General features: G+C 34.3%; 1 protein-coding gene across 1 annotated transcript; it reads left to right on the top strand.

Moving 5' to 3' along the window:
* Positions 1-151,475: 151,475 nt before the first annotated feature.
* Positions 151,476-270,406, top strand: LOC145660451 (uncharacterized). The gene is made up of 8 exons (XM_081725488.1): positions 151,476-151,930; positions 187,966-188,022; positions 220,024-220,098; positions 232,071-232,283; positions 248,924-249,148; positions 250,347-250,550; positions 260,484-260,796; positions 268,822-270,406. Exons 1-8 carry the CDS (start codon positions 151,796-151,798, stop codon positions 269,067-269,069), a joined length of 1,470 nt encoding a protein of 489 aa, XP_081581614.1. The 5' UTR covers positions 151,476-151,795; the 3' UTR covers positions 269,070-270,406.
* The last annotated feature ends 17,952 nt before the right edge of the window (positions 270,407-288,358 follow it).

Here is a 288,358-nt window from a genome sequence, read left to right as displayed (position 1 = left end):
ATGTGTAAAACCACTATATATGCTCAAACAGGATATTAAGGTCCAAACCTTTAAGGTTTCCGTTATCTTTTTTATTTTTTATTTTTTAATGGAACTATCGTGTTTTCGGGACATGCGTGTATTGCTACAACACATATTTTTTTTTTTTATGTGAAAATTTTCTTCCAAAACTGATAGGCTATTTTTCTATCATAGTGAAAACAGGTATTTAAGAAACGAATTTAAGAAACATTTATAATTGTTTTAGAAATAGTTAGCTTATATTATCTCTAAAATAGCTTAAATAAAATCACAATAGACTGAAGACAGGAAGCTCATTAGAAAGATGGTAAAATTACCTAATAACAATGTCTTGTCAAACTCTATCATGTGTGGTTTGGAATTATTTTCTTACACGTCGCTTCACCTTCAGTAAATAACCAACAATTATAAGCACCTCCATGTAGACTATCTATACATATATTAGCAACGTCCGACTTTTTTTTTCTGTTTTTGGAATGAGTCCAGTGCCAAAGGAGTTGGTTGATGGATGAAAGAGCTTTCCCATCAGCCACCTGTCGCTGTCACCCCTCAATCCCATTTGTCAAAGACTCTTTTCGTCTGTTATTCTGTTTGCCTCGTTGCTGTTCTTTGTCGCCTTCATTTACTGGAATAACAAGGAAGAATAGCCATGTTATTGCCTGCGCCATATTGTAGGGCTGGTGGACCACACGCCTGCTTACAGCAGAGTGATTCTTTATTTCACTGACAGAGGCTGTGCTGTATGTGTTTGCTTTAATAAGCTGCATGTCACAAAGCTTTGAGCAGGACAGTTTGATAAATTCAAATTTTCTAGCGAATCGTCATCATCTGCAGTATCATTTGCCTTTAACTAACAGATTCTCTTCTTTTTCGTAACGTAACTTCACTTGTTTAACAAATTTACTTTCTGTCTACTTCTTTCTCACATAATTTGGTTGCTTTACCTTGCGTTTTGCCAGATATTTCAAAGAAGAAACACAATGCAGTAAATTTGGTGTTGGCATCTGGTGTCCTGTTCTATTCATTTACAGCACGATTCACAAAAAGAGTTCTTTTATCGTCGGTTTTCAGAAGCCTGTCTTCATTTTAATCTGTTCACTTAACAACTTCAGTAGAATACTGTTAAAATCATTCAAATATTTTCTTTCCCATTTTTCTGAATATCCTCAACATTCAAACAATTTTCCGAATAATTATTCATTATTCGAGTAATTACTCAGATAATTATTCGTTATCTCAGTAATTGTTCGAATAATTTTGTTTCCATTATTCGAATATCTTTAACATTCGAACAATATTTCGAATAATTATTCATTTTTTGAGTAATTACTCGGATAATTATTCGTTATCCCAATAACTGTTCAAATAATTTCGTTTCCACTATTCGAATACCCTCAACATTCGAAAAATTATTCATTTTAGAGTAATTACTCGGATAATTATTCGATATTCCAATAATTGTTCAAATAATTTCGATTTCATTATTAAAATATCCTCAAAATTCGAACAATATTTCGAATGATTATTCATTTTTTGAGTAATTACTCGAATAATTATTCATTATCCCAATAATTGTTAAAATAATTTCGTTTCCATTATTCGAATATTCTCAAAATTCGAACAATATTTCGAATAATAATTCATTTTTTGAGTAATTACCCGGATAATTATTCGTTATCCTAATAATTGTTCAAATAATTTCGTTTCCACTATTCGAATATCCTCAACATTCGAACAATATTTCGAATAATAATTCACTATTCGAGTTATTACTCGGATAATTATTCGTTATCCCAATAATTGTTCAAATAATTATTCGATATCCGAATAATTATTTGGGTAACGAGTATTGTTCGAATACTCGAGTAATGAATGTTCGAAGAATCCATTATTCGAATGTTAACAGCACTATTGAGTACTCTTTGTTGAAATATTTCTTTTGTTTAAATTACAGAAGACTACAGCTAAAATTTAATGAATTAAGGCTGAGTATCGGCAATAGATAGCGGCATTTTCTCTCAATCTCCAACGTATTTTATATGGAACGACAATATTCAGAATAATCCAAGTTGAAGAGATTAATATTCAAACATTGTCCAAAAACAAAATTAAATCATTAATCAGAGCTCACTCATGGTATCATGTTTCACTTTCTTGTTGGTAGAGTATTTCTGAAAAGTAAAACTAAGAGCACTCTAACATGAATAAAACAAAATTATTTATAAATGCTAAAATTATTCTCATGCTGATTGAACTCGTCCTTAAACACAGTTAAATATTGATCTCTTGAATTTGATTGAATCATTTTGAACATTATCGCTCCATACATAATATATTGAGATCGATAGGAAGCTGTCCAGCGTTTATGTCTGACTTATAGTTTTAACAAAAAGGAAAAAAAAAATAAATGCTCTTCCTAAGGTTGAATGTTGTTGTGTTGAATTCAGCGTCCCTTTTAGCAGCTAGGCTATATGAGACGTGAAACTACTGAGTAGCGTGAAATCCGAGCCATATGAGCTGCCGCCGGGAATCAAACCAGGATCTCCCATGCCGAAGGCGCGTACTCTAATCGCTAAGCCACGAAGGAGCTCCCTTCCTAAGGTTGAGAGGTAAAGGTTTTATGGTTGCTAAGAAAGTGGTTCGCTCTCCTCCAATGCTTCTAGTTTTAGTCCCATTTCTTCAACATTCGCTGATTTCAATATTTTTTTTTAAAATTAAAACACATCTTTTTTGGTAATACGTGTAATTATACTAACGCTGTAGCTATTATTTAACGCTCGTATTAAAAAAAAAAAAAAAAAACTATTGTACATAGTAATTGAGAAAAGTTATAACAATATATATACATATAAATCGCTATAACTCTACAGGGTAATCGCTATATCGAGCAAAACTATAACTCTATGTAATTTCTTCGCTGTCTGTTGTTGAGAGGACCAAGAAAATCCTCTGACATGATTACTGTCATGGATTGAACCCGAAATATCCTTCCTGAAAGGAGATATGCTATGACGTCTCATCTCCATTATTTTTCACCTGCAGCTTCAATATACTCCCTTCCTAGTTCAACAGATGTTGCTATACCTTTCTGTTGATGTTGCATATCCTGTCTTTTACAATATTAGCAAGTAGAGGAGGCAACTGGTGTTTTCTGTCATCATGAAAGAAAATCTGCATCCAGGCAAATCACGAAAACGTTGTGTTGTGCTCAGAAGAAAGTGAATCAACATTAGCTCTTCTTATCCCGTGTATAAAAGCCAGCTTCACTTTACACGAAAAGGCCTGACGACTAGTGTCAGAAGAGACTCCTAATAGCATGTATCCTTCCTCGTTTTATAGAAGTCAAATTACACTGCTTGCGGAGGCTTGGAATTTGGATCAATTACCTATTGGGCAACAATAAGTGAATGGAATCATTAATTCGGTTTCGTCGACAAAACTCAAGAGCCTCGGAAGGCAAGAAGGCCCACCCCTTATTACACGGCTCTAATTGGTCACGCTGGGTTTCAATTCTAGAGAACTGGACAGATTATTCTCTCTACTTGTGTGTGTGGTGATGATATGTATGAGGCCTTCCTTCTCCTTCCTCTTACGTTCTGTACGTCAAGAAGCTTTCTCTTCCAGAAGTCTATCATTAATGTTTCCTCCGTCGAATCGCTAATGACAAGGTCCTCTGCAGGCTAAAGATCCGCATCTTATTCTCTTGTAAACTCAACATTCATACAACCATTTTTGATAGAGAGAGAACAGACGCGTGCATTTCATTGCTTTTTCGGCTTCTGTCCGACACGCACATCATGGTTAATGTGTTACAGCAAGAAGACGATCCTTCTTTATTTTTTTAGTTTTAATTTGGTAATGATTGTGGGGTTGAATTTCAATTCTTGATGTTACTGTCTACTCTTAAAAAAAAAAAAAAAAAAAAAAAAACTTGATGTTCCTTAACAGATCAAATAAAAGAAATATATATGCAAGAAACAAACTATCAGTTCTACATTTGCTAGAAATCTGTTTAAAATAATCAATTAAGCCGAACGTTTTCTAAGAATAGAACACATCATTTTCCAACTAGGAGAATCACACATTCGCATTCATATCACAGTGCTTTCCATCATTGACGATTATCTCAATATACGAGTAATTATTTCAAGAATACAAACTTTTTTCGTGTTACTTCCAGTGCAGTTATCAACGTGAGGGCAAGAACAATTTCACATTGCTAAATTTTATCTACGAAAGAATGTACGGACTGTGTCCTGAAGAGAATCGGAAGAATACCTACAGATAGGGTCAAGATACGACAACAGACTTTTTCATTATATTTAAGAATAAAGGGCTTTTTACATTTCACATTGTACTTAACAAATGAGGCCGCGGTGGTTCAGTGGTAGCCCTCCCCGCTGGTCTAGTAGCTAGCACATGCACTTTTTGTATACGAGGTCTCGGGTTCGATTCCCGGTGGGAGAGCCTTCGGAATTTTAAATGTCCTCGATGTGTCTGTTTTCGTGTCCCTGGCGTTCACCAGGTGAATCAGTAACTTTTTTAAAAAAGTGGTAGAGCGATCACCTCTGGTGCGTGGGGTCCTTGGTTCGATCTCAACTAGCACCAAGCGGACTTTGTGGTGGCCAAACACCGTGTGAGTGGGTTTTCTTAGAGTTTTCCCGTTTCCTCCCACTTGTTTCATTTCACCATTTCATTCATTTCTTATCACCGCCGTCTCGTTTAACCTAGCCGGCATAACTGTGAGACGTAAAATTCAAAGATTTCATTTTTGATTTTTCTTTTTAAATGTTAATAACATAGGATAGTATATATTGTATGCAATCAATGAAACTTATCTGATCTCGACCAAACTTGACTTGGTCATAGACATTGAGAAGTATACTGCTGTCAGAGACACAGCGGGAGCAGGGGGGGAGGGGGCACGGTGGCTCAGTGATAGAGTGCTTACCTGTGTTGCGTGGGATCCTGGTTTAATTCCCGGCCAAGTAAGCTTGTGGTGGACATCAAGTTCGTGGATTTTCTCGGTGTACTCCCGTTTCCTTCTCCTTTCGTTCCACCAATTTTTCCATCATCATTCACTTGCCTTAATCATCCGTCTCTCTTAGCCTACAGAGCATAAACACCGGACGTTAAACTGAAAGATTTTGTCAGAGTCATAACAATAGGCGGGGCAAGAGACCGGAGCCCCTGAGCACCCGCTGTTTCAATCTCATATTACTTATTACTGACATGAGTACTTAAATTACTTGGCTATTTATTTTATGTAGGCTGTATGTGAAATATGAACAATATAAGGTTTTAGACTAGTAGGAAACTTGTCTTCCCTCTCGTTCTTAAAGTGCAAATTATGTTCAAAAAGTAAAAAATAAATAAATAAATAAATAAATAAATAAATAAATAATAAAAAGATTAAAACAGACGATACACAATATCTTACAGGTAGCCAAGTTAGGCTGGGCTCTTGAATGCAGAATAACAGACAGACATTGAAACAAAGCGAAGCCAATAATCAATACGTCATTATGATAATCATCAAAACTATAGCCTTTCTCGAAATCGAAAGATCTAGTAGGTTTATTTGTTATGTTTTAATAGTGTTACCTATTCATGTCCCCAAATGAAGAGGGCATGTAAAATCAATTCAAGGAGGCCCGTTGTTGTGTTGAGGGGATCCGTGTGTCAGGAAGTGGGAACCATGTGTATTTATTCAATCAACTTTACACTGAAACTGGAACATTTTGGCGAAAGAATTTTGAAGTTTAATATAAAATCACTATTGTGTTACTTGACTAAGTGCTACAATGAAGAGAAATCTCGTTTACCCCAAGTGGTGCACATAAACACATAAGAAGGAGTTACTACTTAACGAAAATATTGTTCGTACTTTACAATCAATTACAACATGGATAAAAACAGAAATGATAAGAGAAAAACACAGTACTTGACATTCAAAGTAGTGAATGAAATCAGACACCAACCTCTGAACTCGTGACAGTAGTGAATCTGATTTTGAAGTCTGACCAACACAAAAAACTTTCCCGGGAAAAAGCCTGCTTGGAATACAACCTATTATAAGAGGATGAAGCAAATTTCGAAGGTATGTTTTAATCATCATACTGTATAACAAGTATAGTAGTAGAGCTAAATTACACTAACCATGATTAGATTTTGGTTGGAGTTTTAGCGTTCTTTTCCATCAACAAGCCTATGAAATACAAGGCGGAATGAGAACCATGGTAGTGGTCCAAATTTGAAAGCTCTCACACTGGAAATTTGACCCGATATAAAATCTTCTAGTTTGTGCTGTATTATTATTATTATTATTATTATTATTATTATTATTATTATTATTATTATTATTATTATTATTATTATTATTATTATTATTATTATTATTATTATTATACATCTCAGCATATATATACATTTATTACAGCAGAATCATATTGAAAACAAGCGACACAATTTTACGCCATAAAAGTTCCAAGAGTTTGCATTTACTTTTTCCTTAATTTTTTCTTCTTTTTAAATAGGGTCCCAGAACAAATCTATATAAGTAACAGAATACAAGAAAGCAAACTGAGAAGTAACTGAATACATGAGCGCTACAACCAGCGAGCCAACACGAAACATTATTTAAAATCCCATCTCGAGAGGCAGAAATCCCCATTTTACTCTTGAATTTCCCACGTTATACTAATAACAACATTTTCTAAACGCAGAAAACATGAATAGTGAAAGTAGTATATAACAGTCATTTTCTTCAATATATGTGTGAAAAATTCCGATGATCTACATTTAATGAAACAGCTTATGAATCAAGGATGTTATAAAATAGAGGATCTGCCCATACTACAAAATCGTGAAGCCATACGTCACAACTTCGCCACACCTACTCTGCCCACTCCGCGCCACTAAGATCGTAATGTTTCGAGCCAACAATCATGGCGGAAACGAGAGTAGCCAATCAGATGTACCGGCTCAGACGATGCTCGATTGTTTTTCGGCTTCATTGAGTTCATATGATGAAGATACGTATGGGAGATCTTCTATTATATAACATCCTTGTTATGAATAGTATTTTCCTTAATTGAAAGAGACAACTGAAACTATTGATAAAAAATAAGTACATTTTGTTGTAAGTGTAGTATTTCCATTACGCTTTTGTGCTATGATCTTCCACTGAACGTAATAAAACTAGATAAACTTCATTCTTCAGTCATTTCGTATAGAACGTTTCAGAAGTTGAATGCTTCTCGTTTTACCTTCTGGGGGCAACGGTGACTCAGTGGTAGAGCCTTTACCTTTGGTGCGTGAGGTCCTTGGTTTGATTCCCGGCCAAATAAGTTTGTGGTGAACAACATCGTGTTCGTGAGTTTTCTCGGAGTACTCCCGTTTCCTTTCATATTATCATTTCATCAATTCTTTCATCATCATTCACTTATCCTCTCATCGTCTCCTTTAGCCTCAAAGGCATAATCGTGTTACATTGAACAGAAAGATTCCATTTTCACTTTTTTTTTTTACCTTCTTCCGTTAATTCTGTTTTCTTTCATTTTTCTTTTTTTCTTTTTAAATACCAGAGTACAATTAACGTTACATGGCTCTTTATTTTTTAGATTCACAAGTCACTGCATAAATCCCTTTATAACACTAACATACATTTTAAGGTAACAAAATTAGACAATTAGCATTCGCGTTTATTTAGGGTGTAACACTCATCATTTATCTAATCACCCATATATATATATGGCAAAGGAATAATATAAAAAATCTCATAAATCCTGCCAATTTTTACGAAAATTCCCTTTATCTCATTTCGGGAAATCATTATCAAAATATTCTACAATATATTTTTCCCTACGGGTTAGCACATTGAACACCAATGTCCTATACAAGGATGTTATAAAATAAAGGATCTGCCCATACGTATCTTCAACATATGAACTCAATGAAGCCGAAAAACAATCGAGCATCGTCTGATCCGGCACGTCTGATTGGCTACTCTTGTTTCCGCCATGATTGTTGGCTCGAAACATTGCGATCTTAGTGGCGCGGAGTGGGCAGAGTAGGTGTGGCGAAGCAGTGACGTATGGCTTCACGATTTTGTTGTATGGGCAGATCCTCTATTTTATAACATCCTTGGTCCTATATATAGGACAGTGACAAAATATGTCAGTATGCAACACTGATTAATCAATTAAAATTTGTCCCTGTGTGCGCATGCTCAGAAGAGCATATAGACCTACCTTCTTCCAATGTGATTTCTGGGAAATTGGTGCAATTTAAAGGGAACTATTGTACCCCGAAATAGCTTTGATTTTTACTGTTGATTAACGATTGACTTGTATAAATCAAACATGGAAAGAACGAAGAAATCTCAAGTATGCATTTATTTTATACTCTTCAAATATTATTTATTCTGATTAAATTATTGTTAAAATCCAGAAAGTAATATATTTTCATATCAAGTCCTTGTTTTTCTAGTGTCCTATATACAGGACATTGGGCATTTGACTTACCGGTCTTTTAAGATATCTCAATTGTGAGTAAATATAGGAAGTAAATTTTATATATGTAGTAATTATAAAATACATGGTTGTTTTTTTAATCTAAAATACAATATAATATGGATAAATTTACAACGTGAATTAGCAACGAGTGGGCCTTCGACATGGATAACTTCCACTAGTTACGGAGTAGGTGGAAATTTCATAATGTCAATAGTAAAATATAAGTTCGAGTAGACTACAATAAAAACTAGTGCATTGATTTATAAATGCGATTTACAAACAAAACAAAAAAAGAAAAGAAAGAAAGAAAGAAAAAGAAACAAGGGACGTAAGAAAACATCAAAGTTATTGCTAATTATTTTTCTATTTCATCTTCTTACTTTTTTTTTGTATTCTATTCTTATCAATTGGCTGAAACTACATAAGCAACATTACAAATATTGTAGGTGTGAGATAATGTCTCACGAACCCCTTTCACCCTCTCACGAGTCCCCGAGGTTCCGCGGGCCGTAGATTGGGAAACAGTCTTATAGTATTATTTACTAAGTTTACGAGAAACTACATTTCGCTCGAATTTCTCTAGAACTACGCATGAGTGTTTTAGCAATTAATATGACATTAGCAATATTCTTCTATTTTTTCTTTTAGGGCAATAATACTATCCAGGATCGTTCCTAACGAAACCATTCAGCTGTAGTTCACATACTTTTTACGTGCTCCGAAAAGTTATTTTAAAAGAAAGAAGTCCTGTTGTACATTCCATGCTGAGTGACGCTTTATATGTGCTTTCACAGCCGATTTTCTGCCATGAACTTCTTCCCGTAAGATAAGTCCCACTATTAAGCTACAAAAGAAATATATTTCATGAAAGTTACATCAAAGTATCGAACCACGGATGCTTGGAAGTTTCTCCATCAATATTCTAGAAGCGTATCTTCAAGTATTACTACCAGATGTGTTGGGAGATGGGGAGTTAGGGAAAGGAAACGTCTTTTTGTGTGGAAGGGATCGAAGTCGAAGTGTCTTTCGCTTTTTCTGAAGGTTGGCTGGTTGTCTAAGAGGAAAAGGCATTGGCTGCTAGGCATTCCAGTCGCGGAATATCGACACGTCGAAGCATACCAAAATTTTTGACTTTGTGGTGGCTGGAACTTTCGGTTGGAGGAGAAGACGAAGAGGAAAAAATAGAAAGGAATGGGAGAGAAGAGAAGACGCGAATAATAAATAGGGTGGCGGAAGCACAGAAGGATGCCACGAACGGACGGACGGACGAAGGCCATTGAATGACAATCAACTGGAGCACCAAAGGGCTACTTGCTGTTCGGGAGAAATCATTCTAATGTTCTTCACCACCTACCACTTTGCTACAGGACGGAGGACTGAGACCGAAAGATGCCACGGAATGCGGGACGCATACAAATTACAAAAGTTTTTCATTTCTTTCTCTCTTTCTTCCCTTCTTCTTCGTTTTTTAAATAGCGTTCTAAAACAAATCTATACAATAGAAGCAACACAAGAAACCAAATCTCGAAATAACTGAATAGAGGGGTGATACAATACAGAGAAACAATATAATCGTATGATAACGATGTTTTATTTTTTTATTTTCCGCAAGGTGAAATCGCAAAGTTCATTATTGCTACTACGCCCTCAACGCCTTCGACTCCTCTACAAGTTGGCTGCACGCTAGCAATATCTTTTGGCATGAAGTAGGAAGCCGTGCAACTAGCGACATCTATTAGCCTGACTGTGAACTGTTCGGAATTAACAAGACAGACTGGGGAGTTTTGTGTTTACAATAAGGATTAAGAATATACATCTAAACAGTTTTGCCTAGAAGTTATGCAATCCGCAACTCTTAAATGATTTGAAGTTTGCATATGACTTATAAGTATATGGTACTCTTAAATTTATCTTATAACAAGGTTCTTTCTTTATAACAAGGATTAGTGTTTAATAAAAACAAAAAGCCCAAAATGAGACATAGACAAATCAACAGATCCCATTGAGCTGAACAAAATTAAATGTGTGGATTTAAATCTTCATTCGTAGTTCTCGAGCAAATCAAGAAGAAGAATGTTTATGGCGCTAAAAAGTGTGTTGATTGTTGCATGTAGTAAATTGATTTCTTTTACTCTGCTGTAACAGATTGTTTATTTATTTATATGGTGTGTATGTAAAAGAAATATACAAGGTGTTTCAAAACGAATATCGGGGTTTTAAGGCTTTTGTAGTATTTATTACCATTAACTTAAATTATAAATAATACATCAAAATGAAAGAGCAACTCAAACAGTTTTGTACACACGCATGCTCTTGCATTTTTCTTCTGTCTGCCGTTAGAAAGCTCTAGTAGCAAAGATGGCGACTAGTGAGCAGAAAGCTTTTTGTGTTTTACATTTTGCAAATACTGAATCTGTAATTACAGTGCAACCGTCTGTGTGGAAAATTTTAATGAGACGGTTACAACTATGTCCTTATCGTTTGCAGTTGCTACAAGCTCTAGAGCCTACAGACTGCGGTTTGCATGCCAACTTTGCAAATGAATAATGATGATGCATGACGGTGAAGATTTTCTGGATTGTGTCGTCTTCAGTGATGAATCGACATGTCACCCAAGTGGCGATGTGAACACTCATAATGCTCGCATCTGGCAGTCAGCAAATCCCCACGAGATGATACAGTTGTACCGAGACTTTCCTAAATTGAATGTGTTTTGTGCCATATCATATCCCGGCGGAAAGTTAATGGGCCTTTCTCGTCTATCAACTCGATGTGTGCCGTGTGACAAAAATGGTGCTCACATTGAACACTTGTGGCAAAAGCTATTTAAGATGCTCTTTCTTTGATGTATTATTTATAATTGTACGTTAAATGTATTAAATACTACAAAGACTTAACACATCGATATTTATTTTGAAACACCCTATACTACAGTTGTTTGACTTCTCGTGATGGCGACACACATACGTTTAACAGTGATGGGTGTTCTATAGACAGAAATTAAGCCCAGATTAGACAGAAAAATTTAGAGCTTCCGATGCTCGTACCAATCTTCAATTATTGAAGAGAGGAGAAGGACTCATGTCCATCCATCAAGAATTTAACTCAGTATATTTGCTCTTCATTTGATTTCGTTGATTGAATTGTAATGTTCCTTTTTTTGAATGACGAAGTGAAACGAGACGGAATCTACTGATCGAACTAGAATTCCAACTAGTACTAGGATTTGAATCGGAGATAAGTACCCCCTCCAAGAATCGAACCCAAGACCACACATAAAGAAAGCATAAGCTTTAGAGTCACAAAGCGTCGTCGCCAGTTGATTTACTTAAATTTGCAAGAAGCGTTTTCTTTTTCTTTGTCCTCAGTTCCTCCTCTAAAACTAATCGCCCAGCATTTCATCTTCGTTGCTTCTCCCATCTGCTTGAGAATAAAATCAGTTCGTTTCAGAATTCTTGCAAGAGCGCTGGTGTTCGTGTGTGTCCCGTATCAAGAGAGCTGTGAGCCTCCGGATTGGGAGGAGTTACGTTATTGATACGATCAGAGAAGTGGTTTCAGCTCTTCTAAACAGTTGTCGTCGTGTGTGGTGGAGGCCTACACCGAAAGAAGCGAAGGCCCAAATGCAGTGGCAGATAACAGCCTGCGAGCGATATAAGGTCTGTTCCGTCACAATTCCTTATAAAAATATGTATGCTATTACAAAGAACACCTTCATGCGCAGATATATCAAAATACAGAACACTATCAGATTGGTTATATATAATAAACCTCCAAAGTAGACATCAATATTATAGCAATGGATCTTCTTACAAATTACAGCAAGTTTTACGATTGTTTGTCAGATTTAAATACAACGAACACACACAATCCAACACATATACTTATATGAATTTCAAATAAATAAATAAATACGAATAAATAAAAAGAATTCAGTTTTTTATTTCTTCGAATTTCATTCAAGGCTGTTTCCCTACACTTTTTCTCTTAATTCATCGAAATGTAGAAACAAGATTTGTGGAAAATTATGTTGTTCAGACTGTAAACTGGAACACTAAGGCTTACCTTAGGAGGTACGTTGTCATGGGTTTCCTTTCTTTACACTAGTTGTTGCGTCCGTAACTTTGGATAGTTATATAATATATGTAGGTTAAAACTGTGCTTAAATTAAGAGCTCTGATTGTTTACATATAATTTTATTTATTTATTTATATTGTTTATCCATCAACTAACTTGCGGTTACACAAATATTAATCCTTACATCTATGGTTACTACCCTTGTTCTAGTTTTAAATAATTAAATTGAAACAAAGGGAGATTTAAAGTTGCAATTAATTCGTCACAATAGCTTTCAGCTCTGCAAATTTCCTGTGCAAGCGAGACATCTGTTGGAGTCTGGCACGCAGGCAGTGCCTCCTATTAGCATAACTGTTTACTATTAGAAATTACCGTGACACACTTAAATCGTCACAATAGTTTTCAAATCTGAAAATTTCATGTGTTAGCGAGACGTATGTTGAAGTCTAGCACACAGGTAGCAACACCTATTAGCGTGAATGTTTAAATCATAACAATAATTTTCAAATGTGCAAATTTCCTGTGCTAGCGAGACGTCTGTTGAAGGCAGCGACTCCTATTAGCATGGTTGTGTACTATTAGAAATTACCGTGACACACTTAAATCGTCACAATAGTTTTCAAATCTGCAAATTTCTGCAAGACGTCTATTGTAGTCTGGCACGCAGGCAGCGACACTTATTAGCCTGAGTGCTATTAGGAATTACCGTGACACACTGGCATGTTTGTCTATTATAAATAGAACAGAGCGAGTAGGAAATGCTACTAGTTTATGAGAGGAGTGGGATACGAACAGAATTTTAATAAACTACAGCAAGAAATAAAATATATTTTTTCCAACAACACATATAAGATTTTACCCTTCTTACATATCACACTGTCTTTAGATGTAGTTCACTGTGTTGAATTGGAAAATAACATTTTGAAATACTTAACATTGCAAAAAACGGAACGTGTGTTACTTTCTGCTCCTGCAACGCACAAACATCGGCAAATGAAAAGTAGCTGTCGAAGGTAAATAGTATTGGTACTAGTTGTTACTTTTAGCTATGAGCAAAACTTTACATATTATATTTGACATTTATACCACGTAACAAATAACGTATTATATTTCCTGTAATTCTTCACGAATATAGTTTTGTGAGCGTATGAATTATCTGATATTTACATGAGTAGAAGTTCTGCTATCTGTTGTTCCTATGCACAGTAGGAATATACTGCAAAAAGTTGAATATACTGTGAAAGCTTCACTCATAGAAAAAAACTAATACACATTCTCACTTTCAGTTACTCAACATTTCTGATCCCCTAGGAAGGAAAATGAAATTTTTAGTTTTACGTCTCTCGTATATTATATTCTTTGGTCTAAAGAATACGCTTGATTAATGAAAATGAAAGATTGTGAAATTAATTTTTGGTGGAATCGAAGCCGTGGCCATGTGAACCGAAGACACACGTGCTAGTCATTAGACCAGCGGGGAGGGGACCTTAGAAAAAGAATGGCTTTGATGCGGAAATAACACGGTAAGAGTGATAGACAAGTTGAGTTTTTTTAACACCATCATTTTTGTTATGTATATTAACAGATGTACCTCCTCGAGCTGAACATGGGCCGCGGTGGCTCAGTGGTAGAGCGTTCCCCTCTGGTGCATAGGGTCCCTGGTTCGATCTCAGCTCGCGTCAAGTGAACCTTGTGGTGGACAAATACCATGTGTGGGTTACCTCGGGGTTATCCCATTTCCTCCCACTTTCTTCAATCCACCTTTCATTCATTTCTCACCATCACTGTCTCCTTTAGCCTAGCCGGCATAACCGTGGGACGTAAAACTCAAAGATTTCATTTCATTTCGAACTGAACCAAATTATGTGTATGATTAAATCCTCATGCGTAATTTCGAGAAAATCAACATAAACGAAATTTTATGGAGCTAGAAAATAAAGCATTTGTGGCCGACAATAGGGAGCTTCATAACACACTACCTATTCAAGATAAACTGACACTAAAATATACTTTATCAAGCCTTTCATTACGACACTAAAAAGGACTTAGTACACACTATAGTTACTGCATCACAATAATCTAAATTAACATTATTTCTTAAACTTTAATTTTAAATATCTTTCAATTAATCTTTTCAGAATTGTATGCATTTCTTGTAATATAGATACAATCAGTAGCGACGATTGGGTGTGAACACTGAAGGAAGGGGGGAAAATGCAAAAAAAAAAAGCCATTAGTAAGGGGCATGTGATTAAGTAGAGTGGGAGGCAAAATGGGCAATTGCCCCCAAGCCCCCTCTAATCGCCGCCATTGGCTACAGAATAAAACTATTGGCCAAAAGTTTTATTGAGCAGAGAAATATTATACTAAATGTGCAGAACATCAGACAAAGAAGCTAAATTATTAAACTTTAAAATATTGGTTTTGAATATATTCTGGTTTTTCGTATGTATGAATAAGTCCCAGCTCTTTCTTATGATTACTAATCAATAATGCATTAAAATAATAAATTAATATAGTGAACAGAAACAAGGACAGGCAGTATAATTTTACCAGATTTTAGGGTTTAAAATATACCCCCGTACCCGTGATAATGAACTTTCATTTACGTATGCACTGGCTAGACACTTTCTTGCTTTCATTCCGATGATGTCTCTATCACAAGTAAATGATTAGAATTTAAATAACAAAAGATATCAGATTTTCGACTATGTCTTCCCTCGTGTCAGTGACTTACGCTTGGTTGGTTGATCTGAAGTTTAACCTCCCTTTTAAACCGTGTTTATATGAGGCATGACCTACATCAAAACAAGGGGATACGGACAAAACCTCGCGGCCGAAACATCGCCGCCCAAAATCTCGCCGGCCAAAACCTCGCGGGACAAAATCTGGCCGGGCCAAAACCTCGCGTGGCCAAAACCTCGCCGCCCAAAACCTCGCGAGACAAAATCTCGCCGGGCCAAAACCTCGCCGCCCAAAACCTCGCGGGACAAAATCTCGCCGGGCCAAAACCTCGCCGCGAATGAAACTTTTCTTTAAAATGTACCCAATGTGTTTCTTAATATGCAATTCCACATTACAAATAATAATAATAATAATAATAATAATAATAATAATATTAATAATAATAATAATAATAATAATAATAATAATAATAATAATAATAATAATAATAATAATAATAATAATAAGATACAAAACATCGTGTGCATGGGTTTTCTCGGGTTATTCCCGTTTCCTCCCACATTCTTTATTCGATCATTTCCTTCATCCTGGTCATCTACGTCTCCTTTAACCTATAGGACATAATCAAGGGACGTCGTAAAAACTCATATATTATTTCATACTTTCATAAATATTATTAGATTTTTGTTAAAATTTTAAGTTTTTGGATGTTCCAAAGTTCACGAAACTAACCTCGTTAGTTGTCATTACTTTCCTTATGCAGACTTTCTTTCCCTATAACCAGTTTAAAAATATCCTGTCGCCCTACCTTCACATTGAAATCCTCTAATACAGAAATAGAATTTTCATATGGTATCGCGGGACTTGGTCAAATACCCGTGATACTTCTTTTGAAACAGCGTCTTTATACCGTCATCCTTATCATCTGTTGGAACATTTACATTTTGGTCAGGCGAGATTTTGGGTATGGCGATATTTTGGGGCACGAGGTTTTGGGTGGTGAGATTTTGGCCAGGCGAGGTTTTGGCCCCGCGAGATTTTGGCCCGCGACGTTTTGGGCAGCGAGGTTTTGGCCAGGCGAGATTTTGTCCCGCGAGGTTTTGGGCGGCGAGGTTTTGGCCAGGCGAGGTTTCGGCCTGGCGAGATTTTGGGCCGCGAGGTTTTGGGAGGCGAGATTTTGGCCAGGCGAGGTTTTTGGTCCGTGAGGTTGTCGCCGCGAGGTTCTGGCCGCGAGGTTTTGTATCCAAACCCAAAACAAGGAATCCAAAAGCACATGAGCTCCAACCGAAGATGGAACTCAGATCTTCACTCTGGAGGATCGTGTCGAAACCATACAGCCCCAATGGAAATCTTAAGTCAATTCTATGTTGACAAGTTTGAACATTTCTTTTAATCTGAATAGACAATTAGTGAACAATATCCTCTATCGACCATTTGTAGCATCTATGCTACATCTGGATGATGATTATTATTATTATTATTATTATTATTATTTTTATGAAAGATCCAAGCTTTGGTTGTGCGAATGACCATTTGTAGTACCTTTGCTACACACAACGCAACGCGTCAGTCATTTTTTCTTTAAGAAAATGTGCAGTTAGAGGGTAATGACGACTTTGTACATCGGAAAGATAAAAGAAGATAATCTAATTATTTTTCTGCAAAACTAGCCTGTTTTATTATGAAATAAAGAAAATATAAAATGGAGAGTGTGTAGAAATTGATTGTTGGTGTAATTTGACAGAAACAGACTTCGCACTACAACGATAATGTATAATTCTTATGTACTTTTAAGGATTATTTGTATTCAGGGTGCGAATTACCGGGGGGGATGAGGAGGATTTTCCCTCCTCAATCACATTTTGTTCTCCCCAAAGATATCAACTGAAGTATCCCCACCGGGGATCCTCGCTTCCCCCCCCCAAAAAAAAAAACATGGTTAGTATAACTCCAAATTTCACTGATTTTTGTCATTTCTTGTAAGTTTAATCTGCTAGCCCTATTTCAAAATGAGCGATGTAAACTGTTCAGTATTTGTAATTCTAATCTCCCCACTATTTTCACCGTTGCTTAGTTTAACTATAATATTATGACTACAGTTGTTACTTGCAACGGTATCCTCATACCCTTCAGTTTGTCGTCGTTCGTGAATATTGAATGTACTAATTGCGCATAACAAAGTAGGATATGGATTTATAAATGCTCTTAGTGGTTGGCCAAGAAGTAAACAAATAGCTTGTTCCATCATACTCGGACATGTTATATCCATCCTCTACATTTGTATCGATTATCATCTTGTTTTAATTTTTGTTATATTTCATTTTAGTTTGCAAGTTTGCATAATATTTGTAATATCCAATAAATAGAACAAGTGGATTTAATAGAACATAAGTGGACTATTATTGCTTGAGCACAGTTTATGGAAATGAACTTTTGACACTGTACTTAAAATCTGAGTTCGGCCTATATATTCTCTCGTGGCTATATGTGAATGTATATGCTTACGATGCGTCCGTAGTGAGCAGACACGTTAGTGAAAGTGAGTAAGAGCATAAGATTTGTTTTAGCATTTGCTAATACGACTGATTCTCCGTGTCATTCTTTGTCTGTCTGTGTCTGTATAAGCACTTCAACTGGAGCGAGCCGTTTAAAATTAACCCTTCACTTTCTATCTTTCTTTCCGCTATACAGTTTGCTGTCCATGCCAATAATCTTGTCTGGAAAACTTCAATGTAATATTTATACTTCATTTGATAACATAGAACATAGTGAATCAACTCAGCTGTATCCTAACAGTAAAGTAATTATAAGTGCTGATTTCCTAAGTTGCATCATAGACTTGACTTGATTTTGAGTTTAACGTCTCGTTCAGCAGCGATGCTATATGAGACATGGGCCTACTGATTAACGTGGAATCCGAACTACATGATATCCCGCCGGGAATCGAACCCAGGCCTCCCACGCCAAAACTCCATCATAGAATCGATATTTTTTTAAAAATGGAGAGCGCAGCATTAGCGAGAAGTAGAAGCGCAAGCTCGAAATTTGAATTGCGAGTTTTTAAATATTTGGCTTTCGATTTAACCTTGATACCAGAAATCGGGCCCAGCAACAATCAATTTCTCGTATGATAGGCTAATATGTAGATTTTTTTTGAAGTAAGTCCGGTTTAACTGATAATTTTAGGGTTTTCATAACACTGAAGTAGGTTTTCTTTCGCAAGGCTGTACGCAAAGTAGAAGATTTCAATATAAGCGGAAAAATTAACATGTGTTTGTGATCATGGCTATCACTCGGGCCGAATTATTAATTGAATAAACCCTAGAGAGCTACTAGCACAAGAGTGAGTACAACATTTAAACACGTTCAGAAAGGTTAGGTGTGGTGTGTGCATGTCAAACAATATGTTCATAGTTATTGTCAGTAGATTTATTGAATTAATAAATCCCTTATTTATTACAGATGCCACATTATATTTATGTGTGTATGTGGAGGTGGGGGGGTAAGGTATTATTGTCTCATTTTGAATTATTGCACCTTCAGACTCTACGGTCTAATTTTATCCAAGTCAAATTGGTCTAATTTTATCCCCCCCAATATAAATTGTCTAATTCGCACACTGTTTGTATTTACGGACAAAATGACCTATTTTAAAAAGGCACAGCTATCAAGAAGAAGAAGAAGAAATTATATAAAGAAATAATTTAAATATTTTGTTTTATATTGGGATTTTGTTGTCGTTGCTATGACGATTTGTTTACTTGTTTTAATGTCGTTGCTATAGTAACTAAAAAGATATAGATGTAACGAGGGACCATCTTGTGTAATCTGAATATATATACAATATTTTAAGGTGTTGAACAAGATATACGTTGAAGAATAATAATATATATATGAAGTGCATTGATGTGTTGAATTATTCCAGATAATCTCGTGTATTGCCTAAACATTTAGAATCAGGCCATATGTAACATAGTTTACGACAGAATTAGCGTTACAGCACATTGTTACTTTTTTGTCCTGGAGGAGATGCTGAACTCCCACCAGGCGCCTCCCCAAGTGGCGGATCGGAGAACGCCCATCAGATATGATGGGTACCGGCCCGGGAATTTCTCGGGGCAAATCAAAATCAGCTGCTGCTGCCTTACAGAAGAGTAGATGCATCTACAAAGATTAAGGGAAGAAAACCCTGCCAAAAAATTACCTGATCCTCCAGGTTGGGGGTTGGGCGTAGGGCCAATAACCCTGGACCGAAAAAAAGTACTGACATACAGCAAGAGCCGAACGGAAAGAACTGATGGCGAACTGGCAAGGAAAACGGACTATGACGTATGGAACTTGGAACATAAGAGGCCTGAATGGAAAAGAAGTAGAGCTCGTAGGGGAAGTGAAAAAGACAAAATTAAAGTATCTGGCTATAACGGAAACTAAAAAGAAGGGGATGGGCTGTGAAATACTGGAAGATGGATTTAAGTTGCTCTACAGTGGAGTACCAATGAATGAAAGAACTAGAGCAGGAGTTGGTTGTGTCATACACAAAGAAAATGTAAAGGATCTTATAGACTGGAAAAGCATAAACGAAAGAATTATGGTTGTTAGCGTAAAAGGAGGGAATAGTAGAACAAACATAGTAATAGCGAAATGACCGAAAAGAAACAAAAATTCTAAGAAGAATTGCAGTACACGATAGACGACAACACAATGGGAAGCACTATCCTTTCGGGAGACCTAAATGCTCGAGTGGGAAATAGCATAGAAGAAGTTAGAAACGATATTGGTAAACACGGGGAAGAAATCCGTTCTGATAATGGAGAAAGCCTGTTAAATATATGCATAGCAAACAACCTAGTCATCACGAACACAAAATTTTCGCACAAGAAAATACACATGTATGCAAGAGTCGAATCTTCCAGAAACGAAAAATCAATAATCGATTATATAATTGTAAATAAAGATAAAATGAAATATGTTAGAGAAGCCCAAGTAAGAAGAGGTCCCGAAATTGGCAGCGACCATTATCTGCTTACAATGGAAATGGTAACGGAAACCACAAAAAATGAAAAGAGAACAAAGAAAAGGACTATAATGCAAACCTACAAGAGCTATAAGTTGAAAGAGAAAGACCATCAAGAAAAATTCAAGAAGAAGATCCAGGATGAGGTAGAAGCAATAGAAGGTGATAGGAGGAAAACAAACAGTTTAGAAGAAAACTGGAAAACAATTCAAACAAATGGTATTGAACTCAGCAGAAGAGGTATGCGGTAAACACAAATCAGGAATACAGAAGAAAAAGAACTCCATGGTGAAACGCAGAAGTCAAAGAACAAGTACAGGGTGAGAAATCAAACTATCAGAACTGGACTAAAAATAGAGTCTTTAAAACACCAAATAGAAATGACACAGCTACGATTAGTGATGTGAGGTGGAAAATTTTCCGCTATATTTTTCCAGAAAATTTTCGGATCTAAAAAAATACCAGTAATCAAGTTAATCAAGTAACAATTCCTCAGCAATCATAAAATTGGTTGAATTCATGTATAGAAATCTTGAAAAGTGAAAGATCGTTTAAAGAATCTGAAAATTTTCATGACTCAGACAATTTTCAGTACTATGTAGGAACAAGTTAAACAATTTTTCATGAATCGAAATATTTTCTGTCTTATATGGAAAAATTGAAGAACTTTTTATGAGTCGGAAAAAATTTCATCATTTTGAAGCAAAAAGTAAAACAACTTTTTGTGAATCGGAAAGTTTTATTGCTCTTTAGAAACAAGTGAAAGGAATTTTCATAGATCGGAGAATTTTCATCACGATGTAGAAACAAGTGAAAAAACTTTTCATAATCCGGACAATTTTTGGATATTCTGTATAGTGATGTTAGGTGGAAAATTTTCCACTAAATTTAACTGCACATAGAGCTACAAAATGTAATTTCTGTAGAGGAAAGTTAGTCAGCAACAAATTATAATATTCCAATTAGCTTTCGGGAACCGGAAAATTTTCTATTTCAAGTTGGGAAGTAAAATTTTACACAGTGTTTGTTTCTCTCTTTTCCTCTGCGAGCTCCTTCGTTGCTAAGCGGTTAGCATACGCGCCTTTGACATGTAATACCTGGCTTCGATTCCCAGCGGGAGCTCATGTGGTTCGGATTCCACGTTAATCAGTTGGTCCCGTCTTATATATTCTCGCTGCTGAAAGGGACGTTAAAATCAAAATCAACTCAATTCAACTCCTCTCTCTCTCTCTCTCTCTCTCTCTCTCTCTGTGTGTGTGTGTGTGTGTGTGTATGTGTGTGTGTGTGTGTGTGTGTGCAAAGTGCAGAGAACATACATCGAGTTCGTAGAGTACAAATATCCCATTCTATTATTTAAAATTTCACTTTATTAAAAGTGATGAATATTTTCCGATTCATAAAAACATACTCCAGTTATTCCTACATCGTTGTTTAGCCGTAAAATGTATTGGTATAAATATTGTCTTAAAAAGTTTCATGAAGTGAAAATCTAACGATTCTTCATTAGTTTCAAAAACATCAATGCGTTCTTCCCTCAGAATCCATCTTTGATCTTACAATATTAGATTTCGTAAGTTTAATACGCATAAGACGGTTTTCTCATAGCTTTACTACTTTTATATATTTACATACTGCAACATTTATAAACGAGTAGATATAATATGAAGTACCTACTGTAAATTTTTGACTATATATATATATATATATATATATATATATATATATATATATATATATATATATATATATATATATATATATAATAGAATTTGTAAATACTTGATAATATCATCATTACGACCCACTGCAACTACGCTACATGACGTCAGAGGGCCACTAATACAAATATTTTGATAAAAATAAATATTTTTGTGTATTCAATCTCAAAGTAAAATGTTACAAAAGGATTCACTGAAATTAGAGTTGTAGATGATTTTTGAGTCGATAAAGGATATATTGCAGATGTTATCGCATTTCATTTGAAAGTACACATAAACAATGTTTGAAAAGAGTTTTTAATAATCAGCTCAACAGAATTACTCTAAATCATATTTACTTTAACATTTGATATCCGCCATTATACAATAGTCTTAGAATTAGGGATGGCCTTTTTCGAAAAATCTGTTTTTCGATTTTCGGAAATTTCATTTTTCGTTTTTTCGTTTTTCACTTTTTCGAAATTTTTTTTTTGTTTTTCGTTTTTCGTTTTCGAAAAAGCCATTTTTCAAAAAAGTATTTTTCGAAAAAATATGGCCATCCCTACTGAGAATATGAATATGAATATACATATAGAATATACATATACATATATGAATATACATATAGATATATATACATATATGAATATACATATAGAATAGTGTTAGGAGAAACCGGATAATACTCGTAAATACATTTGAACGATAGAGGAATGAAATAAAACTTCAAGAAAATTATTCCTTAAGTTGGTTGGTCTTGGGATTAAACTAGGGATGTTTTCTCATTAGAAGTGTATTCTGTCTCATTCTGTCAATTATAGAGCCACAATTCAATATTACCTAAACATATAATCAACAACAATCAATTAAAATTTCATTGATTGCATTGACTACGTCTTTGCACCATTATTAACTGTTTCTTATTATTTGGATTCGTACTCATTATTTTTACTTTCTCTATTTATTTATTTATTTCGGAAAAACAACAGGCAAATGCCTAATTACAGTTTTCCCTTACTGTAAAGTATATTTAATACACTTTAAAATACATATATAATAACATACTAATATGACCGCAATTCTATTATAATACACTCTAAGATACACATATAATAAAATAATAATATGAGAGTAAAGTATACGTTAAAATACAAATAGCACGATATACAGGATACAGCAAATTTATGTAGAATGAACATTTTGTTTGTAACTAAAAATATCTACATCTGGGTGTTCTTGTGACATCTTATTATACAATATACACATTTTTCTGATAGGCGATACATCTAATGCATTAGTCCTTTGGGCTGAAAGATGGAATATGTCATTATGGGGTCTCGTTGCTCTATGTGGGACGCGAATTTTGATTTCTGATAACAAATATTCTGAATCATTGCACCATGAATTATTTTATGTAAGAAAGATAATATGAAATGACTTCTTCTGCTTTCAAGAGATTGTAATAAATATTTGTTTCGAAGACCTTCGTAGTTCTCAAATTTTGGATATATACCTGTTTCTTTATATGTCAAAAAGCGCACAAATTTATTTTGAATGTTTTCGATTTTATTTATATATTTCTTACTATTAGAACCCCATATTATCGCTGCATATTCCACCTTAGACCGTACATAGGCAGTGTATAATGTTTTGAGAGCATTAGTATTAGAAAAATCACCTCCTAATCTCATCACAAAGCCAAGATTCCTAAAGGCCTCACCAATTACTCTGTTGACATGAATATCGAATGATAGGTTTGACTGCAGAGTGACTCCAAGATCAGTAACATAATCCACTCTCTCAATTGGTGTTTGATTAATAGTATACACATTGCGTACATAGTTTATTTTCCTGGTGTATGATACTACTTTACATTTTCTAATATTTAGTAGCAACTTGTTTGATTCACACCATTGGGAAATAGCATTAATGTCATTTTGCAAAGAAATTGCGTCTAATTCCGTGGAGATACTGCGATAGATTTTTAGATCGTCAGCAAACAAAAGTTTGTGGGAAGATGTTATGACAGGTGGTAAATCGTTAACAAATAGTATAAATAACAGAGGTCCTAAGTTCGATCCCTGAGGCACACCAGAGTCTACGACATATTCCTTAGTTGAAATATTCTTGTATCGAACGCGATGTTTCCGTTGGTAAAGATAGGATGCTATAAGTTGTTGAAGATTTTGTGAAAAATTGAATGTCACAAGTTTGCTTAGAAGTATATCGTGATTAATTACGTCGAACGCCTTGGAGAAATCTGTATAAATTACATCTACTTATTCCTTTTTATCAACTTGATTAGCTATAAAATGTGTAAGTTCTGAGAGATTAGTTACAGTTGACCTCTTTGGCATGAAACCATGTTGAAAGGGAGATATTACTGACCGTACATGTGAATAAATTTTTTCGTATATAATAATTTCAAATATCTTAGATGGGGCAGATAGTAGAGTTACCGGTCGATAATTTTTTATTTGGTCTGTAGGACAGCCTGTTTTGGGAATGGGACAGACGTCACCAATCTTCCATTTCGTAGGAAATGTAGAAGAAGCTATTGACTTGTTAAAAATAACTTGTAGGGGATGTTTCAGTATTTCTGAGCAGCCTTTAATGATATATGGTGGTATTTTGTCTGGTCCACAAGATGACCGTGGTTTAAGTTTTTTAATAGCATTCTCCACATCTTCGATATTTATAAAGTTAATGTTTAATTTGTCCAGGATTTCCGAATTATTGTGTTGCTCCATAGGAATAAGATTGTAGCTCAATTTATTGTGTGTAACTTGAAAATTTGACATAAACGCGTTTGCAATATCAGTATCGTCACTCAAAGTTTGACCATCATAATGGAAGATATTACTTCCCGAATTACTCTTTTTATTCTTAACATACGCCCAGAAAGTCTTAGGATTATTTATAATATCTCTAATCTCTATATTTCATCCTTTTCGGCTTTGTTTAGGAAGTTCAAGCAGTTGATAACCACCGAAAACATTGTGAATGAAAGTATATGCGGGGGCAGGGTGTTTCAGTGCTAAAGTGTTGACCTCTGGTGCATGGGATCCCTGGTTTAATCCCCGTTTGCGCCAAGTGGGCTTTGTGGCGGGTAAACGTCGTGTTCGTGGGTTTTCCTGGGGTTCTCCTGTTTCCTCTCACTTTATTGATTTCACCATGGCATTTATTTCTCATCATCACCGTCTCCTTTAGCCTAGCCGGCATAACTGTGGACGTAAAATTGAAATATTTCCTTTCATATGAACGGATACGTATATGTGTTTGTTCTTTTAAGGAGTATTCTATCTATTGTTGAGTGACAACTATTCGTATTTACTTGAATGTTGCACCTATCAGACTCCTACTTCTTCCCATTGGTATAGATATCGTACGCGCGGAAAAGGAACGGTTACGTTGATAATAGTCGAGTGCTTTCCATTTCAGAAAAAGAAAAAACTGAATTTTACTCTTTGAAACATTTCCATATTGCATGTTGTGCATATTCTTATAATTCTGTAGGAGAGAGCAGAATTATCCATATTTTCGCTGAGGATACTCTCGCTCCACCCCTGTTTCTTATGCTTATCTTTAACTTTAAAAAAAAATGTTTCTTTTTATCCTACTTTACATCAACATTGCATTCTCAAATATAACACCCTTTTCTGCAGTATTCTTACAAACTTTTGGCGCCGAAATGAAGTACTCCAGCATACAGATTGCAATTCATTTTATTCATTTGTATATTTATATATATTTATTTTTAATTTTTGTGTGACGAATCGTCACCCAAAGTTTATAAACAAATAAATTGAAGTTCTGAGTTTGTTTAAACTGGTCTATGAATGGCATGCAATGGCAAATAGAATCTCAAGATAAACAAACACACAAAGTAAACAAATCTAAATTGCTGTACATGAATGCAATTAGCGTAATGAAAATCGATATGACATGAACTAACATGTAGAACGAGAAAGAAGGAAATGTGTAATTTCACAGTGGAAACTGAAATAAAGCAACATAATAAGTATATTTCTTCAAAATATGAAAAACTAAAACGGGATTCAACAAAATCAATGATGTAATAAAAACTGGAAGTTATGAAATTAAAGAATTCTTAATTTAAAAGCAGTGCGTCCAAGTCTGTGTGTAACGCTATGCATAGTCGCAGACAGGTGTCGCAGCCTGGACTACCTGTTAGGGTGATACCAAGTGGAGGTTCTAGCGTGAATGTTTGAATTAAGCACGGTTTTAACCCAGAGTGTACAGCAAGCCGAAGACTTGGTGGCAACAACTACAGTAAACAAACTCTGACTAGTAAGAAAAATTACGTGTAAGGTGCATATCCCTTTATCATAGGCAACCAACAATATTTTACCGCTATACAGGTGGCATAGAAGCTAGGGGATGTTATGGATTTTAAGTAACACTTCGTTAAAGTCATCGTTATCAATGAGTGTTAACGGATTGATTCCATTAACGAACTCGGCCGAGATAATTGCTTGAGTTCTCTTTTCACAAACAGAACTCAAAAATCCGCTTTCGTTCAAGAGTTAGCGTATGGAGTAACGGACGAAAGAACGCACTAAGAGTACAATCTTGTAATCTCATTGCCTGATTCTTGACTATAAATAGAAAAAATGTATTAATATTTTTGAGTAAGACTGGATAAATGTTAGAAACTGTCTTTTTTTTTAAAAAAAAAAAACTTAAAAAACATTTACCTGTATTTTAAGTTTAGAGTCTTTGGTCTCTTTATGACATGATACTAGCAAATAAACGAGATGACAAAATGAATAAACTTAATCAGCAGCCCAGACTGAGTTTGTGATGGACAGCTTCGTTTCTGTGGATTTCCTCAAGTGTCTTCCGTTTCCTCACACATTATCATACCACCGATTATTTCGCAATCATTGACTTTCATGAATCATCCATTTTTCTATTCTAAAGGAAATAATCGCGAGACATTTCATTTCGTTCTTACTTCGTGATCAGCGAATTTTCTTACTCTTTGCCTCAAGAACAAAGTCATTTCCATGGCCTCCTGCAGGGTGAGCTTAAAAGAGGGCAATTTCCCATTCTTGGATTTTCGAAGCGGGCTCAGCTCTTCGAAATCATGTCAAAACAGATTTATTTACTCATACAATATAGTATTTAATATGTTTACATTAAATACTGTAGTTAATAAGGTTATGCACGAAATAATTGTTGTTTTACATTAAGTAAGTTGTTATATGCGTGCGTGCTTCGAAGTGTGTATGTGATCGCGACTGCCTTTGTGTCTCAGTCTTTTGACAACCATTTTCTTTAGAAAATCCTGCAGGGGTCCCTGGTCATTCCTTATAGATTTTGGGGTGCTAAATTTAGATATAATATTTTTTTTGTTGTTGTTGTTGTTTATTAGCATTCATTTTATTGTTATAAGGAATTTCGAAAAGTAATGCAACTCGGAATTTTAACTTGAACAATTTTTAATCTCATGCAAATATGAAATTGTATGAACATTATTACATAAATTTTGTGTGAGTCACTCATTTCTGTAAAGCTAGTAGGATTCATGAATAGAAAAAAAGAAGAAAAATATCATCACTTTGTCTCGATCCAAAATAATCGCTGTGTAGTTTCTTTTCGTTTTTCAGTTTTATGTCTCACAGTTTTCCGGCTAGGCTAAAAGAGTCGGTGATGATGAGAAATGAATGAAATGGCAAAAGTGGGAGGAAACGGGAGAACCCCAAGAAAACTCCACACACCCCCATGTGGTGTGTAGTTATAAATTTATATGTGCATATGTCTGAAACATGTACTCAAGTTAATGGAACTCGGTTAAATAAGTTCTACTCAAGTTAAATTTTATGAACAAAGTAATAAAATAATGTTTACAGGATAAGATACATGAATTAAAATTAAAAGTTTATTGTTGACTGAATAATTAATGGTATGATATCCAAACAGTTACTAATATCCAGAACATGTGGATATCCAATGAGCGTCCAATATAACCAGAAGATATACTAGTGTCATTAGCCATAAATAGTTTTGGACATCCATGGGTTATTCAATGGACTGTCCGAATTTTAAATTTACCACACATTTTCTTCATTTGAATGTATGACTATAATATCAGTGCTTAATAGTATATATTACAGAAGATATGCAGTATAAACGAACGACGATCAGCATTGAATGAATTGGACGTCCATTAATATTCAATAGTAGATTCCACCGGACGTCAGACGTTCCCCACTGGTTCAGTAGGCAGGACCCGCGTTTGGTGCACGGGGAGTTGGGGTCAATTCCCGGTAGGGGGCAGGGGAGCATTGGAATTGATTCGAATTCCACCTTGAACTATACATCCACGTATTATGTAGCTTCTTTAGTGCTGAAAGGGGCAGTGAACTCCAACCAATCCACCGGAAGACCTTTCATTTCTCAAATATTAATGAACACGAAATGGACATATTACGTATAACATGAATGTCTGGTATTGTTAGAAAGAACATTGTAAAAGCTTATATGTACATACATTCTTGGCCGGAAACAGTTGAACACTCACCTTCCTTTACAAAATCGTTTCCGCCCTAGCATATGGTTTTCACGTAGGTATAGGTTTGCGAAAAAGATTTCAGAAAAACTAAACCGCCTTTGCTACAATCTTGCCTTCAGATAAGGGTACCAGGTTCTGGCCAAGAGAAACAAATAAATGTATATTCTAATGATCTTTTTACATGCTTACTTTTAACTTACAATTTTTAAACCGAGTCCACAAATCTTGAAATTTTGCATGCATATATATATACAGTATATATATAATCTCTTCTTGATTTTAAAAATCAATGCCAGTCTTTCATATGCCAATAACTTTACTCATGATAGAAGACGAATTATGTAGTATAGTGTATATATTGCCTAACATTCACACGTTCTAGGGATCACGTGGGTCATCTTTTAAAGACATACCCTTCGGTACGAAAATTATTTTTTCTAGAAATAATTTTACGTATAACAGAAAATGGTTGAACCAGTGACTTCCCACAAATGGATCTTCTTCATTGATGTTCAAACCTCATTTTGCATCTAAAGAATATTTTATGGTTTTTGTTTAGTGATGTCAATTCATTTTAGTTTCCTCAGGTCCTGTTCAATGATTACAGTGGACTCATTTAATAAGGAACTGAAACTTGTGCAGAAACGTGAGATCGAGAAACGAAAGCTAGTCAAGAGACATGATCCATCATTTTACGTAATACGAAACCGCACATTGCAAAACAGACTGCAAAAGTTAGTGCAACTTATCAAATCAAAATATTGTCCAACTCTTCCTATTTTTCTGATCTTTCGTCTTTAGTCTATCACTCCTGTTCATCAAAGATAAGTGTTGTGGAAAACGAAATTAAATGAAATTTCTTACTTCCTACGGTTTTCCTCTTTATGGTAAAGGAGACGAATGGTAATGAAAGAATTGGTTGAATGTGAATGTGGAAGGAAATGGGAATTTGGAGAAAATTCAGGACACGATGTTGACCACCTCAGACTCACTTGGCCTGCGATAAAACCAGGGGCCGACTAGCACGAGAAGTTAGCGCTCTATCGCTGATCCGCCGTGCACCCAGACGTTTCGTAGAATTTGACGAGCTAAACAATTGAGATACTGAAGATGTTACGGTTGATCTGTGAGTAACTGATTCTGTGGATTTATTTACGAATGTTTCCAGTGAAGCAAATATTATTACATATGCTATATCGCAATTGATATTTATCAATATAATAATGGTAATCAGATTACGTTAATTACTCCTGTTCTCATTGGCATTAAATTAGTTCGGCTTTCTCGAATATTTATTATTGGCAACCGAGAATATGGTAGAGATTTACAATAGGGGTCCACCTAGAAACTTCTTACATATACACATTGTTAGATTTATAGTGTACTGAGTGTGAGCATGAAAGGATATGTCTTTTTGACATAACCGATTCTTAGTACCTTGAAACATTGTACTCTATTCGCGCTGCAACGTTGTATTACTTGGTGCAGGCTAATTTTAGAAGGTCCGTTATAGTTGCAAATACAGCGTTTTATGTAAAAATAAAATATTCGTGCGGAAAACTTCCACCAACTTTTACTATATGCTCGCTAGAAGTAAGATTTTTATGTAATCCGGTTCAGTGCAACGCAGGTAGGGAGAGGCAATTGGGTCCTTTCCGATTAAATTTAAAACGTATAACTTTTAATTGAAAGTTCACTTCTACTGTGCACAGTATCATTAATATATTTAGATCTCTTTGAAAAAGGTGTACTGAGCATAATGGGTGAATATTTTGACTGAAAATGTCAACTCTGATTTGAGTTACGTTCTAAGAAACGATCAGTGAATAACGGGGGAAACTTTTAGGATGACCCGATACCATCTAATTGATATAATGTTATTTTCTGTCCGCTTTCCACGCACACAGTTAAGAAGCAGAAGAAAATGCAATTCTACAAATCATTTGTCTTTCTCTCTTCCTAGGTACTTTACGAGGAGAGCAGCAGCAACTCTTCTTCCAGCTGTGATCAAACAAAAGTGGTCATCCATGAAACAATTACTCTGATGGCTGTGCAGTTTCCCCTTTATAATGATTGCCTAAATCAGGGTCGAGTAGAAATCACAATAAAATTTAAACCGTAGCACTCAACATTTTCCCAAATGACATTTAAAAAAAAAAAGTATTGAAGAGGAAAAACCGATGTTATCGCTTGCTTACTGTTGGTGTCTCCTGGTATTGAGGGTGAAAGATAATCATTAATGAAGGTTTCTTGCAACGACAGGCAGAATACCTTGTCTTTTGAGGTACTTTGCCGACTGAATTCTTCTCCTCATGTTCGTCCAAATAATTGACGTGAAAAGGAAAGATAGTAAGGCTGTTTGGAGATGTCTGCTCTTCGAGTGTAAAAGATAAAAATCCACGCTTCTTTTCAAGGCAATCATTCAGCTTCGTCCCTATCGCCACTCACTACATGGTGGCTAGCAAATGACATTCTACATTCACTGTATGTGGTCGTCCATTTAGAAGGTGTTGTATACGTTATTGTTTTGTCATTGACAGCGTGTTATTTATTTACTATTAAAAAATAAATATTCTGAAACAAGTTTGAGAAGTCAAAATTGACTCGAGACCCGCTTATATAGACATGTACGTTCAACATTATTTTAAATGTTACAGATATGAATTGTTTATATTGAATTGTTAGCTGGTTAGTAATTCCTTTTTGGTTACATTGATAGATAATTTTATTAATAAAATATTATTTTAAAATTAAGAATTGTTATAGAAGTTATTTTGTAGAATGTTCAAGGTGACGGTGTCACGAAATATCACAATTAAACATATATTCAAATTTTTGTGTTTAGTTCAGTCAGTTTGTATCTGTGTGTAGTATTGAACATGCAATTATAGAATCACAAACAATTTTCTTAACTAACTGACTGAACTAAAGTATTGTTTTAAAAGTGGAGAGCCCAGAGACGTACGCAGGGGGTGGGTCCTGGGGGTCCAGACCTCCCCAAAATCCGGACTTTTTTGTAAATTTAGTCTAATTTTAGGGGCAATTTTATAATTTTTAATATAATTTAGCCTTTAATTGTTTGGACCCCCCGAAAAGCTTTGGACCCCTCCAGAAATAAATTCCTGCGTACGTCCCTGGGAGAGTCAATTGAAAATTGTAAGTAGAACAAAAATGAAAAGTGTAAAAGTAATAAAGTGAGAATTCGATTCGTTAGAAAATTCGGAAAAAATACTATTTAAACTTAAAAGAAAACCGACAGATAATAATATGTCGTAAGAAAATATTAAACTGAGGAGGAAATAATATGGTATTGCGAACAGAATATGGCCAAGAAACCATGGATTATGATGAAGATGTTGATGGAGTTAAGAGAAAGGATGGTCTAGAATGGAAACAGAGATGCACCAAAGTTAGATTAAAAGATGTAAAAAGAAGTAAAATAGAGAACCGGAAATGGAGAAATGAAGTAAGAGAAGACTTCTACAATAAAAAATAAGAGAAAATGCAGAAGTGAGAAAGAGTTCGACAGGAATCGTGCCTCTCTACAATGCTATATGATGTTAATTTAGAACAAACAATGAAGAAGAGTAGGGAGGGCATATTTCCGAACAATGCAGAAAGGTACCACCAACAGTAAGAACAGTTCGTGAAATTTTCTTATAATTTTAGGTGATTAGAGCCATATGAATTTGTGATTAATGCAAGGGATTTTACGTATTAGTAAGTGACATACAGGAAGTGTACGAACCTGTCCAAAAGTTCCGAAATGAGTGAGTGAAAGACTCTTAGTGCAGTACATCCCAAAGTCACTATTTCTTTTTTTTACCTTTTCTGATCCAATGCTCCAAGTACCGTGTTACTAAGTGAATGCAGTTGTTTTGGTGAGCGCCTATGTAATAATCATGCTTACTTCCTTGCTATGCTTTCCTCTTCAAAATTAGACTTGGCGATGATCAATGTGAGAAAAGAAGCAATCAGTGTTAATGATCAAACGTTCAGGCATGTATCTTTCCAGTTCGACGATACTGTAGCCTGTCGGTAGGACAAAAGCGTCCTGCCAATAGAACGGAAGTGTTGTTATATGTTGCGATTATAATATCTTGTTGTTATTATATTTTGCTATTTTATATTATTCTTATTTATCGAGCTATTTATTAGTTACAATATAGTAATACAAACAGTAAAGTTAATAAAGAATAAGAGATATTATATTGTATTTTCAAAATATAATGTTACGAATGTCTTTGCAAGGGATATAAATTGCATTTGAATAAGAATAAAGCATACTATTCTTATGATTTCAACATATACAGTATTTAATTATACTATATTTATTTATAAAGTAAATATAAGATAACAAAGTATATTCACTCGCGTGTTCTACAAGGGACCTGGATTCAATGCTGATAATGAAGGAATAATGACATTGCGTTGCACTAATCAGGTTTTTACTAGAGTTTATGTATCTTTACTATATGGAAGCTCACTTGCATCCTTCTGCCAGTGCGAGAAATCATTCATTTTCAGTTTCTGCCCGTACTACCGAAGGACGCTATGTTCTTTTGGTAGGATGCTTGAACATTCTTTCATTAAAGGAAGCGTTTGTTAACAGTGATTTTGGCCATACATAGACTTAAGGAATGTTTTAAACATGGCAAAAATTGATCGTTGGAGATGATCGTTCAAGACAGAAAATGTCATAGCTGTATCGGTTACTCTTCGAGATGAGCGTGAACCGAATATCCAAGACAACTGTAAAGACTATCAGACTAAAAGATACCAACCGAACGTATTAGAAGACTAATATGAGAGGAATAGTGACGAAGTTGTGCTTCGGCTGTAGGATGAGTAAAAGGGACAATATCAGTAAAAGTCTACAGCAAACTTCAGTAATATCACGAAACACATTCAGACTTGTTTTCTGAAGTTGCCACTAATAACAGAAGTTGGATTTATGGATATGACTTCAAAATTAGGCATACTTTTTTTTTTTTTTTTTCAACGGAGGAAGTTCAACCAGAATCGCTGACAATGTAAAATGCATTTACGAGAATGAATTTCCAGGGCATTTCATACGTGGCAGCAGCACTGGGAAAGACGTTCCCAATGAGACCATTCAAAGAAAATAATGGAAAGCAATGTCCATGTACTGTGAAACTGTATATAGACTATTATTAATTTTTTGTGGAGAGCACTTTATTTTCACATCTTAGCAAAGCACTTCCCAATTACTAAAAAGTAAACTAAACAATTCATGCAAAGTGCATGTTGTTCAATTTGTTTTTGAGTAAAGTTTCCCGTTCGTTTCTTGATATTAACGGAATTATTGTGATTACTTTCTTAATCTGTCTCCTCTCACACACGCACACTCATTCACTCAATCACACACACACACACAGACTCACCTACACACACAAAGGAATAAACACGCCCTTATATTTATGATCAATTATAATAACTTTTGGGTCCAAAACACTTAGAGATTTTTGAAGAGTCGAACATATCTCGAACAATGTTGTAATAAGAAACTAAGTAAGCCATAAGTAATAATAATTAACTATAGTCATTTTGTATTTACTTGAACTTATATTTAAGTAACTCTTGCATAGTATTCACCACGAGGCGAGACGTGACGAGAAATAACTTTTCATCTCGTCTCTTGAATTTTATAGAAGCTCCGTCTCATTTCGTCTCAAATTTTTCGAAAAGTTTCTCCCGTTTCCTTTTGTAGATTTATGTTCAAAGTTCATGCAGTGAAATTTGTTTTCTAGATTTTATTTAGAAGTTACAAGAATCCTTTCGAATCATGAGAGTCCACGAATGGTGTGATTCATAAATATTTATTATAGGAGGAATCTAGACATTTATCATAAGATTCACAGATATTGAACCATATTTATTACAGGAGTAAATTGTGTAATGACTTGAGAAATGCTTCATGTTGTGCTCCTACAGTAACTTTATCAACTTATAGTTTTTATACTATGAATCATATAGCCTAACGATATAACACTAAAACAGTGCTTGAGATCTAAGACTATGATGAACTAGTGTCGGCCACGAAACTCGTGAAATGGCTTGTCGCGAAGTTAAAGATACATATATATATATATATATATATATATATATATATATATATATATATATATATATATATATATATATATATATATATATATATAATTTCGTGTGCAACCTACTCACACACAGATAGAATAAAAATTATATGGATTTGGCCCTTCATTTAGGCATCAGAAATGTGGGAATGATAATAAGTTCAACTTATGTCTGTAAAGACAATAACAGCTGAAGAAAATAGCCAAAGTACACATAATCTGAGCAAAGAGAAAAATGTATAAATCGAAAGAAAATATTCGTTTTACGAAAAAAAAGAGAGAAAAAGAAACAAAACTGCTATGTATTTGAGTGGGATGTTATTAAAAAGAACTTAACGTCAAATTACATAGTCATTTCACTTGGTTCCGTGTCTTGTGTCGCGTGCTTAGGAATGTGATTTGAAGAGGAAAAAAAATCACCAACAAAATGAGGAAAATTACATATTATACAGTAATGACCATAAATAATAGTTTTTTCGTAAAGTTCTCTGAACTTGTCAGAATACTGTAGAATAGTATTGTTCCTGTAACAGATTTGTTTTATTTAAGCTAAAGAAAAAGAAATATTTTGGGGAAGAGTTTTTATCTGTCGCCTCGCAGCTAAACCACTCAAGAAAAAACTAAAAATAAGAATTATGTGGTTTCTAATTTTTTGTAAGGCGGACGAACCTACATATATATATATATATATATATATATATATTTATGTGTGTGTGTGTGTGTGTCTTCTCTTTTATTTCTTTTAATCTACCAGTAGAGCTTTTGGCAACATAAACAGACCAGGAAGGGATTGTTGTTATGTATGGGAAATCTCTTATATGTCTCGTGATTAGCGGTTTCCTCTCTTTGGACGCGTGCATATCTCAACCCAAAACTCATGTGTTTCATGCATGAAGAATCAAGTCTTCAGTTTCAGGAAAGAAAGAAAGAAAGAAAAAAGCAGTCCCGAGGCCTTGTTATCGAAACAAACATTGTCAGGTTCAACGTTTCGAAGTACAGAAGCACACAACACGCATCCGAAAAAGTTCGATACCATTCTTCAGACAGGCCAAATACACTGGCACTATGCATATGCGTATATATACGTGTACTTGTCCCTTTTATTCTCTTACCCCCTGTATCAGAACATGCCAGAAGCAATTTGAGGAACCTGGTTGGATAATTTGTTCTTCTGTTTTGATAGTTTACCACCGATTCAGCCTGCAGGTGCATCTCTTTTTTCCTCTATATATCTAAATATATGTATACACTTTATATAAATGAACATGTGTGTGTGTGTTTATATACGTATGTATGTGTTATGTGTGAACACAGAAGTTACTTTCCATGCACAGTTGGTAGGTTTTTGTTGGTAAGACTTGCAGGCATCAAACTTTCCTATTCAGATATACATATAATTTACATGACTGCATTGCAGAATAAGAGACCACACAGACAAAATATCGTTCTACCACTGAATTATACGAAATTAAGTGATATACGCTATGCATTATGATGATGGTTATTTATGTCTTTTTGGATAATTTGATATGCTTATGTTATATTACAAAGTGCATTAAAATAAATTTTAGAAGTAAGCGAAAAGAAAAAAAAAACTTCTGTTGAACTTTATAACTTTATAACATTGAACGGAACAACATTTTATGACTCACAAACTATAAATATGGTCATTTCATGCAATAAAAATAGTAACTTCGATTGTATTATGTCAGTCAGGAAAGAAACATATAAATGAAACGACGTTCTAATCTAATGAAAGAATACATTATCTTTAAAGTAGCATTTAAAAGGTTCTCCTTTTCTTTGATTAAGTTAAAATATTTTATAGGATATTCTTAAAAGATGAAATTTCTCAAATAAAACAGCTGTTTCCTTCATTATACTATAAGATATTAGTTACACTAGTCAAAAATGTGTCATTAGATGCCCACTCTAACAAGAAGGCAGATTTTGGTAAAGGAACTTCGGGACCATTTTTGCGAGGTGGTAGTGCACATTTAAAGCGTTACTCGTATTACAAACTGGGAGAGCGCAATGGTCAAAAATAACGGTGAAAAACCGTCTTAAAGTTTACTACTCCCAACATATATCGTACGACGCACGAATGTGTTAAGTGATGGCGTGGCAGAGTGAGGAGAACCTGCGTTTCATGTGTAAAGGGTCCCGGGTTCGATTCCCGTTCGAGTCAAACTTCTTTTTGTTTTTTGCTTCAACCAATAAAGTAGCCATTTGTAACTATAAGTAAAATATTAATTCGCCATATGTTTATAATGAATAAAACAATAGAAATTTTCAAATCACTTGTAAAATTTTTCAATGTTTCATGTTAACTAGGAACAAAATTTAATCTATTCCGTAAATATTATTGTTACCGCAGTCGTTGTGTAAAAATTTTCGTGTCTACATCTGTTGACAGTGTTATAATTACAAGGGAGATGAGGGGAAAATGTCCTTTGGTTATAGCAACATCCACTATTAGCAAAGGGGATTCCCCCTCAACTCCTTTGTAATTCGCACACTGTCATCAGATGTAGGCACGTAGCGTCAATAACATTTATTACACAACGACTGTCGTAACCATTATATAATTCGTGATATCAGTAGGCCTATATTTACGGAATAGATTAAATTTTGTTTTTAGTTAACATGGAATATTGAAAGATTTGACAAGTGATTTGAAAATTTCTATTGTTTTATTCATTATAAACATATGGTAAATTAATATTATATTTATAGTTACAAATGGATACTCTATTGATTGAAGCAAAAGGAAAGAGTTTGACTCGAATGGGAATCGAACACGGGACCCTTTGCACATGAGGCGCAGATTTTCCTCACTCTGCCACGCTGTTACTTGATAAATTAGCACCTCGTACGATATATGAGGCGAGTAGAAAACTTTAAGATAGGTTTTCTCCATTATTTTTGGGCATTGCGCTCTCCCAGTTTGTAACAGTCTACACTCAGCACGTGGAATTATCCAAATTGTTTTTCGTCCATGTTTTCTTGTAAACTACTTAATGATAAATGTAGTATTTCTAGCATTGATATACAAATTTCCTTAGTACAAGTAATGACCCGAGAGTTTGTCTTTACATGGCGAAGATAGTGTAATGACTGATACTTCGCCAGATGATGTGGGTGCAATTTTCTAAATGCCATCTGTCCTAAATTTGACTGGGTTACATGCTCTTTAATCTCACTCTCAGCAAGTTCCAGAAATTTTTGTTAGGAAGAACGTTTAAAATAATAACGGATCAAGTTTGGTGGATCTTTGGTATTGATGCGCCGCGGATTGAGAGATGTTTTTAATCTTACCACATTATGGTTTTGATAAGAGTGTGAAGGTGGCAGATTTCCTTTCTAGATTTCCGTTACATGTATCCACAGAAGAATACGATACTAAGCAAGAATATGTTAGTGAGCTGCATTCGAGTATTCAAAGGAAGGTACAAAAATTAAGAAGTTTAGCGATAAATGAGCAGATTCGCTGTTGGTTATTAAAAGGTTGGCCCAATTAATTACCCTATCATATAAATCAAGAATATAAAGCAATTTTTCGTGAACGACTTCAACTAGAAATAGTGAACCATTTCTTTTTGTTTTGTTTTGTTTGATTACATATTCCTTATTATGGTGAATGTGTGTTCTAAATGATTGCATATATAGAAAGTTGCTTCTACTAGAAGTAAAGAAACTACAATGCTTAAAAGAAGACTTCCAATTATTCGGTTTTCTTGAAGTGTTAGTTTCTGATACTGAGCCCCCTTTCCATTATTTTGATTTTGTGATTACTGTCAAAACAGAGGAATTAAGCAATTATTTACTCCTCCATATTCACCTGCCAGTATAGAAATCGTAGATAGAGGAGTCCAAACTGCTTTAAAAAAAAAGTCTTTAGAAACACTTTCGTGTAAATTATCTACAGTGTTTTGGGCCTATATTTTCTTGTAGACTCCTTAAAGGAGCAGTTCGAGTTAAAAACAAGTTTGGTGCAATAGAAAGAGTTTAAAAAAAGTAAGAGACACGTATTTTTAAAAATCTTCATAGGCCGTCTCGTTCAGCTTCTATAGACGTTAGTTTTTGATGAATCACAAATGTTGACGTCACCCGTGGGCTAGCGAGGAACTCAATGTGTCAGCAAACTCTTCCTTCTGCGCAGCTGATAAACCTTTAATAGTGCAGTGGATATAATATATTGTTTTGGCTTCATTAGCAGTCTTGCTTTGTGTTGAAGTGTTGAGGAACGTTTTTGTTAGTTGTTTTTCCTACAGCATTAGTATAATAAATAGAGAATTGTCCGAGTGTGATTACGTGTTTTGTACGGAGCAGTGTTTCTTCCAGACATGCTTTTTGGAGGGGCACTGCTTCCATGAGTTCTGAGAGTGCCATTCCGGAGGAGAACAAAACAATACGTCTATAATATAAATAGAATAGTGCCGTGTGAAAATATGTGTCCCTCTGAATACTAACTGGTAGGTACGCGGGAATCTGCATGTGTTATATATCGTTGGAAAGGTCACACCGAGTATACTTCACATGTGAAATATCTGGCTTGAATGGAGCCTGTAGGGGGCGTGGTGGCCATTTAAAGATCAGAACAAGGCTCGCTCCGAAACACCAGAAAACGTGGATAAAATATGAAGTTGTGACGTAATTGTTTTGAAACGTGGTATATATAGGTTTGAAAGGTAGCTGAATACAAATCTGACACCAAATGTTTACAAATCAAAATGGCGGATCCAACATGGCGGCCACAAATTACAAAGAAACATGCTATGAATCTGAAATCAGGTATATGGAGATATTCGACGTCGCTGTGTATGAATCAGATGCTAAAAGTGTAAAATTCAAAATGGCGGACCCAAGGTGGCGGACAAAATGTAAAATACTGCTATGGAACTGAAAGCAGGTAGAAAGAGGTTTACGTGGTCGCTGAATACGAATTCAATGTTAAACGTACAAAATGCAATATGACGGATCGAATGTGGCAGACGAAAAATACAAAAAAGATTTGTACAGAACGGGCATATGTTATTCTTACACATGTAGTAGAAAAATACCTATAGTGCATAAGGGAGAAAGTAGATGATGTTTTACAATAAACAGGGGACGTGTTTTGCTATACAATCATTCCAACATTGAGGCACAGAATGCAGGGCAGGTTTTGTAGTACACATGAAAGTTTTATGATATGAACAGATTGCAATCATAGGCAATAATTGTTTTACTACCAACTCCCTCCCCCGTCGCCGGAAAAATACGCAGGGATCGGCATGTGTTATACATCGTTGAAAAGCTGCATCGACTACTCTTCACATCTGTAATATCTCGCTTGAATGGCCTTTGTAGGGTATGTTGCAATTATTTTCATATACCATCTGAAGATTCGAACAATGACAGTGAAAAGTAAGCGTTTAAAATATCGTTATGCTTCCATAACTGTCTTTCCGGTTTCACATTATGTCGTGTACACTTGTGAGCAATATGTATGATAAATGTCCACTCTCCGTAGTAGGGATGGTACTGATACCGAGAGTAATTTTGATCTTGTGTGCTTTTCCAAATCGAGAGGAGATTGAGACGGAGCCCAGGATCGTCTCGATACTCATACGTCCATTCTGTACTTTTGCACTTTTTGTCCGCCATACTAGATGTGTCATATTGCATTTTGCAATTTTAACATCGAATTTGTATACCGCGACCACGAAAACTTCTACCTACCTGCTTTCAGTTCCAGCAGTGTTTTACGTTTTGTCCGCCATATTGAAATTTACACTTTTAGAATCCGATTCATACACAACGACGTCGAATATCTCCATATACCTGATTTCAGATTCATAGCATGTTTCTTTGTAATTTGTGGCCGCCATGTTGGATCCGCCATTTTGATTTGTAAACATTTGGTGTCAGATTTGTATTCAGCTACCTTTCAAACCTATATATACCACGTCTCAAAACAATTACGTGATAGCTTCATATTTTATTCACGTTTTTTGGTGTTTCGGAGCGAGCCTTGTTTTGATCTTTAAATGGCCACCACGCCTTCTACAGGCCCCATTCAAGCCAGATATTTCACATGTGAAGTATACTCGGTGTGACCTTTCCAACGATATATAACACATGCAGATCCCCGCGAACCATTTCATGTACTTCCCTAGTAAGTGTGTCCCCCGGAACATTTTTTCTGAAAGAAATACTGGTGCATAGTAGCAAACATGTGTTATTACAGCGCGTGTTGTGTCTGTGAAATGAGGTAGAAATGCCTAACACGTGCTGTGTTTTCGGTTGTAATTCTCGTGCGATTAAAGCTGAGGAACACAAAGTATCTTTTTTATGTTTCCAAGTCATCAGAAATTATACCGAAATAAATTATGGCTCAAGAAAATCAATTGGAAAAATGTTGTGCCAAATGAAAACACTCGTGCTTGCTCCAACCATCTTGAAGAATCCGACTTCTAGCAGTCATATTTACTGAAAGAAAGGCTAATGCCAGTAGAAACATTTACACTCAAACTGAGAAAGAATGTTGTTCCAAGTATATTATTAAAAGACTTAGAATCCGAGAAATTGAACAAGCGCCGATGTATGTAAAATTATCAACTTACCAACTAAAATCGTACAAGACACAATTGACGGTCGTAGTGAAGATTAGGCATTAGAGGGTAATAGCGACGGTGTCACTCATAATTCTGAAGGTACTGTTTTAGAAATAAATGTAAATACAACTGCTTTACATTGTGAATTGGGGAGTGAAATATACCGACTTGTAGAAGGAATCAGTGACGATGACAGTGTTCCTCAGAACATTGCTTCATCGTTTAACTTTTCTGTATCAAGTGACAATGATGATGAAAGGGGTGACGAGAGTTGTTCCTCGGAGAACAATGAGAATAAAACAGATTTAACCGGTAAAGTATTTTTCGTATTCTGGCAAACTTTACAGATGTTGTTCACTTTTGCCACATATGCCGCGCTCCTGTACATACCTTGAAGCACAAAATTATAGGGTCATCATTAAAAATTGCAACAAAACATGATAATGAACGGGTATCGGAACCATGATTAAAGAAATGGTACTTAGGTTGTGTAGCAGTCTCGTCCGCAATCTATTTAAATCGTATTGGTTCCGAAATGTTAGTTACTTCTGTAAAACGCTGAACTTATGCTTTGTATTTTCAGAATTTTCAACTCTATAAATGGAAATAATTTGTAAAAAAGCATTTCTAAGTCGAACTGCTCCTTTATCAACAAATCTTGTATTCCTAGTATTGATATAGGAGTTTTTGTAGTAGATGTATTCACTGTCCGGATAGTATATCGTTACACCATTTAGCGAAAATGGTCTTCAGCCTGGCCTGTCTGGCGCATGATGAGGAGGTTTGTCAGAATAACTGAAATTTTACAAAATAGAGGATATGGTGTAGAATGACAGAAATTAATTAATATCAATCCTCCCTCATTAATATCAATCCTCATGAGGGAGGGGGGAATACGGTAAGGAAATTGTTCACCGAGTATTGACAGAGGATTTAAAGAAATGAAAGCTCACTCTCTTCCACAGACAACCTGCCAGCACTGAATCTCTTATACTATTCAAAAGCAGGCAACGAGAAAGGCAATAGTCCTAATAAACAGTTCCAACATCTTAAATATTTACGTTGAACTTTTACTTAAGCGTGCACTGAACTTGATATTCACTCTTTGTTTGATTATTGAAACGGTGACGAGGTGCCAGAAACCCGTTCTTTATTTGTCCCGTCATGCATAATATTGGCGACCGACCGAGCTGGAAATTTCTGCATGTGTTCCCTAGGTCACTCTTAAGATTCACTATTATGAAGAACATTCGTGCTAAAACTAACTTCGCAATTTTTTAAAAATTGGTCTCGTTTCCTAATTGTCGCACTCTGTACATCGCTGTTAATATTGGAAGAACGGCTTCTCCACTTCTGAGGCTAACATGGATTAAAAAGTTTTATTTTTATTTTTCTCTTTTTTCTTGACAAGAAAACATAAAGCAGTAAAAGCTTTCCTACAGATTGGTAAACTACGTAGTTCGATACTGCATAGAAACTGTTTTCTTCAAAATTCGCATCTTAGAACTAAGAATGATGGATAACAGGTCAGTGTGTATTTTAAATGTTTTCAAGTCTTATCATACGGGCATTCGAAGCAGGAGATCAGGACTCGAGTCCCGGTGAGAGCTCTTATTTTTAGGATTCCATCTTCAATCACAAATTCACTTCTCATTTAGTCTCAGTGCTGAACAGGACGTAAATTTCAATCTAACCAATACATATATTCCAGTGGCGGCTTGTGTTTTGAATTTTAGGTGGTGCACAATACATGATCTCATCTTTTTCATTATTATTATAAATAATAGTTTAATAATAATAATAATAATAATAATAATAATAATAATAATAATAATAATAATAATAATAATAATAATAATAATAATAATAATAATAATAATAATAATAGTTAGTATAAATAATAATAGCGATTTCTTCATGGTATACTTCAAACATGCAATGGAGAAGCTCATTTTGTATGATTGTTGACGTACTCCTAAAAATTGTTGCGCTTTCTAAATGACTTGAGAGCGCTTTCAATTTCAGCATTGAAATTAATTAATCCACGAAATACGCCTGGTGGAACGAAATACGTCTGTTTCATCATGTCCTCTTAAAGCCAGTTCGAATGCACCAGAAAACCGAATGCAGTTGATGATTATATTGAGCACGTATCTGTTTGTGTCCCTGTTTTGATTGTGATTCTCAATGGGCCGCCTATAACCAGCATTTAATTGAGCAGAAATATTCACATTTCCCACCACAGTGAGATCAAGAACGTGTTTTATATCAGCTGACGAATTTTCATGTTTTTTTTTTTTTTAATTTTTGTTGTGAAGATTCTGGATACCCACAACACCTTGTCTACTCCATGCATCTTCCCCTGCTCAGAACAATAAATACGAAAAACAAAACAAATCATTTTTAATTTCACATCCACACAACCCCTTATGCTGTTCGTACAAGTTGGGATTAAAGCTCCTTGTAAATGCTCGTTTCTGACTTCTAATTACTTGCGTTATATTGAGAGGCGGAATCTGTCTTCCGATGTTTTTCACAACTAGCTTTGCTTCCGAAGTTCTTTTTGAAAACGGCTCATTCAACAGAGACGTTACAGAATTCATTGCCACTTCACGTATATCAGGGGAGACAAGTAATTATGTAATTACAGGAACCATATTCCAATGAACAACAAGGACCGGCACACGCATGCACAAACACACAACACTACAAAGTCCTCTTTGAAATCTCACCCCTCCCCAATTAACGCTCTTTTTCTAAAAACTACTCTTCAACTTTCTCATCCGCCCATACATATATGGAAGGGAAAACATTCTACCTATGCTGCCAAATTTCTATTCATATAGACACGAATGTATTAAATATTGACACCCTCAATCTGTCTTCACTCTTCACGGGGTCGTCTTTACTGTCTCCGTAGCTGCCTTGATCTTACTTGGTTGATAGAACCAATAGTTATGACTACTTGGCAATCTCGTATTTAGGCAAGGCGCAAGTTTTTTCTCTCTTTCTGTGGCGACTTTGTACTTTACACACTATTGTCACAAAGAAGCAGACCATTCCCCTTCAGACGAGAACAGTGTCAACCAATACTGCAGGGGGAAGGACTGTGCAGAAGTTCCAGTTTCAAAGCGTTTTGTTTTGGAAAAGTTGTTTTTGTTTGGTAGACTTGCTTGCACAAGATTTGCAAACATATGGATCCTTATGAGACAGTGATAATCCCCGCACCACGCAACGCCTGCAGTAGTCCAGATGCTGTTAAGCTTTGGAGTTTGTCAAACTTCAAGTAGAAAGCAACCCCGTTTCAAACATATTTGTTTAAGAAAATATGATGTTGACAATAAAACGAAAAGTGATTTACCACAAATAAAAATTGAAAATATTGGAAGGAGGTTTGTACAAACATGCAAAAATTAAAAGAAACCGCCACTGATGTTAATGCGTAATTAATTACTTAAATCATTATCATTTCTTTAGGAAGAACTCCACTATGAGTAGTTTATTAAAAGAAGTGAACTTTGATACAAAGAAGAAATATTAAAGATTACACGTAAAGATTTCATACTTGCAAGAAAAATGACTTAATATTGAATGATCTGCATAGTTTCATTAAAAATAATTGAAAGAGCGATTTAGAACTTACTTTTACTTTCATCCTTTTGTTTGTCAATAACATTTTGTGAATTTTCACTTGTCATCAGGGGCGGACTCAGGACGGACTCCGGGAAAGGAGAGCGTCTGGGAAGTGGGTTAAAATTCTCCGTTTTCTTTCTCACCAGGCTTTTGCGACACTGATGCTGTACTGTTGGGGAATATGGATTCGCCTATGCTTGTCATTTATGAAGTTGTCTCAACTTCGAGCACAGTAAAGTCGCTTGCACTCTTTTGTCTTGCAAATACTGATATTCAGAATTCCGCTAGGCGTACAGTTCTATGAATCCAAAACAGAATTACTGTTTCTTTCTTTCTTTTTTCACTGCGTAACCAGAAATAAGTTAATGTACGGATAAATGAGTGTTGAAAATTATGGTTTTTTCGCAAACACCGTCTCCAATTTATCTGTATTTTATGAATAAATGATTTCATTATTATTTTGTTCTCGATATTTCCCAAATAGATTCTTGATAATATATTTATTGCTTAACTGAAATTGGATGTTCCTTTTAAGCTTTTGACCTATGTAAAACGAAACCTACTGATTAAAGTTGAATGCTAAATACATTTCGAACTTTCATTCGAGGCTTCTGCGTCATTGCCAAGAACAGAACCTGATATCACGTTCAAAGGCAGAATCAGTTAGTGGTTAGAATTCGTGCTTCGCAATCGGGAAGTGTGAGATTTGAATTCAGTAGCCGCCCATACTTGTTGAGATTTTCTTCAGTTTCACTAGGCGACCCTTAAATATAGAACCTAGACGATTTCGTTCCACTTTCTTTCCCATTGTTCTCATTGTTATTGATTGTTAATGATTCGAATGTAACTTCGCCTCAAAGGCTACCGGGTTTTGATTTTTTTTTAGAAAACTGATTTTGTTTTTCTGAGAAAAATGAAAACCGAGAAACGGGCTTTTATGCCCACCACTAATAATAAGTTATTAACCTTAATCGTATACCAAACCGCAATTGGGAAAGCATTTTAATGGAGCGGTTCCCTCCTGTTCTTGAGTTCGTTAATAATCTTAAATGTCACGCGACAGTTGATGTAAAGACTAGCTCCAGAGATCTATTGGATTCAGAATATAACACTTGCATGTTTAATACAGATAATGTAGTTAATAGGAGTGTTCATTGGCCTAACTAGGTTAGGGGGGCTATGGTCTTTTTACTTGTGAGAACTGAAATAATCTTTCAATGGTCACAGTGTCAGGGTCCAACAATGTTCTAGGGGCAACAATGTTTTACAAACGGCCTGGACCCTCTAGTTACTCCTTCACATTGAGGGAAGCCATCCTTTAGTCTTGGTCCAGGATCTAGTGAAAAAAAATATACAATTTTACAATCTGCCTTGGTGTTGCAGAAGTATGTTCAAAAAGAATTCAGCTATGGAATTTCTTCCAACAACTAGGATACTAACAACAAAGTGGTTTGATGATACTACATTATTTAATCAATGAAAATACTATGTAACTCAATTAACAGGGATTACAGAACGTTATATTATATGAAGTATATATATAAACATTCTTACAAATAGGGATGCGCACAAGACAAGATTTGTGTCTGTCTCGTCCCGAAAATGTGATGTAAAAGTGATGTCTCGACTCGAAAACTGTATATCTTTCTATTGGAAGAGCCGTGTCTCGACTTGAATTTTGTCAGGAAAATCTTGTCTCGACTCGTCTCGTGCACATCCCTCCTTACAAAAATATATCGTACTACGGAGAAGACAAAAATATTACAATACTTGTTTTAGAAAAAATCTCGAAATTTATTGGGCTTAGGGAAGCTGGTTTCACCATTTAACCAGAAGTACTATAACCCATGTGATACATGCGTACGGCATATGTACAACGAACATTAATAGGACACTTTTTTTTAAAAGATTTTAAGAGAAAATCTAAGAAGTTCGATTTCAATCCTGGAGCATTGTTCGTAATCCCTGTTCACGCTCTTTATACCTAAAGGGTGGTTCAAAAGGAATATTAAACCATAAATAACACTGCTCAACAACGAAAATGTAAATTGAACAAAATCAGCTAATTCTTATTGATTTTGTGGTGCTGATCACGAATTTGAAAGTTATTTTCGAATATTAGCTCTACTTTTCGTTTTACAGGCATGTCTAATAATAACGCTTTAAAAATAAATATATTCGATTCGTTTGGGGTAAAATGTTACACTGATCCGGCAACACTGGAGAAACTATATGAACGCTTGGTTTCATTGTGTTCCTTACTCAATAGTGTAATGCTATTGTTAGAAAAGACAGGTTTAGTGCAGTTATCAGCGTTTTGGGTGTGACGTTTGTGTAGTGCAGGACATAAAAATACAACTACAAGTACGCAAAAATACTGGTATTTCAAATGTATATTTTTAAATAGTTGTCGGAACTATTTCAAGTGACATTTTGAGGATTTCAATAAACAAAAATGCCGCGAAATTGTGTAAACAGTGCGGATAGCTTCTGCTACGTGTGTGGGGAAGTGACATTTTCCTCACAAAAGCAGACTATAACACCACTAATAAGAAAAGCCTATCAATATTACTTTGGTTGTAAAATTGGAGACCAACATAAATCTTGGGCACCCCACATTGTGTGTAACACTTGTGCCAGCAATCTAAGAAATTGGATTAATGGGAAGGGGCTCTCAATGCCTTTTGCAGTGCCCATGATTTGGAGGCAGCCAAGCGACCACATCAGAGACTGTTATTTTTGTATGGTTCCTTCCGTCAAGAAGGGAATTTCCACGAAGAAGAAGCGGGCCTTGATCTATCCTAACATTCCTTCTGCAGTGCGCCCTGTTCCACATGGAGAAGGACTACCTGTTCCTGACCCACCTAAAGAATACGATCTTTTTTCTGATGATGATCAAGAAGTTGAAGCTCCTGAATCAAGTACTTCGAAGGACCCTACGTTTGTTGTAGAAGAACCTCCATGTGAACCACATAGACTTACTCAAGAGGAACTAATTGATCTAATCAGGGACTTGGACCTCTCGAAAAGCAAAGCCGAAATTTTAGCGTCACGCTTAAAGCAATGGAATTTATTGCAGGAAAAAGTAAATATTTCAGTGTATCGGAATAGGGAGAAGATGTTTACTTCATTTTTTACTATGGAAGACACACTTGTAGCATGTACAGATGTAAAAGGTCCCATGAGGGCACTTAAAATTAATTACGAACCTACGGAGTGGAGGCTCTTTATAGATTCGCCCAAGGTGAGTTTAAAGGCAGTGTTTTACATATTGGAAATGAACTTCCTTCAATTCCTGTAGTTTACGCAGTTCATATGAAGGAATCTTATGAAAATGTGAAACGTTTATTTCAAGCCATTAAATATTACGATTTTCAGGGCTCATTTGTGGTGACCTTAAAGTAATAGCACTGTTGCTAGGTATGCAGTTAGGGTATACAAAGTATTGTTCCTTTATATGTGAATGGGACAGTAGAGATCGTGGATCTCATTACCGCAGAAGTGATTGGAGTACCAGAGAAACTCTTCAGCCGGGAGTGAAAAATGTGCAGCATGAACCCCTGGTAGATCGTAACCGAATTTTGCTTCCCTCTCTACATATTAAATTAGGTCTTATGAAAAGTTTTGTTAAGAGCATGAACCAAGAGGATGAGGCCTATAGGTACCTAAGAGGACAATTCCCTCGATTAAGTGATGCCAACGTTCGACGAAATTCTCCAAGGTGAGGAGAAAGGTGCGTGGGAAAGCTTGAAGAGTGTTTGTTCACAGTTCTTGGGAAGGCACCGAGCAACAAATTACAAACAACTGGTAGCAAAGTTGCTATTGTGCTACGAAAATCTTGGTTGCAATATGTATCTGAGACCACTTTCTTCATTCACATCTAGACTTCTTTCCCGAAGATTGTGGAGCAGTAAGTGACGAACATAGTGAACGTATCCATCAAGAAATTGCAGCCATGGAGAAGAGACATGAGGGAAAGTGGAGTTCTAACATATTGGGCGACTACTGTTGGACTATTGCAAGGGATGCTCCAGATGTAACCTACAAAGGGCAAGCCAAGCTAAGACGCTCAAAATAAAACATAATCCTGTACAAGGGATTACTTGAAACTTTTGTCTACATTGCAGTGTAGTTCTTGCACAAAAAGGTATTTGTACATATTTTTCATATTTTGATGTTAATACTGATTTTTATTACGGAATTGTTAATGTTTAACTTGACCACGGTTACTTTATTTTCTGTATCGCTGTGAAACTGGTATTTGCGCAATTTTGAAAAAGGAAGTACAAGGTTATAGAAAGCTATAGGTTAGGGTACTTGTTAACTCCCCAGCTTATCACATCACAGTGAAATAGATAAAAAAAGTAGGTTTTTACAAGGATTTTGCTTAAATGTCCTATAAATATTAATACATTTGTATATATACAGCTACTGTTGTACAAGGGCGTTTTTTTTTTCACAATCTGAGCTAAGAAAATTCTTCTATTATCATTTCCTTTCATATTATGCTTAAATGAATGTAAAAATCGTAATTTCAAAGAATTTACATACTTTCTATCAAAATTTGTTGAACAGTGTTACCTAACATATCTCTCGTGGGTTTATCAATGCAAATATACTGTATGTCGCAAAAAACAAAGAGAAGCTCAAGTTATTGCTCTCAGTATTTCAGGAAAATGACAGAAAATGAAATATTTCAAAGCAAGAAATCTCCTGATATTCTAGTCATTTTATTTTCAAAATGTCAAAATAAAGTACTTCATTGTACTACGTAAGTTCTTAGTACACACTTAAAAAAGAAGAAAAATCTTATGAATGTGACTTAACGCAATTTATTGACGAAAAATATGTGTGCTTCCAGAGAAATAAAAGCATACTAGAGTCTACCTGTTACCTCAAACCGAATTTTTGCACAACTACAGTATTACTATTACAGTCAAGATGTAAGTACGTAATATATTTACCATGTAGCCAAACGTAGATTGCACACAATTTCAGTCACACTTCATTTTCGACATACTTTTTCACTCAGGAAGTCACGTGATGACGGGTAAGGTGATCATGTAAAAATTCACGCATGTGGCTTTGTATGTGTGTGTATGTGCTAAAAGCATATTTCGGTTAAACGTTGTCTCTGCGATGTACTTTTATTTATTTATTACCGGATATCTGCAATTATTTCTTGAACCGGGGCGATCGGTCGTATTCCTGAACTCAATTTCATTGGAAATCTTGAATCATTAAGTGCGTGTGCGGTTGCTTCTAACGCAAAATAAATAACATATCTGTTGCTACATTTTGTTTAATTTTCTTTCCAGCAAAAAAGGGCCACGACAGGATGGAAATAGCTAATAATTTCCTCTATATTTTCTTCTCTCTTCGTCTTGTTGTTTTCTTTATTTGTAGATACAATAAGAAAGAATTACAGAAGTATTTAACTATGAATCAAATCTGAAATATTTCCCCAAAGTCCTGTTTTACTTGTAGTGATGTCGCAAAGAATTCAGAGTTGGAGGCTTGAAGAATGAAACGCGTATGATAAATCAAGTCTCCTTTTAGGGTTTTCATACCTAGATATAATTAACCCTATATTGCGCAGTGTTAATCCAAATTAACAAACCATGTTGAGTGTGATACTTTGAAAGTCATACCGTAGATGGTGCCACTTCTGTTTCAGATGGTTTCCTTTATGCCGTGCCATCTGTTATGAACACTCATAATTGCATCTCTTTCGGAAGGAGAGGTTTTCCAGCAGTTTCTGTTGCGAGGGCGGATACAGCGTGGGTAAAATGCATTGCTTTGTTTATTTTTGAAGCAAGAGGAGTCGAAAACAGGGAAATTTTTCTTTGAAAAAATATTTTTCTAGAAGGTATGTGTCTGTTGTTTATTTTAAGTGCTTGTAACTTATCACACTAATTTCGTTTTGTATTTGATCGTCCGAAATATGTTTGTATATTCTGATTAACATTGAGCAACTACGAACCTCTTTTGCAAAGAATCAAACATTTCTTCGATAGGCCTAATGGAAAGTTTGAAATGTTGGTTTCTTAACTTCTTTTCTTTGAATTTTGTTGGAATTTTTATTGGCTCATGGAAAGCATTGTTGCGTGCAGTGTATGCTTTCAGTGTTACCAACTTATGAATAAAAATAATATGAAGTTGAACAGGAAAAAAATACTAAACGTAACAACGTCATTTCAGACATCTTTCTCTATTTTTTTTTCGATTTTGTGTTATTCTGAAAACCTCAGTTACTCTTTCTCTCTCTTTCCTTTCTGTTACTCTTTAGGATTATTTGCCGATTTGTTGCCCGATAAAGATTCTTGAAGACTGTAAAAGCTTATATTACTTTAACAGATGAGCAAGAATATATTTCGGAAAAACGACTGGTTCAGCCATACATACCTCCTGACGACAGTGAGGATGAGCAGCTCCAGGTAAGCGATAGAGTTAGGAGTTATAGATTCAGACGATGAAGAATGGCGTCCTAAATCTGAAACTTCAAATGGATCAGAAGATATGTTCAAAACTATTGTACTCCAGTATTTTACATTGATTTCATTGAAATAGATACTTTTAGATTAGTAAATTGAAAGAATCGTTTGCTTTTTTTTCTTTCTTCAGATGAAACAGTAAATGCCAATTCCAGTCAGTCTACAACTGCTGCCACCAATGTAAAATAATAACAAGAAATTATCCACCTCTTCAGTCACCACAATAAAAATCGCGTTTGTCTTCTCCAAATGAAATCAGGTCTCCAATTGAATATTTCCAAATGTTTTTAGTGCTGATATTCTGGATTTAATCGTTCGTGAAAGCATTTTATATTCTAACCAGAATGACCCCAATAAACCTTTGGAAGTTACTAAGTTAGAAACAGAAATATTTAGGAACCGTAATGTTCATGTCCATTTTCGCATACCAAGGACAAGATTGTATTGGAGTTCGTCCTATGGAATTCGCCAAGTTGCTAATAACATGTCTTACGGCATTGTGTTTCACTTCAAAGGAAAATTGTTTACTGTCATTCTAAACATAATAGGTGTGATCCATGAAAGATATGTTAGTAATTTCAGATTAAACATACTATGTTTCAGCATTCCTTAGAATACATATTGTCTACTAAAGCATGTTATGAAAATCTGTGGAATACTATGTGTAAAGAAGGTCTGTAACGTCTAAAAAATTCTGTATTGGATATCAATGAAAAATTAAACAAAAAGGTTCGTAATTGCGCAATGTTAATTCAAATACACAATTCTCCTGACGTCATATGGTAAATGTGAAAGTCAAAATTTATTATTAGTTCGGTTTAGATACGCGAATGCAGTAAGAAAAAACATCTAAATATTTTTTTCTCGAAACAATTTTAAATTGCGCAATATAGGGTTAAAGGTTTGGTTACATTATATAATTAAAGGTTTGATTCAGGGGTGCACCCACGGGGGGCCACCGGGCCCGGGCACACCAAAACTTCCTAACTCAACATACAGTTAGTTGTACACTTTCTCAATAAAACTATAATTGTTTAACAAGGAAATGATTGCTATAGCATGAAAATTTGATCGTTTACTTTGTCTGTATCTTTCTGTTATAAAAACAATATTTAACTCTACCATTTTTTTTCTGAAAATATAGGTGGAAGTATTTTACAATTGTCTATGGTCTATTGCAAACGTTCGACCCCTCTAAATAAAAATTTCTGGGTGCGCGGTTCGTTTGATTACATTAGTATATAGTTAAAGATTTGATTGTTATGATAACCGAACTATGGAAGATACAGAAGTTCAGTGGTAGAGCGCTCACTTCTGATGCTAGGGAACCCTTTGTTCGATCCCGGGCTACACGAGTTTCGGTAGACAACGTCGTGGCCGTGCGTTTATCGAAATCTTCTCCTTTACTCCCACATTTTCATTCTACTAATTTTTTCATAATCATTCACTTTCACTAATCATCCGTCTCCTTTACCCAAAATGGGACATAAAACTTGAAATGTCATTTTATTCAACAATCGAATAAGTCAATAAGTTCACATTCCCAAAAATTAGTATATGTATACTTTTTTAAATTTTTAATCTATATAACTAGGTACGTATATCAAGATAATGTGCGGCCAGCGAAAGTATATATTTCCTATATACACAATTTCAACTTTAAAAGCTTCAAACTCTTTGAACTGAAGATTATTATAAATTGAAAGAACAATATTTTCTTCAAATTGTAGAAATATGTATTCATAGAGTTCTGTTACTTTGGAAGTTTTGGAGAAAGGAAATGATGTATAGTAGGCACGTTAACAAAAAAATTGTGCACTTCCGGGAAAAAGGTGAAACTTTCAGGAATACTTGTTTACACCCGACAGAAGAAATCTAGAGGTAGGACGCAAAGTTTTTGGCCGTCATATTGGAAAATGGACGCCATCTTGAAAAATAGGGCTATTTTTCACAATATCGATTTTAAGTAGCTACTACTTCAACACTATTCATCTCAATTTCATGGTTGATACGTCATTCTCTTCAAAATAAAACAGGCTTTTAAATGCACCATAGCGCATGTCCGCATAACGAACAAGAAGAGGGAAATTTGCAGGAAATCGGGAATTTTTCTTTCAAAAATATCATTTCAGGAAGTTTGAGCCCCCTAGAACCGCCCCAGGTGAGAGTACGCGACCCTAATGTATCCTGAAATAATACAAAGGAGTTAAGGTATCTCTTTGAAAAATACATTTGAATATCCTATATAATGACATGAGAAAAAATATTTCCTAATCCTGTTTGAAAGTAAAAAAATTACACTAACAGGGAAAATTGCGATCTAGAATTTCTGGATAAATTAATATTAAAACGAATTTCATGGCTAACACTTCTTTAAAATGATACAGTTTCTCAATTGCAATGCTGTACATGGATCTGGAGGTATAGGGAAAGGGAAATTTGAGGAAAATCGGGAAATATAACTGAAAACTTTTTTAAAAAATTGATTGCTCCTGAAAAGATCCCTGGTGGAAGCACGTGACCTTCGTGTACTCTGAAAAATACATTGGAGTATTGGTAATGTTTCTGCCAATTACTATTCCGATATCATACATAGTAACGTTCTAAGAAATAATTTTCCAATCCTCTTAATTATATACTTGTACAGTTCGTGGCATAGAAATCGTTACACAAATTCTAAGTCCAAATTAATAACAAACTCTTGCCCCGTTTTCTTATGCATCCAGAAATACATGTGTCAATCGATTAGTTGCTTCTAGCATTCAATCCAGCTCCTCTCCCTCCTCCACCTCTCCTTGTCTAAAGCAGTGTGTGTGACGTAGTACACTCTTTCCATTCAGCTGAAAAAGAAACAGGAATCAAATTTACAACGCTATAGCTTTAAAACAGTCTTTTCCATTCGTTTGTTCTGAAATATTTTTAAGAGCCTAAATTTAAGAAAAAAGTCACACAATGTTCCCAGAGCTTCTTAAATACCTTTAGTTTCATTCTTTCCCTTCTTTAAAGACTGCAAGCCAGTAAGATGCTCCCTAAGAAATCTACGGAAATTGCCAATAACGGCAGTAGGTTTTGTGCTTCCTAAAGTCTGTAATGCACGCACAGAGCTCTAAAATATCTACTGACAGAAATGAGTGTTATTCAATGATTCATTTAATTTCTTTTCAGTAATTGCAAGAAAATGTTCCAGGGGCGTCATTTGGGCAGGAAAGGAGTGTGTAATTCCCAATCCATTGAGCTTCATAAATACGTATTGTTTGATCAAATGTATAGTAATACACCAATAAAAAGTTAAAATCTTATGTCTTTAAAAAAATAAAATCTGAAAGGGACTGCTTTCAGCAACAAACATATAGAGTTACGATAGCACATTGCTGGAGAGCTTTTTAAAGCATTCCATTTGGTTTCAAGAGTCGAAGGTTTGATTTCAAGCCATATGAGTTCCTGGGCGACATTGAGAGAGAGAAAGAGAGAGAGAGATTCAAATATGGAGACAGAGAGGAATGATTTATATATACAGATTTAGAATTGTGGAAAAATGATCGGACAGCATTCGTATTAAGACGAAAATTGTAATTTTGTAAAACAGAAGAAGGGAAGGTTTCGAACTGCGAGGATCACATTAGGCAGTTGTCGAATTAAGGTGGAGAACTCTTTTAAGAGCATCAGATGATTACGAAGGGAGGGAAAGATCTCGAGAACTAAGGAATTAAGAATTTAAAAAATCTTCAGCTTCCGAGACGGGTTTCGAACCACGAACCTTGTAGTTATCGAACCATGACTTTATCATTCTGCTACGGAGAACTCTATGTGCTCGTTCACACACATTTCCTTTAGCTTACGTTGAAAGCTAACTTAATAGGATATTCCAAAAGTTGACTCGGTGGATGCGCCGTTCAGATAGGACGTAAAATTCTTGTAACTTAGTTACAATGTGCATAATGAACTTCCCCTTGTTCAGGATACTTTTTAAAGTAGTAAAATTTGTTACTATTGTGTTATTTAAGTCACATTTGATAGAACCACCTGATAAAGCAGTACCAAACCCTGTGCGTCATTGTCTGTTAGGTGAATGGTTAATGTAAGTTACTCCTACTTGGATGGTCCGAGCTTCGAATCAAGACCATTCTTATTGATTATTTTCTTTGTGCATTCCACAAGTTCAATTTTGAAGTAATGTAGTCACAGCTAGTTTAATTCGAAATTATTTTCAAATATGATATTTGTTATTATATGGCACTCCTCACTTGTTTTAGCCCAGCATAAATGCAAAATTGTTTTTAAGTATATTTTACTTTCAAGTATGATTGTTTAAAAAAAACGTGTCCTTCAACTTTATTTTATAATTATTTTCTATTTCTTAGTTATAATAACATATTTTCTATTTATATTGTATTCTATGTTATACGTTCATTATTTACATTTTATGTCACATTTGAAGAGGAGCTTATGACAATTCACAGCAGCAGTTACATACACAGGATGCAGGCCTTGGCAATACAGAGCTCCTGCCCGCACGAAATCACTACTTTTCTGTAAATTATATCTAATTGTAGAGATGATGATAGACACTTTAGTAAAATATGCCCTCAATCGCTGAAATAAATTCCTGTCAAACTCGATCGCTGAAATAAATTCCTCTCTACGCCCCTGCAAAGCAGTGACGATTTTAGGGAGTAATCAGTTAGTAAGGCCTCCCTAGAGCAACGACACTTCCCCAGAAATCATATCTCCAATAATTCTGAATGTGATATCAGTATTTGTGCGTTATCACTTTTTCACTCTCAATGTATTGAAATGCACCAAAAAGGAACTATTCTGAAGTCTTCACTGGTTCTTCCAATGACTCATGGGCGTCTGTGGCGGGGGGACGGGGGGACGCGTCCCCCCAATATTTTGAAATACGAAATATTCAATATTTTAATTTAATTTATTTAGATACTCACTAGCAGTTAGATCACTTCCTTTGATGTTCCCCCCAAATTTTACATGCCAGAGATGCCAATGCAATGACCCCATGCCAATAGGACCAACCTTGGGCATATCCACATCTGAAATATCACCTTTTATGTCAGTGATCCCGAAAACTATCCATTCGACACAAATTTTCGATTCTTTTTTCTTGTCACCCTCCCATTGTCAACTCCATGCCAACCAAGGTTTAATTTGGACTTACGCAGCATCCACAGTGTCACTATTCATCTTTGCACATGAATTAGACACTAATATCGTTCGCACGTAAGATTAACTTACATTAATCATTTACCTAACAGACAATGACGCACAGAGTTTGGCACTACTTTATCAGATGGTTCTAGCAAATATAACCTAATTAACACAATAGTAACAAATTTTGCTGCCCTAAAAAGTGTTCTGAACAAGGAGAAATTCATTATGCACATTGTAACTAAGTTACAAGAGGTCCTATCAGAACAGCGCATCCACCAAGTCAACTTTTGGAATATCCCATTAAGTTAGCTTTCAACGTAGCTAAAGGAAACGTATGTGCATAAGAACATAGTTCTCCGTAGTAGAATGGATAAAGTCATGGTTCGATAACTACAAGGTTCGTGGTTCGAAACCCGTCTCGGAAGCTGGAGACTTTTTAAATTCTTAATTCCTCAGTTCTCAAGATGTTTCTGTACGTTCGTAATCATCTGATGCTCTAAAAAGAGTTCTCCACCTTAATTCGACAACTACCTAATAAGATCCTCGCACTTCGAAACCTTCCCTTCTTCTGTTTTACAAAATCACAATTTTCGCCTTAATACGAATGCTGTCCGATCATTTTCCCCCGATTCTAAATTTGTATATATAAATCATCTCTCTCTGTTCCCATATTTAAATCTCTCTCTCTCTCTCTCTCTCTCTTTGTCTCTCTCAATATCGCCCAGGAACTCATATGGCTTAAGATCAAACCTTCGACTCTTGAAACCAAGTGTAAACTCTCTAGTAATATGCTACCGTAACTTTATAGATTTGTTGCTAAAAGCAGTGTCTTTTAGATTTTATTCGTGGGTGGGGGTGATTCTCCGCCGACATAAGATTTTCACTTTTTATTAGTATATTACTGCACATTGATCAAACAATACGTATTTATGAAGCTCTGTGGAGGGGGAATTATACCCTCCTGTCCTGCCCAAATGACGCCCCTGGAACATTTGCTTGCAATTGCTGAAAAGAAAGCACTACAACATCAGTGTCCACTGTCCAAATGAACATAGATTTGTGCCCAGCTTGACACACCTCCTTAGCATATTTTAGAGCTCTGTGCGTGCATTACAGACTTTAGGAAGCACAAAACCTACTGCCGTTATTGGCAATTTCCGTAGATTTCTTAGGGAGCATCTTACTAGCTTGCAGTCTTTAAAGAAGGGAAATAATTAAACTAAAGGTATTTATGAAACTCTGAGATCGTGTGACTTTTTTTTTTTTAATTTAGGCTCTTAAAAATATTTCAGAACAAACGAATGGAAAAGACTGTTTTAAAGCTATAGCGTTGTAAATTTGATTCCTGTTTCTTTTTCAGCTGAATGGAAAGAGTGTACTACGTCACACACACTGCTTTAGACAAGGAAAGGTTGAGGAGGGAGAGGAGCTGGATTGAATGCTAGAAGCAACTAATCGATTGACACATGCATTTCCGGATGCATAAGAAAACGGGGCAAGAGTTTGTTATTAATTTGGATTTAGAACTTGTGTAACGATTTCTATATCGCAAACTGTACATTAGGGTGGTTCTTTTGACACCCTTTATTTTGAAACCTGGAGATATAAAGAGAAATTATTTATAAAATATTTATAACATTTCATTTGCTTGTGTTTCATTTAATTTTGCATTATTGTACTTCATTTTTTTTTTTTTTTTTTTTTACTTTGACACAACAAACACCTTTGCTCCTATCTGACACGGTAGGAAGAAAACGGGTAGAAGTATTAGAGATTTTAGTCTCAAAGTCATTAAAATCATAATCGCTAGTGTCAACACTAGTAGGAAGTTCGAATTGTTAAATTTCATTTTCACACTCAGTACACTTGCAAAGCGTTGTAAACTAAATCCATGAAATTTTGCTCTTGTAATGTGCTGCAGTTTTATGCAATCGTGTAACAAACCATATTAAATGTCAATCTGAACGCCGTCAAAATCATTATCACTACTGGCAACAAAAATAGGAAGCTCGAATAATTCACTTTCATTTTCAGTCAATTCACTTTGTAATGCATTATACACCACATTCGTGAGCATTGTACATGCATTGTGTACATGCAACGAGGAGTGTTGCACGTTTTGCAAGAACAGCTGAATAATTCCCTACATGTAGACCCTACGAGCTGCTTCAGGAAGAGTTGTCCATATTGGCTCCCAGCTCCCAGTTTCATTTCTGTGCCAACCCGAAAGACCTGGATCAGGTAAGGTAGGTTGTTTAACCAAACACTGTCTCCAACAATAGCCAGTTTGATAACCACTCCTCCAGACATGTTAAAATAAAGCCTATTTGTTGGTAGTATTCTTTCTATGGAACGTCCTTTCTATGTAAAGAGTTCTTTCCTACACTCATTAACTATGCTATGACATGATGACTTATCATACATCAAAACAAGAAATTTGTCAATTTCGTCCATAAAAATCTCCATTTCCGCAGGTAGCTGAAACAAAATCTGGAATGTCTGTGTGATCTTCGGGAGATTTCTGTGTGTTTCCCAGTCTTTTTGTCCATAACCAGTAAGCGAGGAAGTTGTGTCGCAACCCGACAATGCATGGAAAGATAGAAGGGAAGTAGTTTTTTCGACTCCAAGTTTGGTAAATAGTAGATGATTGGGATGTACGCTGAATTCTTTCCAGTGCCAAATGCAATCCATAAGAAGTCTGGTTGTAGTTGATTAAATTTTGACAAAGAAAGCACTACAACATCAGTGTCCACTGCCCGAATGAATATAGATTTGTGCCCAGCTTGACACACCTCCTTAGCATAAAACAAAAGTCTTGTATCCGCTACCTCTTGGCTGTATGGTTGAAGATCTTCATGGGTACATAATGGTGTATTGCATAATATTGTTTCTCCTTTCGTAGTTACCACTTCTTTCCCGACTCTAAATACGAGTTTAGTTGCAAGTAGATCGAAGAGTTTCTTCTTGTTATCATCATTGAACAAAACGTTCTTTCAAGTTCTAGGCACAGGCGTATTACTACCAACTTTTCGTCTTATGCCAGTATTTCTATACATCCTGGTCTCAGCTTTCAAACTGTCAGGTTAGTAGTCATCCCAGATAATATTAATTCTGTTTATACTGTCCCATTCGTGAAGAACTATGCTGGCAAATCTCTGCGCACACATCACAGAAGTCTTGGCATCTCCAGGAGGTATCATATGGACTAAGGCTGGGCCATCCAGTATGGTACATGATGCTGAAGGTTTGTCGCTGGGATAGTCGCAAACAATTATGAAACACTGAAGATCAGATTTCAGATTTCTTAGATTTTCGAAGACGCCCACAGTCTGACAAAGAAGGTGGAAATGGCTGGTTTTCATGGCTAAAAAATTTGTCAAGATCAAAACCTTACTGCTGACACACGATATATAATTTTGAAGAGAGACAGGCATTATTTCTTGCCCTTCTCATCAGCAATTAGGGTTTGCTCTTTGTTTTTTTTTTTCTTTTAATAACTTCACTTGATTGCGTTTTATCGGTTTCTCAATTGATACTACTTGCCGTTCAAGTCTATTGTTGACAAATTATTTAAATTGATGCATTCCAAGGTCTCTTATTTCTCTTAAATTCACAATTCTTTTTTGAGAAACAATGACTATTATGCACATTTCCCAAGTCTTGGCTGCTGTCTTCAAATGGATTACCTAAATCTTCAATAGTGTTTTTCAAAGTCTTTAGGTGTTTGAATAAAGAATAGGTATTTGATGAGCATTCATGGTCTTCCTTTGAGGCTGTATTAGACTTTTAAACCATTCTTCAATTTTTTGTAACTATCTTGTTACTGCAGGACCAGCTACCACCCATCACCTCAAAACATCTGGGTTTTGCACCTCCTTCCCTCTTAAAGTACGCAGTGCACCGTTCATGCGCCTGGTCCAAGTTATTGCAGAAAATAATCTCCCACTAATGTTGGCAATAAACTTCCTAGCTAAAAACTTCTCATGAATTCTCGAATGTATCTCTGCCAGATTTTTCATGTCACGCTAATGTACTGGAAGTCATCTGCCATGGTTTTGGTGGTTAAATAAAAATAACCAGGATCGCGTCTTGTCAGAGAGTTCATATAGAGCTCAAAGTTGGAGTTTCAGATTGATGTCAGAATTTCAGAAGCGAATTCTCTAGTTCCATCACTGTACTCCAATTTGTGAAACTTGGAATCCTTTCACAGTTGTCTTAAACCATTCCTTAAACGGAAGAGGCTCAACAGTACCATGTTTTTCTTCATGCCCATTAATATATTGAGTATAAGCTTGTTTTGACAAGGTAAACAGGGCACATAATGTCACCTGATGTGCATACCTTGCCTTGTAATACGAAGTACTTTGATATAAGACTGAGCTCTACCCGAAGATGTTAACCCAGCCTCAATGATACATTCAACCCATCCACTGCCATCTAAAAGATCTCCGAGTACACTCATGATAGCCTTCTCCAGATGTAGGGCCCTCATCATCACAACATATCTGTCTTCACCAAACTTTTCAGGACATGTGCACTGAATACGTTTTGCAATAGCATACAGGGGAATATGACAAGTAATATCGGGTGTTTGTCCTTCATTGACATAATTTACAGCGTCTACTATTTCTGACATTAAATATCTAATCATAGCAGCTGGATGCGCAACGTCTGGAAACATAGGCAGTAATTCACAATGAGTTAAGTGTTTTTCTCTACTTAACATCAAAGTTAACTATTATGAAATACTACTAAAAAATAATATTTTGTCCTAGCAAACAAGATTGGGAAATTATATTTCACAACGTTACTATGTATGATATCGGAGTAGTAATTGGCAGAAACATCACCAATACTCTAATGTACTTTTCAGGATATACTGACGTAAGGTCACGTGCTTTCACCCGGGATCATTCTAGGAGCAAGAAATCTTTTTTAAAAAGGTTTTCAGATATATTTCCCGATTTCACCCAAATTTCCGTTTTTCCATATCTCACAGGGGCATGGACAGTATTGCAATTGAGAAATTGTATCATTTTAAAGAAAATGAAGTGTTAGCCGTGAAATTCGTTGAAATATTAATTTATCCAGAAATTTTAGATAAATTCGCAATTTTCCCTGTTAGCGTACATTTCCTACTTTCAAACAGGATTAGGAAATAATTATTTTCTCATGTCATTATATAGAATATTCCAATGTTATTTTTAAAAGAGATACCATAACTCCTTTGTATTATTTCAGGGTATATTAGGGTCGCGTACTTCCACCTGAGGAGGCTCCAGGAGCGCTCAAACTCCCAAAAACGATATTTTTTAGAGAAAACTTCCCGATTTCCAGCAAATTTCCCTTTTCTTGTATGTCATATGGATATGCGCTATGTTGCATTTAAAAGCTGTTTTATTCTGAAGAGAATGACGTATCAATCATGAAATTCGGATGAATAGTGTTGAAGTAGTAGCTACTTAAAATGGATATTGTGAAAAATAGCCCTATTTTTCAAGATGGCGGCCAAAAACTTTGCGTCCTACCTCTAGATTTCTTCTGCCGGGTGTAAACAAGTATTCTTGAAAATTTCACCTTTTCTTCCGGAAGTGCACAATTCTTATAGAATTGCCAACTTAACCTCCGCATTAGTAGGTGGATGCTCATTTTTGCTGACGAACGTACATTATTTATTTATTGGATTATAAAAACTATCTATTGAAGCATTGTCTGTGCTATTGAAGTAGATGCAGAGTACATAGGAAATAGTAATTGTTGTTTCTATAACTGCTCCTCGCTTTGGACAACCCCAGTACTCTGATTACGATCGAAACATTCTGAGCTTATTGGATATAGTATATTAAAAGCTCATGTGCTAAGTGCATCACACGATATTGCATGATACTGTATATCGAATATATTTATCTTGATTCAATTATCAGATCGTGTATTTACAATAATGATTACCATACTCAAAGCTCTTCCCACGGGTCTAATGGTCGGAGCATATCCATTGGTGCACAGGGTTCTGAATTCGATTCCCGGTGGAAGAACATTGAAATTTACACGCATTACGGCGGTTCGGATTCCACCTTAAACTACAGGTTTACCTCTCATATAAATTTAGCTTCAGTGCTGAGAAAAGGAGATAAACTTCAACAAATAATGACAATTACTATACTGTGTTCTAAGCTCTGGTGTTTAGACTGAACCTGGAAAGATTGAAAATGACACAAAGCTCAGACACGATTAAATTTTCTCCCGATATCGTCTACTTACAAAAATAAAGTAACATAACGTTGCAAAGGATTGAAACGACAATTGTATTTTTTCAACTTTTTCTCCTTGTCTAAAGTAGTTGATACTATAGAAAGGAAAGTTACCAAATTTTTGAACATTGTGGAATTTTCTATAAGGCACTGCATGCTAACTGAAGGAAGGGAATATATGAATATTAATGTATATTTATGTACCATAAGTAAGTTGCAGTATAACACTCTAATACCTAAAGCAATTTCAACCAAACATAGTACACATATTACTTACAATCTGGGATAGAAAACTGTAAGGGTTAGAGCACATTTCGCGGAGGAATGAAAAGGGTGGCATAAAAATGATCGAAAATTAGTGTCGATTCCAGTTTTCATGGTCTGACATTTTCGGTGCTGTTTAAGTTCAAATTCAGCCCCCATTTGTTTAAAAAAAAAACTAGTTTAAAAGGTTATAAAAATTTTAACAATATAAACACTGCATTCTTTGCAACATTACTAAGGTAAAATATACATTTTGATAACTTACACAATCTTAAACGTTGGGGTGATTATAATTATTAAAAAGTAAAAGCAGTAAATGGTTATTACTGGGGTCTAATCTCTATATATAATATAATAGAGAGTAATTCCAATCATTGTGACACTTTGAACGTTCACAAGTTGAGGATCTGGAACAGGCTATTACATTCTTCCTACATATACGAGTGTTTGGCTCTGCCTAAGTCTGACAAGTAGAAATGTGAGGGAAGTCAGGAGGAAGTTGTTCTGTGGTAATTTGAGGAATCCACTATGTTTCAAGTTCCACATATTCATTAAGGTTACGTATATCTTGAAATCTGTTAACAGACTGTACCACTAGTTAACATGTAAATATGCCCTCTCGATATGTGATGTCACGCTAGATGAAACTGATAGAAGCTTTGTGAAGTCTAAAGTTTTCTTTCGATGGTACTTCATTCTTCTTAACTCATCCATTTTCCTAAAGTCTTTATGTAACATCGTTGTCAAAAAGACTTCAGCATTTCAGTCATTGAGCTTGACAGTTCATCTTTTCCGAAGTTTTCAATCAAGTATGAATAGTCTCCTGCCAGATTTAAAGCTGCTTATTTTGTACCAAATTTACTAGTAGTATTATATCCACTCAAAATGAATCGCAGGAAGTACTTTAATAACTTGTATTGAAACAGTTTGAAATACATCGTATACTGGGGGCATATCTTGTAGATTGTTCTTTCTCAGAAGAGGTTCAAAATTCGTTTACGCCATTCGGTTGAAACTCTTTATATGAAAATAATGAACAGCACAAACAAACAAATCTGTGTCTAATAATACTATTAGCACACTCCTCAACGTTTGAGCACTCACAGGATGATGTATGTGAAGAAATATTCTTTCATCGGCTTCTTCAAGGGTACTATACTAATTATGTTCTTCTATCGCATTGCTTTCTTCTAATTTCTGAGCTTATTCTCTATCCATACTACTAAAATCAGCTATTTTACTTGAGAGACTGTTAAATAAAATATTCTACAGAACTGTTGAATTTGTGTTTTGAATTAAAGCCCAGAATTCATCCATATCTTTAGACAAAGGTGTAACACTGCTTGAGATTGTTATGTTCATTGGGTCCTTTTTAATTCGTCTCAGTCTTTTAACAGCTTTTACACTATCATCTTTGTAAATATCAAAGACAATATCAACCCATTTTGCTAATTTTGAGAGGTAAATCATTTTCTTTAGCATATTCTCAGGGAAATTCCCAAAGCTTTTCATTAAATTTACAGCAGTAGCAGCTATGGTGAGAGCATGAAGCATAAAATCAAATACTATACAGGGTGCGTTTGGATGACATAGGAATGTGTTTTACTTTTATTTCAAGCTCTTTTACTAATTCTGATTTGTTTGATTTTATCAGATTGCCATTTTTGGCTAAAAAGAATGACATTGATGTTAGCTCAAATGTTAAAATTTATTAACTGAGTTGCCACAATATCTTAAATATCAATTTTTCTCTCAGCATTAGATGTTTTTCGCTTTCACATCAATATTTTTTGGTTTCTCTTTATTATGGTAGCCTCCTCTTAACGTAAGTGGATCTATCATGATGTAGATCGTGATCGTGATCTATCGTATTCATATATATATATATATATATATATATTTACAATTCCACAGATTCGTCTATGAAGTATACTTATTGAGTACGTCTCGTGCTTCATTATGTCTTGTAATGGTACAGCCTCTTTCCTGCGTGTCATTCCTATAATGCCACACTCCTCTTTAACTAGTTGGTTGTAGCACAGCTCCAAGCCCTGATTTAACCTACACTGTTGAACTTTCTTTGTCCACGCTGAGCAACAAATTCGCCTCTTTTTAAAGACTACTGTATCAGGAAGTTTTTCAGGAAGTTTCATATAGTCTTCACAGTAAACAGAGTTCTTTTGGATAATTGACTCTACTAAAGGAAAAACAAAGGCAAGGCTCTGCCAAATGCACATAAATAGAGATCCCAGTTCCCCTCTCTATTAGCTCTAATGATATCTCTCAATGAAGGGAATAACGTATTCAGAAGAAACGTTAGAATAACGAAAAGTTTGGACTTTTATTCGTCCTGTTTGACAAAGGTAAGAAAGTCAGCATGGAAGTTCTGTAGAAGACCACTCACATATTCAGTTTTCTTCTTCGGGTTAATACAATTTTTCACGATGTACATTGTTCGTGTGCCTGTTCGCGGGGCCATTTTTCACGATTAGCTTTACCGAAGTTTGAGTCCGACTGGAGTCGAACCTCGGTTCAGCTGAAAACGGTACAGATGCGAGGATTCGTCCGCTGTGCCGTCTGACTATGACTTCCCCTCCTACTTCACTTCTAGACCAACCCCTCTCCGAACGGATTCCAGGGCTTTGGAGAAAGGCAAGTCTTAAAAGTGGAATTTAAAGAAAATGTGATAAACGCTAAATAAAATGTTTTGGCCAGTCTTCTTTAACATGCTGCATGGCTGAAATACAATCACGCTAATGCAATTCGATTGGGATAGCCTGGCTGACCATCTCTCAAGGAGCAAGTGAATTCTTAAATGTTTAAGAATTCAGTTGCTGCCTGATGCAATTTTTAGACTTCACCAAAAGTATTTTTAAAAAAATGAAAATAAAACCTAGTATTTAACTGAGTGATTTGAGTGAATGGCGTTAGTGATAGTCAGCTCAACTATCACCAAAAACACTAATAGTATAGACTCAATAATAATAATAATAATAATAATAATAATAATAATAATAATAATAATAATAATAATAATAATAATAATAATAATAATAAAAGGATTACTGAGTTAGCCAAGGTAAATAAGTTAAAGATGTTTTACATAAATGAGAACAGTTAGGAATTTGATAACGGAAATAAACTTTTAATGACTAAAGAAAAATTCGAATGTGAATATTAAATGTCAACAATAATTTTGTTTTTTTCTTGAAACAACAATAAAACAAAAAAAAATGGTTACGTAACAGGAATTTTGTTATAGAAATAATTACCGTGACTTTGAAAATGGTTAGTAACAATTACCTTTTTGCAATTTTCTTAATTTTACAAAGAGAATTGAATCTGTTATCTTGTTTGAGTACAAGAATATTATTTAAACTACATTCACAATATCAGGCCTTAAAAATCCTTTTTGGCACCTAAATGAATTGAATTGATTTCGATCTACTTTTTACGAAATAGTACATTGATACACAGGTATCGAGTTACACGTAAAATGATTTATTACAAACGAATACCATTTATTTAAAAGAAGAAATATATTAAAAAGAGAAAAATGATGAAAGGAGAAAAATACTTGAGTAATTTAGAGGTTGTGGATACTTCTGAATTTTTGTGCAGTCATGACTTGCTAGATGAGTGAAAGCTCGAAAATATATGAGAGATAGATAGAATAAAAGTGCACTTACGAAGTTTAGAATATATAACGTTAAGATTGTATATGAGCGTATGAAATACATCTACACAAATTAAACATACGAAATAATCATTAATTATACTTATATATATATATATATATATATATATATATATATATATATATATATATATATATATATATATATATATATATATATATATAGATAGATAGATAGATAGATATAGATATATAACCTTAATACCAAATCATTTTTATCTTCACAATCATATAAATATATGTATATAAAGCACTTGATACACAAAACTACGTCTAATAATACACACAGAAATATTCATACTTGTACATAAAAAAAATATTGACGTTTACTTATTAATTGGTCATATTTATAATATCGACATTTATTTAATGAAAATTGACTCGTGCACAACCTTTCGTTAACTTGGCTATAGGTTTAACGTTGTATTGTCCTAACAGTAAAAATTTAATTATGAATATATTTGACTTGATGTCTAATAATGATATAAATCATACCATATTAATTGCTACTTTGATTATAACAATCTGACTATGAACTGACCATAGTATTAATTTTGTCATCAATGACATGGATAATAAATAAGAAAGCGATTTTATAATATTTGTGAATATTAATTTATAAATGGTCTCAATTTACGGAATACATATCCATTAATTAAATTATAACCACTAGCAACCCTAAATAATTAAAAGACCGAGGTAAGTAACAGCTTAGTTCAATCAAAAAAAAAAATAGTTATGGTCGTTATTATTCCAATTTGATCATAAGGATAGTTTTTATTGCAGGAGAAAATAGAGTTTTAATTTCGCACACAATAAAAAAATAAGAGTCACTTCTTCTTTCGGGAATTACATATACATTATTGATAAGTCTCCAAAATAACGAACGTTGAATTTAAAGTTCGTTGAGATTCCCCCAACACAGAAGCTATGGATCGGTGTAGCAAAAGGTAATGTAATGGATGATAACCACAGTGGCCATGAAACCGTGATCCATCGTACATCCAACAGTCTGATTAATAACAAAAGATTTAAACAGCCTACCTCAGTTTTCATGTGTGAAAAATCTCGTTCTCTTACTTCATTGTTACTCGTATACACTCGAGATTGGAGGCTGGGGGCTGAGTCCTCTCCTTCCCTCTGCGACAAGAAAGAAGTAAGTTCTGGTACTGACATCTCGCTGAAGCTTACTCGCGAAAATATGCTACTACACACCAACACACTGTCCAATACACACATCAAGAGAGAGTGAGTCCAGATAATGAAGGACGTTCGGCGCATTAACGAAGACGACACTGGTGGTTTTTTTTATCGATGCATGATTATGATGTTGAGAATATACAAAAAAAAATGCACTACGAACAAAGAAGGCACTGTCTACCGTGGTGTCTTTTCCAAGGCTTCCGTACAACTGCCTTAGTTTTTAAAATTTTGTCTTTTTCTCTCTTCTGTTAATTTTAAAATTTGTGTGTGTGTGCGTGTGTAGTTCGTTAAGATGGCTGGGGTTTCTTCCCTACCCGAGAACAATAAATTACCCTAGTGACAAGCGAGGGTGTCCTGTTGGATGCTGAATGCGATGACCACTGCCCAGTTTCGTGAAAGAAAACGTGGACAAAAAAATACATCCAAATTGAAACAAAAATAGGAAAACAAAAATACAAATTTTTAATTAACACTATATATACAATTGTGGGAGGTGACGACTGTCATAAATTCTTTTCCTTGCACAAAGTTTCCAGAATTTTGAGTGTTGGTACTTCTCAATTTCAGATTTCATGAAAAACTGTTGAAACTGGATTCGTTGTACAGCTTCTGCTAATATATTCAAGCCACAATCTCTTCTACAGTAATAATTACCTTGTAATGCACTTTCGACCACTTTAGGACCAAATATTTTAGTCTTCACTAATGCTTGAAAGATTTCACTATCCTAGAGATGTAGCCCAAGACAACTTATTATGATTTTAGTTGAATGAAATGAACCAAGTCGAGAAAATATATTTTCAAACTTATCAGGGAACTGCAAATGTAGTTCCTTGTCTAAATGGATACTCCTTTGTCACTCTACAGAGTTCCACACTCTTGATTTTCCTATATGAAAAAGTCCTGATAATTTAATATGGCTTTGTCTAGATATTTGATTGGTGGCAGGAAAAGGAAGAAAAGGAACAGATGCTGAAATAGTTTTTGGAAGCTTCGTTTTACTAATAAGTGAGTCAAAAGAACTCCACAAAGGCAGAGCAATTAACTCGAAAACTGCTATTAGATAAGTTATAAATTGATAAAAACGTGCTACTAACCATGTGAAATATACTTTTAATGTTGAAGCTGATGTTTGCGTGCCTGGGACAATTACTGGACAATAAATTATGATCAATCTTCTTCCTTACTTCAGGGTTGTTAAATGGCACGAGCTTTTGACAGCTCAAAACATCTTTCATTTTTTATTGTATTTACCAAATGTAAAACTATTCAAATCTAAGCTCTGAATTACTGTATTATGATGTTCATTCTGAAATAGTACTAGGATTGTGTCATGTGAGCTACCATAGTCAAAGTTATCCACAGCTGCTTGAAACGGAATACAGTAGAATAGTGTCCTTTTCTCACGAACATTGGAGAAAAGTGCAAATTTCTCACGAGAATTGGTATAATTTCGCCTTATTTCTTACGAAAATTGATACAAATTTCCTTTATTTTCACGAGAATTGGAGAAAAGTGCAAATTTCTCACGAAAACCGGTACAAATTTCATTCATTCTCACAACAATTGGTCAACAGTGCAAAATTCTCACCAAAACTAGTACAAATTTCCTTCATTCTCAGAACAATTGGTCAACAGTGCAAATTTCTCACGAAAATGGATGCAAATTTCCTCTTGAGTGTTTTATCATATATTTTAATACAATTTTATATTAATTTATACAATTTATGCTGATTACTTACTGTTTTTTCCCCAAGCCTTTAAGAAACTTGTTTCTTCCTTGGTTATTCCTCCTTCAAATGCTGAAAATACCTAAAGGAACTTCAGAACATGTCCACACAAGTCTTTTTGTTAATCTTGAACGCAGTTGGTCTTGGTATTCAAGAAACTAATTCTAAAGAAAGAAGGCACATATAATAAAAGAATGGGGATGTCGTAAGCTGACGTAAGTAAAGGAGAAAAGCAGAAAACAAAGGAAAATCGAGTAGTTATATCGAAGTTTGTCCACATACTTTCGCAGCATGGTTCCTTTGTTCATTGAATTGCCGACAATTAGCTTTTGTAAACGTGAGAGAAGCTCTTTTGGAGGTGTCTCGTAATTCCATCATTGTGTCAATTAAGGAAGTAAGAAAATTGTCAATTTAATGTGACATATGGATGTTGCACAATACTTGAACCGTAGGAGGTGAGAAAGACACGTCAAATAAGTTAGTTTCATGTATTTAGAAACATGGGAAACTCTGGATAAAGCATAGCTATATGTTAGGTAAGAATGGTGTAGGAGGGAGGGAGCCCTTTGACGGAATAACGAACGTAACATAGACACCTGCTTGTATGTGTGTGTTCCAGGGTTTTTGGAGGTGGAGGGAGCGAACTGTGCTCTGGACATTGCTTAATTGGGGGGACTGTGATTTCTACTACATGGAAACTGAAAAATATGTGAAAAAAGAAAGAAATAGGAATCATTATTCTAACGACAGAGAATTTAAGAATGAGGTAGGTACGTGTCACTTTTTAAAAGTTAATGTACTGCCCCACATTGAGGAAACCGCACATAAGATGGAGGGGTGAAGTGTGTTTTTTGTTTTGTGAGCAAAGGATCACTTTAAACGGGCGTTTGACTTCTTACGCATTTTGTTAAGACCTTGCCACATACGTAGAGGGGGAAAAAAGAGTGAGCGTTCCTACCTGAGTTTCAAAGAGGAAAAAGAGTGAATGAATGTGTACGCAAGACAACTTTCCCTTTTGTGCTTTTGGAAGAAGTTTTGAAGGAAGATTTCTGTAGGTATTTCCGCATAAATGATTTTATCCTTTTAAAAACTAGAGTAATGAATTAATTATTTATGAATATTAATGAAATGATAATGAATATTAATGAGATGGTAAAGAAAAGGATTACAAAGAATGGATTTTACTGTTTTTCGTATATTTAGAGGCATTTTGCGGATATATGTAATATACAGCACTGCGTATTGTACATAAATGTATGAGATAATGTGGAAGGAAATGCGCGCAACTCTAAGAAACATATTTTATGTAATGATATTGTATTTTCAGTAGCTGATATGTGATTTTAGCATAGAATATCATCTTTTGGATACTGTATTGATCTAATGGGGTACGAAGCTTAGATGAATGACAAATTGCATGTATATATGAATAGTTTGTAAGGGGGGTACATCTATGTGTAGGTGATATGGGATTTTATCATAGAATATCATCTTTTGGATACTGCATGGGTCTAATGATGTAGGAAGCTTAGACGAAGGATAAATTGCATGTATATATGATTAGTTTGTAAGCGGGGGTACATGTATGTAGCTGATATGTGATTTTAGCATAGAATATCATATTTTGGATATTGTATAGGTCTAATGGTGTACGAAGCTTAGACGAATGACAAATTGCATGTATTTGTGATTAGTTTGTAATCGGGGTACAGGTATGTGTAGGTGATATTGGATTTTAGCATAGAATATCATCTTTTGAATACTGTATGGATCTAATGATGTAGGAAGCTTAGACGAAGGATAAATTGCATGTATATATGATTAGTTTGGAAGCGGGGGTACATGTATGTGTAGGTGATATGGGATTTTATCATAGAATATCATGTTTTGGATACTGTAAGGGTCTAATGGTGTACGAAGCTTAAACAAATGACAAATTGCATGTATATATGATTAGTTTGTAAGTGGGTAGATGTATGTATGTATGTATGTATATTGGTTTGATATCGGACAGGAATATATGTATCATATTGTAGACATATTATCTTTCGTTTGCATGTAAGTGTTTTAAGCATGTGTTGTTGGTTGCGTAGTTTTAGGGGCTATACTAGGATGGATGCAAACACCTAAAGTGTTTCTATTCTATTAATATTGGATTGTAGCCTTATTTATTGTATTGTAGAGCTGTATATGTTGTTGTGGTGATACGGTATGTGAATGCAAACACATGAACTGATTCCTTATGTATATAGATTACCTTGAATACCATGTTAGAATGTATATATTGTGATTTTTACATACGTAGATGCTTGCCAAAGATGTTCTAGGGGGTATTTGAAGCACAAAGGATATCACTGTGTTATAACCCATTTACATATAGATATCTTTTCACTACAGTATTCTAATGTCTTATATTGATACCTTTACTGACTTCTAAGATGCTTGTTCATCGTATAGTAGACATTATGACAACAATATGGTTTCGAACTTACGATCATTTATTGTAAGAACATAAAATACGTATAAATAACCTTATATGAAGCATAGGTATTGTTCCTTTATTTTATATAGAATAAAAATACTTCGTATTATATGAATATTTGTTTGGAGAAATAAAACATATTATTATAAATTGTAACGCTTTATTCTATTTATATACTCTATAATATTGTATTTTGCAATATTGACATATTGATATACATATATAGATAAGATATTTACATTATATATACGTAGAAGTACCAACAGATAGGAAAACTTATGGACATATTTGATGATATTATAACATCATGATACCTTTAGACAGTCTACTATTTACATATATACAGAATACCAATCATTTCACGCACTTAATACTTTGATAACCATATGGCAATGTTCTATAGTCAGTAATACTGTTATGATTTAATCGTCGTCTTTTATTTTGAACTTTTTGATGTGTTTTAGTTTCAGACTTGGATACAATGACAAACCCAGGCTTACGAACAATTCTTCCTGGATTGTGTAACTGTTTTTTGTCAGCTTTATCTTGAACTAGTTGATAAAAATGATCAAAGTTAATTTCTTGTCGTGTACGATGATTTAAAGTAATTCCTCTAATTTTAAATACATAATCTACTTTCCCTGTTTGAACTTCTTTCATCCTATAGGCATAATTTTTTGGCCCTAAGCCTATAAAGGCATCAATTTCCCACCCATCAGGAACTTCATTAGTTAACTCACCTAAATAGGAACCCAAAGAAAGTGGAGGCTTTTCATTACGTTGTTGCACAAACATAATACTATCAGTGTCGCAGTACAATACACGCTCAGGATCTATAACTGTTAGTAACTCATAAAGTTTTAGACGTGCCCAAGAGGTGATGAAGGCTGCAAGGACAACATTGGAAAATTTCCATGGCTTGTTTTTGTTTTCAATGTTTTTATATGATACAATGAGATGCCGCTCTCCAATAGGCAATACAGTTTGTACCTCATATTGTGGTGCCCATAGATAACTTAAAAATTTTTCTGGAGTATCTACAATTACAGATTGAGATAAATCTGTTCTTTGTCCCCATTTCCCATACAAGGAATTGAGAAATATTTTGGAAATATATCTTAGACCAGGATTTGATTCAATGTTATTTTCCGTTAACTGAATGCATTCATGTTCATAATAGTCTGCAATATATTTTTCTTGATCTTGTTTAGTTTTGCACCAGCTAGGAAATCCTGAAGACTCCTGCTTCATTTTTAAGAAGGAATTGACATAATCTTTAAACAGATTATTTTCTGATCCAGATAATTTGAATTCCCAAATTTCAATAATTTGTAGAATTTTGTATCCGAAATCTAAAGCCACATGAAGTTCAGGAGTACAGTATGTACCAGTAAGGACACGCTCGGCATCATTATGGATGCAATTGTTGTCACTTTGTTCCATACACGTACGGCATAACCCAAACAAAAGGCGATCATTACATGTATATGGTAAAATTGGAAAATATAAGTCTTTGGGAGGCAAGATACTACATTTCACTAATCCATGAATACTTTGCACTTGTGGAAAGTCAGGCCCCTTGTATATTATAGGTTTTCCTATAGGCAATGGCTTACGTGCCATTACCCAGGGGTAAAGACTGGTAACATCATAATATGACACAAACTCTTCGCTGGTACATTCGTACAAGGCATTAAAACATTCTGTACGCCCACCATGAAAACTATCTTTAGGTACCAGATGATCAACAAGATCATGACACTGTGTTTGAATAAACTGTTGTAATTTCTTATCATTTTTTACCATGTGGTCCCATTCACATTCCCACATTTGAATGACATTAAGATTTAATTTTTTAAGAAATGTTATTTTTGTGGTGGTGTTTTCATACCGATCTTGTAGCGATGTACCTTGTTTAGAGGATGAATTTAGGGACACGTGTCGTAGTGTAGGATAGCAGTTTAAACACCCGTGATAGTAACATCCATGAAATTCGTAAACTGTATTTGTTTTACTTTCAAATCCATCAACCTTATACCTTCCAAATCGTTTTTCTAAACCATTTCCAGAATGAAGAATTTTATTACCAGTAGTACGTTCTAAGTATCGTAGCCAGTACATTGCCTTCAGACTTTGACGATCACGATGGTCAAACCCATAAGGTGGAATAATTGGAATAATTTCTTTGGGTAAATATAAGGTACGATATGTTAGTATTGCCAAACTAGCAATAGTTGACGCGACGATAAAACATTGAATACCATTTGTTTTGTCTTCAATTAAGTTTGAAAATTTAATGACAGCCTCTGCTAAAATTTTAACATCATTCCGACAATATTCAATCATTTCCTTTTGGAGATTATACTCCTCATTACTTGCAACACGTTCTTTGTGCCATATGATAAGTTGCTCTCGATCTTCACTGTTTCTTGAATCAGGATCAAAATATTTTAGATCAGGAATTTTGCCTATATAATTTTGGTTTTCTAATGTATTAAACAAGTACGGGAAATCTCCCTTTCGTAAATTTGCAGAAAGACCTAACGTCTTAGGTAATTTAGATAATTTAACTCCCATATACAGATATGTGTCACGGAAGTAAATCTTTTGTCCTAAACGCATTTCAATAATTTCAATAAAAAATACAAACATGAGACATACGAACATTACCTAGTAGTATACGGATCTGTACTTCTACCGTCATTATTTTAATGACATGAGTTTGCAACACATTTTGGGGAAATAAGGTCCGTATACTACTAGGTAATGTTCGTATGTCTCATGTTTGTATTTTTTATTTTTTCTTTGCAATTTGGATTGCAACATTGTTTTGAATTTTCTTTTGGTATTTTTTATTTTAGTTTCTAATTCTATTTCTTAACTTGTAAATTTAATGTTGTTTTGGATTTTGTAATGTAACATTGTGTTTTAATGTTGTACTTTTAATTTCCTTTTGTATTTTAGATTGCAACATTGTGTTCTTTAAAATTTTTTGCTTTTGCATTTTTAGTTTTCAGTTTGCATTATTATTTCTTAACTTGTAATTTTTATTTTGTTTTGAATTTGTAATGTAACATTGTGTTTTAATGTTGTACTTTTAATTTCCTTTTGTATTTTAGATTGTAACATTGTATTTTGATTCTGCATTTTTAGTTTTCAGTTTGCATTTTTTAATTCTTCACTTGTAATTTTTATTTTGTTTTGAATTTGAAAATGTATCATTGTGTTTTAAAGTTGTACTTTTAATATTCTTTTGCAATTTGGATTGCAACATTGTATTTTGATTCTGTATTTTTAGCTTTGAATGTTTCAATTTTTAAACTTGTACTTTTAATTTTTTCTTTGCAATTTGGATTGCAACATTGTATTTTAAACTTTTGCTCTTGTATTTTTGATTGCAACACTGTTTTAAGTTTTGGTTCTGTATTTTTTAGCTTTGCATTTTTAATTGCAACATTGTGTTTTAAGTTTTGCTTTTATTTTTTTTTATTTTCCGTTTTGTATGTTAGATTGCAACATTGTTTTTTAAAATTTTGTTTCTGCACTTTTTATTTTCGGTTTGTACATTTTGTTTGTAAGTTGTATTTTTAATTTTCTTTTGCAATTTAGATTGCAACATTGTGTTTTAAGTTATGTTTCTACACTTTACTTTTGGTAACTTGTTCTTTTACTTTTAGTTTGTGTATTCAATTGCAACACTGACTTAAATTTTACTTGTCCATTTAACAATCAAAAAGTTTCATGTAATAAATTTTAAGTTTAATCGTCTTGTGATGTGTTAAAAATAACTTTCTTATGTTCAAGTTTATGTTTTGATAATTTTAATATTTTCGAAATGTAATTCCTCTGAGCTTCTAATGAAGCAAACAAATAAAAAAAATTAACAACAAAGTTCCTGCAGAACTCAATAATTGTATAACAAAAAACAATAAACTAGTTTAAACCAGTTTAAACCAGTTTAAACACCTGTAGCAAAGCAAACAAAAGAAATTCCTAGCATTACTAACAAAGGAATTTTTTAGACCGATAACACAATGGAAAAGCATACAAACAAGTAGTTATAATTATTTCAAGTGTTGCAAACTTTAATAGTGCATTTACAAATTACATCATATTGTGTAATATCTGTATTACTAATTTAAAATATGTTAAAGCACCTGCGTACGAGATTACAAACCAAATGCCTTTGGGTACGAGATTACAAAACGAAATGCGTTTGGGTACGAGATTAAATTTTGAAAGTATAAATCCAGCGCAGCAAGCCGCGCCGCGCACTATAGAATTACTACTGTTAAAGTAAAGCCAATCATTGGTATACTCTTTGTTGTTAAATCATTTATTTTAAATACCAATTTTGTTATAAAGTTACATCTAATAATAATAAACTTTGAAATATATCTTAAAGTTACAAGTCTTTTGCAATTTACATTTACTAAACGTGTACATCTTCGGTTAAGTTCGGCAATTTTCGGAACCATTCGTGTGGTACATTAACCAACATGTACAGAAATTGTGGATAAACTCTTATGTTCATCTTCGGTTAGGTTCGGCAATATTCGGAAAACTTCGGTTAAGTTCGGAACTATTCGTGTGGTACATTAACCAATATGTACAAAATTGTAAATAAACTCTTAGGTTTATGTTCGGTAATGTTCGGAAAACTTCGGGAAACTTCGGGAACCTTCGGCAATCTTCGGAAATCTTCGTGTGGAGTTCTTGGAATTTCCATTTATTAGTGTTGATAATAAGCAATCAATAAAAAGTAAACACACTTCCTGTTTGTACTTTGAGTGCTGTAATTAGTCTAAATCAATTTTATTACGGCGCTTTGTAAATTACAATTATCGGAAAGTGCTAAAGGATTAACCGATAAACTTAAAAATATATCTTCGGTGAACTAAAAATATAGTTAGTGAGTGACAAGTGGTAGTGCATCGATACTAAACTGAAAAAAGTTACGGGAAGTTTTATGATTGTAGTTAACGGCAAGTGTTAGTGCAATTCCCGACAAGCTTTCAAGTGTAGTGTCGGTAAACTTACAACTAAATTTGTTGTGAACTGAAACAAGTTCGGGAAAGTTTTATTATTATATTTACTGGTAAGTGTAAAAATTCTTAAAAAAGTGTATCTTTGGTCAACATATTGTAAATCATATCATAAAAGGCTACTTACGAACCTTGACATTTAAAACTGTGAAAACAAATATCAAAGTTCTGTGTACATCATTGTATAAAATATTTACTGTATAAGACAAAATAATTCAAATTGCAATTACATATTTAGTGTGTTAATCATACAATGGAAGGACAGTCTGTCATCTGTACCATGTTGTCAGCACAACAAGCACGTGGATATGAAAATCTAAACGAAGTTTTATTTACATGGGAAGTGATAACACAATGTCATGCTACGGGTGCAAGGGTAAGCAATGAAGCTTATTCCAAGTTATTGCAGGCGTTGTTTATGCATTTTGGTTGTGATCCTCATGTTGTTTTGAAAAAATGTAAGTCTGCAAAAGATATTATTGATTTATATCATGTAGGCTTCTTTCGTCAAGATAATATAAAGAATTTAGCACGTGAAAAGTTTATGGAACTTGTGTCTGAAGGAAAAGCTAATAGTTTAACTACAAATGATTTTAGCGTTTTCATGGAAAATTTTATAAACTTTCCAAGTTCTAATACTAATACTGTATCACAGCCTACCATGTATGGGAGTGGTAAAACAAATGAATATTTTCGTATTGTTAATAGTAGAATCAAACAATATAGTTATTTTGGACTTACAGGAAAGGAAGTTACAATTGAACGTATGCAAACTAGCGGAATAGATGATCCTGAAAAATATATTCAGTTGTTATTTAAATTTGTAAAGGATCACGTTTTAAATGATGCCGATGATGATATGTATGTTGGTATAACAATAGGAAGTTCTGCTTCTACCATTAATAAACCAATATACATTTCGTGGCGTCAAAAGTCGGATTTAAGCTCTGACATTCTATTTCGTAAAATTGAAAATGTTTTAAATAGTAATGAAAATTATTTATTAGGTGATAAAGTAAATTTCAAAATTCATATTGTTGATTCACGTAAAGGTAGGGGACGAACAAGGGGTTCATCAAAATTTGTTGATCTTGTAACACACCTGGAACAATGTACTATTCCTGTAGAAAAGGATGTGTATTGTCTTCCCAAGAGTATTATTCTTGGAATGGGTAGGGCTGATCATCGTTATAACTACGTATATGAATTGAAAAATCATTCTGAACGATTGATGAAACAAGCAAAGGATTTGTGTGTCAGTGCTAAAGTTGACATTGAAATCCATGATGGATGTACTATTAATGATGTAAAAAAGTTTCAAAATAAGCTAGCGCCTCATTATCAAATTGTTGTTTACGAAAAGAACGGATTAACTCGAAACTATAATGTAATTTATCCTGGAATACATGCATCAAAGAAAATTTTGATTTTGTACAGTGAAGGACACTACGAATTAATTACCAACATTACAACACTATTAAACAAACGGAAATATTGTCAGTATTGTTTGAAAGGTTATCATCATACACAAAATCATAAGTGTAACTTCAAATGTCCAATGTGCGAAAAGTATCATAATGTTTCTAATAATGATAATAATATTAAAGTTGAATGCTTTGATTGTCATAGACTGTTTTCTTCAGAAGAATGTTTTGCTAATCATAAAGCGATAAATGTTTGCGGAAAAAGTTTATGCGAAACAAAGAAAATTTGTGTCCTTTGTGGTACTATAATTGACATGCGTTCACGCAAGTCTGAACATGAATGTGGTGAACGTTATTGTAAAACATGTTACACATATGTAAGCGATGACCATATTTGTTTTGTTCAAACGGCTATGATGCAACATGTAGATACCTTTTTGTACATTATCTTTGATGTAGAAACAATGTTACTTCCTAAAAATGAACAGGGAGAACAAGAACATCATGTAAATTTTGTAAATTGTATTCATGCTTGTTACAAGTGTAAGGACATGAACCTTGATGATACATGTTTTGTATGCGGTGATAAAAATGGGTTCCGTTCGTTTGATTTCAACAACATTGAAGAATTTGTTAATCATGTATTAATAACTCGACCAATGTTTAAAAAAATCATTGTGCTTTCCCATAATGGCAGTAATTATGATATGCAATTCTGTGCTAAAACTTTGATCATAAACCATCATTTTACACCTGAAGTAATAATGTCAGGGCAAAAAATTATTGAAATGCGTTTAGGACAAAAGATTTACTTCCGTGACACATATCTGTATATGGGAGTTAAATTATCTAAATTACCTAAGACGTTAGGTCTTTCTGCAAATTTACGAAAGGGAGATTTCCCGTACTTGTTTAATACATTAGAAAACCAAAATTATATAGGCAAAATTCCTGATCTAAAATATTTTGATCCTGATTCAAGAAACAGTGAAGATCGAGAGCAACTTATCATATGGCACAAAGAACGTGTTGCAAGTAATGAGGAGTATAATCTCCAAAAGGAAATGATTGAATATTGTCGGAATGATGTTAAAATTTTAGCAGAGGCTGTCATTAAATTTTCAAACTTAATTGAAGACAAAACAAATGGTATTCAATGTTTTATCGTCGCGTCAACTATTGCTAGTTTGGCAATACTAACATATCGTACCTTATATTTACCCAAAGAAATTATTCCAATTATTCCACCTTATGGGTTTGACCATCGTGATCGTCAAAGTCTGAAGGCAATGTACTGGCTACGATACTTAGAACGTACTACTGGTAATAAAATTCTTCATTCTGGAAATGGTTTAGAAAAACGATTTGGAAGGTATAAGGTTGATGGATTTGAAAGTAAAACAAATACAGTTTACGAATTTCATGGATGTTACTATCACGGGTGTTTAAACTGCTATCCTACACTACGACACGTGTCCCTAAATTCATCCTCTAAACAAGGTACATCGCTACAAGATCGGTATGAAAACACCACCACAAAAATAACATTTCTTAAAAAATTAAATCTTAATGTCATTCAAATGTGGGAATGTGAATGGGACCACATGGTAAAAAATGATAAGAAATTACAACAGTTTATTCAAACACAGTGTCATGATCTTGTTGATCATCTGGTACCTAAAGATAGTTTTCATGGTGGGCGTACAGAATGTTTTAATGCCTTGTACGAATGTACCAGCGAAGAGTTTGTGTCATATTATGATGTTACCAGTCTTTACCCCTGGGTAATGGCACGTAAGCCATTGCCTATAGGAAAACCTATAATATACAAGGGGCCTGACTTTCCACAAGTGCAAAGTATTCATGGATTAGTGAAATGTAGTATCTTGCCTCCCAAAGACTTATATTTTCCAATTTTACCATATACATGTAATGATCGCCTTTTGTTTGGGTTATGCCGTACGTGTATGGAACAAAGTGACAACAATTGCATCCATAATGATGCCGAGCGTGTCCTTACTGGTACATACTGTACTCCTGAACTTCATGTGGCTTTAGATTTCGGATACAAAATTCTACAAATTATTGAAATTTGGGAATTCAAATTATCTGGATCAGAAAATAATCTGTTTAAAGATTATGTCAATTCCTTCTTAAAAATGAAGCAGGAGTCTTCAGGATATCCTAGCTGGTGCAAAACTAAACAAGATCAAGAAAAATATATTGCAGACTATTATGAACATGAATGCATTCAGTTAACGGAAAATAACATTGAATCAAATCCTGGTCTAAGATATATTTCCAAAATATTTCTCAATTCCTTGTATGGGAAATGGGGACAAAGAACAGATTTATCTCAATCTGTAATTGTAGATACTCCAGAAAAATTTTTAAGTTATCTATGGGCACCACAATATGAGGTACAAACTGTATTGCCTATTGGAGAGCGGCATCTCATTGTATCATATAAAAACATTGAAAACAAAAACAAGCCATGGAAATTTTCCAATGTTGTCCTTGCAGCCTTCATCACCTCTTGGGCACGTCTAAAACTTTATGAGTTACTAACAGTTATAGATCCTGAGCGTGTATTGTACTGCGACACTGATAGTATTATGTTTGTGCAACAACGTAATGAAAAGCCTCCACTTTCTTTGGGTTCCTATTTAGGTGAGTTAACTAATGAAGTTCCTGATGGGTGGGAAATTGATGCCTTTATAGGCTTAGGGCCAAAAAATTATGCCTATAGGATGAAAGAAGTTCAAACAGGGAAAGTAGATTATGTATTTAAAATTAGAGGAATTACTTTAAATCATCGTACACGACAAGAAATTAACTTTGATCATTTTTATCAACTAGTTCAAGATAAAGCTGACAAAAAACAGTTACACAATCCAGGAAGAATTGTTCGTAAGCCTGGGTTTGTCATTGTATCCAAGTCTGAAACTAAAACACATCAAAAAGTTCAAAATAAAAGACGACGATTAAATCATAACAGTATTACTGACTATAGAACATTGCCATATGGTTATCAAAGTATTAAGTGCGTGAAATGATTGGTATTCTGTATATATGTAAATAGTAGACTGTCTAAAGGTATCATGATGTTATAATATCATCAAATATGTCCATAAGTTTTCCTATCTGTTGGTACTTCTACGTATATATAATGTAAATATCTTATCTATATATGTATATCAATATGTCAATATTGCAAAATACAATATTATAGAGTATATAAATAGAATAAAGCGTTACAATTTATAATAATATGTTTTATTTCTCCAAACAAATATTCATATAATACGAAGTATTTTTATTCTATATAAAATAAAGGAACAATACCTATGCTTCATATAAGGTTATTTATACGTATTTTATGTTCTTACAATAAATGATCGTAAGTTCGAAACCATATTGTTGTCATAATGTCTACTATACGATGAACAAGCATCTTAGAAGTCAGTAAAGGTATCAATATAAGACATTAGAATACTGTAGTGAAAAGATATCTATATGTAAATGGGTTATAACACAGTGATATCCTTTGTGCTTCAAATACCCCCTAGAACATCTTTGGCAAGCATCTACGTATGTAAAAATCACAATATATACATTCTAACATGGTATTCAAGGTAATCTATATACATAAGGAATCAGTTCATGTGTTTGCATTCACATACCGTATCACCACAACAACATATACAGCTCTACAATACAATAAATAAGGCTACAATCCAATATTAATAGAATAGAAACACTTTAGGTGTTTGCATCCATCCTAGTATAGCCCCTAAAACTACGCAACCAACAACACATGCTTAAAACACTTACATGCAAACGAAAGATAATATGTCTACAATATGATACATATATTCCTGTCCGATATCAAACCAATATACATACATACATACATACATCTACCCACTTACAAACTAATCATATATACATGCAATTTGTCATTTGTTTAAGCTTCGTACACCATTAGACCCTTACAGTATCCAAAACATGATATTCTATGATAAAATCCCATATCACCTACACATACATGTACCCCCGCTTCCAAACTAATCATATATACATGCAATTTATCCTTCGTCTAAGCTTCCTACATCATTAGATCCATACAGTATTCAAAAGATGATATTCTATGCTAAAATCCAATATCACCTACACATACCTGTACCCCGATTACAAACTAATCACAAATACATGCAATTTGTCATTCGTCTAAGCTTCGTACACCATTAGACCTATACAATATCCAAAATATGATATTCTATGCTAAAATCACATATCAGCTACATACATGTACCCCCGCTTACAAACTAATCATATATACATGCAATTTATCCTTCGTCTAAGCTTCCTACATCATTAGACCCATGCAGTATCCAAAAGATGATATTCTATGATAAAATCCCATATCACCTACACATAGATGTACCCCCCTTACAAACTATTCATATATACATGCAATTTGTCATTCATCTAAGCTTCGTACCCCATTAGATCAATACAGTATCCAAAAGATGATATTCTATGCTAAAATCACATATCAGCTACTGAAAATACAATATCATTACATAAAATATGTTTCTTAGAGTTGCGCGCATTTCCTTCCACATTATCTCATACATTTATGTACAATACGCAGTGCTGTATATTACATATATCCGCAAAATGCCTCTAAATATACGAAAAACAGTAAAATCCATTCTTTGTAATCCTTTTCTTTACCATCTCATTAATATTCATTATCATTTCATTAATATTCATAAATAATTAATTCATTACTCTAGTTTTTAAAAGGATAAAATCATTTATGCGGAAATACCTACAGAAATCTTCCTTCAAAACTTCTTCCAAAAGCACAAAAGGGAAAGTTGTCTTGCGTACACATTCATTCACTCTTTTTCCTCTTTGAAACTCAGGTAGGAACGCTCACTCTTTTTTTCCCCCTCTACGTATGTGGCAAGGTCTTAACAAAATGCGTAAGAAGTCAAACGCCCGTTTAAAGTGATCCTTTGCTCACAAAACAAAAAACACACTTCACCCCTCCATCTTATGTGCGGTTTCCTCAATGTGGGGCAATACATTAACTTTTAAAAAGTGACACGTACCTACCTCATTCTTAAATTCTCTGTCGTTAGAATAATGATTCCTATTTCTTTCTTTTTTCACATATTTTTCAGTTTCCATGTAGTAGAAATCACAGTCCCCCCAATTAAGCAATGTCCAGAGCACAGTTCGCTCCCTCCACCTCCAAAAACCCTGGAACACACACATACAAGCAGGTGTCTATGTTACGTTCGTTATTCCGTCAAAGGGCTCCCTCCCTCCTACACCATTCTTACCTAACATATAGCTATGCTTTATCCAGAGTTTCCCATGTTTCTAAATACATGAAACTAACTTATTTGACGTGTCTTTCTCACCTCCTACGGTTCAAGTATTGTGCAACATCCATATGTCACATTAAATTGACAATTTTCTTACTTCCTTAATTGACACAATGATGGAATTACGAGACACCTCCAAAAGAGCTTCTCTCACGTTTACAAAAGCTAATTGTCGGCAATTCAATGAACAAAGGAACCATGCTGCGAAAGTATGTGGACAAACTTCGATATAACTACTCGATTTTCCTTTGTTTTCTGCTTTTCTCCTTTACTTACGTCAGCTTACGACATCCCCATTCTTTTATTATATGTGCCTTCTTTCTTTAGAATTAGTTTCTTGAATACCAAGACCAACTGCGTTCAAGATTAACAAAAAAGACTTGTGTGGACATGTTCTGAAGTTCCTTTAGGTATTTTCAGCATTTGAAGGAGGAATAACCAAGGAAGAAACAAGTTTCTTAAAGGCTTGGGGAAAAAACAGTAAGTAATCAGCATAAATTGTATAAATTAATATAAAATTGTATTAAAATATATGATAAAACACTCAAGAGGAAATTTGCATCCATTTTCGTGAGAAATTTGCACTGTTGACCAATTGTTCTGAGAATGAAGGAAATTTGTACTAGTTTTGGTGAGAATTTTGCACTGTTGACCAATTGTTGTGAGAATGAATGAAATTTGTACCGGTTTTCGTGAGAAATTTGCACTTTTCTCCAATTCTCGTGAAAATAAAGGAAATTTGTATCAATTTTCGTAAGAAATAAGGCGAAATTATACCAATTCTCGTGAGAAATTTGCACTTTTCTCCAATGTTCGTGAGAAAAGGACACTATTCTACTGAATACCTATGGTTAAGAGTGTTGGCAATGGGACACGGTGATCCACCATTAGTTTCAGAGCCCCTGCTACAAAAGAATGATTCATTCTTTGAACCGTATCATAGCTACTGCATAAACCAACGTGATTCAAAGATGATATTAACGTTTTAGATTTGCATGTTCCATGAATTGTCTGTGTAGTGGAAACATGAAATGGGGTCTTACATATAACACATATTTCAAAACTGCTTGTTTTCTTTTGTCGATTTGGTGCTAGAGTAACTTGTACTTTTTTTATGATCTTTAATTGTCTTTTTACAGATTCAGCTTTCTAAAATCCTCAAACGTAAATCAAATCAAATAATTAATCAATTAAATAATCTCTAAAGTGTAATTAATTGTTTCAAAAATAAATTATATTCATTGCCAATATAACACTGTATGTAATTCTTGTAAAAAAAAATGGCGTTTTTAACTTAAAATAATCTGCTGATCAATTTTGGTACTTTGAAATTTTGTGCTAAAAGTAATAGTTTCGCAGGTATAGGCTATTTTCCACCAACGTTGCACTTTGGCTATTCGGCTATATTGGGAGAAACCTTCCCATGCCAGAAATGCGTACCCAAGCTAAAAGCTATTTTTAGACAGATAGGCAAAAGTTTTAAAGAGAAATTCTCTATGCACCTCCGTGCGACAGTCGTCAGTAGTATGGCTCCTGCACTAATACCAAAATTTATAGTTTCTGGAGTCGCTGAGAACAACACTCCCGGGGCCGTTTAGGTCTAAATTTAGCAGCCACGGTCATGAGGAGGGTTGATGGGAATAAAAAGAATATTAGTGTCAGATCCATAGTTTTCGGGGTTATTGAGAGGAAGAATAAATAATACTCCGTTTAAGCCCAACTTTATTTCCCATCGTTATTAGGGCTTGGGTCTGAAAATAACATGTATTAATGACCGATATTAGTGAAAATGAAATCTTTCAGTTTAACGCCCCACGATTATACCAGCCAGGCTAAAAGAGGCGGTGATCATGAGAAATGAATGGAATGAATAAAGTGGAAGGAAAAGGGAGAACTCCAAGAAAGCCCACGCACACGATGTTCACCACAAATTCCACTTGGCGCGAGCTGGAATCGAACCGAGGGCCCCATCACCATAGGTGAATGCTCTACTACTAAGATGACCGGTTATTAATGTCAAATCATAGTTTTCGGTATCGTCAAGCTGATTGGTAACAATCCTGATGGCATTTAAACCCAAATTTAGGCAAAAGGGGCATGTCAGCTCGCCCGGGAGTTGACGGGATAATGCCGATGGAGTCACTCTTTCGTATTTATTTATTTGACATATATTGACAGGGGCAACGCCGAAGAGGACGCTCTTTCTTATTTATTTATTTATTTATTTATTTCACTCATGTCATTACAATCAAATATGATATATACTCTGTATTGTATAGAATTTACCCTCCTGTGCGAAGAACGGGTATTTCAGCTAGTCATATAAGTAAAAATAAACAAAGACAGAATATTAAAACGATAGCTGAATCCTTCAAGTTGAGATGCCGAGAGCCACTACACGTTTATCTTTTTTCTTAAGTATAACGCAATATCACCGCTTCCGCCTTCAGCGTTAGGATGTCTGTCTGTCTGTTGACTCTTCCTTGTGGCTCTATGGTTTATAATGATAAGTGAAGGTTTATAGAATCCACGTTTTGAGGAAAATACAAGGTCTCGAACGGATTCTACACCTGTTCCCTTTGTTCCAAGATGTTCGAGACACGAAAGGCTTCGGAATAGAATAAAGGGGGGAAGAATAGAGATCAAGAGAGGGAGATATTCATGTAAATTGAAATTTCCTTAAAGCGTTTAAGAGAAAGAGAGAGAACATGCCTCTGTTTCTGAGACAACAGAAGCCTCCGAGAAGACTGAAGTGGCAACAGTTACTTCAAATCCTGATGCCTACTTTGCTCAGAGGATAAACTTCATTCGTGAGGTTGAAATATTTCTTTTGATTTTTATCAAGGAATAACAGTTTCCGTTGAGGGTGTAATAACGAATTTTACAAATTTCGATTACACCTTCCTTTTCCTCACAGAACAAATTGTCCTATAATACTAGAGAACAATCCATAGGCAAACATCATTGTTTCGTGGTTAATATTACTAGGTTGGTGCAAATAAAATGTTCCCCTATGCCTTGTGGGAAACTCACTACAGCAATATAACACAGGGATGGACTAAGATCATATGCGTCTGATGTCATAAACTGTACACGCCCAGCAAATGGGCTAACGTACCCATACAATCAGAAGACAGTGCGTTGTTGAACAGGTCTAAAGAATAAGTAGTTCTGAACAATTCTGGCACATTCTGCACAGCAAGCCAAAAAAAAAAAAAAACATTAACAGTAGGAATGGCGAATTAAACGCACTGTGATACAGCATTACAAAATAAGTCCTGTGAGCACCGAGCAACATGATGTTTGTAAGAGTTGTGTAATATGCCATTACAGTCTAATGATATTATGTTCTTAATAGGAGGGTGCCCGAAATTTTTTGCACCGACTGTACTTGATGTTTAACAAAAAGTTTCTGGCTGTTCATATAATTCGTAATATTGTTCATTATTCTATTTCAAATTAACATGGAAAACTGTAAAAAAAAAAAATTATTGGGAATTATAGTTTTGGGAATCAATATCTTTATTTATATTTTAAATTAGTTATAAGTCTTGTATATGGATGTGTATATGGATTATTACAATTCTTACGGTGTCAGTGCTATCCGAAAATATAGATCCACTATTGGACGGAACTTTCCAGATCAAATAACCAATCTAAAATTCGACAGAATTTTCAGGACCACCCTTCACCTCTCTTTTAGATACCTAGGTCCTTCTAAAATCTAGTTTAATCCAGATTTTACCAAATTTTATTCGTTTCAAAGCCCCACCGCCAAAAATGCTTAGTTTTGATTGGCTGATAAACCCACGCTATGATATTAGGGCGCAATTATTCCATTCCATGCCTGAAAATTTGTTGACGACAGCCGACCCGGATCTTCCAGCATATAAAAGGAGAAATTAACTAGAAAAGCTGCATTAAGAAGGTAAAACTAATATAATAATTGAATAAATACCGTCCAGGAAGCTATGGAGCCATAATTTGCCAATTTTTATAGTAAAAAACCGGACTGTAGAGCAGAAATAGGAAGTCAACTCGGTAACGCCATGTTTTGCTGATATAATTAGTGGTGGACAGGTTCTGTGAAGTGCATCAGTTTGCTAGTTGTTCTTAGAAAGAAAAACTCTAAAACAGTTTCGGAAGAGTAGTGTTTCTCCCTTAAAATATTCTCATCCTGAAAATTACTCCTTTTAGAGTTACGTTAGGCCTGCCCCACTGCCATTTGTGTTCGTGTATATAGTAAATGTGATTTCTTTTGTACTTATTTAGTAATAACATGGCGGTATTTAATTTCTTTGTAGTTAGGATAGTGATCATAATGCACGTGTAAATTTACAGTAAGGGCTCCTATCTGACTCCCAAATTGGGAGTACGGCTTCCAGCGGAATGAGTTGAACATTTAGTTTGTTTCCGGGTTCCTGCCCCTTCAGGGCAGGGGTCCTATTGTTAGCTAATACTTCGATACGTCCCCTCGGGGGCATTGATTAAACACTTAAGAATGTGATTCAGTGAAAACAAGGGCCAGGTGGCCCTGTCCCTTTCTTTCCTTTTCCTTTCATAGAGCCGATTTAAAATGGTAAAATATGAATGTTTTCTGTGTGTATTTATCAGTACAACATGTATTAATAATAGTGATAATTGGTGTGTATTGGCATGATGTGTCTTGTAGTTTAAGTAGTATGTGTATATTTGTAATGTAGTATCAGTGGTAGTGGTAGTTAAGTGATGAAAGAGTGTGTGAGATAATTAAATACGGACAGTGTAGCATTTACTATGCGATAAATTTTTATTACTCCGTCATTAAGTGAACGTAATATAGTATAATAATTCCGTGTACAAGGTCACATTCCGTTGTTCAAGGGTTGATTATATCGTCGCTAGCCCTAGTGTCAAAAGTCAGTACTAACCGCCATTCTTCCGTCGAGGTGCTTAGTGATTTAGTTTCCATGAAATTGACCTTTCTTTCCGAAATAAAACCTAGAAGGTATAATTCACAGCCCATATGAATGTACAGTTAGGTCAAGTGACCCAAAATTAATATATTCTGAAAGTTTTAACTTTCTGCATAGTCTAGAAATCGAGATATTTAAATAAATAAACAATACGTAAATTTTTAACAGAAGTCGGGCGATATGATGCTAGTTCTTCGCTTTGAAATTATATTAGATGTTCATTTTTCTTCGTGGCTGCAGAAGTCCATTGTTGCTGCAGAATTTTATAAACATTAAACATTATCGCAGATAATTCTATTTTCAGTGAATATACGTAGGATTTTTTTTTCTTTCTTCTTAATAAAGCTACCGAGTATTACATAGTATTGTGTGTGGGATGAAAGAGTCTTGGGTTCGAGTGAGGTTGTCGTGCGGTGATCGGAATGGGAAATGTTTGTAGTGATTAAAGATTTTAAAGTGTTATGATGAAATGTGTATATAGGCTGGGCGTAGATCGAGGAAACAGGGTGTTTGTAAAATATAGCGTCGTAGTAAATGAAAAGAATGATTATATGAATATTATATGAATATTAATAAGTATATGAATATTGTAGTAGATGAATATAGAATATAGGACACCCATATAGTTAAATATATATAGTAGCCCAGTGAATACTTCGCCGTGTGTTGATATATAGATATTGAATAGATACGTGTAGCTACAAACATCTCAGGTTCTGACCCCTGCACCATAATATCACGCGGACCAGAGGGCGATATATAGTCGGACTACGGTAATACTTTGTAGTTTTATGTGTTATAATAATAATCAATCATAGTAATACCATCTGATAGAAGGGGTAGCATCATATAATCGTTGACTAGACATATTGAATAATAAATTATGAAAAGACAATAGTAGTTATACAACAGGGCTGTAGTGAATCATATCTTCTGGTCGGTTTTAAAATAGAATATCCTGCTCCGTGAGATTTTTTTTTTCCTTCACGTTACCTACTCAGGCTAGCTTACAATGTTCATGGAGGCGACAGCTCTGATAGGGTTACAGAATCAAAACAATTAGTTATTGAAATTTATTTTCGCGTACCCGGATGTCGACCCCTAGTCCCTTTAAGTATTTTCATTTCTTTTCTTAGTTTAATTAGACGAGGGAAATTAACGACATCCCAGACTGTGGCGTGTCTGCGCAGGGTAGCTATCGGTGAAATTTGGCAATAGAAATCACCGATCCAAAATTCAGTTTATTTAATTTTTTTTTTATTTCGGCAAATCATTAGTTAGGGATATCTTAGATAATACTTCTACTCTAGTTTCATTACTGTCCTAGAACCTTCTTAGTTCTTCTGAGGGGTCGAATATTTTTTTTTCCTTACTTAGAGATTTCAAAATTGGGGACGCAGTTACCTGGTCCCTTTCCCCCTCTCCTTTTATCCTGCTGGTTTGGGCCGGATACGGGGCTCGGATCTCAATCTTACAACCAAACTCTTGTGGGATTGGGATCTGATGGACACAGAACTTGCATCCTTGGCAGCAGGGCGCCCCTTGAGTCTACGTATTTGAGTAGACCACCCTTTTTGACATGTTAAGAATATTTTGGCTATGGATTTTGTTGAGAGCGAAATTCGACTTCTATCTTTGTAGCGTTAGTTATTTCTCACTTAAGTCTTTGGCGCCCCTATTCTTCGTCTTCCTTCTTCTCTATCTCTCTCTCTGTCTTCATTTCTTCAAGTTTTTTTTTTCAAATTTTCAACCTTTCCCCCCCCCCTAAGATTTTGAACTTGTTGCTTACAATTTATTTAACGTACAACTCTGATCTGAAATTACCAGCTGAGACGTTGCAAGACACGATTCATGGATAAAGTAGATAGTGATTGGGTCCTCCATCACATTTTGACCTATCGCTGAAATGAACAAAGACTTAGTATTTGACGACAATTCGATTACGTTCTTTCACCGTCGTTCCTCTTAAGTTTTTTTTTTGTAATCCGTTGGTCACTTTCCTTTCTGTTTTGGTTTTCGATTACTTTGTAGTTAACCTGGGCCCAGAAATTGTATTTTAGGTTATCTAGTTATATCTTTAGAAATGCTCTGTGTTACGTGCCTGCCTTCCAAAGTTTTTTTTTTCCATGATTTAAGCACGAACTGATTATATAAAAGTGAAAAATTTATAGATGCGCGGTATCAAGTAAAAAATCAATTTTCTTTTTCATATGTAATGTCGGAAGTCATTTGTTTTGGGACAATGTTTGCAACCTTGTAAAAATTTTATTATTGGGGTGATTAATTTAAATGTGTGCGCATTTATTGAATATAAATATATATATATAGAGAAATGAATACGTCGAGATGTATATGTAATTAGTATGTGAATATGATTGTAAAGTAAAAGTATGATATTAAATGTATTATGAATATATGTAAGAGCGCTCGTGTCTGTCCCCCTAAACGTGTATTGGTTGCTATAGTTTACTAGTAAGTTCTCCGACGAATGTAAGAATGTAGATTTTGTTAAGAATACCGCCGTGCACTTAAGTAATTTTCCTTTTCTTTTGAATAAATGTAAATGATACCTCATGTAATTCTGTAATGGCATGTATTGGAAAGTAACGGCAGGTCTAAACGTAACCCACATCATAACGAATATTATCCCTGAACTACCAACCTAAAACCATTGTGGAAAGTGCACCTGGAATCCTTCTCACCTGTATATGTATCCTGTGACTTGACCAGTTTTTATCCTCGATTTAAACCTTCTTACTCAGTACACCTGTGGAAGATCATTTTAACTTCGAACCATGTATAAATATATATGAAAGTGATCCTAGAGAAAGGTCTCATGACGTGTCCCAGTATTAAATAAATAATTTGAAACTATTCAGATAATAAGTTTGGAAATGGATCGTCTCAGAGGAGATACATCCTCTAGTGAAAGTTGTTTTTCTTAAGGTCCCTAGATGGGTAAAGCGTCGTAATGTGCGATTGCAGACATAAACTGTTACTAGTTACGAACCAAATATAAACGATGAATGGTTTATGTAAACCAATAGTGAGATATATATATATATATATATTTATAAATAAACACGAACTAAGTTAAATGGAGCGAAATGTTTTGGACACTACGAGTAGTGCGTGATTTCTGATTTGAACGCTCAAATCATTAATATTTTATTGCTCAGTATGAGGTAGAGACTCATATAAGTTCTAATACACCTAAAAGTTTTTTTTCTTTCCTCTTTGTTCATATTTTTTTTTCAAGTGAAATAAGTGTCTCCTTTGCGTATGTCGCAAATCATAATTTTGCTTTAGCATGCCTAAGATATGATACATGTAAATAATTTTTTTTCTTTCTTTTTCATTTGTCAATATGATTGAATATATAAAAATTTACTAAAATATAACTCTTTGTATTCTATTGATATATAACCAAGAACTTGTGCTTTTAATATCTTCTTTATAATTATTTGTTTGTCTTTTCTTTTCACTATGGATGTAATAAATTATTTGTATCTTTGTAGTTAGTTGGTTTCCTTTAACCATATATACGCTGTCCGGAGTGAGTGAGCGTGTGAATGCATGATAGATTTAATATAAGTAATTTTAGTGATATCATTTGTTGTATTAACATCTATAATATATGTGTCGTGTTTTAATATATGTGTTAAGGTAAATAACCTAGGTCATGAAGGACCGCTACTAATGGTTTAAATCGTATCTAGGAGTGAAACAAAAATAGCAGGATGAGCCTAAATACGACATCTTTCTTCCAGGAAGTTAAAATTCTCGTTGATACGATACATAAATTTATATTGAGTTTATAAGTCTAATTTTTTTTTCTTTCTTGGCTAATTCATATGTGTGGTCGATCCTAGAGAACAGAGTCCAGATGCTGGATGGTAATCAATTACCGGTTGGAATAACAGTACAAAGAATTAAATTTCACTTTTCTCATTTCCAGGTCTAGGTCTGGGCAACCCCACGATCGTGGTGCCTGGAGCTAAGTCTGGGTGGTATGAGGGAACATGTGTCTATTCCGAAGCATTCCAAAATTGATTAGTCGTTAATAACATTTAGAATGATTCATCTTTCAACGACTTTCCCGACCTTTTACTATATTTCCGGAATTATCCAGTAATCTGTTTCTCATTAAAATACCCTATTTCTTTTCTTTCTTCTTTTCCTACCTCCTTCTTTTACCCTTCTACTTTCTTCTCTTTCTTTTCTATTTCTAAATGAAAGAAAACGGAGTCATGACAGAGGAGTCGCTATTGGCACGGTCAATAAGTTGTTTCAATGAGTTTTCTTCGGGAGTCCGATATGGAATAATTAACAATAACAAAAGGTTTATTGGAAGTTACTTTATTGGAGAATAATTATGATTTCAATTAGTAGACGATGTTTCGTAAATCGTCCTCGTAAAAGAGAATTAAATTGTAGCGACTCCTCTACATTAGCTATTTTTTTTAACGTTTTCTTTCAATTTTGGCGACCGTTGACATCGGACAGTTACCATGGAAACAATTGTTTTCCCTGGTAACGAATCTGAAATTATTTATTAAACACTGTTTAGGATCGAGCACATATTGACTTGGCCACAAAAGGTGTATAATTAAAAAGTTACAGTGAGATTAAATAATCATAGTCATTGGCTGTTCTGCTATCTTTGTCTCTCTCTGTAGAAAGGGGGAAATGAAGGAATTTGCTAAAGTGACTTCTAAAATTTGAAAATGCTGGAAGTTGACCCAAGGAGGGAATTAGATAGGAGTCCCTTAATTTATGAACAGTGCCTGAATAATAAGTCTTGTTAGTCGATAAGTATATAATTGCATGTATTTATATTGTGTCTTTTTGGGTCGAAGCTATGGCAACCAATAGAGAAGTCGTATCAAACGAGAACGCGGAAGTCTCATGTACACAATGTACATTAGAGAGTAGTGAGAAAAGAGCTCGCGTCTCTCGTAGGCTAGTGAGGTGTCACGAATGTGGGCTGAAATGGATCCATTTCAGTTGTATTAATTTAGAGGATACTGCTGAAAATGCAGAAAAGGTCCGGGCTGGTGAGATAGTTAAATACTGCAAAGAATGTGAGGGGAAGCTCCACCAGTCGCGTGAACCCATGAGTTTATCCTCTGAAAAAGAAAATGGACATCCCGATTCGGACGGTGAGCGAGGTTATAGTACTCCGAAGAACCGAGGCCAAATATCTCCAGTGGAGATATCTGACCTCGATGATGATGAAAAAGATGGGGATCCAATTGGTGATAAACCCAAAGAAAAGCAAAGGAAGACTGTGTCATCTAATAATGACGCTCTCCTCCTTTCATTGCAACAAATGCTACAAAAAATAGATGAGAAAATAGATAAAAATAGCTTGGAGATGAGACGCGAAATAAATGAAAAAATAGATGAAAATAGTCTGAAAATGAGACGTGAAATAAATGAAAAATTTGACACCTCGAAACGAGAAACCGAATCTCGATTTGAGGTACTAACCAAGAAAATCGACAACATATGTTTGGACTTTGCTTCCTCAATAACCACATTGAGGCAGCAAACGTCTACTGAAATTGATTTGGTCAGATGCGAGGCTCAACAGTCCCTAAAGCAATTTCAGCAGGAGACTGAGGGTAAATTAGAGCATGTAAATTCTGAAATTGAACAAATGGATACCAAATTGCATAAAATCAACAATAAATTAGAAACACAGCAGGCCGAAATTGATAGTTTAAAGTCAACCTTGTCAGACTTATCATTGGAAACCAAACTGGAAGTAACTGACCAGAAAATTTCGAAAATTCAAAACGAGATAGCAAATATTCAAAAAGAAATGACAAAATCTAGTCGCGAAAAATCAGAGGTAACCTATCCTTTCCCCGGTAGCGATTTCTCAGAAATATTACCCGCTATAACAACTACCCGTGGCGCAGGAAAAGAAAATTTAACGTCAGTTGATGCACGGGATATTGCGACTCACTACCCCATGCATCAGTCAGAACAAAAGTCGTGGTTCAATTCCAATAGTGTGCCGAATCAGTCGAGTGTTGTGACGACTACGGTCACTAGCGTGAGTGCTCCCTCCTTACATGGAGGTATACAATCACATAGCGTGTTGCCGGGAAGAGGAGATGGGTGCCATTCTGAGTCGTTGTTCATGGGTGCGATTGGTCCGGGGATGGAGCCCAACATATTCAATACGACCAACAAAATCCCTTTCACTTACATGGGTAATTATAACACCGCTACGACGTCGTCGGTGGTAAATCCGGTGACGACTCCGATTGTGCAGGATAATATGTTAATTCCCACCAACAATTCCCCTACTTATGTTAGTATGAGCTCTAAAGTGTCCCTCCGGGATATTGAACATTTTCCCACTTTCGATGGGAACATTGCGAACTGGTTACCTCGTGTTTTCCTGCTACCTAAGAGGTGAACTCACAATTTCCAGAATCTTAAGCTTTTCAACTGTACTGAGGACAAAAAACGGGAACTTCTATCTCAATACCCAAAGTGAATGTTACACTGTCTCATTTGAGTGTATGAGAGTATGAGTGAGTAGTTAGTTTATTAGTATTAATACATGTTAATTCTATTCAACAAAATTTTGTTATTCAAACAAAATTTTTTTTAACGACGCCGGGGAACTGTAATATGCCATTACAGTCTAATGATATTATGTTCTTAATAGGAGGGTGCCCGAAATTTTTTGCACCGACTGTACTTGATGTTTAACAAAAAATTTCTGGCTGTTCATATAATTCGTAATATTGTTCATTATTCTATTTCAAATTAACATGGAAAACTGTAAAAAAAAAAAAAATTTATTGGGAATTATAGTTTTGGGAATCAATATCTTTATTTATATTTTAAATTAGTTATAAGTCTTGTATATGGATGTGTATATGGATTATTACAATTCTTACGGTGTCAGTGCTATCCGAAAATATAGATCCACTATTGGACGGAACTTTCCAGATCAAATAACCAATCTAAAATTCGACAGAATTTTCAGGACCACCCTTCACCTCTCTTTTAGATACCTAGGTCCTTCTAAAATCTAGTTTAATCCAGATTTTACCAAATTTTATTCGTTTCAAAGCCCCACCGCCAAAAATGCTTAGTTTTGATTGGCTGATAAACCCACGCTATGATATTAGGGCGCAATTATTCCATTCCATGCCTGAAAATTTGTTGACGACAGCCGACCCGGATCTTCCAGCATATAAAAGGAGAAATTAACTAGAAAAGCTGCATTAAGAAGGTAAAACTAATATAATAATTGAATAAATACCGTCCAGGAAGCTATGGAGCCATAATTTGCCAATTTTTATAGTAAAAAACCGGACTGTAGAGCAGAAATAGGAAGTCAACTCGGTAACGCCATGTTTTGCTGATATAATTAGTGGTGGACAGGTTCTGTGAAGTGCATCAGTTTGCTAGTTGTTCTTAGAAAGAAAAACTCTATAAACAGTTTCGGAAGAGTAGTGTTTCTCCCTTAAAATATTCTCATCCTGAAAATTACTCCTTTTAGAGTTACGTTAGGCCTGCCCCACTGCCATTTGTGTTCGTGTATATAGTAAATGTGATTTCTTTTGTACTTATTTAGTAATAACATGGCGGTATTTAATTTCTTTGTAGTTAGGATAGTGATCATAATGCACGTGTAAATTTACAGTAAGGGCTCCTATCTGACTCCCAAATTGGGAGTACGGCTTCCAGCGGAATGAGTTGAACATTTAGTTTGTTTCCGGGTTCCTGCCCCTTCAGGGCAGGGGTCCTATTGTTAGCTAATACTTCGATACGTCCCCTCGGGGGCATTGATTAAACACTTAAGAATGTGATTCAGTGAAAACAAGGGCCAGGTGGCCCTGTCCCTTTCTTTCCTTTTCCTTTCATAGAGCCGATTTAAAATGGTAAAATATGAATGTTTTCTGTGTGTATTTATCAGTACAACATGTATTAATAATAGTGATAATTGGTGTGTATTGGCATGATGTGTCTTGTAGTTTAAGTAGTATGTGTATATTTGTAATGTAGTATCAGTGGTAGTGGTAGTTAAGTGATGAAAGAGTGTGTGAGATAATTAAATACGGACAGTGTAGCATTTACTATGCGATAAATTTTTATTACTCCGTCATTAAGTGAACGTAATATAGTATAATAATTCCGTGTACAAGGTCACATTCCGTTGTTCAAGGGTTGATTATATCGTCGCTAGCCCTAGTGTCAAAAGTCAGTACTAACCGCCATTCTTCCGTCGAGGTGCTTAGTGATTTAGTTTCCATGAAATTGACCTTTCTTTCCGAAATAAAACCTAGAAGGTATAATTCACAGCCCATATGAATGTACAGTTAGGTCAAGTGACCCAAAATTAATATATTCTGAAAGTTTTAACTTTCTGCATAGTCTAGAAATCGAGATATTTAAATAAATAAACAATACGTAAATTTTTAACAGAAGTCGGGCGATATGATGCTAGTTCTTCGCTTTGAAATTATATTAGATGTTCATTTTTCTTCGTGGCTGCAGAAGTCCATTGTTGCTGCAGAATTTTATAAACATTAAACATTATCGCAGATAATTCTATTTTCAGTGAATATACGTAGGATTTTTTTTCTTTCTTCTTAATAAAGCTACCGAGTATTACATAGTATTGTGTGTGGGATGAAAGAGTCTTGGGTTCGAGTGAGGTTGTCGTGCGGTGATCGGAATGGGAAATGTTTGTAGTGATTACAGATTTTAAAGTGTTATGATGAAATGTGTATATAGGCTGGGCGTAGATCGAGGAAACAGGGTGTTTGTAAAATATAGCGTCGTAGTAAATGAAAAGAATGATTATATGAATATTATATGAATATTAATAAGTATATGAATATTGTAGTAGATGAATATAGAATATAGGACACCCATATAGTTAAATATATATAGTAGCCCAGTGAATACTTCGCCGTGTGTTGATATATAGATATTGAATAGATACGTGTAGCTACAAACATCTCAGGTTCAGACCCCTGCACCATAATATCACGCGGACCAGAGGGCGATATATAGTCGGACTACGGTAATACTTTGTAGTTTTATGTGTTATAATAATAATCAATCATAGTAATACCATCTGATAGAAGGGGTAGCATCATATAATCGTTGACTAGACATATTGAATAATAAATTATGAAAAGACAATAGTAGTTATACAACAGGGCTGTAGAGAATCATATCTTCTGGTCGGTTTTAAAATAGAATATCCTGCTCCGTGAGATTTTTTTTTCCTTCACGTTACCTACTCAGGCTAGCTTACAATGTTCATGGAGGCGACAGCTCTGATAGGGTTACAGAATCAAAACAATTAGTTATTGAAATTTATTTTCGCGTACCCGGATGTCGACCCCTAGTCCCTTTAAGTATTTTCATTTCTTTTCTTAGTTTAATTAGACGAGGGAAATTAACGACATCCCAGACTGTGGCGTGTCTGCGCAGGGTAGCTATCGGTGAAATTTGGCAATAGAAATCACCGATCCAAAATTCAGTTTATTTAATTTTTTTTATTTCGGCAAGTCATTAGTTAGGGATATCTTAGATAATACTTCTACTCTAGTTTCATTACTGTCCTAGAACCTTCTTAGTTCTTCTGAGGGGTCGAATATTTTTTTCCTTACTTAGAGATTTCAAAATTGGGGACGCAGTTACCTGGTCCCTTTCCCCCTCTCCTTTTATCCTGCTGGTTTGGGCCGGATACGGGGCTCGGATCTCAATCTTACAACCAAACTCTTGTGGGATTGGGATCTGATGGACACAGAACTTGCATCCTTGGCAGCAGGGCGCCCCTTGAGTCTACGTATTTGAGTAGACCACCCTTTTTGGCATGTTAAGAATATTTTGGCTATGGATTTTGTTGAGAGCGAAATTCGACTTCTATCTTTGTAGCGTTAGTTATTTCTCACTTAAGTCTTTGGCGCCCCTATTCTTCGTCTTCCTTCTTCTCTATCTCTCTCTCTGTCTTCATTTCTTCAAGTTTTTTTTTTCAAATTTTCAACCTTCCCCCCCCCTAAGATTTTGAACTTGTTGCTTACAATTTATTTAACGTACAACTCTGATCTGAAATTACCAGCTGAGACGTTGCAAGACACGATTCATGGATAAAGTAGATAGTGATTGGGTCCTCCATCACATTTTGACCTATCGCTGAAATGAACAAAGACTTAGTATTTGACGACAATTCGATTACGTTCTTTCACCGTCGTTCCTCTTAAGTTTTTTTTTTGTAATCCGTTGGTCACTTTCCTTTCTGTTTTGGTTTTCGATTACTTTGTAGTTAACCTGGGCCCAGAAATTGTATTTTAGGTTATCTAGTTATATCTTTAGAAATGCTCTGTGTTACGTGCCTGCCTTCCAAAGTTTTTTTTTCCATGATTTAAGCACGAACTGATTATATAAAAGTGAAAAATTTATAGATGCGCGGTATCAAGTAAAAAATCAATTTTCTTTTTCATATGTAATGTCGGAAGTCATTTGTTTTGGGACAATGTTTGCAACCTTGTAAAAATTTTATTATTGGGGTGATTAATTTAAATGTGTGCGCATTTATTGAATATAAATATATATATATAGAGAAATGAATACGTCGAGATGTATATGTAATTAGTATGTGAATATGATTGTAAAGTAAAAGTATGATATTAAATGTATTATGAATATATGTAAGAGCGCTCGTGTCTGTCCCCCTAAACGTGTATTGGTTGCTATAGTTTACTAGTAAGTTCTCCGACGAATGTAAGAATGTAGATTTTGTTAAGAATACCGCCGTGCACTTAAGTAATTTTCCTTTTCTTTTGAATAAATGTAAATGATACCTCATGTAATTCTGTAATGGCATGTATTGGAAAGTAACGGCAGGTCTAAACGTAACCCACATCATAACGAATATTATCCCTGAACTACCAACCTAAAACCATTGTGGAAAGTGCACCTGGAATCCTTCTCACCTGTATATGTATCCTGTGACTTGACCAGTTTTTATCCTCGATTTAAACCTTCTTACTCAGTACACCTGTGGAAGATCATTTTAACTTCGAACCATGTATAAATATATATGAAAGTGATCCTAGAGAAAGGTCTCATGACGTGTCCCAGTATTAAATAAATAATTTGAAACTATTCAGATAATAAGTTTGGAAATGGATCGTCTCAGAGGAGATACATCCTCTAGTGAAAGTTGTTTTTCTTAAGGTCCCTAGATGGGTAAAGCGTCGTAATGTGCGATTGCAGACATAAACTGTTACTAGTTACGAACCAAATATAAACGATGAATGGTTTATGTAAACCAATAGTGAGATATATATATATATATATATTTATAAATAAACACGAACTAAGTTAAATGGAGCGAAATGTTTTGGACACTACGAGTAGTGCGTGATTTCTGATTTGAACGCTCAAATCATTAATATTTTATTGCTCAGTATGAGGTAGAGACTCATATAAGTTCTAATACACCTAAAAGTTTTTTTTTCTTTCCTCTTTGTTCATATTTTTTTTTCAAGTGAAATAAGTGTCTCCTTTGCGTATGTCGCAAATCATAATTTTGCTTTAGCATGCCTAAGATATGATACATGTAAATAATTTTTTTTCTTTCTTTTTCATTTGTCAATATGATTGAATATATAAAAATTTACTAAAATATAACTCTTTGTATTCTATTGATATATAACCAAGAACTTGTGCTTTTAATATCTTCTTTATAATTATTTGTTTGTCTTTTCTTTTCACTATGGATGTAATAAATTATTTGTATCTTTGTAGTTAGTTGGTTTCCTTTAACCATATATACGCTGTCCGGAGTGAGTGAGCGTGTGAATGCATGATAGATTTAATATAAGTAATTTTAGTGATATCATTTGTTGTATTAACATCTATAATATATGTGTCGTGTTTTAATATATGTGTTAAGGTAAATAACCTAGGTCATGAAGGACCGCTACTAATGGTTTAAATCGGCTCTAGGAGTGAAACAAAAATAGCAGGATGAGCCTAAATACGACATCTTTCTTCCAGGAAGTTAAAATTCTCGTTGATACGATACATAAATTTATATTGAGTTTATAAGTCTGATTTTTTTTTTCTTTCTTGGCTAATTCATATGTGTGGTCGATCCTAGAGAACAGAGTCCAGATGCTGGATGGTAATCAATTACCGGTTGGAATAACAGTACAAAGAATTAAATTTCACTTTTCTCATTTCCAGGTCTAGGTCTGGGCAACCCCACGATCGTGGTGCCTGGAGCTAAGTCTGGGTGGTATGAGGGAACATGTGTCTATTCCGAAGCATTCCAAAATTGATTAGTCGTTAATAACATTTAGAATGATTCATCTTTCAACGACTTTCCCGACCTTTTACTATATTTCCGGAACTATCCAGTAATCTGTTTCTCATTAAAATACCCTATTTCTTTTCTTTCTTCTTTTCCTACCTCCTTCTTTTACCCTTCTACTTTCTTCTCTTTCTTTTCTATTTCTAAATGAAAGAAAACGGAGTCATGACAGAGGAGTCGCTATTGGCACGGTCAATAAGTTGTTTCAATGAGTTTTCTTCGGGAGTCCGATATGGAATAATTAACAATAACAAAAGGTTTATTGGAAGTTACTTTATTGGAGAATAATTATGATTTCAATTAGTAGACGATGTTTCGTAAATCGTCCTCGTAAAAGAGAATTAAATTGTAGCGACTCCTCTACATTAGCTATTTTTTTTTTTTAACGTTTTCTTTCAGTTGTTATGAATATTGTATAAGCGGATCCTAGGGAAAGTGTTGGTGCCATTGCAGACAATTAGGCATAAACCATACCATTGTCATTCCGTGTCTCTTTCTAATCGGTGAAGTGAAAAAGTTAAACTCGTGAGTTCCACATGATGTACATTGACAAGAATCGCTGTGAAGCTGCAGTGGCTAAGTGCAGAAACTTTCATCTCTGGTATGTGAGGTTTCTGGTTTGATCCCGAATGACTTTGAGGTGAACAAACATCATGTGTGGGGAGTTCTCGGAGTTCTTCCGTTTCTCCCCACTTTCTTCATTTCACCATTCATTCGTTTTCATCTTCGTCGAGTCTTCCTTAACCTCGTTGCATAATCGTGGGACATAAAATAAAACTAAAACATTTATTTTATTTTAAAAAATCGCTGTCTACAGATTTGCGGTTCTCAAAGTGTAATGATCATTTGAGAAAGTTTCCTGCACCAGATTGTCACTTCATATGAAAACTGCATCTGAAATGACTATCATAAAAGGTCAAGACAATGGTTGGATCGTGATCAACGTTCAGGACGGTTTTCTAAGCAGTTCACCCACAGGAAATGTTGTTGTTGATATATGGTATTGAAAGTTATCCATTATGTATTTATCTGACAACGTAAAACCATCAATTCAAATCGTTATAGTGCTGAGCTCCATCAAATGCACCGCAAACTTATTCGAAGGATCCAGCAATAATCAATAGACATGATGTCCTCATATTTCACGACACTTCCCACCCACATGTCACCCAAAGGAGGACAGGCTTTCCATGAGTTCCAGTGCGAAATCCTTTCTTACCCACCGTATTCTCCCGATAACTTTCCATGTGACTACCGTTTCTTCCGGGATCTTGATCACTTCTTGAGAGGAAATAACTTCCTTAATGATCGGGCAGTGTAACGTCCTGAGGATTTCTTCGCATTGCAGATTCCAGACTTCTTTCTCCACGAAATCTAATGCTTGCTTGAGGGTTGAGAAAATGTGTGGTTGCGGACGGCAGCTTTTACTTTTTTGGCCATTGGAAATGACGCCTCCGGGCCGGACAATTAATTCCCAGCAACCAAAAATAAGCCGTGTGTTCGTCACTGTTATGAGTAAACTATGTGTGTCACTGTTAGGCGATATCAAATGACCATAAGTACAATCTTCTACTTAGTAATATTATTCATACTTAAAAAAAAAAAAAAAAAAAAACCTGAAAATAAATACAATTTTGGTCCAACATCCCGCAGAAGATAGAGATTATCAGACAACTTATGACATTCATGTCTTTGGGATGGTATGTGGTCAGCACTCGGCTTGTCTTGCCGTTGCCAGAGCACACATATCCGGCTGGCTTTCTAGACCGGAATTGACTTCGTCTTTCTTTTAAGTAGCTCCCCAATTGTGCTCAGGACGCTAGATGGATACGTACAGCCAACACTATTTTATGAGTTTGAAAGGTGACTCATCTTTCCTCGGACTAAACCCAACACTCTTGACTTTGCTGATCTCGTAAGAAGCGATATTCGCGTGCAGTTAGTGTTGGTATATTTTTCATACCCAGTAGATAACTAAATAAATAATGTATTCCAGCTGAATAAAAAATCATTAGATTAGAAGTGAACGTCATATTTTTCATGCCATAATATATTTTTTTTTAAATCTATACATAAGGATTTACACTCACATACATCATTTTATTCAGTTCTATAGCTTCTATCGATTGATACATTTTCAACTTTGGACTATTTTGTGTGTGTTTTCGTTAAACGCAAATAATATTGCAGAATTAGAAAACTGACATGAGTCCATGGTGTTCAAATCTGTATGAAAATAATACTTTAATTAAAAAATGCACAGAGTTAGAGATGGATGTGTTAATTTTAACACAATGGCCTTGTATCACCCTAGTTGTATTAATTTTTGATGTATGGTTATTGCTACTGCAACTTTATGAGGTTTTGGAATAAATAATTAAAATGGTATGGGCTACATCAACTGCATGATATGGCTTGTCACGTACGCCAAGAACAAGTGTAAGAACATCGAAAACAGATGGCAGCTATCCTGAAATGTAAATTTTGTCAGGAAATCGATTTATGGGAAAGTTTGCAGAAAATATAATACGTTATTCGAACTTTTTTTTAGGTCTATAAATGTCAAATATACAGCGAAAAGCTTTGTTTATAGCTAAAAAAAAAAAAAAAAAAAAAAAAAAATACAAATTCCTCAATGTCATTTACTTAGTTATTTGTGATATCCTTGCAACTGCAGGGCAATGTGCCCAACAAATTACAATATAAGTGTTTGTGTCTGATCCATAGGATTTTGAGGTGGCTGTAAAACGTTTTAAAAGTCATTATTCTTAGCAAGTGAAGATTTCGCTGATTCGTAACGAATACTATGCACTTACATTTATCAATATTGACACCTTAATGGTTTGCATTTAATATACGAACAGAAATGTTACTAACAACACAAGATGTATATATTAAAAGAACATCATGGTACTGTTTCTATTTCCATGTTTCTTCGTTCAACCATCTAATTCTTTAACATCACCGCAGTGTTATTCTTACACAAACTTTGACTCAAACCAATTAATCGGTTAACTGCAGCACCAGCCCTTGTAGTTCAAATAATGTGCTAAAGTGATAGTCACACTGAGACCACTGGCCTGTGTTAAAATTGAGTTACATTAACCAGGGGTAAAAGTGGATCTGAAAAGGTAGGGAACGGTAGGTAGCGACTTGACGTCACGCCGTCCCCATTCCTATCTTTGCCGATTGTAATTTCTTAGGAACTGGGGTGATGCCGTACATATTTTTTGGAGGTGGGGAGACGGCGTATCCCCGCGTTCCCCCTGATATTAACACCACAAATTCTTGCTGTCTGCTAAGGGAATTTTTTTTTCTTTACAGCAACAAGGATTAATATTTTCTCAAGAAACAGAGAAGAAACCAATTTCTATCATGAAATGTCAATTCCCCAAATGCCCTTGATTCAACCCCCTAATATCCCTATGAAGCCAATATCTACTTTAAAACTTTGTTAATAACCCTGACCTCCAACAATTTCCTCATTCAGAGCACGAGCTGCACTGAGAAAATTCCGTTCTGCGGACAGCGGTATATTGTAGCTACCTCTTGCTTACTACAGAAATCAGTACGGAGCATACGTTATCCATATGTTATATAGGCACTGCCCTTAGATGTTACATGACACAGTTGCAGCATGACAGATATCTAACAATCTTCCTTATATTACATACGTATATGTACGTTACCTTGGTCAGCTATATGTTATATGCGTCCATTTGTATGTGAGGTGCTGACCGCCTATATAGTTTCGTACGGAAAGTACGTATAGATGAAACACGTATACAGAAAGTATTATAAAACATGCGTTTTCAGTTATACGTTTGCTGTACGTTAAGTCCAAAAACTACAGGATTTACAAATGTAACATTCGATTTTTCGTATGCCACATACATTTTTTCTCAGTGTGGATGCATTAAAACACGTTGTTCTTCTGTAAATTAAACACATTCATTGTGCAAATTTTTAATTATCGACTGACAAGAGTTTATTTGAACAGAAATTAAAGTTTAAATGTTAATGATATTTTTTGTTTTATATTATTAACCACATTATGTATTGTGTCTTACTCTCGTTGTTCTTCTGTAAATTAAACACATTCATTGTGCAAATTTTTAATTATCGACTGACAAGAGTTTATTTGAACAGAAATTAAAGTTTAAATATTAATGATATTTTTTTGTTTTATATTATTAACCACATTATGTATTGTGTCTTACTCTCGATGGTAGTGTTTGTTATTAGTAATTTTGTACATTGAAAATCGTTATATCGTACTTGTAGAATTTGATTTTAAAGTTACGAAACTGTATGGTTAACTTGCGCACTTGACACAAAACATTATTCTAAAGCTATGGTATATTATCTGTTAAGATCAACATGTTCATTGTTAGTCCGGACTATCACCCTACATCGGAGTTTCCACTGTAACAGGCTCTTCTGGAGAACAAGGGAGAGACCTGTCATTTCTCTTCATAAACACCTCTTAAGCCAGTAGATTGTTGTTAATATTAATTGTAAAAATTTAGCGCCTCTTTTCGGAAGCGAGGCTATTTCTATGTGATGTGGATTTACAATTTAAATTGCACTGAGAGAAAAAAAATGTAGGTGGCATACTTAAAAACGTAGGTTACATTCGTAATTCCTGTAGTTTCTGGACTTAACGTACAACCGTATATAACATCCTGCAGCAAACGTATAGCTGAAGAAGTATGTATTATACAAACTGTCTGCATAAGTGCAATGACGTCATTCGTATGACGTAATCTTCAATAACAAGTATATACGGAGATGATATCTAGCTTTGTGACGTCAGGATCGTATGTAGCATGTGGGTTAATAATGACGACACAGACTATCAGGACGGAGCATAATTTCAAGAAGTATGCAATATACGTTCTGTACGTGTGTTTCTTGCGTTCAACCCCGAGACAGCATCTATATTGTACTTGTGCCCCGTACGTACGACTAGATACAGTATACGTATTGTACGTATGTATTATACAGATTTTCCTTATGTCGCACACAGCTTGTCCCGATACAGCATACAGAATATCCGTATGCACCATACAGAGTGCACATATGTAGCTTACAGACTGTCTGCATGCAGCATATAGATTATACGTATGTCGCGTACAGGTTGGCCATATGTAATGCATGGATTGGATGTATGTAGCTTATAGATTGTCCATATGAAATATACGGATTTTACCTGTATCGCATACGTACGTATTGCCCTTGTTGTAATATATGGATTGGACATATTCAGGATCTAGATTGTACGTATAGTGCACCATTATTGAAGTGCTGCAACATACTGAGAAATGCATGATACATTCTTACTGTAATGTTGTCACATATTGTTTTTCTCTGTATGGAAACAAAAATAGCTTAAAATATGGTTGATCTCCATTGTGCCAATAATAATAAAATTAACAATGCTACACTTTTCAAATCTTAGTTTAGAGCAGTGAAACTGTCCAAAGAAATGTATTTACCTGCAGGGTGTCCTGTAAGTTTGGGCTTCCTGCTAATTCGTTGGAAAGCTACTGCAAAGCCAAGTGTTGAAAAGTGACACAAGCGTTAATTTTAAAATTATGGGCACAAAGAAGGTTAACCATATGTTAAACTATTTTCCTTTTCATACAGAGTAAATCAGTATGTGATATATTACTGTAAGAATTTATCATATGGTTTGCAGTTAAGTGCAGCACTTCAATAATAATGCAAAATGCACAGTCATATACAATCCTATATTCAAACTCAAACAAGATTTACGTACAATCATTTATTAAGCTGTTATCATCCATTGCTTGTATGATATAAAGATTATTTTACCTCATTCTTTTCCTTAATAGTATCTTCTTCTAAAGTGCAGTTGTTACCACAAGAGGCCTGAATAGAATTTTCCAGAAATAACTTCTGTGTACATTTTAATTAACAGGTATGTTTTTTCTTTAAATGTCGCAATAATTAAAAGTATGCTGACAGCCGAAAACGTGTTCGCTCACAAGATGATTCCTACTCAGTACTCGCCATTAAAAATGCAACACCAAGAAGGAGACTGGGTAGCTGCACCAAAGTTCCCAGGCAGATACCTAATAGTAAGTGCAGAATATTCTTAAACGTCAGCTGTATTCGCTGTGTGACAACGTGGTGACAGCGGAGGCGTTGTGCAGCCATCGACTAAACATATTTATTCTTCCCTGCTCTAGACATTCTGAAAAATTTGGACTTTCCTGGATGCATCCTTCTTAGTGCAACATTTTAAGCAACGAGCAGTTTAACAGTCTCATACATTGCTTAAAGAAAGAGCAATGATTCTCAGAATTACTCGGAAGATATATATACACAATAATTTAAAACGGTTATTTCAAACTTTGCAATTCAAAGCACGAAAAGAACTATACATAAAGGAACACTGATATTAGCCAAATAGTAATTAGTAAACTCAATCACACTCAGTACCATTAGTTGCTTGGTGTTATCCGTAAGTCAGAGATCACGGTATCTCATTTCGTGTAGATTTTTGTATTTGTTTAACGCTAAAAATGTATTTTATCGCTAATTGAACCCAGTACCATATATATACCGACAGGACCTACCTTAGTCACAAGGTGACATGAGTGATGCACTAAACTATTCGATTAACACCTGCGGCCTTGTCAACACTAGATAAAGTTACAGTGATCAAGTAAATACGGAACATAGTTCATACAAAGTATAGCGATGTATGAAGTCTCCGTTTCATATGACTTGGATAAAGGATACATCTGAAATAACAACAAAGAAATATATAATGTTTTCTCTGGATAATTTGGATTAGTCCAGAATTCGAAGCCGTATACGTTGGTAAGTCCAACTTTTTTTTTCTTTCTTTCTTCGGATTCCCAATAAAACAACACCTTCGCTAGACATGTTCAGTATACACATTGCCTTACATACAGAACAATACATTAGTTATTAATGCATGTCTGAAATAATAGTGCTTCGTATAGAATTTTACTTCATCCAATCGTAATAGCATAAAGATAAAAAAATATTGCAAGGGATAATGTTCTTATTACAGAGAAAAAGAGTTGAAATGACTTAACACTAACAAACATTTTCTTTAAACAGAGATAATATTTTATTCTAATTTATGGGAGAAAGAAATAATTTGTAGTACAGTATCTTTATTAGGGTTATATATTCGTACAAAAGAATGTAAATACAATTGGGTCTGTCTTCAGAAAGGACGTACTTTTAGCTACAACCTACACTGCTTCTTTTCACTGTCTTCCAAACAGAATCCTGGTTTTGTTTTGATGCACGAAATACCTGAAACAAAAATCAGAAAATATTTAAAATATTAAATTCAGTGTGCTTAACTTGGTTGTACTTAACAATACAAAGTATCTTAACATTTTTGAGATTAAATGGACAAAATCTATTCGGTCAGGTATGGACTTTTGGGTTGCACGTAGAGAAACTAAAGTGTTTATTGATGCTGAACAACTCAAAATGTATTACTATTCAAAAGTAAGTGGGTACCCCAATGGTGTTTGGGGTACCATGGGGTACCTAATGTCTGTATTTTTTAGATATGTGGAAATGTATGTCTCTAAAATGTAAGGAACTGACATTTGTTTACCTAAAACCTCAACTCGGTAAGCCTTAGGGATATTGAGATATGGGAAAATAAAGAACGACACCATAGAAGTGTGGGGTTTGCGTACTAGGTGGTGCAGTTTCGGAAACGTAATTACGAGGGCTTACAACACCTCAAAAGTAGTTTCAATTAAATACACTACACACGCCCTCATGGGGGTTTTCGGGTACCATGATATTCGCAGAACTCTCATTTCTAAATATTCTAAAATATGTCTTAATAACGTTTTAAAGAACGTTAGAGGTGTGTGTTTACCGAAACCGCAAGTCGGTACGCCTAACAGTTACCGAAATATGGTGAAATAAAAAGCGACACCATAGGTACGTGGAGCTTGCATATTAGACAGTACAATTTAGAAATTTAATTAAAATATGACTATCAAGATATTGTCAAATAAAGGGAGGATCCATATAGTTATGGGGTTTTCGTGTTAGGTGGTAAAATTTCCGAAACCGGTCATGGAAAGTTAATAAGCATCAGTAGCAATTTCATCTTAAAATAATTAGGTATTTCCATGGAGTTTAAGAATATCATGGGGTCTACCAAGATTAAATTTTAAAAGCTTTGTAAAATATATTTTGACATTTGTAAAGAGTATTAGAAATATGTATTTACCTAAAACTTCCAGCTAGTACATCTAGCAGCTACAGAGACAATAAAAGAGTATTAGATCTTGAAATTTCAGAAAACAATTATTGATCCTAACAAAATTTAAATAAGATGGTACTTATATGGGTTAAGTGAGTGAGTACCTCGTCATTACAATTTCGATCGAAAGATTAATTCAGCTCTAAATTTTCTTTAGACAATTCCAAGCGTTCATCGGGCTCTGAAATAAAGTGAACATTTTTTGTCAATATCTAATATAGCAAGCGAGATATAAGGAATTATGCATTTTATGACGTCGTAAAAATAGAGACCCACATGGATTTGTACTTTTGAGTATTTGCTGTAAGAAGAAGAAATTTCAGAAAACAACCGTATATACCTTAATAGACAATTAAATGGGCGGGGGCACGGGGGCTTAGTGGTAGAGTGCTTACTTCTGGTGTATTGGGTTCTTGGTTCGATCCACGGTCAAGTCAGTTTGTAGTGCACATCGTATTCGTGGGTTTTCTCGGGGTACTCTCTTTCCTCCCACCTTTGCATTCCATCAATTCTGTCAACAACATTCACTTGCTTTAATCATAATCTCCCTGAGACTAAAATGCGTAATCGTGGGTCGCTACACTGAAATATTTCCTTTTATTTAATTTTAAAATTAAATAGGGAGTTAAGTATGATCGTATCTCTACGGGTTAAGTGAATATTCCAATAGTTTCTGCAAAAAAGATTAGTTAAATACCCTACTACTAAGCTACTGTGTCCCCGCCCACTGAATAGTCTATTAAGGTATATACAGTAGTTTTCTGAATTTTTTTCTTATAGGAAAGACCCAAAAGTACAAATCCGTAAAGATCTCTATTTTTACGTCATAAAATATATAATTCCTTATATCTTGGTTACTATCTTAGATATTGACAGCGAATTTTCATTCTTTTGCACAGCTCGATGAACCCTTGGAATTGCCTGAAGAAAACCTAGGACTGAACTAATCTTTCGATCGAAATTGTACTGAGGTACTCATTTAACCCATAGAAGTACCATCTTATTTAATTTTGTTGCCACCAATAATTGTTTCCGAAATTTCAAGATCTCGTACGCTTTTATTTCACAGTGTTTCTCCAGATGTTAGATGTACTAGCTGGAAGTTTTGGGTAAACACATATTTCAAATACTGTTTACAAATGTCAGATTATATTTTCAAAAGCTTTTAAAATTTAATTTTGGTAGACTCCATGATGTTCTAACACTCCATGAAGATATCTAATTACTTTAAGATGAAATTGCTACTGGTGTTTATTAACTTTCCATGACCGATTTCGGAAATGTTAGCATCTAACACGAAAACCCCTTAACTGTGTTGGTCCTCCCTTTATTTGACAACATCTTGATAGCCGTTAGTCATATTTTAATTCAATTTCCGAATTGTAGCGTCAAGTATGCAAGCCCCACATACCTATAGTTTATTTTCCCATACCTCGGTATCCATAAGGCTTACCAAGTTGCAGTTTTCAGTAAAAAAAATAATCAGTTCTTTACATTTTAGAGACATGTATTTCCATATATCTAACACGCAGAAATTAAGTACCGCATTGGAACCCCATTGGAGTACTCACTTACTTTTGCATAGCAGGGTAAAAACGCCAGTGGTTCTCACTTTAAGATTGAAAACACTATTTTGTCTCTTCTCTGAGCATCGTGAATCTGTCGGAGCTGTACCATAGTTGGAAAGACTCACTGATCCTTCCTATAATGACCATGTAGTTAGAATTAAAAAAAGGAGTAGCCGTTGGAGGAAAAACAATATTTTAAAATCCTTGCACCAGTAGTCGTCACCTTAAAATCAAAATGTTCCAGTAGTAGTCAGTATTTTCTACCAGTGTTCGTCACTCAAATAACTTGACATAATTTATTCAAAAACGCACTGTGTATCAGTTTAGGGTTAAGAATAGAATATAAAGTAGTAAGCTTAATAACTTTGCATCACTTTTAGCACTCAAGAAATAAAATAAAAACGTTTTTACATACGTTTTAAAGCAATTTCAGAGAGAAAAATGTTAACTGAATTCAAAAGTTAACTGTATATCACTTCCACGTTAAGAGTACAATATTAAATACTATGTTTAATAACTATATGTCACTTTAAAAATGAAATGAAATCTTTGAGTTTTACGTCCCACGGTTATGCCGGTTAGGCTAAAGGAGACGGTGATGATGAGAGATGAGTGAAATGGTGGAATGAAGAAAGTGGCAGGAAACGGGAGAACCCCGAGAAAACCCACGATACGTCACTTTAAACTCTCAAGAATGAAAATAAACGTTTGTACATACATTTTAAAAACAATCTGAGAAACAAAATAAGTTAACTGAATTCAAAATTTAATTATACATCACCTTAAGCTTGAGAATACACTATAAAATACAGAGATTAATAAAAAATGAAATCTTAAGGTTTAACGTCCCACGGTTATGCCGGTTAGGCTAAAGGAGACGGTGATAATGAGAAATGAGTGAAATGGTGGAATGAAGAAAGTGGCAGGAAACGGGAGAACCCCGAGAAAACCCACGAGCACGGTGTTTGTCCACTACAAAGTCCACACGGCGCGAGTTGGGATCGAACCAGGGACCCCAAGCACCGGAGGTGAACGCTCTACCACTGAGCCACCGCGCCCCCCTGAGATTAATAACAATGCATTACTGAAGAATGAAAACAAAAATGTTTTAGCTACCTATATTGTATTTACATGTTACCGGTATTTCTCATTAACTTTTTTTTTTTTTTTTTTGTACCTCATGATCAAAAGTGTAGGGATGCGCAAGAGAAAAGATTTGAGATTGTCTCCTCTCGAAAAGGTGCCGCGAAAGTTATGTCTCGTCTCGAAAACTGGATCCGTTTTTATTGGAAGAGCTCTATCTCGTCTCGAATTTCGTAACAAAAATTCTGTCTCGTCTTGTCTCGTGCGCATCCCTAATCAGGTCCATAGCCAAAAACTTCATTTCGGAGGGGGTTCGATAGGGCTTTGGGATATCCGAATTTAGATATAGATAATCGATATCGACAAACTATCGAAACTTGTTCGAAATATCGAAAAATACAGCAATATCGAAATATTGCAAAAAAGCAAGGACCAACGTATTATTGAAATCACCAATTTGGAGAATGTGTTCTACTTACAACAAAATATGTATCAAACACAAAGAAATTGACATCTGCAATATGAACTCTATGTTTAAGAAAACTATTGTAAATGTATTATGTAATACACCAACACTATAATTGGGCTTATGCCTGTTGTGTTGATGGCAAATAAATAAATAAATAAATAAATAAACAATATCAAAAATCGAAAATATAGAAATATGAAAGAGATCAAAAATATGGATATATCGATCAAAAATGGATATATGATCTTGGAATACGATTTGGTGGAATAATGAGGGAGAAAAATAATCATTGATTAAATATAAAATTGAAAAGAAATAAGAGCCTGACGCTCAAATACTTATCTATCCGGCACCCATCTTGATCCCCATAAAATATCATGAAGTGCTTGATTGATTCTAAACCCAATAATAGTAATAGTAATTGAACAATAAACACAGAATATATAATTTACGCACCTTGAAATGTAGAAATTAATTATTGTAATCCCCAGCTTTCCAATAGACGTTTGATTTCTCCAAATGAAGATTCGGATATCTTGTTTCTTCTCAAGCAATAATGGGTTACAATAATCAGTTGCAGTCCAAAGCCAAGTCACTAAGTTAAGCATGAAAATAAAGAATTCATTAGTTAGATGCATACAAAATCCTACGCATGTAAATCCGAATCTACTTGTATTAAATTGTAAATTTAAACAAACTAAATTATACTACTTTGGAAAGCGTTTCCAAATATAATGTTTTCATTCTAAAGTGAAGGAATTTTTAAAATCGGATGACCCGTTTGCGCTGTACACTCTCTATGCGCCCAATGTGAAATGAAAATGCAACATTGCCATTTACCTGGACCCACAACATAAGTGAGTGAAGTTACTGTCTTTTACGCTAACATGTCGATGGCCAGCCCCCGTTTCAAACAGTAACTTCATTCACTTATGTTGTGGGTCCAGGTAAATGACAACGTTGCATTTTCATTTAAAATTGGGTGCATAAAGAGTATACAGCACAAACATCTCGTCCGATTTTTTTAAAAAGTGTTCACTTTAGATTGAAAACGTCATATTTCGAGATGTTTTTCCTCTTACATTTTGTTGTAACTCTGATAATAACAGAGTTAGCCTATATCAGGGAACGTTTGAGACATCCTGTATACATCATAAGAAGTTCCTTTCTAAACTCTACACGGATGTGGTTTCATTGAATGTGAGGTGGGTGATACACATTAGGCCTTTTGGGAGTACGTCACACGGACGACCGTAATTTTGTGTTCAAAATTTTTATGAACTGATGGGATATGTGATACATATGGCCACGGGCTAGAATTTTCTCAGTATGTCAAATATGCAATCAGATTTCATGCAGCTTAATTTGGTGAAAAGCTATTGCCAATTGAACGTTACATTTACCTCTTTCTTGCAGATGTTGAACCATGCTGTTATCACGTGAGGAATGGATCGAAATAATCAAACTGTGGGGCGGGAGGAGTATATGTGCAGTGGTTGCCGATTGCAGAGTCATCCACAGTGTGACTCTGTGTCACATGTTTCAGTGTCACAGTAATTAACTAAATTTGAGAAGACGGGCACATTCGTGAACATACATCGTAGCGGTTCAAACTCGCGGAACCTTTTTCCTTCTCCATTTTGAACCGGTACATGAAAATGCGATTTTCTCCATGTTTGCCTGCGCCAATTTTGAAAATTCCTTCACTAATCGATTTCTCTCGTCGAGTACTACAAGAATCAGTTAAAATCTCGCGGGCCCTTTCTTTCTTCCCCATTTTGAACTGATACATGAAAATGCGATTTTCTTCATGCTTGCCTGCGCCGATTTTGACAATTCTTCACTAGTCGATTTCCCTCGTCGAGTACTACAAGAATCAGTTAAAATCTCGCGGGCCCTTTTTTCTTCCCCATTTTGAACCGGTACATGAAAATGCGATTTTTTTCATGCTTGCCTGCGCCGATTTTGAAAATTCCTTCACTAGTCGATTTCCCTCAACGAGTACTACAAGAATCAGTTAAAATCTCGCGGTCGTCTTTTCTTCCCCATTTTGAACCGGTACATGAAAATATGATTTTCTGCATGGTTACGTGCGCCGATTTTGAAAATTCTTTCAGTAATTTATTTCTGTCGTCGAGTACTATAAGAATCAGTTAAAATCTCGCGGGCCCTTTTTTCTTCCCCAAGCCAATACTTTTGTATATTTTGAATGTATTCAAGTATGGAACAAAAGTATTATATAATTCCCTTAGTAGGCTTCTCAACTTAATATTTTTCAACTTAAATTTTATTTATTTTAATTATTTATTTTCTTGTGACTCAATATTTAATTGCAATCGTTCATTGGGTAGAAGGGTGGCCATTCTCAAATATATAAATATAGTATTCTTAAAATTTATGTGTTCTCGTACTATTAGTTTCTTCCACTAGACCTGGAAATTGCAAAATTAATACCTGGAAAACCTGGAAAATTCAGGGAAATTGAGTTCCATATTTATCTATGAACACTGCTATTTACAATTTTTTTCGAATAGGGAGAACTGTACAAAAGGGTGTTTTGGGAATGGTATAACAATAGGTTTCTGGGAGTGTTGTTCGAAATGAAATCTTTAAGTTTTACGTCCCACTATTATACTGGCTAGGCTAAAGATAACGGGGTGTTGTTCGGTGGGGGTCAATGTTGCCAATTTTGGGTAAAGTCGCTAAATAAGGGGAATTCGACCTCAACGATAGCGTAGGTTGACCATAAAATTTTCAGTTAAAAACGGGACAGGTTCTTGCAACTTTAGACTTTTAGATCTACCTTTGTTCTTATCAGTGCCTTGATATCAGATTTCCTCCTCTCTCTCTTTGTTACAGAGCGGGTACTTATGAAAAAGGAAAGACACGTTGAAATTTGTTCAACACACAACCAACTGCTAAAACCTCTGCTGCCTTTCGAGCAGTACTGCGAACTATAGAGTATGTTTAATATTAGGGAATTTCAGTTCAATTTTTGCCTCTTTGTTATTATTAATTATTAATACTTTTAAAAGGAGTAAAGGTACTGGGTTTGTTATTTACTTCTTTCATTTACATAAAACGGGACGAATACTAGTTTTTTCCATCTACTGACGGGACGGCCGGAACACGCCCCTAAAACGGGACTGTCCCGGTCAAAACGGGACGTATGGTCGCCCTACGATAGCGACAAAAAATATTTTTTCCGATTGGAGACTTTTTTTGGGTGATTTTTAAATGACGATTTACCTACTTACACATTTAGCGACTTTTTGCTGCATACAAAATGTTCATCTGTAGAGAAGCATTATTAGTTCAAAACAGTTTTTACGTTCTTTTTTTCTGTTTGTTTGTTTTAATCAGCGCAACTGATGAAGAGTTTGGAAATACAGCGTACTCACTGCCCCACAATCCTGCATTGTTATGTTACCCTTGCCCTCTAACGAAGAACAACTACAAACTTGATGTCCTTTAGTTCGCAGAGTTTCCGTTGAGACACACACGTAATACATCATTACCGATAGCAACAAGATTAGCTATAGATGCGTGAATAAAGGCGAAGATGATGTTTGTTATATTTGCCCTTTGGGGTCTTTTAATTATTCTGCACTTTTTCTTTTACGAAAAAATTGCTTAACGTAAGTACTGTAGTGTTAATTATTTCGGAACTATTTTGACCACAATATGAACAAAAGTACCCGAAACTACCTTAAATGATCCCTGAATTAAAGGATTGGTTGCGCCCTGTTTACAAAGATGTGAGTAGAACCAGCGGCGCAAATCTGTCTTCAACATTGGGGGGGGGGGTAGGACCGTTACCATACTTTTTTTTGGCGATGTCCGAAATACTTTTGAAGTTGAGAAACAATGTTGTGGAGGATCAGAGTTGTCTTCAGCGTTGGGAGGCTGCAGATTTGAGGCTTATTCTGGGGGACATCTATTTTATCTCACGTTCCTTTGTAGCAATCGGACAAAAATAATCAAATTTCTCCCAAAAAACACATTTCAAATCGGATTATTGGGGAGAAGTCCCCCTCAGTTCCAGGATTGGAGGGGACATGTATTCGTCATCCCCCCCCCGGATTTGCGCCAGTGAGTAGAACATATTGTTTAGTTTACATCTACAACTTTAAAACAATGCTTATAGACAATGAATTTCTCGATTATTTTTTATAGCGACTTTTCACCCAAAATTGGAGTCGTCACCTCTCGTTTCGCAAACTTATTGCCAACATTTTGGAAACTGGTTGCGAAGAGAGCTACAATGGATGAGTCGAGTTATTTCGTCGCTTCCGCTGTGAACCTAAATACAAGATTCCAAAGAGATTAAGAAAAAATGAAATGAAACCTTTGAATGGTGGAATGAAGAAAGTGGAAGGAAACGGGAGAACCCCGAGGAAACCCACGCACACGGTGTTTGTCCATCACAAAGTTCATTTGACGGGGGCTGGGATCGAACCCGGGACCCCAAGTATCGGAGGTGAACGCTCTACCACTGAGCCACCGCAGCTCTTAAGAGATTAAGAGTCACAAACATAGTCACTTTCAATTTTGTAATATATATAGGTCTATATATTGCATCACTGACTGATAACTAAAATCCTTGGATTGCATATATAAAAGTCGCCCCCTGCCCGTAAAAAGCTTCATTCGAACTCGGAATCGAACAATTGCATCTGTAAAACAGTGCTGAGTTGATTTTAACGTTCCTTTCAGCAGCAAGGCTGTATGAGACGTGGACCTACAGATTAACGTGGAATCCGAACCACATAAGCTCCGGCCGGGAATCGAAAAAATGAAATGAAATCTTTGAGTTTTATGTCCCACGGTTATGCCGGTTAGGCTAATGGAGACAGTGATGAGTAATGAATTAAATGGTGGAATGAAGAAAGTGGGAGGAAACGGGAGAACCCCGAGAAAACCCACGCGCACGGTGTTTGTCCACCACAAGGTTCACTTGGCGGGGCTGGGATCGAACCCGGGACCCCAAGCACCAGAGGTGAACCTTCTACCACTGAGCCACCCCGGCCCCCGGCCGGGAATCGAACCCGGGTATCCCACGCCAGAGGCGTGTTCACTAACCACTTAGCCACGAGGGAGCTCATCTGTAAGGCAGTGTAAGCAAACAAAAAAACGCACACTGGATGTTTGCGCAACTGAGGATCAAAACATTCTCAATGGAGTATGAGAAATAGTTAACGTCAATCAAAGTGTGCTTTTGCTTATTCATTACTTCGTTAATACTTAATTCCTTCTAGAAATAGTGAAACTATACTATGAAGAAACACTAATAAACTAATAACAATTACGTTGTATTTCTTACCACACCACGAAAGTAATATACCATTTTTACCACCCACAGAATTTGAACCTAGTACTATACTGCATTAGTCACGCCGTAACGAAAACTGAAATTCAAACACCTGGCACTCGTAGCTGTGGAAGCTGTGTTGTAGCTACCTGTATATCACGCGGCCTGCGTTGGTGCTCCTCAACATAAGTACCTCACAGCCCAAAGCCAGGAAACATCACAGACAGAAGACAGAAGCACAAGCAGTGCCTGACACTTCACGAACTCTAAACCCGCCAAGACTCAACTCAACATGACCTTCAATTACGTTCTAGAAACCAAACCAATGCTAAGGCACAAACTTACCAACTTCCTATATGAAAACACAAGAAAAAAATCTAACTTTTTTGGTTCCAAAGTGATGACATAACAATAATACTAAAAAGGTTTTAATTTTCAGTAACCCAAATATTAATTAACTAGGGAACATAACAAAGCAAAAATAAATAAAAAAAAAATAAATTAAATTAAAAAATAAAAATCTGACAAGTAAACTCTCCCTGACTACTTTTTTTTTTAATTTCAGTGAGGCTGTAAAATATGTCAATATCTTCGTAAAATATATATATTTCAATGTAAATAAGTTCTTTAAACAAAAGAAAGCTTTGTAGTAGAGCGCTTACCTCCGACGCGTTAGGTCCCTGGTTCGATTCCTGCTCCCGATAAATAGGCTTTTGGTGAACACTGTAGGTGTGGTTATTCTTAAGACTTTCCAGTTTCCTTACATTTTCTTGATTCCACCATTATCATGTATCTCATCTCCCCCTCACCTTCTCCCTTACATTGATGTACAATCATGGGGCGTTAAACTAAAAGAAAAAAAAATCTTGCAAATATCCTAGTAAAAATGAGTTTTCTAGACTACACAAGTGGCCCCGCGTAGGGTAGTCGCTAGCGCTCTCGCCTTCGGTGCGAACGGTCCCGGGTTCGATCCCGGGGGAGAACTCGGTCGAAAAAGTATCAAAAGATTTTAAGTCCAGCCATCCTGAATGAGGTTTCCTTGGGTTTTCCTCATTCACAGCAGGCAAATGCCGGAGTGGTACCTAACATATAGGTCCCAGGCCGTTTTCTTCCTTCCCCAATCCTTTCTTCCCTTCCTTTCCCCGGATAGTGTACTCACCGAGGAAAGTCATTCCTCATATGTGACGGAATAACAAGGCCATTGATGTCGAAAACCCAGAAATCTAAATCCTAAATTTTCACTACACAAGGAAATTTTCGCGCTGAAAACGGTTTATTAGCAATTATGTTAAGCAGTCCTGTAGTAAATCTGCACCAAGTAATAAATCGTCACATATAAAACGGAATGAATAAACACATAACATTCATTTTGCTACCTTGAAACGTAAAATGTTTCAAAACATTAATATTCAAAGATTTCTCAAAATTCAGATACACCCATTCCATTCTCCTCAATCATTAACGAGTTACAATAGTATGAATTGTCATAAACTACATTACTTAGTACTATATTAAAGCAAGTTACACTAAAAGAATATATAATTAATGGAATATTTAACTAAAATAATAGTTAACTATTGTACTTACCCAGGCTTTTGTTTCCTTCCTCTCTTCTTTTCCGTTTGTAAACAACCTCATTTCGCAAGCAAAAGACGGTAGTTCAATGACGTCAGCCATGGCGAAAGAAAGAGTGTCTATAGGCGGTCAGGATCTCACACACAGATGGACGTATATAATATATAGCTGACGTATGAAACATACGTATACGTATGTAATATACAGAAGATTGTTAGATGTCAGATATCCTGCAGCAGCATAATGTAACATCTAAGCGGGTAAAAGGCAATACCTGTGTAGCATATGGATAAAGTACGCTCCGTACAGATTTCCTTAGTAAACATAACGAATCCTTGTATTTGTACAATATACCGCTGTCCGGATAATGGATTTTTCTCAGTGTGGAATCTGTACAACTGCAATGCATTCAATGCTTTCCCACGTGCATCCAAGGTTGTCTCCCTCTATTCATTAGACTAGCAGAGTGAGCTGAAGTCAGCAAAACCTATTTTTTTAAAAAAACTGTACGAAGAGAATAAAAACCTAAAATAAACTATTGAAAAAGTGCAATCGAAAAACAATTATATCAAGTTTTGTATATTTTTTGGTACATATTTTACGCATACATTTGTAGTTAACTATATTAGACACATGTTTTAATACGTATGACCCCACCCCCGATGCTAGAAATGACACGCATAATGCTTGATGTGTAACAGAATGCTAGCTTTGTGTAACAAAGAAGGCATCGTTACCATTTACAACTTCAAGTTGTTCTAGATTTTAACATCTTTTCTGTAATTTATTAATTCTGCTATTAATTTTATTAAAGTCATATAGTACAAGATTGTTTTAAATATTTGTTTGCTCTCTAAACAAAATCATTAAATTATTTCTTATTCTCTAGAAAAAAATATAAATTATTTTTTTATTAATGCTAAAGTACCGTTTGTCATATAGATATTAAGTTACAATAAAATGTAGTAATTTAAACTATTTCTAAGGCATTTTTTATGAGATATGAATGCATTTGTTCATTTTACTAAAGTCCTTTATTACCATCACTTCACTTATTCCTAAATTTCGAAACTTTTTAATTTCTAAAAATAAGTAGAAGCAAAAATGTCCTTAAGAATTTAATTTAAGTTTCAGGGTAGATAGGCCTATCATCACTCTGCACGCTTCTGTATAGATACAACCATTCGTAAGATATACTGAGGAAAAACATGTATGTGGCATAATGAAAAAGGTAGGTTACATGCGTAATTCCTGTAGTTTTTGGACTTAACGTACACAGCAGACGTATAACTGAAAACGCAAGTTTTATAATGCTTTCCATATAAGTATTCCATCTATACGTATTTTTCGTGTGGAACAATACAGGCGGTCAGGATCTCACATTCAAATGGACGTTTATAACATATACTCGTAGCTAAGGAATGTAACGTAAGTATATGCATGTGATATACAGAAAACTGTTAGATGTCAGACATCCTATAACGTCATGATGTAACATCTAAAGGCAGTGCGCATGTAGCATATGGATAACTTATGATCCGTACTGATTTCTGTAGTAAGCAAGAGAATTCCCTATATTTGTACAATATGCCGCTGTCCGGAGAACTGATTTTTCTCAGTGTAGATTTTTTAAAAAAAAAAGTAAAATAAATGAGATGGGGAAAGAGCAGTGACTTTTCTCCTTTTAGAAAAAAAAATACAGAAAATTTTTGATGATACAAAAATGGCTATTGGCAACTCACTCTCTTACTCCGAATTAAAAACTACACGCAACCAGCTTTAGATTATTAACAACACTGATATGATTGTTTAAAATTTGAAAATGCTAAGAAGGAAAAAAAAAAAAAAAAGGTGGAAGAACCAAAATGTTGCTAGAAGGTGGACCATATAATTCATTGAGCTACCTCGGAGCAGAGCCCCCAAATGAATTCATTTCTGCTTTTCCTTCTCAACGAGATTCAAGCTTTAAGGGCGTTGCATGATAGGGAAAACTTGTTTCGGAAAACAGTATTCGCTTCTTTTATACCTGTGTAGGAAATTGGTTAAATATATAAATGGAACGAAAGCTAAATAAAGAGGAAAAATAAAATAATAAGATCCCTTTTAATTACTGTAATTTACAGTTGTTAAAATTTAAAAGTAATTACGCAATTATAGTCCATCAAACTTTTGAAAAGTTTAAGAATTGCTTTTAAAATATATATATGATGTCCTTTTTTCTAAAAGTAATTCTTATTTACCATAAAAGTAGCTCAATCAAGATGAATGAATAATTTATGGTATCAAATTACTTGAAAAAGTCATTTTATTTCTAATATGAAATGTTCTAACGTAAAATATATGGCTATGTTTTGCATTTCCTCTAGTTCTTAATTAGGAATTACAAGGACTGTTCATTTAACTTCCAGAGATTTTTTTTTCTCAAAAAGTATTGAAGTTCGCTAATACATGTACCCACAGGTACATGTGACAATAACTCATGATGACATCACAGTGTTATCGTTCACCTAAGCCCAGGCATGTTTGTTGTAACCACTAATCAACCACATCAATGGACAACTGAACAGTGACATTTGTACCATGCTAACGCTACATGTCAAACTTCAGAACTAGAATCTGATTTTTATATATATATATATATATATATATATATATATATATATATATATATATATATATATATATATATATATATATATATATATATATATATATATATATATAAAGTCATACACCATCCCTATTCACCGAATTTAGCTTTGTGTGACTGTTTCCTGTTCCCAACACTAAAATCTATATTAAAAGGAAAACGATTTGACATCATCCAAGATATACAAAGTAACTCAACGAGGGAACTCCTGCACATCCCACAACAGGGGTTCCAGAACTGCCAGAAATGGCGACAACGTTGGAATCGGTGTGAGATGGAGCAGGAAAGTACTTCGAAGTGTGCAAGTACAAATAAATGATAAGTTGTTCCTACGATTTGTTACAGCTTTAGTCCGGGAATTGTTCAAAGAGTCCTTATATACTATGAAAACTATACATTTAAAGAATTTTGGACTTCTGGCTAATAGATGATCTATTTACCTACTACACAATTTGCAGATACATCTTGAAATATTACAACAAAAGTTAATCATGATTTTACTGTTATTATCTGCCAACTTAAACATGTTATTTCTACTGTACTTCTTGCTGTAAGATAAAATAAGAACATGTTCCTAATGGCAAATTTTATTCGTCTAAACTGTGATCGTTCTACTTTAATATATTTTTGAGTATTCTTCTGTAGAATCACATAGCTCTACCTGCTTCTATTTTCTTGCAGAAAGTCTTATAAGATTTGATTTTTAGTTTAGCGTCCCTTTAGCAGCAAGGCTACATGGGACGTGGAGCTACAGCTTAATGTGAAATCAGAACCACATGAGCTCTCGCCAGGAATCGAGCCCCGGTTTCACACTCCAAAGTTGTGTACGTTAATCGCTTAGCCACGAAGAAACTGTTTTATAAGATTTGAATCATCCTGCAGAATTTACTGATGCCGTACATAGTAGCTCAAGCGAGTATTGGACTTTGCTTTACATCTCACCATTGTAAACTTCCAAATTGGAATTAATTTAGCTCCTTTACTTTAAACAATTTGAATCATCCCAAAGATATATGATGATTGGTTAGAAAGAAAAGAAATAGGAAGATCGACATGCTTAATCAAAATCTTATTTTCAAACTTTCAAACTGTGTAGTAGCTATATGAATTCTTATACACAGAAAAATCCGTTAGTGGTATATTGTACAAATATACGAAATTCTCTTGCTTACTACAGAAATCAGTATGGAGCATACGTTATTCATATGCTACATACGCACTGCCCTTAGGTGTTACATCATGCCGTTGCAGGATGTCTGACATCTAACAATTTTCCGTACATCACATGCATATACTTATGTTACATTCCTCAGCTATATGTTATATACGTCCATTTGTATGTGAGATCCTGGCCGCCTATATTGTTTCATACGGAAAGTACGTATAGATGGAACACTTATACGGAAAGTATTATAAAGCAATTTCAGTTATACCTGTATGTCTGTTGTACACGCATGTAACCTACTTTTTTAAGTATGCCATCTATATTTTTTTTCTTAGTGTAGAACGGCTATGTCCGTCCTTCTATCGACAGGCATCAGAGCAAAACAGAAAAAAATATCGAGAAAATGTTTTTGCAATTAATTCAGTGTCCTAAGAATAGATTCAATCCCATACATTAATCCTCCATTGAAGCCAAAATTGTAGAAATAGTCTATCTATGGTTTGCGATGTTTATCGTTATAGAGAAAAAAAAATGGTGAGATATAGCGAGAAATGACTTTTTCAAATGAAATCGCTGTCCCAATAACAAGCTTCATTTCGATCTTTGTCCATCGATTCAAACTGAAACTGGTGAAATATATGGTTTCCTTTTTCAACTTTGATCGCCATAATAGCGAGAAGGAGTTTTTTTTTTTTTTTTTAATGTGGATTTAGTACTCTATCGCTCCATTACAACCGGTAGTGGGAATTTACACTTCCTTTTTCAATTTTGATCTAAATATAGACCAAGAAAACGGTCAAAGATGGTGAGAAATGGCTGTTGGATATGAATTCAGCGTCACAAGAATAAATGTCATCTAAGTTCATACTTTTGTGCTAAAATTGTAAGTTTGCAAACCCAATACAACTTTCAGTGTCCATATTGATTCCTATGTGGTAATAATTGTAAGAGAGAACGATAAACTATTCTTGTTAACAACTTAACATTTGAAGAACAGGTTCCATCCCATACCTTAACCCTCTATTGCAACTGGAAGTTATATAGCTACTACTTCCGGTTTCAGCACTGAATTTGTATAGATTGGAAGTCTACCATAGTTTCATAAGGCGAAATAAAGCTCTTATTTCGGAAAGAAATAAACAGAAAAGGAAACTGACAGTAATAAATAATTAGCTTGACATCTTAGCATTAGCAAACTTCCAAGTTGCGCTGTAATGCATGTTCCTTATACTTGGTCGAATTAAAGCCCAACCATTATAGATAATTGATAATTATCTTTTGAAGATTGAAATTTCGTTTGCTTCTACAATGAAAGTAGAAGTGAAAGTTCTTTTTTTTTTAAAAAAAATGGTTCATCACCTTAGTTTTAACGTGTTAGAAAGACAAAAACCATGGTGATTGGAACAAAGCGGTCTGTGTCAAATATAAAAGTGGGAGGGGAGAAAATACAACAAGTGAATAGTTTTTTTTTATATCTGTGTAGTAATCGTAGTAATGACAGGAAATACGAAACGTGAAATAAAAGTAAGAATAGGAATGGCGAAAGAAGCCTTTATGAATAACAAAAGTCTGTTTTGTGGGACCTTGAACAAAGAGGTGAGGGAATAACTCATAAAATGCTTCGGGTGGAGTGTTGTACTGTGGGAAGAAATTGTATCCTGAGGGACGTCCTAGAAGGTATGGTGGCAGGAAAGAGAGGGAGAGGGCGAAGGAGACTACAATTAATGGATGATATAAAAACAGAAAGATCATACACGAAGACGAAAAGGTTAGCAGAGGACCGTGGAGCATGGAAGCTTCTCAGCTGCGGCAAGTGACCTGCCAATGAGCGCAGAATACCTATGATGATGATCAGGCCAGCAACCAGAAGTTGGCTAGGGGACGCCTGGCATCCCTAAACTTTTCGTGGCCCCTCCAGACCTCAATACAAAAAACATAAAATAGATATTTGTAAGAGGATTTTTAATAACTTGCCCCCCCTAACATATCCATGATCCCCCTAACCCCTGTAGCTGCTTTCAGGCTTGATGATGATGATGATTAGTCTTAACCGATTTCAATGTCAACTAATGGTAATAATTCTGAAGCTTTCAAGAAAGCTCACGGTCTGTTTTAGGAAAGTTACTTAAAAAACATGTTCTTATTAATGTACCCACTGTGCTTCATGATAATTTGATAATTCCTAGGAAACATGTAGTTAAATACGTGTGCTTTGCTGTTTCTTTGCTCAAGATCAAGTGAATTTACTTCTTCGTTCCTAATTACCGGTAATATCAATCTCAAGCTATAGCTCCCCCTTGGGAAGTCTCAAAGGAAGCATCACCATGTTTCATGAAAATTTGGAAATATTTGGGAAAAGTATAACTAAACCTCCTTTTTAAAGTCTGTTGCTTCTAATTAATTAAAACCCCAAAACAACAGGAAAAAATCATTTCTCAAATTTCCCACAAAACAAGCTGTTTAATAGAGAAGTCGGAGATTTAAAAAAAAAATATTGTGAAACATGTTTTATGAAATAAGGGGATTAAATTCACCGCTTATTCTTTGGTAAATTCAACTTCAAGCAGTGTAGAAGACTGGGAGACCTCAGAAAAAATAAATGTCATATTGCACCCAAATACATACATACATACATACATATATATATATATATATATATATATATATATATATATATATATATATATATATATATATATATATATATATATATATATATATATATATATATATATATATATTCATTGTATTCTATAAACGAAACTTTGAAGCTGGCGGTGAATTCACACCAATTTCCTTTGGGCGATTTTAATCCTAAGAGAGATTGGAAAGCCTTAAAGAAATGTACATCATAATGCGTTAAAATCGATTTTTTTTCTTTTTTGCGAAAGTTACTGGAGAAAATTATTTAGTTGTCACATTATGTGTACAGGGTGAGTCAAAATAAGTGTTACAAGTCAATATCTCGCAAATTATACATCAAATAAGAAAAGTCAATGTACAGCACAGAGGAGCCTAAAAATGAGTAAAACACGAGGTTCCCCCGGCCGCATTTTTGGAGGAGGGGGATGTACGGAGAATTTTCAAATAGAAAGATATGGGCGGGGGACCTCGTGTTTAACTCATATTTTAGGCTTCTGTATTGTACATTGACTCTTAACACTTTTCTTATTTGATGCATAGTTCGCGGGATATTGGCGTGTAACACTCAATTTGAACACTGCGCTTTGTATCTGAATGTGGAACCATTTTTGGTGGCCATTTTGAAACAGGCTTGCCCGAAATCAAAACAAATTTTGTACTAAGCTGTTTGGCTTTCCACGGTCTATCAAACAAGGTATCACTCAACCTACATTCCCATTTGAAATTTTCAAGTTGGTCCCGGGACCCCATGATGGGAGACCTGGGAACACCGCAACAATACCATTCCACGTTGCTTATTCCTTTTTTATTTTTCATTTTTTGTTTCACCGTTTTCTACTCAGCCGTTTCTGATTTATAAGTACTGGAAATTTTATCTGATACAGGGCTATTTCGGGGGTCCATCTTGAAAACGGTGCCCCATATCAAAAATTGTTTCCTACAAAAATTGTTCAATTTTCCAAGCTCTTTCGAACGAGGTATCACTCGATCTATGTTCCCATTAAAAAAAATTCACGTACACTCCTTCCCCCAAAATGGAGGGCGGGAAACCTCGCGTTTGATTCATTTTTAATCTCCGTTGTATTGTACATTGACTCTTTAATATTTTTCTTATTTGATGTATAGTTTGCGAGATATTGGCTCGTAACACTTATTTTGGCTCACCCTGTATATATAAACTCCAAATATAAAATTAACTTTAACCTCCCTTCAATCTCTTGCTAGGGACACCGTAGTCTAATGGTTGGAGCGTTAGACTCACATCCGCGTAGTCCAGGGCTCGATTCCCGCCCGATGCTTCCGAATTTTCGGCGTCCACCCAGCATTGTGAGGCAAACTGAGAATCACCTGAATAAAAGACGTGACGGGCACTTTGACTATGTGTCCCTCCCTAAGCTGGACATAGTTCAGCCGGTTGCTAACAGATGACGTTGGAGCGGCTCAGGCCCACAAAGGGCTGTTACGTGAAGTGGTTTGGCGTGGTTTTAATCTCTTGTTCTAGATCTCCACACAATAAGCTTATTTTCAAGCCTGCAGGTATTAATTAAAGTGATAAATTGTAGGGAAGTTATCTTGGAACAGGTAGAGAGAGAAACAGACAGTCAGGTAGACACAGAAAATCTGAATATGTCGAATAGTAGTATCCCTCTTGTCCCGCTTCAATAATAATAATAATAATAATAATAATAATAATAATAATAATAATAATAATAATAATAATAATAATAATAATAATAATAATAATATATAGTTTCTTGTTTCTATATTATTATTATTCATGTATATAGATAGTACTCATCATTCATAATTAATTTCTAGATGCAAAGCATCTTGAATAGAAATACTATAAATAACAGTATTTTAAAATTTCAACCCATTTCCTATCTTTGTTCTTTTTTTTTCATTCCCATGCTTGTAAATATTAAAATAAAGAAATCCATTTGCGTGACCTTTCAGTATTGTTTTATTTTTATTCATATACTTCGCTAAAGTAAATACTTTTCTCTTTCCTGTTTCCAATCCTGTCTTTCTATCTGTTTCCATTCTTGAATTATGCATAAACCATTTTTATGGTTGTTTCATATTTTCTTCCACTCTTTCTCCTTCCAGAAAAGGAAGTAACTTATTCTGATCTTATTTTTGTTAAAGTTTTTATATTTCTATTTGTGCTCTATTGTGTACTTACGTGTAATCAAAAGTCCATTATTTTTATCCTACTGGTTATTCAGCTAAACTGAACAAGCAGGTGAACTCTTTTTGTATCCAAAGAATGGACAACTAGAAAATGTCTCTGTTTTGAGCAACAATAGTGGAAACAGATGATAAAGTTTATAAAGACATTTGGTAATTGTATTCCAGAGAAATAATGACCCTAAAACGTCTTTATTTGTGTTACAACACACGCGAGTACAGCCCTTCTAAACAAACTAGTAGGAGCCTTTCTATTTCAAGTGTGTCTTCGGAAAATATGTGAAACATACTTTGGCCTCACCCCCGTCGCCCCTTTCAAGGAGGAAACGCTCTTTTTACTTAGAAGAAACAAGTGAATGATCTCGTCTGTGTTGCCATTTTGTCATTCAGTCCTTTGGTCTTGATGAGTGAAGATAATAGGCTAACTTACAAGACAGTGCATAGCGAACTCCGCGAAATAATTCATTGTGGCAACGCTTCCACGTCCAACAATAGAAAGATCACGGCCACAGCAACTTGTCTCTCCTCTTTGGAGGCAGGTAAGGGAAAACACACATCGACAGCAGCACTAGCCGGGGAACACTTTAAACAGAAAGGCTCTAGCTTACGCTCTTCACTCGTCAAGATCAAACAACTGTTTGAGAAATTGCCGAACCGAGGTCATTCACTACTTTCCCCAAGGCAAGAAGAAAATTTCCTCCCTGAGAGGGTGCACGGGTGGTGCCGAAGTAGGCTCTATGTTTCACATATTTTCCGAGGTCATGCTTGAAATAGAAAAGTTCTACTAGCTAGAGCACTAAATCACAAGTATAATACCTGACGGAACAGCTTAGAACTCACTACAATAGTTTAAACCGCACAATAGACTGCAGGTCTCGTCCAATATAACCTCGCTGCTAGTGTTGCTCACGAGAGAAATTAGGTTTTCTCGTTTCATCTCGTGAATTTTGTTGAAGTCTCGCCTCGATTTCCGAATAATTTTTTCTCGTGTCGTACGGATTCTCGAATAATCTGTACTCGTAATTGTCGAATAATTCTTTTTCGTGTCGTCCTGATTCTCGAATATTTTTTCTCATGTCGTCCCAATTCTCGAATAATTCTTTCTCGTGTCATCTTGATTCTCGAAAACTTTTTCTCGATACCTCTTGAAACTTTTTAAATCTCGTTTTGTAGATTTATGTAAAAAAAAAAAAAAAAAAAAAAGGTATCTTTCTTATTTTTATTTAGAAGTTATCGGAATCTTTCCGCGTCTCGAGAGGTGCACAAAGGGTGTGATTATTGCAAGAAGAAATTGTTGATCGCTGCACAAAAGCAGTTTTTGACTGGAAAACAAGAGACAAGAAAAGGCCTGAAAATTGTCTTCATACAAGGCGGTAGGACAAAATAAGGAGCACTGCGGAGTAACATACAAGAGAATTGTCCAAGATAGATGATTATGGAGAAGGATTTTATCTAGCAGTAAGGAAATAATACTTGGCTATAACGTAAAAAAAAAAAATGTTCATACCTATTGGCTAATTTGTTAATGTCTGCTCAGCTTCGTGGGATTTCTCTTGCGGAATACAAGGACCATAAAATATCAAAATTGGTTGAAACCCAGAATTTGTTGTATCACAAGATTTTTTAACTCAAGTTTGCTTAAATAGAACCAAAGATGAGTTGAGAGTTTCCTGGGCTGTGGACGTGGACTACTGTCCATTTACGTTTTTACTTTTCCTATAGTAGCAATATTAACATTTGTTCTAATATATAATAATAATAATAATAATAATAATAATAATAATAATAATAATAATAATAATAATAATAATATATTATTATTATTATTATTATTATTATTATTAATTTTATTATTATTATTATTATTATTTAAAGACAAGGTTCAAATCCAGGAAAATATATTAGTGTATGAATACAAAGCCGAGAATAAAATTAGTAGTAAAAGGTGAGACGATACAAGAGCCATCTGTTGATAAACAAATAAAAATAAAAAGTCCAGGAAATTTTATTTGCTTATTTCTGTTTTTGAACAATGAAAAATCTGTTTAGAGTGTTAACTTGAACATAGAATAGGCTGAACAACATGCAAATTTTAATCTAGCGCTGAGTTGTGTATGAATGTAATCCCTGCAGCATACAAAACTTTTCAATATTACCAGATGGCAGCAGGTGTTGTGTGCCAACAAATCCTTACACAGCCATATGTTGCACTAGACCAATCCACACACTACGTGTAACATACATAGAATCTTGTTTTCTTTCCTCTCAATTCATCTCCTAGCAATCCCCAAGGCCTTTGGTTCGTTTATTGGTCGTTTGATTTACCTTTGTTTGAAATTGTATTTTTTTCTTTTCTTTTCGGAAACGTAATTTGAATAGTTAAAAAGGAAAACTGAAAAACAAAATTACAATATCCATTTTCAAAAGACCTCTTTCTATGTCCAGGGGACATCCGTGATTTGCATAGGCGCCGCTTGCTTTCTCTGGTAGCTAGAGGTACCAAACAAAATGCACGCAAGATACTGTGACGATGACAATTAAAAAAAAAAAAAAAAAGTCTCTGGACAGTTGTGCGACATCCAAGCGTCTCAAACAAACAAATGAAGGGGAAGAGGGACAGAAGAAATGACGGTTGTCTCCCTTTGGCTTGGCACCTATTTTCACTACTTCATGCTGCAAGATTTGTTTAATGATCTCACATGTAAGGTAGTTTTATATTACAGACAGACTTAAAAGAATCAAACTAGGATCATAAAACAAACAGTACATGTATATAATATATTATATGGCACTCTTCCCCTGCACAGTTACTATTTTGATTAGTCATTGTAAGAAAGTTTATTCTAATCTAAAACAATTTCATTTCTTTCCTTTTCTTTTTTTTTTACATTGGTTTTGTTAGGTTACTTTCCTGTTTGTTTGTTTATTTCTTAGATCCAAGACTTAACACATTAAATCCTTCACATTCCTATCCTAACTAAAACTTAAATTTTGTTCAAACCCGTAAGTCAGATTACAATACATTTTTTAAAACTTTTTCTGTAGCTAATTGTTTTACTGTAAAATTAGTGAAATGAATTATTTGTAAGTAATTATCGAGCATCTCCTGCTGCTTATGCAGCCCACTCTCACCAGAAGTTTGATTGGTTACAAACAAGAAAGCGTTCTGTTGATCTCATATCAACTACAAGTAATTTAAACACTCACAAGAGGTTTACCAAACTAAGTGTCTTAATTTTCTTTTTGGTAATAATAAGAAAAAAGACTATTGCCTTTCACAAGGCAAGTTTTTTAAAGTTGGGTTCTTTCATCGGTTTCTGAGATTTTAAAACAGATATACAGAATTAATTATTAATATAATGATACAGTAAATTACCTACTGCAACATTCTTCTTCTAAGATTCAATCAAGAACTTTTTGTATCTAAAACAAGGGGTAAAAGTAAGGAGGAACGAGGGGGACAGCGTCTCCCCACTTCCAAAAAATATCTTTGGCGTCCCCTCACTTTCTAATAAAATACAATGAGCAAAGATAAGCATGATATAAGCATGATAAGCGTGATATCATGCGTCCCCCTACCTTTTCAGATCCACTTTTACTCTTGTCTAAAACTATATTATAATAAAAAGTAAATAATAATAATAATAATAATAATAATTCAACTAATAAAGATTTAGGGTTATGATGGATAATAAGCTATTATTTGATCAACATATTTATCTATGGTATCTAAAGCCAGAAGAAATCTTGGGCTTATTAAATGAGTTGCTAAAGATTTTAAAGATATTGTAACCCGTAAAATTTATTAAATTCTACGAGTATATTGTGCTTATGTTCGATCTCATCTAAAATATGCAATTTTAATATGGAACCGACATCTTGTTAGTATTGCTTAAGTTCTTGAATCAATTCAAATCTCTTTCTTGGCCTGGCTTAGATTCAAATTTAAATTAAATGAGATGACTATTGGGAGATTCTCGCTAGGCTTGATTTGCTCTCTCTTGATGTTAGGAGAAATCCGAGGCAAATCAGGCTTATTCACGATGTAATACATGCTAGGGTGAACCTAATTGAATATCTATATATTAATGTTCCTTCCCACAATCCCAAGGACAATCGATCCATTTTATGTTATAACAAATTAATTGGTACTCCACTATTTAATAGTGTAGAGAATATAAATAAAAAAATCTTTGAAAATCGATCTATTCAATGTAAATTTTGCTCTACTTAAAAAACAATATTTGGAAGATATTATCCAGTAAGTATATATGAATTTGACGTTGTTCTGTCTGGTATATTGTCTATGAAATTCTAATTGTCTTTCGTTTAATGTATGTTTATTTTTGTGTAATCATGTGCTTTGTTATACGAGGCCGGGCTGAAAAGTTCTCGGTCTGACTCAGAGATGGCACTCTAATCAGCAAAATTTTATTATTCATGCCTGGGAGCGCTTTTCAGTTATTCGTATAAGTGCCAACTCGTTCTCTCAAGTAGTTTGTGTGCAGGCATTGTTGCAGTTAGACGTCTTGCGTCTTAGCCGTGAAAATGGATAAATTTCATATCGTGCGGTAATCAAATTTTTCGTTTTGGATGGATTAACCCCTACTGAAATTCATCTGAAGTTACAAAAGTTTACGGGGACTCTGCTCCTTTCATGTCAACCGTTAAAAAGTGGGCAGCTGAATTTAAACGTGGTCGCACATCCCTCGAAGATGACCCACGTGAAGGAAGGCCGAAAACCGCAATCACACTGGAAACAATCAAAAAGGTGCATGATGTGTTGGACGACAGGCGAGTGGAGGTAGGTGAGATAACTGAGAGTGTGGGGATATCAGAGGAACGGGTACGAAACATCTTGCAAAAAGAACTAGGGATGAAAAAGCTCTGCGCAAGATGGGTGCCGCATTTGCTGACTGCCGACCAAAAGCAAATGCGAAAACGATTTTCGCAGCAATCTTTGGACCGATTCAAAAGGGATCCGACCGATTTTGTGGGGCGATTTGTGACTGGATGAGACATGGGTTCACCACTACAAACCAGAAATGAAACAGCAGTCCAAGCAATGGGTGGAAGCCGGTGGTGCAGCGTTGTAGAAAGAGAAGACGATCGTATCGGCCGGAAAGGTCATGACCAATGTGTTTTGGGATGCAAAAAGGATCCTGTTAATTAATTACCTTGCAAAAGGGAGAACAATTACAGGCAAATATTACTCCATTCTTCTTGGCCAGCTGGATACCAAAATTCTCGAGAAGAGGCCTGGCTGGAAGAAAAAGAAAATCATCTTTCACCAGAACAACGCACCTGTGCACAAGGGTGCGTTAGCGATGGGAAAACTGCAGAATTTCGGGTACGATTTGCTCGGCCATCCCTATATTCTCCTGATTTGGCACCATCGGACTTCTATCTGTTCCCAAACTTGAAGAAAGTGCTTTCTGGGAAGCGCTTCACATCGAATGAAGAACTTGAAAGGGTCGTGGATAACTATTTTCACAACCTTCCAGATTCTCACTTTCGGAAAGTAATACTGATGTTGGAGAAACGCTGGACCAAGTGTATTGAAGTTAAGGGAGATTATGTCGGAAAATAAAATCATTTTTGAGCTGAAATTCGCAGTCTTTCATTGTCAGGCCGAGAACTTTTCACTCCACCTTCGTATATATTCTTACGAAATTTTGTTTAAATTTATTAGTGTTCATTTTATTTTACTTTGTTGTACATTACATCACAGTTTCTAATTTAATAGATATATGAATGGAGTAATGTTCGAAATTTTACTTTGTAATCAAAGTTTTCACTAAGTTTACATATGACATATAATATTGCATTTGATTGAAATATTTTGATGTACTATCTCTTTTAAATTTGTTTATTTTGTATTAACTATGACGTAATCCTCCATTGTATATTATTTGTATATTTGTGACCAATTATGGCTTAGGCTGTGGTAACTGCTATCAATAAATTATATTATTATTATTATTATTATTATTATTATTATTATTATTATTATTATTATTATTATTATTATTATTATTAGAACTCCTTACCGTAACATTAGAAATTTTGTTCCTTTTGTCTCGAATCTTTCTACCCCAAAAATCTTCCATTTATAAAACTACAGATACTACAAACAAATAATACTCTGTTCTAGATATTTTCCAGACTTACTTTGCTAAAGTTCGTTCAGAACTTACTAGGTTTCTAAAGGATCTATAATGTTTATTTATTTAATTTAGCGAGGTGTCATTTAAAAGATTTTAATTAAGTGTTGTTAATTCGTAATTTAGTCATCTATTTTTTTTTTTATTTTCCTAACATCTCTTCTTTTCTTCTAATTAGGTTTAAGCTTTTATTTTTTTTCGGATACTGTACTTTTTCATCTTAGCCTTTATTTACATATCATATGTAATCTTTTAAATTTTTTTTGTATTTTCATTTTATTATTGATTTTATTATTATTTTACGATATCGACTGCATTTATAGCTTGTATTGCTGGTGTATTTTTACCTCCTGTTAAATATCATCTAAGACTGTCGTATATGTAGGGTTGCAATGTATGATGTGTCTGCTGTCAAGGCGCACTTGTAGCTATGTATGCTGTTTGCTGCCTAATAAATATTTAATAAACATTTAAATATTATTATTGTAATTATAATTACAAATGATGATGGTGACCGTAAAAAATTTTTAATCTATGCTTTTTATAAAATACACTAAAAAGAGTTTTCGTTTTGTGGGCAAAATAAGAAAAACCGGACCTGAGATTAAAAGCATTAATTGCTCTTCCTTTAATCGGGCCTCAGACTAAAAGCGTTAATTGCTCTTCCTTTAATCCATTATAAATTATCTTGTCTCATGTTTTTAATCTTACTCCAATTTCTCTGTTTTACGCCACTAAAATAAAGATCTGCTTTATAGCATTTTATAAACGCGTTGCTTTTAAAATATTTTTACAGTTATTTTTCTTGGTGTATATTGTACTCGTTTACTTTAGAGTATTGAAGACGCCTTTTCCTTGATTTTTGTCATGAAATATACATATATTTTTTCCTATGCATTATTATAAAATCTGTTAGATTAGACCTTCATCTTAACTATCTAACTAATTTTAGCATACGTCTATGGAACCATACCATATACGGTAAAACAAACCTACCTTTATATTTTGACCAATATTTCTAGATGGATTCAGATTAATCTATTTAATTCTCCATTCTATGTTGGCCATCTTAAGTAGGCTTCGCTATATACAGTTTATACAGTTATACGCTACAAGTATCCATAAGTTTGTACAGTAGAACGTCCCTCACCTCCGGCAGTGGGTTGCGAAGACATGAACTACATATGGAACTTACAATGATTAGGTTTTGTGTTGACTTATTATGATGAAAGAGAGAATTGCAGTTTTTGTTTAAACTTCTCAAAGAAGAAGCTTTAAAGAGCAAATGAATCAAAGATAAGAAAGTTTTTTTAAGTTTCCTTAAGATAAGAAAGTCTCCTTTACCTAAGGAAACTTGTTTACATTTTTTTAAAAAAGTATCAGCTTATGTTTTCTTTATCTATCTGTAGTTTGGAACCGAAAATGTGAAATTTGGTACATTCCACTTAGGTTGAGAGCGAAATTACGTGATTCATCCATTACGCCGGACACATAAATTGGAATAATCAGTTGCAGAAAAAAGGTAACAATTGGTATAAAAAATGAACTTACAAAGATAGGAAATGACAATCGTAATTTGTACTGGTCTGACACCAAACAAAATTTACTATTTCAGGTTTTTACTTCTGTGGTGATGAACTTCTGGGTTCGTAAGTCATGGAGCTAGTTAATTATTATAGCTATATAATCGGAACAAATTTATCGTTTTTTAAATTAAATTAAATTGTTTTTATGGAAATAATTGTATAGGAAATATACCATTAATTAGCAAAACAAATAGAAAAAATACAATGACACCATAGGGATGAAACATTTAAAATAAAGATATATATATATATATATATATATATATATATATATATATATATATATATATATATATATATATATATATATATATATATATATATATGCTTAGGATCAAATTCATGGACTGTTCACAATTATTTCTTTTTTTAAAATTGCTGAACATAGCGTTCTAGAACACAGAAAGAAAACATGATAAAAGTTTGATATAGTTCAGATAATTACGTTATCAATATATTGTAACATCACGAAACAGCATGAGGCAAGCAAAAGCCGAAGAAGTGGAGCGGTCTGAGAAATTATGGTGGTAATCGTAAGGTGAAACTCGTTGTAGCTTTGATTTCCACTGAAGAACATGGCTATTTTCAACTGTAGTTGATATATAATGTTTGTGTCCCTATCTAATTAGGCAAAGGTTAAGACTCAGAATGAAGAAACTCCCATACTCGGGAAACTGAGGTTCAACAATCGGTTCATCTTAATAATAATAATAATAATAATAATAATAATAATAATAATAATAATAATAATAATAATAATAATAATAATAATAATAATAATAATAATAATAATAATAAAACAAGTTTTCACAATCAGAAATTTCCATGTTCAAACCTCATGGTGAAAAGGCCAACTAAAGTTTACCCAGGTTTTTATATTAACCACAGGAATGTCGCGATGGTAACTTTTAATGTAGACCCTACTGGGGACTTTATCCCTTTCTCGTTAATGTTATTGCTGTTATTAGGATCACGCAAATGGAACTCAAAATATTATAATATTAGTATGTCCGTTACTCCACAAGATAACCTCACCAAAGCAAGAAAAAACAAAATTTTTAATGTTGGGGAATGGAATAAAATTTACCCCTTTTTCTTAAGACGATGTCAATATAATAAATGTTTACGTAATTGGTACGTTGATTTTATACATTAGAAGTGTACTGTATTACAAACATATAAAGTAGAAATGTGACGCATAGCTGCTGTTTTTGTTTCCATGGCTGCAGCTGTGGCAGCGCTATTTGTGTTATTTAAATTTCTTGTCATTTGTGAAAATGATTCTCTATCGCGTTCAGAAAGCTATAATAAAACTTAAAATTATGAGAACAATGGGCTCCAGATTTTAAATAGTATGGTCCTATGACATAAGGTGGTAAGGGTCTTGGATATGTTATTTATAGTTCACAGTACTGTTTATTTGGAGGGCAGCTAAGAATGATATCATCAATTATAAACAAGAATAATCTCTCCTAACAAAGTAAAAAGGATCACGCCTAGAAGTTTCAACTTCATCCGGTAGATGTCTACTAATGTCAACTTTTAACCAAAATTGTGTTTTCTTATTTCAAATAGATGGTAGGATGATTATCTTAGGCAAGTTGTTTAGTGGAGTCAATCCATGAACACCTTCAAACATAACAGTGACTTTAACGAAAGTAATCCATATCCCATTTCCTACGATTGAAACAAAGGTGTATGATTGCTGAATGATAGAAGTTACACATAGCGCCGTTAGATGTCAGCAAACATCCATGGGTAGACATCTACCGGATGAAGTTGAAACTTCTAGGCGTGATCCTTTTTACTTTGTTAGGAGAGATTATTCTTGTTTATAATTGATGATATCATTCTTAGCTGCCCTCCAAATAAACAGTACTGTGAACTATAAATAACATATCCAAGACCCTTACCACCTTATGTCATAGGACCATACTATTTAAAATCTGGAGCCCATTGTTCTCATAATTTTAAGTTTTATTATAGCTTTCTGAACGTGATACAGAATCATTTTCACAAATGACAAGAAATTTAAATAACACAAATAGCGCTGCCACAGCTGCAGCCATGGAAACAAAAACAGCAGCTATGCGTCACATTTCTACTTTATATGTTTGTAATACAGTACACTTCTAATGTATAAAATCAACGTACCAATTACGTAAACATTTATTATATTGACATCGTCTTAAGAAAAAGGGGTAAATTTTATTCCATTCCCCAACATTAAAAATTTTGTTTTTTCTTGCTTTGGTGAGGTTATCTTGATAGACCCTACGGTTCTGACATATCAACATCAACTAACAAAGTTGCTTCTCTCCAATCGAATTTTAGCCTATTTTCATTTTTAAAATAATATCAAATAATAATAATAATAATAATAATAATAATAATAATAATAATAATAATAATAATAATAATAATAATAATAATAATAATAATAATAATAATAATTTTAAAAAAGATACAAGTAATCTAGTTAGAAATGACATACCTATGTTTCGAATATTTACTTGCATTTGAATATAACTTGCACTTATTATTAAAATATATTGCGTTTCTCCCAACTGTACAATTGAACATTTAAAACAAACCAAAGTTTGTACTTGTAAGTAATTTTGATGAATATAAAAATCTGACACACAACAGTTAACTGCTCTCCCTCTTAAGGCGTTCATTAAAATTCCTTATAGTTTCATATTATATTCCTATTCATGAAAAGAATTTATTAATTGCTGTAGGCATCATCACGCGCAACCCACACGAACTAACAATTTTCATTTGAAGGACTACTCTCGCATTGTCCGCAAGTTATCTTCAAATACCAGATTTAATTCAATTTCATCGGGCAATTAAGTGAAAGTGGAATGTTTAAAGCACGTTTTCCACATTTCCTCAATTGATGACTATAACATGTGTAATATCATTTTGTAAAAAAAATAAAGTAAAATAAAATAAAATAAAAAATAAAATAAAATAAAAAATAAAATAAAAAATAAAATAAAATAAAAAATGTATGAACGTCTTGTTTGATACTGTAAACAGATGACAAATGAGTTCATTCAATGATATGGTTGTATTGATATATTGCTCATTATAGTTTATTTGCTAACTTGAGTAAAATATCAAAATTTGATCAAAGCAAAAAGAAAAAAAATATATTAGTTGCTTTGCCTTACAATTACAACATCACTTTCGTAAAAGAAATCGTAAATTTAATTGCAGCCAGCTACTTTCACTGATATCTATGTTTACCTCAATTCCATGGCTTAAGTAACATAAAATTTCGTCACACAGAAGCAAAACTCCCTATTGGTTCTCTTTTGTGCCAAACTAATCCATTCTGAATTCTTGTTACTCATCACCCTATAGGAAATTGTTTTACTAGGGTGTTTCCAAATACTGAGGGGTGTTTACCGGCCACTAGTAATAAACCGTTCATAACATATATATATATATATATATATATATATATATATATATGCATTCATAGTGCCAACTGAATGCACTAAGACCCAAAACTCATTTGGGGGCATAATGCTCAAACGACATAAGACCTATCGGTATAATACCTAAAACTTATTTGGCGGCACAAGACGTAAACGGCAGAAGACTAAAAATAATTTCGCTGCACAAGACCTAAAGGGCATAAGGCCTAAATAGTATAAGACCTAAAACTTATTTGGTGGCACAACGCCTAAACGGCACAAGACCTAAATGACATAAGACCTAAAAGTATCACATTAGACTTAAATTTTAGGTCTAGTGCTTATATTTTTAGGTCTTATGCCGTTTAGGTCTTGTGTCGTTTATTTCTTTTGAATGTTCCCCCTTGTTACCAAGTCTGCAGTGCTAAATCTGGACTGTATGCTGCATGCTTAAGATCCTCGCAGCCACAATCTTGCACTGCAGCCTTGGTAACAGCCGTATGTACTGCAGCGTTTAAGTTCAATACACAAAGATTGATTTAAATAGCGGTCTTCAACAAGCTGACACAGCTTAACAGTTGAGAACTATATATTGTATCTTCCATAGATTGCATTATGTGTTATGAACGATTTATTTTTCCATTCTCAGTGATGTGATATTTCAGTGTCAGAACGGGAAATTTTGGAAATAACCTTGTACTTTAGCCTCTTCTTTGTCAGTTGAAAGATATTTTTTCTCTTAGGTTTCTCGACTAGAACTTTACGCACTTGTACGTATCATTAATGTGAGCGACATGTTCCGTTGTACTCCAATCTTTCCTATATGTAATTAGAATTATCTGAAAGAAGTTAGTTCATAACTTATTTGGGCCATGCGTAAAACAGTTTATATATATATATATATATATATATATATATATATATATATATATATATATATATATATATATATATATATATATATATATATATATATATGTGTGTGTGTGTGTGTGTGTGTGTGTGTGATACTGTTTTCGTACACGTTTTGTACTTATGTATTCAAACGTATACACTGTTAAAAATTCAGTTCAATTTTTTGTATTATATCCAGACTTCATATATAAAAAAAAGAAATCTTGTAAAACACTCACAATATTAAGAATTTCACAATTATTTTATTCAAAACTGACCAAGTAAGGATATTATATTTGCAGTGAATAGGGTATACTCTAAACTGTAGTTTCAGATCTAGTTCAGTATTTGTGAATGTGTAAACTGTAATTGACGTATATTATAGCCACAATTCAAGAATTCATAAGAAAAACTATGCTAGAAGTAACATATTTCACTATTTGGTTTCAGTACTTGACGATAAATACGTATATCTAGGTACAAGGTATTTAAGTTACGACTAAATAATGCCCGTTCTTTGCACGGGAAAACAACAGATAAAGTCGATTTTGGACATACTATTACTCGTCTCTTCCTCTCATTTTGCTGGGTGCTGAACTTGGACTTAAACGTCATTTGGGGTGTCACTATTCATCTCAGCAATGCCGAAAACTACAGTGTTACATCATTATTAGCTCCCGCAGTAAGCATACTGGAGCTTATGGTTTCAGTTTGTGTGTGTGTGCTGGTGTTTGTGTTTGCTTTTGTTCACGTAGTGTGTGGTACATTTTTCTCGGTAATTACTGAGGGAATATTAAGAAAATTTGGTGGGCAAGTAGCCTATTGTCTAAGAAATAAAGATTGGTATACCAAGATTGTCCAGAGACAGCTAGGATCGGCTTGTATACGGTAATTTATTTCTCGGTAGCTACTGGCCTGATGAATGAAATTTTGGAGAGCATCGTCTAATCGTCTAAGAGTGTTATATAGTAGTTTTGCATGCCAGGAAGCTGTGAGTTTGGTTCACCGACTTTACTGTTTATCTCTCTCTCTCTCTCTCTCTCTCTATATATATATATATATATATATATATATATATATATATATATATAGCGTGAGTCGTTTGTCTACTAACATTTTGCTTATAAGCCTAAACATTTATACTTTGAAATGTTCATTTCAATATCACCAAAAGGTAATAAGAGCGTGCTTGAAATATGTAAATGAATCGCTGAAAGCTAGCATTTTCACTTTCATAAGTATTATACAACATTTATATAGGGCTATCTATGTAAATCAATATGCATAAAATTGGCTATTAAATAGCGTAAACGTGTGGAAAAATGTACGAAAATTTGAAAGAAAAAGATGAAAAATGAAATGACCTTAAAAGCATCAAGTTTAGAAGCTAAAGATCATAAATTGAGTTTGTATACGAACGTGTAAATGAATGAAAGGTTGACATGTCAATAGAACTCGGGACATGTTCAGTGTATACGATACACATATTATATATTAATCAAGCTGAGTGAAAATGATACAATCAAGCAGAACAGAAGTATTAATAACTGTTAAAAGAAGATCCTTTAAAAACAATGTTTTAAAATGTACGAATAAAGATAATATATATTTGGTGAGGAAATTTAGTGTAATTGCTTTATGAGCAAAAGTTTTTAAAAATCAGGGGCGTCATTTAGGGGGGGCAGGGAGGGGCATTTGCCCCCCCTGAGTTTGAGGTGTATATAGATTTTATCAATAGAATACTAGTAAATCAGTGAAAAACGCGAAATTTTACTTATATCAAGGGGTCTTCCCCCACCCCAACCCCAACAAAAATCTGAAATGACGCTCCTATTAAAAATATACTAAAAAGGGGATTTTTAGTAGAGTAAATTGAAGAAATGGAAATAAAACTAACAGCATTAGGCGTAATTTAATGTTTTTTTTAAAATAAAAATTTTAGGAAGAGTGCCCAAAGCTTTTAGTCTTACTGTCAGTTCTTCATTTCAGCCCATCGAAATTATAATGACCTTTTAGCACATTTTTATCAAAAAAACGCGTTGTTTTCAAGAGATTTTTACGGTTATTATTTTCAGAGTTTATTTAGCATACTTCAAGTCTTTAGTGCTAACTTCCGTAAGTTCTTCCGTAAGTTGAAAATGTACCACCATTTATGATTTCAATGTATGAGCTTATGATGATTTCATGATCAAACTTGATGTGAAAATCAGCATAACGCCTAGTTGTCTGCAACCAGCTTAACTTCTTTATGTTTTGGGTTGTATACTGAGCAGGTGCTCGATTATTAATTCTATTTATTTATAGTAAGGTGTGGTATTATTAGTGATGGTATGAAGTGTAAACGTGAAATAAGAGTAAGAATAGGATTGGCGAAAGAAGCCTTTAGGAGAAAGAAAAGACTATTCTGTGGGACCTTGAATAAAGAATTGACAAAAAGACTTACAAAATGCTTCGTGTGGAGTTTTGCGCTGAATGGCCAAAAACAGGGACATTACGCAGAAACGAGAAGAATGGACGGAATTAGCTGGGTCGAGAAGAAATCGAATGAGAGATTATTAGAAATGGTGAGGAGAGAAATGAACAATTTTAGATATTATTAATAAAAGGAAGAGAAACTGGTTGGGACATTGGGTAAGAAGGAACTGTATCATGAGAGACATGCTAGAGGGTATAGTGGCAGAAAAGAGATGAAGATGGAGAAGGAAACTACAATTAATGGACGATATCAAAACAGAAATTGTAGGTGAAGACGAAGAAGTTAGCGGAGGAACGCGGAGCATGGAAGCTTCTCAGTTGCAGCAAGTGATCTGCCAATAATAGCAGAATATCTATGATAACGATGATGACAATAAGACTATAAGCTAGAGCGAAAATTACGTGAAAACATTGTATTGTCATTGTTTTTTAGTATCTGTAGAAAACCTCAGGGCTGTGGTTAGTGTGAAAGGATATGAAATTGAAGTTGCAAGATTTGACACTCAAGAAACAAACAGAAAATTAACCTAATAAAAGCATTATGAAAAATAATAAAGTAAATAAATACAACACAAAAGCAAAAAAGAAATGAACTTAAGTACTGCATCTAGAGGCAATTTTAATCTCCACAATTTATTTGCATACATGTCGTTATAGCTTCATTAAAATTAGAGTTATTTTGCATTGTGACATTCTAGAAGTTTCTTCTTGGAATTTGGTTCAATATTCGAGCCAAACAATTATTAAAATTATTTTCGAATAAGTTATCTTAATAAATAAAATATATACAAATACTGAGTAATTGTTTGAATAATTAAATTTGAATAAAGTATATTGCTGGAAATTATTTAATAATTTCAAAATAAACAATATAGTTTCTCGGCTAATTACAAGTAGTTTTGTGACACTGTTTGAGCTGTGTGTATGTGTCACTGATAGGACTATGGTTGTCATTGTTAGAACTGAGTATCACTGATTGGAGTATTGTGTCATTTTTAGAAGAGAAATAACAACAAATACAATCTGGTATTTAATAGTGTATTTTAATATACACTAAAAAAATAAAGAATCTCGTCAAACAGAACAAGTATCAGTGTCACGTGTACACCACAAGAAGGAGTTTGGTTTGTAAATTGTGATAACGGTTTCAGTAGACAGTTTAGAGTGGAAATGGAATATATTGCCGGGACTTTGGATAGATTGCTGGAAACTCTTCTCGCTATCTATTGCCGTTTTGCTCTGTAGTGATCAACGTTAAAAAACAGAAATTGTTGGTTTCTACCACTTCTCGTAGATAAAATAAAATGAAATGAAATCTTTCGAGTTTTACGTCTCACGTTTATGCCATGTGGGCTAAAGGAGACGATGGTGATTAGAAATGAGTAAATTGGTGGAATGGAAAATGTGGGAGAAAACGGGAAAACTCCGAGAAAAAATGCACACGGTCTTTGCCCAACACAAAGCTCAGTTGGCACGAGATGGGATCAAACCAGGTACCCCATGCAACAGAGGTGAACGCTCTACCTTAACTACCATGGCCGCACTTCCGGTAGGTGAATCAATTCTATCAACGAACTCGATTGCTAAATTTGACCGCTTTACATTCCGGACAAAATCAATGGGGATCCATTAAATAGTTCCTGAGGTTTTATTTTCTTTCGCGGACAGATGGACATATATCGTTTTCTCCCAGACGGGCATACGGACAGGCAGAGTGTATATATATCTCTTGAACCACCCGACCAATCTCACCAATCTCGATTAAATTTATCACATGTAGCTATGAGGTTCGACCCTAGGATGATTTTTATCATTTCATTTTGACGGTGCAACTTAGGCGAGGGAGACGAAGTAGATCTTTAAAAATGACCGATATTAGTGTCGAATCCATAATTTTCGAGGTCGTTGAAATGAACAGTGACACTTGCGATGGCGTTTAAATCTAAATTCAGCCCTTTATGTCCAAAATGAAACGTATTTTCCCCGTGCGGAGAACGGGTATGCTGTTAGTAATTAATGTTGTACAATAGTACTCAAAGATACAATTTGAAGAGTCATTGAAATAAGGAATATTCGACTAAAATTTAGCGGTACTAATCTGTATTACGCGCATCCATTTATAGTGGTTGAGGCATAGATCGTATTAAGTAAATTGTTTTACATGCAAGGAGTGATGCGTAACCTCCAATGTCTTAATTTACTTTTCCTTGTGTTAGCTGTGGATTGAATTTCCACCGGTAGCTATTGTGCTTCAAGACACCTCAAAAAGAAAGAAAGAAAGAAAGAAAGAAAAAGAATAAGTCCAGTTTGTTATACTTTTTACCCAGTTACCTGCACAGAAGGGAGAGAGAGAGAAAGAGGACTGCTACGAATTTCTTTGTTTTGATTGTTATTGAATCTTTGCCTCGGGGACTGTCTACAAACTGTATATCGCTGAAAAACATCCTAATGTATCACTTCTATTCACGCTTGTTTTCTTTTTTATTTGCAGGGAGTCTTCCTCCTTCCCAACCCTTCTCAGGAAGAACAATATGTATGTGTGTGTGTGTGTCTCTGCATGAAATTTTCGGCACAGTTTGGGACTCGACGTTTTCTGCTTGATCAAGCGAACGGCCAGCTGGTTCCGCGCCGGCTACAGAATGCCATTGAGTCCTTTTCACGGTCCACATTTTCAGTTTCGGCTTCGGGTTTGCTTTTACCATTCAGAACAGAGAAACTTTTTTTTTTTTTTTTTTTTTTTGTTACAGCATTGAGGAGAGTGAAATGGAGCATTTTATGGCAGTAAAAGTTGAACCGTGATATATACTGAGAAGGCCGCTCAAGTAATTTGTTCGCAACTACAAAGTGGAAAATTCGGAAATTGTATTATCTGTAGTAATGGATTTGAATTACACGGAAAATGGAGCCCCTGACGGGTTTCTTCTTCTTCTTTTTCTTTTTCATACATGTATCTTTTATTTTCTATCTTCCAAATTTTCTTTTCTTCAAATCAATTGAGCATCTAACATTCGTCTGGCGTTTCACAACCCATGTATCATTTTTCATAAAGGCTGCTTGTTTGTTCCTGTTGAGATCGTAATGAGGCTATATATTGAGATTTAAAGGCAATATTTGCCGATTTAATGTGATTATTTATTTATAGGTATGAGTAGCAAGTGCCCCTACGTATTATCACGGGGAAATAGTTTTCGTTCTTCCGTACGCGTCTTTCCTAGATAATTCCTCTGCAATTCAAAAGTTTCCACAAAATTTGAACAACTCGTATAGACATTTTAATGAATCTCTCCCATCCGTTTTTTTCTTCTTTTTTTAAATTCTAAGTTGAACACTGAAATACGTTCTAGCTTATCAAAAAAGCTGAAATATGTGTATAATTATTTGAAATGAAAAGTCCATATATCAAATTTCATGTCTGTTACCGTAAGGAATTCGGAGATATGGCTATTTTATTATAACCATTTCAACCTGCACTCGTTTTTCTTTTCATCTCTTTTATTGACATATATATAGGGCCAGATTTAGGGGGTGCAAAGGTGCAAATGCACCCCTCCCCCTTCGTTGTAAATATACACTACCCATTCACTACCTAAAGTGAGAAGCTAGCGGTGAAAATAGCAACACTTCCCGAAAATTTCTGCTGTCATGTTTCCGTTTGGGCTTAAAAGAAAGGGAAGTTTTGCAATATCGATAGTTTAAGTCAGAAAATGATTCGCCGAGAACAGACACTTAGCATTTCCAGGGCATTTCCTCATTCATACCACAGATGCCAAAAGGTATTTTTTAAAAATACCAATTCAATTCAAATGTACTGCCCCCTCAGAAAATCATGGATTCGACACTGTATATATATATATAATAACGCTAAAGTCCGTTTTTAATTATTTAAAATGAGAAACCCAATACCAAATTTCATGTCTCTAACCGTGAATAATTCCGAGTTATGAACTTCTATTATAATAATTACAACCCGAATTTCCTTCCTTGCACAACGAATTTTCAAAAATCCTTGCTTAGTGGTATTTTGTCAGAAATGCTGTACACTAAAAAACTTCAAAGATTCTAGCTTAAGCAGTTTGACTTAGACGTTGATTAGTCATTCAGATAGGACTTTTTATTTTACATACTGAAGATTAGACACATTGATAAAATTTTATTGTAATATCTTTGAAATCATTCCCAACTTATCACCATGTATAAAATGTCTAGCATGAAAATAATGGAGTTTTGTGAGCATTGATAGATTAAGGGAGTCCTACATCGAATTTCAACTCGGTAATCAAGAAATAAAAGTCCTACTATTTCTAGAATAAACATGAATGTCTTGAAAGAAGAAGAAGAAGAAATGTAAATTTAGAAAATTTCCTGTTCATATTCGTCAGTTTCTGCTCACCAAGTCAAGAATGACACCATTATTTCCATTGTTGCTATTATTAGATATTATAAAAGTAAGTGAAGTATGGAAAGTAGAGATTATTATTGTAAGAAATAGAGACGAGAAATTTATCTAGTCTCTTAAATGTTCTTGAAGTATCGTCTCGTCTGGCTGCTTAAATGACTCTTTCTCATCTTGTCTCGTTTCGAATATTTCTTGTCTAGCTTTGTAAATTTAAGTCCTTGACTCTTTGAATTAATCTTACTACTTCTGTAGAATTTTCACTTAATAAAAGGAAATTTACATTATACATAAGGATAAACTGTTCAAGAATATTTCTATATATTACCCAGGTTCCTTTATCAGTGTTCATATCCGAACGACTGTAAAAGTCGTTCATAGCGCTGAACTACTAGTAACTGATTTTAACAAGGCAAACTTCTGGAGTGCATATGAAATGCGAAAATAGTAGCTAACTTTCGACCTGTGACATGTTTAAGTAATGTAACAGAAATAATAGTTTACAATTAAGGAAACATTAAACGAAAATAGGCTGACTTACTTTTTAACACAGAAAATGTAGATACTATAATAATAATAATAATAATAATAATAATAATAATAATAATAATAATAATAATAATAATAATAATAATAATAATAATAATAATAATAATAATAATAATAATAGCCGAATAGTTTAATAGTTAAATGCAATTCCATTACTCGTTTAAAGCTATAATCAGTAAATTATGTAATGACATATGACGAGGGTTTAACCTGGAAACTTTATTAATTCTGGGCTAATTTAATTATAGGTGCACTATCTATTCAGATGATGTTAACTTATATAGGAAGTGTAATATTATAATGTATTAAATTGCTAGATCTACATTATACATACCGTATTTATAATTGGAACATATCGTGTAATGGTTTGTGTTCGTGTTGTGTATCTTTAAACGTTGTTAGATCTAAATGAGCTTTCATCGCATTTAAAATAACTATTAATTTATGCTTTTTTATACTATGAATCATATTACATTAAAACAGTCTTTGAAATTTGAAACTCAGGTAAACTAGTGATGCCCACGAGACCCCTGAAATTTCTCGTCTCGATTATTGTCTCGAAAACGAGACCAGAGTTTGGCACGAGAAGTCTATTTTAAAATTTGAGACAAGACAAGAAACATTACTTTCTCTTGTTTTCGAAACGAAACGAAAATTTACATGAGTCTCGTGAGCAACATAGAAACAATTAAGTCTTAGACCTCAACTACTATTTTAGCGTTCATACAAAATATAAATTAATATAAAGACATTGTACGAACAAAATGAAGAGCATTTATCAATGTTTGAAGATCAGGGTATAAATTGGGTACGAAAAGAGGGAAAAAATCAGGGTATAAATTTTGTACATAAATTTACAGAATGAGACGAGAAAATCTCTTTTCGAGAATCGAGACAAGACGAGATTTGTTTGAGAATCGAGACAAGGAGAGACTTGTTTGAGAATGGAGACAAGACCGAACTTGCTTGAGAAGAAACAAGACGAAACTTCTATATAGCATACGAGACGAGAAAAACTTCTTTCTCGTCTCATTTCGAGACCAACACTTCATATCCTGGTCAACATTACTCACTGGCCACACATTCCTTTGGTGTTTTGGATATAGGATTCCGAAATACAGACCTTAGATAAAGATTCATTGAATAATAATAGAGCCTAAACAATTACTCTTTCAATAATCTTTCAATAATCTCTTTGCTGGTCTTTGACGTATGCTGTTTGGAAACCTCTGTACTACAAAGAGATATATAAAAAAAATCGAGGAGTTGATTAATAAATCACATTAGGTTTTCTAAAACATGAAGAATTTTTGAGAATGAATCCTAAATCAAAATTTATAATCTTTCGAACAATAAACATATAGTTAGTATTAAATTATGCAAATCAAAAATCATTATCAAAATTTTCATATTATAGTGTTAACTAACATGGCAAGCATTCGAATTTACGTGTAATATATATATATATATATATATATATATATATATATATATATATATATATTGAAGGAAGACGCATTAATGGATCTTTTCAACTACTGAGTCAAAGTTTGGTACCGGTCGCTACAATCACTTGCACTGAACTAACTATTTAAAATAAAATACTATTTAAATTATAATTTTTATTTAATACACGCAAATCACAAAATTCATTATTTATTACTAGATGTATTATATGGTATGTGATTTATATAATAGAGAGAGTAAACTTAAATAGCTGGATAATTAATACTATTCTAATCCTTAATTCACATAATACCAGGATTTATTCCTGGAGGCGCAAGTTCAAGTTATGGAACTGGAAATTTCAGATATTAAGAAAATAAAATTGTGTTCCTTAATGCTTGTTACCGAAAGTCAACATTTAATTAAGAATTTACTTCTTATCTCTTTGACTTAAAATATTGAGAGCTGCAAAACAATTGTATAATTTAGAACCTTATGTATCTAAACTTGATCTTGTAATCGACTTTTTTCCCTATTAAAATAATTAAAATTTTGTACAAACGTAACTTACAGTAATCTAATATTAGTAAACGTAAAACATTGTACATTTACTAACATAATACTAAAAGTGTCACATAGATAGGTTATTAATAGTAAATTGAAAACGAAATCTTCAAGCCAAGAAAAGCTTTTTTTTGTCGACTTAGAAGGTATTCATATAACAACTTCACAGTAATTTGTAGCCTATATTTTCAAAAATCAACAAGGTAGGCATTCGAATAGTAGAAATTATATTCTAAAGTTTGTGAACATTTTTGTTCTTTAATATTTGAAGCATTAAAGAAATGCAAATTATAAATTATTAAGAGTATATTTGTAAATTATTTCAATACATAGATTTTACTATACTTTTGTGGAAAGCAAAGCACTAATCATGCAAATTGAAGAAAAGTATAGTTAAATATATCAACAGATGAATAGTCAGCCATATTTTGAAAAATTGAAATTGAACTTTACTTTGTATATTGAATAATGTCCTCGTCTCTCGAGAAGTGTTATTTGGAGAGGGCAGGATGAGGGAATTGTCCCTCTGAGTTTGACTAATGCATGCTTATTAACAAATTAATTGAAAACTAATATAAAATGTGAAACTCTTATGTCGATGGACAATCTTGTTCCCAGTGGCGGATCTAGAAAGTAAAAACTAGAGTTGGCAGCCAGAACCTAGGCTATGATAGGTATATCATAAGTTTACTATAAAATTGCAAATATGAATAATAGCTTCGATCATTTTTGTCACTCAAAAAGTGATGGGGTCCAGACTCCCGGTTCCCGGCCCCGGGCTGAATTTGGCACTGCTTGCCCCCTTTTCCCTGGCAAAATCTGAAATGACGCTATTGAATTTATCGATTTAAATTTTTATAACGAAGATGTTAAAGTTAACATCTCTATTCAAAACAGAGGTTATATAAGACAGTTTCAGAGGCAGCTTGTGAGGGAAATCACGCTGGTAAAGGTAAATTTATTCCGCTTGAAACTAAGGGAATAAAAGTTATCTAATTAATTAGTATTGTATACAACGATTAGTACGTTAAGGAATTTTTCTTCTATTGGTTTCAAGCAAAAAACTTATTCTTTTTACCGGTGTAACTTCCTTCACGAACCGCTTCTGGACAATTTAACATAGGATTCGAATGAAACATTTGATAAATATGCACAATATAACAAGTATTTTTGTTACGTACGGAGGAAATAATAGCTATTATAAAAGAAAAAAAGACTGTCGTTGAAACTTTCTGAAACCTTTATGCTTTTCTTTTGTGTTCTTATTATTTACTAATTTATACTAAAGATTAATTAATCTTCAATGTTTTTAAGAATTCTTCGCGGAAATTCAACATCTCTGTATAATTTCATTTGCCACAGTTAAATAGAAAACTTGTAAATTTCTATTTAATTTTTACTGTAAATGGATTGTTTAAAGATGTTTGATGTTTCCAGAATATCCACTAAATTCTAATAATCGGAGGAAAGGGGGATTTATTTTCTGTTTCTTACTCTAATCCTTTTTCGGAAAGATTTTCAAAAGTTCACCATGAAATCTACTTGAGCAGATAGTTCCTGCTTTTGTCGCTGGGCGTCGCGCGATGGCGTGTAAACAAGTGAAGGCGCGGTGCACATCAACCAACTGGCGGTAACCGAGGCACAGGGAGGCAGCCCATTAAGAAGGCGGAGCTAGTGCCTCCTCCATCACAGTGGAGTGGAGTCAGCGGGAGGAAGAGCAGCTTGGACTCGTTGCTCACGGTTGAAGGTTTTCGGCAATGAACGTGACGAGTTTTCGGTGGTGCCGACGATTAGCATAGCGTTTAGCCGAAGGTTTCTGTTCTATGATCGGCCGGGAGTCGTACTCTTCTGAGAAAGTTGAGCTGAATTCTTCTGTCTGTTGTGTGGTGTGTGATTGTTGCTGGGATTTTTAAAATTTACTGAGAGTGCCGCGCGAGCGTTGTTATTGTTGTTGCTTTTAGTGGGTGGAGATGATGCTGGTGATGACGATGGCCTTGTGGGGTGGCCTTGTCCTTGCTCTCGTTGCGGTGACCGCTCTCGCAGCCGCAGAAGAAATCGGTTCGCCACTTCGCGTGGCGCAATGCCGGGCCCAGTGCCTGCAACGGGTAAGTGCGAACTATCTTTGTATTATACCCAAACTATTTTTCTCTTTTTCTTTCCTTTTCCTTTTCAGTCATATCCCCTGTAATAGAAACTCCATTTTACATATAAAATCAAGTCTTTTGCTGCTGAATTTCTGACATTACAAATTTGTCGAATTTCCATAAAGAAAAAAATATTCTAGAAATAAACACTTAAAATTATTTTTTTCACTAAGTTAATGCATTACCATAGTTATTTCTTTTATCACATTGTCTTTGCCTTAAAGTAAGCTGAATTTGTCATTTCTTCTTTTCGTTTCCGAACGAAAAGTAAATATTCGTGAAAAGACTTCTTTGATCGCATACTCGCGTTAGAAATACATATTTTCTTTAAGAATTCTACGATAAAAATACGTACGATAGAATTCTATGATGGAAATTATCTAAATAATGATTTTTAAAAAGTTCACGGAGGTAAAGTTATAGTATCCTTAAAGATGAGCATTGCAAAAAGAATACTACAGTTAATGTATTCGATGTTTCCAATACTTCATTAAATCATGTGTATTAAGCTAATACATTATGATAAATTTTATTTCATTCAGTAAAGAAGAATAGACTCGGCGTTTTTAGGTCTTTTAATGTTACAAGAAAAACTTGAAGTAAAGCCTATAACATAGTTGTGATGTTTTATAGAATTGGATATTCGAGATTTTGTGAAGAATGATAATTGTGCTATTTAAAATAGAAAGTTATCAGTTTCCTTGCTTAAGATGAGATTTTTTTCTGTATTATTTAAAAGTATGGAAGTCTATAAATTTTGGTGGACCAATATTGTCACGTACATTTTAAAAAGAAAAGTAAAATTTCTGCAGTTGCGAAAGAAAGCAGAAAAAAAAACTTGTAAATAAGTAAATCTTACCGGTATAAATACATAATGTGTGTGTCCGTTCGAGATTGCGGTTTGATATAAAATAAATTAGCTTCCTATCTCTCATTTCGTTAAGAATTACGAAATATTTTAATAAATACACAAAAGAAACCTACTTTTCATTAATACATAAACTGATAGATTTCTTGCAGTTTCTTCACTCGAAGATCTAATATTTGTTTTTAAAAAGAGAACTGAAGGTCACGTTATAAAAATTTTACTTTTAAAAAATCCTGTGTAAGTTATTCTCCTTCCGGGGCCTGAAAGATGGCTACGCAAGGTTTCTTGTGTAGATTTATTGCATGACACACTCCTCTGTGGGTGCTACTCGCCGTTGGCAGACAACGAAAGTTCCGAGCCTGTTGTATTTGAAGGAAACAAGGGAAGGCCGCTCGGATGGTCACTACAAAGAACGATGGGTTCTTTCGCACCGCGCATCTACTGTTGCGTAGCGAACAGGCGGAGAACTTGTCCTGTGTAATTTTAGAAAAGCAGATTTGGTTAGAATTGCTTTCTATTATAATGCTGTGATTCGAGATTAAGATCATGAATAAAGTATAGTACATAGCCATGCAACATCTTTCTCTAACATATTAGCATACAACTTTATCAACTATCTACTGGAAGTGAATATTCCTTATTTGCATGCCCTGTAACACCTCTGAAATCTTTCTTCGCTCTCTTTGAATTTGAACTTTAAAACTCTCCCTGGATGTTTAGCTTCAATATACTGTATATAGTGTACTTTTTTAACTATGTTTCCCTGAAACAAGATCTAACCAGAAAATATACCCTAGCATAATTTTTCAGATTGCCCTGCCCCAAACCTCACAACAAAACTTATTTTGCGCGCTTCATGCAACAATTTGATAGCAAGTTCTTGAGTTGACAAGCACAATGTCTACTGAAAATGAACTTTAAACTGGCTTTGGACAAAATTAACATTAGATTCACCATTATTTTAGAGAAACACCGTAGATGACGCATGACCAGCACATTAGCTTATAAAACCATTATTAAAAAAAAAATCAAATAATATCTCAATTGCCCAATAAAAGTCGTTCTTTTGACCTGGCATAGTTTTTCTCTAAGAAACAACTAACTTATAAGATTTTGCCTATGATCATATAGGAACCTTCCATGCCTTCAGCACTACATATACTTTGGAATAATATTTTCTTCTAAGTGCCTTACTAAGGTTGATTGAACGCCTAATCGATACAATAATTTCATATGTTTTGGTATGGAAATTAGGATTTACGCACAATGCTTTGGAATCTGTAACCATCATAGTCTACAAAAATAAATAAATAAATAAATCCGTGCGAGATTTCGGTGTCTAAATTTCAGTTAATTATTTCACTAATATTCACTTAAACAGAACTTACTTTCTTCATGTTTAAAGTGAGTGCAATTAAGAAAATATACAATAAGATGCGTCTAGCTGAAAATATAAGAGTATTGATGAGACAAACGCATTATTTAACATATTCCGAATTATGACTGGTACTTTAATACATTTTTATTTTCAGGTTGGTACATATAAATGCCTATTATATTAATTTTATGCTGATTCCCATGGCATTGACTTTGTATTCTTTTTGTTTGTTGTTTCCACTTACTCAATCTACATAGAAGCAACGCTGAATGTCAATAATACTAAAAATCTTTAAACTAAAATTATAAACTTGGTAATACACATTTATGTATGCCAAATCTGTAAATTTGTTCTGTAGATCAATACAAGACAAGAAGTGACGTAAAATGTTTAAAAAAATACTGTACGCAGTTTGTTGGATTCTATATTTAAAATAATCAACTTATTTGACATTAATAGTTACAATGAGTTCTGAAATAAATTGATTATTATTTAATTTTTGTGGATTCTCAAAACGTGCTGTATAAGATTGAAGTAAAATACATTGTGTTTGATAGCATTTGGTTTAGAAATTTGAGTCGGATTTTCACAAAAGAATCAATATGTCGAGTAATGTCTTGTATTATGCAAGTAATCGAGATCTAATTATGCTGGCTTATTTCATCAATGCTCTAAGAAATCTGCCTTTAGATTGAGTAAAGTTATTGATAAAATAATATAAACGATGTGATTATGTACTTTTGCTAGATAAACAAGATTATGCTGTAGAATATCAAGTATCACCAAGCCCTGTTGTCATTTCATTTCTAAGTACTATTTTCTTTAGCGGTTTCTAATATAGGCTATAAGTAACGGGAATTTGGTCTTTCTCATTTACCATCAATTAACAAAATAAAGTATTAAGAAGTGTACATTAATTGTAGTAACAGTAACTCCGCTAACAGTTGCTTTAATAGAAACGTAGCAAGTTAGTCATTTTACGATAAATTATTTTTTCAAAGGAAGCAAGTAAAAGAAAAAATGTTGATCCAAAATATATCAAAATGAAAACATTTTTAGCTTTGTAATTCTATGTATAGTAATTTGGTCTATGGTTATATGATTTTTTTTAAACAGATATATTTCTTTATTTGTAAATTTAATAACCTGGACCACCAGGAGAGGAAATAATTCTATTGTATAAAATGCTCAAAGGGATGATAACATAAACTAGAATTATGTCATTAAGATTATAGAACAAGTGAGTTAGTTTGGCCATTTAGAAAATGACTCATCATCAACTACTGGACAGTGATCCTTAATCTACGTATGTTGCTTCCAGAAATTAAATCATTAAATACAAGAAGCTGCATGAAGTAAGTTATTTTCTTTCAGATAATAATTATTATTTATTTTCTTCCGTAAGACTTTGCTTTATCTTTGTATACACTTATTGCTGTTGGTACCCTATTATGGATAAAGTACTACAGAATTGTGTAAATTATGTCTTACACATTTTATGTCTTTTCCTCCCATTTATAATTTGTATTAGATGGGCCAGTTTCCAATAAGCTTGAAATGAAAACTTTTAGTCTCATATATACTAATGTTACAACTTGATTAGCATAATAATTTATGCTATTTTGACTATAATAGAGTTATCCAAACAATTTCCATTCAAATGTAACTGCGTCAATTGTTTTGAGCTCAGTATGTTTACTATTTGCACAAGGCATTACATAATTATAATTTTGCTGATTATAGACCCAGAATTGAGCACTCCTAACTTCGGGACAGAACGTTCCATTGGTCGATAAATTTATGATTTTTATAAAGCTCTGATGCTCAAACCAGTTTCATTGAAATATCTGTTATATTTTTAATAATAATAATAATAATAACAATAATAATAATAAGTGTAAAAATATTTCGAACACTCAAAATTAAAAGTAGATTGGACATACATCACACATTAGATAGACATTAAGTTGTTATCCTGAAAGTACACAAATTAATCAAACACATCAAAGACTACTAAACTAAATTTTCAGCACTAATAGCATAAACAGCAATTAAAGAAAATTTTAAAATAGTTCTGATAATTAATGAGGTAAAAGTTTCAATTAATATTATTTATGAAAGTTCATTGAATGATATTTTAAACTTTACTTTTCCAATTTGTGGATACTATTAGAAGTGATATGTCTGTTATCTTCTTATAAACAGAGACTGTTGAAACAGCAATTTAAAATACTTTCCTAATTGTTTAATTCTTAAAGAAGGATGCAAACTACACATATGCACGTGTATTTTACCAAATATTGATTATAAACGTTTTCTCATAGTTTCTATGGATAAACATAATGTATTTTTACTCGGTTTTAGGTTATGAAAGAAGCACGATGAATTAGATAAAAGTTTTTTTTTTTTTTTTAAGTGGGATACTATAAAATTAGTTTATTAATATTTATCGTAAATATCATAACTGGAAAGCTAGGCCTACTTTGATAGTCTTGTGCATTTGATAAGATTCAAGCCTAATACCAGAAACTCTATTCATTAGATCTCAAGATTAATCAATAAAGAACAGACTAACTTGATAAATTATACATATTAAAAATGAAAATAAAGTTGCTATTTTGTGAATATTACATACTTTGTTTACAATTTGAGAAGTAAAATAAGTTATTCAACTGATTCATAACTAAGCAACGGAAATTTGTAGTACTTTGCTATACTTTTGTTATCTTTAGAAGTAATTATCTTCGTTATTCTAAATATTATATAAAGAGGTTATGTCTTTCGTCTACCCGAAATATATTTCCAACATCAATTGGAGTATAGCATTTATTTGAACAATATTTGTTGAGTTCACAGGAATGAATGTAGCGCATCTTGTTATACGTAGTTCAATTTTAAGAAAAGTTAATCTCAAAATATTTCATAAGCACATTCCAAAAAAAGTAGTATGTGCAAATTGAAAATAATATTTATTAATTAGTAAAAATAATAGATTATTTCTTCATGTTGTGACGCATAATTCTTAAGATTTTACAATTAAAAATTTAGCCTTCAATAGAAAGATCTAGTAAAGTGCCTAACTCCATTTAGTTTCTAGTAGTTTCAGATTTCAAAATTCTTGAATTGAATTTACCTATTTTATTTACACAATTTTACAAAGCATTGATATACCCTGCCTTAATTTTCAATTCATATTATAGTACATTCAATACTGATCTGTTATTTTTATTGCCCAATGTTTTGAGTGGTGTTTTCATACTTCGTTGCATTTGTTTTTATTAACATAATCAATTCTTTCGTATAAGATATTAAAAATTAATCTCAGAAATTTGTATTATGTTGTTGAATTCTTTCAAGGGGATCTGTCCTAAGTTCCTCTTCAAAATTCTGCAAAAAAGTAATTGTTTGTACTTCAATTTAAAATTTCCAATTAAAAAAATATTCGAAAATCAAAAATGTATTTACGTTTGTAGTTTGATCAATTCAGATTGCATTTATTACGTAAAGTATTACAGGTAACAAAAAATCAATATTTTAGAATGCATAAATGTTTATAATTAGTATTTCATCGAAATAATATATGATATTCTGTATTTATAGCGTTACAAGTACGAAGTTAGATTTTTGGAATATTCTATACAGAATATTTCATTAGTATTCGAAATTTCTGCATTTTTAAAAATCTTTCTACAGGCCTGCTTCTTAAAATTAAGAAGATCACTTGAAATAAATATGAGAAAATGTTATTATCAATAATACTTTAATTTTAAGTATCTCAATTTGTTATAGAATGTTGAATATCATAACAGCTTATAATTATCAAAACATTATTTGTAGAGTGAAAAACAAAGGAAGTTTTCCTGCAGCTTTTAAATTATAATCTTGTCCTGAGTAATTTATTTACATATGAAGTTTTCAAATACATTTTTCACCAGTAAAATTAGGAAATTACACATCAATTCAAGCCCCCTTTTTTATCCACTATCACTTGCAGTGTCGAATAGCACAATGATTTATATAGGCCTAGTAATGTTTCATTATCAAAATGACTGTGGAAGCTAAATGTGTCAATGATCAGGATTTTTAATAATAAGAAATCTTATGAATACCTAATATATTATGTCTAACTATATTTAGTTTCCTTATTCAAAATACCTAATGATGCTAAGATGTGTATGTATATAGTTTTCTCTTGTAGAAAAATGTAAGAAATATAAATGAGAAATAACTGCAGCAATCTTGATAAAGATTAACTGTAAATATAGTTGAAAATATTCACTCGCACGAATCGAGTTCTATTGTGCGTGTGGTATCTTGTTTGTATATATATATATATATATAAATACTTTTTTAAATCTTACTTCTCTTCTTGAAATCATAATGAATCACCGTGTTTTTGGTGGTGCTCTCATAACCATTAATGATAAAAAGAACTGATGATAAAGTGTAGTTCCGTTTCTCTTGTGTATATGGCCATTGCTGAAGAAAAGCCCTTCTTCTCACCACATAAAAGGAAGGCCTCCCATCCTTTTCTGGACTGTGATGGTCTCAGCTGATGGTGCAGAGGGAAGAAGAAGGATACAAGTCAGGCTGTCACGCCATTACATAGCTGGCCGTTACAAGAGCCTCCTTCTATCGTCTCTACAATCTGATGCAGGGAAGACATAAACTTTAGACGTTCCTACAGAGGATACAATAGTTTGGAGTTGTCATGAATAGGGAAAAGGGACACACACACACACATAGAGGAAGAGATAAGTCAAGATAACAGCAGAGAAGAAGAGAACGCATACACGAATATGGATAGAGTTTGCCTCTACAACACACTCAAACACGTTGGCGTCAAGTTAACTTAGCGTCTGAAGATTTTTATAGTGGTTGATAAGAAACACCATTCTAGCAATACTAAGCTTCTCATTTACGTTTGCCTTACTTTCAGAAAAGATCTCATAGATAGATGCATAAATGTGCAGACATTCTGCATTTTTTTTTTTTTCATAATATTCATAACATTTCTGTTACACACATACTGTGCATACGCAAAATAGTTCAACGTAATTTGTTAATGTCTTTATTGAAATCTGTATAACATCTGCTTTAGACATTAAACAAAGGCCATTCGAAGTCACTACAAAATTAATACATAATAATAGTAATGATGTATTTCTGTCTCGTTGCAGTCTATGAAAAGCTATTGTTGGCCAAGCTTCTTATTGGTTGGTTCATAGGACCAGAACATCCGCTGCGCTCACCTCTATTTTTTGCTCTCTAGAGTGAAGTTTCATATCTATACACGTTTCTTTCCGACGCTAAATCCGACAGTCGACACCAAACACTCTCTCCCTAACTCAGAAATCAAACACAATAAGTTAAATAAGAGCGTTAAGGAATCAGTATGTTCTGTACAATCATTTTATTTTCTACACTAAGTAGGTAGTTGATTCGTTGTTTGAATGGCATTTTGATTGAATTAAATGGAATCCATATAATAGAAGTAGATAACGTTGTTATTTATCGACATAGGTAAACAGTATTTTGTAACTTTTTACTTGTTTTAATGGTCAATCATTGTCGCTATTAGGTTTGAATTAAATCTGTGCAGTAAATTTGAATTTACGTCGCAAATTGGGAATAAGTGTTAACAGTTCACTAATTGTCATATAATAAATACTAATAATACGCATCGTTTTCAAGGAAGTCTTTCGAAACAATTGTTGGTTAAGATTAGTCTCAGGGTTGCCTAAAGGACAAGAGTTGAGCCTATCTCGTCTTGGAAAATGTATCTATTGGCAGAACTCTGTCACCGTCTTGTCTCTTGGACAACAACCCTAATTAGCCAGTAGCTCATTTCACTTCGTATCGTAAAGAGGTTTCAAACTGGGTTTCCTGAACTATGTTATTCTACGTGAAGTTTACTTGGAAGCTTATCTCAGCCAAACCAGTTAAATACCTCCAACGATATCGCTTCCTCGGAGGTCATTGTCTTTCAGTTACATTGAGGGAAATTTAGAGACCTTATATTTAGTTGAGTGAAATAATGAAAATTCATTTGAAAACATTAAAACTGGTTACAATCTAGCAAATGAAGTATCTTACCAAGATGAATTGTTCATAAGACATGAAATACTACAAAGAACCAGATCCTTAAAAAATTTAACACTTGAAAGCACTTTGTAAGAAAACACGTTCAATGATTATTTGGTATGGATGTATGGAAAAACAAGTGTCACTGCAAAGTCCTCATCGTGTTCCTATAAGTGTAACTGGATTTCGTTTCATTTTTCACGTATCACGTTCTGAAGGGGAACCTCTTTCTCAAGTGTGTAGGGGGTGAGGGGAATCATTACTTGAGGGTAGCAGCACATGCATGACTTTCTCAATGTAAAGTGCAAGGTAAGAAATCGTGTTGCTCCTTCGCTGTTCCATGTGTAAAAGTCCTTTTCTGGTCCTTACTTAGAAACGCATCGTCACTTACGTAAGAGCCATGCTAAAGCAGTATAACTATAAATAACTAATTTTGTCAGCCCTCATTCGTGTTTTTCTCTTTCTTTTTCTTTCTATAAAGAAAACGAACCAACGAAATGCGTGGTCATGACGCAGAGAAGATGCCATAGTGTTTGATAAACAAACGAGATAGTTCTCCGGCTTATGTGATAGATACGACGGGCGTGTTCATGCTATTGGAGCGGAACTGCAGCTTGAAACGCATCCATCGTGCGGTGAAAGATGAGTACGGTCGGAATACCAAGACAGCGTGCCATCCACGGCGTCAATCAGCATCTGTCTTTTTCAAAGATGCTTCCTTAGCGACTCTTGACACAAAGAAGTGTACATATTACCTTGCCCTCCAAATGTGCTCATTTGATTATATGTGAACGTCAAACCATTGGCAATTAGACCTGTCCGAAAGCTACTTTGAAATATTTTTCTCCTCCAGATGCTTGAGATTTGTTGGCTGTTAATGTTGAAGTATGCGCAGTGCTAATTTGCAGCATTGTCCAATATGTAGGAGCAAGGGCGTGGAATAGCAATAGAATGAGGCTATTCTCTCGTTACATTGAGGTAAATTGCACATGAATGGAACATCTTGGACAAATTTGCGATAAAAAAAAAACAGTTAATTATTTTGAATTGTTAAAATTCTCTCGTAGATTTCCCTCTTTAAATATCTTAAAATTACACCTTCTTTAGCCACCTAAATTTACTACAACATAATAAAAATCACCTATTTATACGACAATTTTCTCCCATAATAGGAAAAAGTTTAGTAAATATTGCTAAAATTTTATTGAAATTTTCACCTTAATTTGGACGAAAATCAAATTGCTGAAACTATAACTGCTATAATATTGAATGACAAGCCTTTTGAAATATAAATATAAGGTGTAACTAAGTGGATAAAATAGAAACAACTATATGCGTTGTTATGATACACTATATTGTGTCATCATTGCAAATATTCGATCGTCACTGCAAGTTACTTTACACAAATTTAGATGCTCCTATGCTCTATGGTTCTCGGCTGATATTTTTGTCTTCATATTGGAGTTACACGCTTTAATACCGTCTGTCAATTATAGTTTTCTTCTTTTCATCTGTCGTTTCCCTTTCACCGTATCTTCTATTACGTCCCACAGAACACAATTTCTTCACAAACAGTGGGGGCTAGTCTCTGGTTCGATCTCAGCTGGTGCCAGGTGACTTTGTGGTGAATAAATACCATGTGCGTGGCTTCTTCCATTTTCTTCATTCCATCATGTCATACTATATCATAATCGCCGCCTTCCTTGTCCTCGGTATTATACTTGAAATTTCATTTCACTCATTTCTAATCATTTTCTGCTCAGGGGCGTCATTTGGGGGGCAGGGAGGGACATCCCTGAGTTTGAGATTTCTATAGATTTTATCAATAAAATAGTAGTAAATCAGTGAAATACGCGAAATTTAACTTATATCAAGGGGTCTTGACCCCCCAAGCAAAATCTGAAATGACGTTCCAGTTTCTGCTCCTTTTCTTAAGTGTCCTAAATATTGTTTTCTTATTTACTATCCCCAACATGTCTCCATCGGTTTTACCTCCTTCCAGCTAATTTTCTTCGTTATTTACTATATCTAGTTTTTTTTTCTCGATTTTTGTAGTGTCCACATTTCTGTTCTACAGTTTGCTGTCAACACACTGTTGTCCTTATTTAATGTTAGTTCCAGTGACGTGATTATACTACAGGAAGAAATATAAGAAATCGCGTATTAAAATACTATACATTAATCAATTAATCAACCAAATAGAATTTTACTGCATAAACTGTAGTATACATGAACATAAACTTACCAAGAAGTGTTATTTGTCACATTTCCAAATGTACAAGATATTGCAGGGCATTTACGAAATGAAGGGTTGATTTAGAATGAAGGAGACTCATGTAACAAATTTGAAATTTTACAGGAGACGGTTTTATTTTTAGTTCTCGTTTCTTCTTTTTACACATTTGCTTCTCTTGGTTAGGTTGTATGGATATAGGCTTATCCTTATTGTGTTGGATACTTTGATAAGCTTCCTGTGAACATGAGTTCATATTCAAACGTAGTCATGTATGTGGTTAAATATATTTTGAAGAAAATTCCATGTAAGCCCTTATCCAAATTAAACCGTCAAATGATCTTTACTCCACAATTTCTTGATTTTACAGAAATTACCATGTCACTAAAGAAAAAAATAGTAACTATGTGTTTAAAAAGGAATGCTTAATTATAACTAATCCAGAACTAAATTTCAAAGTCGCTTGACAACGCGTGGTATAATTTATAAGTTTTAGATTCTCAGTTGCGTAAACTTTAAAAATGAGAGAGAGAGGGAGGGGGGAAGAACTAACTAACTAGCGGTATGTGTGAGTAGATCTGGGTGGGTGTGCGTTAGAAATTTTCGTATGGTAATGAATGGATGAGATGATGCTATCATGAGCCGTGAGTGTGGAGGAATCAAGGCGCCTCTTGCCTTTTAGCTGCCACATTTCTTCCCTCTGTTTCTTCCTACTTTTATCTCCTACCTCTTTTCTGCCTACTTCTCTCCCGAAAAATCGCGGAGACAAGAGATAAGCCGTCGGGAGCAGCGGCAATCAGCTTGGACATAAATTAAATCTCTTTTCCTCTTCCCTGCTGGCCTCTAGCGAGGAGATTCTGCATCGAAAGCCTCCCTATCTCTCCTGCTTCTTTACTGAAAATAAGTTTCTTATAAGAGCCTGGATGCTGTCAGGGGAGAGTTGGAGATGGTTTCCTTTTTCTTTCTTCTCTCTGCAATTTTGTTTCTCAACAAGGATTCAACGGTGTTTTCTGATTTTTTCATGTTTTATATACATAAAACGTATCATATATGGTTCTCTTTCTCTACTTCTATTTCACATAAATCGAGGGAAGAAGCTCAATTTTGCTTCTTCAAGATCGATAATCGCAGATCGGTTACAAAATCAAGTTTTTTCTGCATTCGCAAATAGTTATGGAATGTTGTGCTCAACGTCAAATTCAGAATGTCCTTTTATTGTTAACCAATAAAATGAAATATTTCAGTTTTGTGTGCCACGGTTATGTACTGTAGGCTAAAGGGGACCGATATTTAATGAAAGTGAATAGTTATGAACGGTATTAATGGAATGAGAATGTATTAGAAAACGAGAGATCCTAGAGAAAACCTACGAACACAATAATGTACACAACAAATTTACGTGGCCTGGGATCTACTAAAGTTCAATACGTAGTTTCATGTAATTATGCATTCTTAACAAATAGCAGAATACCCGTTTTTCGCACCGGGAGAATACGTTTCATTTTGAATATAAAGTTGTAAATTTGAATTTGAACAGCATCGAAACTGTCATTTTTCGTCTCAGTGATCCCGAAAACTATGGATTCGATACTAATATTAGTCATTTTCGATAATTATATATATATATATATATATATATATATATATATATATATATATATATATATATATATATATATATATATATATATATATATCCCTCATCCAAGTTGCGGGGATGAATTTGGATTTAAACGGCATCGGAAGTGTCACTATTCATTTCAAAGAACCCGAAAAGTATGAATTCGACACTAATATCGGTCATTTTTGATCATTTTTAAATATCTCCCCCTCCCCTAAGTTGAACCATCAAAGTGAAATGATAAGAACCATCCCAGGCCCGAAACTCATCTGTGTGGCAAATTTGATCGAGATCGGTCATGTGGTTTAAGAGATATGGAAAAATGAAATGAAATCTTTGAGTTTTACGTCCCACGGTTATGCCGGTTAGGCTAAAGGAGACGGTGATGATGAGTAATGAATGAAATGGTGGAATGAAGAAAGTGGGAGGAAACGGGAGAACCCCGAGGAAACCCACGCACACGGTGTTTGTCCACCACTTAAGAGATATGGAGTTACAAACATAGTCACTTTCATATATATATATAGGCGCGGATTCAAGAGAGCTATAGGGGCTATAGCCCCCTTTGGCGCTCAGGTATACACTGGATAAAATGGGCTTCAATCCTGCTTTACACTGGATAAAGCATCAAACTATGGTTTAACCCCGCTCTTGACCATATCCTGGATCCGCCGCTATATATATATATATATATATATATATATATATATATATATATATATATATATATATATAACAACTTATGAATCCGTAACCTTACACAAATCCATCTCAATAACTAGCCTGCTAAGCACAAAAGAATCTGCACGCAATACATACATACCATGCTACTATATACTTCCTTTTTTGCACAACACCAATTAATTCGTCCAATTCTGTTACATACTTTATACTTTCGTACATAACTAATCAGCTACTAAATCAATACTTTACTTTCCACAGTAATATCCACGAACTAACAAAATTACAGGTAACAATTTTTCACATGTTTTTAAACAATTGAACTAAGTAACTTTAACAACTTGGCTTTGTTTGTCAACTTTACAACATGGCACCAACAACTTGGTCTCTCACGCCAACCCTAGAGGATCGAACCAGATACTATTGAGACATTGTGCCCTCATTTTTTGGTTTAGACGGAAAGAAAAGTACACAGCATGGGACAACCATATAAAAAAAAGCTATGTGCGATAATTCGTTATCTAATGTTTAAAATACCGCATATAGAAATTACAGATTCTTCTGATGAACTGAAACTGGTGTAAAACAAACAAACAAATAAAATATATCCAAATTCTGCCCGTCTAACAAAAATTTCGATAAAAATTACCCATCTAGGTTTTAAACCTGTAACTTCATGAGTCGTACCTGAAGCCCATTTAATTTATTAATTATAATATACATATCTTTTGTATGCATAGCTCCTATACATGCAGTCGATCTTCCCTAATCCACTCATCAAAGATTCGTATTTAACAAGACGTTCTGGAAAAACAAACATTTCTTTGAGAATGTTCAGCAATTTCCTTAACAATGTACTATAAGAAATATGAAAATACAGGTGTTTGCATTTGTACGTTATAAATAATGTATTTAAATCGTACGGGAGAATAAGTGAACACACTAAAATTTTTGTGCAAAATTGTAGCAGAAGAATGGTAAATATGTTCCATTAATAATTGTCAAACTACAATTCACCGTAACACCTCATGATAAATTTGATTATAATTTAATGAAGACGTTAGGTAGTATATTCCCCAGCGATTTTGGATATTTTTTCTTTAAAAAAATAAGTATTGTTTATACAAACATTACCATTTTATACATGCTGAAAGACATTACAGAAGGCATGGATTATTTTGTTCATCTGCGCTTTGAATTATTGGCCTGCTTAGCGTTATGAAAATGTAAACAAGTAAAATTTTACAGTGCAACACATAAGTGCATGCTATTTTACAAACAAGAGCGTTTACAAATAGTAAATCGAGTCTAGTTTTAGCCATTTTGAACATATTTTATCTTGCTAATTTCTATTTGAAGCTTCTTTCAGAGCTTAAAATATTCGTGTCTAGTTATGGTAAATAATTCTTTTACGTTAAATAAACAGCGTTGTTAACTTTTCCTTATACTTAAGCGTGCCGTACAAATTTTCTCTCTCTTTTTCTCACAATTGGGAATTAAACTTGACTCCCTTGTGCTCTGAACATCCAAAATCCTTCTGACTTCAAGTAAAAAACTTACTTTCGTAACGTTTTACTAGATTTTTGACGTGAAAAATACATTTTCCGAAACAAAAATATCCTACATCGATATGTGACCAGCATATCGGAAGAGTTAATCGGGTTGTATAACATGAAGGAGTAATAGGATTTTTCGATAGAAATATGAAACTTGATTCCGTTATACAAAATTCTATGTGCTGATTAGACCAATCTGAAAGATGATCGATCGTGGGTGAGTGAAGCATTTCCTAATGGCTTACTACTAAAAAATCAACTCACATATTCAGAAACGAAATTTCTGTATTGAGCAGCAATTTGATTTTGTTATCCAGGACTTATATCGAGAGAAGCACGCATCAACTCCTCCGCACGGTTGCACAAACATATTAAGAGAAAAGGTAAAACAATATTAAACAGCATTTTCGTACTTTTTTTTATAATGTATTTGGACATCCCTGCGTGAAAGTGATGGCTGGCCTTTTGCGATATAAATCGTAGGTAACATAGCTACTGTATTTCTAATTACAGAATTTAGAACCACGCATTAGTCAAACCCTTAGCAGTCCCGGTTTTGATTCCCGGTGAGGCCACTCGGTTGAAAAAGTGTAACAGCTTTTTCAGGCCAGCCATCTTCAGTCAGGTTTTTCCTGCGTTTCCCTCACTCAACCAGGCAAATGCCGGGATGGTACCTAAGATGATCCCAGGCCGCTTCCTTCCTTTTCCAATCGTTTCTTCCTTCCCTTTCATCGGACTGTGTGCTCGATGAGGGACGTCATTCTTCATATACGTGACGAGCTAAATGGCCTTGGATGCCGACAGCCCAGAAATCTAATTCCTAATCCTAATCAAACCCTTAGCACGACTCTAATCACACTTAAAAGCTTCTCTGAATAAGGCTGAATATGTCTTTAGGAAAAATCTCTGTACTGTGTGATTTCGTTGCCGTTTCTCTGACTAATGAGCGGTGTTGTTAGTCTAAATATCTCCAGAGCACCATAGTGTAAGTGTTTACAGTTCCTCTTCCTTAAAAAAAAAAACAAATTTATTGCCCATAAAAGTTTTAAATTAATTGAAAATCGATTTATCCTCCCCCCCTTCCTCTTAACTGTTTATTAATTCTTAAGTCACAGTCATAAAGTCTTAAATCAGAGTTTCTGAACCTCTTTCAGTTTTCGGCACACATTAAGTCTAATTTAAAATCCTATGGCACACTTATAAAAATTTAACATTTCTTTTTTCATAGCTAATGGCAAGTTACTTAATATGTTTGATCATAAAAAAAATTGCAGTGTACAAAATAAAAATATAATTCATTAACAGAAATCATTATTACAGAAAATAAAAAATAATTATTTCGTGATGCAGTTTGCATCTTTAATTAGTTTCAATATCTTAACTTTCTCCCGCCATATCAGTGATTTCGTCTCGTATGAAAATGGCTGCCTTAGAAACTTTTTTCAGTGCAAAAATTGAGTTTCTCTTCATTTCTACGTACCTGCCATATTCTAATTTTTTTATGAAACAGCTTACATGCGAACAAAGAAAAACTGCATTCCTTCTTCTGTATAGTATCTTAAAAGAGTATTTTAATATTTTTGTAATCAATTTAACTGAATTACATTTTCCATATAGCAAAAGCAAACGCTTTATATATGTATATGCGTGCTTAGGTGTATTTAATATATTGTTTTGGATGACTTATAGTATATGTGATTGTATATAAACAAGGATCAGGAAAATGTTTAATTCCAAATTTACAGTCTACATTCAATTTGCCACCTTGCAAAATTTCATTTGATGGGGAGGAGGAAGTCCCCTTTGCTGTTCGTCCACCTCCCTCCTCCTCTCTTTTCCCTTTGTCTGTGGCGTGCAACGTGATTGACGCGAGGGTCACAGGCTTCTACCACACAATAGGGGATAACAAGGATGTGATTTGTGGCGACCGGGATTAACGTCTCTCTCTATCTGTGCAATCCCGATAAGTGTCTGCTGCTTAATTCAACAGAGGAAAGGCCGTCACACGGTTTTGCTGTTTTACTAGTATCTAACTTTTTTTGTTGCTATTTATAACAAAAAAATCCACATTTCTTCCAAAGTGCGCCAGTTTTTATTAATGAAAAATGGAGCAATAGTAGTATCTTTTATTCAAAACATTTTTTTTAATGTTAAATTTCGTTCTTGTAATATTTAATTCTTTCAAGCTGAAAGCTTGTATTATTAATGTGCATAATTTCGATAATATTTCTGAATAATGTTTTATATACTACTGTTACAAACATAATTAGTTTAACCGCATCATATGTAGTTGGATTCCAGTATATACTTTAAAATCGTTTCAAATAAACGTTCAGTTTAAGTTTTCTTTTATGCCTAAAATTTCGGATATGTATTCGGAAATTTGAAGTTTGGATATGTTATTATAACTTTTTAATTAATTAATTAATTAATTGTTCTTTTAATGCAAAGTATAATAACTTATAATAGTTCAGAATTATATATTTCAGAAGTTATTCTAACATTTGAACAGGATCAATGGTTTAAGCCTTTAATTTCTTTTATGTTCCTGAATTTTTTATGTGTGTAAAATGGTAAAAACATTGAAATGGGTGGGCATTTTAAATCACAATAAAACTGTGGTTGGTCCAATTTTGTATTAAACGGGTATGGAAATTGAATATCGTACTACTGTGTGGTTATGGAAAACTGGTGTCTGATAGATAGCTGCATGTTGTATAAGAAGAAACGAAGAAGTTTGTTCAGCAATCACTGCAGTATTTTTTTTTTTTCACGCTGTTTCTTGGCACTTTGGGTTACTAACAACGCTGTAGCCATTAGTTGAATGTTGAATTTTCTGTCCAGCATTCTAAAAATTGTATCACTGTATCAATATCATCCTCCAATCATGTAGCCCTAGTATCTAAAGCAGAAGACGGCATATCTGTCATTGGCTGCAGATAACTTCATGTTCTTCAAAGCACTCGACTGTTGCCACGTCTATCAAACAAAGCCATATACATACAGCATACTACTTTCTTAGCTGTTAACTGATTGGAGGAGTTCAGGGGTGTGCGCTAAATTACAACACAGCAGCATTAACTCCATGTGTTTCCAAGTCAATGCAGAAAACAAGTGAGTGGGATCAGGTCGGGAGTAACAGCGTCAGGACACTCTTGTCATATTGTTACGGTAATGGAATTATGGCTTGTTAAATGTTAGTAACTTGTCGCCAGTGCTGCTGTCTCTATTGTTGTAGAGCCTTTGGCATCAGCATCTCCAACGCACTGCGTGTTCTGTCCAAATATCAGATGCCAGCTTCTTAACCGCCAAATAACGTAGGGATGTTATCAATTTTAACATTGTATTACAGTGTTTGCCGAAAATCGCTGAGCAACTGACGAAAAGTTACCTGAAAGTTGTTATAGCATATCAGCCGTGGTATCTCATGTTTTATCTTCAAAGTAATTATAAGAATAAACAATGTTGTTTATATGCCTATGCTTATTGAGAATGTGGGGCCGCGGTGGCTCAGTGGTAGAGCGTTCACCTCTGGTGCTAGGGGTCTCGGGTTCTAACCCTGCTCCCGCCAAGTGAACTTTGTGGTGGACAAACACCGTGTGCGTGGGTTTTCTCGGGGTTCTCCCGTTTCCTCCCACTTTCTTCATTCCACCATTTCACTCATCTCTCATTATCACCGTCTCCTTTAGCCTAACCGGCATAACCGTGGGACGTAAAACTCAAACATTTCATTTGCTTATTGAGAAATATTAGACTCTGCTGTCATTGACCACTTACCGCAGAAGTGATGATGACTATCGGTTTTGAATGCCTTCGATAAATATCCAAGCAGTGTGTTTTGCGTTGTGGTCATTGGTGAAGAAAGAGATCAGGGATTGTGAGATGCAGTTATCAACCCATCCGTGATGCATCCCAGATTGAAAGAGCTTTGTTGAGAGAAAAGAGGGGGAGAGAAAACTGGATGACGTCTTTATTTCTTGGGTTGTTCTGTTGGTTGGTCGTGACTATTGGGCGTTTTTACCGATTTCTCATCCGAGAGGAAATTATGTTTCTTACTTAAGAGTTGGAATGCGAGACTAGTAAGATTGCAAGATATCATGGGGAGGGATGAAAAAGGAAACAACTTCACCCATGGAATTAAGGCGGAACAGCAATTCATTAATACATAATGTTATTTTCTTTCTTTTCTTGAAAAAAAAAATGTATATGTTTCATACACCTTTGGATTAACGGTGCATTTGCCCCCTGTTTTCTTTGTTCTCAGAGACCCCAAATAAGATTAGTAATTTGAATGTTAGATCTCTAGATCACACACCTTTTTCATTTGTGTTACTTTCTAGTTGTTGTGGTTGTTGTTAAGAAATGTCATTGTATCTCGGGAACAAATGAATGAACCGTTACAATATCTTATAGTTTATTTATAAGTACATATTTTGTAAAGAAGTAGAAATTATGGTCAAAATTTTTAAGCGTAATAAATATATATATATATATATATATATATATATATATATATATATATATATATATATATATATATATATATATATATATATATATATATATATCCTTAAAAGTATTAAGCCCCTAGAGATCAACATTGAAAATATATGTATTGTGATTTACAAATACATAAAACTATGAAACCACATATTATACACCATTTTGTTCGATGACCTTCTGCATTTTTTTTCTCGAGAATACTATGATCGGCGTCACTATGAAACTTCTCTGGTTTCTGGTCAAAAAGCATGTGTGCCTGGTTTTCACAGGTCTCTTTTGAAACTAGCTTAACAATGTTCAGGGAGTTCTACAGAGACCGAAAGAAATTATAATCTGACGGCAAAAGGTCCGGGCTACATGATAGATGCATTTGTAAAAAAAAGCCAAGTTCATTCAATTTTTGATGGGTTATTAAAAATTATGCGGTCTACTGTTGTCAGCGTGCTGTACGACACCTTTTCTCTTGATGAGTTCCGGCCATTTCTTTTGAATTGCTAGGTTCACTCACACTAATTGTTGACAGTACAAGTTCGAGTGTATCGTTCTTCCCGATGATGCTTGATTCCCTTCCAATCCCACCAAACACAAAGCATAGCCTTCCTGGGCAGCAATGTGGGTTTTGCTACAAACTGTAGAGCTTCTTCTCGCTTCGACCACGATATTTTTCACACATCCTCTTTTCATTACTTGTGATGGAACGCTTCAGTAATGATTCGAGTTCGTTACGTTTCGATAGAGGTTTTCTGACTGAAATTCGATCGAGTAAATGCTTTCGAGTCAGATCATGTCGAGCTTCTTTTTGTAACGACCTGTCTCTAAATGCTTTGATACTGTTTGATGATGAATGTTTAGGCTATTGGGGATGTTATGACTGTTTACATGCAGGACTTGATCGACGTTTGCCAGAACATATCTACGTTTTGCTGTGGTTGGTCGCGTACTGAGAGAAGCATCTTAGACATCGAAATTTCCAGAATGAAAACAACTGAACCATCTTTTGGCTGTTGTTTTTGACAACGTATCTTACCTATAAACAGCACAAATTTCTTCACGGGTCTGAGCACCATTTGCGCCTTTAATGAAATATAATTTGAAAACGTAGTTCAATTTTGTGGAAAGTTTACTCATCTTCACTCCGCAACACCTTACGTCTGATTATAAGAATCCAACACTTTGTGCATATCTACTAGCTTCAACCGTCAGGTGTGAAATGATGTTAGGACTGACCCGCTGCGATTAACATGCCTTGAGATTTGTAACACTGACACCATCTCGTGAGCAAAAAAGCTCATTAAATTTTAGACTTCCTGATTGTGCAACCCAATAGCTGTCTCCTGTGATTCCTGGGTACATTCTTCAGATGTGACCTAGCATCATGTCGCAGTTCGAGATGCACTTGAATTTATGAAGTTGTGTCTTACGATTCCAGAAAGTGGAAAATAATATCTTCCAGAATCTTATGAGCTCAAATCGTTTTAATAAACCCGATCCAGGTAAACGTATATCAACTGACTTAATCACCTAATTATTTTTATAGGATTAAAAAACACCATAGATTACATATTATTGCTATATATATTTTAAATATGGCCATGAAAAGTTATGATGATATTAAATGTATCATAGCTGGTATAAATTCACAGTGAAAAATGTCAATACATTCTTGATCAAACTAACGTATTCAATTACCAATGTTGTAGCTAGAATGGAAGAAAGTAGAAACGTTTTCAAAGTCTTCACTGGAAGACCAATCGGAAAACGACCATTAGGAAGACCTAGGCGCAGATGGGAGGACAATATTAAGATGGATCTCGCAGAGATAGGAATGCAAAGTAGAAACTGGATCCAATTGGCTAAGGATAGAAGTCAGTTGAGAGCTTTTGTGAACGTGGCATTGTACCTCCGGGTTCTATAGACTTTAGAGTTAGTTAGTTAGTTATTCAATTACCTATGTACAATAATGTTTGAAGAAAACTGGCTGGCGACCCACTACTCATAAATGTAGACAATATTTTTTAATTTATGATATGGCTTGTAACAAAGGTCTAAAAGATGCAAATTCTTCAATAAATATACGCACACAGCTTTTCAAAGAGAGGAGGATGAAGGGTGATTTTTTTTTTAATTGCACACCCAATAAAGTCTATTTTATGCCTAATATATCTTCCATTGTCTCGGAACTAGTTCACCTGAATTATTTATAAAAGTTTCAGATTTATTAAACTTTCCTTCCCTCTTAAGCCTCTTGCATATAAGATTTTGTCAGTAATCACCAATCTACGAAACTTTTTTTTTTCTCTTTTGCCATTAAATAAGTTCTAATTTAATATAATATTAATTAATAATACATTATTGCTAGACGGTACGTAATTACATAAAAAAAAATTTAAAGTCTTGGCACACTTATTTACTCAGTAAAATTGTTTTTCATCATTTTTTTATTTTTATTTTTTTTTTAAATTTTTTTAGTTGAATAAAATTTGTCTTAAGTTGGGAAGAATTAGTGTCCTGAAGTCAACTGAATTTTTCTTGTTAACTTGATTTGTAGAAATGGTGACCTCAGTTTTCCTTTTCACTATTCTTTCTCTTTCCTTCTTAAAAAAAAGAAAAAAAAAAGATTTTTATCGCTATTGTCTACTTTGTGTCGCTTCTTCCTAGATTGAAACCATCAGACATTTTTTTTAGTAAAGTTTTTTTGTTCTTTCTTTCTTTTTCTTTCTTTTTTTTTCATTTTCAGCTTCAACTTTCTTCCTTTGGTATATTCGTAGAACAAGAAGCGTTTTTATCTTGTCTCCTTTAGCTTCCTTCGATCTCTTTTCTTCTTCCTATGTTTGTTTCTCTCCTCCTTCTTTACTTTTCCTCTTTCCTTTTGTGGCGAACGACGAAGAGTGTGTCTCAACATCTTCGCTTCTTCATCGCTCCTTTTCTCCTTCGAAAACCCGCGTTGGAAAATTTAAGAGGCTATTCTGCAGTCCCATGGATAAAAGTCCCTGACCATTAAAGCATGTTCAGAAGAGAGAAGCGTCCGTCTGTACTGTTGTAGAACCCGGTGCTCAGATCGAAACTCATATTTTTTCAGAAAGTGGAACCCATTGAGGAACCACTATTTCACGTAAACGTGGCGACAATATCATTTTTCTCCGTTCTTCCTGTAGCAAAAAGCCAAAAGCAATATTATTACTTTTACTTTATCTTATATATAGGTTTTACCCTCAAGTATTCTTTTAAATTTTTCATAGTAAAAACAAACAAACAAATAAAAAAAAGAATGCAAGTAGGGATGCGCACGAGACGAGTCGAGACAGGATTTTCCTGACAAAATTTGAGTCGAGACATGGCTCTTCCAATAGAAAAAATATATTTTTCGAGACGAGACAGCCACAAATCTTGTCTCGTGCGCATCCCTAAATGCAAGGAGTGACATGTTAGATATGGATATGAATGTATCAGATATTATGTATTAGATATGAATGTATCATAGCTGTATAAGTTAACGCTATCTCTCTCGCATCTGTTCTCGCATGGGTAGTTTTGAAGACTTATTAAGAAGTTTCAAATTTTTATTAAGTAGCTTTCAGTAGGTTATTCCTCCGTTTCCTTCCAGAGTTCAAAAGAAAATTCAACATTCATGAGGTGACACTTTGGCTCGATGAGAGTTATTTAAAACACTAGTCCAATTTTCTATATTCTATACCAGTTCATTCTGGTCCTCTTGTAGAGGTGCCCCGTCTCGAGAATGTATTGTGAAATTGATGTCTCTTCTCGTGTGTAACCCTAGAAATACACACCTCATGGATTTTTCTCTGTAAAGTCTTCCTCTGTAAGATAGAGAAAGGCTGAATTCAGTTTTAGATATTCATTTATCTGTTGATTGTCTATGCATAAAAAAGTTTTCTTCCCCCTCTTGTTCTTAAATAAGAAATAAATCACATTAATGAACCCATACAAGTATGCTGTTACATTACAAGGTAATATGTACTGGACCCAAGTAAATGTAATTAATTGTGAACGTGGAAAGTAATTCACCACAAAACTGGTTTTAAGCAAAAAAAGAAAGGAAAAAATGAAGAAAGCAATAAAATGGGAAAGAACGAAGAAAAGAAGAAAAAACATCTCTGATCGTGTGTTGGGTCTTGGAGAGGCACCCCATTATCTTTGTGAATAATTCCTCTATCGGAGTGTTCAATCGCAATTGACTGAAACAATTATTTGCATTCGCTTTTCGCATTGGATCTCTGAAGGTCAATCAACCAGGGAGAGAAGATGGAAAACGAGAGAGGGAGAAAAGAAGATATTTCGTGCTTAGCGAAAACCGTGCAGATAAAGATAAAACGAAAGAGAATCATTTTCCTAGTTCTTCCTTCCTTCTCTCTCTCTCTCTCTTCCTATCTCGGCTTTTCCATTTGCTAAATGAGACGGGTGAATGGTGGGTATAACAAAAGCTCGTGGAAGCAAAGCAGCGAGAAAATTTTCGTGGCAAACTGTGTTATCTACATATAACACTCACTGGCTGAGGACTGAGGATAGCAAATAAAGAGGGTGACGGGTCTCAATTCAATCCTCAAGTTTAAGCAAAGTGAAGCCAATTCCCTTAAGGCTTAATTGAAGCCAGAACCTTTCCACACAGCGATGCGGGATTTCATTACAGCTTTCATTAAGAAGGTCGTAAATTGTTCACACAACTCTCTGTGTCCTCACACATACAGCTCTTTCTCTCTCTCTCTCTCTCTCTCTGCATGTGTGTGTGTGATTACCTTCCCCATTGCGTTGCGTTCCCCATATATAGTCCCCCATCTCATATACACCCACCACATTTGACGCCAGCCGTCACCCAATTTTCTCTCTCTCTCTCTCTCTCTCTCTCTCTCTCTCTCGATAATACAACAGTGTGGTTGGTGCTTAGGAAAAACAGAATTATTGCAATTTTCTCATTTGTCCCAACTTCTACTTAGAGACTGTAAGGATTCAGTAAATGGGTACATACACAATCATACACTCGCACGCTCTCTCTCGCAAAGAGAAATAACTCTCATTGTTGTAGTTGATGACCCAACACGTGTGCGCAATGACAATTTCATCTCACTTGCATCTTTATGAGGTAGGGATGCACAATGCATATAAAATACTAATTATGTTTTACCGCCGAGCTAGATTTATTTCGTTCACATATTACTTATTGTGTGACGTCTAATGAAATCCTATCACTTAAAAGATACATGTAAAGGTTTAATCTGCATTTTTTTTTCTGAGCTACCCTACAGTGTTTCTCAGGCCTATAGCCAGCAGTAAACTTTAAGGGTTGGAAATATTGATTTGAGAGAGACATGCCGTATCTTTTGGAGGTCGATTGATCAACATAAATTGCAGAAACAAGGAAAATGGCATTGGTTGTGTCTTGTAACCCTCTTCCTGTGGGCCTAGTATTTACATATAGTTCAACATGTTATTCCAAACTTTCAAGAATTGTGACATCGCCCTTTATGTAACCTACGTACCTAATAAAAGTACCAAAAGTAAACGTTATTTCCTGTTATATCATTTATAATGTATTACATCTAACAAAACAGACCTAAGAAAATAATTTTCTTCAGGAGTTTTAAAGCAATCTACCAGTAGAGGTATTGATTGTAATCCAAATTTCATAGATTTTATAATACGTATCAATCAATATCAGCAACATCTAATAAGTCTTTCAAAAGAAAACATGATTTGGATCTTGAAAAACATATGTCATGTAAATGATCACCTAAATTGTATTTAAAGAAAAAAAAGAAATAAATAAAAAGGAATAACTGTAACTAATATTACATAGTAAAGTTTTTTTTAAGTGAGTAGACAGTACATGCACCGTTCTTTTCTCATGTTGTTTTGGCTTTTTTTTTAAAGTTTTTGATCAAATTCCAGATGCAATCAATCTAAGCTCTTCACCCTCGAAACATAACCAGTACGAGATGGAAGGCCAGGGCTACGTACCGATGTTCACGTGGAAGAACTAATAAAATATGAAAAATGAAATGAAATCTTTCAGTTTAACGTCCCATGATGTGTCCTTTAGGCTAAGGAAGACGATGATTAAAGCAAGTGAACGATTATGACAGAATTGGTAGAATGAGAGAGTGGGAGGAAACTAGAGTACCTCGAGAAAATCCAACATGATGTTGTCCACCACAAACTTACCTGACCGGGGATCGAACTAGGGACCAGACGCACCAGAGGTAAGTGCTCTACCAGACTACCACTGAGCCACCGTGCAGAACTAGTAAAACATTTGCAGATCCATCGTCTTCGAACCCAAAGAATCTTAACCAGAGCATTCACGTACGTCTGCTTGCAGGACACGGCGACTCAGCGGTAGAGCGTTCGGCCCCTGGTTTGATCCCAGACCAAATATGTTTGTGATGGAAAGCATTGTGTCCATGAGTTTTTCCGACGTTCCCCTGTTACCTTCCATATTACCATTCCACCAATTTATCATGATCATTCACTTTATTAATCATCATTCTCTTTTAGCGCAATGAGCATTACCGTAGCACGTAAAACTGGAAATTTCATTTAATTTCATCTACCTTTCTTATGTTTGGGGAAAATTTAGCAGAAGTTTCCATTCCGAAAGATCGGCTACAAGAATTCAACTTTAGACTTCCATGATTAAAGGCTACTATTATTTCGGCCTATGTTCTTATTTGCAACTAGTCTTATGTGGGGATAATTTAATAGCAAAAGTTTTTGAATGCACATAAAATATACATACTGTATACTCATGCGCAGATTTAAGCTTGCCTCTGTACTACAGACAAGAAACAAGGTTTGTGTTCTTGTTAAGTCTAAGAGTAATATGTATTATGTACTGACTGAACTTTCATCTACATACGACTTACAGTTGGACTTTTATGAACTTTTAACTTCTTAAAACTCTCCTTCTTTTATTATTATTTTTTTTTCCAACTCCCAAAGCAACGAAGAAGAGTATAGTTCTCAACGAGGCCTCATGAGTCATTAAATCTTATTACGGTTTATACGATCGAAGTAAATGGCTTTCTGCTTGCACTGAAATGCGAGAGACGTTGGTTGGACTGTAGCATTGCGATTATTAAGTTGTGTTCTGGTGTTCCTCGTCATTATTGTATACAGCCGCTGCTTCAGGTTGAAGATACCATGCAAACAGCTGATTTCTTCTTCAACTGTTGTAGTTAACTAACCGACCAGTTACGATGCGGTCTTCTAATGATCCCACCAACAGTATTAACACTATGATCATTCTCTAATTATGTGTGTGAAAGGTCAAACAATGGGAGAGGGGGGGGGGAGTGGTAAAGATTCTTTAGAATTCCCGCTTAGAAAAATCTCTACATATTCCAAACCACACACATATAGACATATTTTTTTAAGAATCCAATAGCATTTTTATGTGTGGGTGTTCCCTTGCAGTATTGTTAGATAACCATACCTATGTGATCACTTCAAGAAGTATGGGGCCAATATTGTGTACAAAGAAACTTTATAATGAGTAATCTAAAAGTCGCTTGAGATTAAGATTAAAAAGTACCATAGCTTTATACTATTATTATTACTATGATTACGTAAGAGTTGTAAAAGGAGTGGCTTAATGAAGAGTATATTGCAATGTTGTTCATTAAAAAGATGTTTATTCACTTTAAAGTTGAAATGTATAGTTACATATTCTAATCAAGGAAAGAAAACCAGAACAGTATATTATTTATTTTATTGTATATGATTGCAGCCGGAACTATCTCGAACTCTTGTTTAGTTATATAGTCAAAAAACGTTTTCCGATATTCTTCTCTGATTTCGGTTTCATCTTTAAAACATTTACTCTAACAGTTTCCTTACATAAGTAAAATATGTGTACACAACATATAGACAGTATGCAGCAAACAAAACATTTTAATCCTGCGTTTCTCAACCGGGGCTCTGACAAAAGCCCGTCGAACAAAGATCAACTCTAAATTTCCAAAAGTCGGACAAAAGCACAAAAAGTTTCCTATGCTAGAGCACTTACACAGACCGTGAATTGATTTTTAACTGTCTTCGGAGTTTTTGTGTTCATGTCCCTGTCGTATTAGAGTTTTTAAGTAGAAAAGAGAAAAAAAGCTAACATACCATAAAATCAAATGTCCCGGTTGGGGGGAATAAAAATAAAATAATGTTAAGCATGCGCGCCTTTGGCACACGGAATTCTGGTTCGATTCCTGGTGAAAGGGTGTTGAAAATTGAACGTATTACAATGGTTTGAATTCCAGTTTAAACTATAGGTCCATATCTCGCTGCTGCAAGGACGCTAAACTCCAGCAAGCAATAACCATAGCAGAACAAATAAATCCATCAGACGTAATTTCAGTCATAAACTCGTTGTGTGTAAATTTGCAGTTTTTTCTCTTTATATATATATATATATATCGTAACATAACGCAGAAATAGCAATAAATGCGGCGATAGGCAATACTTCAAATACATTGAGCTGAAATCTTGAATATTATCCTTTGTTTATATGTCATTTTTCATTTTTATTTATTTCTTTATTTAAATTATTTGGAAAACTGAGACTTCTTTTCAAAAAATAAATACCTTACTTTAAAAGTATACAATCTTATTAATTTGTTGTTGTGCTCTTGTGTTTGTCAATATTGCATATAATTTCAGGTGGTATTCCCATAAAAGTACTAGAATTTTGTTAGACATATTTGGTCTTGTTTTAGTTAAACTGTACACAAACAATGCTTACTATACCATATTGTGGGGCCGCGGTGGTTTAGTGGTAGAGCATTCACCTCTAATGCATGGGGTCCTTGATTCGATCCCAGCTCGGGCCAAGTGAGCTTTGAGGTGGACAAAGACCGTGTACATGGGTTTTCTCGGGTTCTCCCATTTTCTTCATTCCACCATTTGATTCATTTCTCATCCTCACCGTCTCCTTTAGCCTAGCTGGCATAATCGTGGGACATAAATCTTAAAGGTTTCATTTTATACCCTATTATATTCGTGTCTATTATATGAAACAAAAAAAAAGAAGAAAAAAGAAAAATTAAAAAAATCACTTGAATTAGACTGTATTCCAATACACATAAAGGTGAACACTCCCTTCTAATTATTTGACTGAATTATTTTGATGCTAAGTAAAGCATTCTTTTTGTCGCATCACTTAAAGAAAAGTGAATGAAAAGAAGCATGAGTACAGGAATGTACGTACGTGCTTCTGTTTTTTTCTGTATTACTGTTACCAATAAGAATCGATTCCTGAAAGAAAAAAAGAAGAAAAACTGATCCTGAAAATTGTTGAAGTAAAGTAACTTCAGGGAAATTAGCTACCAAGTGGTGAGGAAAGTCAAGGTTACACTTTCTGGGCTCTTGAAAAAAAAATACCTGTTAATCCGTGACTGTTTGTTGTCGTCGGATAAGACCAAATAAGAAAGAAAAGAAAAAAACAAGTTGTTTGGTACAGAGTCGGTCATCTTCACTCCAATGAAAGATTTTCCCCCATTTTCTTTTTAGTTTGTTTTAAGGATGCTTCCCCCAACCACCCTCCAAAAAACTAAAATAAAATTTTGAAAAAAAAAAGTACCTTCCATTACGCGATGGTCCCATCTTTCTTCCTTTTTCTGAGAGACTGAGAGAGGAGTCCACAAATAAAAATGACATCATTAAAGTTTAATTATTCGCTGCCGTGGGAAATGTCGTTTGATGTAGTGCCGCTCGCCTTGGACCAAGATTCTTCCAGATTCCATCGTAACGCGGAACCTGTTTGAGAAGTTCCCTCATCGCGGATGGTCCCCCACTTCTTTCTCGCGAGTTCTGATACAAAATTGAGATACGATTTCTGCCAGATAAACATCTGAAGCATGTTAATTTATGGTGTACTCTCCCTGTATGGTAACAAAAAATATTTTTTTCTTTTTAAAAAAAGTAAAAAAAAAAAGTATGATGCAGCATAGTATAGTAAGAATCATAAACTATTGAAGATTTATTTTAATTTATTATTTATTTAGTGTAGATGATGTATTTGAGAAAAGAAAACATGACTCATCATGTCTGCGGGAAATAAATAAATAAAAAAAAGTAAATCATTTTTGCAGAGAGTTAGTTTGTGTATGAAAAATGACATTGTTTATTCTTGCGTGAAACATCATCATTTACAGAATGCTTTATGCGTCTGTAAACACTTTAAAACTAACTGAAGAATTAATTTTTGTAGATCCTATTACTTTGCATTGTAAGAATAGTCCTGGTGTAACTATTAGTACATGTCTTCCTTTTTCTGTTTGCTATAACGGCTCGCCTTTGGTTCGACTCTCGGTGGGGACACTCGGTCAGAAATGTGTAAAAGTTTTCTTAGTTCAGCCATCCCGAGTGAGGGTTTTTCTGGGATTTCTTCATTCACATTTAACAATAACCCCAGGCCGTTTCCTTCCTTTCTAATTCCTCGGAGAGATGTCATTCCTTATTCCTGACCTTTTAATACAGCCATAGATACCGGAAGACCAGAAATCTAATTCCTAATCCTAATCTTAAGAAGCTGGATACGCAGGATAAAACAAAGATGTTGAAAACATATTATTTACGTACTGTAATGAAACCATGAACTAAGAATTTTTAAAAATCATCATTTTTATTCATAAAAATCATAATCACAATTCGGTAGGTGAAAATGGAACGAAGTTTGTTGTAATATCTTAACTTTTGGATACGTGCACATTTTTAAAAATCACAAGGACAGTATTTGTAATCAAAAAGTCGTTGGAAGCAGAAGCAAAATAGTCAAGAATCACCTGTAGTCAAATAATAATGTTTTTCAGTAGTAATTAAAAATCCGGATAAAATCACAAAAAAGATGAAAGCAAACCTCACCGTAAATTAAAGTACAAAAATACTTATTTTACATCATTAAATAACAACAATATTTTTCAGAAAATGTAATTAGGACTTTCCTAAGATTTTGTAAATTTTTATAGTGGCTTTTGGCAAAGTAAAAAGAAAAAATAATTAACGGAAACAAGGACAATACTCCATATACAATGACAAAATTTGCAACTAAAAGATCATTCTGGATTTTGCATCAAGCATCGAAATGGAAAATTCTTTAATAAACTACAAATATAGAAAGAGACCACTGTATGGTCAAACCTAAGCAGGATTTGCAATAAGGTAAAGTATGACTACAAAGAACTTTAACTGTCTATTTGCATGTGACATGATATTAGGAGGTCTCTGAAAGTGACAGGCAAAAATTTGAATGTTTAAGTACCCACCTCATTTCTGTTTTAATTGGCTTAGCATTGAGTGAATCTAAAAATTATCTGTTATACAGTTAAGCTAACATACTATGTCTGGTTTTGAACTCAATACTCTTGGATGTTCACAGTTAAATAATTATATTATTACAAAAAAACTATACGCTATACTACCACTGTAAGCTAATTGGATCATCAATAAAATATTGTCATTTGTGACAATAAGAGATTGCAATCACTCGTTTAATTAGACTCATCAATTTGATCTATGAATTCAATATTTTCCTTTTAGGTATTGATATAATTGCATTTTTTTAAACCCACGGTACAGTACATTCAGCAAATCGTTGTCTCAGAGAGAGTCAGAAAAATGAGTTCAAAAATATGATTCTTATTTTGTCTTGGCCCGCAGAGCATCATAAATTGGCTGTCACTGCTTTTTTTTTTTACACTTTCTATCCTCGTGAGTCGTAGGGTTCAAAGGTGTAGTTACCGAGTTCTAAGCAGCCACTAAGTTCAAATTCTGATTTAAAAAAAAAAAGGAAGAAAGAAAAAAAGAAAAACACTTCTTATATTTTTCAAAGACCTCAAATTGCGGTATACTTTTATTCTACACGTCTCATCCTTTCTAAATAGAAATTATAGCAAAGAGAATTTTAAATTTTCCGGTATTTATTTGCTTCTTTGTTTCCCTCTATAGTTTTTGCTGAAGTATGCGTTTGCTAAGTTTTTATGAAGTATTTTTAAAGCAACCGAAAAATGCAGATGTTTTCCATTTAGTTCCCCCCCCCCATTGCTGTTGTTCGTCCTCGTTCTTCCCCTCAATGACCAATGGCGCAGCAACAACAGCCATTGGCATGCAGGGCAGTGTTGGTTGTAGTTTGCACCGCAGACAAGCGGCCAAAACACCGCAACGAACGGCCGGCCACCTCTACAAGTACTGCAGGTCAGAGATGGATGGATTTCTGCAAAAATCATTTTAAAAAAATGCAAGTGTCTAGGACGAAACAACAATAACAACAACAAAAATACATTAATTTATTTTAACGACAAAATTTCAAATACTGGAAATTGTTTCCAGTCATATAATTACAGTATATGTGAATGCTTTTTCCTTGTTTATGTTTGTTGGTCTCATTAAAACATTATGTATATAGATGAGTAATTTATAATGCCTGCTAGCAGCAATTTGATACTTAGTTCTTGTCAACTGAAAAAAATGCTAATTAACTTCCAAAAAACAAAATGTAATTAAAACAATCATTTTAATTACAATAATTTCTCTTTCTGTTTTGGTCAGAATTGAAATATGAAGAAAGAACCATATAAACATTGTGTGTATTCTATATTATTATTATTATTATTATTATTATTATTATTATTATTATTATTATTATTATTATTATTATCTATTAGCAAAATTTAGAAGGAAAAAAGAGAGTAAATATTGAATTGTGAGAGAGTTCTGGAAAAGTAGTAATGAGCTTCCCGGTTGTGTGTTTGTGTGTGAGGGGCGGGGGAGCATCGTCCTTCATTGATTTAGTAGAACTTTATTGTAAGCTCATACTATGTTTACTTAACGTTTAACCTTTCAATTAACGTTTAGCATGTTAACGTCTCAACATTCAACGTTTGACAGATTATCTTTCAACAGATTAACGTTTAACCCTAAAATAACGTTTAACAGTTTAACATTTAATCTCAAATTAACATGTAATAGGTTTGTTGCATGTACTTTTTGCTAATTCGTGTTAAGTAGCAAATCGTGATTTTCTTCGATTTTTCTTTTAGTTTAAGGTCTTACGATTATGAACTCAGGTTAAGGAAGAAAGCGATGGCGAGATGATGATAATAGTGGAATGACGAAACTGAGAGGAAACGGGGGAACCCCGAGAAAATCCACGCACTCGATGATTATCCACTATAAAGCCTAGTTGGTGGGAGCTGGAAAGGAACTGGTGACTCCTTCCTTCAAAGTGAGCGCTCTGCTATTTTTTTTTTTTTTTTTTTTTAGCCGAACTATCGAGCATACTTCACTTCCGTAGAGGGACACAAACATAGAAACTTGGAGGATAGTTTAAAATAAAATGTCCATGTTCTTTAATGAGACTCGCCCTCCCCACTAGTCTAGTGGCTAGTGTATGATTCTGGGTTCGATTCCCGGTGAGAAAACACAAAAATTACTTTGACGATCATTTACTGTGACATATTTAGGATGTTGTTTCGGAAGGGGGCATGCAAACACGTGAATAAGCACTTATTTTTTTTTCCTTTCTGGTGCTGACAAATTTTAATGAAGTTTTGCATGTAACATTTATTTCGGGGGGCTTGAGCCCGATATCCCCCTCCCTAAATACACCACTGACTGTAATCAATCATTTGTCTCCTTTAACGTAAAGATATTCAGTGATTTTTTTTTTTTTTTTTAGTTGAGCTCAAACCCACGACGAATTTCGCCTTACTATCATCAGCCTAATACCCCAGACTCCTCGACTATACTACACCAGCTAAGCTAAGTGTTCTTATGTTTGAGAAACTATCATGGTTTCTATTATTATTACAACTATATTTAAAGTACTTTGACATATGTAAAGAAAATTGTTGTTGGGATAACAGTATAACTGCAATTGTTTTAAATTCTACTTTTGCATTTGACACAATATACCTAAACGTAATATGCACTTTTCCTAGATATGTTTTAGAATAAATCATAACTTTAATAATTGATACTTTATATAAAGTCACTTCTATTATCTGCACTTGTGTGTGTCATTTGCTCTTAAACGTCTCTTCTATCTTTTTTTTTTTTATGTCGGGAACTTTAGTTTAACTCTTTAACTGCCATTTATACCCAAAAGCAATCTCTGTTTTCTATCTTAACAACACTTAGTAACACTTGAAGTATTAGCTGATGTTTTCGATAAAGAAAGAAAACTTCAATTCGAAGGACCGGTAAAAGAAAAAAAAAGTTCAATTCGAAGGACAGTTAATTTGGCAACGCTGTATGTGGTGACCGATTGGTTGCCATGGAGACTAAAAGAGGGTTCTTGGCACGCATGGAAAGAAAGAGAATTTTTGCGTTTGTGAAATGGGTAACCTAAAAAAAATATTAAAAAATAAAAAAATAACTGAAATTCAATGTCAACAGTCCAGAAACATTTCCTATATATAGAACAATCTAGGAAGCACAACTTCTCTTTGTGCTCGAATCACTATAATAATCTTTTGCATTGTTGACAATGAACTCAAAAGATATACTGGATATTACTTTCAAAATATTATACAGTAAAACCTCTGTTAACGAACACCGTGCATAACACAGACAGTTTTATTCGTCCCGACAAAAATATATGTATTATTACAGGAAAGAACTCTCCCCTTTATGGCCACTCTCAGGTACAGTCATGGACAATCCCTTCCCCTTTCCCCTAACGTCAGAGCTTATATCAGTAATGTCTCAAGTGCATTTCTTTTCTTTTTCCTTTTTTTCTTTTTCTTTTTTTTTTTTGCCTTCTTTCAGAATCATTCTAAGTGTATGTCTAAAGCACGAGACACGAGTTCGACTCTTGTAGGAGTACATGTGATTGCAATCACGCTGTAATCCCAGTGACCAGTTAAACTGTGCGTCCGCTCTTACACAGTTTAGTGCTGAAGTGCAACGTTAAAACTCTATCCAACTTATTAAAATATATAAATAACTAAACAAAATGTTAAAGAAAATAAACGGGATATTTTTTTCGGCAAAGTAATATTCATTTTGCTATAACCATAAACTATTGTTTCTCTCATTGTTTTCTTACGTAATTAAAGAGAAAAATGTATGGAAAGAAAAGGTAATACGCACAATAACAGGAAACAATGGAAAAGTTATCAACTTAACTATTCATTTTTCCTGTCGCCATTATACGTAAATGAGAACAATGAGGAAAATTATTAAACCATATAAATAAAATGACTCATAATAAAAGTTCAGGAAAATGTAATCTTATCAAGAAATACACAATGTGTATACATAAAAACACGAAATTTGTATTAGAATGTAAAGAAACACAGTAACATTATGTAACTTTTTAGTGTACAAAATATACCGGTATTGAAATATAAAAATGGAAGCGGCAAAATCGAAAAAGAAGGCAGTGTCATGAATGTAAGCAGAGTCTTTTTAAAATTAACCTGATCAACGCTGAAGAAGTTAAAATCTGTTTAAATTTAACAATGTTATCTCGGATTGTGGTCATATTAATATGATTACAGAATGTTCTTATTGTCTCTAGATGATCTAGGGTGAAACTCTGTGTATGATCCAGGTGAGGCTAGTTTATTGTTAACGATTCTGTTTCTTCTTTCAGAATTATACGCTGATTTTGTTAAATTTTTATTTGAATATACTGTGTTTCTCATATACAAATCACTCAAATTACTGGTGGTTGCTCTGGAAAGAAAAGCTAAACTAATAAATAGTTTCCGTGAAGACAAAACCAATCTTTTCGTCAAAAGGTCAAGATCTAAGAGTTGAACAGCCCAGTTTCCCTCGTGGCTAACAATAGCAAGGGTCTTTTTTTATTTATTTTTTTTAACGATGGCAATATTCTACTCATGCCCCCAGTCTCCGCGTGGGCACTACTTTTACCAAGCGTTTGATCGAAAGTAACTCTAATTTTTTTTTTTTTATCTGTATTCGTCAAAATAAAGATGAAATTAAGACACTTCACGAAGATCACCCACTCCTTTTTTGAATTTTAGTGAAGAATGAAAAGAACAAAATATCGAAAATTTGCCAGCTATAATAGGACCCAAAAATTATACATCACACTGTACTAAGTCCAACACGAACTGAGTCCTAGAACAGATCATAACGTGAGAGGCTTTGAATACCTCTGCAACAATTGGTCGAATTCAACAATGAACGAGTAAATACTTAAAACACACACACACACACGGGAAAATTGTTTGTGTATAGTCATTATCTTCAAACAAACTGACAGCGAAGAAACATTATTCAATATTCATGGAAGTTATTAGTCATTTCTTGTGCATATTAATTTACATTGAAAAGATAAGGCGATAGCAACGCCATCTCTTATCACAGAAACAAACTTTTTGTGGCTTTTCACTATACTTAAAGACAGTGATGAACATCTGAAATTTAGAAAGTAAGCTAGACAGTACCTGCAAAGTGCTACTACATGAAGTAACAATTATTTTCAAGACATTTCAAACAGTGTATAAATTTTGGGTGTATACATAAATAGTGTATAATGTCATAAACTGTGCACCCAGATTTCTGATTTGTAAGAAAGATTTGAAAACAGCTACGAGTTTATAGTACTTTGAAGATACAACCTGCTTGTTTTCTACATTTTTATATTCTACACTGTCTTTACGTTATTTCGCTAAAAGTTTAAAAAGTGGGAGGTCATTCGTAATGTTCACCTCTAGGGGTTCCCTGAGAGCTCTTTGGTGTGTGCGGTCCGTGGTTCGATCCCGGCTTGCGCCAAATGAACTTTATGGTCCACAAAAACCGTGTGCGTAGCTTTTCTCGGGGTTCTCCCGTTTCCTCCTACTTTTCATTCCACCACCACCATCATCATCATCGCCTCCCTTACCTCGGTGTATAATCGTGAGACGTTAAAAAATAGAGAAACTAGCCAGTAAAAAATATAGTAATAAAATATTCAGGTCTACTTGTATTTATCATATTTTAGGGCCGTTTGTAGTATGCGTTTATTTATTGTAAGTGGTTAATTTGGTTAACTGAGTCTTTTTGGTCTAAAATAAAAGAGAGAAAGAAAAAAATAATAATTACATGTAAATTTTTCTTTTCAGTTCTCGAGTGGACCTGACCGAGAGAACAGTTGCCTGCAGGGGCCAGATTGTTTTATGGTGAGTTTTCACTACGATTTCAAATGTTCCGGAAAATTTATTACGTTCTAGTCTAGGCTGTTGTGTTGCGTGTTTGAGTTAAGTGTACTGTATACTTGCTGGAATAAATATTTTTATTTCTTAAAAAAAAAAGCAACTTAAAAAAGTAGGCGAGACAAACAAACCCCAAAATGAAATTGACTTCGCAGAATGTTCTCATTTTCTCCGTCTTTCGCATATATATTTTTTTTACAAGTATAATGTTACAGAGAGTAATCTTTTCCTTTTTATGCATTTAAATTGCTTTAATTCTTCAAAGTAGCATGTCAGTTTTTATTATTTTTTTAAAAAAAAGACGTACTTGCAAATAGCAAGTAATTTATTCTACGTATATTGCATTAGAAACAACAACAAAAAATAAAATAAAATAAAATAGAAAGCGTTACGCACACAAACAAAATTCTGAAAGCGGAATTTGAAATTTCGAGAGAACTGAAAAAAGAACGTTTGGAACGCATAAAAAAAAAGCTTTACTTTAATATATTGAATTGAAATATGCATTATTTTTAAAGAATGTATATATCGGGTCGGATTTAGGGGTGCACCGGAGCACACGCGCCGCCCTTCACTTGTAAATATACACTATCTAAAATGAGAACCTAGCAGTGAAAAGCAACATTTTCGGAAACTTTCTGCTGTCACGTGTCCATTTGAGGCTTAAAAGAAAGCTTAGTTTTGCAAAAGCAATAGTTTAAGTCGATTTTCTGAAGGTTGAAGGAAAAGGATTCACTGTACAAAGTAATATTCCTCATTCACACCACAGATACCTAAAGGCATTTAAAAACTTAAAAATTTAAATCAAATGTAATGGTAGTTATTGGTGCACCCCCCTTCAAGTAATCCTGGATCCGCCCCTACATATATATATATATATATATATGATGTACGGACACAGTAGTTTAGTGTTTAGTTATTACAGCTTTGGATTCATGTCCGCGTGGTCTAGGGTTCGATTCCCAGCCAGTGCTTCACAATTTCTGAAGTCGTGAGGCAAACTAGGGAGTCACGTGAAAGAAAGACGAGGTCTAGAAAGCTCCTGATGCGCCGGTTAGTGACAGCGCGACGCAGCGCGATGACCACGTACTCGGACGTAGTTTAGCCGGACGCTGACAGATAGCGTTGCAGCGGCTCATGTCCTCAAGATGGGCGCGGGTGAATATTCTAACATTTCACAGCCTCAAATATTTGATCTTTCATAGGCTGAATCATACATATTAGTTACAGATTTTAGAGAAATCGTCATGCCAACAATCTTCTTTTTTTATTGATTTTTTTTTAAAAAATTAAAAGAATGACTAATTTGAGAAGAATGAAAAAAGAAAAAACGAAACTTGGTCGAACGGGAAAATAAGTCCTATTATAAATAATGCCCCATTAGAAACGTAATATTTTAATTGTACGCCATTTCCATTGCGTTGTGTACGGTCAGCTGAAATATTAACGGTTCTTAGTTACGTAAATTCATTGCAATTAGTAGTCATGGATTGTTCTACAAATAAACAACGCTATTTTATTTTGAAAACTTATTACAAATACGAGAAAAGTTCGCAAGTTACACGGCAACTGGCGTGAGATAGTACGACTTCCTTTATAAAAGATTTTTTTTTTTTTTTTAATCCTCGTGCCTGCGCCAAGAAACTAACAATACCTCGGATGCAAAAAGCAGATTCAAAACCTTATTGACATGGATGGTGTGCGACCTTTTATTAAAAAATAAAGTAAACTGGCACGATTTCACTCTGAATCCACAAGAAAGTTACAGGGACATGCCACAGATAGGGGCCTACAAGTAAGCAATCAACTACGTATAAAGTAAATACATATATGATTGAACTGTAAAACATATTCTACACGTTGTTCCATAATAAATTCTATTTCTTGAGCGTCATGTTTTCAAAGATGGTAAATCGTTTAATTTTTCAACCGGACTGCCTGGCTTCGATTCCTAGTAGAGAGGAATTTATATTTCTTTCCACTATTATTCAAAGAGCGGATCAGGTGTTTTGTTCACTCAGCATCGGTACAATCTGTAAAAGACGATGGAAATGTGCTCGTAATTTACACCATCTTATTTCATTAAATTGTAATTCCTATTGACTCTAAATTGAAGATAAGAACGATATTAATTTTGTTCGCAGCATTTCTGATATGGAGAGTTTTCCACTTCCTTAATCGAAAAAAAAAAAAAATCCTGAAATAAATAACATTTTATCCAGCATTTTCGCTCATTTTACATATTACCAGTAAAGTCTTCAACAGAAGTCTGTATAATACTGGTTGTCGATCAGAAAATCTTAGATAATAAGCACAGTTCAAGCTGTCAAAGAGCTTTTTAAATTGAAATATTACAACAATAACCTTCACATAATGAGAATTCATCATTAAATGGGAGCATTTATTTACTTTTCAGCATGGGTAATATATTGTTAAAATTACAGAGCATAACAAAATAAAAGAAAGAAACAAAAAGGACTTAGATTCTTTTGATGTTTGGTAAACATAAACATGCCATGTGCATTCCAACAGTCGTGCGGACGAAATCTTTGATGTGGGACTAGTTGGCGGAAATTGATTTCTGACTCTGTAGGAAATGATCCAATTCTTATTAATGTGTGATTTTAATTTCCTTTGCTGAAGGGAGGGATAGAGATTTGGCGGAAACTCACTGGGGTAGTTCCCAACGTTTTTATTCTTTTGAAAAATCTCTGCAAATTCCAAGAATTCCTCTATAAAACTCTGTAAATCGATTTTCTTTCTTCGAGTACATCGAAATTCTGTTTTCCATTGTGTAATGTTGAGACGTTTAAAAGGAACTATGAACGGCAGAATGTTTTTATTGCAAATAGTTTGTTTCCGAGTGAGGTCACAGAATTTCTAGGTTAACTCAGCGTCGTGATTCGTGAGGACTGCTGTTTAAAATTCAGATGTATCGAACTCTGATATAGAAAACGTAAGAGTGACAACAGTGATGAAACCCGATGTGCTGTTGACACGTCACACGACTAAAGCCCTCTGAGGGTCGTGAAAGGGATAGTAAGAAGTTTAGTTTGAATTAGTGATGAAAATTCCTAATTAAACTATATTATTAGTGTTGTCTATGGGACAGAATATGATTTTCTCGTCTGATTCTGGTAAATTTTGTAAAAATTCTGTTTCGTCTCTAAAATTTGCCCAAGACACTCGAAAACGAGAAGAGAATTGTCGAAATTTCTCGTCTCGTGGCAACACCATTCGATACCCAGTGAAAGGGCTTTAAGTGCATTACGGTGTTGCGTATCCCACCTTAAACGGCAGAACCATGTCTCACACAGCCTCCGTGCGGAAAAAAGTACACTAAACTCCAATACAGAAGCAAGCAAATGTCGAAATTTCAGATTTTTTTTTTTTTTTTTTTTAATGTTTAAAGATGCGTGGAAAATTATTCTTTTAGAGTTTAAAATGCCTTGATATGAGAATTAGAATATAAAATATTTTTGATAAACCTCAGATTAGAATTAGTTGATCAGTTTTAGGCGGGTTTTGACATCATAAAAAAAAGGTTAATTCCAGAAAACTTCTCAACGTAATTATGTTCTTAATGGCTTTCTTTGTAATGAAATGCTTGTAATAAAACCCTACAACACACTTTCAAGGAATCTCATCTCAACACTGCCTATTTTAGCTTTGAAACTACGCATAACTTTGATGAAAAGATGAAATCTGACCAAAGCAAATATTGTATTACAATTTCAGCAGCATATAGTTACCTTACTCAGACAGTATGACGGTACAAACTAAGATTTATAAGTTGTGGGGATATATTGATAATTAGAGACCGGATGTTTAGGCACTAAAAACCTAGAAAATAGGCAGGCAAATAGACACTTAAAATTTAAAATATAGGCAGTAAAATAGGCACTAAAATGTAACTCGAAATAATGAAGATAAATACTCAATATAATTAAAAAATAAATCCAAGTCATAGATAATGTTCAAAGAATATAGAAACATACCTGTTCGTTAATATCTTCTTTTACTGTATATACAAAAAGGAGGCATGTTATGCATTGCACATACTGGGTGAATCTGAAAGATGTGCACATACTTCGGGAGGTGATTCGTGACATGAAAAGAAGACAAAAAGTGCTGTTGCATGTTGTCGAATTCTGCGTCGTGTTCGAGTGACAGGGGTGCCAAATTGGAATCGAAATCGAATCCTGACAATTGGAACGGGACACAAAGGTGCGCACATACTTCAAATGATGATTCGTGAAATTCAAGAGGACTTTTATCTTCTTTTCATGTCACGAATCACCTCCAGAAGTATGTGAACATCTTTGTTCATCCTGTATATATATATATTGTAACGTACCACGAGCTTGTGTTTACAAACACATAATATAAGTAAATATGTGTGTATTATGTTACATAAATTATGTATTTTCCCAATGAAGGCTTATTTTGAAGAAAATGCATAGAATAGGCAATATTAGGCAATAAAGCAATTATTTAGGCAGTAAAGGTCGAAATAGGCAAAATAGGCAAAATAAAATTGGCTTAAATTGAAACTATAATCCCCCATATAAACTTTAAAACGTTATTTTTGATCATATGTTTAATATTAAAGAATAGGCATTTTGCCTAACATCCGGTCTCTATTGATAATATATCTAATGGGTCAGATCCTATCTTCTTATTTAAGTTAAAATCCCAATCTCAATGTTTTGGGTTCTAGAAATCCTATCAGGTAGATTGAGTACAATCTTCAGTTACTAATAGAATCAAATTAATGATGAGTCATCACCATGATCATAAGTGCTCTGCCATTATTGGCAGGTCACTTGCCGTACCGTAACTGAGAAGCTTCCATGTTTCACAATCTTCCGCTAACCTCTTCGTATTCACGTACGATTTTCTCTGTTTTGATATCTTCCATCAATTGTAACCTCCTTCGCCCTTTCCCTGTCTTTCCTGACACCATATCCTCTAACACGTCTCTAACATGATACAGTTCTTTCTTAGCCAATATCCAAACCAGTGTCTCTTCCTCTTCTCAAATAATATCTAAAAGTGTTATTTTCTCCCCCGACATTTCGTACACATTCTCATTCATTTTCCGTTCGATCCCACTAGTTATCTCCACCCCCACATTTCAATAGCTTCCAATCGTTTTTAATCATTTCTGCGTAATGTCCATATTTCTGCTCCATATAGTACAATACTCCACACGAAACATTCTATGAGTCTTTTTCTCACTCTTTATACAACGTCCGACAAAACAGACTTTTCTTCCTCCTCAAAACTTCTTTCACCATTCCTCTCGTTGATTTCGTTACACCTTCATTCACACTTCATGTCATCATTAATTAAATAATAACGATTAGTGATCCAGGGTTAATAAATCAAATAATTATAATTGCAATATATGTAATTTGATATATATGTACCAAAAAAGTAAGAAAAATACATTTACTACTTCTTTTAACAAAAGAAAAGAAATGGAAACTGCAATTTGACAAAATTTACTGTAAAAGAAAATAGAAACATCTTTTTCGTGACATTCACATTTTTAGCGATGTGTCATCATCTCTAGTTTTTAAAGTATCTTTTATTATTTTTTTTTCTTTTATTCATTTCATTTCCGGAACACTTAATTGAAACAGATCACGACGCTGACACGTCAGGCCATGTTCTGACAAAGTTTAGTGCATGTTGTTTGTGCAGCTATCACCATTGTAAAAGTCAGTGCATTCTACAAGAGCTTTTATAATAGAAATACAAACGTGCGTGTAAACGTGAAATACGTCTCGTGCTAGATTATATATATATAAATATTGGTGTGTGTGTGTGTGGATTTTTTTTTTACATATACTCCTACCTACAAGTACTTAAATAAAAAGATCTTAATTTTTCTTTTTTTCTTTAAAAGAAATGCTAGTCCGACTGACCTTTTCTGTTTTGTTGATTCGTCATTACTGCATTGTATTTGCTGTTTTCGCGTGTATCCTTTTGGCTGTCACGTGTTGCGTGCTTCACCCAAAAGGAGGAGATGATGTTTATGCAGTCAGTGAGATGCTCTTCCTCCGTCCCTTATCATCTCGCTGCTGAAGAAGGTGGGACTAGAGGAATGATGGGAGGCACGCGTTCATCATAAACAAAGAAACATCAACACGTTTTTCATGATTTTCACTCGGATGGATTATTACAGGAAGAGTGCTTAAAAATAATAAATAAAAATGTATATACTTCAGAAGGTTTATATATTTTTAATGTACTGTATTACTATTTATTATTATTATTATTATTATTATTATTATTATTATTATTATTATTATTATTATTATTATTATTATTATTATTATTATTTCATTATTATTATTATTATTACTATTTGTGATTCGAATGAACACAGTACAGTTTCGTGTCTTTATTCATTTATTTTTAGGTTATTTTATATGCCAAGACAAGATAGAGAAGTATCTTCTCCGCTGGTCAAGTGGCTAGCGCGCGCGCTTTTGATGCACATGGTCCCGGGTTTCGGTTCCATCATAAGTTATATGTCCACGGCATATAGTAGTGGCATATTTTGTGGGCTACCGGACTTACCGGCAATAGCTCTACATTATAAAAAAATAGACTATATTTAATTTATCAAACGTAAACTAATTTACGTTGATACGTTTATGGCCTATCATATAGTCAGGAGGGAACTTCTTTTTAAAGAACTATGATGGTAAGTTTGTAGTAAAAGTAGCGGAGGATAGATGACTGCGAAACGCAAAATTTTGAGTTACTAACGTTATTGGCAAAATTAGTATGTGATATCGATTACTGCGAACGACAATGCAAATTTTATGATACAGCATGTACAAAGTGCCTTACAAAATATCATACAGAAGATTCTTGATTAAGGTATTGCTATAGGATCGAAACGTTACATTTACGCTTTTTTTTTGCTAACTATTGAACATTTATTACGATTATGTCAATTTAATATAACATACACACATACCTTGCGTATTTCATAAAGGTCAAATAGTGGTTTAATAGAAATTATCATGTGAAAGCACTGCTATTTGAACTACTGGCAATACTATAAGTTTATTGTGATTATTGCTCTTTCGTATGACCTCAAAAAATCGTTGTTTCTAGAGTTTGATTACTAAATAAAAGAAACTTCGTTTCGAAACATACAGACATAACAGGAAAAAAAAAATGTTATTCAAATCCTTTTTCTTGCTTTATTTATTTATTTAAGCTACAAGAAACGTAACGAAACGAGATTGAACATAATTATCGAAAAAAATTAGTAGAAAATTTGCAAAAGAGAAGAAAACAAACTATACGCTTAGAAAACAAGTCAATTGCTTGGGCGGATCTAAACGGTTAATACTAGTAAGAAACCCTCCAACCACTGTAATTTGGTTGTTGCTTTTTTTATTATTTCCCTATTAGACCCACATGCACACAAGCAAGCAAGCACCTGTGTGTTCTAAAATTATGTCTTGAAATTAAAAATTAATGTTTTTAGTTAGTTTTTTTTTTTCAAAAAGAGTGTGGCGGAGAAAAGGGAAGGCGACCTGCGGAAAACGTGGGGGGAAGGGGAATAGAGAAGACAGGACACCCAAGTGGTGGCTGATGCTCTAATATGAGGCGGGAGTGAGGATGCTACGTAACACAAACACACACACACACACAAGTAGCCTTCTCTCTAGGCTGAAACGAAAACACCTGCATTTTCGTCCTGTTCTGATAATTACAAGATATTTACAATTAACGTCGTTTTACGAGGATCGTAGTACACAAAAATTACACTATGAGTCGGAAGAACTAAAAACTACTGCGTGTGTGTGTTTCTAAAATGGAATCCTCTATTATAGTAAGGAGTGTTGGATCTAAATAACCGAGTAATGTGACCACACACATATGCGTACATAGAATATATATATACACACACGCACAGAAGTGACGGGACTTCTTTCTGACAGCAACAACACATGCAAAATATTCATTATACGCTTGTCTTCCCCCCTCTCCTCCCCCCACACAAAGGTTTTTGATCTTTGAATACGTATAATACAGAAATACAAAGATGAAAGCAGTAAAAGGTTTCTGAAAGTCCCCTTACACGGATACAGTTAGTAATGAAGATATCACGTGTATGTATTTGATCAACAACAGTAGCTACTACTTTCTTTTATGTATCAAGTTTTTAAGTACATCTTGGAAGTTATAAACTCATCTGAAAAGTCTCATCGCTTTGTTACGATGGTTTGTTACTGACGAACACAAAACAGAGGCCTCAATACCTAAATTAGATAAGATATAACGTGGAAACGGTTGTAAAGGAAAAAAAAAGGAGAAACATTGATAGAATTTTGGCATGCAAATTAAAGTACAGTAATCTTATGTAAGAGTGGTTGCAAAATATCGCACATGGAGCATACCAGGTGATTGTATGCGTAAAACTCATATTTTTTCTAGTTATTCAAAAAATACGTTACGGTTTTTTTAAATGAGGTATTTTTTAATTATTTATTTTGTATGCGTAATAAAACCGCCATAGTAGTGACTCGAATTCCGCTTTAAGCAGTAAGTTCCGTGTCATGTAGTTTCGATACTGTAAAGAGACATTAAATTCTAAATAACCGGTAGTAGGTCTACATTTTTTGGAATTCTCTGACTTCTTCCCTTTTGACACACCACATTAAATGTTTGACACTCAACAAATTGATCAATCATATTGGATTTTGTGTGATGAAATGTACCCAGTGGAATCAGATTACGTTCTAATATGGCGACACAGTGATCAAACTTATAATGTGAAAAACATTATTCTCCGTTTAGCTTTGCCAGAAGGTTATTATTAAAAAAAAAAAAAAAATCCCAATTAACATAAACTTCTTGAGAAGGAATATCTCTGAAACTAGCCACTGTGTATCTGTGTTATAGGAAATTTCATACTTATAGATTCTACCTACTTTTTTGTGTAATGGTAATTTTTTTCCCCCTATACTAGTATTAACTCGCCATACTCAACAATCATCCAGCAATGATTTTTGTTTCAGGCGATTTCCATTATTCCTACGTTTTCACTTGTTTCCACTTCTCTTCAAAAAGTTGAAGAAAACATATCAGAGACTCAGCTCATAAACAAAGTCCTAAAAGAAACGGGATTTTTAATGAGGGCCTGGTTCTTTACAATTTTCATGTCTATATACATGGGCGCCCGCAGCGGGGAGCAAGGGAGGATGATTTCGAAAGGGAGTTTAGTTCTTCCAAATACCAAAACAAATTTTCTTACTGATCCATCTACAGGGTTTGCTATATTTGTACTGTAGTTCAGCGTTTCTCAACTGCTGTGTCGCCATACATTGATGTGTCGCGAGATTTTTAATGTTTGCTGTTTTGCGAAAATCGCCAGGGACAAATATCTCACTAGTTTTAAGTTTGATATTCTGATGGTAATATTTCTTTGTCATATTCCTGCTTAAGAGTCGTACGTTTCTTTTATGTTAATATGTCTCTATTCAAGAGTCTTACAGAACTTGCTTGTGATATTTGTATCTCATAGTCGTTTCGTAATTTAAAAAAAATATATATTGTATGAATTTTTGTTTGCTTTTCGCATCTAGAAAAAACTCACATCCAGGGGTATCGCGAAAGTTTGAAACACACTTTGGTGTGTCCCATAGTTAAAAAAAAAAAAAAAAAAAAATTATTGAGAAACGCTGCTGTATTTTACATGAAGTATACGTTCATCAGAGTATGCATATTCGCGACTCCGATTATGTGTTTATCTTTTGCTCCCTTGCGTTTCTGTTTACGTAACTCTATGTTTGTTTTTATTTGCACATGTCGATTAATTAATCATAATCTCAGGAGTGACCTTGAATGTATGACAACGCGTACAATTCAATATAGCAGACACTTAAATGCCATATTGTTAAAACTAAAGAATCAAATGTCAGTAAAATATTTTATGTGAGTTATCAAATAAAAGAGCTAGGAAAGAAGATTTCACATGTAGTGGTAAACTAAAGAAATAAATGAACAAATTATTCCATTAAAAAGAACAGTATAATATTTCTAATATATTTTTTCAATACACTTCTGGATTTCGTTTTAGCGTGGAAGGCTTTTGATGCAAGTAACGAGCTTATACACACTATTATGTAACATACTTTTCATTAGCAATTTTCTGTATATCATGTCATGTATTTTAGTTTTTATAGGGAAACATTATCATATCACATATAATTGTATGTTAGAATAAAGTACATTAGTTAATCCACAATGACATCTTTTCTAAAACAAAAATAATAATAATAATTAGTAACAGTACACACATTATTTAACATATAAAAATTGAACTTACAGAAAGAAGCGACATCTGATGTGCGAAAAATACATCAGATCATTAATATGCTTTGAAAGGAAAAGAAGATATAAAATCTAATCATAACCGACAGATTTTTAGCTTGCTTATATCTAAATGAAGCATTTACATCCACTAAACTATAAAAGATATCTCTATGTTGTCAAAGCTGTTGCGTTGTTTCCTCTTTTTGTTCATATACTACACAAGGCTAGTGACCTTGTTTTGTCAATGTTGGTAGAAAGCCTATAGTTACAACAGATTCATTTTGTAGTATGAACAGTACAATGCTCCGTGTAGCCGAGTGATTGTACGTGGTCTTCGGTTCAATTCGTTAATATAAAAACATAGTAAATACATTTCAAGGGGCTCATAACGTGAAATCGTTTGCATCTGGGGACGAGATCATACATAACATTGCTTTCTTTTTTACATTTCATATTACAAGTAGTACAGAATAAAGTAGTTAAGAGAATACTGATTCTTCATCTTTTTGGATATAGACACAAAAGAAAAAAAGGTAAAATGTTTATGACATTCGTGTTGCGTGCTCAAAAAGATCGCATAACCGCAGAGGAAAACTGTTTGTTGTTCATATATATATATATATATATATATATATATATATATATATATATATATATATATATATATATATATATATATATATATATATATATATATATATATATATTGTCATACAAACATAAGACCGAAAACGTATACTGTTTCGTATATGAAAAAGAAAATAGTCTGAAAAGAAAATTTAGACTGTTCACAGAACTGTGGCTGAAATATTCTGAGAGGAAAATAAGCAAGGAAAAGAAAGGATCCATAGATGTTAGGGGAAGGAGAAGAGATGGGAGCTAACAGTATGGAGAGAGAAGATAGGACAGAGACGTGTGGAAGGAATTTTTAACAAGATGCGCTGAAAACTTTTCTTGGATGCAGGAGATTTGAACTGCAGTGACAGGGAGTTTTTCCCTATTCTTTTCCTCAGGGAATTGCCATTGTGTTGTTGGCAGAAACATCTTCGCCTCGTCCTTTACTAGGGGCTAAGTTGAGGAAAAGAATGAATATATATGCATGTAGAATGTGCGTGTGTATGTTTGTTCTCTTGTCATGTGTGTCATAATGAAAACTCAAGAGAGTTCTCAAGAAAATTGTGTTGTGAAGCCGGGGGAAGAACATTTGACAAAATATTTTTGGTCCCTTTTTCTTTTCTGCTGTATATTTAGAAACCAAACAAAAATGAACGAGTTGCCAAGAACCTAGACTTACGAATTTGTTAATTGAGAAGGAACAGGAAATATTAGTACGGATTGGTTTCATTCCTTAATGACAAACAAGTAAATAAATCAATACTAGAAAACGTGTATCATATAGGATTTTTTTTATACAATCCATAGCAAAAGAAAATATTTCTGCCCTTCATGTTCGCTTATGAATAATTTCGGAAAGGGTTGACCAATTTAAATCCAGTTGCCTGCGATTTACAGAGAATTACGTTATTTCTATTCCAAAGAAAACTACTCCAACTTGTGAATTAATTTGGAAGTTATTTGAAAGGAGGGTTTGTTATTTTTCGAAGACAGAACTGCTGCTTCCAAACATAGACGTATATAATGGTAATGTTTGTAGTGAATATAGTATGTTGTTCGACTGGTATCTGTTTTTTTTCTTTTCTCTTTTCGTAATTTGGAAAGGAAAGGGAAGAACATTACTTATAAAAAGGTTTTTTTTAAAAAAAAAAATAGATCTCAACAATCGCATCCTTCCTATCTTACTGTGCAGATGGTCTTTTTTAAAAAGTTTTTCTTTAATAATTTCTTTTCCTATCGTTTAATACAGACGACTTCTCTAATGTATGAAATAGTAATGTTCAATATTAACGGAAGCGTCCGTTCTTGGCACGGAAGAATAATGTTTATGCACAATCTTCGAAAGTTAAAAAAAAAAAAAAAAACGTAAAGTATAGGTAGTATAAACACGAGCGGATTTCTGTATTGGCCCTGAAAGGTATGAAACCTGGAAGACAGGAAGGACGTTGGGATTGCCTACCACACATGATTCACTGTACATTTTTTCCCTAACGTTTCACTTCCCAAATCCAAAATCGATATTTTTAAAAGACTTCGTACGCGATTAGATCTGATAAAGGTAGGATATATCTGTGTACAAAATCCAGTGGTTTTAAGTGACTCCTTTTCTATGTGAAAATTTAATGACACACACTCACTCACATAGACATGCACTTTTGTATATTAGTACAGATATAGTGTAACTTATAGCTAAACAAACTGTTCATAAAAGTTTACACTCGCACCTAAGCTAAGAACTAAGTACTCTCTCGTAGAATCAACTAATCAGCGATTTCAAATTGAGAGTTATGTAGTCGGCACATCGCTACAACTATTGCCGTTGTTTCGCGACCAGAGGCTCAGTACTTCTTTCTGGTGACTTCCCATTTGTCCTCACAATCCATCTAAGTACTGGCCAGACTTGACACTGCTTAACTTCCAAGATCATATTAGAAAAACGGACCGCTAGACCAGTGCTGTTAGAGCCTCTGAATTAAAAATCCAGAACCATTTTCTTGTACACGAAATCGTGAAGAAATACGTACAAAGAAAGGACACATTTCTTCATCTCTTTACTTTCTTTTATATATTTCTATTAAGTCCTTTGTTGAGTTGAGTTGATTTTTAGTTTAGCGTCCCGTTCAGCAGCGAGGCTATATAAGACGTGGACCTACTGATTAACGTGGAATCCGAACCACATGAGCTCCCGCCGGGAATCGAACCCGGGTCTCCCACGCCAAAGGCGCGTACGCTAACCGCTTAGCCACGAAGGAGCTCTAAGTCCTTTGTATTTGTAAGCTTTCCTTTAGATGTTATTCATCAAAATTATATAAGCGTTTATAACAGTTGGTTGGTGCTATGCAACTAGCCTCTTCTTGTAATTAGACATTAAAATTACGTACGAGAGTAAGAATTCTACACTAACAGTATTGAAAATCAATAAAAGAAGAATAACAGAAAATGCAATATTTCTACAATGTATGATAATATTATTCACATCGTTACATTCTTGTATTGCAAATAGTTATTTACCATTCTTAAAAAGACCATGTAGCCTACTTACGTTAGTCTTGTCGTGATTCATAAAAAGAATTTCTGATTGATGAACGCCGAGGCTAAACTGCTAGAAACTTGACATTTGAACAGTAAATAGGATTTGTGACGTAGGGTACTAAGGAAGGATTCTTAGAAATTCGATGTGTAAGGGGCCGGAAAGGGATTGCAATTATTATAATAAGATACCCATATCTCGGAATCCCTTTGTCATTAGAGACATGAAATTTGGTACTTGTATTCGGGTTTTTCATTTAAAATAATTAAAAGTGTGTTTCAGATTATATATATATATATATATATATATATATATATATATATATATATATATATATATATATATATATATACATACAGAGGCGGATCCAAGGGTAGGATATAGGAGCTATAGCCCCCCCCCCTTGACGCTCAGGTATACACTGGATAAAATGGGCTTCAATCCTGCTTTACACTGGATAAAGCTGCAAACTGTGGTTTTCCCCTTCCTTGATCATATCCTGGATCCGCCACTGCATATATATATATGACCTACAAGGTATATGAAAGAAGTGGAACGAAAAGGTGGCAGGGTTGCAATTATTATAAGATGTTCATATTTCCGAATCCCTTAAGATAGGTACATGAAATTTAATATCTACATTTTTTATTTAAACACCAGCGTTTATATATATGTTTGATGACCAAGAATGGAAGAAACAGGATAGAATGGGTTTCCTAACTTGGCCATATGAGGTGTTCGAATTTCGTGCGAGTCTTCGGGTTTAGATGAATTTAATATGAAGGATACTGAAGAAAGAACGCGAATATCTACAGCAGTAAAAAGCACGGACATTTATAGGTAATTCCATACAATATTTTCTTTCTTATAAATAGGTATATATTTCCTCTTTCTCTAATTGAAGGAAACTGTTGAAATTTGTACACTTTTCTTTCTTTCGTTTTATTTTTTCTTTCTTTTGTAATATTCAGGAGATACGTTAGAAAAGCAGTGCGTTTCCAAAGGTTTTTTACTCTCTCTCTTCCATTAATTGAAGCAGCAAAGATTTTTTTCCCTGTAAATATATATAACTCGAAGTACATAATCGTTTACGTACGTGACCTGTTTGTACCGAGCGCGGAAGATCACGTGTTTTTTAAAGTAAAAGAAATAGTAAAATACGAGAAGTGAACTGAGGTAGCAAAAATTACTTAGGGAATATCTTAAACCACTTTAGATGAACCTACATATAATATCTCATCGTTGTAGCATTCTTATTATTCCATACGCTGCACGGACGATTGCAAATAATAATAACAATATTTTTTTTAAAAAAAATAAAAGACACTTTTTGTTTGATATGTATCCATAAAGTTAAGTGCTGAGGCACTTACCAAGCCAGTACATGAAAGAAATATCTACTTAGTGCAACGGAAGGGAAATTAAGAATTTTATGTATTAGTATTTCTTTGCTTTCGACTTTAGTTGGAGGCTCAAAGCTTTTGCGTTAAGAAAAAATGAAAGTAAAATAATAAAAAAAAAAGACAAGAACCGCCAAAGTCATTTCCTTTTAAAAAGGTAGATTTAATACTTTCTTCTAAGAGCCAAAAAGTGAAGTGAAATGAAATATTTCAGTTTTACGTCCCACTCTTACGCCTCTAGGCTAACGGAGACGGTGAGGATGATAAATGAATGCAATGATGACAGGAATAAAGTGGAAGGAAACGGGAAAACCCCGAGAAAATCCACGAACACGGTGTTTGCCCACTATAAAACCCACTTGGCGCGAGCTGGAATCGAACCAGAGGTAAACACTATCACTTTTTAAGCTTCCTATTGTTACATATCTGGATACTGATTACAGTTGACTTACTATATCTTTGGAGGAGTCTTTTGTTTAACGACACCATTTTAAAACAAGAACGCTAGACAATTTCAAGTCCCCACTTGCAGTCAGACTGTTGGATTCAAAAGAAAGAACTGTCTAAACTGAATTGATACGTCTAGGGTCTAGTACTTTTAGGACGGTTACATAGAGTGTTTACGGGAAAAGACAATGTATTCAAGATACATTATTCTTTGCCCAATGTGTGAGTTTGCCCAAGGTAAACTCAGAATAATTTATGCAGAATATCTTACGTAAGTAAACAGAATTTGTCTCAGTTGAACGATTAGCGGATTTACAAGAATTAATGTCAAGTTTTTTTTTTTTTTTTTTTTTTTGGCTTCGATACAGATTTCTTTTTTAACGTCTGTAACTCGAACGCATCATGAGTGTTAAAAATATTATGCTACGCAATATTATGCGGGTGTCGCTGGATTATTTTTGTCTTCTTTTTGGATTTCGGTAGAAGAGAGGCACAATCGGATAGAATGCACGCCCTTTTGTGCTCAACCGTAAAATTCATTTCCTTTGTATAGTAGAGACCTCCCTCTTCCTGTTTGAAACTCTTATTCCACGACATGGATTTCTTTTTCTGTGTGATTTTAGAGGAATAGAAATTTTTGCTTCGAGGACCAGAAAAACAGTCATTGGATAGTACTCATTTCCTTTCACCTTTTCAATGAGGGGAATTTCTTTTAAATAAAATCACAAAATTTCGAAGATTTTTTTTTTTTTAGGTCGCGGGAGAGAGATTTTCTCCGTTTGTTGAAACACCTACAAAAACTATTCAACGCGATGACAAATTTTGAGGAAAAATTGCCACCTTTAAATGCTTCTGGGTGCATTGTTAGCATTGTTTGTCAGCCGTATTTAGTGTTCGCAGGGAATGTCATTCACAGGAGATGGCTGTTTTGTTGAGAACCGGAATATGACATCCCTTTATATTGTATGTTTTATTGCTGTGGTCACCTTTCCTCTAGGGATATCGTAAAAGTGCGTACAAACGAGCCTAGTATTTATTGTTCACAAAGAAGAGGGCTTCTCTCGTGTGTATATATAGGAGAAAAAAAAAGAATAAAACCTTTCTATTTGTGGCCCTTTCTGCATCCCACCTCGAGGAAGAAAGCACACAGATAGATTTACGATACGTCAGCTTTTGCTACAGTTGTCGCTTTCTGAATTCTTCTTGTGGCTCCAGCGAGTATTCCGCTCAAAAACTATTGTTGTTCCTGGATGACTTTTTCTTTCTTTCTTTTTTTTTTTGATTGAACTGGAGAGAGAAAAGGAAGATCGAAAACAGGGGAATGTTTGGTCTTTGAGAGAGAGAAGAATAGCTTACGAACTTCAGAGGATGAGTTGTCAGCTGATATGTTTTAACTCTGGCGGAGCACATCCTCTGTTGTCCTTGTCCATCCGACAAATTGATTACTGTTTGTGTGGAATTTGTTTTTCTCTCTCTATGGTGCTTTTCTGTTGGTTCTTTTATTTCATTGATTTAGGTGGGGGGGGGGGATTACAGTACTATGAGCATTTAACTTTCTGTATGTCCAATGATGAGACATACAAAATTGATAAATCTTATTGGAATAAACAAAATGAAATGAAATCTACAAATTTTACGTCCTACGTTTATGCAGTGTGAGCTAAAGGAGGATGTGATGATGATAAATGGATGGAATGGTGGAATAAAGAAGCTGGGAGGAAACGGGAGAAGCCCGATAAAACCACACACACGATGTTCGTCTACCACAAAGTCCACTTGGCGCGAGCTGAGATCGAACCAGGGACCCTACACACCAGAGGTGAACGCTCTACCGTTAAACTACCTGAACAAAATGATGTCTGAATCAGCGTTTTATTTAAGTGGTATTGCATTGCAGTTTGCGAAACAAAATTCTAGAAATGCGATGCAAATGAAAAATTACATCGCAAACTGCGATGCCCCTATGATCATAGTTTAATACCGAAATGGGCTATTTTTGCAACAAAAACAGTATCACTGTTTTCCCTTCATGGCAGAATGGTTTTCTGTCGATCTTACGGATAGTTAAAGCTCAGTAATGAATCCTTTCGCAAACTCGAAGTTTCTTTTAGGCGTCTGTTAGGTTTCAAGAACATATCTACTACGGACTACACACCAATTTACTGGAAACTAAAACTGACGGTAGAGATCATATCTGCTTGGACACTTTATTTTATCTGTAAATAAAGCAGATAACGTGCTTTCGAAATCCAAGACCCGGAAAATAGTTTACTAGCTAAAACATGAGACTCTCTTCTGCCCTACTATTTTGTCATAGTTGTTTCATAGCACAAGCCCAGAAATATAACTCATTTTGCTACATTTTTCTGTTATATATTGAAATGACGGAAGAAAATTGGTTTTTGGATTAAATGAAACGTTTAAATAATAAAAATGATAAAAACGGACTGAATCAGAGTAACAATTGGCTACAATATGAGTTAGGAAATAAATTTTTGTGTGAAATTATTATATTTTGTTCTTATCGTAAAAATAAATTTACATCTCTTAGAGTGTAATTTGAATTCCCCGTTTCTTTAAGTCATTACGGAGTCAAAACTTAATGTAAAGCTTTATATGAAAAGAAACACATTCCAAAAACAAGCCCACCTTAGACAAATTTGTAAAATGTTAAAGTTACTACATTTTGAAAGTATAATTGCTCTGTTTTCCCCTTTACTTTACTTTTCATTATCTTACAGGTTTGTAATACATATATGGTTTCGTTACGTCATGTCTGGTAATAAAATAAAATAAATAAATAAATAATGTTTTTTTTTTCACTGCCGAAATTGCAATACAAAATTATAAACTGCGATGCAAATTTAAATTTGTTTCATAGTGTGCTACGCAAAAAGCAAAATCTTTTTTTAAAAAAATGGTCTGAATATAAATTTTCATGTGTAGTTTTCGAGAAAAAATAGTTTTTTAAACTAAAAGTTGATGTTGTACGATGCTCACGCCAGGTATTAAAATCAAACTGATGCTGAACTGTTCTCATCAAGCCTTTTAGTATGACAGTAACGAGATTATAGGTATGGTTAATGGGATAAGCCCAGAGTTATCATTAAATATTATTAAACTTTTAATTCCTCTTTAAGTTTAATATTGTCAATACTTACATATGCCTCTATATTAAATATTTGATAGATTAGATAGATTGTTAGGATAGATTCTGTGCAAATAAATCATGATTTATAGGAATCTCTTGTATAAAAAAGCCAAGTATATATATATATATATATATATATATATATATATATATATATATATATATATATATATACACTCTTAGGTGGATATGAAAAATATAAAGTGTGAAGTAGCAGGAAGCTTGCTCCTAACAGTGACACACGTATTAAGTTTTCATGAATGTTTGAAAACAGTCTGTCACCTTAGAAAGTTTTGACCTCAGGTGTATAGAAAGTTTTGACTTCTTTTTATCAGTATACTAAATCAACTGAATCTTCTTTGTTCATTGAAGTTTAGCAACGCGTCTCAGCATCGAACCTATATGAGACATGGACCTACATTTTGAGGTGGAATTCGAATTACTGTAATGCGTTCAATGCTCTCCCGCTAGGAATTGAACCAGGGATCTCGTGGACCAAAGATGTGCGCGCACTTGACACTAGACCAGCAAGAAGGGCTAAGTCTGCTTTTTACGTGTTGCTATTGGTATATTTTATAACCAAATATTATGTCGATTACAGTTTTGAAAAGCACGAAAATAATTTAATTTCCGGCTAGAATTGGTTCAAATAAGAGAATGTATTTTGCATAAGTGTTCATAAGAAGAACAAATTTCTTTTCACCTCATGCTTTCTCCTGTTTCATCTGAATTTGACAGGAACCAGAATGAGTACATATTTTTGAATCAGTATCTTTGTCAATATTTGTCTTTTAATATATAGATAGATTTTTGTAACTATACTATACTAGGGAGCCCCCTTAAGTTGGCGTCCTGGACTCTATTCTTATGAGATATGCATCTCTACAGTGATTGATGCTCTGTTGATAAATATTATTATACTCACGAGAACAAGTAACTACCGTTCTCAGCGTTAATAGCCGTCAAGGGTACTTTTACATAGTAATTTATATTTGAAGGGCCATTGTATTACAGTAACGGAGTTCCTATAAAGGGACTGTGGCCATTTCAACGGTACCCAAGTGATTTACTACAGCTATATTTACGTTTTCAAGAAGGTTGGTTTGTCATTAACAGAACCTTCCTGAATGGGATCATATTCATGTCCTTTCTCACGATCCGTTACCCGTGGTAAAAGTTTACAAGGGCCAGTGTTATTACAAAGATGGTTTATTGATGATGGTTTATTGATGTTCAAGTATTTAAAAATTGTTTGGTTGGTAAGTTTTGGGATAACATATCTTTCTAGCACCGAAGCTACATTATACGTTGTTCTATAGTTTATACGAACGTAGAATCTGAGTCACGTGAGCTCGCGCCAGGAATCGAGCCTGGGCAACACGCACCAGACTAATTTTAATTATACAGCTACCACAAAGAATTCCTCTAGTAGAAAGAAGCAGAGTTCAGACAAAAGGTCCAATATGCAATTTTTTTTCCTTTATTCAAAAAATATTTTGAATATGTAACTTTATAAATGCAGGGCAGAATTTTTATGAATTTATTATAACATTTTAAGACCATGTACTGTGTATCAGAAACTGCGGTGCGGACCTCCCAATCGGCGCTTTTTTTTTTGGTCGCCACTCAACGTCAGAAACACGTCGCAAGTCATGGCCCCAATCTCTTCTATAATACAATAATCTTCTTTCAATAGGACAATATCAGCATGACAATATTTGAAAAATAAAATCAATTTGACAATCTAAATTAACTTGCTTTAAGAATATTATTTTATTTGCAAAGTAAAATATTTATTTGAAAGTGTCGAAACCTCGTAAATATGAAGTAAAACACATTATCATTAATAGCCTAATAATTGAACTATTGATTTTATTTGTTTGCTTACTTAAGTTTAAACTCCCCCCTTTTAGCATCAAGCCTAAATAAGATGCTTAATGTCAGTTTCAACCATATGTACTCATATCGGATATCGAACCTGAGTCCTTAATAGGATGATTTTTTTTTCAAATAATACCCTAATCACTTTCCCTTCCTTTTCAACTATGTACAGTATTGTTCTTTTTTCGTTAACTTTTGACATTTCTTCATTGATTTTTTCTTATGTTCAGATATTTTTTCCACTTCTTTTCCATAATCACATTTCGACTGAGTTCGAAAAGTTTTTCATCTCTCTTTCCTAATACTAAACCTGGAATTCTGTTACGTACTCCATACCAGACATGGGCACCCTTACTTCACTTTACCCTCATGAGAGCCGCCCTCACCCTCACTTCGGCGCATGAGGGTGAGGGCAAATGAGGATATCAGTATTATTTGGGTGTATGTTTGAGGAAGTTGATTGAGGGCGAAAGCATCAATAACATTTGAGGTTGAGGACGAGTGAGTGTTAGAAAAAAAATTCCCATCTCTGCTCCATACTCAAAATATTCTGCCCCAAGTACAATAGAAGAGGAAAACAAGAAGATGTTTTGCGTAAAATATCTCGAATATTTCAACAACGTTATATTCGGTCTAATTAGGCTCTCATATCAATTCCAACAGATGTGTAAAAAGAAATAATGATCAAAAAAGAAAGAAAAAAAGGTCATCAAATGAGACCAGAAGTCATCCAAAGTTACGGCTCGTCGGTTGGTCTCATTTTAATCGGAAGACGCTTGCTTGTGCAGTGTTGTCAGAAGCAACTGTGAAGTCGTTTTTGCCCTCATCTTTCGCCAGTGTGTGTGTGGTCTCTCCCTCTCTCTTCATCTGCTGGAAGGGGAAAGGAGGAACGCCGTTTGATCGAGACGTGCTGCTTCCAGCAAGGGAGAGAGAGCGAGAACAAAAGAAAAAAAGAACGAATTCAGAAAGAAAAATACTAAAAATCAGGGTTGCCAGCTAGTGAAATTAAAGAAAGAAAAAGAAAAAAGAGACAGGAGACGAGTTAACATGAACTGCGTTATTAGTAGCAAGAACACGCCTCACTACGCTCGTTTGAAACAAAAGACTCTTCAAATAAATCTTTAAAACGTCATTGTTACCAACCAATAACTTATGTCACCAATTCTGGTCATAGTATTTGCATTCTGACCACGTGAATTAACTTAAATACATATTCCATTGTTACATGATCCTTAAAAAGCGAATATGAACTGGGGCGGCAGTTAAAATCTACATTAATGGTAGAGATTATAGACAGAGAGTATCACTGGAGCCGGGTGAGGTCAGGGTAAGGAATGAGGTCTTCTCACTATTTCACTGTTGTATAGAAATAATGTCCTTCCACTTTCTTTCCTCTCTCTTCTGGTCCAGTTGCTAGCGCGCGCCTTTAATGCACGGGGTCCCAGGTATGATTCCCAATGCAAGAGACTTGAAATTTGAACGAGAATTCTATCTACCTCGCATAGTCTCGATGCTAAAAAGGGACGCTAACTTTCAACCGACTTTCACATTCCCTACCTAAAAATTTGAACTTTCACATGTAACACCTGCATATAGGGTGCTTCAAAACAGCACCGATAACGTTTGGGAGGTGATTCCTGACATCAAGATAAAACAAAAAGTATAGACCAACCTGGGTGCATAAATGCTTCCTTTCGGAGTTATAGGCTGCCGAAAACATGAAAAAATGAACTTTAAAGGTCCATAGCTCTAATACTATGGGAGCTATCGTAGTCGAGTCGAAACTTCACTTAAGAACTAATATGTGCGCTATCCAAAAATACATGTTTCAGCATCCTAAGGTACTCACGTAACAATTTTTATAGAGGGAGTTCACCTACAGGCATATAATTCGGCTACGGGCATAGAATTTGAAGTACTCTCAAACTACCTTTATACAAATTATTGTGGAAGTACTACATTATTCTGAAACTTGGATATTTTGATAGGGCACATACTAGTTCCTAAGTGAGGTCTTGATCCGACTACGGTAGGTACCTAGTATTGGAGGTATGGACCTTTAAAGTTCATTTTTTCATGCTTTCGGTAGCCTATAACTATGAAAGAAAGTATTTGTGCACCCAGGTTGGTCTATTGTCTTATCTTGGTGTCAGGAATCTCCTCCCAAGCGTTACTGGTGTTTTTTAAACACCCTGTATAAAAAATCAATCATAAATTGATAATGAGAAGTTTGTCAGAATGGATTGATTTGCCTTGTCACTTTCCCACTGTGTCGATATTTCGTTACGGCACTTCTTTGCGTATAATCATTAAGTAGGTACGCAGTGCAATCCTAACTCCTACAATCCAGTACAATCTTAACTCCTTGCTACAAAAGTTTTTAATATTTTAACGCTTCTGAGACGCTTATTATTCAGTAATTAGTTTTTTTTTAATCCTTGTGATTCATCCTACGTCAGGATGCTCCGTATAAACTTGCGTTGCATGAAGTTAACTTTCACAGTAAACAACTTGACATAATATCTTCATTACAACAGTTAACTTTGATTTCTTGTTTGAAATATAGAATCCTAGTGTTCTTAATCTGATTTACTTGTTGAAGTTACCATTCCTTTTCAGACTATAAGACATAGAGATAGAATTTAAGGTGGAATACATCGCATGGTAATTCATTTAATACTCTTTCAGCGGGAATCGAACCCAGAATCTCTTGCACCAAAGGTTCACGCACTATCCAGTAGACCGTGGACCGTGGCACTCACTGATGATTTTACTTCTTTCACCTTATTTGCTCCAATCTTTTGAAACTAGTAGAACATAAAAGTTCTTGATTTTCTTCTGCAAGCAGAAACTCAGTACTGTGTATATGTAAATTAAAATAATTATTTATGAAAATGTACAACTTCAATAATGAGTACTTTAAAAAAAAAAGTGAAATGATAAAATAAATGGACAAACAACTCAGCAGTAAGACTTCTGAGTGAGGGTACGAAATGAAGAAATTAAAGTCAGATCACGGGATATGTTGATTACCCCGAGTTGGTTTTCCTAAAGTAGCATTTTGTCATTACGTTAATTGGTCCCTTTAGCCAAACATAAGAGTCCGATGATATTCCCTTTTATTATAGGTTGTGCACCAAGTGTCTTGTAAGAGATAAATTAGTTGCTGTTTTCTTTATGCTTATCTTTTAGTTCTTCTTGTTTTTTATTCTTAATTATATATATAAAACATTTTTTAAAGTAGTTTATCTTTTCATATTGATAGTCTTTGATAGTACACAATAGATGAAGCTATGGGGAAAACCCAGCGAAATAGGCTCCGCCCTCTCTTGGGTCTTCGGAAATCAGAGCGATAGCATCGAATCCAGGGAGGGGAAGGAAGGAGAATGAGAAAGGAAGATAACTTGTCCTATAAGCTACCATCTTCATAATATTCGCATCGAAGGAAAAGTATGCGCGTACTTATGTTAATTTGTTGTCAGGTATATAAATGGTATCCGTTTTTCTTTAGGCTTAGCTCTGATTACTTCTTAAAGTTTTATATATATAACAAAACAGAAATTGTCTTCTTTTTAATAATTCAATTATGGAAGCCAGTTAGGAAAAAATTTGACTTCTCTTGTCCAATTTGAGTTTTGAATAATTACCACTACTGCATTTGATCCAATATTTTCTCTAAGTTTTAGCAAAACTTTTGCGAATTGCTTTGTATACGGTGTATTAAAAGTTAAAATTTAGATTACGGATCTCTTAAAAATAATCAGTGATGGCTCTTGGCTGGAAGGATAGGTGCTGATTGCCACGGGTGCTGACTGCCACAGCCAATTATTGGTGCTGACTGCCACGACTGTCGCTGATTGCAAATATGAAGGTGCTGACTGCCACGACGGCGTGCTGACTGCCACGAGCCTGGGAGAAACTGTATTTGGAAAGAGAGGAATTAATCCTTCATAATAAATTTATGATTATTAATTAATTTAGTTGGGATTAATTTAGTAATCATCACAGCAAATCTATGTGGCATCCTATAAGTTACAAAGTTGCTCACTAAGTGGAACGACATACACTTGGATGATTATAAAGGGATTGTCTTTTCTGTTATATGTGCAATTTGCACATTTCATTGTTTATATTAATTGTTTTATTGTATTATTTAATGGATATGATGGTCTGAAGCCAGCTGACAAGGGAAGTGTGGGAGAAGCACTCGCCTGCAGAGAAATAAGCATCTTATTTGAAAGACCAATTCATGCTGATTACAACAGGTAATAAAACTCCTGTACGTTGAGAACTGTTCGAGATATTCAGCTTGGAAATTTATATGAGAAAATGAGTGGATGCACGTTTCAATGCGTTAAGTATTCTCACCCATGGCGAAGCCTGATGGTTTGAACTTGCTGTTGCTTGATCACTTGGGTCCATTCACAGACAAATTGTCCATTACAAGTTGCATGACGGATGGCAAAGACCTAATGGTTGAGAAGATACCAAATAATTGCACACGATTTGTGCAACCATTTGATGTGTTTTGATTCAATCAAAGATTATGGCAGGAGATTTGTACATAGTATGAATCTTCTTCATCTGGACGTTATAATGTACCAACGAAACAACCTAATAAAGTTCGTGTCCATACGAATCACTTCCGATCACCGCGATACATTGGATTGTTTCAGTTTGTGTTCTGCAAGGCAAGTTACGAACAAATTATAGGCCTATAACTTTTGAATCACATGTCGAATTTGCTTTTTGCTTTGGTTCTGCGAACTGTTCTCTTGACGGATGCAACACAATTGCACATATAAAATGTTCATGATTCAAGGGAGTATTTTGCCTGCGTCATTTCTTCATAAAACAGAAGAACAACAATGATCAATTTTCATCTCTAACCTATGATTATTGTGAACAATGTAATGACTAATTGTATCTAACAAACCCGTTAGTTATTGCGAAACACTTTTTTTCTGTTACCCCCGATAGCTTTCAATTCGTATGTCAATATTCGTTACTAATTATGTTGTACTTAACACGTATAAATGCGTATATCCTCATTTTCTCATATCAACTTCCAAGTTGAATATCTCGAACCGTTCTCAACCGTACAGGAATTTTATTAGCTTGTTATAATCAGCATGAATTGGGACTTCAAATGGCATGCTTAGTTTCTCTGCAGGCGAGTGCTTTCTTCTGAACTTCCCTTGTGAGGTACAGCCAGCAGTGCTTTTTTGATGGAACTTTCAAGAGCTGCTCGAAACAATTTGCACAGCTGTACACAGTTCATGCTGACATAGGGAGTTCAAGTGAGAATACATAAATCGTACCAATTTTATACGCACCGCTCCCTGACAAAACTGAAAGTACACTCATGTCCAAAATTATTGTCGCATATCTATAACTGTCTTCTTGTAAGAATAATTTGATAATTTTGCAGAGTACTTTTAATACTTATATTTGATAAATTTCATAGGAAAAGAATTATAAATACGAAAATCATAATGAGTAAAATAAAATGTAACTAAATGGACAAGAAAATTTTATTTTGTTTTATTGTTCTTATTTACTGCTCTTTTGACATGAAGTTTACCACATACTTGTCTTTGCCGATTATACACATACTAACATTATAAGAAATACCGGGCGAATTCGTTATCAAATTATATTACTAGAACAACATATTTATAATCATGTGACAATAATTTTGGACATGAGTGTACATACAGAGACCTGTTTACCTTTGTTAGATGTTGTTCTGAAGAACACGATCCTAAGGATCATCTAGTTTCTTTCATGCTTCTTGGCGTCCGGTAATGTTACGTCTAGCAACTTTCTCTCAGGCTCGTGGCAGTCAGCACCTTGATATTGGCAATCAGCTCCAGTCGTGGCAATCAGCACCAATAATTGGCTGTGGCAGTCAGCACCCGTGGCAGTCAGCACCCCACCGGCTGGAAGGCACATCGGTAAAAATTTAAAATAGTAGAAGCGAAGAGAAGAACGCTTTACGCATACAAGAATGAGTAGATTAGGTAGTAGGATTTCTTCCCTTGGTTTGTAGCTATAAAATATATATATATATATATTTTTTTACGTATTTTTTTTTCAAAAATATAATGAAATCTTTCAGTTTGTCCCATGATTATGCCCTTCAGACTAAGGGAGGCGATGATTAATAATGGTGAGTCTAATGATGATAGAATGGTAGAATGAGAATATGGAAGGAAACGGGAATACCCTCAGGAAACTCACGAGCACGTTGTTTTCCATCAGAAAGTTTACTTAGTAGTTTTCTTACCATTCATATCTCAGTATTTTCATTAGTCCAGGGCTGGCGAAACAGTCGATTGCCACTGAGTTTAGAGTAGGTCGCAAGACTTTTTTAAGTGAGTTTCAATTCAGGTAAAAGTAATGTCAAATAAAATAATGAACGAAAATATACCATTTTCGTGAAAAATGAAAAAAACTATTTTTCTTTTCTTTTCTTTCTTTCTTTTTCTTTTTTTACATCAAGGATAAATGTCTTTGTTGTACAGTGGTTGTGTTGCTTGTTAAAAGGAAGGCAATTTGGAAAGACATAGACCACTTCCCAAAAACGAGGAATATGTAACTTGGGAAATGCAAGTGTAGTGACAGTGCCAGATGTGCAAATTTTTTTTTTTTTTTTTTTTTTTATAGTCTGAGGTAGATTATTGAACCAAAAGATTTGGTCACCGCTGCTTTAGTCGAAAGGGCAATATCGTGGGACATAAGACACTAAAATAAATAAATAAATAAATAAAATAAGCAGCGTGTTTATTGGGTATTTTCATTAAGCAAATGAGAATCTGTTGTGAACAACTTTGTACATATAAGTGAGTAACCATTTTTTTTTCTTTTTTTAAACAAGACTGTATGTATACTTATTATGAACGTGTAATATTCGTTCGCCCTGTGTCCTTTAAAAAGCCTTTCTTGAGACTGTTAAACTCTTGTATGATTCTGTGACTTGGCAACACTGAACGAAAATAATTGTCATCTGTTGCTTTTTTGTTGGGAGGTCCGACTGGAATCATTTTGTTTAAACCGTCTCTTTTCCTTTTTATTCTTCTTCTTTTGTAATTTCATCGACTGAAGTCGAGAAGAGATGTGGCGCAGCCTTTGTGCAAATGGAGCAGCGATTATTCAACTAATTGCAAGCTTCGTTTCATTCTTCAGCAGCTCACTTTACTCACAGTGTGGAGCTTGATAGTAGTTTAGAAATTCGGCCACCAACACGCAATTGAGGAAATACAGATGTCACCACACTCTCTGTTATAATAGCTTCGAGGGTAAACTTTAATTTACAGCGGCAGCAGCGTCCTGAAGCTCGCTTAATTGCAAGAATTATGAAATACAAACAAAAGGCGAATGGAACACAGAATGAAAGTGTCATTATCTGGTTAGAAAATAAAAGACGATAACAATGGAAGAGGATATGTAAGGTATATACTTGATTTTTGATAGCGGTGTTGCTAAAAATTTGCAGGCAGATGGCGCAGTTTTCGGATATTTTTGTAATATTTTTATCTGATACCACCTAGAGTTTTAGAAAAGCACCAGAAGTTTTAGCAAGTGGATGATGGCTTAGCGAATTACCTCAAGATTAGCGAATACCTTGCACTACTTATTATTGTAACAATCGATGTAACTTCTTGATGGATTCGTAGAGCAATGCTAACGGTACAAGTTGGTCTATGATGTTGCCACATAGTGAATTTTTTGACCTCAAGAAATGGCACTCTGTTGTTCGTGGGCGCCATTTTTAGAACACATGTAACGTTTTTGTTGATATTTCCTTTAAACTACACATGAGGATTTACACTTAGACCCTACTTACATCAGTCTGTTCAGCTTTTTCCTTTCTTCATTGAACTCAATAATATTGAGGAATTCATTCATACTTTTAACCATTTGTTTATCCATTAAAAAAATAATTGGATAAAGTAAAAGAGGCATTTGAGAAAGAAGAATCGGATACTTGCTAATAAAATACTACTTAACTGCCATTAATAACTCACACAATTCGATTATGTAATTCTAGCATCACTACGATCCGTTAAGTCTTTAATTTTCAAATTAGCGTTCAAGGAATAATAATAATAAATAATGTCATTTTTCATCACTGATAGGCAAATAAAAAAATAAAAGACGAAGTGAGAGAATTTTAAGATGTTGTGCTGCAATGATGGTGTGTAACGAAATGTAAAGTGGCTATACTGTTATTCACGCAATATACGCTGTCTGTGTTTTATGATGACTAAAGACATTTGCTGCCTCAACAAAAGAGAGAGAAAGAGAGGAGAAAAAGTTTTATTAGAGCCTCATTTATGGAAATGATAGAAGTTTTATGGCCATAATGGACCATCATCCTCCGAAGCATAAAGCAGATAATGAAGTACTAATTAAAGAAAATTGACAATTATATAATTAATATAAATCACTCACGCAAAAGGTCTCATATAAAGGTGCAACCAAATAATGTAAAAGAAAAGAAAGAAAAAACTTTTTTTTTTTTTTTGATAACGGTTACAGTAAATGAAGAAACGGGATTCTGTAGAAAAATCTTTTGCCGCAGGTTGTTTCGCAGTTATATGGAGTAGAGATGTCTTTTTCGTTCCCTCCGATCATATATATATATCACAGCGTTTCATTACATATAATGCCTTTCGTGTATGTGTTGTTTTTTTTTTCTTCTTTATTTTCTCGTGTTTTAAAACCATCTTTTAAAGTAGGAAGAGGCGTACACTTAAAAAAAAGAAGAAAGAAAGACAGAAAAAGAACTTTATAATTGTGCAATGAACAATTTGTTTTCTTGTATGTTCTGAGACATTAACATTTTCAGGATAAATGTTTTCCTTTTGTTGTAACATTTACTGCAACAGTTGCCAGGTCATTCAATAACTGAAACTCATCTTTGTATTTGTAATGTACTCTTTTTTAAAAAAATACTGCTAAGAATAAGATCAAAGACAGTTTGAAACATATATATATGAAACATTTAAACAACTATATTTTGTACGTCACACTCTTAAGTATCATCAGAGAAGACAGAAAAAAACATTATAAATGAAATGTTTTAGGTTGTATTTCTAATTTGATTCTTCCAAACAAGAAAAAAGAAAAGAACTATCATAAGTAGTGTTGCCCATAAGGTGAGACAAGAGTACACTTTCTTGACACATTTTGAAGACGAGAGATATCTTGTGCGATAGATAAGACTCATGCGATCTTGACCAACTTGGCATGGCGGACGATCTCGACGACCTTGGTATGCTTATGGTTCTACCTCTGGTTCCCGACTTATAGATTTGTTTTTTTAAAATCAATAAAGGTCTTTTTTTCTAAAAAAAAAAAAATAATAAAAAAAATATAGCGTAACTTACTAGCCATGGAAATACATTTGCGAGGAGAGAAAGTGATTATTTTTCTACAAAGTTGAGAAAGATCTCCGCAATATCCTTATACACAATGAGTTTAGATCAAAATTGCTAAAATTAACATTAATGTAGTTATTGAGTTATTGATCAAAAGCTCTCATGGAGTCAAAACTCATAATACACTAGCTTTTCTACAGTAGCCTGTTAAACTGTGTTATTTATGCAATTTTGTGTACGATACATACATAGATAGCTTATGACAACTTATTTGTGTACGCTTGCTAAAATGTTTCACGCTGACAGTTCAAACTTGACAGACCTCAACTTTACAATATTTTTTACATGGTTGATCTCTTTGTATAATACTGTATTTTTCTTTCTTTCTGTAAATATGCAGAACATGTGTAGAATATTTGTGTTTGATCATAATATTTGTGGACAGGGGTCACGATAAAATCCTTCCTTCGCCTAGACAAACGACACAGATCGGCAATTTGAGTGGGTGTTACGTGTGCCGATTTCTGTATAATTTAGGGACGGGGTCTCTTCAGTATTTGTGTTTCGCTATCAGGTATCCAAGCAAAGATATCCGGATCCTGATGGTCCAGTCAAACTTCGAGACGCTCGGGTCCCATTCGTAAAACAATTTGTCACAACCGGTAACGTGCGATAGACATATGTGTAATTGTGTAGGAGGGCAGAAGTGAGGGAAATATCGCAGGAAAAAGTAATTATAATGTCAGCTTCATCATTTATTATTGTATATTGAGCACAAGAAGTACTAATAGTGTTCAGCAGAGTACATTATATTATATCGTAACAATGCGTGAACATTTGATAAATAGTGCTATTGGTAATTAGTGAAAAGAATAACTAATACAGAATGCTTGCAGGAATTTCATATTTATTTTCTGATATCACTTGGTCTCCCTCATTTTGTGATGATACAGACAAGATGTATAAAGTAACCAACCAATTTTTCACGCCATTTCTGTGAGCGCTGCCGAGGGAGGTGGTGAAAAGCCTTCGACCCTGACCTTCAGGAGGATACTGAAAGACACAAAGAATCCCGCGGTGAAGCGGGTAGGAGGACGAGGGAAAGGATTGTTTTAAAGAAGAGGAGGGGGCGTGGCTTTTCATAGTAGCCATTGCAGTCTGTGAAACCTTAATTATGTTACTGGGAATCTTTAAGTGGTGTGAATGATGGAACTCGTCGAGGCTGACACTCCTTCTTTCTACAGTTTTTTTTTCAGTTCTTTTATACATGAATGCAAAAGACTCAACGAGACAAGTTACAAAGTCTTCTTTGATACTATTTTAGCAACTATCATTAGTAATTGGGTAATTGCTGTATTTCACCATTCTAGAACCTACAAGAATAGAATAGAATACCCTCGATAAGGCGCTCTATAAGTCTTATGCAGAAATATCGAAGGCGACAAACTTCTTTATCTTCTTTTAAAGTTTAACTATTGCAATGTAATACTTAATCAGAGTACAATACAGTAACCAGTTAGGAGTCAATTGTTCCTCTGCGTATTATATGGGGCTTATATTAATCAAAATATAGTAATTACTGATGAAAAATGCAAAAAGGATAAAGAAAAGTATCCCTCGCCAAAGAGGACTAAAAGTTGAAATGACGCTCCTGTTAGAATATCGATCTATGCATTGGTGAATTACACAATAATGTGTTACTTTTATACACAATAAGTAGATAAATAAACTTTGTAATGTTGAGGCAGTGATCAGTTACAAAGCTAATACACAACAAGATATATGAAAAATACTCAACAAGAATGTTTTACCTAATTTAAGAAGATTGAAGTTAACCCTGTAGTGTTTACAAACAAGCAGAAAAAATCATTAAACAGCTGTGTAATTTTAGCAAACAGAAATATATTTTGTAGGGTCCATGCATTATCTTTGTGAACACCCAACTGAGATGAGTGTACTACGTAATTATACACATATTGCTATACGTACTCTACAATGTTGTTGACCATAGTGCTACAATACAAAATACATTTAAAGTAAATAAATGTATTAATCTATCGAAAATGTTTGAATTTCCTTTCTTGATTTAAATTATATACAGTGTTCTAATGTTTTCTCTTTTGATGTCCAATTAATATTTGCAATTTCATAGCTAATCCTTAATTGAGAGCATTCCAAAATTTAACTATCTTTTCTTTTCTATTACAGTGTTGGGAGAACTGTGAACTGTTACAATCAAATTTTGCTGTATGGGGTGCTATGTGCTCAGAAAAAGGGATTTGTGTAAGTATAGCATTATTATTTTTTCCCCAGCGTATCAGAGACGGCTCGAGAGAAGTCTCACTGGCAAAAATTGAAGATTCATCGCTTGAAATTAATGGAGTAAAGGTTATCTAATGTATTGATTGTTGTATGCAACAGTAGTATATTATGAAAGTATTCTTCTTTTGATCGGTGTGACTTCTGTCGCGAGCCGCCTCTGCAGCGTATTGTTCTTTAATTCTTATTCCCAAAAGCAGTTTGAAGGGGAATTTTTGTTATTTTTTTTCTTTTTCATAATAGAATCACATATACGTGTAACCCTTATTTTGAAGATGACATAGGGAATAAATAAGCTTAACTAAAGCAAATTTCCGTGGAATTGAGATACAGTAAAGTGAATGATAGGAGTATTTCTGATATTTTTCTGTATTATTTGTAGGAGTGTTCATTGTTTGTAACCGAAATATACATGTACTTTAAATAATAATAATGAGACATGTTTCGAAAGACAATATTATGTGAATTTCAACCGAAAAGGAAGGAAAATAGCAACAGGCAAATATCAATACTGTATCCTCAGTGGCGTATTTACGATTTTGTTTCGGAAGGGGGTGCTTTGCTAACTTTATTCCTGGAATTATGAACATTCTATAAGATATTTCATTTACTTTAAAATAGTAAATAACATTTCAAGGAGGGGGTGCTTAAGTCCGGAAGTCCCCCTTAAATACGCCACTCTTTATCCTAATACTGTATTTTTAGGGGATTAGGAATTGGGAATTAGATTTCTGGGCTTTGGCACCTAAAGGAAGAGGCTTGAGACCTGTATGTTAGATACTATCACGGCATTTGCCTGGTATGAATGAGGAAAACTCAGGAAAACTTCCCTCAAAATGGCTGACCTGAAAAAGCTTTGACATTTCTTCGATTCAGTGAATACTGTGTTTTCTATTACACTTGAATGAGACATTATGGTCATTGCTAAGGAAGAATAGAAAAGTGAAATCGCTGAAAGTGTATTATTATTATTATTATTATTATTATTATTATTATTATTATTATTATTATTATTATTATTCGTAGTAGTAGTAGTAGTAGTAGTAGTAGTAGTAGTAGTAGTAGTAGTAGTAGTAGTAGTAGTAGTAGTAGTAGTAATATAGTAGTAATAGTAGTAGTAATTATTTTCGATTCCATTCATTGATTCCTATTAGTCAAGTAATTAAAGGACAACAATACTAATAAACAAAGACAATTAGTAATATTAATAACTAATAGTTTCGTAATTGAGAATCTATCTATCTATCTATCTATATTATTGTTGCCCTCAGTTGATAAATGAGTTAAATAACTATCACATTTCACAGAAAGTATCATTGGACACACCGTCATCAATAAAAAATCTAACGTCATGTTACCAACTGACATTTTTCTCTCCATAACTCTCGTAATTGAGAGGGCAGTTTCGGGACGAACATTTCATTACAATTCCATTGAAAATGCAGATTATATCAATTTCATCCTACTCACTCTTGTATTATTTTACACTCAGTAAGCAAACTATATTGAATTTTAGTGAGGACTAAAAGTATTCATTTATAGAAAATTTTCTTTTTGTGGCTGTTACAAGATTTATTCGTTTGAGACTCATGATTGTGAATCTCGTATTACGGAGTTGTTCTTTATTGAACTGAAACTGTAGATGGTTGACCTATAAGATGAGGAAGCCGGAAAGATGGTTCTCATGCGCGATCAAATCCCAGTTAAGTACGAAAGCAACTTAAAAAAAAAAGAGAAAATCCAAGTTCAAAAACCACGTGAATGTTGGCCGAAGAAGAGCCAAATATATATCCATTGGAACTGCCTATTTGCTTCATGTTCTTTTGGGGAGGCGTGGAGTGCGAGCAGGAAGAGTGTTCGTGAGGATCAGAGGAAAGAGATTCGCCGCCAAGTGAGCGAGCAGAGGAATTCCTCATTGTGCAGAAGTCACGGCCACAATGCACGACGAGTCACTGGTGATCTTTTCACATTCGCGAGATGAAAAAAAGAAAAGAAAATCCGTGATTACAGCATGATTTTCTCTCTCTCTCTCTCTCTCTCTCTCTCTCTTCTGGGTCGTTTATCTTGGTTTTCCTTGGTTTCTTGAGAGGTGTAAAGAACGAAAAGTGGAGAAAAGGATGAAGAGCCGCCACAGAAATCGTGAGAGATGTATCACACTATACTTCCCGAAGGACAGTTTAAATATAGCATTCAATTGGTGTGTTCTTTGGTTGTACAATACATTCCCTTTGTACATAAAATGACTATGATAAATATAGAGAATTCTAGATCTTAAGTGATAGAATATCATACTTACGTCTTACAGATTTTAATGTAATATTAGTTATTAGAGTATGACTAGGGCTTGTAGCCACAATACTAATACAATGGCGGAGGCGACATAATTTTGGGGCTAACATGATTTCACTTTATATTTGTGACTGTTCATTATTTTATTTATTTATTTATTGAAAATTGTATATTTGTCAACACCAACAACTGAAAATTTCAGGGGGACTTAAGGTAGTCACAGAGCTCATGCTGGCCATCCCCTTAGCTACGGGCTTTCTATGGCTATTAGACCCTATCAGATCATCTCCATTCCAACGAGTAGAGTGCTCTGGAACATTTTAAGTAAGGTTACAGAGTCACTGACAATTACGCTACATAATATGTTGATAAATTACAATGAAGTGGGTTTCTTTTCTTTTCTTTCTATTTTTTTGAAATTAAAATAAATGATGATTTGCTAACTTGCAATATAATCAATGATGTAACACTATGACATTTGTCATTATCAAAAGAAAGGCATAGCATGCGGATTCTTCAAGCTCTCCATCTTGATTGCGATACTCTCGAATATATTTAAACCTATTAGGCAAATACTAACATGATTGCTAGGATCTATAAAGAGTTAATATGGTACGGAACAGAGCATCTTTTCTCCGGAGAAGGTCTTTGTTTTTGTCCAAAAAGGAAAATTATTCTTTGTGCTCAATATAAGTGAAATAAATATAATTAAAGAAATGGAAAAACTCCCCCTCTCTTAAAAATAATTCAATGGTAGAAGACAATCGAAGTAAGGTTCGCGCACATTCAAAATTCCGTCATAGAAGTTACTACTTGAATTGGTACATTACTAACGAAAGCTAGGGTGTTGATATTAAATAGTTTTAACAAAGACCTAAACTTACGAGTATACAGCATAAGGGAAGTAAGTACTTAATAGGACAATGCTTGGAAGCCTTACAAAGTTCAACTTCATAATATAAAAAGAACACGTAAACTTTTAACACTTTTGGTTGTTAAAATTGTTACCTTAACTGCGATGACCACAAAAAAAGAAGAAGTTTGTTTTTTTTAAAATAAGGGTCTGGAAGAAAATGGCAGGTGAACATAAATATATATACCAGAGTCATAATTATCTCACTTTTACCCAAAAAGTAATAGTTTCCAATTTTATCTTTAAACAAATGTCTGTAAAAATTACTCAAAAGAAAATTTTTGAGTACAGCTGGTATATCGTGTCCACTGTTGGTGCTTCCGGCTTTAATGTATTATGTTTAAAAAAAAATGTAAAATAACCGTGAATGTTAATTGGATAATCAGTGTTGACAATATATAATACGGAAAGTTATTTTTTTTCCTTCTATTTAAAACATGACTTTAATGTTCAGACCAGCAAATGGATCCTTCGTTAGCCTTTCTTGTGGCAGCCGATCTGATAGTGGGATTAATTTTTATTGTATTCGGGGGCAAATGAGAACAATGTTAACTATCTTTTTTTTTTTTTTTTCGCTTGAAGGAAATGGCGGGTAAAAATCTTCCCTGGATGATAGATGGGCTTCTTTCCCTCGATTCTTCATTGCATCCACAAACTAACAAGTTTTATTTTTAATCAACAACTGTTTTTTTTTTTAATGTATGCCACACGTGTTCTGACGACCATCATCAACATCATTATCATTGCATTTCGAGTTGACATAATGCCCCCAGTACTTCTTTCTGTTCTGACTTGACAGCTTCCTCTTCTTACCTGCATCATTTGCCATGGTTTTTTTTTCTTTCTTACGTAGCGAGAGGATGATGCTTTTTAGATAAACATATTCGTTTCTTTTGATTTTGATTTTCTCTACGTAAGCTTATTTTAAAAAAAGTAATAAAAAAGTTTTATTTTATTAAACAAGAAGAAATGTATTGAACTAAGTTGAACTGAAAGGCGTATTAACCTCAGGATGTTTTGCGAGAAGAGTACAAAATTTAAAAGCATATGTCACTGATTGTAACACAGAAAATTTTAAGATAGCTTTCATATTTTTGTTTTAAATGATTCATTGTTGTGAAACTTATTAATATCATGCATTTGTGTCCCTACTAAAGAGCAAATAAAATCTTGGTGCGAACTGGGTAAAGATGCTTTAAAATTGGCAACTTTTTATTTTCTGTTTCAATTCAATGCTTATTTAGTTTATCAGGCTGATGTCCAATAGAATTCATGAGTAGTTTGGGATAATTCAAATCACTTTCTGCTGTTGCGAATCCAGAGGTTTCGAGATAACATAACACAGATACACATTTTATGTCAGTAACTCAGAGTTCGGGTAATCCGGTACTCTTCTATCTTTTCTTTTAAGTTCTTTGTATTCTTTTCTTGTTTCTTTTTCTTTCTTTTTTAAATGCAATTTTATTTAGCAACACATAATCTTCTTAATAAACTTACGAAATGAAATCGTTAAGTTTTATGTCCCACGGTTATGCCCACTACACGAAAAGGAGACGCTGATGGGAAATGAATGAAATGGTGGAAAGAAGAAGGGGGAGAAAACGGGAGAACCCCGAGAAAACCCATGCACACGGTGTTTGTGCACCACAAAACTAACTTGGTGCAAGCTCAGATCGAACCAAGGACCTTATGCACAAGACATAAACTCTTTACCACTGAACCACCACGGCCCCTAAACATAGCACGACACCTCTTCCTCGTAAGGTTCGACACAATATTGAACTGAAAGTTGAGTCGATTATTTTTACTAAAATTGCTGAATACATTTTATCCTTTTAAAATTAAAATTTTAAATATATGCTAATGTTGTATTAAAATGTTAATGCTTATGTTAAACTATATTGTTATTGTATACTAAAAATATCAAATTTCATTCGTTATAAGCACCGTTTCCTATTATTTCTTCATTATGTCGAATATTTCGAAACTCAGACAGCCCTCTGATCCCTTTGGATATATATTATGGACATTTTAGTGTAGTGTCGTGGCATAAATAGAAAAAAAAAAAAAAAAAACTAAATCAAGCTCTACCTCATCTGTAATATTAAAAAGAAGAAGAATCCGCATCAAAATAAACTATTGCATGTATCCCAATTCTTACATATCTCACAATCACATCACTCAACACTACATCCGTTAACGTCAATCGCATATCAATGCCGCCAACTATTTGATCACCACCTTCTTATCAAGCACCTAGAACAGCTACCCTTGTTTGATGGTTCGATCCTTTGCATTCTTGCTTCTAAAATTACACCATATACGAGCAGTTCATTATTCCTGACTGTTGATAACGTTTCCGTCATCTCAATTTGTAGTTATTGTTCTTGAATGTGGTTGAAAATTTTATAATACAAGTAATTAACTAACCTAAAATATTGCCAATTTTCAGTAATTTGAAACTTAAAATCGATTCTTTCGTGACCAATCCTTTTCAGTTACCTGGGTTTGTGTTAAAAAAAAAAAAACTATACCCCCCCTGAAAAAAATCATGCATCATCATTTCTAGGGAACAAAACTACATGTGGTTTGGTACATATAGTCTCAGTACTGAAAGGAAGTATTAATTAAAGTACAACCAAACGAAGCAAATCTACACCATATCCTTGTGTTCCAGATCTAGAATAATACTGCAATTCTATCTTTCATACGTATAGTCACTCACATTAAGTACCTGGACCCCAAGTAATGGAATTATAACAGTCAGGGGTCCAGGTACTTTTGTGGGTGACTGTACATAATATACATAACAATCATACTGGTTTGTTTTTCATAAAGTTCATTTGGAACGAATTTATGTAAAGGTACGTGTTCTAGTCATCTTTCAAGTTCTTCGAAGAAAGAAAGAAAGAGAAACATAATGCAAACGTATACCTTAAGTTTGAGATTAGTTTAATAATAAAATACCAATAAAAAGATGGAATGGATATACTGAGAAAAAATAATCTGGATTTTTTTTTAAGTTTCTGTTTCAATATTTTCAGTTTAAGTTTCTTTTGTCAAACTTCTGTTATATTCCGTATACAGATGAATATTATCTTCTCACAACATTATCTATCGATTTGAAAGAAAACTGCTATCAATTACCTTATGATTCCTGTCAACAACCCCACCTTTTCAATAGGTAGTTACACTTTGCTCAGCGATCCATGTACGTATATACCAACCGTGATGAATGGTGGAGCGCGGAAGAAGAAACTCCGTTGCTTTTATACGCATAAGTATATGTACATGGATATTTGGAACGTGAATCAAAGGGCGTTATTAAGAGCGATTATGTAATCCAACACCGCTAGTCATTGTAGTTTGATTAGAAGTCCGGTGGGAAGGGTTTAAGAAAGTAAAAAAAGAAAAAAAATATATGGAAGAATCTTTGGTTTTGATCTTGAAAAGAGTATTCATCACGGCTTCGGCTTCTCTCTTTCTCTCTGTTTGTGTGTATTACTCCACTCGTGACTGCGAGCAATATAACGTATAAAGCATTATTTTCCGAACAACGCAAAAGGGTGAATGTTCCAATCTGAGTAGTGCGCTCCCCAATAACAACGATCTTTTTTCTTCTCTTAAAAAACCGTGACTTGGTGGTAACGGGGAAAGCCTTCGAACGTTCGAAAGGAGTGAGCTGAGGTTCTCGATTTTCATCTTGCTGCTAGCAGTTAACTGTAATACACGTTACAGACTCCCCTCCCCCTTCCTCTACTTCATCTCCCTTAATATATATATTACACAAAAGAACGGGAGCATATTTTTCTTATTCCCTGATAAATGGATGATTGTATATGTGTTAAAACTTCTCCTGTATAGGTTCACCCTAAAAAAAGAAAAGTTTAATATTGATGAGCCTCAGGGCTCTTTCCTAACGGCTCCTTTCTTCTTTTTTCATAAAATATTGTTATTTTCAATATTCCACAACGGTATCTAAACTTAGAAAGGTAACGCTTTTAATAAACAATGCATCATGATTCTTTTTTGTTAAAAAAATGCAATTTCAGAAGAATGCTGTAAATATTATTTTATTATATATTGTGTAAATATTATTAAGAAGCGCAGGTGCTTTCCCATCCCTTTTGTTAGTCTCCAAGACGCAATTAAGTGGATCCAGGTTCATTAAAGAATATTTTTTGTGTAGACAAGATGAGTGTTTGCTCATACTTTCAAAGATAATGAAGTTACCTCTATCTTAAAGAAAAGAAGAAAAAGAAAGAAAACAGAGCTTCCTCCGTAAAATTTTAAAATTGAAGGAAAGATAGTATCCATGTTAAAGAACCAAGATTTATACTAAGAAAAGAACTTTTTTTTTCATCAGTACGTAGCTATAGATATATGTTTCAGACATGATATTAAAAAATCAATTGAGTGGGTCGGGGGAAAACAGTGCTAAGTGCCACTTCCGGTGAAATTGAGTTATTAGGTGGAATTAATTGGGATCGGACCACAGAACAGTGTGTAGGTAGTTTAATTTCGAAAATTTATCTACAGATTGCAGGGGAAGCATGTTTGGTGTACGTCAATGCATCGCATTGCATGGAGATGTCGTATTTACTTTTCTAATCCACTCGATAGTTAGAAAATGTGAGGTACCATTATCTTCGCCCGAACTGCTTAAATAGAAAAGGCAAATGCAATGTTTGACTTTTTTTTTTCTTTCGGATGGTAATACGGAGGGTAATCCATGTTACCTTTTAATGGAGGGTAATACGGATTTGCTTAATATTAACGTGTTCTAAATACAGTCAACTGTAATGAACCTTATTAATAAAGAAAAAGGGATATATCCGGTTGCGCCCACAGACTACAGGGCACTATTCTACAAGTCAAAATAAAGTGATAATTGTATACGGTACCTTTCTGGTCTTCATGTGAGAACGCGAATTGCTCTATGTAGCAACGTTGAAGATAAAGAACCTCTGATAAGATCTACCAATCTATCAAATAGTTACATTTGACCACTTATTAGCGTAAGAATCTGTGTCACTGTTTGATGGATTCATAGAGTAATGTTAATGGTTTCAAGTTAATCTGCGATTACCACATACTGAAAGTTTGATTCCATATATCGACTGAAGGAGGCCCCGAAGGGTTTACCATTATATAGCATTTTCGCTTTATTTTGACATGAAGAAATAACACTTTGTTGACCGTGGGCGCCATTTTTAGAACACCCGAGACACAGTCTATAAAATATGAGAGTTGGAATCTATTTATCCCGGCATTCAACTAGTAGAACACTGAAAAAAAAAAAAAAAACGATTTCAATTCATGGGATAGTCCTGTTGTTGCTTTGTCCAGCTATTTTCAAACTGTGTCTCATGAAAAACTTAACCGCTTTATTATTTTTTAAAAAAATATTTATTACGTACTCTCAAGGCGGTAACAATACCTATTTCTCGTTTTTTGATAACCAGACAAATGCAGTTGAGTAGATAGTATTTCTTTATGATCAAAAATATAAAGTATCTTGGCATTAGCTGTTGAACAGAGTTTCTCAACCTGTGGTACGTAAGCCGCTTTTGGTGGTACATAAGGCTTATAGTGGAATCAACAATTAATATGCTTTGCTGGTACGCCTGTGAAAAAGGTTGAGAACCCCTGCTGTAGAATATTGTGTTTTAAAAATTAAATTCTTACATACTATTTTGTAACTGCTAATGTGCCTTTTCCAAAAAGTACGTAAGTTTAATTATTATTATTATTATTTTAAAGAGATGAGTTATTGTACTACAAGCAAATATGAATGTGCTACAAAAATTTGCTTTGTATGTTAGAGAGAGGAGCAATGAGAAATACAACGATATTATGAGAAAATAATTGAGTTACAATAAAATTATAATAAAACTGAAAATTATAAATACAAGAACACTCATGATCACTATATTAGACCAGATAAGATCTATCAGCCCTTCTAAAGTCAAGGTCTCAACCCTGTTATACGTAGGCAATTACTTTACATCACCATTGCATCATAATTTCACAAAAGATGAAAGAGAAGACAGAACCGATATACTGTATACGTACAGTTGATCCCAGCACATTTCAGGAGTGTGCCTGTAATCTTTGTGATATATGATGACGTTAACTAAATGTAACGGAAGATACGAATTCTCAGTTACAGGTAAAAGAGACAAGCTGAACGTTTAGATGAAAGCTAAACCTTTAAAGTAAATTAAAGTAAAATGTAAATTAACACACGAGATCCAAAATGACTTGAACAATATAACAACACGTGCTTATCTCAACAGAATTAAAATAATTTACTGAACCCTTCATTATCCGTTACCCGCATGCAAATAGACAAATATAAAATACAGAAATAAATCATTCACAGAACAAACTATTGCTCATGATGCCTCATAAAGAGATATAAACAACAATTCTACTTTAACAATATGCACATCGACCTGAATGCATTTGGAGAGTTTGCCTGTAAGGAAACTGTGATGGAGCTCACCATGGGTTGGAAAGAGGATGAAACTGCCCTGCTGGACTCAGCTGGTTCTCCCAAGATGTAACTTTAATTACGACAAGTAAATGATTCCCCGCTGCAGGCGACGCTGGCTACGAATCTGCAATTATGTCTCCCGTAACTTCTGTTGAATCATCAAATGTGAGCAATAAAATAGTCCATCAATGTCAGGGCGCGTCCTTCTTCACCATTATTTTTCTATGAGGGCCCCCAAAGTAATTACAGCCTCTCACAATTCCTCCCAAATTATCCTGAGCACACAATAACAGGCTGCTTTTTTTCCTTTCTTCCTTTTATTTTATCGGTTTTTTTTTTTTTTTTTTTTTTTTTTTTTTTTTTTTTACTTCTTCTTGTCATGGTAGCATCAGATGCATAGAAACCGAATGGTTTGTTGCCACTGTATAGTACTGCCTGCTTCGTGTTGAACTCCTAACCCCAAAATTAAAAGAGTCTACCATTTTGTATTGGTTGGAGAAAAATTTCTAGAATTAAGGATAGTTTATGTAATACATTTTTCATCTCGGTTATTATTATCATTAAGCTAATAACCCTTACAAGCTTTTACTGCATGATATTTTTCTTCCTCCACCACCATTTACCTATTTTAAGACTACACTTGTTTTTATATTGTAACGTAACACATGATTTAGTACAAGGGTAATTTTCTTTTGCCAATTGAATTAGTAAAAACTTGCTCTAAACTTTTTAATTTCTGTTGTTGTCTGTTATATTACACAAGCATATTCAGCTTTAAGTATCACAATTAGTAACTTCTCTTTGACTGGCATTTTTTTTTTTTTTTTTTTTCGTATTCAGATATTGTGGTTTGGGAAGATAAATATTTCTGTAATGTCAGATTGAATTTTAACAGCTTCATTAAACTAAGTAGATACAGAATGTATATATAACAGAGATGTTTTAAAAAGTTGTATATGAGTCGTCTATTTCCAGAAAATCACAGAAAACCGAGGAAAACTGTAGGATCGATGGGTTTTGTAGAACTGGAAATATTTGAGGATGTTCACGTTTTAAACATGAGCACGCTAAAGTATTCCCAGTTCTATAAAACATGCAGATCGTACATTTTTTTTTAAAAGTTTTCTGCGATTTTCTGTAAATGGACAAGAACCGTTTTGGAAATAGACGACTCATATGCAGTATATATTTTTGTAACAACTGTCTAAAATACAGTTTGCCAATGAGTATGTATCTAACAATGTAAGCATCGTTGTATCTCTACTACTTCTAGTCGCAAATTTGTTGATATGAACATTTTCTCTTCAGGTTCCCATAAATAGCAAAATTAGGAGTGAACCAACGAATAAGAAGTTTTTGAAAAGGACATCATATTGGCCATATTAAGTATGGAAATGGAATATATGATGCGTTTTGAAATGTGCATCAGACAAAATGTCTTGTCTGTTCTGTGGTAGACTTTCATGAAACTTAGGCCTATAAGATTGTTAATGAAGCTTAGCGTGTGGTTATTGTTTAGGATTAAAATGGGTCAAAAATAAGGGGCAGAAATCGTCCTATGTTCCAAATAGCAATCGTAAAATAGCCCAGTTGTCATAAAATATGAGGCGTGTTTTTTAAAAAATCTTTCTAAAAGTCAAAGATAGAGGGAATTGCTGATTCATTCAACTTGAAAAATGCTTTAGGCTAGCCTTTCTTCTTATAATTAATATAGAAATAAAATATTTTCATGAAACATTATGCACATTTTGGAGCAAAAACCGATTAAATGTAAGATTTAAATTCACCCTTACTTAAAAAAAATATACACCTTGATTTTACTATACCCAGTATCACTAGTATTTCTTATACAGAAGCCAGCAAAACTGCAATATTGATACCTTCTTTTCTATATGTTCTTTTGATATTTATTTCAGAACGAATTTACTAATTTACTAATTTAGTACAGTTTTTCGTACGATGATAATTGTTTTTTTTTTTCTCGTAGGAGGGAAACTCGTTCTCAAATTAGTAAATAAATACATAGATGAATGAATATCTGGTAGATAATTTAAAATATTGAACTTGATTTTACAATTAAAATATATTTGGCTTGATTAAAAAAAAATGAAAAAGCTATTTATACCAAAGTCACAAATAATGAACACTGACGTAATTCTAATTTTAACATGAGACCTAAAGAGATGTCGTATGTTCCTGTTTCTGACAGTGTGTTCCTTGTTTTTTTGTTTGCAGTTCCCGGGCTGTCAGCTAGCGTGTCGCTTCCACCGGGAGACCGCAGGACGACAGCAGCAATCTGAACCCGTCATCCACACGAGGGGCGAGGAAGTACTCACGCTGAATGCGGGAGTGGCGCGGTGGCAGAAGCCTCCCCCTCCACGTACCCACAACGTTGTCTACGTTGTCATGAAGAGACAGGGAGCCTCCCGATGGACACAACTTGTACAGGTACAGTTTCTCTGACATACGAACACATACAAAAGGGTTGCTTCTTGTGAGAGTAGGAAAATTAATGATCATTGGTGCAAAATGTTGATTATAATCAAAAATAAAATATCCAATGAAATTCAAGGTGCTCATTAGCTTTGTTTCAGTTTTCCATTTTTTTAAGGTATTGCAAAAGTCAAATGATAATATAATAGGCTAATTTATCTGCGTAATTTTCTAGCAAGTACAGAATACTACTCAATAATTTATCTGTGTAATTTTCAAAGTACACAATACTACTCTCTAATAATTTACGTAATTTTCTAATAAGCAGAGAATATTATTTAATAATTTTCTAGCAAATTCGCAGTACTATTCTGTAATAAAATATCTACGTAATTTTCTAAGAGGTACAAAATCCTACTCAATAATACTGTCTATGTAATTTTCTAGCAAATGCGCAGTACTAGTCTATAATAATTCATCTACGTAATTTTGTAACAACAAAATACTACTCAATAATACTGTATTTACATAATTTTCTAGCAAGTAAAAAATATTATTCAGTAAAATATTACAATCACTGTTTTTCAGATATTCTTAGATCTTTGTTAATTTCTCATCTAAAACTATGACGTTACATAGTAACTGTTTTGAAGACTATTGTTTGGCAAAGGGGAACATATCGACTTAACTACTTATTTTACTATCTACTGTTTTCTAAGCACTAATTAACTAAGCAGAGAAATTTTAGTATTTATTTATTTGAATTCCTCATTTTTTCACATTGCGCAATTCAAATAATACTAAAATTTCTTTGCTTAGCTATTTAATATTAAAAGAAAGTAGTGCTAACTGAAATCATTTCTGTGTTGTTTACGGGTTCTTCATTCTTATCAGAGAATAGTCTTCAAATTAATTATGATATTGAAGACTTAAACAATGAATTCAAGAAGAATGAAGACCATTTTAGAAACTCAGTACTTAGCTCAGTAGTTACACCAGCTAGGAAACTATGCACAGATATTTTAAATTTTTGTTATTTGATTTCGATCATATTTTGATACAAATAAAAAAAAAAAAAATGACGACAAATCTAATGAGCAGCTTAAAATAAAGACATATCAAGTTAAAATGACAGAATACAGTCACTTATAGTAAACCTAATTCGAGACATAGATTGCTATTCAAGGATGGTAAACGTGATACGTCACTTTTACTGGAAAGCAAATTTTAACCTTATGAATTAAATATATATGATAATAATATGTTATGTCACTGTTTTGGCATTTTCTGATTTTTTTTCCTTCGGTAATTGGGCACGCTGACATCTATATGCTGGAAAAAGTTGATAATCGCTAAATTAAAAGTTCCCTATTCTGCTGCAGTCTCTCTTTCTCTCCCAATATATATATATATATATATATATATATATATATATATATATATATATATATATATATATATATATATATATATATATATATATATATACATATAGTGATGGATCCAAGGGGGGCTATAGGGGCTATAGCCCCCTTCCTTTGACGCTCAGGTATACACTGGATAAAATGGGATTAAATCTTGCTTTACACTGGATAAAAACGACAAACTATGGTTTAGCCTTTCCCTTGATCATATCCTGCATCCGCCAGTATATATATATATATATATATATATATATATATATATATATATATCGTTTTTACAATGAAGTGAAAACATTATAAATTTAATACAAAAGATTGTTGTAACGTGTTCTCTTGTAAAAATGAACATATCATGTGTGCCCATCGTCGTATAACAGTATTGATTCCCGTCCTCCCTCCAACCCGTTAGAATGCGCATTTGAATCAAAATGAATTATAAAAATCTAGTTCAAGATAGCTACTAACGATGCTCAAAAATTCATTTAAAACGATTCAGTCATTTTTTCCGTTATGATGTTACAGACAACGTCGATTTCATTTTCGTCGTTCAACCCCGTCCCCTTTCCGAAAAAATCAAGGACACTGTATGTATGCAAGGATGGCAAAACATGATACAGAGCTCTATTTCATACCAGTTTTCACACACTTCTGTGTACAGGAACGCAATGCAAAATATTCAAAAAGAGAGACATTATAACTGCTTTGCCTATTATAGCAAACTAATAACAAATTTTGCGTTGCGTTGACGCAAACCGATACGAAATGTACCAAATGAATTTTTAATTAAGCCATTATCAACTTTTTGTGCGAAATAGTGAGATATGTTTTACTATCATCGTATAGATTTAATACAGAAGACCTTAGTCACTATATTTTTAGACAATTCTATTTCATAATAGAGAGCGTATTCATTCTATTGTCACTGGAATATTCAGTCATATAAAACTTCTACAAGTGTATTAGCGTATGAGCAAAAAAGTTGGTCACAAATGGAACATTTATATTAATTGTTGATAAATCTGAATGAACTGAACAAAAAGACTGCATTGGAGGTAAATTTTCATTTGTAGTTTTCGAGAAAATCGACAGAAAGTAATTTGTGTGGCGCTAAAAGAAATGTCATTCATGGACAACAAAACAGGTTCATAAACACGCTACCTATTCAATTGAAACTAATGTCAAAATAAAGGATGCTCCGTAGTAGTGGTTAGAGCGTTGAACCAACATGCTCGTGGTCCAGGGTTCGATTCCCGTTGGTGCACTCGACTTCTTGGCGTCTACTCAGCGTCGTGAGACAAACTCGAGATATTTACCAAGTAGGCGACTGAGGAGTGTACTTGGATCCGGGAGGTGGTTGGTTAGGTGCCTGCACTATACCTCCTGGTGCCGGTTGTAAATACTTCATATACATATGCAGGTAGACACTCACATTGCCCTGTTATAGGTAGGGCGACGATAAGCACTATCCACATACTGGTCTGGAAGTAGTTCCGCCATTCACTAACACAGCGTTTCCCAACCGGTGTGCCGCGGCACACTGGTGTGCCGTGAATGGGCCGCTGGTGTGCCGCGAGAAATCGAAACAAAATTATTAATTTTATAGCAATCAAATTGCAAAACGTAGAGAAAAATGTATATTTGTATTTCACATTACTATGAACCTCTACTATGAATCTACAATTTTAAGTTTCATATACTGAGAAAAATCCGTTCTCCAGACAGCGATATATTGTACAAATATACGGAAACCTCTTGCTTACTACAGGAATCAGTACGAGGCATACGCTATCCTTATGCTATATATGCACTGCCTAGATGCATCCTAGATGCTATATATGCCTTAGATGTTACATCATGCCGTTGCAGACTATTTCGTAACTTGAAAATTTAAAATATCATTCAATCCTTTCAAAAAAATTACCTACATTTGTGTTTTAAAAATAAGAGATATTTGTTTGTTTGTTCGTTATTTAGTGACCTTCCTTCTTAGTAAAAAGGTTGGATACAGTTTTTAAAAAGAAAGCGTATTTCTAAAAACCTGAGTCCAATTTTTCATTGCATTTGTTTTCTATTTTTAAATTTGAATGAAAAATAAGCATAATTATTTACCACGTGGGAAAACCAGTGATCGAGCTTTCTTTTCTGTGAGGAGATCAACAATAACAGAAAAAATACCACTGTGTTTTATATTTACAAATAATAATATCTATAAGTGTGCCGCGAGAATCCAAGTAACACCCGTAGTGTGCCGCAAGTTGAAAAAGGTTGGGAAACGCTGCACTAACAGATTGCATTAGAGTAGACTCAGGCCCGCGAAAGCCTGTCACGGCATTGTTAACCTATACCTACATATGCCAAATATACATATGTCAAAATAAATCCACATCAACATTATTTTATTACTTCATTAACAAAACGATGCTATTACAATTTATTATGTGTAGTAATAACCTAAATTATCGTTATCTCTTAAATTTTAAATATCTTTCAAATAATGTTTTCAAAGTTGTGCGTATTTCTTACAAACACAGGAATGATGAACACGGCTTTTAATGAAAAGTGAATATATATTATGGTTTTAAAAAAAATATCATCGTACCAGACGCAGTTAAACTATACAAAATACAAAATAAATAAATAAAATAAAATCTTTTGATATGTGTGTATGGAGAAATAAGAAGACAATTTTAGCTGGAGGAAAGGGAAAAAAAGGAAATGAGGAAATGTTAGCAAAATTGGTACTATATGGAAATAAATAAACTAGTAGATATTAGTGGTCACGTTGTTTAAGAAAATATTGTATGATATTATCAGAGAGATGTTATCACTCAAGAAGCGGTTAGCCGTAAGCCATAATATAACATGAAAATTTCTCAATTCTAAATACATAATCCGCAATTAAGAGGCCCCATCACGGCCAAATTAAAATACCGCTAATTTTGCAGTAATTATGTGATATCTTCAAATAGATACAAGATAATCGGAAAGTGGAACAAGAGCTCCCTAGACAATATTATTTTACATGAGATACCGTTATCATAACTCACTTATTTGATTTCGATTTTTAACCATTTAGAAAATTGGCATTTATTTACGCGTTTCTAAATGGTCGCAAACGGAAAGCTACTAGGTGACACGCAAAAACAGTACCTCATGCAAAATAATATTGCCTCTAGGACGCTCTTGTTCCACACTTCTATTATCTTTTATCTATTTGAAGATATCATATAATTACTGTAAAATCAGCGGTATTTTTATTTCACAGTGATTAGGCCTCTTAACAGCATAATATTAATGATAATAATCGGCTTATTACAATTATTATAGTACATTCGGTAGATATTAAAGTTCTCACGTTCAGAATAATTTTAATACAGTGAAACCTGTCTTCAACGGACCCTTTATTAAACGGAAAACTGTCTTAAACGGAAATATTTCACGGTCCCATGAATTTTGGAGAACAAAACGTGTAAAACTCCCTTCATTAAGCGGAAACTGTGTTACGCGGACAACGGAAAGAAAAATAAACATTTAACGGAAAATTCTGAGTTCCGGACTACAGCGTTTTGAAGATGTTTAGACATTCTGTGAGACATATACATTACACTGTCTGCGATAAAATGTTCGTTCTTTTGTTAAATATTTCTGGACAGAGTTGACTTTCCGCAACCACTACTCATATTCACCCCCCACAAATTGTCCTTAATCTCCGCAACTTAATCAAGAATAATACGGAATGTCGGAAAGAAGATAACGAGATAGAGGAATACGATACCGAGTTCCAAGAAGAGTATAGAATAAATGCATATCAAGATTCTCTCAGAAGTTTAAAGGAACTGCAAAAATTTGCCTTACGAAAAAATGATTCTGATTCACTTAGTATAATTTCTCAGGCTAAAGTGTATGCGGAAAGTCAAGCAGTCAAGCAACAATGTACACAGAAAGCCCTGCTTGGCTATTAGAAAAATAAAGGAAACGTGTGCATAGCATATTTTGTATTCATTTTAATTATTTTTTTTTTGTGTGTGTATTTATTCGTAGAAGAAAGAAGTACTGTAATCGAACAATGTACATACAGCAATATATTTTCTCAGTATGCCCCTTTATAAGCATGTATTTTTTTTTTTTTTTTTTTAAAGAAAGGAAAGGTCTACCTCCACTAAGCGGAAACCTGACTTTAACGGAAACTTTTGCAAGTCCCGCTCGATTCCGCTAAAGACAGGTTTCACTGTACTAGTAACATATTCAACGATTGCGAAAGAAAGAAAGAAATAGTCTTTCAAAGTTTTTAGCACATCTTTATTATAAGGACATATTGCATATACTTAATGTTTAACAGACTAATTCCATGAAATTCTCCCTAATGCTTGTGCTAAATTGCAATTACTTTATTTTTATTTATTTATTATATCGTAAATTTGATTCAGTCCAAATCTCAACTTGGATGGCCAATAACTTGGAACTAAAGGTCTACATAGGATAGGGTTGCCAACTGGCCGGTTTTACACCGGCCTGGCAGGAAATATTGCTGTTATTTTGATTAAAGCCGATGACCGGTACAAACGTCGTACCAGCCCCTTTATGATCGGATTTTTCAAATTTGTATCTAGTTCGAAGCAATTTCATCTAGTTCGAAGTATACATTTAAAAAGTTACTTTCATTCTGTAAATTCAAAACTGCCACCTTTCACCATCTATCAACAATTAATATATTTTGTTCATCTCTTTAGGTAATATTAAAGAGATGAAACAATTTCCTGTATCTAAAGTATAAGTTTAAAGAATAAATTTCATTTTCCAAATCCAAAATTGTCACGTAGAGATTAATATACTTTTGTTCATGTGTTTCGATAGTTTTAAAGAAGTGGCAGTTACTGACAATACAATAAAATGATCAATGCCGATTTCAATTTCTCGTTTATACCACAATGTATCTATTAAGCTTATTAGTGAATGTACTAAGGATATGCAGAATACAGATGCTAATGCACTTTTGTTTACGATAGTGCATTTCCTTCCCACGGATGGGTCCGAACAGAGATACTTCACACGTAGACCAATATCATAAGGAATTTTGAGGGGGTGCCAGTTTTTTTTTCAGAGTTAGCAACCCTAACATAGAAAAATGTATCATAAACACACCAAACAAATTAAGATGTACGTCCATGCCAAGTTTAACGAAGATCAGATGATTTCTGTATTTTTGTCCTTGCAGTTAATTTTTCTTCCTTTTCCTTTTCGTTTTCTCTCCTTTCTCTTCTTTTCGTTAAATCAGAGAAAGATCGAAAAGTTACGAAATCAACAACTTGGACAACCAACTAACCGAAAACATGTTATTTATTTGAGAACCCCATAGGTTTAAAAATTATAAATAATTTTACTTTAAAATTTTAGAATTTTTCATATATCATACCAGTGGCAGATCATTTATATGTACTGAATTATTGTTTATTAGATTCCCAATAATTATGGTGACTTATCACACACATATACTGTATAATTCTGTACTGCATTGAAAATACACAAATGGATTTCGCATGTTTCTCTTTCATTTGGAGCAGATTTAATAAATAGAACATGGAAATTCATTATTGAGAGGGGGGGGGGAATTAGGCGTGCGTGTGTGTGTGTGTGTGTTTGTGCATTGCAGTTACAGAAACAGTGACAATTTCTCAGCAATGGGAATGTTTAATTACAGCGTAATTACATTGAAGGGTAAAAGGAAAGAGAGAAGAAACCACATTGCTCACTGATACGGTTAATTGAAAATGTATCATTGGTCCCTAATTACAATTCTTTTTTTAAAAAGTTATATACAATATGGCACAGTATTGTATTATGTTTTTTGATAGCAATTATTATTAATCTTTTTTTTTTATGAGACACGTTTGCATAGATATTATTGATGGTTATTTCCTGAAAAGAAAAATAAAATAGGTTAAGCTCCAGTTGCGTCAATTATTGTGTTAAATTCAAATGAATATTCGATTTGTATTGGATGATTTCCTTTTAGAATCTACTAACGTTTAAATTACTTTTTTTTCCTTTTTTATGAAGGAGAAAGTCTATCAAATATAATTAATATGAATTTAGAATATTTCACGGAAGTCTTAATTTTGTTATGCAGGAGTAAAATTAGATCTGAAGAAGTAGGGGGACACATGACGTCACGCCCCCCGTGCCTATGTTTGCCCATTGTAATTATTTAAGAAGTGGAGGGACGACATATATATTTTCTGGAAATGGGAGAACGTCATCCTCCAGCGTTCCCCTTCACTTTTACTCTCTGTTTTTTTGGCGATTCAACGAAAACACTATTATATATATATTATTAAGACTAAAAAAAAAAAGTTTTGTATGTGCATTTCGACACTTTTTTTTTTTTTTTTTTTTTTTTACAAGAAATTTTCCTGTGAATTTTCTTTCTTCCATTTATGTAAATTCATTGCAAAGCTTGTTCTAATGTAGTACAGTAAAATTGCTATGAGTTTCAATTAGTGCTCTCAACGGGTCGGGTCGGGTCGGGTTGAAGACCGACCCGACCCGACCCGTGACCCGAATTGACTGACCCGACCCGATGACCCGACCCGACCCGACTGACCCGAACCGTGATCCGATCTGATTGACCTGACCCGATAACCCGACCCGAGCTGACCCGGTTGACCCGACCCGACAACCCGACCCGAATAACCCGACCCGACAACCCGACCCGACCTGACCCGATTGACCCGACCCGACAACCCGACCCGAATAACCCGACCCGACAACCCGATCCGAGCTGACCCGATTGACCCGACCCGACAACCCGACCCGAACAACCCGACCCGACAACCCGACCCGAGCTGACCCGATTGACCCGACCCGACAACCCGACCCGACAACCCGACCCGAGTTGACCCGACTGACCCGACCCGACAACCCGACCCGACCCGACCCGATAACCCGACCCGAACTGACCCGATCCGAGTCGGGTCGGGTCGGGTCAACCCGACCCGTTTGAGAGCACTATGGTTACGACACTGGGTGAACACCAAAATGCACTCACATTGGGGAACTAGTTTTAAAAGCATAATTTTAGAAAATAAAGCATAAAGCATAATTTAAAATATATAGCACAATTCTTGGAAAATTCTCTTTAACTGAAAGTTTAACATACTGTGTTAATATCTTTAAAGCCAATATTTACAATGCAAAATCATTGAGAACATAACAATGCAAACAATGAAAAGCTTAATTTTATTTCTGTAAACTTTTCGGTGAAATCCTTTGATGTGGAGAAAAGAAAAAAGTAAAAGAAGAAATTTTTCTGCCAACAATGAATAGTATGCAAGAACTCCATACTATATTGTTACAGTGACGACGCCAGCTTTAAGTTCTTAGGTGGGCAAAGGAGAGGCAGATACATTTTCGGGGGGGGGGCTATTTGCCATACCAAAAATGACATATTTATTACGTTTGACTTATTTTACATTACATTGTGTATTTCGTTGCTGTTTTTATGTTAGATCTATATGATTATAAATTAAACTTATTTCAAATAAAATTTGTAACTAACAAATAAGTAACGTCTACACATGAAATATTTTTCAATGAAACTTTTGAAGCCTAAACATAAATTGAATTACTTTCGCGTATGCTACAAGTAACACATTCGTCTATATGCTACGTCTCTCTCTCTCTCTCTCTCTCTCTCTCTCTCTCTATATATATATATATATATATATATATATATATATATATATATATATATAGCCAGAGAGAGAATTTACGAGGAGCTGCTGAAAATGTCGTAGTCCAATCCAGAAGGAGTGTAGGTACTAGGTAGAAAAATGAAACCGTAGTTTAGAAAAACATATCTCTGTATGTACAAATATAAATTTTCATATTAATAATGAAATTCTTATTGTTTCTCAGGCCTCTGAAGTGATTATGTGTGCCCAAACAGATAATTTCACGAACATCCAGATCCTTACTGTTATAACATTTTTGTTCCACCAAGGAAAGTCACCGAAGTAAATTAATTAGGAAATCAGTGAAACATCACGGGACTCTCCTCCGTTATATACAGTGGTGAAGAAGTAAGTGGCTTAGTATAAACGTAGCAATTTCTCAACAAATTATGCTTTACATCCAGGATGATTAAAAGCAGTGACTCTTCCTGGAATCATGGATGCAATTTGTGACATTATTCTTGAAAATTGCAGCATTTCACCCAGTGGTGGATATAGCCCGGGGCCGGAGGGCCTAGGCCACCCCCAGTTTTTGTGTGACAAAAATAATTTAAGCTATTATTTATATAGTTTTTAAAGTGTATAGTAAACTCACGATATATTTATTATAGTCTGAGGTCTGCACCCCGCTTTCTCAGTTTTTACCTTTTCAGCAAAACTTGTGTCAGAGATTCTGGGCATTTCTTTGGTACTCGTCGGTAGCATAATTCAGAATGGCTTGGGTATGTGCAAGTTCTCGGCATAATGGGTTCCCAAAATATATGTCAGGAGAATAAAAGGGTAACGGCATTAAGAGAAGTCTTCTTCCAATTTGACTGTAATGCTGATCAATTTCGCTGACGAATAGTAACCATAGATGAAATATGGTTGTACCACTATGATCCTGAATCGGAACAACAGTCAATGGAGTAGTAGCACTCATTTCTCCATCGCCCCAAAAAGTTCAAGACACAGAAGTAGGTTGAGAAACTGTTTGGAACATTTTTCTGGTATAAGTATGGAGTGGTAGACTACCTCCTCAATGGTCAGATATTTAATCCAGAATCTATACATTACTTTCAAAACTGAAAGAAAAATTCAAAGTTCAACGCTGCGGAAAATGAAAAGAAAGGAATTCTGTTCCTTCAGAAGAATACACCTGTCCATCAAGCCCCTGCGAACATAACTGACATTGCATAATCTAGGATTTCAATGTCTAGATCATCATTCTTATTCCGCAGATTTAGCTCCGTGTAACTATTACGTGTACTTATTTCCCAAACTTAAATAACACTTGAAAGACGCCATTTTAGATCTGATAGGGGTAGTGCTAGGAACAGTGGTGCGAGGAAATCTAGATTTTTTTAACTTTTCTGCAAAAGCTGGAGCACTGTACAAGGTAGTATATTGACTCTCGGGGGAAGAGAAGAAGAAGTAAAACTTCACCAATCCACGTCCACTCCTTCTGGGTTGGGCTACGAATTTTTCAGCAGTTCCTAGTCAATATGGTAGACGTCACGTCAGTACTTTGAAACAAAATAAGTAAAGGAGCACTAGTATAAACCAATTACTAACTAAAGATCAGCACTCTGACAATACATTTTATTGGGAATCAATTTCTTCCATAATTTTATTATTATCATTTGCAGGAAGGGAAAACACAACTCTTTTTATCTCCTTCAAAAAATTAAGCCCTGGTAGTTGCAAACTAAGCTGTTATAAGCTCATCCTCTGAATATTGGAAGCCGAGAATAATGTTTCAGAAAAAAGAAGTTTTAAATAAAACAAAATATGAAACTGAAAACTTCAAACCTGGATAAATACAAACAAGTTACGTAACTGGTTTTACCTTTCTTTTGTTTCCAATCGAAGTTGATCCAATGAGAAGAAAACAAGTCGACCAAATCTACTATTGTTCGCTAGGCACAATTATTAAAAATCATAAGAAAGAAATATAACTAAAATTTACCTCAAAAGGGGCTAAATTAGAAAACAGAAATATGCGTGCATACCCAGACGCTCAAAGAAGAAAGCTTGAGGATTAATCTGCCACATAGTAAATTCATGGAAAGTAGACTACAATTTGTCAATGAGATTGGTTATGATACTGATATAAAATACTACGTGAAGAATGTTTAAAGATTGTACGAGTCTGGAGGGGCAGTCTAGGTGGCAGTCAGGGTGGCAGAAGTAGCTACTAGGAGTCGCTCGCCCCTCTTGCCCCCCTCTGGCGTCGTCACTGTATTGTTATGTTTACTTTTTGAACTTAAGCACTTTCTGTACTTTTTGGTGGCATCTTTTACTTTCCCTTTCTGTATATATGTACCTGTAAGGCGCACACAAATGATAGAAAAAAATTATTCGAGCAAAGCACATCTCTTTACAATGAATTAAGTAGAAAGTTCATTAAATATGAGAGAAACTAGTTGCAAAAAAATATCAATAAATAGATCAAGATATTTAGAATATTTAATGTATAATAAATATACATTATACACGATTAATGTAAAATAATCATTGAAATTAACAATAAAGCATAATTTTAAAAAAAAGCATAATTAAACAAGAAATAAAGCATAATGTGGGTTGCTCTAACAATTAAGTTGTATGAAGACGAGAAGAAAACGAAAGCTGATTCCTTAACGAATTTCGTTGATCTTCTTTGTGTCTACAAAAACGCATTCCTAGAAACCTACAAGCTAGGTATCATCTCTGTGATTATATCAGTTTCTAGTGCTACATGTGAAAGGTCATTCTCTTCTTTGAAAAGATTGAAGACTTGTATACGCAATTCAATGACTCATGATAGATTGAAAAACTTAGTGTTACATTATTTTGAGAAGAAAATTGCTAAATCGTTAGATCTTTAACAAGTTGTGGATATGTTTGCTGCTGCCCACACGAATAGAAAGATCCTCTTCAAGTAGAGGCATAAACCTATAAGTTATTTTCTTTACCTGTAAAAGTGTATTTGCTTCCACTTAAGTCAACTAGCTACACATATTTTAAACGCCATGATTAAATAACTATTTACTTCTATTAGAAATCAATTGCATTAATGAATCCTAGTTGTTTGAGGTACTAAATTCTTATATTTTCACTATTTCCAAAGAGTAAAATCATGAACAATAAAGATGGAAACATTCACCTTGAATACACACACACACACACACACACATATATATATATATATATATATATATATATATATATATATATATATATATATATATATATATATATATATTGGAGATGTCCCCCTCAAAATCCTCTTGGGCCCTTCATTGCCCCCCCCCCTGAAAAAACTCTAGCTACGCTACTGAACACCATGCACCAGAGATGAATTCTCTACCACTGAGCCACCGCGGCCCTGCTTGGGCTTGGTCGTCCATATCCAATATCTCTTTTGGCGTTGCTTAAACAACTTCTAGTTTTCTTCTAAATCCAGACTCCATATTGGCATAGATATTAATATTAGAGCCTACAGTCGATTGGTAAAATCAATCTTCCACATTTAAAAATTAAAGTACACACAAGTAGAAAAATAAGCATTTATCATAAAAACACTAGCTGCAAGTGTTCAAAATAGATTTATGGTTTCTATAAAATCAATTGAAAATTGCTATTTGTATTTAGGCAGCTAGTGAAAAACAGCAGCTTTCGACTCCAGCCGAGTTTAAACTCAACCTAAACTCAGTTGACCAAAGTGAACTGACCCGAATAACCCGACCCGATAACCCGACCCGACAACCCGACCCGATAACCCGACCCGATAACCCGACCCGACAACCCGACCCGATAACCCGACCCGACAACCCGACCCGATTGACCCGACCCGATAACCCGACCCGAGTGACCCGACCCGACAACCCGACCCGAATAACCCGACCCGAATAACCCGACCCGACAACCCGACCCGACCTGACCCGATTGACCCGACCCGACAACCCGACCCGAATAACCCGACCCGACAACCCGACCCGACCTGACCCGATTGACCCGACCCGACAACCCGACCCGAATAACCCGACCCGACAACCCGACCCGACCTGACCCGACTGACCCGACCCGATAACCCGACCCGAGTTGACCTGACCCGACCCGACCCGTAACCCGACCCAAGCTGACCCGACCCGACTCGGGTCGGGTCGGGTCACGGGTCGGGTCGGGTTAACCCGACCCGTTTGAGAGCACTAGTTTCAATACTGAACGGTTCCTTCGTGAAGTATTCAATGCATAGAGATAATTATATGAAAGATTCAAATAGGATATTATAGTTTCCTAATTGTTTTATAACGTTGGTCCAAAACCAACAATAGAGATCTTACCTCCATCGACCTAAGGCCATGGCTATAGCAAAGACATGTGCACTACCATCATCCACATGGAAAATAATAATAATTATTAATAATAATAATAATCTCATATACAGTTAGCTGTTGTCCTTAGAATCACTGTAACGTAACTGGAATCTGAAAACATCTAACAAATCTACAAAAATCTAATTCTGGACACCTGTCATACGACCAAGAAGTCCTTAGAAAAACTGTCTCAATACTCTGCATTTACTAGAGACAGCCGTCAGATTATGAAGTTAAACCCGGTTTAAACTGAGGAATAACAATAATAAAATACGAAGTTAGCTTATATAGTTTGTTCCATATAAATTATAAATTTTCATTCAAATCTCAGATACTACTATTGGTAGATTCGTAAGTGCAGCAGGAACATTTTTAGACCATCCTGTCCATTAGGAACGGGGATGGAATTTGCTCCCAAGGGACCCCTTGAAAGTGTATGAATAGAAAATGATGTTAGGTAGTTGAGAGTTTGCAAACAGCGGCATTTCGATCAGGGAGTACTGAGTTGAGTGGAGCGAGAGAGAACTGCAGCATACGGTTGGACTCATGTTGATTCGATTCAGTGCCCCGCGGGAGAAATTTGTTGATTTAACGACACGTGGGAACGGAACAGGTGGACGTTGGGTGCAGTGATTCCCTATAGCAGGGACTACACCCTATTGCGGAATTCCTTTTTTATTTCTGCTCTGTTCACACACACGGCACGCAAAGGTTAGCTCTCTATATGCGTGTATGCGTGTATGTTTGAAGACCGTAAAATTGCGATGTGTGTGTCTGCGTAAATATAGAGTTTTGGTAAAGGAAACATCAACTTTTTTACGAGATTGGATACGCAGTGACTGATAATAATAGGCTGCATTATATTACGTGTTTATATATATATATATATATATATATATATATATATATATATATATATATATATATATATAGAGAGAGAGAGAGAGAGAGAGAGAGCAATAACGTATATTGAAAATGCTTTAATGCTTTTTATTTGCAATGTAAATATACGGAAACGGATAAACAGATAACACAGTAAACATTTTGTTTGCCGTGTCAGGTGTACTTATTTGTGTAAACATACGCTGAACATGCAAATTATACAAGTTAAAACCAAGTTAATGCATAATCAACGTCCTCCTTTATCTTACGAATCTATAATCGTAATACTACATACTTTTATTGAGTTCATATGCGGAAGATCTGAGTTCGATTCCTGGTGTATACGAAGTGCATGTAGTTGAGACCTTATGTTAAGCTTCAAAAAAGAAGCCAATCAATCAAGTTTATACAAATCTTACACGACGATTACATCTGAGCAGGTATTAGTTATGTTGCTGCTGGTTGTTTAGATTTTATTCTTCTCAGCAATCCTTTATTTTTTCTTTCTTTCTTTCTTTTCTTTTTCTTTCTTTCTTTTCTTTTTCTTTCTTTCTTTCCTTTTTTAATGCAATTACATTGCAGTGGTAGATTAGTTAATAGAATTGATCGACCATAATAAAAAAGCGATGTTCTACATACGGTATCATTCTTGAAACAAAGAAAACAGAAGAAAGCGTCTAACAAAAAAAAAATCGTTAAGAGTCTTCATCCCGGCGAAATTAAAATACCGCTAATTTTACAGTAATTATGTGATATTTTCAAATAGATAAAAAGATAATTGAAATATGGAACAAGAGCTCCCTAGACAATATTATTTTGCGTGAGGTACCGTTATCACAAGTCACCTAGTGGCTTTCCGTTTTCAGCTGTTTAGAAACGCGAAAATAAATGCCGATTTTCAAAATGGCTCGAAATCGAAAGCAGATAAGTGAGTCGTGATAACGGTTTCTCATGTAAAATAACATTGTCTAGGGCGCTCTTGTTCCACATTTCGATTATCTTTTATCTATTTGAAGATATCACATAATTTCTGTAAAATTAACGGTATTTTAATTTCGCCGGGATGAAGACTCTTAAGAGGCCATTCCAATGTTCATCTAGTGAGACTGAGGGAAACTTTAACTCTTTCAAATGCACAAACACAATGAAAATTATCTCTGATTTTGTTTAGATTGGCTACAAGACGAGAATTGAGGCTGTCTCGTCTCAAAAACGTGTCATGAAAATGATGTTTCGTGTCGGAAAATTCATAGTTTTCTATTGGAAGAGAAGTTTCGTCTTCGTTTCGTGAGCAACTCCACCTGATTTATACATTTGGTTAATATTACACTATTACGAGTGTAGGAAAAATTTTTGTGAGACGTAAATTATAAAGACCACTTTCCTCTCAAACAGTTTCATGGAAATATAACCGAATTAAAAGCATGTGGGTCTCTGTTAGGAGATTGTGCATCATTGTCTCAAGTACCCATTTTAAAGAGTCCCGAGAAACTTAGGAGCTATATTAGAATGAGGGTAAAACGAGAAAAAATCCCATTCTAACCTGGGATCAAACCTGGGCCCCCAGTTAATAGGTAGTATGCAAAGAAAATATGCAAAGTACACACTGTATTATATTTACGTCCTTAATTTTAGTGGATATCCATTTGTTGAAATTGACGCTGCAAATGTTTATTTATTCATTTAGAAATACTACGACACATTAGCACACACATATAGAACACATTGAAATACACTGTATTCATTCTGCATTCTGCATGTATACCATAGTTGCTACAAATGTGTTTCATCTAATGCACCACTGCTTATGGAGATTACATGCGATGTTTTAATGGAATTATGTGGATTTCGCTCTCCCTTGTTTTGGCTTCAATCATTAAGTCGTTAATTAATTTTTCTAATTTGTGGTTTGTTCATTAAGCTGGAATAGCACAGGCAGGAGGAAATGGATGAAACAAAATGCTCATTACATAATAAAGAGGTCATTCTATTAGCTACATGTAAAAGAATTAATTTAAGTTTCACCGGTGCAGAGCTCATTAACAATTAATCCAAACATATTACTGTAAATAAACACGAGTGAATAACATGAAACGGTCTATTATTCATTTAAAAAGTTGCGTGCTTAGTGTAGGTAGTTAAATTTCCCTTTGAATAAAATGGTGTAAGTATTGTAATTTCGATTCACATGTTCTTAATTTGAAAGTTTTTTTTATGTATCATTCTCTGATACACATTATAGAACTAAAAAAACGCATTTATTATTTGTTTTGTTTCAGACTGTGGACTTGGAGGCCCGATTACAAGATAAAACTATTGGTCTATCGGATATCCGTGTCCTGGTGGTAGATCCAGCGGGGCTAGTTACCATTTATAGTCCTCTACAAAAGGAACCTGTATTAGGAACGTCGGACGTAAAACGAAATGATGGGAAGGGACAGAGAATCAACAATCATCGTCCCAGCAGTCAAGACGCGGCTACAACAGGGAAGCCACCTTCACAGGTAAAGAATGAAGTTTCCTGTTACGCAAATTTTGGTTCTATAGGGTAGCATTACGCGAATCGTTTTACTGGACTGAATCCAGTAAAGTGAGCAAAAGCATGATCCGTCTCCTTTTGGAGCCGCCCACAATCAGAATCTTATCGAACCTTGAAGTCTACTCCCTTAGCCAGCCGTAGAGTAGCATTACACGAATCTTTTATTTTGTAGGATAGCATTATGCGAGTCTTTTATTCTATAGGGTAATATTATGCGATTTTTTTTTTATCCTGAAGGATAGCATTACACGAATCTTTTATTTTGTAGGATAGCATTACGCAAATCTTTTATTCTGTAGGATAAAAACACGTATAAGCAGATCTAAAAAGTTTACGTTAGTAAAACTAATGAATGTTACAGCGGGTATACCTTTCTCAAACAAAGCGGAGCACAGCAATAAAAGTTAGTTGAACTTCTGTTTCTGATATCAAAATATGCCGTAAATGTAAGTTATATTACCTATATTGATGCAACTGGTGCTTTTTTTTCCTGATATGTCATGAATTACTATAGTCATTTTAAGAAAATCATTCTGATTTTACGAATTATTAATATGTTTCATTCGTCTGCAATTACTTTGTATCATGAAAAGACTTATATGGCAGTTCATTCAAGATTATTACATGTTTCATGCATTCAGAACTTGAAGTTTGTTTAAGAAAATATAATTCATCCAGCATGGTAAAGATAATAGAAGACTACGTATGCTGTATATTACCTTCGTTTGCATATAATTAAAAATCAAGCATGAGTTTGCATAATCTAGGATGCTATGTGCAGGGACAAGGAACCGAAACACTTGATCATAAGGCAGTCATTTATCATATGTAGTACTGTATAGTACTCTTATTATTATTAGGTTACACTCTTGCATATTAAACTGGTTAGTGGTTCGATTCTCGGTAGAGATCATAGATGTTTCGGTGTTGACCCAGCATTATGAGGCAATTGGTGAATATCTTAAGCAGTGGAAACTCCGATCTTGAAATCCGGATAAGGAAATGAAAGATCATATGCACATCACACATCAGACAACTAGAAATCGTACGGCTGATCATACAGCTTCGTGGACTTTATGTCAGAAACATGTTTTATTATTATTATTATAATTTCTAAAGCTATCTATGTGTAACTGCTAATTTTGTGATTCTCTTTTTCATAGGAGGATCCCTGGCGCTTGCGTGAAGTGTCGTTGATCCACCAAAGGGTGCTGGTGATTGCAGAAGTGGCGTGGGAGCCCCGTGTCCACAGGGGAGTGTATTTGGTGACGTGGGAAGTTGATGGCGGAGGGCTCAAAGGCAATTTATTCACCGATTCCACCAGCGTCACTCTCTCCCTGTGGCCAGACACCATCTATCACATACAGGTAAGGTTGCTGACATTACTTTATCATAAATTAGAATAAGACACTCAACTTTTGAAAAATGATCACCGATTTGAAACAAATAAAAAAAGTCACTGCGAATACTTTGAGTTTCCTGTTCGGCACAAGGAATGGGGGAGAAAATATGCCTATTTGAATTGAAATCTGTAGTATTATCGTTGCCTTTACTATACAGTAACCATAATGGGCAAGTGACAAATGCGTGTTCCTGCTGTGCGCGTGGTCCCAAGATCGGTTCCCGATGGGCACACTTGCCTTGGATAAAAACACGACTCTTGGTTTGGATAGATCCTGCTTTATGTAGCCGTGTACTAATCTGGAACATTAAACTCCTTATAATCAATTTGTCCCATGTACTAATGACTCCCTACGATAGAGAAATGATCTGGTGATGCATATGATCTACACTTTGCAACACTGGTTCATGAAACCCGATCACGCATTTGAAAGTAAACTTGCGCTCAGTGTAGAGCTCACGAACATCAATAAGGACAGTAATGTTGGATGTAAAAGCTATAGCTTATTCAAAATCAAACCAAGCATCACCGTATCAGCAAGTTGAATGCATGGAGCGTCTCCGGTAATGCATACAGTATCAGATGTATGAAGCAATGGATGTAAGTTCACTGGAATTATTAATTGTGATTCACATGCTTCCGGCTTGGATGACTGTGTTCTAGAAGAATGGATGCTTACTGTACCTGGTGGTGGAGAAATAATTATGTGAAATGCTTCTCTTGATACAAACATTTAAGGTCCATTTATTGCTTCTAGGACAATGTGCAGTTTTATTAAGCAAACAGCTAGCATACAGATCTATGCATATTCTGAACGGCCTTTTCTTTTTCATAGATGGAATTAAACAAACAAATGTTCAACTTCTTTGGCAAATTCTTCAAAATAAACCATTAAACTTTTCAATGCATGACTGCAAGGATAAACAGACCACTATGTAATCTTTGGGCAGAGTGGTGGGTGTCCAGGTATTTTTGAACAAGCCTGTATATGCAAAAATATATTTTCTTATGGGAAGTATATATACAAAGCATATCCGTGTTGCATATTGATTAAACTTAAAAAAGAATTCTTGATCAACTACGATTTTAAAAGAAGTTTACAAACAATGTTATAGATAAAAATGGACAGGAAATAATTGATTAACAATATAATTGACATAAATTGCTGAGACTTAAAAGATATATAGTACATTGTGTATCTAATATAATAATTTGACACTGAAAATGACTTTAATTAACTTTTAAGGAAAATTGCTGGATAATTACTTTTACATGTTGGTTAGTCTTTTTCTTTCTTTCTTTTCTTTTGCGTACATGAAATGAACACCAACTGTATTACTTGACCAGAATCGATGAGATCAGTGCATCACAAGAGAGGTTCATTGAACTAGGGCTCAGAACTAGTATTGCGAGATGCCCGAGTAAACAAAAGAAACAATTCCAAAAAATAGTATAAACTGAATGCAATTTAGATTTTCAAGAAATAGGATGAACAAATCAACAACAAAAGGACAACATACAATAATTATTGCTCCATATGAGATAACAGGTGAAATATGGTCAAAGTGTTGTTATTTTTAGAGCAAAATATTCATGTATGTTTGCTCTGAACATTTTTATTTTTCGCTGCTGAAGGCGTCACGTTGTGCTTCGAAGAATTTTCAGTTGCCTTCTGAACTGAACACCAAGTGGAACGATTTTCCAGTTGGTTTAGACCCAGTGAAGCGAACCAAGATTACGTGATGCATTTCCACCAAGATCCGGGCTTTCTGGAAATAGAAAAATAGTTGGTTGGGGCCGAAGTAGATTGAATGTGTGTGTGGAATAGAGAGAGAGAGAGAAAGAAGGCAGCTCAAACGTTTTGCTTCTTAATGTTTCACACACTACTACACTTAAGCTAAAAGTACCTTAGGCACTAGCAAATAGTCTCTGTTTTGTTTTGTTTCTGAAAGATGGTTGACGTACGTATATACATATCTTCTTCTTCCCACTTACCTGAATTAGGTTGATGTTTATACTAAATGAGGAAGAAAATAATATGCTTTCTTTTCGCTCGTTAAAAGATTTCGAAGATACAATTTTAAGAAGTTAGGCCAATTTCTGAAATAGCAGTTTGGTATATTTTAAAAAAAGCTTTAAGAGGCCTCATCCAGGCGAAATTAAAATACCGCTAATTTTACAGTAAGTATGTGATATCTTCAAATAGATAAAAGATAATCGAAATGTGGAACAAGAGCGCCCTAAATAATATCATTTTACATGAGATACCGTTATCACGACTCACTTATCTGCTTTCGATTTCGAGCCATTTTGAAAATCGGCATTTATTTTCGCGTTTCTAAACGGCTGAAAACGGAAAAACATTAGGTGACTTGTAATAGCGGAACCTCACGCAATATAATATTGTCTAGGGCGTTCTTGTTCCACATTTCAATTATCTCTTATCTATTTGAAGATATCACATAATTAATGTAAAATTAGCGGTATTTTAATTTCGCCGGGATGAGGCCTCTTAACTATCACTTTGGACTTTCCTCTGGTAAATAATGTTTAACCATTATTTTAGTACTTATCTTCCATATAAATTAGAAAATTTTTTTGGCAACAATTATTAATTAACTACAGGAGCAGCATTTCAGGTTTCGGTTTTGGGGAAGGGACACAAAGTTTTCTATAAATCTAAACTGAGTTTCAAATTTGTCATTTAATATGTTACAGTGGCGGATCTAGCCTGGAGCTGGGGGACCTAGGCCCCCAGTTTTTTGAGAAAAAATAATTTAAGCCATTATTTATATATTTTTCGAAGTTTATATGAAAGGAAGTCGCCCAGGATTTATATTTAAAGTACGGATAGGCAACCGAACCGCTTTTGAAGAACTGATTATTGAAAAGTTTTAAAAAACAGTTTTGGGGTTTCTTTAAACCAAGAAGCCGTTTTTTTTGTGTGTGTGTGTGTGCGTGCCTACCACCAGTGGCGGTTTCTCTTAATGTTTGCATGTTTGTACAAACCTCCTTCCAATATTTTCATTTTTCATTTGTGCTAAATCACTTTTCATTTTATTGTCAACATCATCTTTTCTTAAACAAGTGCATTTGAAACGGGGCTGGCTAGTTGGTTTCTGCTTGAGAGTTTGCCAAACTCCCCAGCTTTAACAACTTCTGGGCCGTTGCGGGGGTTGCGCAGTAAGCGGAGGTTTTACTCACCGTACACTGCCATATGCTTGCCTATGCTTGCATATCTTTTTAAACAAGTCTACCAAACAAAAACAGCCTTTCCAAAACATAACTCTTTGGAGCTGGAATTTCACCACCGTCCCTCCCTGCAGTATTGGTTGACACGGTTCTCGCACTGAGAAAAAAAATTGTAGGTGGCGTACTTAAAAAGATAGGTTACATGCGTAATTCCTGTAGTTTTGGACTTAACGTACAGCAAACGTATAACTGAAAACGCATGTTTTATAATACTTTCTGTATAAGTGTTCCATCTATACGTACTTTCTGTATGAAACAATGTAGGCGGTCAGGATCTCACATACAAATAGTCGTATATAACATATAGCTGACGAAGGTAACATAAGTATATGCATGTGATATACGGAAAACTGTTAGATGTCAGACATCCTGCAACGGCATGATGTAACACCTAAGGGCAGTGCCTATGTAGCATATGAATAACGTATGCTCCGTACTGATTTCTACAGTAAGCAAGAGGATGCCGTATATTTGTACAATATACCGCTGTCCGGAGAACGGATTTTTCTCTGTGCGCCTGAGGGGGAATAGTCTGTTCTTTTGTGACAATGTTGTGTACCGTAACCAAGTCGCTACAGAGAGGGAAAAACTTGCGCTTTGCCTAAATGCGAGATTGTCAAGTGGTCATAACTATTGGTTTTGCCAACCAAGTAAGGTCAAGGCAAATATGAGGACAGTAAAGGCAACCCCGTTAAGAGTGAACCAAATTGAGGGTGTCGATATCTGAATAAGTAGAAATTTGGCAGCATAGATACAATGTTTTCATTTTCAAGTGTGCATGGGTGAATAAGAAAATTGGAGAGCAATTTTAAAAAAAAGGGCGTTAATGGTGGAAGGGGTGAGATTTTAAAGCGGGTAACGGACTTTGTAGTATTGTATGTTTGTGTGTGTGTGTGTGTGTGCCGATCTTTGTTGTTCATTGGAATATTGTTACTGTAATTGCATAATTATGTGTCTGTCCCTGATATACGTGAACTAGCAATGCAGTAGCAATGAATTCTGTAACGTCTCTGTTTAATTAGCCGTTTTAGAAAAGAACTTCGGAAGCAAACCTACTTGTGGAAGACATCGGAAGACCGATTCCGACTCCCAATATAACGCAAGTAATTAGAAGTCAGAAACGAAAATTTACAAGGTAGTTTAATCTCAACTTGTACGAACAGCATAAGTGGTTATGTGAATGTGAAATTAAAAATGCTTTGTTTTGTTTTCCGTAATTTGTTGTTCGGGGCGGAGGAAGATGCATGGAGTAAAACAAGGTGCAAATATCCAGCATCTGCACGACCCAAAAAAAAAAAAAAAAAAAAAAAAAAAAAAAAAAAAAAAATCGTCAGGTCATATAAGACACGTTCTGATCTCACTGTGTTGGGAAACCTGAATATTGCTGCTCAACTAAATGGTGGTTATAAGCGGTGCATTGATAATCAAATCAAAAAGTGACGCAAAACAGGTACGTGCTCAATATAATCATCAATTGCATTTGGTTTCGCGGCACCTTCGAATTGGCTTTAAGAGGATTTGATGAAAAACAGACTCTTCTTCAAATCGAGGCGTTTTTCGTAGATTAATTAATTTCAGTGCAGAACTTGACAGCGCTCTCAAGAGTCATTTAGAAAGCGCAATAATTTTCAAGAGTACGTCAAAAATCATACAAAATGAGCTTCTCCATTGCATGCTTGAAGCATGCCATGAAGAAATCGCTATTATTATTTATACTAACTCTCAGTGACGTATTTAGGAGGGCTTCCGGGCTTAAGCCCCCCGAAATCTTACTTACTATAGTAAAGTATATGAAATATCTTGCAGAATTTTCACATTTTCAGGCAGAGCCCTCCCGAGAGTTAGCAAACAAAATCGTAAATACGCCACTGCTATTATTATTATTATTATTATTATTATTATTATTATTATTTATATTATTATTATTAAACTATTATTATTTATAATAATAATAATAATAATTAAAAGGAGAGGTCATCTATTGTGCACCACCTAAAATTCAAAGCACGAGCCGCCACTGCCTACCACTAATTCAAAGATACTAAGAACTAAAGAATAACCCTGGAAAAACCTCAGTCGAGATCGGAATGGCTGCCTATAAAGTTTTGGAACGCCGAACATTTCGATTGCTGAAGCAACAATGCTAATAGCTATCGAATTGGTGAAGAAAGATAATTATATTTTTCTTATGTAAATAATGTTTTGTTTCTTCAACGTATATGAAAATCAAAGATTACTAAATTGTACTGTAGGGGTCACAGTGGTTCAGTGGTAGAGCGCTTACCTCTGGAGCGTGGGGTCCCTAGTTCGATCTCCTGCCAACTAAGTTTGTGGTGGGCAACATCGTGCACATGGGTTTTTCCGAGTATTCTCGTTTCCTCCCGCATTACCATTCCACCAATTCTTCCGTCATCATTCACTTGCCTTAATTATCGTCTCCGTTACCCTAAAGGACCTAATCATGAGACGTTGAAGTGAAAGATTTTTGAAAAGATAAACTGTCCTGTATATTTGAAACAATATTAAGCAGTGATTCGTTAATTAAACATACGACGTGTCACAATTGACATACGCACGTTTTTTGTTTTATTTTTCTTTCCAGACAAAAAAAAAAAAAAATTGAAACAACTAAGTTCAGCAATTTTGCAATTAGCAGCAAAATTTGTTCTTATTCTCCATTAATATTTGCGGTAAATATGGTAAATGAAAGCTTTTATTTACCGTTCTTTTGGTGGAAACAATAAATAATTAGAAAAAAAGAAAACTTAAAAGAGGGTAAGAAGGGCTTCTACGATCGCGTGGAGATGAGAACAAAGAGTGTTAACAGCGCCGTAATCATATATGATGCATATGATTGATGCTTTGTGTAAATGATTGGGTAAATAGGAAAGGCTATTTGGTGTTATTTGCTTACTTATTTGTTCCTCAGAACGTGTGACTTGCTAATGGTTGCAGCGTAGCCTTGGTTGCCTTCGCCATCACCTGTTGATGAGCCTCGCTTCTTGTCACTCGCTTGCCTCTTCTAATGATGAATGATTTTTCAAAAATAAACAACAAGGGCAGCGACTGCCATCCAATGTCATTCATCTCACGTTGTCATTAGACTATTGGAAGGTAATTGACCTTTCGGTTTCTTCCCTGCGCTGCAGGCCAAAACAGGGGCTCCAGAAAGAGCAGAAACGGATCTCGTTGTTTGTTTTCAAATGTTCTTCCCTTCCCCCACATATATATACATATCTATAATTCCCATGGTGGCTTTTAATTTTGTTATCCCGAATATACTTTAGGAATTAATACAAGCTATTCCAAACTAATTTCCGCAGCGCAAAGCGTATTCCTATTCCAACAAATGAGTATGCCAGTCTGTGTTCAAGTAACTGTAGAAAAGATTGCACCTTTCCAACTCGTATATTTAACAAAACTATCAATTTAAACACTATTATTACTTGTTTGTGTGCATTTTATTAACCAATGTTTAAAGGAACATTGTTTCCGTTCGTACAAAATGGAATCAGACACCTTAATTATATCAACGTGTACATACAGTAATTGTTACTGAAATATCTTACACATGTTTGTTTACTTCAAGTTAGATCACCTTTTCAGCACCGAGCTATGTGAGACGGCAATCTACAATTGAAGATAGAATTCGAACGACCGTAAATACAACCCACTCTCACCAGGCATTAAACCCGGGACCTCGTGTACACTAGGCGCGCGCGCTAGCCACTAGACCAAGGGGAATGATTGTCTTAAACGTGGTAATCCATACAACCAAGTAGTTAGCATGTTTGAATCTGAGTTCAATTCAGTGCTGTTCTAGTATCATGAAGCAATTGGGAAACTACCTGAATGAAGAAGTCACAAACTCCAATGTAGAAAATTTGAAATAACTGTGATTGGAATATTGAAGCCGATGCGCTGACCACATGTCACTCAGCTAAAAACCATCTGGTGGGTCTTCGATACATGAAAATAGCGGAAAATCAGATGTTACTGAAGGTATATAAGGGAAATGAGATGTTTCTGGCACTGTGTTTTGAATCCCTGTAATAGTCCTAAACTTTAATTACTTTACTTGGGTTCCACAAGTGCTATCGCACATCGGAGTACTATTTTATATTTTTGTTGTTATATAACTGAAGTAAAATAGATTTACAAAAAAAAACTATCTGGTGAAAGTATGTTGGCTTAGTGTAAGACGTCTATTTACTAATAGTACATCCCGAGTTTGATTTCTGGTGGGAGTAATTTACTTTTCGTTCTACCATGTTATGAACGCGATTCAACAGTTCACTCAGGCTCTGTAAAATAGGTACATGGTTAAGCCTACGGTAATGACAGCCAGAGTATGATGTTAGTCCAGTACGTATCCAAGTTACGAAATCGCCCATGGGCCAGCTTGGCCTGAGCAAGAAGATATAGACTTTAAAAAGTACATAGTGTTCCAATCCAACTTTCAACAGAAATTATGGAATTCTCTTATTAACTAAAAGCAATTCCTAATCTAAAATGTTCGTTCGGTGCCTTGTATTTTTTTCTGCATCAGTTCCATGTCATACTAAAAATTTTAAATTTCTCATTAATGATTAATATTCTATTATGTCCTTCACTAGCCTGTAAAATGGCTTGGAGTAATTTAGAACCCTTCCATTTAGGTCTATTTGCTGGGCAAACAACTTTTTGGCCGGTTATTATGCAAGCCCACTTTTATAAACAGACACAGAGGGCATGTGCTCAGGAATAATAGAAAAATAATTAAAAAGTTCTTAACCTATAAAAAAAGTAAAAAATACCTGGTTAGAATCAATATGAGCAATACAAAGGATGCGAGACGCGTTCCTTATTGTGAATCGAATTGTCTCTGTTCTGTTCGTTTATTTATTTATGTATTTATAAATAATTCTGGGATTTACCGACGTCAATAACCTTAAGCTCGTCGAAGAACAGTAACTGACTTAATTTTTCTCTTTTGACTTCTGCATAATAAAATTGACTGTCCAGCGCTATTACAAAATCTATTTATTCAAGCCCCGTCCCTCAAAACGTGTGCAAAAAATAATAACATATTCTTTTGCCGGAAAGCAAGGACAAATATGTTACCTACTTGGAGAATTAGTGCTGTTTACAATGCAATAAGTAAAGAGAATGTGTTTTTGGATATATTCAGTAACAAAGAGCGTCACTTCAGGAACCAAATTTTGGAAATCCTATGATTCATGGCTTATTTGTACACTTACTGTATTTTATTTGTCTTGTCGTGTTATTATGTATTTATTTATGTATGTATTTAAACTTATCATCATTACTGTTACTGGTTAACTGGACATAAACACTAATGTTAACCTTCTGTAACTGGAGTTTTATACTCTATTGAGGGTACAAATACAAATAAATAAATAAATAAATATGAGGGACGACGTCCCTTGGCGAGCATACTATCTGAAGAAGGAGAAGAAAGGAAGCGGCCTGTGACTGCATGTTAGGTACCATCCCGGTATTTGTTCTGTGTGAATGAGGAAAACCGAGGAAAAATCTCATTCAGGATGGCTGACCTCGAAAGGCTTTTTCACCTTTTCAATCGATTGTTTCCATCGGGAATCGAATTCGATAATGCTCACTGTACTTACTATTCGTAATAATATAAGTACTCTTACCAGCAGCGAGATGAGAAACCTATCCGTAAACTTCATTGAATGCAGCCAGAGCATTGACTTCCACCGTCGGTATTTATGACCTTCTGAAGAGGCAGGAGTTCGATCCTTGAAATATATGTAGAAATATACCTCTCAAATTGACTAACGGTGCTGGATCAACAACGAAAACTCCATGCTTTCACTGAATCACGTGAACCAAACATACGCGTTAGTGCTCATCTTTTTGTGGTCTTGATAGTTGTATAGGCTTGATCCTCACTTTGATTCACAATCACTCTTAGAAAGTTCAACCCCTTGGCAACCAAGGGGAATATTTGTCACATTTCTTTAAACTGCCCTAAAATTATACTGGATAATTTAAAATGTTCTAATTTATGTGCGCTAAAGATAAAGGAACTACTTAAGTGAGCTTGAATATAAACTATACAAATTTATATAAACTACTCTATAATAGTTGGTGACCAGCGTCTGGTTTTGTATAATATTTTACCAGTTACTTATGGATTTATGAAGTATTAGGAAACACTATTATTGTTACACACAAACATTGTAATTACTAGAACCTAACACTATGCAGAGGAGTAAGAAAGTTAAAGAAAAAGACAGAACAGCTTATGCTTATTTGTTTGAAAGAAATTACTTATTGACCATGGGAACAAATTTGTTCCAGACCAAAGTGATCAACTTGTAATGACGCACGATGTTTAGGCACGCCAGCTTTAGCCTAAATACCTCGAAATTATTTTTTTCTCTTGTCTACAATTCTTATGATTCTGAAATTTTGTTATAGTTACGAACCCAGAAATTATGACAATATATTGACAAAATTATTGAACATATAGAGATTGATGCATTTGGAGTTTATTTTCCACATAAGACTTTAGAAAAAAATATAAGCAGAGATAAATTCTAATAACAATACTACTAGAACAAGACAAGTGATTATCTTATTAATGTATTTTTGCATATTCTTTTTTTTCCTAAAACAGGTGGAACTAGTCTCGAGAACCCCTGGACCTCCAGAGCGAAGTGTTCCTCTTATCTTGGACACACACAAAGCACCGCAAGTGGCATTCGAAGCGCGAATGTCTCCGCCAAGTGCTGTGGTGGAACGTTACCAAAGAGAGCAACAGAAGGTGGATTTCCTGGCGGGAACAGGCGCCGCTATCATGCTCTTCGTTGTCCTTCTGGGCGCCATCGGCTGGCACTGTAGGAAGTCCTTAGTCTCGCGCCACTCAGCACTTCTCAGGGCCAGTGTCTCCTCAGTCAAAAAGAAGCTAGTCGATAATAATTCTGGAATGAGTAAGTACATAGAGAACTTTTTCTCTTCATTTCTTTGGTTTATTTTTTTTTAATGGTTTAGTATTAACTACAAAATGTTCTGTCCACATTGTAAAACACTTAGTAAAATTACACCAAATATGGCAATCATATTCCTTATATTATCCATTACTGTAAATTAAAAACATACGAAGGTAGAATATCGTACGCTTGCCAGCATTTCATTGTAATTTTACGGAAAAATATAGTTCGATCTTGCCTCTTGCCAAATGGGATTTGTAGTGAACAAACACTGTGTGCGTTGTTTTTTTTCGGAGTTCTCTTTCCCCTGACTTTCTTCATTCCATCATTTTGTCCATTGTCGTCATCATCGCCGCCTTTAATCTCGGAGTATAATCCTGAGACATTAGACTTTTGAAAGAAATCTGACGAAAATTATGGTGTCATATAGAATATTTTAACGCATTACGATGTGGGAGAGCTTATTTTCTAAATCAAAATAATAATATATTTCTAATAATAATAATATTGCTTAGAAGGTTGGTTGGCTGCATTGGAATTTAGCATCCCTTTCAGTACCGAACACAGGCGTAGCTGTGCATACCATACCCTAATAAAATATTTTGATTTTTTCTTCCCTTCAAATGACATGCATTCTAAAATGTTGTAAACTGCAATTTTTCACTTCTTTGGAACATTAACTGATTTTTAATGCACGTAAAACCAAACAAAATAAGCATACTAGAATCTTAAAGCTGAGAAGGAGGTGAGATTTAATTACTTTTATGCACACCCATATGAAAAACTTTTACTTTAGTTATTTTTGTGCATACCCATATGTGAAATTCTGACTACGCCCATAACACCGAAGCAGTCATATGGGACGTAGACTTACAGCTTAACATGGGATCCGAATCACATGAGTTCCCGACGGGAATTGAATCCGGATCTCCGGCGCCTAAGACACTTAAGCTAACTAAACTTCAGGTCTTAATAATTTATTATAGTTCTAGGCAGGCGCGTACCCAGAGAAAGATTTTTGGGAGTTCGATACTACAAGACACTGTCTATTTAGCATTGAATCAATTTTATTCTACACTGGAACATATGAAAAATAATGTTTAAGTAATACTACGATATTCTCAGAAAAAAAATATAGGAAAAGGTTGTTTACATAATAAAAGAAGGAATATAAATGAAGTGCGAGATCAAGTATTTTTGCTACATCAATAATTTCCCTGCTAAATAAGTATAGTTCTATTAAGAAGGTATACAATGTATGTCAAATTACGAAGTGTTTTGGGGGGGGAGTCCAGGCCCGGTAGACCTCCACGTGGGTGCGCCCTTGGTTAAAGGTTACACACAATAAAACAATTTTAGCTGCACGGATTTGCTTTACAACTACATTCAGCAGTTGTTCAATTTGTTTCCGTATTATCATAAATTTTATTTCTTGCTTTGCTGCGAACACTAATGATATCCTCATTTTGAAATTAAAGAAAGAACAGTTTCCGTAAGCTTCCTTTGTGTAGTCAACCATATTAACTGTAAATAATATACCAACAAGTTGAAAACAATCTTGAGGACCACCGATGAGCAAATAAAGGAGAGAAAGCAAGTAGCGAAGATCCTAATCCCTACATGGTTTCTTTGTAATGCTATTTTCAGAGATTTTTACAGCCTTCCAAATCTGTCGGGAGTTTCTAGCTTGGCTACACACCTGCACAAAACCGTTTGCGCGCATTTTTATAGGTTTGTCAATTCTCTGGGTCAGTAGTGCGAGAAACATGTTGTACAGCAACACGGTGTCCACAAAAGCGCACGATCTTTTGTGTGAATTTTCGTCTCATTAAATAACGAATGGTGAAATGACCAATTATCGTTGAGAAAGTGTAAGACAGAGAAATAAGAAGGTGTATTATTATTAGCCTCCAAAAAGGAATAAAAGGAAATAAAGAGAAAGGCCGTCTTAACATTTCTGGGTGGGCGTTAATCGTTTCTTTTGAATTAAAGCTGGGTCGAAGAGATTATGCTTTATTTCTAGCTGACGTACAGATGGCTCTCTCATAGTATCTTATTTTGTTGATGCTAGATTTCCCATTGACAATTTGTGATGGCGTATTTTTAACAACAAAGTGGAAGCGGCTACTATAACTTAAAAAAAAAAAACTTAAAAGAAAGGGTAAAGAGGGCTAGGGAGGGGGGATGGGCAAAGAAGCAACTGAAGTGGCCGACTGAAGTGTTTGTGGAAGCCACTTTGGTTTGGCATCCGGCGTTTGTACATAAGATGCACTCACAAAGCATCGCATTGTGGTGTGCAGCAGATGACAACGCAACAGAATATTTTTTTCCCTACCTTTTTTCCTCTCTCCCTTCTTCCAATTTGAAGTGGGTAACTGTTCTGCTCTTTCAGAAGTAATAAAGTTGTTTCAGTTTTTGAGTACATTATCTCGACAACATTACTCTGCTTAAAAGAGCTAACGGTTTTAATGTCTATTTTTACTGATGTCTGTCTCTCTTGAACTCCATCGACCATCGATGTCTTTGTCCAATTTATTAAAGTGATGAAAAAGTTCATTACCTAGCATAGCTCATCCTTCCTTGTGTTATTACAGCACTAACGCATTCGAATGAGAACCTCAAAGTTTGTTTATTATGATTTGTGAGGTTCTTAGAGGATACTATGTTCATCAGTACAACGAAACAAAGTTGTTCTGCACACTCTTAAATACTAGTATTACACATCCCGATACGCCGACACTTGTTTATTTTATTCCTGACTTGGTACCAACTTTTACCTGTATACCATTGCCCATTAGTTGAAGATGGATTTACTGTTTATTGTGAAAAGCGCTGCTACAAGATCGAGAGATGTGCTGTTTCTACAGGTAGAAAAGAGGGGACGAGTCTAATTTTTTCGTAGTTATGAAATCCTTCTCCCCACTGAGCACATCTCTGATCGTGCTTAATGTGGATTACTAACATTTCTCGCCCCTGTAGGGAAATTTCTGACACCGCCATTACTTGAGCTATTAGGGTCTTTACCTTAAATCGGAGGATGTACCTCTACTTCAGTCTTAATTCCCAATTTGACATACGGGGAGCATGGTGGCTCAGTGGTAGAGCGCTCTGGTGCGTGGATACCCGGCCGAATAACCTTGTGGTTAACAACATCGTTTTCTCGGGATTTTCCTTCCATATTCCCATTCTCAGACCATCATTCACCTGCCTTAATCATCTGTCTCCTTTAGCCTAAAAAGTCCTGGGACGTTAATCGGAAGGTTTCGTTTCAGCTTTTGTTTTCAATTTGACATACAGTTTTCATGTATGTACTGTACACTCATGTCCAAAATGATTGTCGCATATCTATAACTGTCTTCTTGTAAGAATATAATTTAATAATGATTTTGCAGGGTACTTTTACTACTGATACTATATGTATAATCGGGAAATGTATATTTGTGGTAAATTTTATAGAAAAAGAATTATGAATACGAAAATTAGAATGAGTAAAACAAAATGCTGCTAAATGCACATGAAAGTTTCATTTTCGTTTTATTGTTCTTATTTACTGCTCTTTTATATGAAATTTGCCACATACATGTCTTTGCCGATTATACACATACTAACGTTATAAGAAATACCGGGCGAATTCGTAAATCAAATTATATTCCTACAATAACATATTTATAGAAATGCAATAATTATGGACATGAGTGTACATTAGGGTACGTAGGCTAGAATCTACCTTCACGTAAAATGCTCAGACATACCGAAAAACGAATAATTATTCATTCTGTAAAAGTAATGCATTTTCGTTATAATTTATTTTAACAAATTATCATCATTAAATTTAACGGGAAATATACGCCACCAACAAAAACATTTCATTTGATCTAAATTTGTGCCTACTAAACTTGAATTTACTTGCTTTTCTTGAGGGTGGGATGAGGTAAATAACTTCAATGTGAATGCCAGGGACGCATCCACGGAGAAAGGGGTACACCGGGTCTGAATCTCCTTTCAAAATTTCCTAACTCAACATACATTTGTACACTTTCTCAATAAAACTATACTCGATTAACACGGAAATGATTGATGTAGCATATAAATTTTAACTTACACCTCATCTCTTATTAGAAACAATTATTTCTATATATTTTTTTTTCTGAAAATATAGGAGGAAGTATTTTCCAATTACTTATCGTCTTTTCGGGTGCAGAATAATATCCGTTCAATACTACATAGACGTAGTGGCTTGTAGTATTGAGCCCCTCCCAACAAAATTTCTGGGTGCGCGCTATATGGATGCGCATAAAATACGTTTAGCTACGATATTCGTTAAGCTCGGTAATGGTACTTGACTTATGCCAATAATGTTTAATATATTTGTTCTAATCTTAATATTCCATCATTTCTAACTGATCCGTACTAGCTTTGCTAACTTGAATAGCTTACACTAAAAATACAAATCGCTCAACAAACCAACGTTTATTTATAAAATAATAAATATGTGACAGTTTCGCCAACTAAATGAATATATTGGCTTCATCCGACACTTCATCAGACAGTTTCGCCAACTAAATGAATATATTGGCTTCATCCGACACTTCATCAGACAGTTTCGCCAACTAAATGAACATATTGGCTTCATCGGACACTGTCTGATGAAGTGTCGGTTGAAGGCAATATGTTAATTTAGTTGGCGAAACTCTCACACCTTTATTATTTTATAAATAAACGTTGCTTTGTTGAGCGATTTGTATTTTTGGTGTAAGTCCATCATTTCGACTAACATCTTAAGGGGCCTTATCACTGCGAAATTAAAACACAGCCAATTTTACATTAATTATGTGATATCTTCAAATAGATAAAAGAAAATCAAAATGTGGAACAAGATCGCCATCGACAATATTATTTTGCATGTGGTATCGTTATCCTGAGTCACCTAGTAGCTTTCCGTTTGCAGCCATTTAGAAACGCGAAAATAAAAGTCGATTTTCTTAATGGTTGGAAATCGAATGCAGATCAGTGAGTCGTGATAGCGGTATGTCATGTAAAATAATATTGTCTAGAGCGATCTTGTTCCACATTTCGATTATCTTTTATCTATTTGAATATATCACATAATTACTGTAAAATTAGCGGTGTTTTAATTTCGCCGTGATAGGGCCTCTTAAAAGAAAAATTCAAATTAGCAGGAAGTTGAATTGAGTAATCAATATTTGTCAGCATATTTAATTTCGGTGCATGAAGATTCGGAATTTTTAGTTAAATATGGAACTCGGAACTATGTACAGGAAATCCCATAACAAGATCCATAGTTACAGTATTCGAATTAAGTAAAAGAAGATTGGAAATCATTCCGATAAAGCAAATGTTAAGAAACTGTACAGTCAAAATGGCCCTCATTTGAAGAGTGTAATACATAATACTCTTGCGCCCTTGCAATAGTTTTATATATTACAAACAGTCTGTCTTGGATAGAGCTCAAAAACAGTAGCAATAAAAATAAATTAGCAACGACCGCATGTTTATTGTTTTAGTACTTAAATTGTCCTACGTAAGAACACAAGACTTTCAATTCACATACGTATTATATATATATTAATAACGGCCATTGGTAATGAATAATGCTGTAAAGTTCATTGCTAAGTTTTATTACCTTTTCCAACAATTGGAAATGTATGTTGCTTGCGAAAAATAATTTCGATGAATATTAATAAGGTTTTATGACTTAAAAATATATATACCGATGCGCAGTGAGTTGTTGTGCATTTAAGTTATAATATATATAACATAAATAAATGTATAACATTTTCTAATTGTGTCTCAAAAAATATGTTGATAAAAACATTTCAAAATAAATTATGCGTATATTCAAAACAATTGTCAGCAACAAATTTACCATTTGTATAACTTCTTTAGGTTCATATACTTTTTCTTTCTTTTGTATTTTTCTGGTCTGAATGTTTGATACTAACTTTTTTTGTGTTTTGTTGTGAAAATAATCTTGGGTTATTACGTGTTATTTAGAGGTTGGTAACCATCAAACACACACTCGCTCGCTCAGATGGATTGCTCGTTTGTTGCCCTGGGAAATTTGACTTCCTGCCTCGAAAGGATTCAACAGAAATCACGCAAATAAACAAAAGAGGGTTCTCAATCACGCAATCAACACCTCGTTCTTGTCATGCATATATATTGCTGTAAATACTAATGCTCTTAAAAAACAAAGAGGTTAAGATAGAAGCGTGAAACACGCATGCGATAGCATTGTGGTGTGGCTTGTGATTTGTGTGAAGAAAAAAATGTATTATTATCTGATGGTTCCACATTCATTTCTTTTTAATTTTTTATTTAAATGACAGTCTAATCAAAGAAACGACTGTAAAATAATCCATATATGGCGATTTTTTTAAAAAAGTAAACTGGGTTGCGTTAGGTTGCTTTTGCGCTTTTGTCAATTGTTTCCCGTCATGGACTAACTATGAATTATGAATTGTGAATTATGAATTCAATTCATTTGTGAATGAGTAAAACGTAATATTAAGGTTAAAATGTGTCATTCGTAAAAAGTAGATGATGTATTTGTGTATGCTTACGAATGGATAAGACTGAAGAGGGATAATTGACATTGCAATGCTGTATGTAAAATGTTACACAGCATGGCGTATAGATAATATTACAACAACTGTACTCACCATCAGTGAAAAAAATAGTAATAACATTGAGTGATAGAGTATAACTGTATTTCATTGAAAATGAAATGAAATCTTTGAGTTTTACGTCCCACGGTTATGCTGTATTTCATTGAATGCAATAGCTACAATTAATTATATTTTATAAGAAAATGGTTTCTAAACGATCGATAACGGCTGTATTACTAAATTCTTCAAGAACATTAAATTGACCAAAGGTTCATCTTTGATACATCCAATAATAAAAACACATAACCCTGTCTGCATGTTTGTTTATTGAAAATTAGCGCCCCTTTTCAGCACCGAGATGTGAACCTACAATTTAACTTAGAATTCGAATTACCATAATACGCGCAAATTTCAATGCTCTCACCGAGAATCGAATCTGGGAGCGCATGAACTAAAGGCATACACGCTAATCACTAGACCAGTGAGGAACCACTAGAGCCAGGTGAAATTTGAAACACCGAAATGGGTTCAAATTTGAAATGCCTTCCCGCATAGAATCGAACTCTGGATCCCATGCAACAAAGGCGAGTGTACTCTCCACTAGGACATTCAAAAAATTGCCTTAAATAAGTAAATACTGTAAATAGGTTATCCTGAATCTCATAACAAACGAGGAACGAAGAAATGTAATGGTATACATGTATCATCTGAAGACGCGTTAAGTCAATCTTACACATTATTGTTACTTAAAAAAAAAAAATGTCGGGCTTTTTTTTTTTCCTTGTTGATGATATTTTGCTTTTGATATTAAATAAGATAGAGATTTTTTTAGAAAATTCATTCTATAAAGAAAAGGAAGAAAGAGAGAGAGAGACAAGAAAAGGAAAACAAAAGGAAGGACCCTATGAATGATGTTTGATCTGATGCCCGCCTGGCAACCCGTATTTCTAGTATTCAATTCAGTTGCTAATATGTTTGTTTTTCTTATCGTTCTAAAGGGAAGGTAAGAAAAAAATAAATAAAAAAAAGAACAACTATGATGTTATGTTGTTGGAGGCTTTTGAATAATTCATCGCTGTCTTCGTGACATGCTGCAAACAAAAGTCTTAAGACATTGAGGACTTTTCGACCTTACCTTCTCACCAGGATCCTCCTTTTCTTCCTCCACGCATACATACAAATACATATATCAGTGTAGAAAGAAAGAGGAAGGGGGTACTGGTAAACCGATGGCTTGAAATTTGCATACTTGTTCTTTCTAATCTTAATGTATTTTTATTTTATTATTATTATTATTATTTAAATTTCCAAGCGTGTTCCAAAGACCGATCATGTTAAGTAATTTGGCTCATTCGTTTTTTTTTTATTCTTATCTTTTTTCTAATTGTTGTTTCAGGATTCCAGCCAATCGTGACAATTGTGACGGATAAGCAACAACGTGGAGGTGGGGGAGGAGGGGCCGGAAGCCCTTTTGCTGGTGGTATAAACACGACGTTTACGGCGACTGATGAAGAAGGCGTGGCGGAAATGGGCGGACACTATAATAATACATTTCAAGAAATGAACCAATCAGATGTTTATACAACAACAGCGTCATTTTTGAAGCAAGCGGAGCGAAGTGCTCGCAATGAAGTTCAGGTGTGATCAAATAATAGTAATAATAATGATGTATATTGTTAGTAATATAAAAAACACAATGTACTCGAAAAAAAAAAAAAGAAAATAAATTTCTCGTTACGCCACAAGAAGTTCCTATCGAAGTCTCGACATGATGACGGCTGACGTCGAAATCAAGCGCATTGCTTTCCTAAGCGAGCTATATAACATTAAGTTTCAATCCCTCAGGAAACAGCGTCGATAGGTATGCTTTACTTGACGACACAATGTAGTCCGTAAACCGGGATGACTGGAAGATCGAAGAGAACATTCAGAAACAGATAACATTGAAATAAGTATTTCATTGTTGGAAATCATCCAATTGTTGACAACAAAGTCAGAATAACAAAATAATTTTTATTCTAGAAAATATTGTAAACCAAAATGGGTGACAAGTATTATCGTTCACGAATCATGTAAATTTTAGTCAGTAATAATAATAATTATTATTATAATATGTAAAACATTTAATTAGTGCAGTGCACCTGTTTGATTTGTACTATGCGTAGCTCTCTTGTTTGCTGAGGTCGGTGCCGTATAGACAATGGCTGTAGAACACGAGAAATTAAAAGTCATGTAAATTTAGAAATAATAATAATAAAACAAGAGTCATTGTAAATGATTTCCTTCATACACGACTATTATAAATACGATGTAAATTATATTCTTTATCTTAAATAAAGATGAACATTGATAATTCAAATGTATTATGTAATATACATATAAATAAATAAGTATATATATATATGATGTACTTTGACCTGTTTGAGGTCAGGTCAATATGAATCCCACCTCTTCCATTTAAAGAAAGAAAGTATAAATAAATGAGCATTTGTTCTGTAGCTTTTTTCCAGATGTTATGCGTGTAATGCTGTAGGCTCGTGTTCAAATCTAGTGATAAACTCAATGTATTTTCAGTGTCTTCTACAGAATTGTACAAAACAAATATTACATGTTCTATTACTAACTCAATTTAAAAAAAAAAGTTCAAATATTGACCAACTCATATTCAATACATAATAAATAGTACCTATCTATTCATAAAATATTATTACATACAGTAAGTATACACAGTATAAATTCAAATCAAACAATTTGTTGGATTATTTTGTTGTGTAATAATTCCAATGTCTGGAGTTGTTTTCCACACTTTATTAAACTTTGTAATCCTCCGTAGGTGATAGCAATACAAAATAAAAAATTAAAAAGAAAAAAAAATACTTTATGACATTACAACTTCAATTATTTATGAAGCATTTTTTTTTTTTTGTCATACTGGTCATTAATTTTGTAGATGTGTTTCTCCAATTTTTTTTTTCAGAATGGGTTTTTATTGAGCCTATGCTGATGATGTCATCGTTAATATGTGTATAGAGTATGTGAGAAAGTATGTGATTAAATTAAGCTAAAGTACCATGAGCAATGTGTGTATACGTATGTGTTTGTGTGTAGGAGTATGTTATGAATGCAGCATGAATATGTATGTAAGAAAAACTACATTTGTTAACTAGAAATAATTCTTATTTCATTGATCATCAAATTAATTTTCGATTTTTAATATTTAAAAAGAAAATCACACATCGTTTTTCAATTTTCCTGTGTTAAAATATCGGTGTTACTTCATGTAGATTTTCTTTTATTACAAACATAAAAGGTATGTGAAAAACTTTAAAAAAAAAGTCTAACTGCTTTTTAGGTGTGTATTTCCTTCACATTGTTCACATTTTAATGTCAATATAATTTCAAGTTTAATATAAACAAATACATTTAAATATGTTGAAAAGTAAAAACAAATAATAACATTATTTGCAGTTTAATAGTAATTACAATCCATATAATTTGTTTGGCTCATTTACGTTTAATTTTGAATTTAGTATAGCGGATAATTTTTATAATTTTCAGAATATGATTATCTTTTCTTAAAAACTGAATATGTATATTCAAAAACACACATACATGTCTAATTTACCAACCAATACAAGGAATCGAAAAATATTGCATATTCCTAAGATTAACGAGTACTGCATATTATTTTATATATATCGCATTAACCTGTTTTGCAGCAACTCACACAAATTATGTGAGTTGGATAACTTTTCAGGTGTTATTGTTTCCATCAATTTATTAATTTAGTACAAATATTGTCATTGTTCACGTAATAAATGGACAACATGAAATAAAGCAAGGATTGTGTTAGTGTGTTTAAACTACGAACTTCATGTATGAACTAATTAATTACATTAGTTGAGTTTCATTTTTTGTTTCGACACTTAAGAGTAATAGTGTACATGCATAAAACTTTACTTGTGCCTTGCTTTAGGAGAAAAAATAATCAATAATTATGAATAATAAAAAAGTAAAAGCTTCATAATTCGAAGACTGATGTTACAGTCTTAAAATACAATTCCTGACTTGCTCAACTCGAATGCTTATTTATAATTGTGTTAGATGCGTAGTTTTACAGCGTAATTTATTTGTAATATTCTCTTGTCTTTTAAAAAGAACCTTCTGCGTCAATTATATGATAGAATCGTTCAATTTATAGTTCTGAGTCACACTACGAGTTCAAAACTGTTAACTAGATGGTACCACAACTTTATTTTTATTTTCAAGATTAGGTTATAATTTATCCTTATTTAAAATAAATACATAAATATGGCTTTGAACTTTTCAGAAAACATATTTTCTGATTAACTTTAGCTGCCATAAAATTTACCTGTTTTATCGTCCAATATTAGAAACACATTATTTAAAGAATAAGGTGTTGGAGCGAAACGCAGACGGTTCTTCAAGTACTGTATTAAACAAAAACGAATTTTTCAAAAGCCAAAATATTGCTTACTCAATTCAAGTCATTGGTCAAACATACGTGTTCTTAGAACTACTAGAAGGAATGACAACTTGTTTTATGTATAGTTTATTGAATGAATGTTCTTATGTAAATGCTGTGTGTGTGTATGAGAGGTAGATATAAAATGTTTTTGTGTAAGTACATGTGTGTGAGTGAGAGAGGTTCGTTATTTCGTAAAAAAAAATGTGTATCTCTCTTTCTTGCATTATATTCGTGTAAATATGTTATATATAGTTGTACATAAATATTGTGTAAGTTATTTTTGTATCAAACTAAGTTGTAAATAAAGGTAATTTAATGTCAACAAAATATAAATCTATTGAATATAATAAAACTCCTTTAAAATCCTTTTCCTAATCCTTTTTAAAAATACATTTTTTAAACTAGGAGAAATAAGGTCCGGGAGTATGAGTTGAAACTTGTTTTCCCTTACATGACACATGTAAAAATAAATTTAAAAATTAAAAAAAACTTACAATACAAAAATTGTAAGTTTTATAGTGATGTGTGTAATTATGAGATTCTTTTGGAATTTATGTATACAAAGAAGGAATAAAGATCAATTTCTTCAACAGACATCAAGGAAGCAATATATGTAATTTTGGGACAAATAGTAGTATAATCACCATTTTGTAAATCGTCACTCAAAGTTTACCCCAACATATTACAACTAATTTTGCTATGATTTTAAGACTTAAACATTTATTGATGACCCTTCCATATATTTATGCCATTAGCACCTGAAGCAATGATCGTCTTTGCGATTAAAATTAAACTCCAAAAATTTAAATTATACAAGGAATTGAACTTCTGAATTGTTTAATAACATAGATACTATAGTAAACGCAAATATCTTCTGGTATGCTTTCATTTGCAATAAGTAATTGTTTCTAATATTATTTGTTAAGTTCAAAAACAATATGGAAACGAAATTGTGTTGTTAATTCTAAGAAACTACATTACCCAGTATTCACGTCTTTCAGACAGCCAATACAGAACAATGTAAAAAAGGTTGGATGCAGAAAGTTTTGAAGAAATTCTACAGTTTTATTGCTGCGAAATGAACTTTCAATGTTTATGCACTGACAGATTTAATTGAGATATTAAGGACAATCAAAAGTAAAAGTCTTAAGATATAATTATGTTCTATAATGTACCATTTCCTGTTTGTAGCTCTTGTTTACAATTTTCAAAATAACATGAAATCGAAGGATAGGTATCAAAGTTCGTGCTCAGTAGCTGCAATGTACAACTTTAGAATAGCAGTAGAAAATATAATGAAACAGTGTCTAACTTCTCTGAAGTATTGTTTATCATGATACAATTCGATCACTTCTCATAATTAATGCACGATCAAATTCACATTTTTTTAAAAGCAACATCTAAAATATACTGCCTACTTTATATTATAGTGGTTCTTAAACAGAAAATCGCTCTGAAGCCCTCGTTTTAATACTTTACCATATTACTACTTATTACAAAATGTGACTATATTTATTCTCGGAAGAGTATGCTTTGTCATGAAAACGTACAGGGGAAAAATGAACACAGTCTAAAAATTTTGGAAATTGAATTTTAAATATCATTCAATTACGTTCAATAGTAATGTAAACAAGGCACAAGATCTAAAAAGGAAACTCCATTGATTAGGAAGACTTGAGAAATATTAGTTCTAAACACGTACCTTGTGACTCACACATAAATTTGATTTCTTTTTTCTGCAAATTTTGACATTTTCAACTTTATTTTTCCCTGTATCTTTTAACTGTGCCTGAACACTCTTAATAAAAATCATAGCTACTAGTGTACTAGATAATGCATAATACATACTAATACATTTGATTTTCTTTGAATTTTACATCCCTTTTCAGTACTGAGACTATATGAGACACTTCCTATTGTTTAAAATGAGATTCTTACCAGGTTGTGTATCCGTAACAAGTACCTTTATCGGAAATCAAACCCGAGACCGCGCGTTTTAACTGTAAGGAAATACAATAGTTTATTTGAGACAAAAGAAAGTTTAAAAACTGACCTCAGGTAGCTTTTTCAAACATCATATCATAACAAACTGCTGGGCTGAAAATGATTAGAATCCTTAGTCCACTAATCAAAAAATATTACATACTAGTTACTAGCAGCAAGTTACAATCTCACACACAGTAACACATGAGAGGGTTTTTCTTTCCTTTTTTTTCTTTTTTTTTTACCACTCAGTACAGGACAGTTTTACGACTACCTTTGCTCAAGGGCAAAACATTATGAGAATCTCACTTCCCCAAAATCTTTACAGTACAATTAGCACGAACAAGTTTGATTGTGATATCACAAACACTCAGAAGAAAAGAAAAAGGAAAGAAAGAATGAAAAGAGAAGTGGGCATAAAGAGTACTTTACTGAACTTTTTGTATTTTTTTAGTATTCACAACAGGAAGGAAATCGATTGTGCATTATAATTTTAAGTATTGCAGCACTTGCTTTTAGTGGATTTCTATTACAGAAAACTGAAACGCATAAAAAACAAAAATTAACCTAACGGCCTTTTAAATTGTTTTTCTATTCGTAGCAAAACTTATAGATCGACGAAAGAAAACAGTATATTTCATTGAAGAGAATAAATTTGAACCCTCTAGAACAGCAACGACCATACGTCAACATGCCAATTTTTACCTTTTTGTATCATCATCTTCTATGAACCTTTCATATAACCACTGACAACGTCATTGACCACTCACATCGCATATAGGATGAAATTTCAGTTCGAAGACAAGCACTATAAAAACCTTATGATAAATAAATATGTAACTTACTGCTGAAGTTTTAATTTATCGATTACAGTATTGCATGATTTAGGAAATAATAATTTCGGTTAACTAAGACGTTAATATACCAATAATACGAATTTCAGAAGATTTGTATTCTTACCAGAAATCAAAGTGAAACTGAAATAACATTTCAAATGTGACGCTCACATCGCGTTAGTACATAGTGAGAAAAACTTCCGAAGCTTGCGCTCATTTATCTTGTAACTAATAAGTGGCGTATACACCGTTGTTATTTCAGAGACTTCATATATCATATGGAAGCTCGTTTTAGTTGACTATATATTATATCTCCTTATTGCTGTTGATATCTGCAACTTGTGTTTTATTACATGAAAAAAAAAATCATATTAAAGGTTAAGTGAAGGGTTGTGTTTATTCGCAAATGATAAATAAAAAAATAAAAAAAAGTCAGTGACCAATCTAACTGTACTTTTTGATTATATAGTGGTTCAATTGTATAAGAGAAGAAATTTTTAGGGGAATGTAAGCAAAGTGCTATAACACTATGTTTTGTTAGTTCAGCTGCTGTCTGACTCCCTTGTCTTAATTACTTGTGAAAACATTCTGGTTGTTCAATAGCGTACTTTAAACCGAAGCCAAGAGCTTAAGTATTATTGCAACCAAATCTTTTCCTCCTGAGTAGCCCTGTGATGTGGTGATAATTGTGCTTGACAAACTCTCCTCTCCGGCGTGGTATCACTGTTCTCTTAATGGCTTTTAATTGGCCGTCCTAAGTGCCTTCGCTACGAAATGGACTCGCCGTCAAGAAACCACAAAACTTAGAGCAGTCAGTAGAGTAACAGTGTCGGCAAATGAGATACTTACATATTTTATACTCCTGTAGTAGACTTTTTTCTTTTATCTACTACATCAGTATACGCATGTAGGCTTATATATGTTTATTTAGCGTTGGTAATGCAATTAAAGTTATTTAGTTGTTAATTGGGTGCTGGTGAAAAGGGCACAAAAAGGTTGTTTGCCCCCTCTTTGTATGGTCTATTAGTTGCCACAATCAGCAGCACCAACAATTTCTGCGTCTTAATAAAACATTTCAAACAGTGTAACAGTAGCCACTTCGGTAAATAGAGCTGTCTTTCCCTACGCATTTAAACTTACGAGGGCAAATATATACGTTTAGATGCTCGTATTTCCTATGCTCATTTCTTACTTTGTGTTAACGTCAGAATACATAAGGTCCTTCAGATCGTAATGTTTACTCTTTCAGTATTTATTTCTCTGATCGGTCGAGAAATAATGCAACATAGAGTTTAAAATAAATGAAATCTCAAATTTTAACGCCCCATGCATTTAACCGATGAAAGAAGCACGATAAAAAACAAACAAACAAACAAACAAAAGTGAAATGAAATGAAATAAAATATTTTTTTTACGTCCCACGGTCATGCCGGCTAGGCTAAAGGAGACGGTGATAATGAGAAATTAATGAAAATAGTGGAATGAAGAAAATGGGTGGAAACGAGAGAACCCCGAGAAAACTATGCACACGATGTTTCTCCACCACAAAGCGCACTTGGTGCGGGCAGAGATCGAATCAAGGATCCCATGCACCAGAGATAAACGTTCTACCACTGAGCCACCGCGACCCAAAATCAAAAGTGAATTTAATGCCTAATAGCCTGAAGTCTTTCCCTATCGTACCCAGGCTCGTATTTAATATACTGTGTGCCCCTGTGTTCTATATAATTTGCCACCTTCCCTCTGAAAACGACCAATATTAGAGTTGAATTCATAGTTTTTGGGGTCACTGAGATGAATAGTGACAGTTTTAATCCAACTCAACTTCGAGGTCATACTGCACTCCCCAGGGAGGGGGTGAGATTTTAAAAGTAATCGAAAACGACAGATATTAGCGTTGAATTCATAGTTTTCGAGGTCAGTGTTTTAACGGTATTAGTTTTCATGATGTTCAAGTTCATCCTCATCCGTTTGGGTGGGGGTGGGAGAGGATGACTTTTTAAAAATAAATAGATAAGCTAGCTAATTAGTAACTACTGTAATTAGAGCGAATTAAACACATTAATATATTTTCTCGCGCTTGAATGGGACTCTGTAGCTTGCTAGTTTTAAATATTACTTAATTGTGAATCTTTTAAAAAATCCTGAGGATCGCGGTGGCTCAGTGGTAGAGGGTTCACCTATAGTACATGAGATCCTTGGTTCGATCTCAGCACGCGCCAAGTGAGCTTTGTGATGAACAAACACCGTGTATGTGGGTTTTCTCGGGGTTCTCTCGTTTACTTCTACTTTTTTCCTTTCACCATTTCATCCATCCTCATCATCACTGTCTTCTTTAGCCTCGCCAGCATAGCCGTGGGACGTAAAAGTTAAAGATTTCATTTTATTTCATTTACAAAAGTCCAAAATTTGCCGCCCCATAAATTTTGTCGCCCTGTGCTCGAGTACAGAATAACACTTACCTAAATACGGGCCTGATCGTATTTCGTACATTAAAGTAGAAAATACGTGAATTCTTTCTGTGGTCAATCCTATTACGTATGAACTATGCTCTCCCTGCTGGTCTAGTGGCTAGTGCGAGCGCCTTTGGTGCACGTAGTCTCAGGTTCGATGCCCTGTAGGAGTTTAAATTTGACCGCATTCCGGTGGTTCGGATTGCACCTTAAATTGCAGGTTCACATTTCAAATAGCCTCGGTACTGAAAAGAAACGCCAAATTCTAATTCATCTAACTTACTATTTACTACTCGGAGCCTTGCACTCCCGCCAGGACTTGAACCGGTAAATAGAAAGTGAGCTCACTATAAGCCACAAGGTTACGTGAATAAGTGAATTAGGAATTACGGAGATAAAGACATTAGAATACAAATTTAAGAATTAAAATAAAAATATTGCTCATTAAATGTAAATTGGCTTGAAATAATTCTCAAGGCTCCGTAATCAAGGAAGGAACAAAACCACAGTAATAGAAAATAATTGTTACAAAAAGGTTGTGACCATGTTATAATCCTGGAGTCTTTATTCTGTGATTTTCTTCTTTTGTTATATGATTTTTTTTAAAAAATATAACTGAAACTTATTTAGAACATGTGAGAATTTTAGTTTTTAGATTGTAAAACCAATCATGCAAGCACATATACTTAAAATAATAACAGGGTGTGGACAGAATAAAGCACAGCTGGATTTGAAAATATTGTAGATTCCAAACGGCAGTCGCAAACAGGGATAGAGTGGATCAAGATTTGTGAATGGGTCAGTGGGTCGTGGGTCAACAGGATGTAATCCACTACGACCCACTCTGACCCTCTGATCTACCATGACCCACTCTGCTCAATGTATTAGGCAGCATCTTCTGAACACTGCTGAATTAGTTTACATTTTACTTTCAAGGCCTCCATTTTTCTTCCTTTTTTTCCATTTTCTTGAGATTTTTTTTTGTTTGTTTTGTGGATGGACGGAGAAAGTAAATATATAAAGGAGTTTTTGGTGAACCAAACTTCTATAAAATAATGCAAAGTCTAATAGCTTATATAGATGTATTATTATATAAGATAAATGCTTTCAAAAAGGACAAGAGTAGACTGATTTGTAGAACATTTTGACTAAGAAAAGGGGAATTTTGACTAATATTTGAGAAACGTTTGAGAAAGGCCGTTATAAAGGACTGACTAACAGCAAAAATCATTCACAGTAGACCAAAGTTCCAAAGGAAGATTACGATATGCAGAAAAAATCAAAATAATGGACCCGATTCCAGAAATTTTTTCTGTGAAATTAATAAACGTAAGTTATTACGAGACATGTGCTAAGAGATGTAAGCTGTCAAGTTTTCTTCAAACATATCACCAGTGTTCTACGAGTATGTGAGCACCTTGCGTAAGACGGCACACATCAAGCCGATAGTCTATCTCGTGTCAAACCTTCTGTAGTATGTTGCGGTCAAAATCAACAATGGCTGCAATGATGTGGGCACGCCCACGCAGATCATCCAATGTTGTTGGAAGTGGTTGGTACATAAACATGATCTTTTACAAAACCCCACATGAAGTAAGTCATGCACACACTAATTACAGGCTTGGTTACATGATAATGAAGCACACAGAAATATTTCTGTTCTATTCCAGTCGACATAATTTCCCTTAACTGTTTGCTGCTGACTCTTTAGCGTTAAAAACTAGAAACAAAACTTCAAAATGTAACCTTCTGAAGCTCATGTCTCATAATAACATATATTTATTTGCTTTCACAGAATAAATTTCCGAAATCGGATCAATAGTTTTGTCTTGCCCTGTATAGATCGATTAGATCAGTAGTTCCCAATTCTTTCAGGATTGTGGATCCAATTTTTATCTTTAAAGTAAGGCGCAGACCCCTCACGTTTAAATTTTGGTATTTGCGTAGTCCAAGTAGTTGAGGGGTAGGTAGCAATATTAAATAAGAACAATTAAATTACAAATCATTATTTATGTTATAAGCGTACAACACAGTAAAAATATACAGGAGATCCATTGTATTATTTAAATATGCCTTTTATAAATTACCAGATGTAAATAATCCACGAATTCTCTAAGTTTGTTCCACGGATCCATAGGGGTCCGGGGACCATAACTTGGGAAACACTGGATTAAACTATTATAGTATTTAAAATATCACAAGCAAGTGTGTTTAGATCATTGATATTTCTTAATTACATATTTCACCAATTGATTTTCGAAATTGACAGTAAATATATAAAGGAGCAGGAAACAGAATAATAATAATAATAATAATAATAATAATAATAATAATAATAATAATAATAATAATAATAATAATAATAATAATAATAATAATAATAATACCAGAAAAGATTAATTGAAAAATTAGAATTCAGGTGAGATAGATTTATTGAAGAGTTGACAGCAAACAAATATTTCAAAAATGCAGCATTTATTGATTCGTATTTAGGAAAAATAATTTATGTTGCCTATAAATAAAGATTAAACGAAGCAACAAACACACACAGAGAAAAAAAAGAGAGAGATAAAGAAAGTAATTATGTTTGTTCTGTTCAAACAACACCAATCATTTATTTCAACAAAATTAATGAGTTTAGAAAATGTTTTGTAAGACAACGGTAAATATAAAAATAGAGTGTTTTTTGTTATTTTTCGTAAATATAACGGAAACAAATACTAGTTTATCAACAGGTTTAATTCTTTCATCCAATACAGTTATTATTATTATTGTTGTTACATAACGATAATAATAATTAATATGAAATTCTACGATAGTTATTAGCGTTTAACGGAAAATGAATGTTGAAAGATGAAACATAACAATACACAGATCTAATTAAGCTGAACAAAATGATATGACTGTGAATCCTGATGCGCACTTTTCGAAAAAAATAGAGAAAACTAATTTGTCTGAACAGGGATGTAATAGGGCGTATACCCACCTAAAATTTTTATAGTCCTGCGTATTCTCACCTTAAATTTACGAAAGAATGAGCGTATATTGCGGTGCGTATACGCCAAGTAGTCTTCCGTATACGCTATATTTTTAAAAACGATTGAGGGTATACTTACCAAAAATTCTAGCATTACGCCACTGTGTCTGAACGTATTGAGATCATCTTGATGTGTGGAAGTCGCAGCTCGCGTGTAGTGGCTGCGGAGCGGAATTTAATGCGCTACACTCTGAAAGGGAAGCCATACCCCACGATGGTTTGGCGAACTCACCAGCAGATTCCGGGAGACGGATTTTGTGGATGATAGACATCGTAGTGGTCGTCCGAAAACGTCTACAGATGAGCAAAGCACAATTGCTGTCCTCGCATCCTTCAGTAAAAGCCCTCAATGTAACACACAGCATTTATCCCAGGAATGTGGAGTTAGTCGAACGTCCGTTTGGAGGATACTTTCCACTAATAAGTGGTAGCCATACAAGATCCAGCTTCACCAGAATCTCACAGAGAATGATCCAGATCGTAGGGTACAGTTGCAGAATGAGTAACAGCACAATTAGTCAACAGCACACACCATTGTTGCACAGGGTGGTCATTTCGAGCATGTGTTGTGATGGTATAAAAAGAGATAAAACATACCATAATTCATCAATAGTTAGTGATATGACATAATGGACAACAGTATTGCATTCCTGATCAAAACACAGTCTTAAAACATGCGCCGTATACCTACCTTCCAGTTTTAAAAATTGAAGTGATATCAAAAATGGCGGATTTCAAGATGGCGGTCATGTGTGTTTTTTAGGTTCTCTCACCCGCACTCATCATCTATGGCCAATGTGGACCTCTCATCCAACAAATTTTTCTGTTACAGGATTGTCATCTGATTTCGGCCCACCCTGTATATTTTGACTGTTTTCAGGAAGGATAATAGGCGATAATTTTAAATCTTTACATATTGAAAAATGAATGCGTGTTAAATGAAAGTAAAGTAGTACAAAAGAAATTATAGCAGCAAATTGTCCATCTTGTATATAATCCAAAACACCTCAATAAAGGTTTCTAGATACAGAAGGATGCAAAGACTGACATAATTATATCAACAAATGTACTAGGTCTGTTTTAGATAGTTATTAAGAAACCACGAAAAAATGACATAAAATAAATTATAAACTGTACCTTTCAAATACTTTAATAGAATTAAATTTGTATAAGCAATATATATAATAACAAACCTGAAATTTTGTATATTTAGTTGGTAGGAAATTGTAAGAAAGGAAATGGAAATTACCTTATATATATCATTGATGTTTTTGATTCAATTATTAATTTAACATAGTACTATTTGTCTGATTGTTGTTCCTAGAACCTCAAAAAACTGTTACTATGATTATTATTACTATAACATTCACATACTAACAAGAAAAAAGAAATAAATAGACGTGATATAGAAAGACTTCTCTGTATGAAATTAATTCACTGCGTATTGTGATGTAGGCATGTGTATGTTCCCTTTTTACAAGGTGTTATCATCACTGTTTATAACAGGAATATAAAGATTGCAAACGATCCTTGTAGGTGAGAATAACAATAACTGCTGCTATAAGTTTAACTATGTTATTATTCGATCAAAAAATATTAGCAGTAATTATAAATAACGATTTATTGGTTCTGAGCACCTTACTAAGAAATGCAGTAAATGAATTTATGATGTTGTTAAAGTTAGTTTTACGATGCTCGAAGAAGAAAAAAAATTACAAGAACAAAATCACGGTAAGGTGACATTCGTTACATTTTGTTTTCAAATGCAATAAAAGAAACGTATTTTATTACTATGGCTACGTCAGTGATTTATTTTTTAAAAAATAAAAAATAAATAAAATGTAAAGTTCTATTTTTCTTTTGAACACTACGATCTTTCAAAGAAGAAATGAAATAAGCTTCTATATACATACACACAAGTATTTATTTTTTTGACAGACATGCACCAATGTACCGATGTAAAGTGTTGTTCAGAGATGTAATGAGGTGTATGTGGTAGTAAACAGCGCATATCCAGCTAATATTTTTGTGGTTCAGCGTATATTCACCTCGGAATTTTCTTCAAAAGAACAAGTGTAAATAAGCTATACTTTTAAAAACAGTCCAGCGTATACCTGCCAAGAATTCTTGCAGTACATCACTTGTGTCCAGGGCCGGATTTAGGGGGGTGCACTGGAGCACGTGCATCCCTCCCTCCGTAGTGCATACACACTATCTAAAGTGAGAAGTTAGCAGTGAAAATAGCAATACTTTCCGAAAATTTCATGTCATATTTCCGTTTCGGACTTAAAAGAAAGTGGAGTTTTTCAAAAGCAATAGGTTAAGTCAACTCCAAAGATGCCTAAAGTCATTTTAAAAATTTAAATTTAATTCAAATGTACTGGTAGTTTTTGGTGCACCCCCATCAGGAAATCCTGGATCCGGCCCTGCTTGCGTCCAATGAAAAATGCGGCCTTTCAAAGGTAATATCTTCACAATGCATATAGAAAATTATGATGTTTGAAAGTATTGGGATTTAACAGAGTAATGGAGGTGGAACTGTCTAAATAGAAAATAGATCTCGTTGAGCTTAACAAAGTGATATGAGTGAGTGTAAAAGACCATGCAAAGTTTTTCGAGAAAATGTAATTTTTTTGTCGCTAAAAGGTATGTCGTTTTTGCTAATAACAACTAGCAACTTCTGTTCTACTAGAGTAGATAGTTCATTTGTGTACTGCTAGACCCTATACGAGAGAATACGCTGTTAACTACAATATTGCGTCTATTGTTGTTTATGTTCTTTTATTGGTGATATAGATATTTTTAACAGTTACAACACATATTACTCGTAATCAATTACATTGAACAAGCGAAAATTCATACTTGATTGATTTAATTCTATCTCGACCTGCTCCTACAAGTTCCCTTGCCTCTTGCCATCATAAGCCGTTGTGATGTATCTCGCAGATGTCGATTCTTCAGTAAGTTACATTTTGGTACCATAAGTTATGCAGAACAATACAACACAATCAACAGCTTTAACAACAGGGCAGCCGATACGCACAACATTAAAAGATGAAGACGCATTCCTTTCGATGAAACGTCAACCGTCGCGAAGGACTGAGCCTTTGACTCAGCATATGGTCGCCGATTTTCCTATAGGTCTTACAGGGAAGAAATAAACAAGGTTTGAAGTAAGAATATTGGTTACATAAGGGAGAAAGAAGTCACAAATCCATGGTAGTTTCAGAGTTATTCCGTATGACGTAATCAGCTGCCGTGAACATGTTACCGCAGGATGAAACTCGTCCTCATTGTATCTAGTATAACGATATATGTTACTACTACTTTTCAACTTATGACAAATGATCTGAAATCTAAATTTTGTATCAAGATTGTACTATTGGTTTAAACATAGAAATCAGTTTTATCTCGTTTAGCTCACAATGAAATCTGTTGTTTGACATAATTGTCTCATGTTTGAACATTTCTGTCTCGTTATAGGCCAGTAATTTTGTGGAAGATACATGTATTCAATATACAATAACCTTCTTATTTATAACATTAACTTTATCTTATTCTTCTCTTTTTGCACCAAAGAAGTATAATTCTTGTATGTTCAATTAGAGGAGTCAGAGGCGGATCCAGAGGGGGCGATTGTACCCCCAGAAGAGGAAACTGTCTTATTTTATATATAAACAAAACCCACCCCAGAGTTTGGAGCTCTTAAAAGTAGCTCTAAGTAGCAGTATTAGAACCCGCCCCCCAGAAGTCCGTCCTGGATCCGCTCCTGATAGGAATACTACCATTCATCACAGAAGTAAGCATATTCTTTTTAATATTGAACATAACATACGCTTCTTTCGGTGACTACCTCGAATAATGTATCATCGTAGATGTAATTACTATAATTGTTTTTAAGATATATAAGAAATAAAGAATAACTTCTTTTTTAAAAAAAAGTTAACATGACTTCTTAGATATGTTCGTATTATCTGTACAATAACTAAAAGTTTCTCTACACTAAGATGACCTACAATAACGGTGAAAATTTAACTTCTTGCAATTTGTCTTTACTTATTCGTTCACTCCTTCTGACATGAGTAAAATAATGTTTTTGGAATAAGCTAGCTGTAAATAACCATCTTTAAAATACGTCAGAAAGAAAGAACGAAAATTACACTGGAATATAATATAGTTCAATGCAACGATCTAAGTTATCATCATGCAGCAGAATATAACGGTTCAACATTTTTCCAACTTCTGAACTTTACTTCTGAATATCTGAAGTAAGAAGCAAAAGTCTTTTCTTTGTGTTTTATTTTTTAAATATACGAAGGAAAAAAAAGAACAGAAGAGGAAAGTAGAGAAGATTGGTAAGCATTATCTCACACTTTGCGGGATAGAAGGATGCAGAAACATCGAAAGGAAAAAGCCACAGAATAGCGTGATCATGGATGACATCGAGGTGCTGCGGTTTCGCTCGCAGGACTATCCTCCTTCCCCTCAAAAAAATATATATTGCTCATGAAAGTGACTATCTTCCTCTCACACCTTCCTCCTCCCCCATTAACTCTCTCCTTTTGATTCTTCCAGAATCCATAGTCGTCTAACCATGACGTTCCCACCCTCACTCTTCTACGTGTGGAAGATCAACATTACCGCCACCTGAAACCACGTTTGTTCAGGCATCACTGAGTTTTTCTTTTGTAGCCCCCCCTTTCTTTCTATTTTATGAAGACAAATAAATAAATAAAAAAAAATGACCAACGAAATTGTGCTCGCTTCTAATATTTACCCTACAGAAAGATTACTTTCAAAAAAATAACACGCCGCTGAGGGAACATTACACAACGGAGGATAAAATGCGTTCACAAGATTATGTGGATGGATCATTCTCCCAGGAGGAATACAGGTGACACCCAACTTCACTTAAAAGTAAAAGCACTTGTCTTACAGGGATGAGGGTCTTCCTATTACTAGAACACAAGATTAACACACAGAAACACACGTATATATATATATATATATATATATATATATATATATATATATATATATATATATATATATATATATATATATATATACAAAAGTTGATTTAGTTAAATTCTATATACTTTTGTTCGTACAATATTTTATCACTCTTTTGTTTTAAAGCTAAGATTGAATTTTGGTTAGTAGATTGAATTTATTTTTAGTCTTAATAAGGAAGAGCTCCATAAGTGAAGAACAAAATTGTGTCTGCTACCAACACTTACCGTACAGAAAGTTTACTTTCAACAAACTAGAAAGCCGCTGAGGGAAAGCAGGGGATAAAAAGCGTTCACAAGATAATCGATGAATCGTTCTCCCAGGAACATAGATTCATAGAGAGGTTTCTTCATACTTTGATAATGTTATTATAGATATCATGATTTTTGAAGAGGGTTTGGTTTATGAATACTTTTTTATAGTCTGTCCGTCTGTCCGTCCATCGGGGAGAAAAAAAATCTCTAAAAACTTGATAGATCAACATCAATTTTAGTCAGAATGGAGAGGATCAAAACTTTGGAATGGGGTTCGTTGAAGCAAGTGATTTTCAAACAGCGAATGGTGGGAATTAACCATTTCCGCTTAAATAATTAAAAAAAAAAAAACAATAAATACCTAGGTATGTATGATGAGTCAAAAATCAGTTTTTGATGAGTAATATTTAAGTACCAAAAAAATTGCGAATTCACTTCCACTTTTATTTCTATTTTGGATGTATACAAAGAAAAGATGAAACGAATATTCATATACAACATTCTTTACTATGACATTAATTACAAATTTTCTGCATGGTTTTATAAATTGTAAGATATGAATCATAAGGCATTAATTTATTAAAATTGAGAATAATATAAAACAAATGTAGGTATTGTTGTTTACTTCATAACGATGGAACAACTACACTTTCTCTTATAGACACAATTAAATTAAACGTCTGGCACAACATCCCTTAGGAAGCCAGGGCTCACCAGCCAGCTTGTGGCACTCATAACACTTGGGAGATGTATGATCAGCACATCGGCTCCCTCGCCGTTAATGCTGATTTTTTAGACCAGAATCTGTTACTGTATTATTATTATTATTATTATTATTATTATTATTATTATTATTATTATTATTATTATTATTATTATTATTATTATTATTATTATTATCCCCAATTTCCTCACGACGCTGGGTGGACACAGTATGCCAATACCATGTGGTAAGTATGAACATTCCTCAATATTTCCTCTGACCAGATCCAGCACTTCTTGAATTCGCTGATCTCAAGAGAAGCGGTATATTCCAGTGTGATTAGAGCATTAACGTTCAATTATATGCATTCCTCTGAACTCTCCATAACATCTAATGTTAAAATAACTTCTAATTCTGTAAAATAAACTAGAATGTTTAAAAATTACAATCTCGATAAGTCGATTTTTAAGGGTTTTGTAATCATATTTAAAAACCTCGATACCTCGAACTTTCGTATCTGCGAATCTTTACGAGTTGAAGTTTACCTCTGTAACTCGAATTTCCCTTGATGTGACATCGATAACTCGAAGCTGTAGTTCTATGCTTTTACGCAATTGTCATTGTTGCTAATGTATACTGTAATTGTGTTTTACTTATGTCTAGTATTTTATTTTTACTAGTCGTCTTATTTTAACTTAAGGAACTTTCATAACTTCGAGTTATTCGACTTATAGAGTTTATATAGTTACTTTTCATGAGGAACGCGGAACCTCGGTATCTCGAATTTTTGTTGTGGTCACCATGATAACTCGAGCCTTGATTACTCGAAAAACTCGATAATTCGAATTTTTATCAATTCCTTTCAGCTTCAAGTTGTCGATATCTTAATGTACTATTAGAAAAATATGAGCTACAGAAAATCAGTAAACAATTCCATTAAAATAAATATCTAAAAGTTTAAGCAATTTGTGAACCTAGTCACCTGTACCATTTTTATCTTCTAACTTTCGTAGTTGACGATAGACATTCTTTTCGTTCTAACTATCTTTGTTTTCGCCTTTGAAGATATATATTTTTTTTATCGTAGGAAAACACTCAAAACACGTAAGTAATGGTGCTCAACTTTACATACTAGAAGAAATTATTGCTTTACAGTAAAATGAAATATATATGGACCAAAATTCCACTTTGACTGAGACAGAATAGTTTTGAAGCCGTGAACAGGCATGAAGAGATAGCTAAAAAGATTCAAAAGACAGACTGTCCGTGTCGCATCATGTTTTTCTGTTGTCTTAGCTTAAAATAAAAGAGAATTGTTTGTTTTGAAAGCAGGTGCGTCTTCTCCATTTTTTTTTCTTCACCGAAGAGGAACATCAAACGAATTTTCGATTATGAACCATGGCTACTACTAACATGGCGTTTCCTTTAGTGCTCCACGGAAATTATCGTCACAAATATCATTAACTAAAGTTCTTTGTTTTGTTCCCTTTTATTTTTGGTATGACAGTCTTTTTTTTTTTATCGCCCTTCGATACTTTCTAGTTCCTCCGCCCTATAAAATCTCATTCAGTAGGTGATATCCTGTGTCAGTTACGTACATATAATAAGAAATGTAGTTATGAAGATTTTTGTTGTTGGAAAGCAACTATAATAATAATTTTTATTATTCAGAATTAGTGAACTTTGGATCAAGAAAAAATAATGATGGAATAAGTAGTTGAATATGCGTCACCTTGATTAGAGCCTTTCACAAAATATCACATTTTATATTATTATTATTATTATTATTATTATTATTATTATTATTATTATTATTATTATTATTATTATTATTATTACTACTACTACTACTACTACTACTACTACTACTACTACTACTACTACTACTACTACTAATAATAATAATAATAATAATAATAATAATAATAATAACTTTATTCCAAGTACTGCGAGCAGCTCGCAAGCAAAAATACAGCTCCTGCAAAAATGTTAAACAACATCATGTGACACAATAGGCTACAAGTAAAATAATTATAATGAACTAGTGTCAATTACCAGCTTCGCTGGGCTAAAATAAGAAATATTAGTAATATGTTTCTTTAGTCAGTCACTTTTTACTACTACTGAACTTTTCTCAAACCGATAAATACAAAGAAAATACAATG

This window comes from Thermobia domestica, chromosome 9 (assembly GCF_964235325.1).
Source record: "Thermobia domestica chromosome 9, izTheDome1.hap1.1, whole genome shotgun sequence".
NCBI lineage: Eukaryota > Metazoa > Arthropoda > Insecta > Zygentoma > Lepismatidae > Thermobia > Thermobia domestica.
This window is presented reverse-complemented; position numbering and strand designations above follow the sequence as displayed.

Coding starts and splice junctions, on each gene's coding strand:
- LOC145660451 (XM_081725488.1), top strand. CDS start 151,796: ATGATGCTGGTGATGACGATGGCCTTGTGGGGTGGCCTTGTCCTTGCT. Junction 151,931..187,965: donor GGGCCCAGTGCCTGCAACGG/GTAAGTGCGAAC, acceptor TTTTCTTTTCAG/TTCTCGAGTGGACCTGACCG. Junction 249,149..250,346: donor CAGGGAAGCCACCTTCACAG/GTAAAGAATGAA, acceptor TCTTTTTCATAG/GAGGATCCCTGGCGCTTGCG.